At 39.8% G+C, this 284,295-nt stretch overlaps 18 protein-coding genes and 1 non-coding gene across 25 annotated transcripts in view; 5 read left to right on the plus strand and 14 right to left on the minus strand.

Annotated features, from left to right (window-relative positions):
- Positions 1-2,866: 2,866 nt before the first annotated feature.
- Positions 2,867-14,946, minus strand: LOC111946698 (B-cell receptor CD22-like). The gene is made up of 4 exons (XM_023950432.2): positions 14,499-14,946; positions 4,332-4,637; positions 4,006-4,266; positions 2,867-2,880 (listed from the first exon to the last, which is right to left on the minus strand). The coding sequence occupies exons 1-4, from the start codon at positions 14,944-14,946 to the stop codon at positions 2,867-2,869; spliced, it is 1,029 nt and encodes a 342-aa protein (XP_023806200.2).
- A 10,068-nt stretch (positions 14,947-25,014) lies between these two features.
- Positions 25,015-42,057, minus strand: LOC101158895 (B-cell receptor CD22). Its single transcript, XM_078938335.1, has 8 exons — positions 41,947-42,057; positions 32,219-32,325; positions 31,708-32,079; positions 28,438-28,743; positions 28,108-28,368; positions 27,947-28,025; positions 27,761-27,818; positions 25,015-25,390 (listed from the first exon to the last, which is right to left on the minus strand). The coding sequence occupies exons 2-8, from the start codon at positions 32,304-32,306 to the stop codon at positions 25,235-25,237; spliced, it is 1,320 nt and encodes a 439-aa protein (XP_078794461.1). The 5' UTR covers positions 32,307-32,325; positions 41,947-42,057; the 3' UTR covers positions 25,015-25,234.
- A 1,671-nt stretch (positions 42,058-43,728) lies between these two features.
- LOC101159144 (myeloid cell surface antigen CD33-like) lies at positions 43,729-48,225 on the minus strand. 2 transcript variants are annotated; one of them, XM_011489137.4, is made up of 7 exons: positions 48,102-48,225; positions 47,804-47,858; positions 47,281-47,652; positions 46,073-46,378; positions 45,912-46,005; positions 44,808-44,859; positions 43,729-44,576 (listed from the first exon to the last, which is right to left on the minus strand). In XM_011489137.4, the coding sequence occupies exons 1-7, from the start codon at positions 48,216-48,218 to the stop codon at positions 44,382-44,384; spliced, it is 1,191 nt and encodes a 396-aa protein (XP_011487439.2). In that variant the 5' UTR covers positions 48,219-48,225; the 3' UTR covers positions 43,729-44,381. The 2 variants fall into 2 exon arrangements, with proteins under 2 accessions (XP_011487439.2, XP_020568052.1); XM_020712393.3 differs by having other exon boundaries at positions 47,281-47,661.
- Positions 48,226-58,016: 9,791 nt separating this feature from the next.
- On the minus strand, positions 58,017-59,697 carry LOC101159868 (flap endonuclease 1-like). Its single transcript, XM_078938932.1, has 8 exons — positions 59,602-59,697; positions 59,366-59,372; positions 59,260-59,284; positions 59,109-59,175; positions 58,876-59,007; positions 58,644-58,795; positions 58,349-58,463; positions 58,017-58,267 (listed from the first exon to the last, which is right to left on the minus strand). The coding sequence occupies exons 1-8, from the start codon at positions 59,695-59,697 to the stop codon at positions 58,193-58,195; spliced, it is 669 nt and encodes a 222-aa protein (XP_078795058.1). The 3' UTR covers positions 58,017-58,192.
- Positions 59,698-70,864: 11,167 nt separating this feature from the next.
- Positions 70,865-74,895, minus strand: LOC105356667 (uncharacterized). Of its 2 annotated transcripts, XR_013652039.1 has the most exons (4): positions 74,637-74,895; positions 72,581-72,686; positions 71,395-71,446; positions 70,865-71,160 (listed from the first exon to the last, which is right to left on the minus strand). It is a non-coding gene; the product is annotated as an uncharacterized LOC105356667 (transcript). The 2 variants fall into 2 exon arrangements; XR_013652038.1 differs by lacking the exon at positions 74,637-74,895 and having other exon boundaries at positions 72,581-73,060.
- A 67-nt stretch (positions 74,896-74,962) lies between these two features.
- On the minus strand, positions 74,963-85,571 carry LOC110017319 (sialic acid-binding Ig-like lectin 13). Its single transcript, XM_078938933.1, has 5 exons — positions 84,862-85,571; positions 78,810-78,982; positions 78,454-78,508; positions 77,931-78,302; positions 74,963-75,270 (listed from the first exon to the last, which is right to left on the minus strand). Exons 2-5 carry the CDS (start codon positions 78,924-78,926, stop codon positions 74,963-74,965), a joined length of 852 nt encoding a protein of 283 aa, XP_078795059.1. The 5' UTR covers positions 78,927-78,982; positions 84,862-85,571.
- An 8,135-nt stretch (positions 85,572-93,706) lies between these two features.
- LOC105356665 (sialic acid-binding Ig-like lectin 13) lies at positions 93,707-104,600 on the minus strand. Of its 2 annotated transcripts, XR_002292579.3 has the most exons (9): positions 104,420-104,600; positions 103,801-103,855; positions 103,287-103,658; positions 101,941-102,246; positions 101,765-101,870; positions 100,567-100,618; positions 95,782-95,851; positions 94,941-95,010; positions 93,707-94,830 (listed from the first exon to the last, which is right to left on the minus strand). XR_002292579.3 is itself a non-coding variant. In XM_011488805.4 (7 exons), exons 1-7 carry the CDS (start codon positions 104,534-104,536, stop codon positions 100,273-100,275), a joined length of 1,053 nt encoding a protein of 350 aa, XP_011487107.2. In that variant the 5' UTR covers positions 104,537-104,600; the 3' UTR covers positions 99,689-100,272. The 2 variants fall into 2 exon arrangements, 1 of the variants encoding a protein (XP_011487107.2); XM_011488805.4 differs by lacking the exons at positions 93,707-94,830; positions 94,941-95,010; positions 95,782-95,851 and adding an exon at positions 99,689-100,317.
- Positions 104,601-108,978: 4,378 nt separating this feature from the next.
- LOC101158562 (flap endonuclease 1) lies at positions 108,979-112,490 on the minus strand. Its single transcript, XM_004080959.5, has 12 exons — positions 112,302-112,490; positions 111,813-111,907; positions 111,220-111,322; positions 111,001-111,103; positions 110,804-110,867; positions 110,566-110,675; positions 110,258-110,394; positions 110,107-110,173; positions 109,874-110,005; positions 109,642-109,793; positions 109,347-109,461; positions 108,979-109,238 (listed from the first exon to the last, which is right to left on the minus strand). Exons 1-12 carry the CDS (start codon positions 112,442-112,444, stop codon positions 109,161-109,163), a joined length of 1,299 nt encoding a protein of 432 aa, XP_004081007.4. The 5' UTR covers positions 112,445-112,490; the 3' UTR covers positions 108,979-109,160.
- Positions 112,491-112,520: 30 nt separating this feature from the next.
- Positions 112,521-124,080, plus strand: tm9sf1 (transmembrane 9 superfamily member 1). Its single transcript, XM_004080960.5, has 9 exons — positions 112,521-113,013; positions 114,901-115,116; positions 116,919-117,050; positions 117,423-117,545; positions 117,619-117,977; positions 120,388-120,542; positions 120,722-120,907; positions 122,824-123,097; positions 123,181-124,080. Exons 2-9 carry the CDS (start codon positions 114,955-114,957, stop codon positions 123,572-123,574), a joined length of 1,785 nt encoding a protein of 594 aa, XP_004081008.1. The 5' UTR covers positions 112,521-113,013; positions 114,901-114,954; the 3' UTR covers positions 123,575-124,080.
- A 54-nt stretch (positions 124,081-124,134) lies between these two features.
- nanog (nanog homeobox) lies at positions 124,135-126,040 on the minus strand. Of its 2 annotated transcripts, none has more exons than XM_011488778.4 (4): positions 125,656-126,040; positions 125,064-125,434; positions 124,839-124,964; positions 124,135-124,755 (listed from the first exon to the last, which is right to left on the minus strand). In XM_011488778.4, exons 1-4 carry the CDS (start codon positions 126,038-126,040, stop codon positions 124,393-124,395), a joined length of 1,245 nt encoding a protein of 414 aa, XP_011487080.1. In that variant the 3' UTR covers positions 124,135-124,392.
- ipo4 (importin 4) lies at positions 125,502-138,808 on the plus strand. 2 transcript variants are annotated; one of them, XM_004080961.5, is made up of 31 exons: positions 125,675-126,267; positions 128,617-129,056; positions 129,225-129,311; positions 130,619-130,698; positions 130,784-130,825; positions 130,919-131,048; positions 131,300-131,479; positions 131,592-131,657; positions 131,760-131,861; positions 131,975-132,058; positions 132,238-132,396; positions 132,503-132,556; positions 132,654-132,763; positions 132,869-132,977; positions 133,101-133,230; positions 133,327-133,440; positions 133,566-133,679; positions 133,795-133,918; positions 134,688-134,799; positions 134,887-135,008; positions 135,094-135,171; positions 135,337-135,394; positions 135,777-135,882; positions 136,013-136,206; positions 136,312-136,362; positions 136,550-136,675; positions 136,880-137,106; positions 137,210-137,342; positions 137,434-137,538; positions 137,886-137,955; positions 138,076-138,808. In XM_004080961.5, exons 2-31 carry the CDS (start codon positions 128,991-128,993, stop codon positions 138,204-138,206), a joined length of 3,264 nt encoding a protein of 1,087 aa, XP_004081009.1. In that variant the 5' UTR covers positions 125,675-126,267; positions 128,617-128,990; the 3' UTR covers positions 138,207-138,808. The 2 variants fall into 2 exon arrangements, with proteins under 2 accessions (XP_023806006.1, XP_004081009.1); XM_023950238.2 differs by lacking the exons at positions 125,675-126,267; positions 128,617-129,056 and adding an exon at positions 125,502-125,625.
- LOC111946649 (uncharacterized) lies at positions 138,002-140,014 on the minus strand. The gene is made up of 4 exons (XM_023950239.2): positions 139,643-140,014; positions 139,468-139,567; positions 139,264-139,393; positions 138,002-139,019 (listed from the first exon to the last, which is right to left on the minus strand). Exons 1-4 carry the CDS (start codon positions 139,879-139,881, stop codon positions 138,922-138,924), a joined length of 567 nt encoding a protein of 188 aa, XP_023806007.1. The 5' UTR covers positions 139,882-140,014; the 3' UTR covers positions 138,002-138,921.
- A 1,791-nt stretch (positions 140,015-141,805) lies between these two features.
- On the minus strand, positions 141,806-152,637 carry rec8b (REC8 meiotic recombination protein b). The gene is made up of 18 exons (XM_004081216.5): positions 152,448-152,637; positions 152,246-152,314; positions 151,588-151,730; positions 150,671-150,746; positions 150,115-150,232; positions 148,526-148,598; positions 148,070-148,137; positions 146,423-146,504; positions 145,175-145,238; positions 144,858-145,050; positions 144,575-144,703; positions 144,060-144,129; positions 143,660-143,802; positions 143,482-143,521; positions 143,329-143,404; positions 143,144-143,245; positions 142,628-142,734; positions 141,806-142,198 (listed from the first exon to the last, which is right to left on the minus strand). Exons 1-18 carry the CDS (start codon positions 152,501-152,503, stop codon positions 142,107-142,109), a joined length of 1,701 nt encoding a protein of 566 aa, XP_004081264.1. The 5' UTR covers positions 152,504-152,637; the 3' UTR covers positions 141,806-142,106.
- Positions 152,638-154,104: 1,467 nt separating this feature from the next.
- pdcd6 (programmed cell death 6) lies at positions 154,105-172,577 on the plus strand. Its single transcript, XM_004080962.5, has 6 exons — positions 154,105-154,333; positions 158,399-158,460; positions 165,427-165,471; positions 167,371-167,529; positions 169,000-169,109; positions 171,771-172,577. The coding sequence occupies exons 1-6, from the start codon at positions 154,251-154,253 to the stop codon at positions 171,867-171,869; spliced, it is 558 nt and encodes a 185-aa protein (XP_004081010.1). The 5' UTR covers positions 154,105-154,250; the 3' UTR covers positions 171,870-172,577.
- A 1,268-nt stretch (positions 172,578-173,845) lies between these two features.
- zgc:101569 (enoyl-CoA hydratase EchA19) lies at positions 173,846-192,310 on the plus strand. 2 transcript variants are annotated; one of them, XM_004080964.5, is made up of 7 exons: positions 173,848-174,148; positions 176,447-176,617; positions 180,276-180,373; positions 180,948-181,092; positions 188,862-189,011; positions 189,928-190,043; positions 191,341-192,310. In XM_004080964.5, exons 1-7 carry the CDS (start codon positions 174,007-174,009, stop codon positions 191,452-191,454), a joined length of 936 nt encoding a protein of 311 aa, XP_004081012.1. In that variant the 5' UTR covers positions 173,848-174,006; the 3' UTR covers positions 191,455-192,310. The 2 variants fall into 2 exon arrangements, with proteins under 2 accessions (XP_020568241.1, XP_004081012.1); XM_020712582.3 differs by lacking the exon at positions 176,447-176,617 and having other exon boundaries at positions 173,846-174,148.
- A 2,535-nt stretch (positions 192,311-194,845) lies between these two features.
- Positions 194,846-236,016, plus strand: bmp6 (bone morphogenetic protein 6). The gene is made up of 7 exons (XM_004080965.5): positions 194,846-195,746; positions 216,807-216,999; positions 223,095-223,243; positions 223,365-223,562; positions 232,433-232,509; positions 234,356-234,466; positions 234,673-236,016. Exons 1-7 carry the CDS (start codon positions 195,350-195,352, stop codon positions 234,820-234,822), a joined length of 1,275 nt encoding a protein of 424 aa, XP_004081013.1. The 5' UTR covers positions 194,846-195,349; the 3' UTR covers positions 234,823-236,016.
- A 10-nt stretch (positions 236,017-236,026) lies between these two features.
- Positions 236,027-243,071, minus strand: txndc5 (thioredoxin domain containing 5). Its single transcript, XM_004080966.5, has 10 exons — positions 242,749-243,071; positions 241,271-241,423; positions 240,687-240,792; positions 240,517-240,613; positions 239,873-239,988; positions 239,581-239,667; positions 239,323-239,484; positions 238,424-238,506; positions 237,790-237,919; positions 236,027-237,557 (listed from the first exon to the last, which is right to left on the minus strand). The coding sequence occupies exons 1-10, from the start codon at positions 242,931-242,933 to the stop codon at positions 237,435-237,437; spliced, it is 1,242 nt and encodes a 413-aa protein (XP_004081014.1). The 5' UTR covers positions 242,934-243,071; the 3' UTR covers positions 236,027-237,434.
- Positions 243,072-256,145: 13,074 nt separating this feature from the next.
- bloc1s5 (biogenesis of lysosomal organelles complex-1, subunit 5, muted) lies at positions 256,146-259,882 on the minus strand. Its single transcript, XM_023950327.2, has 5 exons — positions 259,656-259,882; positions 259,498-259,580; positions 257,521-257,650; positions 257,252-257,310; positions 256,146-256,822 (listed from the first exon to the last, which is right to left on the minus strand). Exons 1-5 carry the CDS (start codon positions 259,672-259,674, stop codon positions 256,649-256,651), a joined length of 465 nt encoding a protein of 154 aa, XP_023806095.1. The 5' UTR covers positions 259,675-259,882; the 3' UTR covers positions 256,146-256,648.
- Positions 259,883-282,554: 22,672 nt separating this feature from the next.
- eef1e1 (eukaryotic translation elongation factor 1 epsilon 1) overlaps positions 282,555-284,295 on the minus strand; it is a 7,365-nt gene continuing 5,624 nt past the window's right edge. Inside the window, exon 4 of the mRNA XM_004080967.5 lies at positions 282,555-284,038. Within this exon, the coding sequence (XP_004081015.1) occupies positions 283,895-284,038 (144 nt within the window). The 3' untranslated portion in view covers positions 282,555-283,894. The remainder of the gene's footprint in view (positions 284,039-284,295) is intronic.

Below are 284,295 nucleotides of genomic sequence, written 5' to 3' on the forward strand. Positions count from 1 at the left end.
CCACAGCTTCATTGTGTGGCTCATCAACTTTATTCCTCTATAGTTGCTGCAGTTCTGCATGTCACCCTTGTTTTTAAAGATCGGGACCAGAACGCTTCTCCTCCATTCCTCAGGCATCTTCTCACTCTCTAAAATCCTATTGAACAACCTTGTTAGAAATTCCACTGCTGTCTCTCCTAGGCACTTCCATACCTCCACAGGTACGTCATCAGGACCAACGGCCTTTCCGCTCTTCATCCTTTTCAGAGCCTTCCTAACCTCATCCTTTCCAATCTCTGCTACTTCCTGCTCCACAACAACCACATCTTCCTCCCTTCTTTCCCTGTCATTTTCCTCGTTCATCAGCTCCTCAAAATACTCCTTCCATCTTTTCTGTACACTCTCCTGGGTTGTTAGCACCTTTCCATCTCTGTCCTTAATCACCCTTATCTGTTGCACGTCCTTCCCATCTCTGTCTCTCTGTCTGGCTAGCCTGTACAAGTCCTTCTCTCCTTCCTTTGTGTCTAACCTGTCATAAAGCTCATCGTAAGCTTTCTGTTTGGCCTTTGCCACCTCTCTCTTCACTCTACGCTGCGCTTCCTTGTACTCCTGTCTACCTTCCTCAGTCCTTTCTACATCCCACTTCCTTTTAGCCAACCTCTTCCTCTGGACGCATTCCTGTACTTCCTCATTCCACCACCAAGTCTCTTTACCGTCTTTCCTCTTTCCAGATGACACACCTAGCACCTTCCTACCTGTTTCCCTGATAATCTCTGCTGTAGTTTCCCAGTCCTCTGGAAGCTCATCCTGACCACCCAGGACCTGCCTCAACTTCTGCCTAAATTCCTCACAAGTTTCTTCATTCTGTAGATTCTGTAGATTCTGTATGTAAATACATCCTGCCTTTTTCTAGGTGGGGACCTTAACTGTTGGCTAGATCCCATTGGGTTTCGCTCTTCTAACAACCCCAGCGTGGCTAGTAGGTCGGCCAGTCTGGTTTGTGACTTTCTTGCTGAGTTTGGTATTAATGATATTTGGAGAATTTTGCATCTCACAGGCAGAGACTATTCATTCTTCTCACAAGTTCATCACACATATTCTAGAATTGATTGTTTCTTCATCTTCATCAATTCATTCAAATACAACAGCACGAAGAACAACATAATGACTTGAAACCACGACTCCACCGTGTAAATGTTTCTTTCTTTCTTTTCTATGGGCTAAAAAAGAACCTTTCATGTGTTTTATTTGTCTGCTTAAAAATCTTAGCCCGTACTAGTTTGACTGTTGGTGCATTCGCCAAATTTTACTTATTTTCCAGTAAAAACCATAAATATGTATAAATAAGAAGTAATAACTTAAATGGGAAAGGTGGGTAAAAAAAAAAATCACATTTTATTTATAGTGATCAGTAAAGCATGCTGGGAAACCAAACGTCTAAATGACACAAGAATATGAAATAAAAATGAACTGTGTTTAACATCGTTAATGAATGTAACTCGTAATTGAATGATCCAGCTTGTGTCCAGTCAGCGCTGATCAGAATTATTTTTTTACAAATACAGAAAATGATAAAAATTGAACTTAATTAAAAACCAAAAGTGAGTATTTAATTCATCCATGTTTAGATGTGTAGCAAAACAGTTACAAATTTATGTTCTACAAAGGGTACAATATAAGAATTTGTGAATTAATTTAACAGTTTTCTGAATTCTGAAATGGTCTGAGAAATTATAGATCTTCATAAATTCTTTCTTTCTTTTAATAATCCAAAACAGAAACTACAAAGGCAAGTTTCACTTTACCATCTTATGAATGTTAATATAATAAAAACCTCTTAATGCTGTCCATAAGGCTAATCTTCAGTAAAGAATCTCATTTCTGTGATGTTTGGGGTCTTTACACAAACAAAAGAAACTACATTTATCAAAAATGTGATATAATCTTAAAGGTTGATATAGAGACTATAGTAAATGTTACACAATGAAAACACACACGTGGGAAATATTTGAGCTGATCTTTAGCCTAAACCTTTTAAATACAGAGAAAATTTTCTTTGGACCCATGAAATCCTCTCAATCTTCTATGTAGAATGTTTGTTTTAACAAAGGCTGCAGTTCCTTAATCGACCACTACAGGCTGGTTTCAAAGGGAGTACATTCCCATTAACTTCCATGTTAAAAAGTCCAAATCTAGACCAAAATCCTTTGTGCTTCTATTAATTCAATGCTTTGAGGTAGGGGCTGTTAAAAGCAGCTGTTCTTCTTTCATTAGAGCTTTAATTTGAGCAATATTATAGATGTTTTTCAAAACTATGCTGTTCCAATCAGTTCAGTTTGATTTTCAATTTGTTAAATTATTGATCTACTGGTTATATATCTACGGTGAACCCTAATCCAAGCACAGACCAATTCCAGTCCAAAGGCCACATGCTGCCCTAGAAACATCTAAATTTTACCCCTTGAAGTTAAAATGATTTAGTTTTATTTATTATTTAGTATTTCATTTTATTGCAGTAAAGTCAGATCTCTGACTTACATAACTTGTATAATCTTTATACAAGAAGTCAAACATTCAGATGTGAATCAATTTTTTTTTTACCTTCAAGTATCAATGGATAAAAAACAATTTTTTTCAACAAATTTAGGCCTTAAAGCAAAAAGAGTTCAGTTTTGAGAGAGCTGATTAACATTTTAAATGTTTAAAAGTAAAAAGGCTCTTTGTGTGTGTGTTGGCTCACACCTTAACCAGTGCATATATAGTATCCACCTCCCCCCCGTTGTGCCATCATGTCTGTGCCGAGCTAGTTGACGCCTTCTTGGTGAATTTTATTTCCACATAATGGATGTTTTCTTCTGTTGTTGATTCGGGTTCAGTGGTAACACTTTCACTTGTTTGAGCCTGAAAACACAAAAATCTCTTTAAACAAAAATATTCTTTAGGATCACCTCAACAGTGAAACTACATTCACATCACCCTTAGCAACGCACATCCCAGCGACCTCTTCCAATGCAGGGTCTCTGTGTAACACGTGATTCGGGCTTCCACATTGAAAACTCGTGTAGCTACACACATTTAGAGATAATTTTTGGGCTGTAAGTACAAAACGTTGTACATGCATCAAAGGTTAAACTAGGTTGAACTTTAACCAATTAGGAACTGGTATTTATTAATGACATACGGATGGCATCTCCTTTCATTTCTAGAAGTGCCAACTGTTTGAAAATTGATCATGGAGGAGAAATTAATAATTGCACTTTTTGGAATTCTATGACGCAAAGTCTTTCATCATATATCATGTCATAAAAAGCCTGCAGCATTATTTGTGAGATTTGCACCACTCTGACATTTTGCACCAAGCTTCTCCCAACTGTAGGTGGTGGACATACGCCAGTAAACCGTAGCAAAAGAAGAAGAAGCCCCGCCTTGCTTGTCCAGAGTAAACGTCATGGGCTTAGGGTGTGTTCAAGAACCCTTGTTTAGTGTTTTCCTGAACACGTGTCACATGCTCTGAGTGTCCATAGCTTGACAGAAATGAAAAAAGGCTTTTTTAAGGTTATGTAGATTAATTTCATGTGGTCTGACAGACATTTTCCAAGTAGACATTTGCTAAGATTCAAATCTGTAAAAATGAATGGATGCATTTTTAAATTTGCACAGTTTGGCGTTCCGCTGACCTCGTGTTGTTGTGCAGCTGAGTTTGTAGAGTTCTTCCGTGTCCAGCACAACAGAGCTCTGTGGGGATTTGTTATCATAGATGAGCCAGAATTAGCATTTGTGCCAGAGAAGTTTATGCAAAAATACACTTGTAATCAATGTTTAAGTGGCATAAACAACACAGAAGCTCAATTCATTTTATACTTACAAAGAGCATATAATCAGACAAATGAGAACAACTCCTCCTCCAAGAATTGCCTCCCAGGGTAAAGACCCATCAGATGGACCTTAGTGACACAAACATTGTGTAGAACTGAGCTAAAATAGCAAGTGCTATGGCTTGGTGTTTCTGTATTATTAAGGATTTACCTTTTATACGAAGAACTATAACTTCTGATGTCTGATTTCCCATACGGTTTGTTGCAGTGCAGCGATACTCTGCATTTTCTGTCACATTAAAGCTGTAAAAGTCTCCATCAGCTACTTTGATGTCTCCATCTTTGCTGATCCTGAACCAGCTGAAGCTGCTGACAGGAGGTTTGGCTCTGCTGGAGCAGGTCAGGTTCACCCAGCTACCTACTGACACCAAACCTGACGGACTGATGGACACTGAGGTGTTCTTAGGAGAATCTGAGGAATGGAAACTCTGATTATTTGATCAGAAAAGCTGAACCGTGATGAAGATGATCACTTACGTGAAACACTGAGAGTTTGTTGTGTCTCTGCTGTCTTCACATTTTCTCCTTTGTTCACAGGATATCTGACAGAGCAGTTGATGGTGAATCCATCGTCAGAGTCTGACAAAGTGATGTTCTTCTGGATTTTAGTTGTAAAGCTTCCATTTGTGTTTTCCTCAATTTGTCTTTGAGAGTATTTTGAAAGATTCCAGGTGAGTTCAGGAGGATATTGAGGGCAGGGAGTGAGAGCTGAGCAGGTGACAGTGACAGACTCCTCCTCCTTCAGATCAGCTGGAATTTCAACGGTGGGACTCCAAGCAGAATCTGTGGTTTCACATCAAACAGTTCAAACATGTTTAAATATATAAGGAAAGATTGTCAAACTAAATCCTCATTCCTGTGAGTTAAATGCAACACAGAAATTCCCCTGGATTGGATTGTAGCACAAATGACTATTATTTACATGACTAAAAATGACTGCAGATTAACCATTTTTATTTTTTTAAGATGGAAACATATATTTTTAATCATTTATGAATTTGACACAGGCACAATTGTGTTTTTTGTAGTGATGGTGCTCAAAGGTATGACTGCTGAGGAAGAGGAGGAGCTGTTATGAATGACTACATGCAGGAAGAGAACATTTTTATTCAAATTAAAACTCAAACTTTATTTATTTATATAGCGCATTTCATTTCAGTTAAAAACACAAAGCGCTTAACATAACAGCAGATAAAATCAAAGAAAAAAATGAAAATGATTAAAAATAGAAAACACAGGACAATCACACACAGATGGGACCCCTCCCTCACCAGATTCCTCACTCCACCCACCCAGTTCCTCCAGTGGAACCCTGAACAAACAAGATCAGGAAGTCTATGGACTAACACCTTAAACCCTGTTGTCGCCAAAAATGCAACAAACCACTTCGGCTCTAAGATGACCTAAATGTAGGATCTATTCAAAAGCAAAAACATAATTGAATTTTTTTCCTTTTATTAGCTGGAAATAAATTCAATAATTAAGGGGCTCATAATAAAGAAAATAGGTCTTGACAGTATTCATAATAAAATATGCCAAGGTTGTGAACACCATGAAGGATTTTGAGAAGTGTTTGATCACGGACGTCTGAACCAACATGCAGTTTAAATCAAGAGTCAAGTATTATTTCAAGAAATATGGCGCCTGGATTCATCGCTTTCTCTAAGTCTGAAGTGACCCTGATTTTTGAAGTTCTTAACTGCAGACAACTTGACCTCAACTTTCAGCGCCACTGACAACAGCAGCAGAAGGATACGGACCTTTATCTATTTTTTTAACTTAAATTTTATTTTTCATTTTTTAAGCAAGACATAACACAAATGTACATGACATCAAACAAAATAAGTCTCACAAACAAAAGGAAGAAATGTACAAAAACAAGTGAGGAGGTAAAATAAATAAATAAATAAAAGTAGAAAAATAAGGCATGACAGCCGCCGTTCCAGAAATGTTAACAAGTCATGCAATGGCCAGAGAGTTTTTGTATACAGTCCATCAGTCCCATTTTTTCTTAAATTTTCCTTCTGTCAATCTTAAAACAGAAGTCATACTTTCCATGATGTAGATTTCCTCCACTATTTCAGTCCAATCTGTAAGGTTTGGTGGTTCTGGCTTAAGCCATCTTCTGGTTGTTGCTTTCCTTGCTGCAATTAGCAATGTTTTCACCAGGTACTGATCTTGAGCTATGACTGTTTCAGAAATTTTACCCAGATGTAACACTACCCGAGTGAAGGGGATCGTGTAGCGCAGAAAATTTGTTAAAACACGATGAATGGGATGCCAAAATGATCCTATTCGCGAACAGCTCCAGAAGATATGAGAATGATTTGCATTTACTGTATCACACTGTCTCCAACATGTCTGTGGATCTGCTGATTGTTTGCTTTTAATTGAAGGTGTAATAAAGAAGCGCACAAGATTTTTCCAGTTAAATTCCCTCCATTTCAGTGATGTGGTAGAGGCCTGGATTAATGCACATATTGAGTACTATTCTTTCTCTAAAACACGGACCATTATCTAATTTTTACAGTGAAGTGAACTATAAACTCAGATGGACAGCTGTCAATGAGCAGAAGATGGAATTCCAATCTTGGTCACTCGACAGAATATGGACACTTTTTTCTTATTTTTTTTATTTCATTTCACAGCACTAACTTATTATGAAAAAATTATAAAGAAAATAAAGTTAAAAAGATGGTTAAAATTAATGATTTCTAATGATATTATTTCATTTGCTACAAATTTAATTCATGATTTTTCCTAATGAAACTTAATTTGCACAAATTTTTAACTTTTGATACTTGATCAATTTATGCTATGAAGATTTTTGAAACAGTGTTATGTCTATTTTTCTGATATAGTATTATTTTTTTAATCATGTACATGATTTTTCTAATGAATATAATCTGTATATGTTTTAGATAACTGATCTACATTTGCCGTGTTGATTCCAGTTGACTCCAGGGGTGAAACAGCATAAACCACAGGTTAAAACAGTGAAGATCTGGACTGAAGAGGTAACAGAGCGACTTAGGGACTGTTTTAGCACCACAGACTGGGACGTTCTCTGCAGTCCACACAGGAAGGACATTGACAGTCTGCCTGACTTCATCACAGACTATGTCCGGGGCGGCCGTGGTGAATTGGTGGGGCGGTCGACCCATGATCGTAGTATTGCAGGTTCGATTCCCGCCTTGCATGCCCATGAGTCGAAGTGTCCTTGAACCCCACCTTGCCTCTGGTGGTAGGCGGGCGCCTGTGTTTGGCAGCGGAGCCGCCACCAGTGTGTGAATGTGTGTGTGACTGGGTGAATGGGTCTGTGACTGTAAAGCGCTTTGTCCTTGTAGGAAGAGAGGCGCTATGTAAGTATACGCCATTTACCATGTCAATTTTTGTGTGGAAAACACAGCGCAAACAAAATCAGTGCAGTGTTTTTCCAACAATAAGCCCTGGGTCACTCCTCAGCTGAAGACCCTCCTAAATGAAAAGAAGAGGGCTTTTCTCTCTGGGGACAAGGAGGAGCTACGCAGAGTACAGAGGGACCTGAAATACAAGATCAGGAGGTGCAAGGACTGCTACAGGAAGAAGCTGGAGCAGCGCCTGGAACAGAACAACATCCGTGATGTGTGGAGAGGTCTGAAACACATCACGGGCCACGGTGAGGCTGGAAATGGTCGCCAGGTCACAGGTGACCAAGCCTGGGCAAATGAACTGAATCTGTTCTTCAACAGATTTGATTCTGCTCAGCCACCAGTCTCCATCCACACGGCCCCCTCTTCACACCTTTCCAGCTCAGGCGTCTCCTCCCAGACCCCCCCAACGACTCATAGCACCAGACCAGCCACCGCCCACCCATCCTCCAACCCCCCTCTGCCTCACCCTGAATCAGGTTAGGATGGAGTTAAGGAGAACAAAGGCCAGGAAGGCAACAGGCCCTGACAGCATCACCTCCAGGCTCCTCAGGGAGTGTGCAGACCAGCTCTGTGTGGTGATGCTGTTCATATTTAATATGAGACTCAGACTGGAGAAGGTACCAGTCCTCTGGAGGACTTCCTGCCTGGTTCCGGTTCCAAAGGTACCTCGTCCTACGGAACCGAACCACTTCAGACCTGTCGCCTTAACCTCCCACCTGATGAAGACTATGGAGAGGATCATCCTCAGCCATCTCCGCACCCAGGTGAGCTCAGCACTGGACCCGCTGCAGTTTGCATGTCGAACAGGCATCGGGGTGGATGACGCCATCATCTACCTGCAGCATCGGGCCCTGTCTCACCTGGAGGCCCCTGGGAGCACTGTGAGAGTCATGTTTTTTGATTTCTCCAGTGCTTTCAACACAATTCAGCCATCACTGCTGAGGAGGAAGCTGGAGGTTGCAGGTGTGGACAAACATCTGGCTGCACCATCAACTACCTCACAGACAGGCCACAGTTTGTGAGGCTGTGTGACTGTGTGTCTGATATGGTGGTCTGCAGCACGGGGGCACCTCAAGGGACTGTGCTCTCCCCATTCCTGTTTACCCTGTACACATCAGACTTCATCTACGACTCCCACCACTGTAATCTGCAGAAGTTCTCAGATGACAGTGCCATTGTGGGCTGTGAATAAGGGGGGGACGAGCAGGAGTACAGGGGGGTCATCTCCGACTTTGTTGGCTGGTGTGAAATTAACCACCTGCTGCTAAACACCAGCAAGACAAAGGAGCTGATCCTGGACTTCAGGAGGTCCCCTACACCACACTCACTGGTGAACATCCAGGGTTCAGACATTGAGGTTGTGGACACTTTTAAAAACCTGGGTGTTCACCTGAACAACAGACTGGACTGGTCCAACAACACGGATGCTCTGTACAGGAGGGGCCAGAGTCGCCTTCACCTGCTGAGGAGACTGAGGTCCTTTGGCGTGTGCAGACAGCTGCTGAGGACCTTTTACGACACTGTGGTGGCCTCAGTGGTCCTTTATGGAGTTGTGTGCTGGGCGGGGGGCAGTGCAGGCAGAGACTTGAAGAGGCTTAACAAACTGGTTAGGAAGGCCGGCTCTGTCCTGGGCTGCACACTTGAGTCCATCGAGGAGGAGGCGGACAGGAGGATGTTAGCTAAGCTGACATCCATCATGGATAACCCCTCCCACCCCCTACACCAAACTGTAGAGGCGCTGACCAGCTCCTTCAGCACAAGACTGTTGCACCCTCAGTGTAAGAAGGAGCGCTACCGCAGGTCATTCCTGCCCACAGCCATCAGACTGTACAACACCGTGTCAAAGTGACACTCCACGGTCCCAGGGTGTTTTTCTGTTTAGTCATTGATTCATTTACTTTTGTTGTAGTTGTTGTTTTTCAATTTTAAATTGTTTTTTTATTCCTCAACAGTTGTTTGATTTTGTTTTTGGTGTGAACTTCATTAGTTATTTCTGTATTTTGAAAAAATTTGTAATGTTTTTTTACAGTTTACATGTTTTGCAGACCGCATGTTTTTTACACTTTTGCAGCTGTATTTATTTAATATTTAATATTTATTTCTTTATTTAATAAGAATCTCATTTTTGATAATAATTTTTCATAATAATTTTAGTAATATTTTTAATTATCTAATATAAATGTCATTTGTGATGTCCTTTATTGATGTTATATTATATAGATTATTTCTGAATGTCGTGTTGCTGCCACAGAAATGAAATTTCCCCATTGTGGGATTAATAAAGTCATCTATCTATCTATCTCTGGAAGCAGGCAGTGGCGATTTAATTCTGTTCTTCTATCGGACACTAATTTTACTAAGTTTATTGAAAAGGAAATTACTTTTTTTATAGACACTAATGTTGATCCACAGATATCCTATCTTATTCTGTGGGATGCCCTCAAAGCTTACCTACCGGGACAGATTATTTCGTATACTGCTCGCCTGAAGCGCAAAACAAATAGAGAAAGAAATGAGCTCATTCACCAAATTTATGGGGTTAAATGACATTTGGGAATCGGAGCGTGTGTATTTGTAAAACCGGTTGTGTGCATTTCTGATTATTGAGACTGAATTAACTCCATACAAATTGGACTAATCGATAGTCAATATGCCCAAAGCAAGTGCCCAGCACTGTACAAGAAACGAGTTGAACTGAAATCCAGATTTGACTTGCTAACTACTCACCATACTGAGCGTCTGCTTCTAAAAAACAGGACCATGTTTTATAGCTATGGAGATAAGTCTGACAAAGTACTAGCCAACCAACTCAAAGGCTTTAAAGCAAAGCAGGCTATCTCCAAAATACAAGTAGGTGCTGGCCGAACTACAACTGACCTTTCAGAAATCAATGCGACGTTTAAAGAATTCTACACTAAACTGTACACCTCAGAGTCCCATGGGGATGCCAGTGACATCCATAACTTTTTCAGCAATCTTGATATTCCTGCTATTTCAGAGGAGTCACGGAAAAAATTGGAAGAGCCCATATTGGAGGCAGAAATAGTTGCGGCCATCAAGTCAATGCAGTCAAACAAGTGCCCTGGTCCAGATGGCTTCCCTACAGAATTTTTTAAAAGGTTTTCCAGGTTATTCTCACCGATACTCTGTTCAGTCTTTTTAGAATCTTGCAAATTGGATCGATTACCCCAGTCCTTTACTGAGGCCTGCATTACACTTATTGCAAAGAAAGACAAGGATCCTACAGATTGCACATCATATAGACCCATCTCACTTTTGAATACGGACGCTAATATCTTAGCAAAAGTCCTAGCTCATAGATTGGAGAGCGTCCTCGCTACCATTATTTCCAAGGATCAGACTGGCTTCATCAAAGGAAGACAGGCATATTATAATATTAGATAGCTCTTTAACATAATTTATTCTGCCCCTGAAGACGTACCTGAATGTGTGATTACTATTGATGCAGAAAAGGCATTCGATCGGGTCGAGTGGCCTTATCTGCTGGCTGTACTGGAAAAATTTGGTTTTGGGCCTGCCTTTAATCTATGGATCAAGTTACTTTATTCTGAGCCCACTGCAAGGATTCGCACTAACTCCCAAATATCAACCCCTTTCAACCTGTACCGTGGGACCAGACAGGGCTGCCCTTTGAGCCCTATGCTCTTCAACTTAGCAATTGACCTCTTGCCATAGCACTTCGCAGTTGTAAAGACCTATCCGGTATCAAGAGAAGAGGTGTGGAGCACAGAGTCTCCTTATATGCAGATGACCTGTTGCTCTATGTCTCCAATCCAGCTCAGTCCCTTCCCTCTGCCCTGGCATTGCTCAGTCATTTTGGCAGTTTTTCAGGCTATAAGGTGATTATTAATAAGAGTGAGCTCTTTCCAGTTAACGAAGCAGCACGGAACCTAGACTTTAATGGTTTCACTCTGAAAGTCGTGCGCAGTAGATTTACTTACCTTGGAGTCACAGTTACCCAAAAATATAAAGATTTATTCAAAGAAAATTTTGCAATTTATTTAAACCAAATCAAACTGATAGTCCGGCAGTGGTCTTCCCTATCAATGTCCTTAGTTGGACGAGTGAACTCTTTTAAAATGGTTATACTGCCTAAACTTCTGTATCTTTTCCAAACTCTTCCAATATGCATTCCTGGCTCTTTTTTTCCAGCAACTAGACTCTCTTATATCTTCCTATATATGGCAGGGTAAACGACCTCGTCTAAATAAAATCTACCTCCAAAAACTAAAATAGAAGGGGGGCTTGCCCTGCCGAATTTTCGCTTCTATTACTGGGCATCCAATATAAGAAACAATGTGAATTGGTCTTTCTACCATGACCACTCGGATTGTCCTAACTGGATAGCGCTCGAGCTCTGCCAAGACAACAATCTCTCGCCTCTGACCTTTGTTGGCTCTAGTTTGCCTTTACGTTTTATTGCATCTCTTAACAACCCTGTAGTTAAACACACACTGAAGATATGGTCTCAATTTAGAAAACAGTTTGGCCTGCACAGTTTCTCCATTTGGAGTCCTATTGCCATGAATCACCTTTTTAAGCCATCTACTATGGATTCAGGTTTCCTGCGGTGGCATCACAGCGGTATCACTCGCTTTAAAGATCTACTTATAGAGGATACCTTTGCCTCATTTGCTCAACTGAAAGAGAAATTTGATCTTTTAAACTCCGATTTCTTTCGTTACCTTCAAGTACGTAATTTCTTTGTTTCACAACTACCACAATTCTCAACTACCACAGAAACAGAAATAACTGACAACATTTTTTCACTAGATCCATCCAGGAGGGGTCATATTTCTAAACTATATAACATTATGTTGAACCTTAAATATTCCTCTGTGGATAAATTTAAGATGGCTTGGGAAAAAGATATGGGCCTCCCTATCTCAGATGATACTTGGGTTTCTGCTCTTAAACTGGTAAACTCATCTTCATTTTGTGCTCGACACCAACTAATTCAGTTCAACGTGGTACATCGGGTCCATATTTCCAGGGTAAAGCTGGCCTCTATGTACCCCACAGTTAGTTCACTATGCACAAGATGTAATCTTACAGATGCCTCTCTGCATCATATGTTCTTTTCATGCCCACATTTGAATGTATATTGGAGGACAATTTTTGACACAATGTCTCGTGTATTTAACACTGATTTAAAACCAAATCCATTAACAGCCATTTTTGGGGTTGTGATGGACCAAGCTGTTTCAGGTACTGCCAAAAAACACTGTATAGCCTTTGCATCACTCCTGGCACGACGTGCTATACTGCTTAAATGGAAAGATGCCTCTCCCCCGTCTCATTCACAGTGGCTACAGGATATCATGTCCTGTTTAAAACTGGAGAAAATTAGATGTTCACTCCAAAAGTCTCTTGACATATTTGAAGATTTATGGGGTCCCTTTTTGAGAACATTTCCAGTTTTTTAGTCATAGAAGCCTACAGCAGCTTAGCTGCATGTGGTAGTATATAGTCCTGGTCGTGCGTGATGGAGTGATGGCTTGACGGTGGCAGTGACAGGGAATGGTATGGGGTATTTTGTTAATTTTATTTATTATTTTTACGTATTATTATGTTTGGTTTTTTTGTTTTGTTTTTTTGTTCCCTTTCCTTAGCTTTATTATAAACACTTCTTTTAGTAATTTGTCTTTCAGACTTACAGAACTCTGTAATTGTGTTTGTATAATGTAAAACTCAATAAAAATACCTTGGGTTAAAAAAAAAGAAGGCCGGCTCTGTCCTGGGCTGCACACTTGAGTCCATCGAGGAGGTGGTGGACAACCCCTCCCAACCCCTACACCAAACTCTAGAGGCGCTGACCAGCTCCTTCAGCACAAGAATGTTGCACCCTCAGTGTAAGAAGGAGCGCTACCGCAGGTCATTCCTCCCCACAGCCATCAGACTGTACAACACCGTGTCAAAGTGACTCCACAGTCCCAGGGGTGTATTTCTTTCTTTTACTCATTGATTCATTTACTTTTGTTGCAGTTGTTGCTGTTTTTACAATTTGTACAATTTACAATTAAAAAAAAAAAAATTGACGTCGGGTTGCATAAGGAATCGAGCATTTGCAGTTGACCACATATTTTTTGTATATATTTTATTTTTATTATTGTGATTATTATTATTATTAGTAGTAGTAGTATTGAATATTTATTTATTTATTTATTTATTATGAATCTCATTTTCGATAATAATCTCAATAATAGTTGTAATTATAATTTTTGATAATTTAATATTCTTAATACTTTAATATGAATGTCATTTTTTATGTCCTTTTTTTGATGTTATATAGATTATTTCTGAATGTCGTTTTTTTGCTGCCACAGATATATGAAATTTCCCCATTGTGGGATTAATAAAGTCATCATCCATCCATCCATTTCTAAAATACTTATGTCTATTTTTACATAATTATTAAGAAGTTCATCTTTGTCATGTGATTCATTGATACCTAAGGATTCGTAATTCTGTCTGATAAAAGTTATGAACCGGATAATGATAAATCATGTAAAAAAATGGTTATGGTAGAACAGGGGTGGGATTATATAAATTCGCTGCCTTCCACTCCCTTTCAAGCAATATTTAATTTTATGTCTAATTATGCACAGTTTGATACGTCTTTGTATGAATGTATAACTGCTGATTGAATTGTTTATGTGTATTATTCTTACTTGATTGCTTGAAAAAAACCATTTCAAATAAAAAAAATTGTAATAAAAAATAAACAGAACTAAACCCTCAAAAGCTTTAAAGTTTTGAAAGTTATAATCTCTTTACCATATGCAGGATTTTTGCACGTGTTTTAAATCTTGTTTCTAAATGGTCAAATGGATTTCATTCTGTTGTCAGAAAAAATTGTAACATTCAAAACTAATTTACCTTAAATTTTTTTAATAAAAAAGAAGGTCACGTTTCAACAAATATAGCAAAAAAATTAGACAACAAATGAAAATATTTTGTAAGCAGCTGCAGTATATTTCTAACTATAGGTCAGCTAAAACTGATAATTAATATTATTAATTCAAAGGCTGAAAGATAGTACCAACAGGCTGACTTTCTGATAGAAACACATCTGAAGGGGGGGGGGTGCCTTCCCCCACTTCACTGCACTTACGGACGGTAAAAATTAGTTTTAGCCTCAGTTTTTGAACCATTTCAACTTAAAAACCTTATTGCTTATTATGATTAAAATAAAATAAAACTTTCTTACCTTGTACTGTTATTTGAATGGGATTACAAGCAGCAGTTGCCTTAAATGGTCCATTCTCAATTCTGAAAAAGTACTCATTTGTGGGATTTCTGTGTAAATTATTGAACACAGTGGTGCAGTTTTTCTGTGTTAGGTTTCCAATCAATCTAATTTCATAAAGGTTCACAGGTTTACTACTGTTGAAAACAACATTGTTTGGATTCTTGGAAACTTTAGCAGAACTGTTGATCCACACTCCAAAAATTTCTCGTCTTTGATCAAACTTTTCTTGACTTTCATTGGGTGTGAAGCTGCATGGAATTTGCAAACAGGATCCACTCAGCGCTTCCATCATCTTTGGTGCAGTGATGTAGAGATGCGATTCCCTATTACAGACTGCCATGACGCCTGTAATAATGTATAAAAGGAAACATGCTCTTAAATTCAAATATATAGTAAGGTTATACATGATGGTAAATGTTGCAGTTTACGCTGTTTTATAACCTTTTGTATAACCGTAAATCAAGCAATGTATTTTGCATCTACAATCACAGCCCAAAACATTGGCTCCCTTGCAAGTTTGTTGGAAAATTATTTCTATTGCAACTATTTCCAAAATCACGTGTTTATTGTTTTTTTGCACTGCAAATAATTTGAGAAAACAATGTTAATTTGGTACGATGGGGCCTAAAGTGTGCCAAGAAAATTTCCCCCACACCATTACACCACCACCACCAGCTTGAACCATTGATACAAGGCAGGATGAATTCATGCTTTCATGCTATTGATGTAAATTCTGACCCATCCATCTGAACGTTGCAGCAGAAATGGAGACTCATCAGACCAGGCAACAATTTTATAATCCTCTATTGGTTATTTGAGGTCCTGTTGTCTTTCTATCAGCTGGAACCAGTCTGACCATTCTCCTCTGACCTCTAGCATCAACAAGAATAAACGAGAAAATATCCAGTGAGCAGCATTTCCTCCCACAGAACTGCTGCTCACTGGATATTTTCTCTTTTTCTGACCATTCTCTGTAAACCCTGGAGATGGTTGTGGGTGAAAATCCCAGTAGATCAGCAGTTTCTGAAATCCTCAGAAACAAATCCTTCTGGAAATGTTCATTCTTTTTTATCTTCTGTGTTAGAAAATTGCAAGTGGGATGATATTTCTGGCCATGACTACAACTCGAACACAAGCAAGACAGAAATGTTTTCTGTAGAGCAAAAAGATTTTTTTCTAAAACTTTGTATAAATCAAAGAACACTACGACTGTTAGTACTGTTGTCTAGTATCTGTTGTTTGCATTACAGGCTTCTAATGAGAATACATCAATACAAATAACTTCATAGCTGCTGAAGATAATCTTCAACTTAAAGGCTAAAATCCCAAATATGAGCCTCATGTAATAAAGAAATGGAAAGTTCCTGATTTACAAACTGGAATTCATCTGCCACATGAGGAACCTTTGAATTATATCATAACCAAATATTTTACATGTTTTAAGTGCTGAATCAGAAAAAGCTGCTCACCTGAAAGAAAGAAGAAACTGTTGACTGTCAGCAGGTTCAAATACAGAGCTGCCATCAGATTCCTGCAATCACCTGAGAAACAAAGAGTATTTACTTCACTAGATACTACAATTAGATTCAAAATGTTTAGAAAATGTCTGAAAATCTTCAAAATATAGTAAGTTTAAATATTTCTCACAGAAAGCATCAGCTGTGAATAAAACAACAATCTCAAGGAGATCTGTTCCTTTTTGAAAACGTCGATCAGCAGCTGAACACGAGAAGCAGGAAGTCTTTGGACCCCATAGGTGATTTCCACCCTGCAACACATTTTCTATTTTCAGTCAAAGAACAGCAGAGTGTTAAGAGTTGATGGTACAATATTAGGATGACTTACTCACAGCTTAGTGTAAGTATGAGCTAAGGTCTAATGGGTGAGGTACACTGCAAATAAATCCAAAATAATGTCTGTGAAGGTGTTATTAATATCCATTTATCTTCTAAACCCGCTTAACCCCTTTCGGGTCACGGGGTTGCCAGAGCCCACCCTTTCCTCTCTCTTGCCAGCACACCAGTGATGCATGCTTTTGATTTTAGCAGGTTATTGTCATGCCCTGCTCTCTGGTTTACCCAAAAAATCCTTGATAGCCTTCAACTATTACAAAACTCTGCGGCACAAGTTCTGATGAGGGCCAGGAACACATTACACCAGCTTTAAAGTCATTACACAGCTTCATGGCTGTGCGTTCCTGGATTAATTTTAAGATTCTTTTCAAATGGTTTATAAATGTTTTTATGGTCTTGGGCTTTCTTATTTCAGTGATTTGCTTCTAAAGTATGGACCCTTGTGAACACTGAGGTTCTCAGGCTCTGGCCTTTTAATTGTTCCTGAGGCGAGGAACCAAAACTTCTGGAGAGCCTTCGTTCTGCTGTTACGGTCCTCGCCTCTGGAACAGCCTGCTGTAGAGCTTCATGGCTGCAGAGACTGTAAAGGTTTTTAAGAAGAGGCTCAAGACCCACCTATTTACCATGACTTTTAGATCATCTTATATGGTTATTTATTAAAAAAACATTTTACTGAATTTAATTTGTATGTTTTTATTTTCTATTTCATATGTTTTAATATATGTTATGTTTCTAATTTTAACGTATTTTAATGTTATCCTCTGTGGAAATCCTTTGTAACCAGGGTTGGTTTGGTCTGGGGTTGTTGCCGTGATGTCCGACCTTGCTGGGGCAGCTGGGGTTCAGTGTTGCTGTTTTACAGCAAGGGAATAGACCCCATAGCTGTCTCAGTCTGGATGGGCGCTGTTGCGATGCTCCTGTGGCTTAGCTGGCTCCAAGTAGATATAGATTAACAATATACTGTTTCCTCACAGAAGAGCAGAGCCAGTCTCCTTTGTTATTGCAGTCTTTTACGAGTAGCATCATGTTTATTCTAAAAAAAACAATAATTTGAATCCATCATTTTTAAATGTAAATTAACCTTTTTCAAAATAAATTATTTATGGTTTTTCTTCTTTATTTTGCTTTTTTTCAAGCTCCTGCAATCTATAGTCTACTATGGAGCAATGTATATATACTCCAGAAAATATGGTAAATATTAGGGATGGCCCGTTTGACACGACGCTTCGGTGCGCATTTCACCTTCATGAAACAGAGTGTTTCGGCACAATGTTTCGGGATATGTGTCAAGTAGCACAGATCACGTGGTTGATGAGGTACGACGCGCAAAATGCTTCGTTTGGTTGAACCACGGTTCAGATGTCACTTGCGTTTCGAACAGTTGACCGCGCTATTCTCTAGAAATACGAAATGAATCCCAAACGTTTCCCGACAAGTTCTATTGTTTCCCCAAGATTAGAATCAGTGTCAGTTCATTGCACTTTACCATGGTTCCTTCTAAAAAAGGTACTGTGGCTCAGGATCGTTTCAACTCGATTTCTCCTAATAAAACAATACAATATGAATAAAAATACTAATACAATTACTAATAAAAATACTTCAATAAATCTATGATGGCAAGCCGAAGTAGGGTCAGTAGAGATAGCTCAGTGAAACAGTCAGTGGGGTATGCGTCCTGAGATTAAGACCAGTGTATGACAATTTTAGTTTTTATATTTTTTTGCTTTGTGTTTGTTTCTTCATGTGTATTTTTCTGTGTCAAGCACCTCTCACAGAAAACGTCACATGTGGTGTTGTTTTACGTTGTTTTTTTCTAATCATCATTAACAACATTGTTTTGTTTAATGTTTTTTCATCATCATTTCAACATTGAAGTGTTACAAGGAGCTTAGTTGAAACATATGTCGATATACGTCCAGACCGCCACCAGATGCCGCTGTTCTGTGTGGTTTCAAAGCCCTGAATGGGTGGTTAATTTTTCCGGCACAATTACAAGAGCCCCAATGAGGCTTCATGGGGCTTCTCGTCCCATCCCTAGTAAATATGTATATATAAGTGTCAAGGATGCAGTGTGGACACAAATGTAGGATTTCCCAAAGAAAAGTGCAAATTGAATTGACAGACTTGCTAAGAAGACAAGAAGGCCTGTACTTCTATGAAACGCACAAAACAATCTGGCAGCAGGGTAGACGCAGATTATAAACATGAGGACAGATTAAACAATTACAAACAGGTGCACACATCAGGGAGGGCAGGTGAACACACTGTGGGAGAATTGACATTGGAGGGAGACATGTGAGAAACAGGAAGTAACAAAATAAAAGCAGAACAAAAACTGCCCTGGCTCCAATACCTCACAATAAAAGTTAATGCCTCAAATGGGACAGAGGGGTAAAAAAAAATCACATTTTATTTACAGTAATCAGTAAATCATGCTGGGAATCCAAATGTCTAAATGACACAAAAATAAAAAAGAAGTAAAATAGTTTAACATCAATTTCAGTCAGACAACTCTTGCAGTAAGAAATATTTATTTGACATTTTTCCACATTCTTTAAGTTGGCATTCACATATTTCCGTTTGGCATAAGGCTCCGTTCAATTCCATAAAACTTCCATAAAATTCCATAAAACTTTCGGGTAACAAAACCCCCAACACTAAAATCATCCAGAAGAAGAGAAAATGTGAATGTAAAATCAGTGTGTAATAAAATGGGGTGTGTTTTCGGCAGCATTCCATTTTCATTTCATTTCCCAGTATGACTGCTATGTGTGACCCGGCACCATTGACCGTTTGGGCCGCCCCCGTTCGAGTACAGCGCCACGAAGGGAACATGCTATCTAGTGGATCTGCTATGTGTGACCCGGCACCATTGACCGTTTGGGCCGCCCCCGTTCGAGTACAGCGCCACGAAGGGAACATGCTATCTAGTGGATCTGCTATGTGTGACCCGGCACCATTGACCGTTTGGGCCGCCCCCGTTCGAGTACAGCGCCACGAAGGGAACATGCTATCTAGTGGATCTGCTATGTGTGACCCGGCACCATTGACCGTTTGGGCCGCCCCCATTCGAGTACAGCGCCACGAAGGGAACATGCTAACTAGTGGATCTACTATGTGTGACCCGGCACCATTGACCGTTGGGCCGCCCCCATTCGAGTACAGCGCCACGAAGGGAACATGCTATCTAGTGGATTTGCTATGTGTGACCCGGCACCATTGACCGTTGGGCCGCCCCCGTTCGAGTACAGCGCTACGAAAGGGACATGCTATCTAGTGGATCTGCTATGTGTGACCCGGCACCATTGACCGTTGGGCCGCCCCGTTCGAGTACAGCGCCACGAAGGGGACATGCTATCTAGTGGATCTGCTATGTGTGACCCGGCACCATTGACCGTAGGGTCGCTCCTGTTCGTGGAAACCACTAGAGGAACATACTATCTGAAAGAGAGAGGGAAAGAAATAAAAGGGGAGCCAACATAAACTGATCTTAGAACGTAAGCTCACTTCCGCAAAACGCTGTGCTAAACTATAATTTAAACCGCCAAACAACCCGTATGATACACTAACTTAACATCCAATCCAAAGCTTCCGATGGCGTATGACATGCTTAACAGCCATTATTCAAACTTCTATTAAACTAAGAACAAGTTTGATGACCATAAACTCTACCATTTTGGCAACTATATATACACGCGCTTAAGTAACATCCGTTATTTCGAAGCTCCCAACGACAGTACCACGAACGAGCTTAATAGCCATAATTTTCTCCATTTGGCATACCAATTATAAGCGCTCAAGGAACATCCATATAAATGAGGTTCCATCCCAATATTAAGAACGAGTTCAACGCCCATATTTACTATGCTTCATTGGCATACTACAAACAAATGAGCTTAAGAACCAGATCCGAGCACCGCGCAAACTATGATACAACTTAGAGCAACCTAAATTTTTGAGGCTTCCACCTGGCTATAATTTTCTTTTAACATCTATAATCGAAGAATTTACATTCATTCTGCGGTTGACATTGATTAATTAATTCAGTCAGAAGTGTCATTGGAATGCAGAGGAGGTCCAACGCCCCGTCACTTTCAGTGCAGCAATAGGTACGTCAAGCAGTCATCGTTGCAGCACCAGATCAAGGAATGCATGGGTGACATCATTTCCTGGAAACGGAGAAGCTGATCGGGGCGTAGGGGTTCGCAGGCTCAGGATGCGATGCATAGATAAAAACAAAGCAGTATTAGTCTTGACAAGAATATATAAATAACCCAGAAACTGATCAGTTTCAAAAATGATTGAGATAAATTAAATAACAGTGCTTTTAAAAAGAAACAACAAATCTGAGAAAGTGAAATTTAGTAGATAGTAAAGGTAAAGACCCATTGTGGATTTATCGCACCCTAGAAACCCCCATAATCACAAATTCCAACAGTGAAATGATAGTGAAATATATAACCTGCACGAAATCTTAACACCAATTTTTTATATACTCCAATGATGAGAAAAGTAACCTTTGACAGTTTCAGAGGGACGCACCTTCAGGAGACCATCGAGGAGCAGGTGATGGGAAGAGTAGCCAAGGAGATTTGTAGATGAGGAAGGTCAACATCCCACGTAGCAAAGGATTACAGCTCGGCTGGATTTGATGCTTTGATTTGATATTAGTGATTCTCAAATTTTTAATTAGCCAATGGCGTCTGGATACTGCAAAAGAGAACTTGAGAGCCATGAGGGATCATAGGTTTTGATAGTATTTTTTGCTAGACTGAACCTTAAGCATTTAGAGGCGGAATATAACAAGCCTCTAAATGGGGATGCATCTAGCAGAGTGTCATCTGCTTAAACAAGGCAGATGGAAGACTGACTTGTGGACACAAGATTTAACTCTTGAACTAAGCTTGAGAGCGCAAGTGATATATTTCCTACGGTCAGGGTAGAAGTTGCTCAAGGTGTTATTTAAACATTAACCAAGTCAACCGATGACAATACTATCATTCAATATTGAATCAGCTTTAATATAATCTCCAAGGATGAAATAACCGGACAACCCTTAAAAACCAACAGAGCTGTAGATTCCGGCGGCCGGACAAACACAAACCACTCTTCTTAAATCCTTTTCCCTCAAACCAGAAGGCGCAGACTCAGGAGAACAAGTGGAGGGAGCCTGAAGACACAACAGGTATCACAAAACCACTTCAGGCATAGAGAGGGAAAGATCAAACGCAAAACACGAAAATCCAGAACAGGAACACGTGGCCCAGGATCGAACTACCCAGAACAAGAACACAAGATGAACGGATGACCATAGGACCAAAGCTACAGCAAACGTCAGGTGGCCCAATCATTGACGAATCATATCCAACCAAAATTCGAAGAAACGACATGCTGCACAAAAGCTAGAGATGACATAATGGGGAGAGACAAGCATCAATGAACCACCCAAATCTATAGAAGAAAAATAAATCCGGACGGGTGGAGGACCATACATTATAGATAACGTGGAAACCCAATTTTGAAAATAAAGTTTTTTCACAGAGATTCAAAAGACCAGGGATACAGAGTAAAGTTGGCCACCAAGAAATAATCAATAACATGCAAAATGAAGGGCACCCATCGCCTACAAATATCCAGTACAGGGCGAAAAGTCGATTTTATGAGGACTGCCACGACAACGGAAAGGTAAACCGACAAACACCTCGAGCGCCAACTGAAGGCCAAGAGACGCCACTGAGAGGCATAGAGGCAGAACAGTGAGACCATCAGTGACAGTCATCCTCAGCCTTATATCGCGTTCGGAGGAAATTCGTGGAGACAGCATGGGGAGCTGAAGAAAATATATACCAATCCTGAAGGCGCATGGGGAACCAGGCCACTGATGCCCAGAAGATTAACTGCGAGGCGCTAGCAGGTCCAGATCAAGTCACATCAACCCGAACACTTCCTAGGGGCCACCCTTAGTGGCAGCTTGAAAACGATGCCCCGGAAGAATCCATCACATAGCCCCCACAAACCTCCAACCAAACTAGAGAGAGAATAACAAATTAACTGTCCAGCCGAGAAAACGAGGCCGCGACGAGACTGACACACTCACTAATGCGGCCGACGCAAGTCCCTGAAGCCAGGGCATGACCCACTGGGGTACACAGAGCGGGGAAAAACAGGTGGAGCAGAACGTGCGGGGGCAATGAATGAGGATCGCAGAGTGAATAAAATGAGCCATAGACGCTGCATAAGAGAGACCAATCATAAGGGAAAATGTCCATAGAGCAGAGACGGGTCCAAGAGACACTGATTCACATTCCAACTAACCAGCAGCTACAACAACGAAGAAAACAAACAGAAGAACCGCCATAATAATAAAGCCAGCATCAAATTAAAGACAATCAAGATTTACACACAGCTCCCAAAGAACAAAACAGCAATAGAAAACAAATGCTAAAAGCCGCGATAAATTCAGCCAGCATGAGAAACCTGTCCAAACGAGGCCTGCCAGCCTTCAAAACCACAGAAAGGACCCCACAACCCCTGAAAAAAATAAATAAAATAAAACAACCGGACGACGCAGAACTACGCAGCAGAAAAAGAATCAGAAGTGCATCATGAAGGACCCGGAAAAAAAAACTACAATTCCCAGGGTCCTTAGGGGCGTGACGTCACCGAAGTAAACAGGAAGTGAGACGCAGCCATAGAAAACTACACGGGAAAAGTACCGCGTGACGCTCACCGTGGATAATTGGGGTGACCACGGCAGACGAGAAGACCCGACTACTCCTGATCGGGGGGCACGGACATCCCGAACATTGCGGAAAGCACACCCCCTGCAGATGCACGCGACCGCGGCGAAACGAACGCGCTGTGCGCCGGCAGCCGCCCGCGGATCGTCAGCCGCCCGCGGATCGGAGGAGAAATTAAGGAGAGCAGACGCGGCGAAACCAAAACCCCACATCAGAAAGATGGGGATCATCCTTCCCAAGGACGGGGGAACACGGCAAGACGCCGAAAGAGAAGGAGACCCGCGGGCTCGGAGACCGGCGAAGAATGAGCGCTGAAGGTAAGAAAGAATGAACAACTGCGCACCTGGCTTAAATAGGACGCTGAGCAGGTGAGTTAATTAACTGAACCGCCCTAGGGTATTTACCTGAAAAAACACTGCAGCGAGTATCTGACCGAAATACGATAAATCGTCATGACACACAGTCATAAAACCTGGAGTAATTCATAAGATGAATGATCCAGCTTCTGTCCAGTCAGTGTTGATCAGAAATATCATTTCCATTTTTTTTAATACAGAAAATGATAAAAGGTGATCTTAATTAATAAAACATGAGTGTAATAACCTTAAAACCAATCTCACGAAAACACAAACCAAACAATTTTTAACACTTTTGACGGTATTTTTATGTTCTAATAAGGGTACCAAAAAAATAATTTCTGACTTCCTTTGACATATTTCTGAATTCTGAAATGGTCTGAGAAATCATAGATCTTCATAAATTCTTTCTTTCTTTTATTAATGCAAAAAAGAAACTTTAAAGGCAGAATTCCACTTTTCCGTCTCATGAATAATAATAAAAAAAAAACTCTAAATGCTGTCCATAAGGTTAATATTGAGTAAAGAATCTCAGTTCCGTGATGTTTGGGGTCTTTACATAAACAAAAGAAACTACACTTATCACAAATGTGATATTATCTTAAAGGTTGATATAGAGACTGAAGTATGAAAATGTTACACAATGAAAACACACAAATGTGAAACATTTGAGCTGATCTTTAGCCCAAACCTTCTAAAAACAGAGAACATTTTCTTTTTCCTGATGAAATCCTCTCACTCTTCTAGTGTAAAGTGTTTCCAGGCCGACTGAATTTCTAATGGATCACAGCATTTGATTGTGTCAAAAATATAATTATGTGATTTCCATGATCCAAATTTTGACCAAAATCCTTTGTGCTTCCATTAATTCAATGCTTTGAGGCAGGGCCTGTTCTGCTTTCATTAGAGCTCAAACTTGAGCAATATTAGAGATGTTTTTTCAAAACTATATTTAGTTGGGCAGAGTAAACCTCTTTAGAAAAATGTATGCTGTTCCAATCAGTTCAGTTTGATTTCCTATTTGTTAAATTATGGCTCTACTGTCTATAAATCTATGGTGAACCCTAATGCAAGCGTAGTTCAATTCCAGTTCAAAGGCCACATGCTGCCCTAGAAACATCTAAATATTACACCTTAAAGCAAAAATGATTTCATTTTTTATTACTGTAAAGTAAGATCTCTGACTTATTTGATTTGTATAATTTTTATACAAAAAGTCAAACATGAAATTGTTAATCCATTTTTTTACCTTCCTGCATTCAAGAATCAGTGGAAAAAAAATATTTTCTTCAATCACTTTAGGTCTTAAAGCTAAATAAGTTCAGTTTTGAGAGTGTTAACATTTTAAACGTTTAAAAGTGAAGAAGGCTATATATCTTGGTCTTTTTGTGCAGAAAAGTCCATGTGTCCACGTGTAACAAAACCTAAAACACAATGTGGTTATTTAGTAGACACAGAGGCACCGGGCTAGATCAGAAGACCTCTGGTTCGACTCTAGGAGTGGAAAAAGAGACTGAAACTGAAATGCATTTGATGGTACCATATATTTGGAAAACAAAGAAAAGAAACAAATACATTCTCACATACAATTATTTTAGGCCTTAAAGCTGAATAAGTTCAGTTTTTAGAGTGTTAACATTTTAAACTTTTAAAAGTGAAGAAGGCTCTATATCTTGGTATTTTTGTGCAGAAAAGTCCCAGTCGTGTGCTGTCCCACTGTCTTCCACAGGGCAGTGTGTGTTGGCTCACACCTTAACCTGTGCATAAATAGTATCCACCTCCCCCCCGTTGATCTGTGCCGAGCTAGTTGACGCCTTCTTGGTGAATTTTATTTCTCCGTAATGGATGTTTTCTTCTGTTGTTGATTCTGGTTCAGTGCTGAGACTTTCAATTGTTCGAGCCTGAAAACACAAAAATCTTTTTTAAACAAAAATTTTCTTTAGGATCACTTCAACAGTGAAGCTATTGACATCACCCTTGGCAACGCATATCCCAGCGACCTCTTCCAATGAAAGGTCTACGTATAACACGCATTTCAGGCTACCGCATTCGTAACTCACGCGGTCACTTGTAGATACGAATATTTAAAGATAACTTTTGGGCTCTGCGTACAAATTGGTGTACGAGCATCAAAAGTTATACTAGGACTACGGTCACACTGCAGGCTTAATGCTCAATTCAGATTTTTTGAAAAAATTCAATTTTTTTGCAAGGCCGTTCACATTTCCAATTAAATGCGAACTTTTGTGATCTCCTGGGTGAATGTGAAATGAGCCAGAAGTGACCCGCATGCGCAAAAGAGTACTCTACGTTGAACGACGTCACTCGTTGTTTGCGGAAGTAGCTAATGTTAACAATGGATGTCAACAACAGTGTTGTCAACAGCGGAGCTCTTTTCGCAGTATTAATTTCATTTTTACAAAGGAGCCAGCACAATTACAATCTTCTCATTTTAAGAAGGCATTGGAGCCGGGATCGTCTGTACCCACTGTTGTGGAATGGGGATGTGAATGTGCTGGGGCCGCGCGCACGTGTGTGTGTAAGAGAGAGTAGAGAGCGCGTGCAGCGCAGGAGGGAGTGAGAGTGGCAGCAGAAGTGTGTTGGGAGCGCGCATTCATGTTGTGTGTTACGGAGGAAGGAGAACTGTCATGGTGCCTCTGGCAGCTCCCCTCCCCCTCCGCTCTGCTCTGTTCCTGACTCGACCCAGCTGTGGCAATTCAACTCATTAACCTCCTGCCATGCTTAAGGAGATCCAGTTCCAGTATTCATCGCCAGTTCGTTGTCCCTGATGGTGCTTAGCCTGTTCACTAAGTTATGCTTAGACCATGTATCTTTGCTCTCGCTTAACTTCGTTTTATGCCTCGTTCTCAGGACATTATTACCACGAGTGGTCACCTGAGTCTCCAGACTTCCTGAACAGAAGCTCCTTCCGGATTCATCCTTTCACGCCACGAGCCACTCAGCCACTGCTGAACCTCCAGTCTCGCCATGAGCCATTATCCAGCCTCCCGCTTTGCCACAACTCCAGGCCTCGCCGGATAAAAACAAACTTTATTACTCACCTCATAACTCACCTGTGTTTTCCTTCCGGGTTCCAGCGTCTGGGTCTGTCTCGCCTAACAAGTCATGACAAGAACGATAATAAAAGAAGGCTTTCCCCAGAATAACTGCTATTGCTTTATTAACCCGCTCTGGAGAATCAGAGGGTCCGAATGGGGAAGAACCCCGAAGGGAGGAAGGTCTCCCCCGCGCTTCTGACCACGGTTGGAAAGGAAAAAAAGTAATTACAGGAAAAGTTAGACACCACGCTCGGCCATTTCGCTGGAAAAATTTTCAAAAACCGCCCGGTTGCAACAAGAGCCCTTGAGTTTGGTCTGAAAGGAGCTGTCACCCGAAATATTAATCAAATCGGTGACCTCGCTTACCTTCCACTGACTGGTCTCAGCAGCATCGTACGCCATGGTTGATGTTTATGTTCTAGTTCCCGCCTACTTTAACACAGAATTATGACATTTGTAGGATATCAATGACGTACAGGTCAGATACATGTGGCCTGGTCGTCCATACGGAGGTCGCATTTCAAAAGATCAGATGGGTATCGGATTTAGGACCACATACCCAAGAGGCCTGGGTCGCATTTGAAAAGATTGGATGTGTGGCGTTCAGACTGTCATGAAAAGATCAGATACAGGTCACATAGGGGCAAAAAAATCGGAATTGGGTCGTTTCAGCCTGCAGTGTGAACGTAGCCTAGGTTGAACTTTGACCAATTAGGGACTAATATTTAATGATGACATATGGATGGAATATTGTTTAATTCCTGGAAGTCCTAACTGTTTGAAAATTGATCATGGAGAGAAAATTAATAATTGCAGCATGTAGAATTCTATGACACAAAGTCTTTCATATATCAGAATAGAGCTGTGAAAGAAAAAGCCTGCAGCATGTTTTGTGAGATTTGCACCACTTTGACATTTTGCACCAAGCTTCTCCCTACTGTAGGTAGTGGACATACGCTAGTAAACCGTAGCAGAAGAAGAAGTCCCTCCCTGCTTGTCCAGAGTAAACGTAATGGGCTAAAGGTGCGTTCAAGAACCCTTGTTTAGCGTGTTCTTGAACACATGTCACATGCTCGGAGTGTCCATAGCTTGACAGAAATTAAAACAGGATTTTTAAAGGTTCTGTAGATTAATTGCTTGTGGTCTGACAGACATTTTCCAAGTATTTGGTATTACTGTATTAAAATCTGCACAGTTTGGCGTTCCACTCACCTGGTTTTGTTGTGCAGTTGAGTTTGTAGACTTTTTCCGTCTCCAGCACAACAGAGCTCTGTGGGGATGTGTTATCATATGAGCCAGAATTTGCATTTGTGCCAGAGAAGTTTATGCAAAAATACCCTTGTAATCAATGTTTAAGTGGCATAAACAACACAGAGGCAAAATTCATTTTATACTTACAAAGAGCATATAATCAGACAGATGAGAACAAATCCTCCTCCAAGAATTGCCAAATAGGGTAAAGACCCATCAAACGGACCTTAGTGACACAAACATCGTGTAGAACAGAGCTAAAATAGCAAGTGCTATGGCTTGGTGTTTCTGTATTATTAAGGATTTACCTTTTATATGAAGAACTATAACTTCTGATGTCTGATTTCCCATACGATTTGTTGCAGTGCAGCGATACTCTGCATTTTCTGTCACATTAAAGCTGTAAAAGTCTCCATCAGCTACTTTGATGTCTCCATCTTTGCTGATCCTGAACCAGCTGAAGCTGCTGACAGGAGGTTTGGCTCTGCTGGAGCAGGTCAGGTTCACCCAGCTACCTACTGACACCAAACCTGACGGACTGATGGACACTGAGGTGTTCTTAGGAGAATCTGAGGAATGGAAACTCTGATTATTTGATTGATCAGAAAAGCTGAACCGTGATGAAGATGATCACTTACATGAAACACTCAGAGTTTGTTGTGTCTCTGCTGTCTTCACATTTTCTCCTTTGTTCACAGGATATCTGACGGAGCAGTTGATGGTGAATCCATCATCAGAGTCTGACAGAGTGATGTTCTTCTGGATTTTAGTTATAAAGCTTCCATCTGTTTTTTCCTTTATGTGTCTTTGAGAGTCTGTTTGGAGATTCCAGGTGAGTTCAGGAGGATATTGAGGGCAGGGAGTGAGAGCTGAGCAGGTGACAGTGACAGACTCCTCCTCCTTCAGATCAGCTGGAATTTCAACGGTGGGACTCCAAGCAGAATCTGTGGTTTCACATTAGACATATTATTACAAACAAAAAGTAGCTAATAATGAAAGTGATACTGTTATTTTCCATTGTGGTTAAGGGGGTTTCCTGTGTGTGTTTATCAATGGTCCTGATTTGAAAAGCGCCTCTATTTTCTGAAGAGGCTCAGGCACTCCGGGATGGGGAACTCAACCCTGACCTTCTTCTGTGTATGGAGAGTGTCCTGTCCTCCTGCATCACTGTGTTTTGTGGCAGCTGCTCTGCGGCAGAGAGGAAAGCTCTGCAGAGGGTAGTTAGAGCTGCACTGAGGACTGTGGTTTCACCCTGCAGACCAACACTGAGATCTACGAAGCCAGATGCAGGAAACGAGCCCCCTGCATCCTGAAATACCCCACTCATTCCTCACACTCTGTTCTCTCTGCTCCCCTCAGGCAGGAACCTACAGAGCATTAAGAGCAGGACCATGAAACCGAGGAAGAGCTTCTTCCCAGAATCAGTAGTGGAACTTTCCGTGCTAAATTTGTGCAAGAGTCATAAGAACAGTGCTATGCTTAATTTTTTATTTCTGGGACCAGAGTCACAAATTTATTTTTATCCCTGTGGGGAAATGACAATAAAGATATCCTTGAGTCACAAAAAAAGTGACTGTCACCCGTATACAGATATAAGTAAAACAGAAATGTAATATAATGTCAAGTCTGCACTTCTTTCACATTTATTTATTATTTGATTTCGTCATTGTATTGATTTAATATCAAATATGTTTGACTGAGACAAGATTATCAACTGGTTGACTAAAAAATCAGTGAGGTGGTTGGAGGAAAATACTGCCTCTCGAAGAAATCTTAATTTTTTACTTCTTGTTGTTCCTTACTTAACCTTTAATAGTGTGTTTGAGTATCTTTTACTACTTAAATATCTGCTCTAATTATTTACCTTTGAAACAGTTTTTTGTTTAAATCATTTAATAACCATCCACTCCAGCTTCTTTTTTATTTAAACAAAACCTTTCTGTATGCTACACAATAGTTCCAGAATTAACCTGAAACCGTCCCAAAAATGTTTTATTGGACACATCACAAAAATTAAGACCAAACCGTTTTTTGCTTTATAAAAAATATGAAACATGTAGAGAAAAAAATAGAAATATATAATATACATATATACATACCCAAAAGACAAGGTCAAAATTATTTTAAAAATGTCTAAACTTACAGGCAAAACTCTACTAAATACAACAAAAATACTAAATACCATACTGACTACTAAATAAAAAAATAATAAAAAATACTACAATGTTGGATTTATTCTTATATTATATTTTGTGTCATACCTCTTGTTTTGTTGTTTTAAACCAACAAATTTAAATTTATGATCTTCTTGGTTAAATTCTCTTATGTCATCGTCATCAGCTGATTTTTAAACTGACAGTTGATTTTAAAACTCTTGAGGGTTTAAATGGTTTACAGAGGAGCATCTGTCATGTTGAATATCAAATTCAGTTTTAAAGATCTTCCTTTTCTCAATTTTCTGTTGTAATTTAAGCAGTTTTTCTTCAGGTACTTTCTGACATAATCTTGTCTTTGAGAGAAGATACATTTTATATGATGTAGACAAACAGTAAACTATCAGAAGTTGATTTAAGAACAGCCTTTCTTTATTTTTTTGAATGCATATTTGACTCAAACAAGGGACAAAGTCTTAGTCACTTTGAATGACGGCTCTCTGCGGGTAAAAAAATGGGCAAATCTTTACGGGTACTTAGGTGGCCCGCCCAAAATTTTAGGATAGAACACGCGGTGAGCCGTAGAGTGAAAATGTTCATGCACATTTTGTAGTGTTTACAGGTCGTAGTAAACACTTATGCAAGATGCGAGGGTAAGTAAGGGTGAAGTAGGTGAGACGCAGGCACGTCGTACGCATTTTTCCTTTTGTCGACCCCCTCAAACTCTGCGCAGTGCACCTGGGGTGTGTTTTTGCTGTTCACGTCATAAGTTTGTGCTCCTTGCGTGCAGCCTGACTGTTAGAAATAAGGAAATTAGACAATCAGTGTAGTTTGTGTGAGCGCCATACGGGTACTTATGCTCACACCCAGTCCGTGCAGCATATGTCATAAGGAGCCAGTACACGCACTTAACTAATGGCTAATCAATGGATACTACATATCGGTTACACAGGACTCATAATAATAGTTACCCAAATTATGTAAGAATGAATTAGAATGAAAATATATATATATGAAAATGAATTCTACAACAGGGGATTTAATACGTTTGTTTCTTCTCCCCTTCAAGCAACGAATCAGACTTCACTTGATTTAATTCGATAATCCTTTTACACATTTTATGTAACATGTGGGTGTACTGTACTCATTACAGCAAAAATATCCATTTATGATAATACATTTTAGTAAATTTTTCTTTACTGTTTAATCAATGTATTTGTTAATTTCTGAAATGAGTTTGATATATACCTGTGCTTTGACATTTGTTTTTGTATTTTTCCATAATCAGTGCTTGAAATAAACCAATAAATCAAATAAATTAAGTCAGAGTGTGGTGTAAGGGCGCCCCATGACAGCCTCTCCTGTACGTCATTAGTGCGTGTGGCTTACATTAACCTTACAAAGAATTCATGACACATTTACCACATGAACCGCGACGGTCCGTGCCATTTTCATGACGTTCCTTAAGGTGGTCTAGGAGGCTCAAAGGAACTGCAAGAAACACCTGCGTTTCCCTTAAACCTGCTCATGCCTGTGACCTTCTACAGGCCTGGACAACCCAAAAACCCACAGCACCTGTACAGGTCAACCCCCCATGAGGCTTAAGCAACAAGTGTCTGTTCTTTCAGTGAAAATTTCCCTTTTTTTAAGTGCCCAAGTAAAATCTTTCTTTTCAACCCAGAACATTTACTTGCCTTTGGATTGATGAAACATTTTAAGCGTATTTTTAACTTTCAAAAAAATAAGCCTTCTTACCTTTAACTTTTATATCAAGAGGATCACAAACAGCAGTCGCCTTGTAATTCGGAGAATCAATCCTGAAGTAGTATTTATCCGTGTAGTTCGTCAGAAGATTCAAAAACAAAGTGGTGCAGTCTTTCTCCTTTAAGGCTCCAGTGATGTTGATTGGGTGGATGTGGTGTTCATGTCTGCTGTCAAAAACCACGTTTTTTAATTCTGGTGTGGTTTTCAACCACAGTCCAGCTATAGGTTGTGAGGCATCAAAGCCTCTTCCATCCACAATTGAATAGTTACATGGGATCTGCAAACAAGATCCACTCAGCGCCTCCATCGTCTTTGGTGCAGAGATGAAAAGGTGTGCTGTTACATCGCAACCAGCCACAACATCTGTGATGACAAACATGTTATGGATAAAATTGAGTGTGGAGAAAAATTCCTATTAAACAAACTGCAGTTCGGTTTTTAAAAAACAAATATTTCAAGTGAATTAAGCAAAGGGTCTAAAAAAAAGGAACAAAGAGCTCACCAGGATCAATGAGGGTGGTCAGTAACATGTTGACCATCACCACATTCACAAACGCAGCTGTCATCAAACTCCTGCACCCATCCCTCATCTTTGAGGACTGAAATATACTGGGAAAAAAAAAATTAAAGTAATCAAATCACAAATCATAACAAGTCAAAAAAACAGTTGAAAAAGAACTGCTTCAAATGTGCAAAGTTGCTTAAATCCAGGAACGACTTTGTAACTTGGAAATAAGACACAAAATAGCCAGTGTCTGCAGTGTTTGGGTTATTTGAAACAGAATTCTGTAATGTAGACCACAAACATACATATGCTTTATTGCAGAAATGTATGTATATATGAAAAGGGACAGAGATTTGGTGAGAAACGTTTCTTTTCCCACTGAACGAACCTCATAAACACATATGGCCTGTCATCTACAGATGTCTTTGCTGCTCACAACTCAGAAAAAGAGGGAGGTGTCCTTTTTTTGAGCGTCCTGAGCTCATCAAGGTGTGAAAAGTTGCCTTATTTTAACTACACCCATCAGTGTTGTTCTGAACAGACAGCAAATTTCCCAGTGTCAAATCTCCGTAGTCAAACTAATCTGACTCTTCCAAAATTACAACAGCAAGTGTAAATCCCCACCGCCATTTTCCAAGTGCTGGTGTTAATACTCTGAGTTAAAATGCACAAAGTAAAACTGACTCTTATTCAACACTTTTTAGTGTTAAAGTTGAACAGATAGTGTCAATTATTAACACCAAAAAGAGTTATGTTAACCCTGAAAATTCAACACAAGGTTCAGTGCTTCCATATTAACCTGTGTAAATAAGGATCGTATGTTATTTGGCTCACAGTTAAAATTAACTCCTTAAGTGTTGCATTAACACTTCTATTTCTATTGCTAGCCTATATTTAGCTAAATTTATTGGATGAGATCCTTTCTTTTTTTTTCCGATGTATAACTTATTTCTGGTTAAAAGGGAAATGTAGTCTATCATTTCCAGGCAATGAAATCATGTCATTGTTAAAAAACACCAAGAAACATCTTTGACTCTTTAGGGTCGTTAAACCGAACAGCTCCTCTCACCCATTTACTGTAAAGTCCTTACATCTCACAAGTAGGGCTGCTCTGTGGGGTAGTGGTTAGCACTCTCACCTCACGGGAGGCCCTGGTTCAAATCCCAGCTGGGACCTTCCTCTGTTGGAGTTTACATGATCTCCTTGTGGATACTTGGAGATCACTTAATTCTAGATTAGTTCTGGATTCTTCCCACAGTCCAAAGACTTGCCTCATGGGTTGATTTGAGTTTCTAAAATGTCCCTCTGTGTTTGTGTGGGATCTGTCTAAAACAGGAGTCACCAACCTTTTTGAAACTGGGAGCTACTTCATGGACACTGAGTCATATGAAGGGCTACCAGGTTAAATGACAAATTTGCTCAGTTTGCCTTTAGTTATATATTAATAAATATTAATGATACTCATATATGTGAATAGATTCATCACTTTAATGAGTTCTCACAATAATCATCAACAATGGCAACAAGGCGGGAAAGCTTTCTGAAACATTTCTGATGCTTTGTAAAACATTCATTAAAATTGATTTAAAATGTAAAAAACATTGTATTGCTCAACATAAAGAGTTTCATTTATCTATTCATTCAGAGCAATGGACTGAACTATAGTAGGAGTGTCTGTCTGTCACTCTGTTCCTTAAAACCAGGAGCCCGTGTTCACTCTTTTATCATTTGAGTAAGAAAGATCCTGAAATGCGATGTAAGCGTCGGGCACAGTGCGTCACTCCAGCAGCAGCGTGTTTTGAGTGTCACTTCTTTCAGAAAAGGCCAGTTTCGTTCATCATTCGTTCATCCGGATGATAATTATTCTCTGCAATTATCTTTTTCAGCGTATCAGGATATTTTCTAGCTGCTTCTGAGTCAGCTGATGCCATTTCTCCATGCAGGGACACAAAACTTCGGTTATAGCGATTCAGGCACCGCTGGAACCAGCTGTTGGTACCCCGAGAGTTGGTAATCTGAGGAACCCCGCTTCTTCAGAAATTCGCGCAGCGCCTCAATCAGTGCATGTGAAACCAGAAATATTAAAATGCAAATAAACTGGCGAACTCTGTTTAGTGAACATATTTTCAAGATACTGTCATATTTAAATCTATATAAATGCTAGTGTGATTTAAAAAGAATAGCAACATAATAAAAATTTAGACGCAACTCACTGGTGAGTTGTGCTATTTTTTAGAACAGGACTGCGGGCGACTTATGTGGCCATTGGGGGCAATCTGGTGCCCACAGGCACCGTGTTGGTGAGCACTGGTCAAAGGTGTATACCCCGCCCTTGCCCAATAGCAACTGGGATAGGCTCCAACGGCCTTGGGACCTCAACATTCAGCAGGTTCAGATGATGGAAATCACACAAGCATAAAATATAACCACTGTTTTTATGAGGAGAGAAATGCAACATCAGAAAAAGAAGTCAGTAAATTAGTGCACACCAATTTCTACTTTTCTCTAATTTAATCACCAGACCCCATTGCCTGATGAGCAAAAGAATGGCTGAGTCAAACTGCTTTGGCAATACCAAATACAAATTTGACTATACGAGTTCATGCTGCAACCACTTCACAGTAAACAGCCTGTCAAGATGAGTTTGGACTTCTTCCTTTTTTTTTAAGGCTCCAAGTTGCAAATTTTTTTAGTCTGGGCTAAAAATTGTTTAAAAAAAGATTGAAAAAATGTCTACATTTCAAAATAAATAAAATACATAACCATGTGAATTCATGTTTACTGAGTGGTTTCTTTGGAGCTTCTTAAAATAAATGCAGACGAACTTCCTCTGATCTTTGTGGCTGGAGTCAAGCCTGTGGTAGGCTGTCTATTGCATGTGAAATTAAATGTAAGGGAATTGTATCAGACAGTTTAACCACGGTCAAAATATGACAATAAGCACAATAGCCCAAAAAACTTCAACAAAGTATTTAAAAAAAAGTTTTTAATTAATCCTGGACCTGATCTGTTACGGTCAGGTAGAGGAGAAAACCCAGACGCAGGCAGGAACAACTCAAACCAGATGGAATTCCAAAAGAAGGGCTTTAATGCCAGAGGGAACACAAGCTTGAAGGCCCAAGAACAGAATACGCTCCGACACTGAGCACAGAAACAAACACACCTTAAATAGGCAGACAGAAAATCAACAGAGATGCAGGACAGCTGAGCAGGAGTCAGGCCTACACATAACATAACCCCCCCCGCTAAGACCGGCTACCAGACGGACGAGGGCGAGGCTGATCAGGGTAGTCACGATGGAAGCGAGAGATGAGGGACGGATCAACGATGTAACGGCCAGGGATCCACTGACGATCCGCCGGTCCATACCCCTCCCAATCGACCAAGTACTGCAGGCCCCGACCCACCCGTCTGGAAGCGAGGAGGGACTTGACCGTATAAACTGGATCACCATCCACGATACGAGGGCCAGGAGGAGAAGCTGGAGCAGGCTGTAGGGGAGAGTCCCTGGCAGGCTTAATCTTGCTAACGTGGAACACCGGGTGGATCCTCAGGGAGCGAGGCAGTTCCAGCTCCACAGCCACAGGATTGATGACCTTGGAGATGGTGTAGGGACCGATGTAGCGGGGTTGCAGCTTTCTGGACCCTCCCTTCAAAGGAACATTGGCTGAGGAGAGCCATACTCTGTCCCCCACCTTGTACTCCGGGGCTGCGGACCTCCGACGATTGGCTACAGCCGTGAACCGCTCCTGGTTCTGCAGCAGCTTCAGCCTGTACCTGCTCCAGGTGCGACGACAGCGTCTCAAAAAGGCAGCGGGACCAGAAGAGGCAGCCAATTGTTCCTGGTGGGGAAACAAAGGAGGTTGATAACCATAGGCAGCTTGGAATGGGGAGTATCCGGAAGTGTTGATTAGGAAGTTGTGGGAATACTCAGCCCATGGGAGCTGAGACGACCAGGTTCTGGGGTTTTTGCTGCACAAGGCTCGAAGTGTTGTCTCCAAATCCTGGTTGTACCGCTCTACCTGGCCGTTAGTCTGAGGATGGAAACCAGAACTCAGACTGACCTTGATCCCGAGGAGGCAGCAAAACTCCCTCCAGAAGGCAGCAACGAATTGAGGCCCACGATCTGAGGTGATGTTCTGAGGAAGACCGTGCAGGCGGAACAAATGCTGGGAAACTAGTACCGCTAGTTCCTTTGCTGATGGGAGTTTCCTCAGAGGTATGGCATGCACTAGTTTGGAGAAACGGTCAATGAGGGTGAGTATGACTGTTTTACCTCTGGAGTTGGGTAGACCGGTGACAAAGTCCATGGCTACGTGGGACCAAGGTCTAGACGGCACAGGTAGAGGGTGGAGTAAACCAGCAGGCGGGGTCCTTGGGATCTTGACACTGGCACAAACAGGACAAGCCGCCACAAAAGCCCTAATGTCGGAGGACATAGAGGGCCACCAAAAACGTTGGGCCACAAGAAAGCCGGTCCTGGTCACTCCGGGATGACAAGCCAGTCTGGAGGAGTGCCCCCACTTTAGGACCAAGGTGCGCAGAGAAGGAGGAACAAACAGGCATCCGTCTGGACAGCCAGCTGGTACAGTGGCGGGGTCAGAAACAGCCGCCTTAACCCTCCGCTCCAGAGACCAGCGTGTGGTTCCCAACACCAGGTGGGAAGGGATGATGGTGGTGGGAACAGCAGGAGACCCAGACTCCTCCTCCTGCTGGAACTGGCGTGAGAGAGCGTCCGGCTTGAGGTTCCTGCTGCCAGGACGGTAGGACAGACAGAAATTGAACCTGTCAAAGAAGAGGGCCCACCTCGCTTGGCGAGGGTTAAGACGCTTGGCCGTCCTGATATACTCCAAGTTCTTATGATCAGTCCAGACCAAGAACGGCTGCGCAGCCCCCTCCAACCAATGACGCCACTCCTCCAAAGCCAGTTTTACTGCCAGGAGTTCTCTGTTCCCTATGTCGTAGTTTCTCTCCGCAGGAGTGAGCTTGCGGGAGAAATACGCGCAGGGATGAACCTTATTATCGGACGCTCTCTGCGATAACACAGCCCCCACCCCAGACTCAGATGCATCCACCTCTACGATGAATTGCTTAGAGGGATCAGGCTGAGTCAGAATAGGGGCTGTAGAGAAACGTCGCTTCAGCTCGGTGAACGTCTTGTCGGCCCCCTCATCCCAGACAAAACGTACCTTAGCCGATGTGAGCTTATGGAGGGGTGCAGCAACGCCACTGAAGCCTCGGATGAAGCGTCTATAAAAGTTGGCGAACCCGAGAAAGCGCTGGAGCTGTTTCCGTCCAGAAGGAACAGGCCACTCCAGAACGGCTTTGACCTTGGCGCTGTCCATCTGGACGCCTCCGGGAGAAACCACATGACCAAGGAAGCGAGTCTGCTTGGTGTGGAACTCGCACTTCTCTGCTTTACAGTAAAGCTGGTTCTCTAGTAGGCGCTGGAGGACGGTTCTGACGTGCTGCACATGGGTATCGAGATCTGGAGAGAAGATCAGGATGTCATCAAGATAAACAAAGACAAACTTGTTTATCATGTCTTTCAGGACATCATTAATCAAACACTGGAAGACCGCTGGAGCATTAGTGAGGCCGAAGGGCATAACCAGGTACTCAAAATGTCCGCTCGGAGTGTTGAAGGCAGTCTTCCACTCATCCCCCTCTCGTATGCGAACCAGATGATATGCACTCCTGAGATCCAATCTAGAAAAAACTGAAGCCCCGCTCAAAAGGTCAAACGCTGTCTGTAACAGAGGAAGGGGATAAGTATTGCGCACCGTAATATTGTTCAAACCCCTGTAATCGATGCAGGGTCGCAGTCCTCCATCACGCTTTCCCACAAAGAAGAACCCAGCCCCGGCGGGAGAGGAGGAAGGTCGAATGATCCCGGCCTGTAGACTCTCCTGCAGGTAATTGTCCATAGCCTCCCGCTCAGGTGGAGACAGGGGGTCAATATGGCCGTTAGGCGGTTGGGTTCCGGGCAAAAGGTCAATGGCATAATCATAAGTGCGGTGGGGGGGAAGGGATTTAGCTCTAAACTTACAGAAAACAGTGCATAAATCATGGTAAACAGGGGGAACATTGTTGAGATCCGGCGGGTCAGGAGACCGCTGTGCTGTAACAGGACTACGAAATGCAGCAGAAGAAAGACAGTTGAGTAAACAAAAGGGACTCCATGACAAAACCCGTCCGGTAGACCAGTCAATATGAGGGGTATGTCTGCATAACCACGGAAAACCCAAAATCACTTGTGGCTTCAGAGACTCCACAACATAGAAACTCATCCGTTCAGTGTGGTTTCCGGACACAGACACAGAAATGTTAACAGTACGACATGACACCTTATGGATAACAGACCCATTTATGGCATGAATGACTAACACAGGTGATAAAGGCTCAACAGGGATTTTAAGTTTGTTCACCACCTCCTGAGAGATTAAGTCACCATCGGAGCCAGAGTCAATTAGAGTCTCAAACTCCTCCTGAGCTCCTGCATGGGTCACCAAGACCTTGGTAGAGGGCCGTGAGGGAGAAGAAAAAGAAGAATTGCGGCTCACCAGTTCCCTCACTGCTGATGAACCCTGGAGTTTACCGGGCAGTCGCGCACAGAGTGTCCAGACTGTCCACAGTATAAGCAAAGACCTCCTCTCAAGCGGCGCCTTCGTTCTGCAGGAGTGAGACGGCCGGCTCCCAGCTGCATGGGCTCCGCAGGAGGAAGAAAACCCCGTCGTGGAGTGTCGGACTGGAGTGGTGGATCCTCCTCATGCAGCGGTGGGCGAAAACCTGTGTTGCCGTGACGCTCACGGCCCCGCTCCCGCATCCGGCGGTCAATACGCACTGAGAGGTCGATCAGTTCCTCCAGATCCTCTGGAATCTCCCTAGCCGCTAGCTCGTCCTTGAGTCCGTCGGAGAGACCCCGGAGAAAAACGTCCACCAATGCTTCATCCGGCCAGCGAGTGCTGGCAGCCAGGGTCCGGAACTCCACTGCATAGTCCGAGACGCTGCGAGCCCCTTGCTGGAGGCGGAGGAGTTCTGAGGCCGCAGCTCGATGAGGAGTAGAGGGATCGAAGACGGTGAGGAGTTGAGTGGAAAAAACACGGAAAGAGCGGCACATCTCAGCTCCGCGCTCCCACTCCGCTAACCCCCACCGTTTGGCCCGGCCCGTCAGGTAACTTAGAGCAAAAGCCACCTTGCTCTGTTCAGACGGGAACTCGCTCGGGTTGAAATCGAAATGAAGGCGACAGGAGGTGATGAACGCCCGGCAGTCCTCAGGCGTGCCATCAAACGGCTCCGGATGACCCAGTCGGGTTTGGCGAGGTGGAGACGAGGGGACATGCTCCAGCTTGGAGAGACGCTCATGGAGCTGTTGCATGCCGGACATGTAACCACGCATCTCACGAGCCAGGACAGATAGCTCATCGCCGGTAGCAGAACTCCCCTCGGAGGAAGAACCTGGTAAGTCCCTTAAGTCAGACCTTCCTGCTGGGTTGGACATGGTCGGAGCGTAATGTTACGGTCAGGTAGAGGAGAAAACCCAGACGCAGGCAGGAACAACTCAAACCAGATGGAATTCCAAAAGAAGGGCTTTAATGCCAGAGGGAAACACAAGCTTGAAGGCCCAAGAACAGAATACGCTCCGACACTGAGCACAGAAACAAACACACCTTAAATAGGCAGACAGAAAATCAACAGAGATGCAGGACAGCTGAGCAGGAGTCAGGCCTACACATAACATGATCCCCACTGAAATGTCATGGGACAGACGTCTGGTGGTGTTCCAGCACTTGATTTAATAACTGCCCAATCAATTTAACTTTTTCAAATTTTTAAGTTTACGCTTTATTTTTAGAAATCTCAAAATATAATGAGAATCTACAAGCCGCTGAAGTAGAATCCAATGTTGCTGGTTTTGAATGAACTTCTGTCCTTAGAGACATAAACTACAAAGCACCAATGATGATCCAAATGAGTAATGCTAGTTCATTCTGAACCAGGCACATAAAAGCTGAGTGTAAAATAAATAAATACATAAATACACCATGAGAAGGCATAGAATGGTGCATGTGAGTACCAGGAGAAAGCCCTACTGTTATACTGCCTTCACTTATCTCTGATCCTTTGTCCTTTGTGCTTTCTTTAAAGACTGCTACATCGAAGAATTGACACGAAATTCAAATTTGGGGGAATTTCGATGTTTATCAAGCCCTTTGACGAAATCCACAAAAACATTTGCAATGCCATTTTTGAATTAGTATCACATATGATACAAATTGTTATATCGGGTTAACATTATTTTTAGCACAGAGTCAGCGCAGTAGACACGCACAATTTTGTCTAAACTAAGCAGGCTTGGTTAGTGTGGGAACTATATAAGTAGGGGTCACACATCAGCTGACAGGTGCGTTCCACCTGCAGAGTAAACAGTCTCTGCTCAAAGTTGTTGATGTGAAAGTGACGTCTGTCAACAAGGAAAATACCTTTTTTAGAGATGAAGATATAAATAATTGAACATTTAAGAACAGTCAACTGTCCGTTCAAACGGTAGGATAAGCGAATACATGTAGTTTGCTGAAAGAAGATACAACTGATTACAAATTTGAAACAATAACACAAGAGAATTGTACCTGTATGCTCAGCTGTTAGGACAAAAGGGAGTAAAAAAAACAACAAAGACACATCGAGCCTGACCTTGGTTCAGAATGTTGATGCTTCCTCCGTCACTGGCTGCTTAATAATAATATAAGGTTTCCCAAAGGCTTTGCATCCAGTTAAAAAAGAGGAAGTCACGCTACAGAGAGAGTTTGAGCAAAGCTGAGGTTACCTTTTTTGTCTTTTCTTTTAATATGAAGACAGGAAGGATGTTGCAGTGACTTAGGCAGCAGCTTCCTTTCTATCATATGTACTAACATTACTGCTATTACAACACTGGAATTGTTAATTAAAATAACAGAGAATCAATTGAAATATGTACTTGAAAGAAATGACAGGTAAGTCCAGTATTTCTTTACATTCTAAATTAGTTATTATGTATGCATATTTGTCCATATTCTGATGAAAAAATACTGCTTTGTATTCCATTAATATTTGTTCTTCTTTTACTCAGTTTACCAATGAGTGGCAAAAACTGCAAACAGATATTCACTGTTTTAGGATGTAAAACATTATACCCTGTAAAGATGTTGTTCCAAGTTACCAGCTGCAAATTTTATTCAAAGCATGGAATGATTAAAAAAACATAAAAACAAACAAAAAAGGCTTTCATCAGGAAACTATTATGATTAACTATGATTAACTAGTTTGTGGGTTTAAAATAAAATCTAATTTAAAAAAAACACGAAAAATGCAACCAAACTTGGTGGGATGCCTTAGTACTGACAGTTGCACAGAATTGTGTCCTTATAACAAAAATTTGTTTCATCCTCTAAAATAAAATTCTTAATGTTGATGGGTGCTGAAGAGTTTAAAAAAGGGCAAGCTGGACTTTTACTGAAAGAGTTCTACTTAAACCAGCAAAACTTACTGTCTGCAAAAGAAATAAATCAAAGAATAAACAGATACTAACCTTAAATGCAACAAACGGATTGCTTTAGTTGCCAAAATACTGCATTGTATTCATCTGACTCATTCTTTAGTAAGCGTAGATATTAAGTATAAAATAACCCAATTCAATTCTGTGCAAACAAAAATGTTTGTATAATTTTACAAGAAGTCTGTCTTACCCAACCAGCCTCAAGGAAACCTTCACACAGCCATCAAAGAGACAGGAATTCAAATAGTCTGCTTTAAAATTTCAAATGCAGCAAGACAAAACTTCCCTCTTTACTGCAGTGACCTAAAGTCATTGAACTTCCTGTAATTCATCACTAGAATAATCTGCAAACATAAAAGGCAATAAATGCAAACTTCAATGCAAAACAAAATGTGAAAGTTGGAGGAAACATCTAAATGAATGGAAAAATTTTGTGTCAATTGCAGTTCCAATCAAAAAATAAAAAAATAAAAATGAAACATTACATGTTATCCTGTTTGCTTCTACACAAACACACACCAACTTATTCGCTGTGTGAAAGTAGGCGGTGACATCCATGAAGATAAACTGAAATCCAGTCTTTATGGCACAGAAAAAAACAGGAAGAGCATACAACACCAGCATTATGAAATAATAAAAAAAGAAAAATAATTGACCACTCTTTGTGGTGATCATTTTTCAGGGCGGGTTAAATTTCAAACCATGGAAATTAGTTGAGTTAAGCATTACCAAAAAGTTTATTTTACACAGGCAAGCAGTGTTTCCCAGCCCCACTCAAGTGCATCAAGTTCCTACTCTGCAGAGACAATGAAAGCAGAAAAAATAATAAATAAAACCCAGATTGAGAAAAAAAACTCAAAAAAATTATGCATATTTAAAAACGTAAATTTTGACAGACCACAAATCGTTTTGAGCTTGTAACCTGTCGTGCAAGAAACAAGGCTGTTTTTTCCTTGCTAATTTTAATTAGATGCTTAGAACAAACTGGTTTCAACAATCAAAATAAAAGGTTTAGACTTCAGATCACCGTGAGAAAATTGCATTGTATAAAGACATCAAGGAGCTCATGGCATCATTTAAAAAAACAAAACTATTCAATTCTTCTGTTAGTTATATTTCCTCATCTGCAAGACTTATTTTTGATTGCCACAGATTGAATCTGCTAAAGAACTATAGAAACTTTATTCTTTCTCTGTTCTTCATTTAGAAGAAGCGTCTCACCTTTTTCCCTCCTGCGGCTGTAAATAAAGTTTGATTTGAAGTCCACTTTAAGGGGTATACCTCTAATGATATGTTGCCAAGACAACTAGATTATGCGTTCATTCTTTTTTTCCTGGCTATTCTGGTCACTTTAATATTTGCCACAGAGCGAAGGTAAAAAGCCAATATTAAATAGAGAAAATGAAAGCTAAATTCTTTGTTCATTGTAATTAGTTTGAAAGGAACCCATCTATGCTCCCCGAAGGAGCTGTGGACAACCGTCCTTGGCTCTACCAAAACAAGCCGCTTCTACAGAGTGGACTACAGCAGCTGTTCACAGGGCTGATAACTGCAACTCACCCCCTGCTTGACCTCGGCTTCCCTACTACCCACCTCCCTCCTCTGTGTGCTGTCTGGAGGATGTGCCTGGCTCGCGGAACTGCACCTGAAGGACAGATTCATGGGGGCCTCCCCACCTCCCGTCTTCCCCACCCTCCTGAGCCTCATGTATTGTGTTTTTGTCTGAATACGTGCTATTTGTATTAAATGGAGTAGTTTTTTTCTTAATTCTACACATTGTACGCAGTGATTAGATACAACTTTTTTTTTGTCACCAAAGACCCCCCCCCCTCCTGTGGACCATCTGCACGCTAACCAAGGTTTGCGCCTACGTCAGGGTCCACTTATGAGCCGATGTGAAGGCAGCAACACAACCTCAGTCAAAAAATTATATTCTTTGTGCACAAAAACAAAAATACATAGGACTGATGTGTAAACTTAGGGTTTTTATTGTATGGCCATGTTATGCAGGATGTGTCTAAAATGTTAGTAATGTTAGCAGTTTTTTGTTTTCGTTATACATCTCTTATGCAGTTTATTCTAAAACACCTACATTAGAGGCATTACTGTGAAACGGGGTTTTGCTTCAAAACTCAGAAAACGGTGATGAAATGTGGACAGTGGGGGGCGAAAGAGAACCAAAACTGGTATGAATCTGAGCATCTGACTGAATCTTGTGGGAACGGAAGTGTGAACAAAAAACAAAAGTAAAGTGCACAAACGAATCAAACTTAAACCTGCTTCCTCTATTGAAAAGTACATTTTAACTACCAAAAGATTTCAGCTTCAAGAGACCTCAAATGGAAAAAGCTCCACACCTAAAATTAAACTTGTAAAATTTTCAAAGATTCTGATCTGAACATGATTGTGATGGATATGAATTTTAAGTCATAAAACAAAATTTTGCTTGGAGCGGATTCACATTTTCATGTGGGGCTTCTACTTTTGAGTTGTGTGGATGTCAAACAGTGTAATTAAAAACACAAACACCTTTTGATCATTATGATTATTTGCTAAATGAGATTTAATAATAGCATAAAGTCTAAAAACAACAAAAAATCCTAACATTTGTACACATCAGTCCACTCATCTTTTCACCATAGAATATATGTCTTCACCTGTTTGTGTGTTTCCACTCTGACCTACATTTATTTGTGAATACACAACACATGGCTGGTCTGCCGTTTTCTGCGTTGAGTGTGAGGAAAGTCCCCCCTTGGAAAAGACAATTTCTCCATAGTGGATGTCTTGGCTTTGAGCAGCATTTTCTTCACCCAAACTCTGAAACATACATGATAATAAAATGAGGTCTCATGCACTTTGTCATTGTAGGGATCTGCTGTCAGCAGACATTGAGTTCTGCAAAGATGTTACGCAATGCAACCAAAACATACTTGTTCACTTGCAAAAAAAAAATGTAGTTTGCAGAAAAGGATGTTTCAACATGTCTTTTTTACTCTGCTAAGTTTAAAGGAAGTTACCCAGACAAGTTTAAAATAAAAACTGACAAACCTGTGTGGTGCGGTGAGTCTGATTTGAAGATGAATGTCTAGACTTAAACCACCTGCAAAAGAAAAGGCCAAAAAATTAAGGCAAACTAGTGTCAATTGTGTCAAGTTTGTTTCTACCTTGTCCTGTCCAACAGCTGAGCAAACAGATGAGAGTTGAAGGCCTCTTGTGTTGGACATATTTAACCATTAGAACAGGGGGTCAGCATTCTTCTGACTCACAAGGTGTATATTTGGATAAATCCCTTTTGTAATTTAGGCTAAGCGTAATTTATATTGATCATACGGGGGTAAGGGCTCAAAAGAAAGGGGGTAAAAGGGGGGTTAATGAAATAGAAGAATGATTATAAAATGGGGGGGCTAGAATCATAAAGCAACAAGTTGCTGGAAGTTTATAATCATCAGCATTTTTGTTAATCCATTTTAATTGTCAAATTAGATACTTCTAATTGAATTTTGCTGCACATTTAAAGTAGAACTTTTTGAAAATAAAATGTCATAAAATGTTATCATTTTAATTAAGTGACAGAATGTGCGGCGTTAAATAAGAAGAAGAAAAAGCTGTTTGGCTGATTGATTTTTCATTTTATTTTTGAGTCAATGAACGAAGCTTTATTGTGAAAATGAAAAAGCATTTTTGGTATTCACTTTTATTCTGAATTCTAAGACAGCCATGCTTCCAAATAATGGGTTTGTAGTTTTGGTTAATTTGTTTTGGTTACGAGAATAAGCACAAAGCACATATAGATTTTTTTTAATGAATTCTAAATTGGTAAATATGTTTGTAATATTTAGCCATAATATATTGTTTTGTAAAGGGACTACAGATGGAAATTAGCTATTAAACTACAATCTGGTGGAAGGCTTTTTGCTTTTTAAGCTTAATGTATTTGTGTGCTTTCCCGACGAGTTAATGAACTAAGCTAAACTAAATAGTAAAGTGAGACTTTGCAACTCTCACTGGATTTTGAGGTTCAGCAAGAACCTGGAATCAGGCGTTAAAGGTTGCAGGCCTCTGCTATGGATGTTACATTTTATGTTGAAAATGGGAAACATGAGGTAAAAAAAAGAAACTGGACACAAAAAAGTGGAAAAATAAGACAATTACCAGATGAGAAAACCCAAACAGATGAGTAGAATGGCCCCTGCAATCCCTCCAGTGATTGACACCAAACCCGATGATGATGTGTCCGTAGGAGCACCTGAGGAAAGCGTGAAAGATTAATTATTTTAATCAGGAACATTTGAACCGTGAAGATGATCACTTACGTGAAACATTCAGAGTTTGTTGTGTCTCTGCTATCTTTACATCTTTTCTTTCGTTCACAGGATATCTGACGGAGCAGTTGATGGTGGAACCGTTGTGAGTGTCTGACAGAGTGATGGTCTCCTGGATTTTAGTTATAAAGCTTCCATCTACGTTTTCCTCAATTTGCCTTTGAGGGTCTTTTGAAAGATTCCAGGTGAGTTCAGGAGGAGATTTAGGGCAGGGAGTGAAAGCCGAACAGGTGACAGTGACAGAGTCCCTCTCCTTCAGATCAGCTGGAATTTCAATGGTGGGACTCCAAGCAGAATCTGTGGTTACACATCAAACACACAACCAACAAAAATTACAGAAAAATAAACACACATCATGTCAGTATTGAGTTCCTTTACTAAACTAGCCTTTAGAAGCCATCAGCCAAAGTCTTCTATTCTATTCTATTAAACACTTCATTTTAGACTGCAACAAACCAAAAGATTGATAGAGGTTATTTTAGGAATTAACTAATGACTATTTTTTAAGAAAACAATCTGAACAATCAACAACTGTTCACGTTTAACATCTTTGAACCAATTAGAACCAAAAGTTTGGACGCATCTTCCCATTCATTTGAATGAGAAGGTGTGTCCGAACTTTTGGTCTGTACTGTATATCTATATTTTAATATGTAAGCTTACTTGTATTGTATTTATATTGAAAATATTTTGGTCGAAATCCAAATTTGTCATGTTCTGTTTTTCTCCTCTGCAGTTTTTATTTTGCCACATAAAAGGTATTTTTTTTATGTGGAATTTTATATGGAAGGCTTTTTAGCCCTGCCCTTGTGTGATGACCAAAGTCCATTTTGAAATAGACATAAATCTCACACTTAAATCAGCAAGTGTTCTACTTGGCCAGGAGTCTGCTGAAAAAACATGCAGTCTTCGTAACAATCATCCACTTTAAACTACCGAAACCTATAAACGTTGGCTAATCAAAAACATGTTAAATCTACAAACCCAGAGTGATAAGATGCAACACTTTTATAATATTTGTTGTCAGAATAGTGTAATTTTGTTTTAAAATAAAAGTTTTAAATGGCTTTTGATCAAAATCTCAACAGTTGATGTAAATCTGTTCAAGGAAAATGTGAAAATTCTTATATTGACATCAGAGTTTGTAAAACCAACAGTGCTTCAAAGTTATAAACACAAATAAAACAAAACTGTCTTACGGCTGATTTTTATTTGAACAGGATCACAAGAGGCTGTTGCCGTGAATTGCCGATCCTCAACTCTGAAGAAGTAATTGTCTTTGTAGATCTTCTGAACGTTGTTTAGAACAGTTGTGCAGTTTTTCTCATTCAGGTTCCCAATAAAAGTCATTGAATATTTATTGTCCTTCCCGCTGCTGTTGTAAACCACATTTTCTGGGTTTTGGCCAAATTTGGGATCCTTTCTTATCCACACTCCAGCAGCATTGGCTGTGGTTTGAGCTGTGTTTCCTCTAAATTTACATGGGATCTGCAGACATGTTCCTTCCAAGGCTTCCAAGCTCTTCGGTGCATCAATGAAGAATGATGCTGGGTTGGGACAAGTGGCTGCATCTGAAAACACTGTCATACATGACAAAATGCTATTTATTATTTATGGATTCAGTCTAATATATAGTTCAGACTGGGATTAGCTCAGCCAGCCTTCAATTCTATTTTACGATTCAACTGCATGATAAAATAAAGAAAAGAAAAAAAGAACCACCTGCAGCAAAGAGGACCATTATTGCTGTCATCAGATTCACAAACATGCTTGTTTCCTAGATTAAAAAAAATGAAGAAAAAAATCCATTGTTAAAAATTTGTATTGAAGGTATTCTTTTCAAATCCTTTTTTTGATCTTTGCATAATATTTGAGCTCTCAAAGTCCTTTAAATTCTACAAATATAGACAATTTATATCTATAAAAAATTTACACAATTTTATGGGGGACACAATGAACAACAAAACAGAAGTATCAGTTAAGCAAGTTCAGAAAAAGATGTGGTAAAAACCTTCCATACCTCCTGTCCAAAGGTAATCATGAAGTCAGAAACAGAAGTGCAGTGCTGTCCTGTCACTGCAAAGCCACAAGCAAGCAGGCTGTGTAGTGATGCCCAGAGTTGAAAACTGTCAAGCATCACATGATCAAGGGTTTAGTTCCTGTTTTGAAGCCTTAGATAAAAGATTTCAACATCTGTAAGAACACCGAAAAGGAAGATCCGACAACAAGAAGTGAACTCTGTAACAAAGAACCTTGACGAGTTGATTTTAACTCTGAGCCAGATAACAAATGGTCCTTTTCTAACATTGTTAAAGTGATACAGAACACAGTGGTGAATTTTCAGAGTTAACATAACTCTTTTGGGTGTTAATCATTGAGCACTGGCAGGAATTTAACTTCATGTTGGTGCTGAATAGGGTCGCACAATATGAGGAAAACTTGCGATATGCGATGTTAATGATTATTATTGCCATGACGATATAACTTGTGGTACATGAACAAATGACGAAACAACCAAAAACATTGTTTCAATTTTACTGGAACAGTTTAATTTAAATAAGAGTTAACCCTTGTCTACATAGAAAGCCAACATCTAACATAAAAGAGCTCCATCCGATTGGTCAATTGCATAGAAGAATTTATTTGATTCAATAAATACTTCAAGCTGCCATAAGATTGTTTTAGCACATTTATTGCAATTTTCACCGTCTTTTTACGTTATGTGTATATTGCACAGCTTGATATCGTGATAACGATACATTTGCGATTTATTGTGCTGTTGAATTAGTTCCACGGGAAATGTCAGGATTTTACGCTGCATGTTTTTCGCCCCACAGTCATTTTAACTCTGAGCATTAACACCAACACTTGTAGAATGGGGGTAGGGCTTTAAACTTGCTGTTGTTGTAATAACTCTGAAAGAGTCAGATCAGTTTGACTACGAAGACATGATGCTGGGGAATTTCCATAAAACTTCCATTTAAAAATAAAAACCATGTCTTTTTTATTAAACTGTTTGTGTCAGCTCCACATCAGCATATAAAGACAGATCCAGAAATATTATTAATAAAATTGAATATTAAAAAATGAACTGGGACTCATCCAGGCTGTACTCCTCCTCCACCCCACAGCGGCTGGGATAGGCTCCAGCAACTCTGTGACACCAAAAGGGATTCAGTGGGTTAAAAAAACAGATGGGTGGATGGAGTGTTAAAATGTTCATTTTAAAAACAAAAAAGTTCATGAGTTCATATCATGCCGTGAGCAACTTGTTTCTGAAAAATGACACATCTACCAACTGCACTTCCTTTTTCAATTTGCGTCATGTTCTGAAACATTACTTTCTGATCTCTTGGTTTTGTGGATTTTTTAGTTTTGTTTGTTTGTTTTGGCAGGAATGCTCTTATATTTTTAGACTTAAGAGTTTTATTTTATTTTGGGGCAGCAGAGTGTTTATTCAGCCATCATTTTTATGACTTAAAAAAGTCATAAAAACGTTACTATAGGTAGACTCCAACTATGAATGACAGAATGAGGGGAAAAATCCAGGAAATCACATTGCAGGATTTTAAATGAAACTATTGGAAAAATCCTCTGTAAAATAAGTATTTAGAAACCTACAAAAAAGCTAGATTTTTGACTCTCACAGACTCCTTTGTCCTCATTTTATTACACAATGTCACCTGTTTGTACTCATTATCAGTAAATAAAAAAACCAACCATCCACACACTTAAACAATTACACTCCAAACTCCACTGAGCTGTCAAAGGACACCATAAACCAAATAGTTAACCTTCAGCAGCCTGGGAAGACTGAACCTGCTATAGGTCAGCATCTTGGTGTGAAGAAATCAACTGTGGGAGCAATTAATGCAAGACAAAAAAGGTCACTGATAATCTCTCACAGTCTGGGGCTCCACGCAAGATCTCACGCTGAGGGGTCAAAATGATGACAAGGACAGTAAGCAATAGTCTCAGAAGCACATGGGGGGACCTGGTGAATGACCTGTAGAGAGCTGGGACCACAGAAACAGAGGTGACTATCAGTAAACGTCAGAGACTCAAATCCTGTAGTTCCAGACGTGTCCCCCTGCTTATGCCATACATGTCCAAGCCTGTCTGAAGTTTGCTAGAGAGCATTTGAATTTGGATGATAAAAAACCAAAATAGAACTTTTTGTGAAAAACTTAATGTGTCGTGTTTGCATTCCAAGAACATCCTACCTACTGTAGAGCATGGGGGTGGATACATCATACTTTGGGGCTGTTGTTCTGCAAAGGGACCAGGGTGACTGAATGAAAGGGGCCTTTAGTGGTGAGATTTTGAGTAAAAATGCCATCTGCTGGCTACAGCACTGAAGATGAAATGTGATTGGATCTTCCAGTATGACAGCGATCCCCAACACATCACCCAAAGATCTATCACTTAAAGATCAGTTCTGGGACTTCACATTGGAGCTTTCACATGAAACACACAGAATAAATATGAATGTCCCCAACCGAATGAAACCTGTTTTCATCTGAGTAAAAGGCTAAATTTGAAAATATGCAAATGATTCAAACCATATTAAAAAAATCCAAAGAATTGAAAACATTTCATCTGTTACCCAAGAGACTTTTTCAATTCTGAAATAAACTGGTTAGAGAACTATTTCATTTAACCCTCCTGTTATGTTCATTTGTGAGGAACAGAGATGATGTTCCTGGGTCAATTTGACCCAGTGCATGTTTTATTAATTACAAAATGTCTGAAACCCAAAATATCCTAACAAGCAGTGTGAATATATCATCACTAACTTCATTACTAATTATTCCATCAAACTAAGTGAAATGGTGTTCCTTACCACTAACAGGTAGTGGTTCAATTATTAGATAATTCACTCGTTTTTCTTAAAAATAGACATGTTCAAACTTTTTTTTGATTTTTCACTACTGTATTACTTTTGAAAGACCATATAAAATACAATAGTTTTACATAACATTGAAACATAATCTTAAAATTTTGTTTTACATACATGCACTGTGAACCAGAAAAAAACAAAATCACAATACAACAGACAAGCAATTGCAATATGAAGTTGTGTGTGTGTCTGTACATATACACAGCACAAGAGTGACCAGTCATCACATTGTGCTTTGTGCAAATTAATTTTGCACATTTTGCACAGGTCATGCTTGTCTTAACCTGGGTCCTGTCTTCGGATCACGACTCGCACCCCCCAACTCCATCTGGATGAAGTTCCTCTGCTGGACTTTAAATATGTAGTTGTGGAGTTAGATAAGTTAATTCTTCTCTATGAGTTCTGGTAAATCGCCTGTCCGTTCTGGTGGAGGATCCCTCCTTCATGTGGGCACCCCTGAGCTTTCTTCGTTTTTTCCGGAATCAGTTCTTTTAAGGAGTTTTTCCTTACCGCGAAGGGGGATCTAAGGGCAGGGATGTCCAGTTTGGCTTAGTCAGTTTGTTAGTTCAATTTAATATTTTCCTATTGAATTCTATGTATTCATGATCCTTTGATTTTATGTTTAACCTTTTCAATTACCTATACGAAAGCCCATCGAGACGACTGTTGTTTGTCTTTTTAAGTGAACTGAAACAGACTTTATTAGACTTAAATAATATTAAATAATATAAATATTAGACTTATTAAAATTGATAATATACTTCTCAAGATGGATGGAGATGTCCTGAGAAAACAGAACCAAAATTTGAAATGAAGTGCTCACACCACTTCTTCACATGCGCTACATAATCTGTTTCCACAGTAATCTCAACCTTATTTTGACATATTTTAGTTTAATTCAATTTTTCAATTCAATTTTATTTGTATAGCCCAAATTCACAACAACAGTCATCTCGATGGGCTTCGTATCGGTAATTGAAAAAGTAAAACATAAAAGAAAGAAATAACTTATCTTTTTTTTCTTCTTTTTTTTTTAACTTGTCCTGTCCAACAGCTGGGAAGGCAGATGAGAGCTGAGGGCCCCTTACTTTAACAATAGGGGTTATTAATCTTCAGACAAACCAAAGGTATGTCTGAATAAACCCCTTTTGTAATTGAGGCCAAACTTTATTAATTTCAACCATGTTTGAAAATCTTTGGTGTTGGACCGGACGGAAAAGGAAAGAAGGGAAGAAGAGAAAGGGATGTCAGAGAGAGGGGGGGTTAGGAGGGTGATAATAGGAGGGGAGGGGGGATAAGACAACGAAGCAGCATAAAGCAACAAGTTAACTGGTTTTTTATCATTACGGTAAGGTTCAAATGTAGTACAAAAAGGGCGGGGCCTGTCCACACACACACTCAAATGTTATCAACACACCTGCTAGCTGCAAAAATGTCCACATGTCAACATGCACACAAAACAGATAGTGTTCACACACGCATACTTATGCCTTTAAACCAACTAGTGTGAAATCTTTCATTCATTCAATCATGCAAACTATTAGTGCAAAGGTGAGCTAACACCTGTGCTCAGGTGAGTGTTTATGTTCTTCTAAAATGGATGGAGGAATGTGTAAAGAAGGAAGGAGAGTGCCCAGCCATCCCCACACCAAGACCCCCGCCGCAGCAGAAGCGGCAGCCGGAACCCCCCCAACGCCACACGGGAGCAGGCAGGGAACAACCGCCCCCCGGGTGACCAAATCCGCCACCCAGGCCAGGGCCAGCAGGACCGCCGCGAGGCCCCCAGAGCCAGAGAGCAGGGAGGCACGGGGGGAAGGAAAGCGCCGCCCCAGCCCAACCAGGAGAGCAGCCCCCCCGCCGCGCCGGGAGAGCCCAACGCAGGTCCCCACCGGAGAAAGGCGCCCACAGCCCCAGACGAGCACCCCATCACCACCCAGGAGTTCCGGGCACCCCCCCGCCCCAACCCCAGGTACGAGCCAAGACCCCCCAAGGGAGACCCGCTCCGCACTCCATGCAGCCACCCACCCGGCCCACGGTTGGTCCAGGGAGGAGCAAGGCAGGGGCCCCCCGCCCCCGCCCAGGAGGGGGGCAACCCGGGGAAAAAGGGGGCCCACCAGGGGTGTTGTAAACATGGCCCGAAGAATTAACTTATCTAACTCTACAACTACATATTTAAAGTCCAGCAGACGAGCTTTGTCCAGCCAAAGTTAGGGGGACGGCCGGGGGCGCGGAGTAGTGCCGTAGACAGGATCCACAGCCAGGTGTAGGAGCAGCAGCAGAGACGAGCCAGAAAGGAGGTAGACGGTCAGGAACAGGAGCACGGATAAGCCAACTGGAATCTGGAAGCACTCCCACTCCCCAGGAGGGGAGAGGGAAAGAGGGGGAGTACATGAATCGCACTGCACAAAACAGAGGGGAACTAAATGATGTATAATAATCAAGAATAGAGAAGAGAAGGAGGGGAGAAGTAGATGAGAAAAGAGGACAGAACCACAGTGCACCATAGTTACCCCAGCTTCAACTTCTAGCAGCCTTTTAAAACAAATAGTTATTGTTATTAAGTTTAATGTAAACATATTTACATTAAGTTAAATAATACTAACTAGTCTGACAATAAGCCTTTCCAAAGAGGAATGTTTTCAGTCTAACTTTGAATGTAGAAACTGTGTCGGCCTCTCTTACATGAGCTGGGAGCTTATTCCATAAGACAGGGGCTTGGTGGCTAAACGCTCTACCTCCAACCATACTTTTATTAATTCTAGGAACCACAAGCAGTCCTGCATTTTGCGAGCGAAGTGTCCTGTTTGGGTGGTAAGGGACTATAAGGTCCTTAACGTATGACGGGGCCAGTCCATGTAAGGCCTTATAGGTTAACAGGAGGATCTTGAGCTTGATTCTGGAATCAACTGGGAGCCAATGGAGTGAAACTAACACAGGAGTGATGTGATCTCTTCTGCTAGTTCCTGCTAACAATCTAGCTGCTGCGTTCTGAACAAGCTGGAGACTTCTTAAAGAACTCTTAGGACACGCTGCTAACAGAGTCACAATAATCCAGTCTAGCCGTAACAAATGCATTGATGAGTTTTTCGACATCACTCTTAGAAAGTATATTTCTGATCTTAGCAACATTCCGCAGGTGAAAAAAGGCAGTTCTAAATGCCTGAGATATGTGAGCCTTAAATGATAAATCCTGGTTAAATAAAACCCCAAAGTTTCTAACTGTGGAATTGGGGGCTATACTTATGCCATCCACGGAGACTATCCGATCAGACAGAGCATCTCTGAGGTTTTTAGGACCTAGTATAATGACCTCAGTTTTTTCTGGGTTCAAGAGGAGGTAATTAATTGTCATCCAGTTCTTGATGTCTCTGATGCAGGCCTTCAGTTTCTCTATATTGTCATTCTGGTCAGGTTTCATGGATAAATACAACTGCGTATTGTCGGCATAACAATGAAAATTAATGCTGTGTTTCCTGATTATGTTTCCTAGGGGTAGCATATAAAGCATAAACAGGAGGGGTCCTAAAACTGAGCCCTGTGGGACTCTGTAGTTAACTCGAGTGCAATGAGAGGACTGTCCATTTCCATTAATGAACTGGTACCTGTTGGATAAATAGGATTCAAACCACTGGAGGGCAGATCCTCTGATCCCTATTTCATGTTCTAATCTTTGGAGTAAAATACTGTGGTCGATAGTGTCAAAGGCTGCACTAAGGTCTAACAGGACCAGAATAGAAATTAGTCCCTTTTCTGAGGCCAATAACAAGTCATTAGAGACTCTAACTAGAGCAGTTTCCGTACTGTGGTGAGGTCTAAACCCCGACTGAAAGTCTTCAAAGTGGCTGTTGTCCTGTAGGTGGCAGTCAAGCTGCTTAACTAAAACTCTTTCGAGAATTTCAGAAATAAAGGGCAGGTTTGATATTGGTCTATAGTTGGCCAAGTTGCTAGGATCCAAACTGGGCTTTTTCAGAAGAGGTTTAACAACTGCATATTTAAAAGACTGTGGCACATAACCTGTTTCCAGAGAGGTATTTATTATCGTTAATATGGAATCATCAATTAGGGGAAAGATTTCTTTAAAAAGTCTAGTGAGAATTGGGTCTAACATACAAGTTGAAGATTTGGAGGACGTAATAATTGATGCTATTTCCGCTTGATCCACAGCAGTGAAGCCGTCTAATGTTACAGAGGTTTCTATGGATGCCTCCAGTTCTGTCGCTTAAGCCTGCTCTGGGCTGATAGTAGGAATAACTTGATTTAACTTATGTCTAATATTTGAGATTTTACTATCGAGAAATGTAAGAAAATCATCAGAGCTGAGAGAAACAGGAACATGTGGTTCTACTGAGCTCTGACTGCGAGTTAATTTAGCAATAGTGCTAAAAAGAAATCATGGATTATTTCATAATATATTAAGGTTGAACAGTACTGGATTCTAGCTCTATGCAGAGCTTTTTTGTAATTTAATAGGCTATGTTTCCAGGTATTCAGAGACTGCTCTGAACCGGAGCGATGCCATTCTCTTTCCATTCTCTACGGGTTTCTTGTTTAAGAGAACGAGTTTCAGCGTTAAACCACGGTGCTACTCGGTTTTGTCTAACAAACTTAGGTTTCGGGGGGCAACAACATTGAGAGTACTCCTGAGGGCTTGGAAGGCATCATTAACAAACAGGTCATTTATACTAGGACTGATGCTATGGGAGCTGGTCTCAGAGCTGGTCTCAAAATGTTACTAAGTATTGGTTGATCTGTGAGTTTAAACTCAGACACAGAACTGTCAGTTAAGGTTCTTCTAAGCTGTTTCTTATTCACTGGGGCAGTAGCATGTTCTAATGTAAACTGGAAGGTAATCAGAAAGTGATCAGAAATGATGAGATTAAGAGGAAGGACACTCAGCTGGCTGATCTCTATACCATGGGTTAAAACAAGGTCCAGGGTGTGCTTATGACAGTGAGTGGGTTCATTTACATTTTGGGTGAAACCAACATCATCTCATAAAGCTGCAAAAGCATTTCCTAGACAGTCACTGGGGTCATCAACATGAATATTAAAGTCCCCTATTTTTATAGTTTGATCAGAATCTAAGACAATAGGCGATAGGAAGTGGAAAAACTCAGTTAAAAATTCTGAATATGGGCCGGGGGGGCGATAAATAATTATGAATAAAACAGGTTTTCGAGTCTTCCTGTTTGGGTGATTTATATACAACACGATGTTTTCAAAGTAATTATGAACATGTTTTACTTTAGGGCTGAGAAGTAAGCTAGACTGTGATATTACTGCCAAACCACCTCCTTTCCCTGAGATCCTGGATTTCTGATAGTTAGTAAAGTGGAGGGGGGGGGGGGGGGGGGGGGGGGGGGGGGGGGGGGGGGGGCTTCATTCAGTCTAACATAGTCATCCTGATGGAGCCAAGTTTCTGTTAAGGCTAGAAGACTGAGGTTGTTATCATTGATCAACTCATTGACTAAGAGGGACTTAGAGGAAATGGATCGAATGTTTAATAAACCACATTTAATTACATCATAATTCTGCTTGTGGGTACTGCTGTCTGTCACTGTAAGGTTTCTATGACACGCTCCTTTTACTTGTCTTTCAGCACATAAGCTAAAGCTAGGACCTGCTTGACTTTCCCTGCATGGGTTTTGCACCAGCACTAACCCTAAGGGAGGCTCAGAGGAGCGTTTTACACTGCTGCTCTGCGCCCAGGTCTCATTTCTGGGCTGTCAGGTTGACAGACTAAGGCTAGCAGAAATGTTTTCAGAAAGAAGAGCGGCCCAGAGTAGGATGGACACCATCTCTCCGCATGAGACCGGGCTTCCCCCAAAATGCGCTCCAGTTATCCACAAAACAAACGCCGTTTTCTGGGCACCATCTAGAAAGCCAGCGGTTATATGATGAAAAGCGACTGTACGTTTCATCACTGACTAAGTTCATGTAGGTTTCTTTTTTCACACTGCAGCTATCCAGCTAACCGACCCCCCCTGACTACCCAGTCCCTCTCACCACTCAACTGCATTCTTTAAGTACATAGTCTTATTTGTATTTTATTATCTATTCTATTTATTTGCATCTTGCACTGAAACCAAGGAAACCAGTTACCAGATTTATATTAACAAACCATGTAATGCTGCAGTTTCATTTTGCACCTGATTTATAAAAAAAAAAGGCTAAGTCAAACATTATTCACCATCTTCCTTCCTTCCAAAGTTGCCCCAGACCTCCTCAGATAAACAGAAGTGTATTTGAAACTCGAGAAACTTTGTGTGCAGAGTAAACGCCCCCATGTGGGCAAAAGCAGTCAACACAGCATGAATTCAATCAGCTTCAATCATGGAGTTCTTAGTTAACAGTAGGGGTTTGACGATTCATCTAATTTGTGGTTGATGATACGATTCATAGTGGATATTGGTTCATTTGGAACGATCTGATTCACTGACCTAAAATGGATCCAGGACATCTTTAGCCAAACCTTCAACCAGTGTGACTCAGAGATAAATACCTGCTCCTGAACAGGGCAGGTGAAGTGCAGATTCCTTCTATTTCTTACAAGATATCAAGATCAAGTGTAAATTAAATGTGTGCACAAGTAAACAAGAGTGAATGACAAATCCATTCATATTTTAGTATCTTAAAATTGTTGTTTTTCCACATCAAATTAATCCAAACTGAACATTATCAGAACATTCTAGCAGACTGTATTATCACAAGTCTTTGCTAAATTTAAAGTCTGTCCACACATTGGACTGGAATGATACATTGATCATTTTTTGCCACCATCACATGTGTTTTGTCTGCTGTGATGCACTTCCCCGTTTTTATGTTAAAGTAAAACAAAACTACAGTACCTCAATGTAAACTGTATTTTCCAATATCGATATAATCAATTTAGAAACAATTTTACAATGGAATAGGCCGATTTGCCTCGATTGCCAACTAGCCTCAGACAGATTTGATTGTAGGAATATAAATGGATTCATGGACTAATTGCTACACCCCTAGATAGCAGAATAAACAAAAACTCAAGCGTTTCTATACAGAAACTATTTATTTCATCATTCAAAAAACCATAGCTAGCCTGACTGTGTTTTACTCTTGATGACTGAGTTTTCACTCCACAGCTTTCTTATCTCTACTTATGCACCGTAGTCCTTTTTCGTGGTTTGACATACTAACAATCTTAACTAGTTGAACAAAGTTCTGCTTTGAGCTTATTTGGCCTTCTTGAATTTTCCTGGTGTTGCTGTTTTCTGCTTTTTGTTTGCTGGTCCTTTTGTTTCTGGTTCCTACAACAAAAATAAAGCAAAAATGGTTCACTGAAAATAAAAAAGAAGTATTTTCTGGCAGATAGACATTTGTCTTCATACCTTTCGTTTGGAGGACAGGGATCCAGTGACGGTGAAGAAAGAGTCCAGTCTTCCCTGTGTGCTGCCCTGTCTGCTTTTTACAATCTTCTTACAACCGTTACGGATTCTGTCCTCACTGCACGCACAAAAAAACAGACAAAAAACAATGAACGCTTTATTTCATTCCATCTCGGAAAGCTCAGATTAAATCTGATCTCCTAAAAGTTAAGCAAACACTAAAAGACCCACAAACTAGAGGTCAAACATAGTACGGCAGGTTTGACGGGGATGAGAGTGTGCAAAAAAACTCTTTCACCTGAACTGTTTCTCGTTGCACATGAACTGGACCAGGCCCTCCTCATCAGGCTCGTTCCACTTCAGCTCCACCGAGGAACAATCCACCACCTCCGGCTTCAGAAACAGACCCCTGGCCTCTTTATACAGCCAGTCCTCTGAGGCCGAGTGTTTCTGCAAAGAGACAAGCAGGGTAGATGGAATCAGAGGTCGATGTTTCGAGAGCAGCTGCAGCTGCAGCTTTGAAACCTCACCTTTGAATCGATGTTTTCTAGGATCTCCTCGATGCAACCGTGCTGTCGGATCAGGTCCACGGCTCTCTTGGGGCCAATTCCCTTGATGGTGCCACAGTAGTCGCAACCCAGCAGAATACACAGATCGATGAACTGAAATGCAGAGAACGCTGTTAAAGTGAAGGCTTCCGGCGGGTTTTAAGAAGAGCTCTATCTGTAAAATCATAGAAATGATTTAAAACAGAGAAAGGTACCTGCTCTTTGGTCAGGTCCATGTCCTGCAAGATGCGATTAAAGTGGAACTCTTGAATGGGAAGCTTTCTGAAACAAGCAGGTACATCTTTGGTTAATAGTTCTTTCAACTCCTTTTTGAGCATGCATGGAACATGAAGCAGCAGGACATACTTGGCTTCGCTGTGCTGTGAGATGTCTGAGCAGCACGTTTTTCCCAAAAGTCAGGCAAAGACCTTCCCTTCTTTAACTAAAGCAGCACAGCTGGCTTCAGCCTCACATGGAGCCTGAAAAAAATGGTTGTACCATGCTGTGTCACAGAGGAATGTGTCTGAAAATATATTCAAGTGTTTAATATTTCTGTACTGTTAGATCCAGTGTTCATAAGTAAAACTAAAAAAGATGGTCACAAATGTTAAAATACAAAACATGTAAATTCCTTTGTTTCATGCAATGTCATCTATGCTCCTTTAATGGTAAAAAAAATCTGCAGAAGACCTTCAAGACAGCACTGACCTCTGATGATTTGAGCTGTGGAGGCTTCCCAGCAAAAACATACACCGGCTTGATCCCATGCTCCAGCATGCGGATCGTTCGGTAGAACATTCCCATTAGGTGGCTGTGAAAAGTAAACACGGTCATAAAACACTTTAGATCTAATAAAAGAAAAACTGCAGCAGTAATTCATGAACCCCCATTCCCTGTTGTGTGTGTTGCTTCATTTGTACCTTCTTGTTTTTTCTCCATCTTCATTCTGTAGAACATTACCATCCTGTCTCACAGCAATCAGGAACTGTTAGATGCACATGGAGGCATCGATGGCAAAGAAGGAAACCGCAGATACCTAACTTACAATTTCTTCTTTTTAATAATAATTATTAATAAATAATCGTTTGAATCCATCATTTTTAAATTTATATCAACCTTTTTCAAAAACTTTTTCAAAATAACTTATTTATGGTTTTTCTTCTTTATCATGTTTTTTTAAGTTCCTGCAATTTATAGTTTACTCCGGAGTCATTTATATTCCAGAAAAAATGGTAAATATGTATATATAAGTGTCATGGTGCCTCTGTATGCTCTCCTCCCCCTCCCCTCTCTACTTGGCTCTTGATTCGACCCATCTGTGAGCACTCATCTCATCAAGCCTCCAGACCTTCAAAAGGAGATCCAGATCCAGTATTCATTGCCAGTTCGTTGCCCCTGGTGGTGGTTAGCCTGGTCACCAAGTTATTCTCGTCCATGTGTTTGTGCTCTCGCCTAACTTCGTTTCATGCCTTATCTTCAGGACATATTACCCACGAGTGGTCACCTGAGTTTCCCGGCTTCCTGAGCAGAAGGACCTCATAGCTTTATCTTGTCTCGCCTTGAAACATTGCTGAACCTCCAGTCACGCCACGTGACCACAACTCCAAGCCACGCCGGATAATAATAAACTCTATTACTCACTTTATAACTCAACTGTGTTTTCCTTCCGGGTTCCAGCGTCTGGTCTGTCTCGCCTAGCAAGTCATGATAATAAGAGGTCATATCTCAAATGACACAAGAATAAAAAGGAAAAAAGTATAATAGTTTAACATCAATGGCACACATTCATCAAACCTGGGGAGTATTCCAGAAAGTATGTTTAAACTACCCTGCCTTTAACCCTGAACTCTGGGTGAAATCCGCCTGAACTTGATTACTCTGGGAAGGTTGGTTTGAAAAGACTGGATATGAGTTAGCGTGATTACGCTCGATTTGGTAACCCTGGGTTAATGCACGTGCACGTCAAGTACATAAAGACATTCTTAATAGATCGCCGATTTCCGGAGTCACCATGGAATGCCATGCTCTTCCTACCCCTACTCCTACCCCGCTTCCTCAGAAATTCGCGCAGCGCCTCAATCAGTGCATGTGAAACCAGTAATATTGAAATGCAAATAAACTGGGGAACTCTGTATAGTGAACATATTTTCAAGATACTGTCTTATTTAAATCTATATAAATGCAAGTGTGATTTAAAAAGAATTGCAACATAATTGACATAGTTGAATTTAGAATCAAGTTCAAGATCCTCCTGTTAACCTATAAGGCCTTACATGGACTGGCCCCATCCTATATTAAGGACCTCATAGTCCCTCACCATCCGATAAGAGCACTTCGCTCGCAAAATGCAGGACTGCTTGTGGTTCCTAGAATTAGTAAAAGTACGGTTGGAGGTAGAGCGTTTAGCCACCAGGCCCCTGTCTTATGGAATAAGCTCCCAGCTCATGTAAGAGAGGCCGACTCAGTTTCTACATTCAAAGTTAGACTGAAAACATTCCTCTTTGGACAGGCTTATTGTCAGACTAGTTAGTATTCAGAGATTATTTAACTTAATGTTAATGTGTTTAAATTAAACTTAATAACAATAACTATTTGTTTTAAAAGGCTGCTAGAAGTTGAAGCTGGAGTAACTATGGTGCACTGTGGTTCTGTCCTCTTTTCTCATCTACTTCTACCCTTCCTCTCCTCTATTTTTGATAATCATTTATCATTTAGTTTTCCATGCCTCTGTTTGGTGCAGTGCGATTCATGTATTGTCACTCTTTCCCTCTCCCCTGCCCCTGACTGACTGTCCCCCCCAACCACGGCTGGATGCAGCTCGTCTGCTGGACTTTATATATGTAGTTGTAGTGTTAGATAAGTTAATTCTTCTCTATGAGTTCTGGTAAATCGCCTGTCCGTCCGGGGGGAGGTTCCCTTCTTCATGTGGGCACCCCTGAGGTTTCTTTGTTTTTTCCGGAATCCGGTTTTTTAGGAGTTTTTCCGCGAAGGGGGGTCTAAGGGCAGGGATGCCAGTATAGCTTAGTCAGTTTGTTAGTTCAATTTAGTATTTTCCTATTGAACTCTTTGAATTCATGATTCTTTTGTGTTCATGTTTTACTTCGAAGCCCATCGAGACGACTGTTGTTGTGATTTTGGGCTATACAAATAAAATTGAATTGAAAAATTGAATTAAACTAAAATATGTCAAAATAAGGTTGAGATTACTGTGGAAACAGATTATGTAGCGGATGTAAAGAAGTGGTGTGAGCATTTCATTTCAAATTTTGGCTCTGTTTTCTCATGACATCTCCATCCATCTTGAGAATTGAAATTTTGAAAATTGAAAAAAATTGAATTGAATTGAATTGAATTGAAAGTAAAGTTTAGATGGAGCTCACTGGTGAGTTGTGCTATTTTTTAGAACAGGCCTGCGGGCGACTTATGTGGCCATTGGGGGCAATCTGGTGCCCACGGGCACCGTGTTGGTCAGCCCTGGTCAAAGGTGTATACCCTTGCCCAATAGCAACTGGGATAGGCTCCAACGGCCTTGGCACCTCAACATTCAGCAGGTTCAGATGATGGAAATCACACAAGCATAAAATATAAACACTGTTTTTATTAGAAGAGAAATGCAACATCAGAAAAAGAAGTCAGTAAATTAATGCACACCAATTTCTACTTTTCTCTAATTTAATCACCAGACCCCATTGCCTGATGAGGAAAGGAATGGCTGAGTCAAACTGCTTTGGCAATACCAAATAAAAATTTGACTATACGAGTTCATGCTGCAACCACTTTACAGTAAACAGCCTGTCAAGATGAGTATGGACTTCTTCCTTTTTTTTTAAAGCCTCCAAGTTTAACCAAGGTCAAAATATGACAATAAGCACAATAGCCCAACAAACTTCAACAAACTGTAGAAAAAAGATTTTTTTAATAGATTCTGGACCTGATCCCCACTGAAATGTCATGGGACAGACGTCTGGTGGTGTTCCAGCACTTGATTTAATAACTGCCCAATCAATTTAACATTTTCCAGTTTTTTAAGTTTACACTTTATTTTTAGAAATCTCAAAATATAATGAGAATCTACAAGCCGCTGAAGTAGAATCCAATTTTGCTGGTTTTGAATGAACTTCTGTCCTTAGAGACATAAACTACAAAGCACCAATGATGATAAAAATGAATAATGCTAGTTCATTCTGAACCAGGCACATAAAAGCTGAGTGTAAAATAAATAAATATATAAATACACCATGAGAAGGCATGGAATGGTGCACGTGAGGACCAGGAGAAAGCCCTACTGTCATACTGCCTTCACTTATCTCTGATCCTTTGTCCTTTCTGCTTTCTTTAAAGCCGCTACATCAAAGAATTGACATAAAATTCAAATTTGGGGAAATTTCGATGTTTATCAAGCCCTTTGACGAAATCCACAAAAACATTTGCAATGCCATTTTTGAATTAGATCTATGTACTAACAGTTATGACACGCTGAGTGTTTTGGTGAGTTTTTGCCTACAACAATGTTAGTTTAAGATGTAAAGGTATTGTCACGAGTGTTCAGGACCTAAAAGCACCTTTTTTAGTCTCAAATTTGACACACATTTTTAACAGGGTGTACCTGCATTATTAAAAATTAATTATCAACGAATGTTGTAGTCTTTCAAAAAAGTAAGTAGTCATTTCAAAAATGAATTACATTACATGAGTTATGAGATTTCAAGAGAGCAGGCATTTTGAAGTAAGCAGGAAAAGCCGTTCTACTGCCCCTAGTGGAAGGAAAACGCACTACAGGACAGAAAACGGACCTCTAGTTATGTATACAATGGCTTTTAAAGTAAAAGTTTGGATCATACTAATGAGATATGGGTCTAAAAATGCATGTATCAAATATGATACAAATTGTTATATCGGGTTAACATTATTTTTAGCACAGAGTCAGCGCAGTAGACACGCACAATTTTGTCTAAACTAAGCAGGCTTGGTTAGTGTGGGAACTATATAAGTAGGGGTCACACATCAGCTGACAGGTGCGTTCCACCTGCAGAGTAAACAGTCTCTGCTCAAAGTTGTTGATGTGAAAGTGACGTCTGTCAACAAGGAAAATACCTTTTTTAGAGATGAAGATATAAATAATTGAACATTTAAGAACAGTCAACTGTCCGTTCAAACGGTAGGATAAGCGAATACATGTAGTTTGCTGAAAGAAGATACAAATGATTACAAATTTGAAACAATCAAAATATAACACAAGAGAATTGTACCTGTATGCTCAGCCGTTAGGACGAAAGGGAGTAAAAAAAACAACAAAGACACATCGAGCCTGACCTTGGTTAAGAATGTTGATGCTTCCTTCGTCACTGGCTGCTTAATGATAATATAAGGTTTCCCAAAGGCTTTGCATCCAGTTAAAAAAGAGGAAGTCACGCTACAGAGAGAGTTTGAGCAAAGCTGAGGTTACCTTTTTTGTCTTTTCTTTTAATATGAAGACAGGAAGGATGTTGCAGTGACTTAGGCAGCAGCTTCCTTTCTATCATCTTATGTAGTCGTCATCAGAATCAATTGGAATATGTACTTGCAAGAAAGTACATATTACTTGCCATCAAGAAATGGCAAGAAATGGTAAGTCCAGTATTTCCTTACAATCTAAATTAGTTATCATGTATGCATATTTGTCCACATTCTGATGAAAAAATACTGCTTTGTTTTGCAATAATATTTGTTCTTCTTTTACTCAGTTTACCAATGAGTGGCAAAAACTGCAAACAGATATTCACTGTTTTAGGATGTAAACCATTATACCCTGTAAAGATGTTGTTCCAAGTTACTAGCTGCAAATTTTATTCAAAGCATGGGATGATTAAAAAAACATAAAAACAAACAAAAAAGGCTTTCATCAGGGAACTATTATGATTAACTATCTTAGTTTATGGGTTTAAAAAAAAAATCTAAATAAAAAAAAAACATGAAAACACAACCAAACTTGGTGGGATGCCTTAGTACTGAAAGTTACACAAAATTGTGACCTTATAACAAATATTTGTTTCATACTCTAAAATGAAATTCTTAATGTTGATGGGTGCTGAAGAGTTTAAAAAAGGGCAAGCTGGACCTTTACTAAAAGAGTTCTACTTAAACCAGCAAAACTTACTGTCTGCAAAAGAAATAAATCAAAGAATAAACAGATAATAACCTTAAATGCAACAAACGGATTCCTTTAGGTGCCAAAATACTGCATTGTATTCATCTGACTCATTCTTTAGTAAGCTTAGATCTTCTTTCTCTTTCGGCTTTTCCCATCAGGGGTCGCCACAGCGAATCATCGTTTTCCACCTCACTCTATCATGGACATCTTCTACCCTAACATTAGCCAACTTCATGTCCTCTGTTAAGACATCCATGTATCTCCTCTTTGGCCGTCCTCTTGCCCTCCTGCCAGGCAGCTCCATCTCCAACATCCTTCTACCAATATATCCACTATCCCTCCTCTGAACATGTCCAAACCATCTCAGTCTGGCTTCTCTGACTTTGTCGCTAACACAGGCAACATGAGCCGTCCCTCTGATGTACTCGTTCCTTATCCTGTCTAACCTGGTCACTCCCAAGGAGAACCTCAACATCTTCATCTCCGCTACCTCCATCTCAGCCTCTTGTCTCTGTCTCACTGCTACCGTCTCTAACCCATAGAGCAGAGCTGGTCTCACCACTGTCTTGTACACCTTTCCTTTGAGTCTTGCTGGCACTCTTCTGTCACACAACACTCCTGACACTTTCCTCCACCCGCTCCAACCTGCCTGCACTCGCCTCTTCACCTCTTTTCCACACTCCCCATCACACTGAACTGTTGACCCCAAGTACTTAAACTCCTGCACCTTCTTCACCTCAGCCCCCTGTAACCTAACGCTTCTACCTTGATCCCTCTCGTTCAGACACATGTATTCTGTCTTACTACGACTGACCTTCATGCCTCTTCTTTCCAGAGCAAACCTCCACCTCTCTAGCTGTTCCTCCACCTGCTCTCTACTCTCACTGCAAATTACAATGTCATCCGCAAACATCATTGTCCAGGGAGATTCCTGTCTTACCTCGTCTGTCAGCCTGTCCATCAGCATAGCAAACAAAAAAGGACTCAAAGCTGATCCTTGGTGTAGTCCCACCCCCACCTTGAACTCCTCTGTCTGACCTACAGGACATCTCACCACCGTCATACTTCTCTCATACATGTCCTGAACTACTCTGACATACTTCTCGGCCACTCCAGACGACCTCATACAGTACCACAGCTCCTCCCTCGGCACCCTGTCATACGCCTTCTCTAAATCTACGAACACACAATGCAGCTCCTTCTGACCTTCTCTGTACTTTTCCATCAACATTCTCAAAGCAAAAATGGCATCAGTGGTGCTCTTACGGGGCATGAAACCATACTGCTGCTCACAAATCTCCACCTTCTTCCTAAGCCTGGCTTCCACTACTCTTTCCCACAGCTTCATTGTGTGGCTCATCAACTTTATTCCTCTATAGTTGCTGCAGTTCTGCCTGTCACCCTTGTTCTTAAAGATCGGAACCAGAACACTTCTCCTCCATTCCTCAGGCATCTTCTCACTCTCTAGAATCCTATTGAACAAACTCGTTAGAAATTCCACTGCTGTCTCTCCTAAGCACTTCCATACCTCCACAGGTAGGTCATCAGGACCAACGGCCTTTCCGCTCTTCATCCTTTTCAGAGCCTTTCTAACCTCATCCTTTCCAATCTCTGCTACTTCCTGCTCCACAACAACCACATCTTCCTCCCTTCTTTCCCTGTCATTTTCCACGTTCATCAGCTCCTCAAAATACTCCTTCCATCTTTTTTGTACACTCTCCTGAGTTGTTAGCATCTTTCCATCTCTGTCCTTAATCACCCTTATCTGTTGCACGTCCTTCCCATCTCTGTCTCTCTGTCTGGCTAGTCTGTACAAGTCCTTTTCTCCTTCCTTTGTGTCTAACCTGTCATATAGCTCATCGTAAGCTTTCTGTTTGGCCTTTGCCACCTCTCTTTTCACTCTACGCTGCGCTTCCTTGTACTCCTGTCTACCTTCCTCAGTCCTTTCTACATCCCACTTCCTTTTAGCCAACCTCTTCCTCTGGACGCATTCCTGTACTTCCTCATTCCACCACCAAGTGTCTTTACCGTCTTTCCTCTTTCCAGATGAGACACCTAGCACCTTCCTACCTGTTTCCCTGATAATTTCTGCTGTAGTTTCCCAGTCATCTGGAAGCTCATCCTGACCACTCAGGACCTGTCTCAACTTCTGCCTAAATTCCTCACAAGTTTCTTCATTCTGTAGCTTCCACCACCTGGTCTTCTTTTCTGTTTTCCCTCTCTTCTTCTTCCTGACCTCCAGAGTCATCTTACACACCACCATGCGGTGCTGTCTGGCTACACTCTCTCCTACCACCACTTTGCAGTCAATAACCTCTCTCAAATGACCTCGTCTGCATAGGATGTAGTCCACCTGAGTACTCCTACCTCCACTTCTGTATGTCACTCTATGTTCCTCTCTCTTCTGGAAGTAAGTGTTGACTACAGCCATTTCCATCCTCTTCGCAAAGTCCACCACCATCTGTCCCTCCAGATTCCTTTCCTTCACACCAAACCTGCCCATCACCTCCTCATCACCTCTGTTGCCCTCACCAACATGTCCATTAAAGTCTGCTCCAATAACAACTCTCTCTCCTCTGGGGATACTCTCTATGACCTCATCCAACTCACTCCAGAATCTCTCCTTCACTTCTAACTCACAGCCAACCTGTGGCGCATACCCACTGACTACATTCACCATCACCCCTTCAATTTCTAACTTTAGGCTCATCATCCTGTCTGAGACTCTTTTCACCTCTAGAACACTGTTTACAAACTCCCCCTTCAGAATCACTCCTACCCCGTTTCTCTTCCTATCAACACCATGATAGAACAGTTTGTATCCTCCTCCAATACTACGTGCCTTGCTGCCCTTCCACCTTGTCTCCTGCACACACAGTACATCTACCTTCCTTCTCTCCATCATGTCTGCCAGCTCTCTGCCTTTCCCTGTCATTGTGCCAACGTTAAGAGTCCCTATTCTCAAACCTATGTTCCTGCCTTTTCCCTTCTCTCTCTGGCCCCGGACCCTTCTGCCTCCCCTCTTTCTTCGACCAACAGTAGTCAAATTTCCACCGACACCCTGTAGGTTAACAGCATCGGTGGCGGTCGTTGTTAACCCGGGCCTCGACCGATCCGGTATGTCTAAAGTGTTGTGGATGATTCGCATGGTTATTTTGGCAATTTTTACGCCGGATGCCCTTCCTGACGCAACCCTCTCTATTTATCCGGGCTTGGGACCGGCACAGAGGCAACTGGCTTGCAACCCCTGTGGCTAGATTTAGTAAGCTTAGATATTAAGTATAAAATAACCCAATTCAATTCTGTGCTAACAAAATGTTTGTTTAATTTTACAAGAAGTCTGTCTTACCCAACCAGCCTCAAGGAAACCTTCACGCAGCCATCAAAGAGACAGGAATTCAAATAGTCTGCTTTAAAATTTCAAATGCAGCAAGACAAAACTTCCCTCTTTACTGCAGTGACCTAAAGTCATTGAACTTCCTGTAATTCACAACTAGAATAATATGCAAACACAAAAGGCAATATATGCAAACTTCAATGCAAAACAAAATGTGAAAGTTGGAGGAAACTTCGTGTTTGTGTCAATTGCAGTTCCAATCAAAAAATAAAAAAATAGAAAATGAAACATTACATGTTATCCTGTTTGCTTCTACACAAACACACACCAACTTCTTCGCTGTGTGAAAGTATGCGGTGACATCCATGAAGATAAACTGAAATCCAGTCTTTATGGCACAGAAAAAAAACAGGAAGAGCCTACAACACCAGCATTATGAAATAATTAAAAAATGAAAAACAATTGACCCACTCTTTGTGGTGATCAAATTTTCAGGGCGGGTTAAATTTCAAACCATGCAAATTACTTGAGTTAAGCATTACCAAAAATGTTATTTTAAACAGGCAAGCAGTGTTTCCCAGATTGCACAATAAAACCCAGATTGAGGAAAAAGAACTCAAAAAAATTATGCATATTCAAAAATGTAAACTTTGACAGACCCCAAATCGTTTTGAGCTTGTAACCTATTGTGCAAGAAAAAAGGCTGTTTTTTCCTTTAATTTCTGTCTTTTGTTAAACTTTTATAAACAGTTCCTTTTCTAAAGATGCTTAGAACAAACTGGTTTCAACAATCAAAATAAAAGGTTTAGACTTCAGATCACCGTGAGAAAATTGCATTGCATAAAGACATCAAGGAGCTCATGGCATCATTTAAAAAAACAAAACTATTCAATTCTTCTGTTAGTTATATTTCCTCAATTGCAAGATTTATTTTTGATTTTGCCACAGATTGAATCTGCTGAAGAACTATAGAAACTTTATTCTTTCTCTGTTCTTCATTTAGAGAATATGTCTCACCCTTTTCCCTCCTGCGGCTGTAAATAAAGTTTGATTTGAAGTCCACTTTAAGGGGTATACCTCTAATGATATGTTGCCAAGACAACTAGATTATGCGTTCATTCTTTTTTTCCTGGCTATTCTGGTCACTTTTACTATTTGCCACAGAGCGAAGGTAAAAAGCCAATATTAAATAGAGAAAATGAAAGCTAAATTCTTTCATTCTTTCATTGTAATTAGTTTGAAAGCAACCTATCTATGCTTCCTTAAAACTTTATCTGTATATCTAAGTTATGTAACATGTGGACTGAACCACTGATGGTAAAATAGCCTGTTCTCTCTTTTCACCTCATGATAGGAAACAGGTGAGATAAAACCAGCAGTAATTCATAAAACAAAGGTGCAGATCCTTGTTCTCCAAATAAAGCAGAGGAATAAAATGTTTTGCTTTCTTATTTATTTACTTATCTGCTATATTGATTCTCACCACCATTTTCTGTACATTAGAAGTTTTGACGGAGGAAAAAATTAAGTTAATCAATGATATTTTCTTTTCTAAAGACACAATAATAAGGAAATGTACACTTTGGTAGGTAAAATTCCATAAAGGAAAAAATCATATTTTATGTGCACAAAAAACAAAAATACATAGGACAGATGTGTAAACTTAGGGTTTTTATTGTATGGCCATGTTATGCAGGATGTGTCTAAAATGTTAGTAGTGGGTGAAAAACGTTAAAGTAAAATAAAGTAAATAAAAATGTTTTTTTCTTTTACAAAATCTGTTAAGGGATTCAGTAAAAATGTTTAAAAAGAAGAGAAAGCTAAGATCATTATGAGCAGAACACCATAAAGCACCACGCTTAAAATAAAATAGAAAGTTAGAATAGACTAATACGATCTCCATTTAGACATTTTAAGGGTCTTATCATGGCCATGGTCAAAAATGGTGGCAAAAGTCCTGAATTTATTGTGATCATTTCCTAGTTTGACACGCTGGTGTTTTGCCGTACTTTAAGAGACAGAAATAAAATAAGCCAGACTGTTAAAAAAGATTTATTTAATTAAAAAAAAACAAAGAACAAAACCGCAGAAACCTAATTTACATTGGAGGCATTACTGTGAAAATATTTGTTACACACGGGGTTTTGATTCAAAACTCCGAAAACGGTGATGAAATGTGGACAGTGGGGGGCAAAACAGAACCAAAACTGGTATGAATCTGAGCATCTGACTGAATCTTGTGTGAACGGAAGTGTGAAAAAAAAACACAAAAGTACATTTTAACTGCCAAAAGATTTCAGCTTCAAGAGACCTCAAATGGCAAAAGTTCCACACCTAAAACTAAACCTTCAAAATTTTCAAAGATTCTGATCTGAACACGATTGTGATAGATATGAATTTTAAGTCATAAAACAAAATTTTGCTTGGAGCGGATTCACATTTTCAGGGGCTTCTATTTTTGAGTTGTGTGGATGTCAAACAGTGTAAATAAAAACACAAACACCTTTTGATCATTATGATTATTTGCTGAATGAGATTTAATAATAGCATAAAGTCTAAAAACAACAAAAAATCCTAACATTTGTACACATCAGTCCACTCATCTTTTCACCACAGAGTATATGTCTTCACCTGTTTGTGTGTTTCCACTCTGACCTACATTTATTTGTGAATACACAACAAATGGCTGGTCTGGGTCTGCCGTTTTCTGCGTTGAGTGTGAGAAAAGTCCCCCCTTGGAAAAGACAATTTCTCCATAGTGGATGTCTTGACTTTGAGCAGCATTTTCTTCACCCAAACTCTGAAACATAAATGATAATAAAATGAGGTCTCATGCACTTTGTCATTGTAGGGATCTGCTGTCAGCAGGCATTGAGTTCTGCAAAGATGTTACGCAATGCAACCAAAACATACTTGTTCACAAAAAAATGCAAAAAAATGTAGTTTGCAGAAAAGGATGTTTCAACATGTCTTTTTTACTCTGCTAAGTTTAAAGGAAGTTACCCAGACAAGTTTAAAATAAAAACTGACAAACCTGTGTGGTGCGGTGAGTCTGATTTGAAGATGAATGTCTAGACTTAAACCACCTGCAAAAAAAAAGACCAAAAAATTAAGGCAAACTAGTGTCAATTGTGTCAAGTTTGTTTCTACCTTGTCCTGTCCAACAGCTGAGCAAACAGATGAGAGTTGAAGGCCTCTTGTGTTGGACATATTTAACCATTAGAACAGGGGGTCAGCATTCTTCTGACTCACAAGGTGTATATTTGGATAAATCCCTTTTGTAATTTAGGCTAAGCGTAATTTATATTGATCATAGGGGGGTAAGGGCTCAAAAGAAAGGGGGTAAAAGGGGGGTTAATGAAATAGAAGAATGATTATAAAATGGGGGGGCTAGAATCATAAAGCAACAAGTTGCTGGAAGTTTATAATCATCAGCATTTTTGTTAATCCATTTTAATTGTCAAATTAGATACTTCTAATTGAATTTTGCTACACATTTAAAGTAGAACTTTTTGAAAATAAAATGTCATAAAATGTTATCATTTTAATTAAGTGACAGAATGTGCGGCGTTAAATAAGAAGAAGAAAAAGCTGTTTGGCTGATTGATTTTTCATTTTATTTTTGAGTCAACGAACAAAGCTTTATTGTGAAAATGAAAAAATAATTTGGGTATTAACTTTGATTTTGAATTCTAAGACAGCCATGCTTCCATAAATAATGGGTTTGTAGTTTTGGTTAATTTGTCTTAGTTATGAGAATAAGCACAAAGCACATATAGATTTTTTTAAATGAATTCTAAATTGGTAAATATGTTTGTAATATTTAGCCGTAATATATTGTTTTGTAAAGGGACTACAGATGGAAATTAGCTATTAAAATACAATCTGGTGGAAAGCTTTTTGCTTTTTAAGCTTAATGTATTTGTGTATGAATCGGAGCGTGTGCATTTGTAAAACCGGTTGTGTGCATTTCTGATTATTGAGACTGAAATAACTCCATATTAGTGTGCTTTCCCGACAAGTTAATGAACTAAGCTAAACTAAATAGTAAAGTGAGACTTTTCAACTCTCACTGGATTTTGAGGTTCAGCAAGAACCTGGAATCAGGCGTTAAAGGTTGCAGGCCTCTGCTATTGATGTTACATTTTATGTTGAAAATGGGAAACATGAGGTAAAAAAAAGAAACTGGACACAAAAAAGTGGAAAAATAAGACAATTACCAGATGAGAAAACCCAAACAGATGAGTAGAATGGCCCCTGCAATCCCTCCAGTGATTGACACCAAACCTGATGAACTTGAGAATGATGATGTGTCCATAGGAGCACCTGAGGAAAGCGTGAAAGATTAATTCTTTTAATCAGGAACATTTGAACCGTGAAGATGATCACTTATGTGAAACATTAAGAGTTTGTTGTGTCTCTGCTATCCTTACATTTTTTCTCAACAATTACTGAGTCTTCAGGATGTGAAGGAGAAGTGGCTTTACTCTGAGCTCTCTCCAGGTGACCCAGCTTATCACTCTATCTCTTAAGGCAGTGCCCAGCTACTCTACGAAGCTCGCTCATTTTAGCCTCTTGGGACCTCGTTCTTTCATGAGTATTGGAACAAAAAAAATCAACAGGGACATTGAGAGCTTTGCTGTCTGCCTCAGCTCTCTCCTCACCACAGTGGACCGGAACAACGACAAACAACAGTGTTTTTGTATGTGTTTTCCTCTTATGCTATCTTCCGCCGTTTTTCGGCACTTAAGTCCTTCTACAATTTTTAACCTATTTTAACCATTCAACTTTTAAAATGTTCAGCTCTTTCAGCTTATTAATGCTATGAATTTTGGTTTTTCAATTCCTTCAACTTTTTAAGATATTCCAAGTTTCCCAGGATTTTTTGCCCTATTAAAATACATAGGGAAGTTATGGTGCATGAGGTGCCCGGTTCGACACCCCATTCGGACACTTCAAATTTTTCAACCATAAAATTATTAAAATCTTTAACTATTTCACTTTATTTCAGCTATGAATTTTGGCCCTTCAAATCCTTCAACTTTTCAAGATATTCCAGGATTTTCCAGGGTTTTCCAAGATTTCTGCTCCATTAAAATACATAGAGAATTCTTGAAACCTTTGTTTCTTTCAACCAATATAACTTTAACATGCCTTTAGCTAGAGACACCGTTCAAACATTAAACTGCTCACAAGTCTTTGGACTTCAATATAAGTTTTGAAATGATTATGGGATGGCAACACCAACTAAGCTTTGGCTGCCATTTTGTGCTTAAATGTGAGGCAATTTTAAACTTCTGTTTTTACCTATTTTAACGATTCCACTATTAAAATGTTCAACTGTTTAAGCTTAATCCTTTGTGCTATAACTTTTGGTCCTTCAAATTTTTGAACCTTTCAAGATATTCCAGGATATTTCAGGATTTTCCAGGAGTTATGCTCCATTTAAATATAAGGATAATCCTTGAAAACCTTTGTTTCTTTTAACCATTGTAACTTCAACATGCTTTCAGCTAGAGACACCGTTCAAACATTTAAATGTTCACAAGGCTTTGGACTTCAACATAGACTTTGCAATTATTATGGGATGGCACACTACCTACAGTTTGAAAGCCATTTTTTGACAAAATCTGATGCAAATATTGCAAAAAACTTCATCCATGGCTAGAACTGAACATATTGAAATTCACTGGATCTGGACATATAAGGAATGTGGGCGTGGTTAGCAAACAAACTTCGTTGCTAAGGACATCCAAAGGTTTACTTTTTCCAATTTGTCTGAAACTGACGTCGATTAGTTCATCATCCCCAGGCGACCCAAACATAAAATGGTTGCTATGGAGATAAAATTAATAGAAAAGCCACCATTTTGAAAAAAGTGGATTTTCTATCAACTTAGAACATGTAGCTTTTACCAATATGATACTCTCAAACAATGTGTTCTTTTGAGTCAGTTGATGATGCTGATTTCAGTGCTAGCACTTTTAGCCATATTAGCAACATCTTCACATTTTAAACAGTTCAGCCATTTTTTCAAAAATTTCAGCTATAATGCTTAACTCCTTCTACAAACTTTGACCTATTTTAGCCATTCTACGATTACAATGTTCAACTTTTTCAGCTTATTCCTGCTAGGACTTTTGCACCTTTAACTTTTCAAGGTTTTTCCAGTACAGTTCAGCCATTTCTTCAGCTACTTCAGCTTTCATTCAGCAGTACAGCATTCAACCCTGCATTTTCTTCTGGAAATGCAGCTCTTTCTAGTTAAAGATTTACCTTTTATACGAAGAGCTATAACTTCTGCTGTCTGATTTCCCATTCGATTTGTTGCAGTGCAACGATACTCTGCATTTTCTGTCACATTAAAGCTGTAAAAGTCTCCATCAGCTACTTTGATGTCTCCATCTTTGCTGATCCTGAACCAGCTGAAGCTGCTGACAGGAGGTTTGGCTCTGCTGGAGCAGGTCAGGTTCACCCAGCTACCTACTGACACCAAACCTGATGGACTGATGGACATGGAGGTGTTCTTAGGAGAATCTGAGGAATGGAAACTCTGATTATTTGATTGATCAGAAAAGCTGAAACGTGATGAAGATGATCACTTACATGAAACACTGAGTTTGTTGTGTCTCTGCTGTCTTCACATTTTCTCCTTTGTTTATAGGATATCTGACGGAGCAGTTGATGGTGAATCCATCGTCAGAGTCTGACAGAGTGATGTTCTTCTGGATTTTAGTTGTAAAGCTTCCTTTTGTGTTTTCCTTAAAATGTCTTTGAGAGTCTGTTTGGAGATTCCAGGTGAGTTCAGGCGGAGATTGAGGGCAGGGAGTGAGAGCTGAGCAGGTGACAGTGACAGAGTCCTTCTCCTTCAGATCAGCTGGAATTTCAATGCTGGGACTCCAAACAGAATCTGTGGTTTCACATCAAACACACAATTAACACCAAAAAATACACAAAACTAAAGACACATCGTGCCAGTATTGAGATCCTTTAATAGAGTAGCCATTAGTAGCCATTCATTTGAATGAGAAGGTTTGTCCAAATTTTTGGTCTGTACTGTATATCTATAGTTTACATGTGTGTTTACATGTAAGGAAATTTAAACCCGGCTGCAGTGGATGCAGTTTGTATTTTTTCTGACAAAATGTTGGCTGGGATGCATTTTTTCTCTCTGTTTTACCAACAACAGGTTGATGACCAAAGTCCATTTTGAAATAGACATAAATCTCACACTTAAATCAGCAAGTGTTCTACTTGGCCAGGAGTCTGCTGAAAAAACATGCAGTCTTCGTAACAATCATCCACTTTAAACTACCGAAACCTAAAAACGTTGGCTAATCAAAAACATGTTAAATCTACAAACCCAGAGTGATAAGCTGCAACACTTTTATAATATTTGTTTTCATAATAGTGTAACTTTGTTTTAAAATAAAAGTTTTAAATGGCTTTTGATCAAAATCTCAACAGTTGATGTAAATCTGTTCAAGGAAAATGTGAAAATTCTTACACAGTGATCCCTTGCTATAACGCGGTTTACTTTTCACGGTTTCGCTACTTCACGGATTTGCATCGTGCATTGTGTGAGTGTTTATGTTCTTCTAAAATGGATGGTGGAATGTGAAAAGAAGGAGGAGGAGCGCCCAGCCACCCCCACACCCATACCCCCGCCGCAGCAGCAGCGGCAGCCGGAATTCCCCCAACGCCACACGGGAACAGGCAGGGAACAACCGCCCCCCGGGCGACCAAGACCGCCACCCAGGCCAGGGCCAGCAGGACCGCCGCGAGGCCCCCAGAGCCAGAGAGCAGGGAGGCGCAGAGGGAAAGAGAGCGCCGCCCCAGCCCAGCCAGGAAAGCAGCCCCCCGCCGCGCCGGAAGAGCCCAACGCAGGGCCCCACCGGAGAGGGACGCCCACAGCCCCAGACGAGCACCCCACCACCACCCAGGAGTTCCGGGCATCCCCCCGCCCCGACCCCAGGTACGAGCCAGGACCCCCCAAGGGAGACCCGCTCCGCACTCCAGGCAGCCACCCACCCGGCCCACGGTTGGTCCAGGTAGGAGCAAGGCAGGGGCCCGCCGCCCCCGCCCAGGAGGGGGGAACCCCGGGGAAAAAAGGGCGGCCCACAAGGGGTGTTATAAATATGGCCCGACCAGGCTCGGCCATGTTGGAAGTTTGGCGGGGCCCAGCGCCCAGGGGCAAGGACCAGGACCCACCCCCCAGGGACACGAACACCCCCGGCTCAGGTGTAATATGAACCCCCCCACCGCGCGGAGAGAGCACCGCCGGGCCCAGGGAGCCGGCACCCAAGGGACACGGCCGCCATCGCCAAGGGGCCCACACCCCCCACCAGGGAAGGGGTAGGGGACAGATGGACCCAGGTCCCACCTTCCTTGTAAAATGTGTGTGCGTGTATGGGTGCTTGAGAGGGTGTTTGTGTGCATGTGTGTGTGTTTATGTTTGAATGTATATATTGAAGGGGGAGGGGTGTGTGTACTAAGGGGGGTGCAGTTAAAATTGGCGAGTAGGGCACTAAGGGGACATCTCCTGATTACTCACAGTGATGTCCCCTCACCCTCCACACCAAGGGGCCCTAAATGTCTAAGGTGCGGTTAAAATTGGCGGGTAGGGTGCCAGGAGGACATCTGCTGCTTGCTTGCAGTGATGTCCAAGCACCCCCCCTACCAAGGACCCTACATGTCTAAGGTGCAAATAAAACCGAAAGAGGGGGGGCCCACTCCATACGGCAACCATAGGAGGGGGGCCACTCCCAAGTAGCCCCCCCCCAAGGCGCATCGCAGGCTAGACCCCCCACCCCCTCACCCTAATATGAGGTTATATAAGGCTGTGTTCTTCATTTTGATTGGCTACAGAGTCACTCCGCTTCTTCTCTACCTCAACTCTAACTCAATAACGTTGCAGTTTAATATTTACACATATGTAAAACATCTTGCCAAATTTACATAACGTACATGCAAATCATCTTGCAATTTCGAGTTTCTCTAAAACCCATAGAAAAAAGACCGACAACAACAGCCTAACACTATGTTCTTCCCCCGAACAAACACACCTGCACCACGGGCTTCAAAAGAAGAAAACACTGCAGAGCGGAGTCAGGATGCAGCGGCTCAGTCTGAAGAGCAGTGAAATACACCTGAGTCACTATTTGTCCGACTGTACTTTGTATTTTTTCATAATCATTTTAAATTTTCTCCCGTTAAATCCAATTACTCGGGTCGCGGTGGGCGGGGCTAATCTCCGCGATTTGAAGCCTTCTGTTCACATCGTACAGAAGTTATTTGTTGAAAAAACGTTTCTAAAGTACTTATATTTGTGAAACAAATGCTTGAGCCTGTAAAATGGATTGTTCTTTCTTTTCAATCTATAAAAGAGTATTTAATTGTATAATAATTGAAAAAAAATAGAGGTTTCTACTTCACTGATTTTGCCTATCACGAGTTCTTTTTGGAAAGTAACCCCCGCGAAACACAAGGGTTTACTGTATTGACATTAGAGTTTGTAAAAGCAACAGTATTTCAAAGTTATAAACACAAATAAAAACAAAACTGTCTTACCACTGACTTTGATTTTAACAGGATCACAAGAGGCTGTTGCAAGGAATTGCCCATCCTCAACTCTGAAGAAGTAATTGTCTGTGTAGATCTTCTGAACGTTGTTTAGAACTGTTGTGCAGTTTTTCTCATTCAGGTTCCCAATAAAAGTCATTGAATATTTATTGTCCCTCCTGCTGCTATTGTAAACCACATTTTCTGGGTATTGGGCAAATCTGGGATCCTTTCTTATCCACACTCCAGCAGCATTGGCTGTGGTTTGAGCTGTGTTTCCTCTAAATTTACATGGGATCTGCAGACATGTTCCTTCCAAGGCTTCCAAGCTCTTCGGTGCATCAATGAAGAATGATGCTGGGTAAGGACAAGTGGCTGCATCTGAAAACACTGTCATACATGACAAAATGCTATTTATTATTTATTTATTCAGTCTAACATATAGTTCAGACTGTGATCAGCTCAGCGAGCCTTCAATTCTACTTTATGATTCAACTGCATGATAAAATAAAGAAAAGAAAAAAATAATCACCTGCAGCAAAGAGGACCATTATTGCTGTCATCAGATTCACAAACATGCTTGTTTCCTAGATTTAAAAAAAAATGAAGAAAAAAATCCATTGTTAAAAATTTGTATTGAATGTATTCTTTTCAGATCCCTTTTTTGATCTTTGCACAATATTTTAGCTCCCAAAGTCCTTTAAATTCTACAAATACAGACAATTGATATATATAAAAGTTTTCCAACTTTATAACAAATTAAAAAAGCAATCAAACAGCTGTTTTATACCAATAATGTACACAATTTTATGCAGGACACAAGGAACAACAAAACAGAAGTATCAGTTAAGCAAGTTCAGAAAAAGATGTGGTAAAAACCTTCCATACCTCCTGTCCAAAGGTAATCATGAAGTCAGAAACAGAAGTGCAGTGCTGTCCTGTCACTGCAAAGCCACAAGCCAGCAGGCTGTGTAGTGATGCCCAGAGTTGAAAACTGTCAAGCATCACATGACCAATGGTTTCATTCCTGTTTTGAAGCCTTAGATAAAAGATTTCAACATCTGTAAGAACACCAAAAATGAAGATCTGACAACAGGAAGTGAACTCTGTAAAGAAGAACCAGTGTTATTTTTAATTAACCCGTTTTTTATCATGTAATGGCAGCAACAAGTAAAATCGATTAAGTACAAATATATATATAGTTTTTGAGCGTGAGGTGCCATATTGTCAGATATTTGATAAAGCGCTAATCAAACTGCAGATTATTTGTTTCTCACAGTAAAAGCAGAAGTGTTAATGCAACACTTGAAGAGTTGATTTTAACTCTGAGCCAGATAACAAATAGTCCTTATCACTGAACACAGTGTTGAATTTTCAGAGTTAACATAACTCTTTTGGGTGTTAATCATTGAGCACTGGCAGGAATTTAACTTCATGTTGGTGCTGAAAAGGGCTGCACAATATGATGAAAACTCGCGTTATGCAATGTTTATGATCATTATTGCGATGACTGTATAACTTGTGGTACATGAACAAATGGTGAAACAACCAAAAACATTGTTTCAATTTTACTGAAAAATTTTAATTTAAAAAAGAGTTAACCCATGTCTACATAGAAAGCCAACATCTAAGATAAAAGAGCTCCATCCGATTGGTCAAATGCATAAAGGAATTTATTTGATTCAATAATTACTTCAAGCTGCCGTAAGATTGTTTTAGCACAATTAAGGTCCCCATTTATTGCAATTTTCACCATCTTTTGCTTTATGCGTATTGCACAACTTGATATCGTGATTACAATAAATTTGCGATTTATTGTGCTGTTGAATTAGCTCCATGGGAAATGTCAGGATTTTACGCTGCATGATTTTCACCCCACAGTCATTTTAACTCTGAGCATTAACACCAACACATGTAGAATGGGGGTAGGGCTTTACACTTGCTGTTGTTGTAATAACTCTGAAAGAGTCAGATCAGTTTGAACACGAAGACACGTTAAACTGTTTGTGTCAGCTCCACATTAGCATATAAAAACAGATGCAGAAATATTATTAATAAAATTTAATATTAAAAAATGAACTGGGACCCATCCAGGCTGTACTCCTCCTCCACCCCACAGCAGCTTGGATAGGCTCCAGCAACTCTGTGTCACCAAAAGGGATTCAGTGGGTTTAAAAAACAGATGGGTGGATAGAGTGTTAAAATGTTAATTTAAAAAAAAAGACATTTATGAGTTCATATCATGCCGTGAGCAACTTGTTTCTGAAAAATGACACATCTACCAACTGCACTTCCTTTTTCAATTTGCGTCATGTTCTTTGGGTTGAGCTGAAACATTACTTTCTGATCTCTTGGTTTTGTGGCTTTTTTAGTTTTGTTTGTTTTTTTTTGGCAGAAATGCTCTTCTATTTTTAGACATGAGAGTTTTATTTTATTTTGTGGGAGCAGAGTATTTATAATCAATTTTATTACCTAAAAAAGGCCCAGGAAATCACATTGCAGGATTTTAAATGAAACTATTAGTAAATTCCTCTGTAAAAGAAGGATTTGGAAACCTACAAAAAAAACTAGATTTTTGACTCTCACAGACTTGGAACTCTTTAGGAAGCTCCTCTCTTCTCATCTTATTACCTAGTCACCTGTTTGTACTCATTATCAGTTAATAAAACAACCAACCATCCACACACTTAAACAATTACACTCCAAACTCCACTGAGCTGTCAAAGGACACCAGAAACCAAATAGTTAACCTTCAGCAGGCTGGGAAGACTGAATCTGCTATAGGTCAGCATCTTGGTGTGAAGAAATCAACTGTGGGATCAATTACTGGAAGACATAAAAGGTCACTGATATGATTATGAGAAGGTATCTTGAAATTTCAATGTGAGAAAATCTTTAGAGGAAGTTGAAAGTCTTTGATGCCCAGCAACAGCTCCAAAACCTCCCTGCTCAAGAGGAGAGCTATATGGAAGAATGGACCAAAATACCAGCAACAGGAAGAACCTTGTGAAAACTCCCAGAAAATGCTTGACCTCTGTTACTAAAGAACACAAAGGGTAAATAAAGGATTGAGATGATTTCCTTGTTATTGACGATATACTTAGTTTCCACCATAATTTTTAAAAATAATTCTTTAGAACTCTAGCAGTGTGATTTCCTGGAAATGAAGTTGAAGTTTTCAACTATAACGAATATTACATATATCATCTTTGTCAGTGTGAGAACTTGTACAACTGGTAGCTGACTAAATACTTTTTGTCCCACAGTTTGTCCTCTATGAGTTCCTGCGTAGTTTGAGTGACGGTGACAGACTCCTCCTCCTCCTAAAGATCAGTTCTGGGACTTCACATTGAAGTTTTCACATGAAATACAGAATAAATATGAATATCCCCAAAGGAATGAAACTGTCTGTTTTCATCTGAGTAAAAGGCTAAATTTGAAAATAGGATTATGATTCAAATCCTATCAAATAATCAAAAAATGTCAAATGTATCTGTAAATACTTTTATTCACCTTGGAAAAAGGTTTTTGAAGGGTTATTTGGGCTTTTTTTAAGTGGAGGACATTATATCTGTTACCCAAGAAGAGACTCTTTCAATTCTGAAATAAAAGCCCTAAAATGACAATTTAATGTTTAAAAGTAAGGTTTTTATTTAATAGTGATAATAATGGATTGGATTTATCTGCGCTTTTCAAGTCACTCAAAGCACTTACAATGTGTCCATTATTCATTCACTCCTCCTTCATACTTGGAGATGTTAGCTACTGATGTAGCCACAGCTGCCCTGGGGCAGACTGAGAGAGGCGTGGCTGCCAGTTCGCGCCTACGGCCCCTCTGACCATCACCGTGATCATTCGCATTCACACACCAGTGGAGCCACACTGGAGGCAAGGAGGGTGAAGTGTCTTGCCCAAGGACACAGTCACAGTTGGCTGGGTGGAGTGGGGATCAAACCGCCGACCCTTCAATCATTGGACGACCCGCTCAACGCTCAACGCATAGACAGAAAAATAGATACTCAGAAGAACTGAGAAGGTATCTTTAAATTTAAAAAGTACAAACAAAAACCACCAACTGTAATTTGAATGGAAACACTCTTCAGTTGCTCTTTATGGTTTGTTCATGATGTTATCTGTGTAATGTGCATTTAAATCAGCATTAAGTACTACAAATATCCACTTTTCCCATTTCTAAAATGTTTTCTGTGGGTAAAAAAGCAAATACTCGTTTTATTTATTATGTTTGACACAAAATAACATCTTGAGTTTCAATAATCTGGATTACCTGTTCATTTAAAAAAGACGTCAATCCGTCGGGCTATATTTGACTTCAAGCATTTATTTTTTTCTCAAACATTTTTCACATTAATTAATATTAACAATTTAAATAATTATAAATGCTGTTGTTCACAGCCTGGATTTTTAAAGAGTTTCTTAGCTTTTGATTTCAGCTATTTAAACTAAACAAAAATATGTCCAAATAAGGTTGAGATTACTGTGGAAACAGGTTATGCAGCGAATGAAAAGAAGTGGTGTGAACACTTCATTTCAGTTTTTTGGTTCTGTTTTCACAGAACATCTCCATCCATCTTGAGAAGTATATTATCAGTTTTAATATCAAGTCAAACGTTTTACTTCCTCATTTGTCTTTTTAAGTGAACTGAAACAGACTTTTTTATTTGCTGTTTATCTTAAATGTTGGTACATCTTCAGCCTTTTAGGAGGTTTGTCCAGGATTTGAACTTTTCTAATACTCCATATTTTAATATTCTTTTACTAGTTGGCTGCTCATCTCCTGTCCGTCCCTCGGGCTGTTCCTGCAGTAATGAGGGCTCCTGCCCATCTCTTCTTCTGCAGGGTGGAGGCCTCACTGCAGCTTCTTTGGTTTGCTGCTGCAACCGATTTGGGACGGGCCAACCTGTTACCCTACAAGTGTGGTACTTTTTCAGCTTCACCTGTCTCCAGTACTTACTCGACCTCCAACTGAGTGAGTTGCTTAGAACAGTGTTTTTTAACCAGTGTGGGAGATGGTCAAGTGTGCCGCGGGAAATTACCCATTTTCACTGATCTAAAAACATTTACCATCTCCAGGATATCGGCTCTGTGTTCAACCAAACAAGCCCTGATAAAACACTGACTAGTTAGAAATATAAAAGATCGTAAAATACTTTTTTCTTTGTGTTTATATGATTCTATTGAAGACATTTTGATAAGAATGACGGTACCACGATTTAATCGTAGCATCAGCAATTTTTGGAAAAGTCCCGCCCCTTTAACTGTCTCCACCAATCATTCTTTTTTTTTTTCTTTTGCTTTTTTTTTAACTTGTCCTGTCCAACAGCTGGGCAGGCAGATGAGAGCTGAAGGCCTCTTGTGTTGGACATATATTACTTTTACAACAGGGGTTATGAATCTTCTGACAAACCAGAGATATGTCTGAATAAACCCCTTTTGTAATCGAGGCCAACCTTTATTAATTTGAATTATTTTTGAAATTCTTTTGTGTTGGACCGGACGGAAAAGGAAAGAAGGGAAGAAGAGAGAGGGATGTTAGAGAGGGGGGGATAGGAGGGTGATCATAGGAGGGGGAGGGGGGTAAAACCATGAAGCAGCATAAACAACAAGCTACTGGATGTTTATCATTGCGGTAAGGTACAGATAGAACACAAATCTCAAAGGGGCGGGGCCTGTCCACACACACACTCAAATGTTATCAACACACCTGTTAGCTGCAAAAATGTCCACATGTCAACACGTACACAATACAGATAGTGTTCACACACGCATACTTATGCCTACAAGCCAACTAGTGTGAGATATTTCATTGATTCATGCAATTTGTTAGTGCAAAGGTGAGCTAACTCCTGTGCTCAGTTGAGTGTTTATGTTTTTCTAAAATGGATGATGGAATGTGGAAAGAAGGAGGGGGAGCAAACAGCCACCCCCACACCCAGACCCCCACCGCAGCAGCTGCGGCAGCCAAAGGCCCCCAACGCCACGCGGCAGCAGGCAAAGAACAACCGCCCCCCCGGGTGCCCACGCCCGCCACGCAGGCCAGGGCCAGCAGGGCCGCCACGAGGCCCCCAGAGCCAGAGAGCAGGGAGGCATGGGGGGAAAGAGAGCACCGCCCCAGCCCAACCAGGAGAGCAGCCCCCCACAGATCATTACAGACTAAGAGTTTCTCCTTTTTTGGTTGAAAAGGTTGAAAAACACTGGCTTAGAAAAGCACTTTTGTCCCAAAAGTCAGGCCGGCTATGTCCTCTGTTGCCGTAGCAAAGACCTTCCCTTCTTTAACTAAAGCAGCACAGCTGGCTTCAGCTTCACTTGGAGCCTGAAAAAAATGCTTGTACCATGCTGTGTCTTAAAGGAATGTGTCTTAAAATATATTCAATAGGTGTTTAATATTTCTGTACTCTTAGATCCAGTGTACATAAGCAAAACAAAAAAAAAGATGGTCACAAATGCTAAAATACAGCAAATATAGCAAAAGAAAAAGGAAAAGTATGATACCTCAATGTAGGGAACGCCCATCAGGGATAGCAGCTTTTTGCATTCGTCATTATGCTGCTTAATCACTTTAACCAGACGTTTGGTGAATTTTTCTACATTTTCTTTTTCTCCTGATTTTTAAAAGACAAAGAGGACATTATTAATCTGATCAGATAAAATACATAATCATGTTCTTTTTTCCTGCAATCCAATCAAGAAAATCAAGGAATGTGGCAGAATTTAATTTTTTTTACCCATTTCCTGTGCTTGAGCAAGCAACTTCTCAGCTTCTGCCCTCCTTTTTCCTCTCTTCTCAAGCTACATGATATGCATTTTTTTTTAAAAAGGTGTTAAAATTACACAAGATGCAAATTAATTTGTGTCGTGCAATGTCATCTATGCTCCTTTAATGGTAAAAAAATCTGCAGAAGATCTTCAAGACAGCACTGACCTCTGATGATTTGAGCTGTGGAGGCTTCCCATCAAAAACGTACACCGGCTTGATCCCATGCTCCAGCATGCGGATCGTTTGGTAGAACATTCCCATTAGGTGGCTGTGAAAAGTAAACACGGTCATAAAACACTTTAGATCTAATAAAAAAAAAACTGCAGCAGTAATTCATAAACCCCCATCCCTGTTTTCCTAGTGTGTATTGCTTCATTTGTACTAGGCCTGGGCGATGAATCGATGAAATGAATTAATTCGAATCTTTTGTTACGGGCGATTTCAAAAAAACTAAATCGAGTTTTTATGTGGTGCTTTTTTCGCCTCCCCAGAGCTTCCGTAGCGTTAGTTTCACACGGCGGTTTGGCACGCGACTGTCATAGTATTATTAAGTTAAGAGTAAAAATGCAAGGAGACAACATAAAAGTTGTTAGTCAGAGCACTTTTGTTATATTCCACTAGATGGCAGTGTGAGACACCAGATGCTTTATTTTACGCTCTGTATATTCTGTTCAAGACTCTCTTGACTGTTCTGTATTGCCAGTGCGCACCGATCGTTTTGCTGAGAAAATTAAAAGTACAAGTTGGCTGATATCAGGCATCCTCATTTTTCTTCCCACACCTCCGACATGGTGTCAGAAGTGGGATTTTAATCTTCACAAGGACGTGCCTACTTAAACCGCCTTATGAAACGTCTTTGAACCAGCGCAAGATACGACGCTAGCTAATTAGCATACCGGACAAGACTAATTCCTGGATGTATTACACCTTAACACAGTGAATACATTTTTGGGGATTCTGAGATGGCTGAAAGATTCCAACCTCCATGTATGGACTGGACTAGTCCTGGGGACGTACACAAAAGATTCAAGCTCTTCAAACAAAAATGTGAACTCATTTTTGAGGGCCCACTTTCCAACACAGAAGAAGACAAGAAGGTGAGACTACTTTTGTTATGGATCGGAGATAAAGGCTTGGAAATATACAACACAGCTATTTTTGCAAGTGAGGATGACAAACTTAAACTGGACCCAGTGTTTGAGAAACTTGAAGGCTACAGCAGGCCACAGAGCAACTACATACTTGCTAGATTTCAACTGAGATGCTTGAAACAAGGAGAATTACCACTGGAAGAGTTTGTAACTAAAGCCAGACCATTGATTGATGAAGGAGGATACACACAACAAACAAAAGAGGAAACATTGAGGGACACACTCGTGTTTGGCCTCAAATCTGACCAAGTCAGAAGTGATGCAATCAAGCTTGGCAATGCTTTAACTTTTAAACAAGTGCATGACCTAGCCAAAGTGGAAGAGAGCACCAGAGCTCAGATGGACATCATAAGTAGAGGCAGCAGGCATCCAACAGATGTTCATGCAGTGAGAAGCAAGCAAAAGATGTTTGCAAGCCAAAACAAGGACCAAAACCTCAAATGAAGGAAAGTGACTTCAGAAAGGGTTAGAAACCTAACAGACAACTCAACACAAGAAAATTGCATTTTACACCAAATGGTTGCTACAGATGTGGAGGCAGTCATCAGAGGTCAGATCCATGCCCAGCAAAATCAGCGCAATGCAGATACTGCGGGAAAACTGGACATTTTCTGAAAGTATGTATAAAAAGAAACAAACAGTTGCACGAAATAAACAGTCCAGATGATATACACCACTGTGACTGTGACACAGACAACACACGATCTTCAGCTATAATCGGCTCTGTCACCTCAGTTTGTGCAGTTGATACTGCATGCAAGTTTCCAGATAAACTGTTTGTCAAAGTTAAGCTAAATGACAGCTACACCATGAACAGACACTTGTATTCTGACAACAGATGATCTGCAGACTCTACCATTTGAGCCACGCATTACATCGAGTGATACCATACTAAGTGGCTATGGCTTCAGCATAATCAAAAATGTTGGTGTTGCCAAGATCAAAGTGTCCTATAAGCAGAAGTCCATAGTGACAATGTTCAACATTGTTAATGCCCCATCAGGAAGTCCATCAATGCTAGGATGCAGCCAAGCACAAGAACTTGGGCTGATAACAGTCAATATTGACCACTTGAAATCAATGTCAACTCTCACCAGAGAAAAAGTATTGCAAAATTTATATGGAATGTTTTGACAAGATAGGGAAGTTCCCAGGGGAAAAATACCACATCGAGCTTGTGGATGATCCTAAACCAGTCATTCACTCACCAAGAGCTGTGCCTATACACATCATGCCATTGTACAAAGCTGAACTGGAGAAGATAAAGGCAGATGTCATCATTACTGAATTTACAGAACCCACAGAACGGGTCAACTTTATCACATGCAGAATTACCAAAGGTGAAAATGACCAGCAGAAAATCAGGCTGTGCTTCAATCCAAAGGACCTTAATAAAAACATTAAGAAAGCGCACTACCCTACACGGTCAATCGATGAGCTTTTACCACTCCAGCACGGGAAAAAATATTTCAGTGTCTTAGACACCAAAAAAGGCTACTGGCATGAGGAGCTAGACTATGAGTCGAGTCTGTTGTGCACTTTCAACACGCCATTTGGCAGACACAGATTCAAGCGCCTGCCCTTCGGATTGGTGGTTTCACAGGATATTTTTCAGAGGAAGCTTGACTCCATCTTCAACAACAACATTGCCAACGTATCAGGCATAGCAGATGACCTGATCATATCTGGAGCCACTGAAGAGGAGCACGACGAAGCTTTCATACAAGTCATGGAGGCAGCAAAGAAGAACAATATTGGTTTTAACTCAGAGAAACTGCAGTTTAAACAGAACAAAGTCAGCTTCTATGGACATCCACTCACTGAGGATGGGCTCCTGCCCTCAGAAGACAAACTGCAGGCTATGAAAGACATTCAAGCTCCAACCAGCACTAAGGAACTACAAACACTCCTGGGAATGATGACGTACCTTAACAGATTCTCAACCAAACTGGCAGAGCTAGTTACTCCACTAAGAGAACTCAATAAAAAAAATGTCCACTTCAGATGGGAACCCCATCATCAGCAAGCTCTCGATGACATCAAAAAAGAACTGTGCTCAAAGCAACTGATCAGCTATTATGACTCTGACCCTAATACATTAACCATCCTGCAGGGTGATGCCAGCACCCTGGGTCTCGGAGCCTGGATCAGACAAATTGATCAGCATGGGCAAAAAAAAATTGTTGGTATGGCATCCAGATGTTTGATCCCCACAGAATCCAGATACTCCAACATTGAGAGGGAGTGCCTCGCTGTTATGTTTGGACTAGAAAAGTTTAAATACTACCTGCTTGGAAGACAAGTAATGGTGGAAACTGACCACTCACCCCTGGAGCAGATTTTCAAGAAAAACCTTGCAGAACACCCACAAGACTCCAGAGATTCATTCTCAGATGTCTTAAATTTGACATTGAGGTTAAATACAAACCAGGGCGTTCAATTCCGTGAGCAGATGCTTTGTCACGAATCTGCCAAAAGACGACAAAAGAAATAACTACAAGCAACCAGTCTGATGTGCATTTCACATCTACTGCTACACGACTGGTGGATGACAAATCTGTCAGAGAAGCAATGGCGGATGACCCAACAATGAACATGCTCAAAGACACCATCTACAAAGGCTGGCCTCAATACAGGAAGCAGTGTCCACTCGAACTTTGGGAATATTGGACATTCAGATGTGATCTTGTTTTGGAAGATGGCCTCATCCTGAAAGGAAAGAGGATTGTCATTCCAAAAGCACTGAGAAATGACATTCTGGACATTCTTCACACTGGTCACCAAGGCGAGACTAAATGCATACTGCTTGCCAGAGAGTCTGTGTTTTGGCCAGGTATTAGCAGCACCATTAGAGAAATGGTGAAAGGATGTCATGTGTGCAGCATGTTTCAGCCAGCACAGCAGAAACTACCCATAATGCAACCTGACCTTCCAACACGCCCATGGGAAATACTTGGTTCTGACATATTTGAGTTCGACAGCCATAAATACTTGATCATTGTGGACTATTCTTCTCGTTTTCCAGTCGTGAGACTACTACCTGACATATCCGCTAGGACGGTGTGCACCTATTTTAAGAGTGTTCTGGGTGAGCATGGACTACCTTCAACAATAATTGCAGACTGTGATACACAGTATGTAAGTGAAGAGTTCAAAAAGAGGTATGAAGATTCAAACATCACCTTAAAGTTCAGCTCTCCCTGTCACCATCAAGCTAACAGTGTAGCTGAAAGAGCTGTAGGGACCGTGAAAGCACTGTGGAAGAAAGCAAAGAGGACAATACCTGGCCTTACACAGCACTGTGGATGTACAGAAGAACACCACTGGATGACAACATGCCATCACCATATGAGCTGCTATATGACGGAAAACCTAAATCCTTACTGCCAATCAGCAAAGGAGCTCTTCTGTCACACCATCCACATGCTGACGACCACCTGGAGATGAACAGGGCAAGGCAAGCGAAGCAGCAGGAGTTTTATGACATGTGTGCTGGGAAAGAGAGAAATTACCTTCAGGACAAGGAGCAAGTGTATGTGAGGAACACACTAAAAAAGATATGGGAGCCAGGAACTATCTTGAACAGGCCTAATCCCATAAGAGAGCCCAGGACATACCTTGTTGACATTGAAGGAAAAACCTACCAGAGGACAAGGGAACATCTCAAACCCAGACATACAGAGACACCCAGTGGGAAAAGGCAGTTAAGATCACCTCCAACAGATGAATCAATACCAGTTTCTCCACCATATCACTCACCAGAAGAAACCACATCTACCATATCTGGCTCACTGGAGAACACCACTCTTGGTTCCCCACAGAAGTCAGGAGATGTGGAAATCTCCAAAGAGAAACCCCAAGTGATGAACAACAACAAGGGAGGATATCAGATGAGAAGCCAAAGTTCTAGATCAGGAGGATTACTCGCATACCACTTAAATTTAATGAGTAGAAAAACTTATACTGTTATATAAAGTTAAACAAGATTTTTTTTTAAAAGAGGGGGATGTCATAGTATTATTAAGTTAAGAGTAAAAATGCAAGGAGACAACATAGAAGTTGTTAGTCAGAGCACTTTTGTTATATTCCACTAGATGGCAGTGTGAGATACCAGATGCTTTATTTTACGCCCTGTATATTCTGTTCAAGACTCTCTTTGACTGTTCTGTATTGCCAGTGCCCACTGTTCGTTTTGCTGAGAAAATTAAAAGTACAAGTTGGCTGATATCAGGCATCCTCATTTCTTCCCACACCTCCGACAGCGACAATCGACACACGAAGCAGCTAGCGACAGCATGGCTACTGGTGAGAGTGGGAAGTTTGTTCCCAAGAAAGGAATAAAATCATCTGTTGTTTGGAACTGGTATGGGTTTACTGCCACAGACGTGGAGGAAAAGACACCCCCCCACACGCTGCCTAAAGCTCATCGGAGTCAAAGGCTCTCAGGCGCGCTCGCGTGGAACGCGCTCAGTCCTCTTACACACGCACGCGCCCTGACACAAACAGACATACTAATTCTACAACGCCTGTATAGTAAGTTCATTTGTAAGGTAGTTAGTTGTTACTGTTATTTGTTAATAAAGAAAGAAAGAAGAACTGCGTTTTAATTATTACTTGTACCGGTATATTCATTTGCGACGCGGCCGCCGTAGGATTTTGTTTTCGGAGGAGGCGGCTGCGAGGGGGGGGTTGACCGTGACTCCTGCTGCTTCATCATCATCTCCGTGTAGAAGACAGGGTTTCTTAATTGAATTAAAACCTTAGACCCCAAATATGAGCTGTATTGTTAATCCTTTAGAAAATGGTGCTACTGTCAAGGTGAATGTTTGTCTCCTTTTAGTCTAGACTACAAAGTGTGACTTAAAACACAGCTGGAACTTTAAGTAAGGAAGTAACCTTTTTATTTTGGACAAGTGAAAACAAGTATAGAAAAACCAAATTAGACAAAAACAAGACAAAAATTATATAAAACAAGACAAAATTATTTCAACACAATTCCAAAAAGGAAATAATAAGAAAATCCTTATACTTAACTTTGATTCCAAGAGTGTGTTCATTTATTTATTATTCATCTCAGAAATGGGAGTTACATTTGTCTTGCGTTTGATTAAATAAAAGCAAAATTTTCTTTAAGTTTTCTGCCGTTTGTACCTATTGCTTTCCTTAAGTGGGGGGGGGGGGGGGGGGGGATCGAATTAAAAAAAATAAAATCTGAGATTTTAGCCCAGCCCTAATTTGTACCTTCTTGTTTCTCCATCTTCATTTTGTAGAACATTACCATCCTGTCTCACAGCAATCAGGAGCTGGTAGATGCACATGGAGGCATCGATGGCAAAGAAGAAAACCGCAGATACCTAACTGCCTTTAATATACTACCCTTTTTATTGTTATTATATTTATGATATTTAAGGTTACATTTGAATCATTTTACGTTTTTTTATTTATTCATATATTTTTTATTTTATTTATTTTTCATTTATTATTACTAATATTCATATATCTTATATTATTTTTAATATTTTTTTAATATAATTTTTATTTTGATGTTTCATAATCCAGTGTTTCCTCTTGGGGATCATTTGTTCTGGGGCACTACTGGCTTCACCAGTAGGGGGTGCTGCGATGCTCGTTCTCATTGGGCCGGCTGGGGTCCCGCTCTGTGGTCTAATAGCCATGGAGTGGGCCATCTGTCCTGGGTGGGCGCTGTGGTAATAATCCCCTGTCGGGCTGGGCCTTGGAATAAATGGATCCCCATTATATATAGTACCAAGCCAGACCTTTTCTTTATGCTGCAGTTCTTCCGGATATTTAACAGTCACCTGTAGCTCAAAGACCCACTCCAATGAAAATGGTGTTTTGAGTGTGTTTTACATGTTGTGGCATTTTCCTCATGGTGGAGGACAAATATAAAGAAACCCTAACATAAAGAAACCCTAACTTAAAGTTGCATGTCTTACTTCCAGTCATTGTGAATCAAAAAAAAAAATGGGCTACAAGCTCCACTAGCTCTCAAGTTTTTTGTAATGTTAGGTTGGGTTTGTGAGGAGCTGTAAGTGTACATGAAGGGATGATGAGGGTGCAGCTGTAGTGCAGTTGTAGGGCGATCGGAAGATTGCCGGTTCGATACCCAGCCATGTGTCACAGTGTACCAGGGCAAGACTTCTGAACCCCATCTTGCCTCTTGTGGAAGGTGGACCAATGTTCGGTAGCAGAGGCGCTATCAGTGTGTGAATGGGAGAATGTGACTGTAAAGCGCCTTGGGCCTTCAAGGAAGGTAGAAAAGCGCCATATAAGTATACGCCAATAATTGGAAATGAGGCATATTTCGCCCACAACTCAGAAATGATTTTCTTTTCTATTTCTGATAAACTCCTGCCGCCCTGTAGAAACTATGTCCTACAAAATGACACAAATTTTTGATTTAGCCTAAAAATGGCATAATCATGAGACTACAAATCTGACCAGACGACCACTGGAAACACTTTGAAAAATAGATCAAAAGATGAATGGAATGGAAACTAAAATACATTTCATTGTATCTTGCTTATTTATTTATTATTTCTTCAATTGTGTAGTTATAATCCCTCCTATGGTCATTTTGGGACTAAATCTATTTGTTGGAGCTTTTTTGTAAAGAGCCGCTCCTAGCAGGTGCATTTGGATATTTGTCTTTCTTACAAATATTTTTTTTGCAATCTAGGGTTGTGCCGATGGACGATATCATCGTCCATCGTGATGGGTGACTGACATCCCGATGGAGAGACCACCATCGTGATGCCACGCCGCCGCCACGTTGCGCGTTGACACCATAAGCAGCGGTTACATGTACAAAATATCTTGATGGGATCAATGGTCGGATTAGAATCCAACCGTGTACATGGAACGAGAAAAATGTTTTCAGAATATAAAAACGTTCACTAAGGTCACACTTTCCGTCGGAATAAATCATTCGCACATGCGCAGTAGGGTTTGAAAACGGAAGGATATAAATTCCGCCAAGCGGCTTTTTTTTTTCAAACTTTATTGAATGTAACAATTCAATACAAAACAACGTTAAACAGCACCGAGCGGCTATATACATTGACATGTCAGCTCGGTAAAATACGAGACGATCTTCTAAACGTGCTTTTAATAATGTTACGGTTATTATGAAACACCTGTTCGCTCATCATTTTAATTTTAATCCGTGTGGTCAGTGCTTTTTCTGAACGAAGCCAGGATTAGCAGTATGCTAACACGGGCTAACAACATTAGCTTTGGGTGGTGCTGCATGCTGGCTGCACGTAAACATGTAAGAATAACATCAGCCTTTATTTAGTCGGGACACGACTGGAAACACAAATCTGCGTGATTGTTTGAATGTTTTATAAGGACTGAGCGACATTTCTGCGTTGAAGCTCAAACCGCTGTGTGTGCTAGAGCTGCGGGACGGATCGCAGTCTTAAATCTCCCACACATAGCGCTCATGTAACAAAGCACCCCCCCCCCCCTTCCCATCAAACACAAAGCTGTAAGTCCGCGCTCCGCCGGTCCACTTCAGTAGTGAAGTGCGGGAGCGGACTACTTCTTTTCTATTTTGTTTGTTACTTTTTTTGTTAAAGTCACTTCCCTCAGTTTATACTGGATCATCGCGGATTAGTCATTAGTTAGGAAATAAAATGAAAAAAGCAAAAAAACGAATAGCAGTTATATAAGAACGAAAAATGTAAAAATACCCCCCCCCCCCCGACGATGTCATCGTCCATCCCGATGGTTGACAGCAAACATCGTCAACGGCCAATTTAAGGGACATCGCCCAACCCTATTGCAATCTTGAAAGACACAATGGAAATAGCATAAGGAAAAAAACTGTTAGAAGCCACAACTGTTTTAGAAAAAAACATTTTAAAATCAACATGAAAGAAGACACAACGAGGATTTACCTGTTTCCCTTTTAATTCAAAAGTTTGGCATATTATTTTACAGTTTTTGAAGAAGAAGCAGTAATTAAAGTTCATTGTTTTTGAGTAGTTGAGACAACCGTAATCACAGAAATATAAATAAATATATATCGTAAATAAAGAAAAAAGATTACATCTGGGGTCTTAGTTGTTATAAATGATGATCATGAAGAACTCTTGATGTCCAGGATCAATAAATGTCAAGAACTCAATTGGAATTAAACTTAGCAAGACATTTGCAAGCTTTCATCATACAGACTAAGAACACCATTAAAGAGCCATGGTGTCCTTTCCTTGCCTTTAAATCATGTTAGATCAGCGGCAAACAGAAAAAAAATGTGTCGATGTTGCCACAAAAGCCAAAAAGAGGCTGATTTTGTGAGGAAATGCAGAAGAAGTTGATGGTCCAGATATCGTTGCATTAGTGATTGGTCCAGATATCGTTGCATTAGTGATTGGTCCAGATATCGTTGAATTAGTGATTGGTCCAGATATCGTTGCATTAGTGATTGGTCCAGATATCGTTGCATTAGTGATTGGTCCAGATATCGTTGCATTAGTGATTGGTCCAGATATCGTTGCATTAGTGATTGGTCCAGATATCGTTGCATTAGTGATTGGTCCAGATATCGTTGCGTTAGTGATTGGTCCAGATATTGTTGCGTTAGTGATTGGTCCAGATATCGTTGCATTAGTGATTGGTCCAGATATCGTTGCATTAGTGATTGGTCCAGATATCGTTGCATTAGTGATTGGTCCAGATATCGTTGCATTAGTGATTGGTCCAGATATCGTTGCATTAGTGATTGGTCCAGATATCGTTGCATTAGTGATTGGTCCAGATATCGTTGCATTAGTGATTGGTCCAGATATCTTTGCATTAGTGATTGGTCCAGATATCGTTGCATTAGTGATTGGTCCAGATATCGTTGCATTAGTGATTGGTCCAGATATCGTTGCATTAGTGATTGGTCCAGATATCGTTGCATTTTTCGGGAAGGGAGATGTTGATGCATTTGTGCTTGTTTGTCCACGTAAAGAAGCTGTTGAACATAGTTTTTAATTGTTTAAAAAAAAGCTTAGATATTGAGCCCAATTTTATGTTTGAGGAAAAATTATTGATACTTTATAGAAAAAAAATAATTTTACTTACCAACAAAAAGCAGAATGAAGCAAAAGTGTGCAATCATGATGATGATGATGTTTTTTCTTTTGTTTTATCTCTAAAAAATAGAATTATCACAAATTAATGAAAATGTGTTTGAATACTTATTACAAAGAAATATTTATAGTGGAAGGACATGAAAGTATCCTCCTTCTTACCTAATGTTGTAACCAGTTACAGTATCTAGCGTTACAATTATTTTACTCACTTTTACTATTGTTTCTCTGGACTTCATTTGATTGTAATTTTGGCAAATATGAAAAAATAATATTTAGACACACTGAGGAGTGTATCATTTTGGCCAAACTAGCCATACTCACAGTCAAACCTAAAATAAAAGTACTATTTACCATGAAATGAAATAATCTAGGGGAAAAAATGAACGCACCAGATACATAATTTGAAAACTAGCAATAGCATTTTAAAACAGAAATAAATAAATTTTCAGCAGTTTATATATTGGAGATAATTTTTGCTTGTGTGATGATTGACCAATGGTCTCACTTGAGAATTGCTGCTACATACGTACAATTTTATTTTTAAGAGCCTGTTAATTATTTAGACTTTCTTTTAAGATTTTGTTTTTCACTTTTTATTTAGATATAGAAACCCCTTCAAATTTTCAATCAAACTTACAAATTGTTACAACCAAATAAAGGATGTACCTATAATCTCTCAGGTCCCTAAATTTTTTTTTCCGATTTCAGTTAAGCATAATAAAGTTGTTACAAGAACTATTTTCTAGAAAATTATTTATGAGCACCTAAAAACAGCATGAAATTACAAGAAAACATTTAGCATATAGCAGTAGAAATTATAATCTACTTACAGAAGATGTCCTTGCTTGAAGGGCAATCTGGGCAGTGAGTGGATTTGTGATCCTTTTGGTCAACAGCAACCTTTTTATATGTACAGACAAACACAGGATGACATTAGACTCAGGAAAAGGGTGGAGTGATGCTGGTTTCCATAAAAGAGAAGTTTGTCCTGTAATTTCACAAGTTTTCTAGTTTAGTCTGACGCCACAATGGACGTTTGATTAAATAAAACAATTGGACAACCTCTTTTGTGTGTGGCAATATTTTTTTACATGAGTAACTGGCCTTGTTAATGTGACTCAACTTTTTTACCCAATACTTGCATGTCCAGAATTCATCACTGCTGTAGTCAGCTGGGTGGAACATCATGCGGAAAAAATAAAAACAGACCAACTAATCTTAACACAACAATGCTTTGATTGGTTGAAACGTATGACAACCAAATTGTTGAGATGTGTCACAAAAGTGACAGAAAAATATAAGTAAAAATGAGTATTTGAATGAAGTCCCTGATTTCCCCTTCAATTAGCAACTACAGAAAAGACATAAAATCTTTGACTTCCTTGTTCTCTGCTGTCTTTTTTGCATATTCTAGTAGGGAGAAAAGAAATATGAAAACTGATACTAATGTACTTGTCACGTGTTTACGGTTAGCTAAGATCTGTCTTAAATCGGCTCTTTTTGTTTCAACATCAACGTTTATTTGAAAGGCCATAATGGTCAGGTTTGCCGTGGGAAATTGCCCTCTTCGTTTTTGTTTAGGGTTCGACTGGGGGAACTGGGTGGGTGGAGGGAGGAATCTGGTGACGGAGGGGTCCCATCTGTGAGTGATTGTCCTGTGTTTTCTGTTGTAAATAATTTTCAGATTTTATGACTATTTTATCTGCTTTTATGTCAAGCGCTTTGTGTTTTTAACCAAAATGAAAGGCGCTGGAGGGCAAAAGAGAACCCAAATTGGTATGAATTTTGGCATCTGACTGAATCTGTGGTAACGGAAGTGTGAAAAAAAGAAATTGAAGTGCACAAACAAATGAAACTTCATTCTGCATACTACATTTTAACTGCACAGACCATTTTTATTAGCTTCAAGACAACCTTAAGGTGGAAAAACTTCCATAGCTAAAATTAACTTGTGATAGATTTGAAACATGTCATAAAACATGATTTTACAGATTTACATTATAATAGAGGGGCTTCTAATTTTGAGTTGTGTGAGTGTCAAACAGTGTAAATAAAAACACAAAGACGTTCTGATCATTATGATTACTTTCTGAATGAGATTTTATGATAGCTGTTCTGTCCCTTTTTATGTCAGGGACATATAAGAGCATAACATAAAATTAATGTTTTTGCCCTAGCTTGAACAAAAACCACCCATAGATTGTCACCATACAAAATAAATTTATTTACAAATTGATCATTTAAAAAAAAAGGAGGCAGAAAGGCTTCAGGATGAACAAAGGCCCAAAAAAGTTTATAAAAAAAAAAAAACGCCCCTCTCACCCTGGGAGAGGGGCGTTACTGCACAGGACCCTAAGATACTGCACAGGACCCTCAAGCTCCCTGAGGCTGGGAGCTTGAGGGTCCTGTGCAGTATCTTAGCTGTTCCTAGCACTGCGCTTTTTCTGGACTGAGAGGTCTGAGGTCTTTCCAGGTATCTGTTGTAGCCACTCCTCCAGCTTGGGGGTTACTGCCCCGAGTGCTCCAATTACCACAGGCACCACTGTCACCTTCACTTTCCATGCTTTCTCCAGTTCTTCTCTGAGTCCCTGGTATTTCTCCAGTTTCTCATGTTCCTTCTTCCTGATGTTCCCATCGCTTGGTACTGCCACATCCACCACAACGGCTTTCCTCTGTTCTTTATCCACCACTAGAATGTCTGGTTGTTTCGCCATTACCATCCTATCAGTCTGGATCTGGAAGTCCCACAGGATCTTTGCCCTCTCATTCTCTACGACCTTCGGAGGTGTTTCCCATTTTGATCTTGGGGTTTCCAGTTCATATTCTGCACACATGTTCCTGTATATTATTCCAGCCACTTGATTGTGGCGCTCCATGTATGCTTTACCTGCCAGCATCTTACACCCTGCAGTTATGTGCTGGATTGTTTCAGGCGCCTCTTTGCACAGCCTACACCTTGGGTCCTGTCTGGTGTGGTAGATCTGAGCCTCTATTGCTCTGGTGCTCAGGGCTTGTTCCTGGGCTGCCAGGATGAGCGCTTCGGTGCTGTCCTGTAGGCCAGCCCTTTCTAGCCATTGGTAGGACTTCTTGATATCAGCCACTTCAGTTGTGGTACGGTGGTACATCCCATGCAGGGGTTTGTCCTCCCATGAGGATCTGTCCTCCAGCACTGTATCCTCTGTTCTCCATTGCCTTAGACATTCACTGAGCACACTGTCAGTTGGGGCCTTGAGCTTGATGTACTCATGGATCTTGGATGCTTCATCCTGGATAGTGGCTTCTACGCTCACTAGTCCTTGGCCTCCTTCCTTGCGGCTAGCATACAGTCTCAGGGTGCTGGATTTGGGATGTAACCCTCCATGCATGGTGAGGAGCTTTTGTGTTTTAACATCCGTGGTCTGTATCTCTTCCTTTGGCCATCTTATTATTCCTGCAGGGCATCTGATAACTGGCAGTGTGTAGCTGTTTATTGCCCGGGTCTTATTTTTGCCATTGAGCTGGCTTCTCAGGACTTGCCTTACTCGTTGGAGGTATTTAGCTGTTGCAGCTTTCCTTGTTGCCTGCTCCAGGTTGCCATTTGCCTGTGGAATTCCAAGGTACTTGTAACTGTCCTCGATGTCTGCTATTGTTCCTTCTGGGAGTGAGACCCCTCCTGTGTGGACTACCTTGCCTCTCTTAGTCACCATCCGGCTGCATTTCTCGAGCCCGAATAACATCCCAATGTCAGTACTGTAGATCCTGGTGGTGTGGAGCAGGGAGTCAATGTCACGCTCACTCTTAGCATATAGCTTGATGTCATCCATGTATAGGAGGTGACTGATGTTGGCCCCATTTCTGAGTCGGTATCCATAGCCAGTCTTGGTGATTATTTTGCTGAGGGGGTTCAGACCTATGCAGAACAGCAGTGGGGACAAAGCATCACCTTGGTATATCCCACATTTGATGGACACTTGTGCAAGTGGCTTCACATTGGCTTCAAGGGTGGTTTTCCACAGCTTCATTGAGTTTCCTATGAAGGCTCTTATAGTCCTGTTGATGTTGTACAGCTCCAAGCATTCAGTGATCCATGTGTGTGGCATCGAGTCATAGGCCTTCTTGTAATCAATCCAGGCTGTGCACAGGTTGGTGTGTCGTGACTTACAGTCTTGAGCGACTGTTCTGTCGACCAGGAGTTGGTGTTTGGCTCCTCTGGAGTCTCTACCAATGCCCTTCTGTGTGTTATTCATGAATTGATCCATGTGCCTATTTATTTTGGTTGCAATGATGCCTGACATGAGCTTCCATGTTGTGGATAGACAGGTTATTGGCCGGTAGTTGGATGGGACTGCACCCTTTGAAAGATCCTTCTGGATCAGGATCGTTCGCCCTTCAGTTAGCTCATCTGTTAGCAGCTGGTTCATTTGTGCTGCCAGGCGCTCATGGAGTGCGGTAAGCTTCTTTAGCCAGTAGGCATGTATCATGTCAGGGCCCGGTGCTGTCCAGTTCTTCATACCTGAGACTCTTTCTTGGATATCTGCCACTGTGATGGTTACTGGATTCTGTTCAGGGAGGTGGCTATGTTCTTTTTTTGTCAGAGAGACCAGCCACTGGGCATTGCTGTTATGTGCTGTCTCTTTTTCCCATATAATTTTCCAGTACTGTTCAGTTTCTAGCCTTGGTGGGTCTGCTCGGCTGTTTTGACCCTGCCACTGAGCGTACACTTTTGCAGGTTGAGTTGCGAAGAGCCTGTTTATTCGTCTGGCTTCATTGTCTCAAACACAAAGTACCACAAAAACCCACAAAGTGCAACACAAACTACAGCACAAGTGGGAAAAGAGAGCCAAGCTACAGTGGCTACAGGTTACAGCAAAGCTCATTTCTCGCAGACTGAAAGTCCACACAGTGATTTTAAAGGCTGCTTCCATCAGCGCGGGTCTAATGGGAGCCACACATTCTCAGCACCACACATGAAAACAATCAGACTTTTTTTTTTTCATTCTGAAAAACAGCAAAGTAAAAAGAAAAAAAAGCTACTTTGGAAAATATTGATTTTGAAATCAGAGTTTCTAAAAAAAACATAGAATTAAAATAATATTCAACATGATTCAAATTAATATTTTAAAATGCTGTTTTTAAAGCAACATGAAAAATATTTAATAATATTATGGCTAATTTAAAATTTGTGTGCAGGTTTTTAACAATTTCATGATCTTTTGTGTATTTATGAGAGATTTATTAGTCAATTGTGTGATTGCACAAGGTCATATTTATATATTTAATTATGAACAGTTTGGGACTCCATAGGGTGAAGAAAGTCTCATCTTGAAAAAGACTATTTCTCCTTAGTGGATGTCTTGACGATGAGCAGCATTTTCTTCACCCAAACTCTGAAAAATACATGATAATAAAATGAGGTCTCATGCACTTTGTCATTGTAGGGATCTGCTGTAGCAGGCATTGAATTCTGCAAAGATCTTACACAATGCAAGCAAAATATACTTGTTCACTTGCAAAACAAATGTAGTTGACAAAAAGGATGTTTCAACAGTCTGCTAAGTTAAAACGAATTTACCCAGACAAAAACCTTCAACATGTAAAGCAGCTGTACCTGGAAACAGAGATAAAAACTGACAAACCTGTGAGGTGGGGTGATTCTGATTTGAAGATGAATGTCTACACTCAAACCACCTGCAAAAGAAAGAGGCCAAACAATTGAGACAAAAAGGTGTCAGGATATAATGTAAAGCAATACATTTTTCTTTTTACCTTGTCCTGTCCAACAGCTGAGCAAACAGATGAGAGCTGAAGGCCTCTTGTGTTTGACATATTTAACTGTTACAACATGGTACTATGATTCTTCTGACTCACAAGGTGTATCTTTGGATAAACCCCTTTTGTAGTTTAGGCTAAACTATATTGATATTGGTTATATTTATAACCGTTTTTTTTTTTTTGAGAGAGTGATGGGGGGGCACAAAAGAAAGGGGGAAAAGGGGGATTAAGGAATTGCTGGAAGTTTATACCGGTGATCAATACCGTCAGGTGTAAATGTTGGTCTAAAGGGGTGGAGTCTGTCCACACACACACTCAAATTTGTTACCAACATACCTGTTGACTTAAAAAATCTTCACATATAAACATGTCAACGTTTACACAATACAACTACACTTCACACGCACATAATTATGCATACAGACCAACACATCTAAAGCATTTCATTCTGTCACATATACTATTTGTGCAAAGGTGAGCTAACACCTGTGCTTGAGTGAGTGTTTATGTTCTGCTAGGGGGGAAGATGGAATGTAAAGAAAAGAAAAGAGGGAGAGCGTCCAGCCATCCCCACAACAAGACCCCCGCTGAAGCACTAGTCGTAGCCAGGACCTCCCTACACCCACACAGAGTAGCAGAAAGGAAATTTTCCCTCCGGGCAATCGCGTCTGCCACCCAGACCAGGCCTGTAAGAACCGCCACAGGGGCCCCTAATGCCAGAGAGCAGGGAGGCACAGGAGCTCAGAGAGTGGAAGCTCAAGTCCAATCAAAAGAATAGCCACCTAGCTACACCTGGGGGCCCAGTGCAGTGCCCCAACTCCCGGGTAGAACCCCTAGCCTCAGACAAGCAGCCCATCACTACACAGGAGTTCTAAGCGCCCACCCACCCCAACCCAAGGCATGAGCCATGGGCCAGGTTTTGAGGTTCAGCAAGAACCTGGAATCAGGCGTTAAAGGTTGCAGGCCCCTGCTCTAGATGTTACATTTTATAATGAAAATGGGAAACATGAGGTAAAAAAAAAAAAAACTGGACACAAAAAAGTGGAAAAATCAGACAATTACCAGATGAGAAAACCCAAACAGATGAGTAGAATGGCCCCTATAATCCCTTTAGTGATTGACACCAAACCTGATGAACTTGAGAATGATGATGTCTCCGTAGGAGCACCTGAGGAAAGCCTGAAAGATTAACTCTTTTAATCAGAAACGTTTGAACCATGATGAAGATGATCACTTACGTGAAACATTAAGAGTTTGTTGTGTCTCTGCTGTCTTCACATTTTCTCCTTTGTTCACAGGATATTTGATGGAGCAGTTGATGGTGAATCCATCGTGAGTGTCTGACAGAGTGATGTTCTCCTGGATTTTAGTTGTAAAGCTTCCATTTGTGTTTTTCTCAATTTGTCTTTGAGGGTCTTTTGAAAGATTCCAGGTGAGTTCAGGAGGAAATTGAAGGCAGGGAGTGAGAGCTGAGCAGGTGACAGTGACAGACTCCTCCTCCTTCAGATCAGCTGGAATTTCAATGCTGGGACTCCAAGCAGAATCTGTGGTTTAACATCAAACACACAATTAACACAAAAAATACACAAAGCTAAAGACACATCATGTCAGTATTGAGATCCTTTAATAGAGTAGCCATTAAACACTTCATTTTAGACTGCAACAAACCAAAAGATTAAAGAGATGATTTAGGAATGAACTAATAAATACTTCTAACCCTTTAAAGCCCACTGCCTCAACAAATTAACCGAAAATTCTAGATTTTTTTAATGAATGCATTTAAAACAATTTAAACTCCACAAAGCAAATTTTGCAATGTCTTTTTTTAATGAGATATAAAAATTAGTGTTCAGGAGAAAAATCACTTTTTTATTACCCACTGTCACCGATTTGATACATACATTTTAACATGGAGTAACTATTATAAAGAATTCTTCTCAACAAATTTAGGATTCTTTCAATAGAACAAGTAGTCATTTAAAGAAAGAAATAACAATGGATGAGTTATTATCACCATAGTTTTAAAAATTAGCAAAGCTTTTCCCGCAAAAACTGTCTGAGACTTTTACGCAGCAGCCATTTTGAAATGAGCAGGAAAAGTCCTTCAACTGCCCCGTAGTGGAATGATTTTGATCTGCAGAGCGAAAAAACTCAATTCAACATGAAACTCACACTTAGCCAGTGTTTTACTTGGCCAGGAGTCTACTGAAAAAAACAGGTGGTCTGTGTAACAAAAAAATATTTCATCAAACATTTTCTGTAATATTCCACCTAACATGATTAACCACACACAGTCAACAGTGGGCCTAAAAGAGGCAAAAGGCCATACCACAAAATGTTAACTAATCAAAAACGTGAAATTTATAAACCCAGAGTGATAAGATGCAACACTTTTATAACATTTGTTGACAGAATAGTGTAATTTTGTTTTAAAATAAAAGTTTTATATGGCTTTTGGTCAAAATCTCAACAGTTGATGTAAAGCTGTTCAAGGAAAATGTGAAAATTCTTATATTGACATCAGAGTTTGTAAAAGCAACAGTGCTTCAAAGTTATGAACACAAATAAAACAAAACTGTCTTACCACTGACTGTTATTTGAACAGGATCACAAGCAGCTGTTGCCGTGAATTGCCCATCCTCAACTCTGAAGAAGTAATTGTCTGCGTAGTTCTCTTGAACGTTGTGTAGAACTGTTGTGCAGTTTTTCTCACTCAGGTTCCCAATAAAAGTCATTGAATATTTATTGTCCTTCCTGCTGCTGTTGTAAACCACATTTTCTGGGTATTGGGCAAATCTGGGATCCTTTCTTATCCACACTCCAGCAGCATTGGCTGTGGTTTGAGCTGTGTTTCCTCTAAATTTACATGGGATCTGCAGACATGTTCCTTCCAAGGCTTCCAAGCTCTTCGGTGCATCAATGAAGAATGTTGCTGGGTAAAGACAAGCGGCTGCATCTGAAAACAATGTCATACATGACAAAATGCTATTTATTACTTATGGATTCAGTCTAACATATAGTTCAGACTTTGATCAGCTCAGCCAGCCTTCAATTCTACTTTACGATTCAACAACATGAGAAAAGAAAAAAAGAGTCACCTGCAGCAAAGAGGACCATTATTGTTGTCATCAGATTCACAAACATGCTTGTTTCCTAAATTAAAAAAAAAATGAAGAAAAAAATCCATTATTAAAAATTTGAATAGAATGTTTTTTCTTCAGGCTTTTCCCATCAGGGGTTGCCACAGCAAAACAACCTCTCCTGTGAGGATGAGTTGCTTGGTTAACTTGTCAATGTTTTATGCTGGATGCCCTTCCTGACACAACCCTCTCAATTTAGCCGGGCTTGGGACCGGCACGGAAGCAGAGAAGGGAATAGGGAGCAGCCTGGATTTGAACCCTAGTTTCACAGATGGAAGGTGCTGCAAACCAGCACGAGCTAAACCAGCTCCCAAAAACTTTGTATTGAAGGTATTCTTTTCAAATCCTTTTTTGATCTTTGAATAATATTTTAGCTCCCAAAGTCCTTTACATTTAACAAATACAGACAATTGGTGTCTATAAAACTGTGACAACTTTATAACAAATTAAAAAAACAAAATCCAACAGCTGTATTATACCCACAATGTACACAATTTTATGCAGGACACAAGGAACAACAAAACAGAAGTATCAGTTCAGCAAGTTCAGAAAAAGATGTGGTAAAAACCTTCAATACCTCCTGTCCAAAGGTAATTATGAAGTCAGAAACAGAAGTGCAGTGCTGTCCTGTCACTGCAAAGCCACAAGCCAGCAGGCTGTGTAGTGCTCCCCAGAGTTGAAAACTGTCAAGCATCACATGACCAATGGTTTCATTCCTGTTTTGAAGCCTTAGATAAAAGATTTCAACATCTGTAAGAACACCAAAAATGAAGATCTGACAAGAGGAAGTGAACTCTGTAAAGAAGAACCAGTGTTATTTTTAATGAACCTGTTTTTTTATCATGTAATGGCAGCAACAAGTAAAATCGATTCAGCACAAATATATATATAGATTTTGAGTGTGAGTTGCCATATTGTCAGATATTTGATCAATCTCTAATCAAACTGCGGATTGTTAGTTTCTTGATTTCAGCTTTTCCTAGAAAAAAATTCTCACAGTAGAAGCAGAAGCTTTAATGTCACACTTGAAGAGCTGATTTTAACACTGAGCCAGATAACAACTGGTCCTTATCTAAAAAAGTGATGCTGAACACAGTGTTGAATTTTCAGAGTTAACATAACTCTTTTGGGTGTTAATCATTGAGCACTGGCGGGAATTTAATTTCATGTTGGTGCTGAAAAGGGCTGCACAATATGATGAAAACTCGCAATATGCAATGTTCATGATCATTATTGTGATGACTATATAACTTGTGGAACATGAACAAATGGTGAAACAACCAAAAACATAATTTCCATCTCACTGCCACAGTTTAATTTAAATAAGAGTTAACCCTTGTCTACATGGAAAGCCAACATCTAACATAAAAGAGCTCCATCCGATTGGTCAAATGCATAGAGGAATTTATTTGATTAATTAAATACTTCAAGACGCCATAAGATTGTTTTAGCACAATTAAGGTCCCCATTTAATGCAATTGTCACCATCTTTTGCTATATGCGTATTGTACAGCTTGATATCGTGATTACAATATATTTGCGATTTATTGTGCAAGCCGAGTGTTGAATTAGCTCCACGGGAAATGTCAGGATTTTATACTGCATGTTTTTCACCCCACAGTCATTTTAACTCTTAGCATTTTAACTCTGAGCATTAACCACAACACTTGTAGAATGGGGTTAGGGCTTTACACTTGCTGTTGTATTAATAACTCTGAAAGAGTCAGATCAGTTTGATCACAAAGATATGATGCTGGGGAATTTGCTAAACTTCCATTTAAAAATAAAAACCATGTATTTTTTGTTAAACTGTTTGGGTCAGCTCAACGTCATCATATAAAGACATATCCAGAAATATTATTAATAAAATTTAATATTAAAAAATAAACTGGGACCCATCCAGGGTGTACTCCTCCTCCACCCCACAGCAGCTGGGATAGGCTCCAGCAACTCTGTGTCACCAAAAGGGATTCAGTGGGTTTAAAAAACAGATGGGTGGATAGAGTGTTAAAATGTTCATTTTAAAAATAAAGACGTTTATGAGTTCATTTCCTGCCAGGAGCAACTTGTTTCTGAAAAATGACACATCTACCAACTGCACTTCCTTTTTCAATTTGTGTCATGTTCTTTGGGTTCAGCTGAAACATTACTTTCTGGTCTCTTGGTTTTGTGGATTTTTTAGTTTTGTTTGTTTGTTTTGGCAGGAATGCTCTTCTATTTTTAGACATGAGAGTTTTATTTTATTTTGGGGCAGCAGAGTATTTTTTTAACCAATTTTATGACTTAAAGAAGGCCTGTTATTATAGGTACAATCCAACTATAAAAGACAGAATGAGAGGAAAGAATCCAGGAAATCACAATGCAGGATTTTAAATGAAACTGTTGGTAAATTCCTCTGTAAGCTAGAAAAAAGCTAGATGTTAGACTCTCATGTTCTTGGAACTCTTAACCGTGTGCTTTGTGCTTTGTGCTTGTGCCGTTAACGTGTTATCCCTACCATGACAAAGGTGGATAAAGGTGGAGAGGATTTCATGTAATCCATGGACACCAGACTAAGAGAGATTATCAGGGACATTTTATGTCTTCCATTACTTGCTCCCACAGTTGATTTCTTCACACCAAGCTGCTTACCTATAGCAGATTCCGTCTTTACAGCGTGCCACAGGTTAACTATTTAGTTTCTGGTGTCCTTAGACAGCTCAATGGAGTTTGGAGTGTGTGTGGATGCTTGTTATATTTACTGATAATGAATACAAAGAGATGATATTATGTAATAAGATGAGGAGAGAGGAGCTTCCTTAACCGTTGTGCTATCCTAGGCACCCTAACATTGGGAGTGGGGTCATCTAGACCCACAAGACAGTGTGCTAAACATTTTTTCTTCATTGATTTGGGAACCTCACTGGTGTCCATGGATTACATGAAATCTTTCCACCTTTATCCACCTTTGTCATGGTAGGGAGAACATGTCAATGTAAGGGTGGGGTCTTCTATAAGATAACACAAGGGTTAAGTGAACTGAAACAGACTTTATTAGACTGTTCATTTTAAATGTTGGTACATCTTCAGCTTTTTAGGGAGTTTTTTTGGATTCAAACTTTTCTAATCCCCTATTTTAATATTTTTTTACCAGTTGGCTGCTCCTCTCCTGTACCTCAGGCAGTTCCTGTAGTAATGAGGGCTCCAGCCCATCTCTTCCTCTGTAGGGTGGAGGCCTCACTGCAGCTTGTTTGGTTTGCTGCTGCAACCGATTTGGGACAGGCCAACCTGTTACCCTACAGGTGTGGTACTTTTTCAGCTTCACCTGTCTCCATTACTCACTCGACCTACAACTGAGTGAGTTGCTTAGAGAAGCAGCTGCTCTTTCAGTCCCTTTGCTCATATGCTGATGTTTGTGGAGTTCTGCCATATTCAGAGCAAACTGTCTGGTTCTGCATCCGGTCTTGTCCTCTCTGGCATGGAGACGGAGATTTGGATTCCTGCATCAATCTCCAAGTAGGCTCAGCAGCTGCAGCATTGAAACTCTGCAGATGAACTTCAGGAACTGTTCATCTCTGGGACCTGAAGCCCCTCCCCCTCCAGCAGGAGGTTCCTCTTCTCTCCTCATGCAGGTTTCTTTTTTCACACTGCAGCTATCCAGCTAACCGACCCCCCCTGACTACCCAGTCCCTCTCACCACTCAACTGCATTCTTTATGAATATGGTCTTTTGTATTTTATTATTATCTATTCTATTTATTTGCATCTTGCACTGAAAACCAAGGAAACCAGTTATTAGATTTATATTAACAAACCATGTAATGCTGCAGTTTCATTTTGCACCTGATTTATAAAAAAAAAGCTAAGTCAAACATTATTCACTATCTTCCTTCCTTCCAAAGTTGCCCCAGACCTCCTCAGATAAACAGAAGTGTATTTGAGACTCAAGAAACTTTGTGTGCAGAGTAAACGCCCCCTTGTGGGCAAAAGCAGTCAACACAGCATGAATTCAATCAGCTTCAATCATGGAGTTCTTAGTTAACAGTAGGGGTTTGACGATTCATCTAATTTATGGTTGATGATATGATTAGTGGATATTGGTTCATTTGGAACGATACGATTCACTGACCTAAAATGAATCCAGGACATCTTTAGCCAAAACTTCAACCAGTGTGACTCAGAGATAAATACCTGCTACTGAACAGTACAGGTGAAGTTTTCCAGATTCCTTCTATTTCTTACAAGATAATCAAGTGTAAATTAAATATGTGTACAAACAGACAAGTAAACAAGAGTGAATGACAAATCCATTCATATTTTAGTATCTTAAAGTTGTTGTTTTTCCACATCAAATTAATCCTAACTGAACATTATCAGAACATTCTAGCAGACTGTATTATCACAAGTCTTTGCTAAATTTAAAGTCTGTCCACACATTGGACTGGAATGATACATTGATCATTTTTTGCTACCGTCACATGTGTTTTGTCTGCTGTGATGCACATCGCCGTTTTTATGTTAAAGTAAAATAAAACTACAGTACCTCAATGTAAACTGTATTTTCCAATATCGATATAATCAATTTAGAAACAATTTTACAATGGAATAGGCCGATTTGCCTCGATTGCCAGCTAGCCTCAGACCAGGGGTGTCAAACTCATTTTCACTGAGGGCCACATCAGCATAGTGGTTGTCCTCAAAGGGTCAGAGATAACTTATATATGTTACTAAATGTAACTACTCCTTAATGTTAAATAACTCATAATGTATTTACTTTAACGTTTTAAAGTGACAATTACAGTTGCATAGAAAACATGTTTGCTTGTTACTTTAGCATAAATCCTTTAAAATTTCATTCTGTCAGGCTAGGTTATATGGACAGTGTTTAAGGACTAATGCATGGTTGCCCAATCCGATATTTTAAGTCAGATTCCTCCTAGATATGAATAAATACACACCAATTTTTATTTTTTATTCTAAGAAATTAAAAACTTTTATGCTCTCGCGGGCCACATAAAATGACATAGAGGGCCACATTTGGCCCCCGGGCCTTGAGTTTGACACACGTGCCTTAGACAGATTTGATTGTAGGAATATAAATGGATTCATCGACTAATTGCTACACCCCTAGATAGCAGAATAAACAAAAACTCAAGCATTTCTATACAGAAACTATTTATTTCATCATTCAAAAAACCATAGCTAGCCTGGCTGTGTTTTACTCTTGATGACTGAGTTTTCACTCGACAGCTTTCTTATCTCTACTTATGCACCGTAGTCCTTTTTCGTGGTTTGACATACTAACAATCTTAACTAGTTGAACAAAGTTCTGCTTTGAGCTTATTTGGCCTTCTTGAATTTTCCAGGTGTTGCTCCAGTTTTCTGCTTTTTCTTTGCTGGTCCTTTTGTTTCTGGCTCCTACAACAAAAATAAAAGCAATTTGTTTAGAAAATGGTTCACTGAAAATCAAAAAAAGTATTTTCTTCACATTGAGTTTGTCGTTCAGAAGGACTTTTGGCTTCGTACCTTTCGTTTGGAGGACAGGGATCCAGTGACGGTGAAGAAAGAGTCCAGTCTTCCCTGTGTGCTGCCCTGTCTGCTTTTTACAATCTTCTTACAACCGTTACGGATTCTGTCCTCACTGCACGCACAAAAAAACAGACAAAAAACAATGAACGCTTTATTTCATTCCATCTCGGAAAGCTCAGATTAAATCTGATCTCCTAAAAGTTAAGCAAACACTAAAAGACCCACAAACTAGAGGTCAAACATAGTACGGCAGGTTTGACGGGGATGAGAGTGTGCAAAAAAACTCTTTCACCTGAACTGTTTCTCGTTGCACATGAACTGGACCAGGCCCTCCTCATCAGGCTCGTTCCACTTCAGCTCCACCGAGGAACAATCCACCACCTCCGGCTTCAGAAACAGACCCCTGGCCTCTTTATACAGCCAGTCCTCTGGGGCCGAGTGTTTCTGCAAAGAGACAAGCAGGGTAGATGGAATCAGAGGTTGATGCTTCGAGAGCAGCTGCAGCTGCAGCTTTGAAACCTCACCTTTGAATCGATGTTTTCTAGGATCTCCTCGATGCAGCCGTGCTGTCGGATCAGGTCCACGGCTCTCTTGGGGCCAATTCCCTTGATGGTGCCACAGTAGTCGCAACCCAGCAGAATACACAGATCGATGAACTGAAATGCAGAGAACGCTGTCAAAGTGAAGGCTTCCGGATGGTTTTATAAGGAGCTTTATCTGTACAATCATAGAAATGATTTAAAACAGAGAAATGTACCTGCTCTTTGGTCAGGTCCATGTCCTGCAAGATGCGATTAAAGTGGAACTCTTGAATGGGAAGCTTTCTGAAACAAGCAGGAACATCTTTGGTTAATAGTTCTTTCCACTCCTTTTTGAGCATGCATGGAACATGAAGCAGCAGGACATACTTGGCTTCGCTGGCAGTGAGATGTCTGAGCAGCACGTTTGTCCCAAAGGTCAGGCCGTCCATGTCTTCTGTTGCCGTGGCAAAGACCTTCCCTTCTTTAACTAAAGCAGCACAGCTGGCTTCAGCCTCACATGGAGCCTGAAAAAAATGGTTGTACCATGCTGTGTCACAGAGGAATGTGTCTGAAAATATATTCAATAAGTGTTTAATATTTCTGTACTCTTAGATCCAGCGTACATAAGCAAAACTAAAATATATGGTAACAAATGTTAAAATACAGCAAATATAGCAAAAGGAAAAGTATGATACCTCAATGTAAGGAACGCCCATCAGGGATAGCAGCTTTTTGCATTCGTCATTATGCTGCTTAGTCACTTTAACCAGACGTTTGGTGAATTTTTCTACATTTTCTTGTTCTCCTGATTTTTAAAAGACAAAGAGGACATTATTAATCTGATCAGATAAAATACATAATCATGTTCTTTCATTCCTGCAATCCAATCAAGAAAATAAAGAAGAATGTGGCAGAAATGAATTTTTTTTTTACCCATTTCCTGTGCTTGAGCAAGCAACTTCTCAGCTTCTGCCCTCCTTTCTCCTCTCTTCTCAAGCTACATGATATGCATTTTTAAAAAAAAGGTGTTAAAAATACACAAGATGCAAATTAATTTGTGTCATGCAATATCATCTATGCTCCTTAAATGGTAATAAAAATCTGCAGAAGATCTTCAAGACAGCACTGACCTCTGATGATTTGAGCTGTGGAGGCTTCCCATCAAAAACGTACACCGGCTTGATCCCATGCTCCAGCATGCGGATCGTTCGGTAGAACATTCCCATTAGGTGGCTGTGAAAAGTAAACACAGTCATTTAACACTTTAGATCTAATAAAAGAAAAACTGCAGCAGTAATTCATAAACGCCCCATTCCCTGTTTTCCTAGTGTGTGTTGCTTCATCTGTACCTTGTTGTTTCCCCATCTTCATTCTGTAGAACATTACCATCCTGTCTCACAGCAATCAGGAACTGGTACATGCACATGGAGGCATCGATGGCAATTTTCCTGCCTAAGAAGAGAATTCAGCATCAAGCAAATATACAGTGATTGATTTCAAAACTAGAGCCCTAGAAATGACAAAAAAAAATAAAAACTGTTCACTCACATTAATAACTTCTGAATACGCATTTAGTGTGCATACATTTTGTGCATACAAGGTAGCCTTTAGTGCACACAAATTAATAATTTGCAGCCAGAATCAGCATGTTATTGGCACAAAGTAGCACTTGGTGCAAACAAATTCGTATTTTGCTGCCATATTTAGCTTGTTCTTGGCATTTTTGGGTGACGATTTAGTATTTGTAAGCACAAATTAGTAGTAACAACTGATGATATTAAATTACAAGTTTATGGTCACAAACTACTAAATTCTGACCACAAAAATGAAAATGTGACTGCACAAAGCTTTAATTTGTGGCCACAAATTATTAATTTGAGGGAACAAATTAATTATTTTTTGCAAGTTGCTTGCATAAATAAACAAGAACATGTGCAGTTACCAAAGTAGCTCTTAATGTCTTGCTCTTTGATTGCAGAAGGGGCATGGTCAGCAATCAGTTTGGCAAGTCCGTGTATTCCCATTATTGGATGATATCTGAAGGAAAAACAGCACTTTATTCAAGTTTTCAGCACAAAAACATTATCATCATGGCAGTCAACACATTCCAAAGTTGTGGGCACTTCTGCAGGCGGTGATTAACTGTTCACATCATCTTAACCCATTGGAAGCACAGAGGACTCAATGTGAACCCGAAAAATAGTGTTTACGACAGGTTTGTATGGAGCCTTTAAATCTAAGTAACATAGCGGTAACCGCTGGTACTACTGTACTAGTCGGTAGGATGCATTCGCCCTGGGCCTAGCTAAGCTTGCATTGGTACTCTGCGACTGACGGGTATACAGGAAGTCGACATGGTCATTTTAAATTGAAATGACTAATAACGACGTAAACAAGTGAATGATATAAAAGTAAACGTTTTCTTGCCTACCTGTTAGCAATAGCACCGTGGAATAACCAACGACCAAAGAGGGCGGGAGGAACTGTGTGTGTTTCGCGGGAAATCAAATGGCAGGCATTACCGGTCAAATTATCGAGGACAGAATCCCGAAAAGGAACTGTGAGTGTCCTCATCGATGTTGCCGGTTCGATTAGTCTGGCTTGTGCGAAAGCGCAGAAGTCACAAAAACGCACCTGATTGGTTGATTGAGGTTACAGGAAATCCGGTCTATCAGACAAACATAAAAAAAATTATTCAGTCGTTGTAATATTAGCCAAAACGTCCAAATTCATCATTCGGAGTCGTTATAAAAGAACCCCCTAAAAATGTACTGCTTTTAAATATATTTTTATGTCAACTTTTGACGTACCAAATATGTTGCAGGTGTATTTTTCGTTTCTCCGCCCACTCCGGAAAACTAAAGGGACTCGTTATTTTTATTTTTAAGGTGACGTGTTGCCGAGTCCTTCTTTTTTGTTTCCGCCGACCAATGTGGCACTAAATGTACCCGGATATGATCGACCCGAATGTCTAACCCGCCAGTACACTTTATCGAGGGTTTCCGACATGTTTAGCCGTTAGGTTGTGCCTTAATTGCAGTGAGCTCCACCGTCGGCGCATACCGGAGCAGAGAAGACTGTCGGGGCCTGAAGTCCACGGAGTCTGACGGACAGAAAGTCGGCTCTTCACCATCGGCATTGAGGTGACACGGCAGTGAGATGAGCGATTCGGATGTTTACAGCATTCTTGGGTTGTTTTTGAACAGAAATGTTTAGCTCAGAGGGTCGATAAGATCCTTTTCTCTTATAGTCACGTTAAGGGACACTGATTGAAACAACAAGACTACTCAGATTTTGGCCTTACTGCTTTAATCACTGTTTGTTAGATGAATCCAGTTATTCTGCTTCTAATCTAGTTTACATCTCCTCCAAAGAGTGACTGATTTGCCTGCTCTAAATGTCTGTTTTTGCTATTGTCCTGATTCAGATGACAGCTAAGGTCTTTCCAGTGACATGATGATCTATCTGACAAAAGCCTCGCTTTGGGAGATTTAAAAAAAATATTAATTATTTACCAATAAAGAAAAAAAATCCATATTCTTTGCAGTAAATGTCAGGAATGTGGCCTGACAGGAGCAGGTTTGACATGGGATTGTGGTCATGAAACCATGCTGGTCATCTATATCTTAAAAAGCAATTATAAACTGTGTTGAACAAGTTATTTCCAAACTCTAATCCAGTACAGATTACTTGTTATTGCTCTTCAAAAGTAATCCCAAAACCTTCCAATATTACTGTCTCAGAATTACTTTCTTGTTACTTTCTTTATAATATCGGTACAACATGATAGTCTAAAGTAAAATGGTAATTCGAAAACTTTTAAATTCACACGAGGGGCAACATAGTTTCAAAATTGCTAAAAAATGATATATATATATATATATATATATATATATATATATATATAGTTTTATTTTGGTAAAATGAAAGCTACCATTAGCTTTATCAATAAAAAAGGAAAATATAGAATATCTACTCTTAAAAATAACAACAAAGACTAAATAAAGAACTAATACTGTCTAATAAGAGTGTATTTAAATAATAGTTGCCTATAACAACAGGACAGAAGTGTTTGTGTTTGTTTTTGGTGTTTTGGACATTTTCTTTGGGGCATTTTTATTATGATGGAGGACATGTATTAAAAACATTGAGTTTGAAATTGTCTTTCTATATATCCAAATATAATTATTCACAGTGTTGCGAAATTAGGAGTAGACGTAAAAATACTGTTGGAAAAAACTTGTATATCGGCAAGTCACAAGCTTCCGCTCTGCTCCGTTCTGATGCATCCACTTGCAGACGACCAGATCCATGTAGGTCCTGGTTTTTCTCGTCTGAGCTGGCATCTGATTCAAAACTGTACGTCTGGATAGCTCCTATATTTCTCTGCATTTTTGTTAGGGGTGTGAGGGACTGTAAGCTAGCAGGAGAGAGCGTAAACAAAGGGATGATGGGAAATGAAGGCAGGCATGTTTGCAATTGTCAAAATAGAGATTTGAATTCACAAATTAAAAATACATAAAATAGAAATAGCTCACTGTAAATTAGTAACTGTACTTTGAGTAGTACTCTTTTTGCTAAAAGTTACTTGTGTGTAACAGAGTAAAGGTTACTTATTACTGTTTCTGTTATTAGGAAAATAAATTAAATGTATGTTGTACTAAATCATCACAGGAAATTGATTTCAGTGGTTTAAGCTAAATTGAATCACAAAATAAAAGCCTGAAGCGATATTGTCTTACTTAGTTACAACTAAAAAACATATAATGTAAGGGATTATTTGCTCTCTTTTAACTTAATATTGCTTGTAGCATAAGAGGTTTTATGTCTGAACCTTGTAAAGAAATCAACAGAAAAAGTTGTAAATCATATGGGAGTGATGTTTTTTAGCCATGTTGTTGTGGAAAAAGCTTCATGTTTGTACCTCTGCAAATCTCAATGTCACAGAGTTGTTTGGTTGCACGTAAAAGACGAGTTTCGATGACTCTCATCCAACGTAATCTGACGATCTGTCTATTTTTCTGCTGAAGGGGGTTTTTGTGCGCCGTGGAAGAGGACGCCTCCCATCTGGCCCTCAGAAGACCATGGAGCTGCACTGCGTCCTGATACTGTGCCTGTTCTCCAGCTGGGCAGCAGGCTACAAGCAGGGGGACAATGTGACTCTTTACGTCAATAAAGTGGGGCCTTATCATAACCCCCAGGAGACATATCACTACTACACATTGCCAGTTTGCAGGCCCGAGAAGGTATTTTCTGTCTTTATTTTCATCTTGTTTTAAGTTTGGAGATGTTGTTTTATTCATTTTCAGAGGAAGAAATAAGTATTTGAACCCTTGTTGAGATTGTAGGTTTGCCCACTTATAAAATGTACATTCTTTCATCCTAATGGTGGGTTCATTTGAGCACTGAAAGATAAAAAATCAAGAAATCCCCTTTATACAAAATTTCCACAAAACTATTTGCATTTCGTTGAGGGAAAAAGTATTTGATTCCCTAGTGACTACTAAGGTCCTGTGATCAGAGAGACCAAAATGGAGTTCTTTGGCATCAACTCAACCCGTTCAGTTTGGAGGAAGATAAATGCTGCCTATGACCCCCAAAAACGCCATCCCCACTGTCAAGCATGGAGGTGGAAACATCATACTTTGGGAGTGTTTTTCTCCACAGGACACCTTCATTGTGTGGATGGACAGACCCATGCACCATCAAATCCTGAGTGAGAACCACCTTCCCTCCACAGCCACCAAACCTGAATGATTCAAAAGTGGACCAAAATCGCTTCTGATATGTGTATAAACCTGATCTTAGGCTACGTTCACACTGCAGGCTGAAACTACCCAATTCCGATTTTTTTTTTGCCCCTATGCGACCTGTATCTGATCTTTTCATGACAGTCTGAACGACAGAGATCCGATCTTTTCAAATGTGACCCAGGCCACTTGGGTACGTGGTCCTGAATCCTATATGTATCCGATCTTTTGAAATGCGACCTCCATCTGAACGGACATCCCACATGTATCCGACCCGTACGTCATTGATATCCTACAAACGTCATAATTCTGCGTTGAAGTAGGCGGGAACTAGAACATAAACATCAACCATGGCGGACGATGCTGCTGAGACCAGTCAGTGGAAGGTAAACAAGGTCACCGATTTGATTAATATTTGGGGTGACAGCTCCTTTCAGGCCAAACTCCAGGGCTCTTATCGCATCCGGGCGGTTTTTGAAAACATTTTCAGCAAAATGGCCGAGTGTGGTGATGAACCTTTCCGGGGATGCCTTTTTTTTTCCCCTTTCCAACCGTGGTCATAAGAGTGGGGGACCGAAGGCAGATCCTCCTTCGGGGTTCACTTCCCTGTTTGGACCCTGAGGATTCTCCAGAGCGGGTTAATAAAGAGTCAATAGCATTTACTTTGGGGGAAGCCTTCTTTTATTATCATTCTCCTTCCTCCCTAACACACAACATGAATGCGCGCCCCCACTGCCCTTCTCACTGCAGTGTGAACGTAGCCTTAGAGTACAAGAACTGCCTGACCTTTGTGTTTGCTAATAAGTGCTTTGCCTCAAATTGCTACATCTTTCCGTCAAGGGGGTTCAAATACTTATTTCCCTCAGTGAAATTCAAATATATATATAAATTATTTAAAGTACATTTTTTTATATCTCTCACTTTTGAACTTGCCATTATAATGACTGGCTGTCAGTTTCCTTTTAAGTGGGAAAACCAACAAAATCACCAAGGGGTAGAATACTAATTACCTCCACTGTATATGAAAAAAATACACCATAAATTGACTCACTTTTTGGAATAAAAGTTGGTGATGTGATACATATGTGCAGGTTCTGTGTAGTCTTTGACACACCTACACATGTTTATGCTTCTTAACTTTTATTACAACTTGAAAGCTTGAATTTATCAATGAAAATACTCACGAAAGATGAGATTAGACTTTGTCCCTTTTCATTGATGGAGTTACTATACAAACTTTGCTCGCTCACCTTTGCTATTTCCCCCCTGCTGAGACTGTTTCTGATGTTTCTGGATAGGTGCACCACAAATCCCTGAGTCTAGGCGAAGTGCTGGACGGTGACAGGATGGCAGAGTCTTTGTATCACATCCGCTTCAGAGAGAACGTGGAGAAGAAAACCCTTTGTCAGCTGACTCTGTCAGAGAAACAGGTGAAACTCCTTTTTTTTTAAATAAATTGAACTCTGTGTCTGACCAGGAAGTTGGTTCAATTAAGGATTTGTTGTTTTTAACGTAGACACTGATCAGCAGTAGATAATTTCCTTTAAATTGACCTTCTAAGTTTACTGTACTTTAAACACTAACTAATTTTTTGTCTTGGGTAAATATTGAAACTTCTTGTGGTTTGTTAGCTTTTCCTTTTCTCTCTGTGTCTTCTGCGTCTGTGTTTGTAACAGGATTTTATGTTTGCTGTTCACTGTTTGCTGAGCAGCCTTGTTCATTGACTGTAAACTGGGTGCAGAATCAAACCACCCTCTCTAGTCGTTCCTCCCTTGAGTTTGCGTCTGATCTGTGTGCGTCAGGTCGACCAGCTCCGTGAGGCCATCGAGGAGCTGTACTACTTTGAATTTGTCCTGGCGGAAATACCAATCTGGGGTTTTGTGGGATACATAGAGGAGAGCGGCTTCCTGCCTCACAGCCACAAGGTAACCGAGTGATCTGCTGACGCCTGAACCGCTTTTGTCTCGCAATCTCTTATCTCCTCCTTTATATGTTCAGGTGGGCTTGTGGACTCACCTCGACTTCAACATAGAGTACAACGGCGAGTCTGTGATCTTCGCTAATGTGTCTGTAAAGGACGTGAAGCCCGTCCCTTTAGAGGAGGGCACAGGTGCTGCGGTAGGTGGGGTCGGAGTGGGCGGGGGCACCCTGACGGTAACCCACACCTACAGCGTGCACTGGTACGAGTCCAGCCTGCCTTACTCCCGGAGAGCAGAGCGCCTCAGGGATTACTCATTCTTCCCGAAAACTCTGGAGATCCACTGGCTCTCCATCATCAACTCACTGGTTCTGGTGGTGCTGCTGCTGGGCTTCGTCATCATCATCCTCATGCGCGTTCTCAAGAATGACTTTGCCAGGTGAGACAGGAAAACTCTTCAGCAGTCACTTTTGATGTGTTTTTTTCCCGAAATGAATCCTTTGACAGATGAAGCGATGGTGCAAAACTGTATTTAGAACCACCGTGTGGGTATTAAGTGTTTTTGAAGAGCAAACGTTCACAGGAAAGGTCACTTTAAAAGGATGACTGTTTCTGCCTCACAGGCGGACTAAACTTCTGTGGAAAAAAAAGACTAATTTGTGCCTCTAGAAGACGTTACTTCTGAACTGTTGCCCCATTTTTGGCCCGGCTTTTGCTCTGAGGCTCATCTTTCACTGTGAAAACCTCCAGTCACGTCATGAAGGTTAAGCTACCGCAGTCTCTTTCTGACTGCGCAGTGGCTGCATTTCACTTTGACATTTACAGCAGCGAGAGCAGATCTGGGTATACATTTCCTTTTTGGAGTCTCTCCACAACATTTTGACCTATTGTATTTCTAATGCTAACTAAACTGAAGGCGATGCAGAGCTGTCTTTTGAGGATTTAATGGTAGGTTTAGACTGTAGAAAAACAGTGGAGAAGTCAGCCAGCCACCAATTGTCCAAGTTCTCCTACTTAAAAAGACAAGAGGCCTGTAATTTTCATCATAGACAAACCTCAACTATGAGACACAAAATGAGAAAAAACCTTCCAGAAAATCACATTTTCTGACTTTGGAAGAATTAATTTGTAAATTATGGTGAAAAATAAGTATTTGGTCAGCTACCAAACAAGCAAGATTTCTGGCTCTCACAGAACCTGTAACGTCTTCTGTAAGAGGATCCTCTGTCCTCCACTCGTTCCCTCTATTAGAGTGCCAGACGTGTCCCCCTGCTAAAGCCGGGACATGAGCAGGCCAGTATAAGGTTTGCTAGAGAGAATTTGGATGATCCAGAAGAGGATTGGGAGAATGTCCTATGGTCAGATGAAACCAAAATAGAACCTTCTGGTAAGAACTCTACTCGTCGTGTTTGGAAGAGAAAGAATGCTGAGTTGCATCCAGAGAACACAATGCCTACTGTAAAAAAGCAAGGGGGTGGAAACATCATGATTTGGGGCTGTAGTTTAGCAAAGGGACCAGGGACGACTCATCTGTGTAAAGGAAAGAATGAATGGGGCCATGACTGGTCAGATTTTGAGTGAAAACCACATCCCATCATCAAGGGCATTGAAGATGAAACATGGCTGGGTCTTTCAACATGACAACGCTCCCAGCAACAGTTTGTGAAAACCTTGTGAAGACTTGTCATTGCTAATATGGGGTAGATAACAAAGGATTGAATTGAACTTTTGTTATTGACCAAATACTTATTTTCCACCATAATTACCGGCCTTTCTCATCTTTGTAAGTGGGGGAACTTGCACAAGTGGTCACTGACTAAATCCTTTTTTGCCCCAATGTGTAATAGGAAAGAGAGGAAAGGCTTCATCTTTCACTCTATGAGGAAAATGTAACAACTGACACACTCTGGATCTGTACCTTTGCATTTTTATTTACCGTATTTTCCGGACTATAAGTCGCCCTTTTTTTCATAGTTTGGCAAGGGCTGCTGCTTATACTCCGCAGTGACTTATATTAGAAATAAATTGAAATAAATACATTTTTAACCCTCCTTTTATGTTCATTTGTGAGGAACAGAGATGATGTTCCTGGGTCAATTTGATGTATGAGGTATGTTAAGTGTTAAGAGGATGTTAAGTGACTCAGAGAATCAGCAAACTTTTTTTAAAGTAAGATCTTGAAGGCCAAAAACATAATATTCTATTTTCCAATGATTTCATAGATTCAGAAATGCAATAAAAATCACAACTGTTTCTACAAATACAGGATGAAAACAGAGTATTAGTTGGCCAATGATGCTTCATGAAAGGAATAAATAAATAAGTATGAGAAAGAATTACTGGGAAATTAGGAGATAAACAGTCTGCTATGATTGTGTCATATGAGGTTGTGCAAGTTATTAGTTCTTGGTCTCAGATTTTGTCAAATAAATTTCCCGTCAAAATGCGACTTATAGTCCAGTGCGACTTATCTGTGTTTTTTTCTACTTTATAATGCATTTTTGGGCTGGTGCGACTTATACTACGCAGCGACTTATAGTCCAGAAAATATGGGTAACTTTTTTGGATCAAAACCTTTTTCACATCCCATCAATAGTCATAAAATACATACTTTATGCTTTATTTGTTTAAGCTTAGTTTTCTAAAGAACTGAAGCTTGATGTGCATACTTTAAAAAATGTATATATTATGGTCTAAAATTGAATATTCTTTGTCAAACATATAGATTTAGATTTTTCCAAACTGATTTTAGTTGGTTTTTCTAGTTCAGTAAATAAAAAGTGACAACATGAGTATGCTCATATAGAGGTATTTTGGCCCACAGAGAATACTTTTTGTATCGTCTGCAGGTACAACGTGGAAGAAGACGGCAGCTGCGATGATCTGGACCAAGGAGACAACGGCTGGAAAATCATCCACACTGATGTCTTCAGGTTTCCTCCTTTCAAAAGCTTGCTGTGTGCTGTGCTGGGAGTTGGAGCTCAGTTCCTGACCCTTGCTACAGGTGAGCATTCAGGATCAACCTGGGCTAAGCAGCCTGTGAAAACCAGATCAGCTTTATTTTTTTTTATTAATGGTTGACAACTTTTTTTCTAGCAGTAAAGCAAAGACTAAGCACAAGATTTTAGCACCTTCGTATCACTTTTTTTTGTATGAGTCTGTTGACTTTGATGTGGTCTGCAGCTATTATCATCATGGCATTGCTGGGAATGTTCAACGTACACCGCCACGGCGCCATAAACTCTGCAGCCATCGTCCTATACGCTCTGACCAGCTGTGTGTCGGGCTACGTCTCCTGCAGCTTCTACACGCAGATCAACGGCCAGCGCTGGGTGTGGAACATCATCCTCGCGTCTTCTCTTTTCTCTGGTAAGATTCCAGACTTTGTCTCACCACAAAACCTCAGCTTCCAAACAGAGGACTGCGAAGAATTTTGTAATTTTATGATTCAAAAAACCACATAATGAATGATTTCCATTCATTAAAATCATAATATTAATAACGAAAAATAAAAACTTTTACAGGGGGAAAACAATCAGTGCTGTAGTTCTAATTTTTAGAATAAAAGTCACAACATTACTTGACAACACTGAAACATTAATGTTTCCTTCTTTTAGTTACACACACAGACTCACAACAGACACACTCAACACACAGTGGGCTTTGCCATGAGTCATGTTGTCCCAAATCCTCCTTCAGTTCCATTAATCTTACACAGAATCTGCTTTTTATGGAAAAAAAGTGCAAACTTGGTATGTTTTAGCCAACGGGACTTCTGCAGGTGTTGAAGGAAAACACAAGTAAAGCATTTCTGGGAATAACATAAGGACAGAAAATATGTTCATATTCTGAAATCTGTTTTATCCTTGTAGTTGTTTTTGTTTGGGACTATTAAAGATTTAGAAAAAAATGCAGAACAAGACATTCTGAGAGTTGTGATTGATTAAGCTCTTTTAAAATAGTACATCCATACCTAATAAATATTGTTCTATTTAGTTGTGTTTTGTAAATGTGCATTATGATTAGAGGTGGAGGTGGGACTGCACCAAGAATCAGCTTTGAGCCTCTGCTTGTTTGCTGTGGTGATGAACAGACTGATAGATGAGGTTAGACAGGAATCTCTGGATCACGGTGTTTGCAGATGACATTGTGATCTGTAGTGAGAGCAGAGAACAGCTGCAGGAGCGTTTAGAGAGGTGGAGGTTTGCCTTGGAAAGACGGCATGAAGGTCGGCTGCAGTAACTATCTGTGTGTAAATGAGAGGAACTCAAGTGGAACAACGAGGTTACTAGAAGCAGAGGGGAAGAAGGTGGAGAACTGTAGGTACTGAACAGTCCGGAACCATTGAGAAAGAGGGGAAGAAGGGTGTGCAAGCTGGTTGGAATGGGTGGAGGAAGGTTATAAGTGTAATTTGTGGCAAGAGTGTCAGGAAGAATGAAAGGAAAAGTGAAGAAGACTGAGGTGAGAGCAGCCATGTGGTTGGGAAGAGACAGGAGGAAGATCTTGATGTAGTACAGATAAAGAGATATTGAAGTTGTGAATATTCTCAGAAATACAGGCGCTCAACTGTCATTTTCTCTTTTGTTCTCTCGTCCAGTAAAAAACAAAAATCTTTCAAAGTCTTATAAATAAGCAGTTATTTTTCTGCAGCTGTTTTTTTTTTATTGGTTTCAACATTGTTCTGATCAAAGGTACTAGTGGAGCATTTAGCTTCTATGCTTCATCTGGAACAGACTTTCAGGAAGCTGAAACACCGTTTATTTAAATCCAGGATAGAAGCTCACTTGTTCTCAGCTGCAGTTGATTAGTTTGTATTTAAACGTTTACATCCTCACTCTTACTTGAAGGTTGCTTTAAATTCTTTTTAACTTTCTTTCCATTTTTATTTTAATTATCTCTCCTGTGATATGTCTTGTAATGTTTTGTGCAATAAATGTGCTTTACAATGAGCTAGTCCACCTTACTTTGTTTTTTGCATGTTGGGTATGCTGATACAGTTGTCTGGATCCAGTGGTTTTTAAATAAAACCTGTTATGTTAATCCTGAATTATCATTCTTCTTTAAATGACCATAGATTTAATCCCATGCACATGCAAAAGTGTCGTTATCAGGTGGGGGATGCGGCTGTGATGTTCAAATAATGGTTGACTGAATTTCAAAATAAATGTTTGGCTTTATTGTAATTGACTAGCAAAATATTAAAAGTAGTTTTTATGTAATAGTTAGCATCCATTGGGGCTAAAATAATGCTGAAATGATAAAAAGGTGTTTGTTTATTCCCAAAGCTCCCTTGTTCATCACTTGGAGTGTAGTTAACTCCATCCACTGGTGGTGTGGCTCCACCCAGGCTCTGCCAGCCACTACTGTTCTCCTCCTGCTGGGCGCCTGGGTGCTGGTAGGCTTCCCCCTCACAGTCATCGGCGGCATTGTGGGAAAGAACCGAGCGGGTAGCTTCCAGGCACCGTGCCGCACCCGTAACATTCCCCGGCAGATCCCCCCGCAGCCTTGGTACAAGCACGCCGTGGTTCACATGGCCATTGGTGGCTTCCTGCCCTTTAGGTGAGCTGCCAGCTGATAGTCATCTGATTCATCATTGTCTTCACTCCAAACTAATTTGACTTTCCCCTTTATCTTTTCCTCAGTGCCATTTCCGTGGAGCTGTATTACATTTTTGCCACAGTTTGGGGCAGGGAGCACTACACCCTGTACGGCATCCTGCTGTGCGTCTTTGCAATCCTCTTGTCGGTAGGAGCTTGCATCTCCGTGGCCCTGACCTACTTCCTATTGTCAGGCGAGGACTACCGGTGGTGGTGGCGGAGCGTCCTCAGCACCGGTTCTACGGGTCTCTTCATCTTCGTCTACTCGGTTTTCTACTACAGGAACCGGTCTTCCATGAGCGGCCTGGTGCAGAGCACAGAGTTCTTCGGGTACTCCCTGCTCACGGCGCTGGTCTTCTCCCTGATGCTGGGCAGCGTGTCCTTCTGGTCGTCCCTCGCTTTTATCCGCTACATCTACCGCAGCCTCAAAATGGATTAAATCTGAAGTCAACATGAGCGTACGTTTGTCTTTACTGCTCATCGGCTGGTTTAACAAGACCAGAAAAAGAGGCCTTGAACTTGATATGACACGAAGGGTCTTTGGACTTTTAGTCCATACATTTGAAAGGTATTGTTGGATTATATTAGATGTAAAGGGATGACGGGATCAGGTTAGAATGGAAGGGACAATTTCTTTCCATGAGGGGTAAAATAATATGAAGTACAACTGTGTGGGGAATCATCTGCTTTGGCAATCAAGGGTAGGCATGTCCAATACGTGCACTTTATATTCAATTACATTCGGTAATACAAGTGGTTCCTTTTATCAACACTCCCCCCATATTAGATGCAAAAAAAATAATTCTCAATGTGCTCCAAACTTCTGTGTCGCTGCAGTGGATGATGGTCAAACTTTGCCTCTCTGTTGCTCAATCTTGTATTCTATAATCGTAGATTCCAGCTCTGGTGTAAATAGTCTTTTGAATAAAGTACTTTTCATACAAATATTTGGTGTCTGATTTTGTCAAATTCTACAGTTTTCCAAATAAAAATGCATACTTGATATGGTAATTTTTTTAATTGAAAAGTTAAAAAAAATGCAGGCCAGGATAGAATAGTCACATCACGGTGTACTGCAATGGTGTCAGTTGGACATGCCTAGAACGACTAAACAGCAACATTCATTAAATAGTAGCATATAAAAATAAAACTTCAGGCTATTGAAATGCTACACAACAGTACTAAGCGTTTGTACACCCATCCAGTGGAAAAACGGTCAACAAAAAATGCTGAACTGAACAACAGTTGCTGTCTACCTCATTGGACAGCATTGTGCAAAATGGCTGCATTCGCACCCCCAGCAGACTCCCCATCTTTGCTGTCGGGGACTGCGTTGCGCTCAAAGTTGTTTAAAGAGGCGGCGTCGGAGGAGTCGTATGGAATTGGGCAGAATTCAAACTGACTGCGGCCTGGCGGCAGGGGCCATCCTGGTACCTGGGGTCTGCTGGGCACCGCAGCCTGGGGGGGGCTGGAAGACCATGGCGGGTAACCAGCAGTTCCAGGGGGGTTACCCATGGCAGCCAGATAGAAGGCCAGGTTGTGTGGGGTATTCTTGAAAGCTGCCCCCATCATGTGCTGGTTGTAGTGATGCCGCAGATGGGACATCCCATCCCCCTGATACTGGATACATACATAGATAAGGTCACAAATCACAACTCTGCATTATGTTTTATGTTGACATTTATGTCACAATTGGTACTTACAGGGGGGACATGTGGAGCCACGTTTGAGAATACAGTGTCAGCAGCCGTGTTGTCCTTGTTGATTGTATATCGCTCTGAAACCCAGCTGGTGTCCTTCTGATGCCTCCTAAGCTTCATCCTACGGTTCTGAAACCATGTTTTCACCTTAAATAAATCAATAAAAATCGATTAAGTGTTTTTATAAACTTTCTAAATGTTATTTTATACAGCACTTAAGATCCTCACTTGCTTGTAGGTGAGTCTAGTCACATCTGCCAGGTTCTTCATCTCAGCTGGGGTGAGGTACCTCTGCACGCTGAAGCGCTGCAACAGAGTGCTCATCTGGCTCTCAGAGAAAGCTGCCCGGACCTTAGCTTTCGGGGCGTTTGGAGTACTGCTGGCTTGCTTCTTTGTGTTGGTGAAGGGTGCATGTGTGGAACTGCTTGCATCCCCGGTGTCTTGGACTGCAAAAGATTGGGACTCAACCATGAGCGAGCTGGAGACATCCTCGCTGTGGTCTGGGCTCCTTGCTCCAGTCTGCTCTTCATTTTTGACCCAAACTACAGGATCTGTCTGAGGAACACTTCTTTCATAGTTGCTGCATGAACTCCAAGAATCTGTTGAGGGAATGAAAAGTGTGTTTACGGAACTAATTTTATTAAAGTGCTATTCTTATTCCGCGCCGCTAGATGGCGCAACATGAAGAGGTAACACAGACACTGGCGCCATTTTTGAAAAAAACAGATCTGAGGGAAGTCTGGACTCCATGGCAGAACTTGAAGAAGAACTCGCAGCTTTTCTTGTTGGAGTAAGCTAAAACCAATGTTTCGGTACTTACCCGGTGATGTGTGTGCCTCGGAGTCGCTGGCAGAATCGCTTCCGGTCCGTCTCGTGCAGTTTTCGCCGCCGTCTAAACCGACCCGGTGCTGTCCCGCCATAACCAAGCGGCCCGTCTGGGCTTCTCTGATGTATACCACCCCGGAGTCCTGGTAATAGTGGCCGCTCTCAGGCTGCTGCTCCGGGCTGCGAGGTGGGGACTCCTCCCGGCTCCTAGCTGGGAAATGAGACTGCGTGGGTCCTCCGTTGTAGCCGTTCTGCTCACAGTTTTGGCTCCAGTCGTTCCCGGTAACGTGGTTCTGTTCGGGCCCAGTTTGATACACGAAGCCATAGGTGTACGCATGGAATGTGGGGTTGTAGTTGACCTGAGTTTTCCACTCCGCCATTTTTTTTTTTTTTTTTTACTAAAAAGGGGAAAACGTCTTCTCAAAACCGTAAAATCTCAAGTTCCTTAAAAATGCATTGAGAAGAAATAAACGGGAACAATTGTAACATTGTACCTCCCGCGCGGCCTTCTAGCGGCTGTTTATATGGAGGTGTGTGGGTGTGGCCTCTGTTGAAGGTGTGCTTTGAATTGGGCCAATCCCTGAGGTTCTGTGGCAGGAAGAGACAGGTATTTTCGAGTAATCTGGATTATTCTGCCTTTCTTACCCCCCCCCCCCCCCCTTACCCCAAAAGGTTAATGATAACAAAAGGTCAACAATAGGGGAAAAGACAAGACCCACTAGTTTTTGTTTATTTACTCTTTTTATTTAGATCCTACATGTTTGCTCTGATGTTCAACAGATTAAAGAATTTTGTAGATGATGGCAAAAATAATTTACCCATTCAGGTTTTCTTAAAAAAAAAAGTGAAATCTCCAAACATTTGATCCCAATGGTGTATTTCTATCATAATTCTTTTTTCTTTGATAATCCTAAACTTAAGTAATGAATTATTTAATAATACAAAAGCACAATAGTTGAACTTTGAGCTTCCTTCCTTTATTTACAAGGTCTATTATATTTTAATTTATGGATTTATGTTGACAGATGTTAATCATAATATTTACATCAGGATAGGGAGTATTTTACACATTGATCCTCCTTTTTGCAAAACGTGACAGAATAAATTTGTGGCAAGAGATCTCCTTCTTTCCTATTTTTGGTATTATTTGATAGACATCTGAGTGAGTATAGGCTGCATGGTTTGCGCTTCTGCTAGGCAAAAACAATTGTTAGTATTGTAAAACCTACATGAATTAACATGTTCAAACCCACTACGATTAACTTTTCATGTTTTCCTTTTGCCTTTGTCATTTTTTATGTTTGGATTTTTTAGCACTTTGCCCAGACTTTGCTATTTCTGTAGTGCTAGACTAGACAGCATTGTGTTTACCCATGCACACCATTTATGCATTACCATTTGATACACACTTAATGCAACCTTTGTTAGGTTAAGAAATCACCTAAAAGGTGAGCTTTTGGAGCAAATGTCTATATTTGATTATTATCATTGTGCATTTAGGACTAAACTTAAAAAAAAAACAATTTGCAAGATAAAAAACGAGGATATTTTAAACCCAATATCTAACTTTTTTTGTGCAGTCCTGGACATGTTTGCATGTTTTTTTCCCCTCTTTTTACAGCCCTTTTCGTAAAGATGAATGAGATTAGTGCTGCATTAGCACCTCAGTCTTGTCTGTGTTCTTTCACCATGCGCTGCATTGACATGGTAATAATCTGTAAATGTCGAAATGCAATGAGAAGAGTGAACCTAATGTCACAGTTTGCATTTCAATCCAGCCACCAGATGGACAGGGTGTGTTTGTCTGATCATGTGAGGAATAAGTGGAGTTGGTGTCCACTGTGCATTGGGTGAGGGTCAACAGGTGGGCAGTGCATTAGCATCACTATGTGGTTTGATAACTAAATGCGTCCACTTCAGATTTGAGGAGTCAGACTTGAACCAACATTTACAAAAGGCTCTGTAAAGTACATCCAAGGTGGTCAGTTTGACCTGTTTTCATGTTCCAACCCCATTTCTAAAAATACTAAACAACTGACAAAAATGTTTCAACCAAGCTTGTATGGATTCTTTTTATTATTTGATTTATAATGTTAGTGCATTAGTTCATATGAGTTTTATATGCCCAAAAATAGCTAGATTTAAAATCGTACATTTACGACTTTAAAGTGGTAATTTAAGAAAGAAAAAAATATTTGTGAACTGGCCCAAAAATTCATTGTACATGAGTAATTTACAAATAGTTTTTGTCTTTCAAAATAAAAGCTTACCGATCAGAAAATAATCAATGGGGTTAATATTCAATTAAATGTAGAGACTCCAATTTACAACATAATTGAAGATTATTGTAATTAAAACCTATATTTGCTGATTATTTTTAGTATAAGTGGGTTTGCGTATGTAAATGTATATTATTTTTGGCACGTAAAATTAATTTCAAAATTGCTAAATATCTGTATAAGAGCACATTATATTAGATTCCAGAATGTTTTGGGTATTATTAAACACCACAAAATGCTTTTTTCTAACCCAGGAAAATGCATCCTGCAGTAGGACTTACTAAAACCAATCACCATTGGCAACTTCACGTGCGTATATTAAGTTATATTATGTTTATCATCCTAACTCTTTTTTTTTTTATTCAATGCATCAACAAAGTTTTGTTGGATCAAATTGTCATGCACAACATTTTGTTTATTCACATACCACCTAAAATCTTAAAAAATGTTTTATATTATCGTCTGGGGATTTAAAAGAAATTGTTTATTAAACTCCCATTTAGAGACTGTTTAGTGACCAGAGCAGCCTTGTGATGCTGTTGTTTGTCATCGGGTCCGATAATCGCAAATACGTTGGTCCGACTTTGTTTCCATGCAAATTATGTCTGGGTTGACAACTGCCTGTAGTTCTCTTCCTTATTTAACAAATTATTTGAATGCACTTAAATATCTTGCAGGTTGTCTTCCTTTCCACCTGGGGCGCTGTTTTGTTTTTATCGGACTGAAAGCTCTGAAAATTCCCCGGTCCCTTTAACGCAACACGCATGGAACTCTGGAGCCTCTTCCAACTGTCCCGCGTGCCGGCGGCCAAACCGAACTCGAGGCTCGAACCTTACATTCTCAACAGCCCGGAACCGAAACGAGCAACTGTTTGACCGTTTGTACCCGCGTTTTCACGACCAACGAAGAAAACATCTCAAACAACTCGGTTACTTACGTACAGATCGACCGTGCAGCCAATAAAGGGCGGCTCGTTCGTTACTTTTTTGTCTTTTTTAAAGAGATTCACTTAACGGGCGCAAAAAAAGATTCGCTGACATAAGCCGTAAAGATGTCGGAGGAACTCGAGCAAATTCTCCTCCAGCTGACACAGCCGGATAATGCTGCTATACAGCAGGTAAACCATAAAGTTCTGTAATGAACGGTGTGAGTGGGTTAACGTCGTCAGTGGGGTTGCTAGCTGAAGTTCAAATTGAAATGAATCTCTTGTTCCCTGTCAGTTTTTTTTTCCAGCTGGACCATGTATAAATAACATTGTTTACCCCCCTTTTATCTCATTTTGTAGGCCACGGCCCAGCTGAAGCAGGCATGCAAAGATCCAGCCGTTATACCAGCCCTGTGTGCTGTCATAAGCAGCTCCCAAAACCCCCTGGTATTTACAGAATGTGAACACACACACACACACACACACAGTTATCTTTACACACAAACATAACCCACTGAGAAGCAATTCAAAATATAGCAGATTTATGCCAGAATAACATTGGGATCTGAGAAAACCTTTTTTCCCTCCTAAACCTACCATTAAGTAAGTCTACACCACAACACAATCTGGATCAGAGTATATTCCCTTAATTTAAAAGTTTTTAAGTTTCATGCAAGGGCTTAAAGCATTTCTTTAGGAAGCTCTTAAAAAGTCCCACTCCCACAATGAAATCGAAGCATTGATATTTCAGTGCAAGAAGAAAATAACAAAATATAATATAAAACCTCGGCACCATGGGCACCCCATACCGCAAAATACTCAAAGATACAATTTGAAGCTTAACTTCTATGCATATTTTCTACATAATAGAGAACAAAAGAACAACATGTTAAACACACTAAAAACACAATTTTCATTGGAGTTGATCTTTAATAACGGAAACACAAAACATTCTGGTAAATTTACATTTCTTTTTCTGTGAGTTATTCAAGTTGTAAACTAGCCAGTCAGATGTCTCAATAAAAGTATGCGGTCAAACTTCAAACTGTTCATGTCAACCTTTCAAAACAGTTGATTGACAGATCCTCTGGGTCCACTTTGAAGTGGTAGGGGTGTGGCCTTCCAACAATTGGGGAGACTGGTTGCCATAGAAACGTTGACTCACTACTACAGATGATTTCTGGCTCCAACATGGCGCTGTTCATATTGCGAAAAAATGTTGACTGAAACGACTTGATTTTGTTGAAGCCAGAAGCAAACCATTTTCAGTGGTTGACATCCCACTTAGTCCAGTCAATGTTCCAACCTCACAATTGGAGTTAAAAATAGAAACCAGTTATTGTAAATTGTAAGGCCACCTGGGAAAATTGATCACAGAAGACTCAAAAAGGTTCTGACGTTGATTGCCGCCTCATGGGCAGCATGGAGAAATTAAGACATTGTCCGATTTGGAAAATAAAAGTTTGGAAGGCGACACATTTGAGTCTCGCTGTACCCTTTTCCAGGATGTTTCTTCTTAGCTGACTCGAAAGGGTCTTTAAAAATCTCATCATGAAGAAATGTTTCTGAAGTTCGTTCTTTTCCACTATGTAGATAGTCAAGTATCTTTGATCTGCCCTATTAGCTCTTGAGCTAAAGCACCTCAACCCCTGTTATGTTTACCTCCTAGACCACATCATTTGTGGTATGGCTCAACGCTTTGGACGTCTTCATGCTGAAAACTAAACTGCGTTATTTTGACTTTTGATTTGCAGATTCGTCAGACAGCAACTGTGACGTTAAGGCTCAAAGTGAAGAAACACTGGAAGAAGATCAACCCCAATGACAGAGAAAGGTTGCAGAGTTTTTAAATTTGAATCCTTTCTACAGTTGATCTTGGTGACCTAGTTGTGATGGTAATGTTGCCTTTTGTCTTTTAGCCTCAAAGCAGTGGTTTTGCAAGCCTTCATGCAGGAAACCGAGTAAGCACTTGGACTTAATTACCAGTTATGCTGCTGTATTCAACAGGAAATGTGTCGTGGCGTGTTCTTTGACCTTTTCACCTTTGTTTGCAGTCACACCGTGCAGCATGCACTCTCCCAGCTGTGTGCAGTTATGGTCAAACACGAAACACCCGACCGCTGGCCCGCCCTGCTCCAGCTTCTCAATCAGGCCACCAAGAGCACAAACCCTCATGACAGACAGGTGATCTTTCAGAAAAACACTTTTTGTGTTTTATTTTATTTTTTTTTAAAGAAGTAACCTAACTTAGAGTTTAATAGGTTTTGGAAAAATAATTAAATGGCCTAAATCATGCAAAATCAAGTTTTTGAGCTTCTAAGCGTATTATAATCTTCTCTAAAAACCTGCGTTCCAAGCACCAGCCCCTCCCAACCCATGGAAAATCTGAAACACAAAGTAAATTGGATCTAAAAACATTTTTTTTTTTTCCACAGGTTGGTCTCTTGCTGTTGAATAAGGTGATAGAGTCCAACCCGGAATCTTTCCAGCCTCACTACTTCCAGCTGCTGCAGCTGCTCAGTACCGTCCTGCATGACCACAACAACCCCATAGCGCTGTACTACTGCATCCTCACCCTCACAGAAATAACAGCTTTCATTGGTACTGAAGAAATGGTGAGACGGTGCTGCTGCATTCTGTTAGAAGTTTCTTTGGCAAAACGCATAATTATAATAAACGTGTGGCCATAATAATGATGGGAATGACCTAGCTTATGACTGTCTCCAGAAGCAAATGCGGTCCATCATCCCAGATCTGATTGTTGCTCTCAAACACCTCATCAAGGCCAACGAGGTAAATTTTGATATTAAAGCTTTTTTTGTTTGTTTTTTTGTTAATCAGATCTGTAGCCGGTCAAAAACCAGTTCTCATCCAAAAGTTTGTTTGTTTTCTCAGCAACAAGCCACTGAAGCCATGGAGGTGTTTATTGAGCTGATGGAGATCGAAGTGTCTGTCATCGTCCCTCATGTGGCCGGCATCGTCCACTTTTGCCTCGAGGTAACCTTGGAGTCTTCTTAAAATGTATTTTTGGAATCTGACTTTTATTTTGAAGGAAACGTTTTCAAAATGTCCTGATGCTCTTAGATGAAACATTTTGATGTTTTCTTCAGGTGGCCAGTGACACAACACTGAGTGACTCTCTGCGAGTCAAAGCCCTGTCTTGCATCACCTTCCTGATCAAACTGAGGAGTAAGGTAGAGTCCCTGACAGCAAACGTGAATCATTATGATCAGCAGTTAGTAATGACTGTGCAGCAAAATATTTATCATCTACAGTTTGCATTTCATATTCCATATGTGTCCTTTTTTTGTGTGTTGCCCAGCAGAAACGAAGCAGCGGTCATCCATGTTACTTTTCTGCTTCTTTTTTCTAGTCTGTGTTGAAGCTGAAGCTGCTGACCCCCATTCTCAAGGCCCTTTTCCCAATCCTGACTGCAGCCCCCCCACCTGGTGAGCACGACCCTGAAGATGAGGAGGATGGCGACAGCGATGACGCCACAGACAATGCTAATCCCAAACACTGTGCTGCTCAGGTGGAGATAAAAATTTCTCTTTTTCTTTTTCCAGTGTTTGTGAAACAACTTTTCTGTGCTTTGAGAAAGACTCATTACTGATCTTCTTATGTTTTTCTGTTTGCAGGTGATTGACACCATGGCTCTCCACATGCCTCCAGAGAAACTCTTCCATCACCTGGTAAGTGCTTTATTCTGCTGATCAACTGATCTTCCTGTTTTTAACAGTTCAATACAGTACATGCTTGTCATTAAAGTGGTTCTGTCTTTTGTTTTAGACACCTCTCACTCAAGCCTGCCTTTCAAGCGAAGACCCTTATCAAAAGAAGGGGGGTCTCATGTGTCTCGCTGTGCTGGCTGAGGGATGTGCCGACCACATCCGAACCAAGTGCGCTCAGAAATGATTCTTCTTGCATTCCTTTTAAACCTGTCAGTCTTTGTGTGAAAGCGACAATAATGCAAACATGTTTTTGTCCGTGTCCCTCCATGGCAGCATGCTGTCCTCTGTACTGCAGACAGTCTGCCGGAGTCTCTCAGACAGCAGTCAAGTGGTTCGTAGTGCTGCTCTGTTTGCTCTGGGGCAGTTCTCCGAACACTTGCAGGTGAGGACTCACAAGACTGCCATCCACACTTCAAGATGAACCGTATTTACAGCTTTGAATTGATTTATTAACATGGCACATGACTGCTTTTAAAGTGTTTCTCTATCATCATCTATTTTCCAGCCTGAAGTAAGTAAATACTGTTCGGAGTTGATGCCTTTGCTGTTGGGTTACCTCTCTTCATTGAATGAGGCAAAGGTTGGACATGTGACCAGAGCCTTTTATGCTCTGGAGAACTTCATGGAGAATCTGGGTAAGCTTAAAAAGTGACTCTTCCTGTTTTGTCCTCTCAATATCCCTTAAAATCTTTAGAATTCTTAGGCTTTTATTGTTTTATTTGTTCGACCAGGCGCTGATATTGAGCCTTACCTGCCTACTTTGATGGAAACGATGCTGTCTGCTCTCGGCAATACCAACAAGCTCAAGATTAAAGAGCTGGCTGTGTCAGCCATAGGTGCCATAGGTATGGATTCACCTTAAATAAAGCATTTCACTGCACTGTCCCAAGAAAATTCCACTTGTTACTAAGCTTAACTGCTAACTTTAAATTGAGACTTGCATGTTGTTTCCCCATTTGACTTTTATCAGCCAATGCTGCCAAGGAGTCACTGGTTCCCTATTTTCCGCCAATCATTGAAAGCCTGAAGGGTTTCCTGATTGCCACCACAGAGGAGATGAGGTCCCTTCAAACTCAGTCTTTGGGTTTGTCAAACTGATTTTTTATTCTCCCTTTGACAACAGGTTTTAAGTGTTTTGCGAAACACTTCAGGTTTTGTTTTCAGTCTGCACCCACTCAAAGTTTTTCTGACTCTCCCAGATACTCTGTCTGTTTTGGCGCGCACCATCGGCAAAGATGTCTTCAGCCCTCTTGCTGCAGAGTGCATCCAGCTGGGCATGAACCTCACTGACAACATTGATGACCCTGACCTGAGACGATGCACGTATGTAACGTCAGCTGCTGTCACAGATCAGTGCAGCCTGAGAAACTTTGAAATTTTGCATGCATAGATGCAAATGTCTGCAACGCTAAAATCAACTCATCCTGTTGAGATTTTCCATTCAGTTTACTATGATTTTTTTTAAAAATTAAATTGGCTTGTCATTTTGAGCATTTACCTATAGTGTTTCTGTTCATAGTTACTGTGATCTCCACCGTTGATTTCCTCTTTCTAAATTAAAGTTTTTCTGAATATTGCCCTAATGTATTAAAAAATGAGATCTTTCCCTAAATTATGGTTTTGAATAACTGCAGTGTTCATCTTTTAAAAAATACTGTTTATTTACACAAAATCAGTGATGGGAAGAAACCACCATCCACAATAATTCAGGGATCAGTTTATTCTAAGATGGGAACAGGAGTACTCCTTAAGGGTTAGGCAGTTAAAAAATGAATGAAGATCCATCTGAAGGGGAAAAAAAAAGGCATATTCTAAAAATAGTTGATTCTACTATTCATTATTTATGGAGTACTGTTGTTAAATATAAATTTAAACGAGCAACTGGATATGTCTAAAAAATAAAAAAAATAAATGTATTGTTAAAATAACTCCTGTAAATAAACAAACTATTTCAAAAAATCTTATTTTTAAAAGGTCAGTGATAAATAAGAGCACAAAATGACCACACTATACATTACATTTTTATCACGTGTAAATGTCCACCCCCAATGCTGAATTCATTTCTCTGAAACTTCCTGTCCTTCCTCCTCAGGTACAGTCTGTATTCTTCCGTAGCCACCATCTGCCCCGAATCCCTCACTCCCCATCTGACCGCCATTACAACCGTGATGCTGCTCGCCCTGAAGTCCACTGAAGGCATCACGGTAAACACCAAATGGACATCTGGAAACACTTTAGTTGAAGGCATTCACAATATAGATTATTTGAATTTATTTCTTCTTTTTTTCTAGGCCCACCTCGAAGAGGACAAGAACTTTGTTCTGCTGGATGACAACGACGACGATGACACCGATAAAGGTGCTGAGCACCTCTTGGAAGATGAACCAGAAATAGACATCCTGGAATCTGCAGGGTAGTTTGATTCTCATAAACTGATCAGTGATTGTGGTCTTCTTTAGCTAAAGACTGTTGTCACTAAACCTGATTTCCACGCTCAGGTTCAGCGTGGAAAACGCGTACATGGATGAGAAGGAGGACGCCTGTGACGCGCTGGGAGAGATCGCTTTCAGCACTGGGTAACATTCACACACAGTCTTTACTTTCATGGCACTTAAAGTCAGAAGGTATTTTTGTCACGGTAAGATAGTTTTACAGTGTTCCTTCGTTTACATTTTAAAAATAATCTTTTCTCTTGCGATCCTATATTTCATTTCATTTGTTGCTTTTGTTTCCTTTGACAGAGCTGCCTTCCAGCCCTTCTTAGAGTCCAGCTTCCAGCAGGTTTATGAGATGAGAGACGTAAGTCGGTTCAACTATTTACTACATAGTTGAGCCAGTCCAAGATGAGGATTGGAAACACAGAGCTAATAAGCAGAGACGGACATTAGCACACATTCAGCATTGCTAAGAGAGCAGTTTATCGGACACCTGTTGACACATAACAGTGGGAATATTCAGCATATCATATAAGCTTTGGCTTCTGTCACTGCTTATGATTTGACCCTGGTTATGGCAAAAATGTGAAGAAGCTGAAATAATTGTTAGGTTATTATTGTTGGATTACTTGTAGAAACTAAATATAACACAAAAGATTACGTAGATCCTCCTGCAGGGTCACGTGTGAGCTCTTTGCCCTTGTGTGTGACTGATTTCCACTAAATGAATGCTTTGCCTCCCCAAGTTCCCTCACGAGGATGTCCGCAGGGCAGCGCTGGGGGCAATGGGGCAGTTTTGTCGAGCTCAGCACAAAGTGTGGACGGAAAATCCCTCTGAGGCCAACCACCAGGGTAAAGCAGGTTGCAGTCACCCTCCTTTCTGATCTGCCAGAGATCAGGAAGTAGTTATTTAAATCTTCATGAATTCATTCTGGAGATTTTATTGTTTAAAAAACCCCAACTTTTCCTCTCTTTTTTTTAGCCCTTCTGAAATTACTGGATGTGGTGATTCCTTGCTTTCTGGAAATGGTGCGAAAAGACTCTGAGCGCCATGTTGTGATGGGGGTTCTGGAATCCATGAACAGCATCATCAAATCCTGCAAGGAGGAGGTTTTTAAAAACCCGTCATACCTGAGAGAGATCTGCAGCGTCATTCGGGAGGTTCTCACAAAGAAGGTGAGGGAAGAGCGACGGGCAGAGGCTCCCATTTGGACAACATGACACTAAAAAACTCACTTTGGGTCCAAGATGTTGAAACAGTTTTTCTTTTTGTCTGATCAGACTCCCTGTCAGGGTGGTGATCTTGATGACACCGACGATGAAGACCAACAGGTGCAGCAGATCATTCATAAACATCTCACCCACTCGTCACAGCCCAGATAAAATGATTTTGTTTTATTTGCGGTATTTCATCCACTTCCTTTTTTGAATGTTTGTAGCATGTAGAGGAAAGGACTGTCTGTTTCGGTGTGCTGCAGCCATTTCTTCGGTTCATTGTCTGAAGTGTTGTGTGTTTCAGGCAGAGTTTGATGCCATGCTGCAGGAGTTTGCAGGGGAGGGGATTCCATTACTGGCTTCTTCAGTTCCTGCAGACCAATTTGCTCCTTTCCTCAATGATCTGCTGCCTCTCATCATGAGCAAAACTGTAAGTGTGCATCATAACAATAGCCAGTCTTTTCTAGATCTGATGTCTTCTCTTGCATTAGAGCATCCAATCAGTCTTTTTTTCTACTTGCCCTTGTAAAAAGTAGCAATCGCTACATTTTCTGCTGGCACTTTCCAGGCTACTGAGGCAATACTTCAAATCCCATTGAATGTAATTGTTAGTTTCTGCTCTATATCCTTGCAGAAATCCTCATGCACTGTGGCGGACCGGTCTTTTTCAATCGGCACCATTGGGGAGATCCTCCAAGCTCTCGTGAATGCTCCTGGAGGTCGCGGACTGGCGGGCCGACTGTCCAATCGTTTGCTTCCTGTCCTGGTAGCGGGGGTGAAGGACAGCGATGCTGAGGTTCGCAACAACAGCGTGTTTGGCCTGGGATGCCTGGCTGAAGCGGCTGGACCCATCGTGGTGTCGTATCCTCATCTGTATATGCACTGCTGTGTTGAATGAGCATTATAGAAACATATCCTGAAGTCTAAAGGGACTTGGAAGCCAATCTTTAGCGAAGTCCTCCAGAGATTACCCCACCATGCTGTCTGTGTTTTCCAACCTGCTGGCCAAGGAGTCGGATCAGAGGGTTATCGATAACCTGTGTGCTGCTCTCTGCAGGATGATTATGAGCAACATTGATGCTGTTCCTCTGAAGCAGGTTTGTCCTTCCACATTTTGTAATCTTCCCCCTAAACAGATGTCATCAGAGGAGAAGCTCCACACTGTCACATGTCTGCTCTGCCCGACAGGTGGTGCCTGCTCTGGTTAAGCATTTGCCTCTCAAAGAGGATATGGAGGAGAACAAGACGGTCTTTAAGTGCCTGGTTATGCTCTACAAACACAGTCCTGACATGGTACAGTGCAAACTATTGACTCCCAGCTTTAACCCTTTGTGGGATAGGTTCTGTTTGAGCGACACCTAAGGTAAAGCTGTTAAAAAAGAATCCACTTTTTCTCCATGTAGAATCTTTATGACACACCTTAAGAGCGCCTGGAAAAGCAGAGATAAATCCAATCCATTATTATGACTATTATTATTAATGCCTTAACACCAAAGCTGGCATATTTAAATGAAGGATGACTGTTACAGTAGTCTTTTTAATTTCTTTTTTTTTTTTAATCGCAACTTAATTTCTAGATGGTTCAAAAATGTGAAATTTTGTGAATGAGAAGCATTTAGCAAGAATTTGTTTTTTTTAAGGTTGTGGAGTTGATGAAACCCATAGTTGCTGCTTCCAGTTATGCTGCTGGCCACAAAGATGTGGATCAAGGTAAAAGCTTACTTTGCTTGTAAAACAACAAACAGAAATCTTCATGTTTGATCTACGTAAAGACTTTATTTTCACTTTTTACTCATTCATCTGTTAACTCTCGGACTCTCCTTTCTCCAGAAACACAAAGCATGTTGGTGGCACTGATCAGACAGTTTGCCCAGAACCACAGTGCAGACTTCCAGGCAGCAGTGGGCTCCCTTCCCGCGGAGCAGCAGGCCAAACTCTGTGCAGCCGTCAGTGCCTCATAGCCCCAAAACAGCCTTCCAGCCGTGACGGTGGGAAAGGAATCGTTCAAGTACAACATTTTAACAAACAGGATCTGAGCAGAAATTCCATTAAAGTTATTCCACTCAGCAGTTCTGGAGCTCAGTATTATAATTTATTTGCTTATATGTTCAGTTTTTTGTTGATATTTCATCATTTTTAATAGTTAGCATTCTGTATTTAGCATTTGGAGTTTCTGTGATGTTTGTGGCATCAGCCACATTCTGTTGGAATGAACTTCTAGATCTACTACAGTGTCCATCTTTGAATTCTGTCCCTGTTTGCAGTGTTTTGATTGACGTCTAACAACTGTTGCTGTGGGTTTTTACTCTGGCTTACTAAAATAGAAAAACTCTTTATTTCAGACCATATTTTCACTCGGAAAGAATTAGCTTAGCAACACATATACAAACGTCTGTTTAGTTAAACATATAGAAATGCCAAAACATCAAATATATTAAAGGTTTTATAAAAGCAGGGCATAGTTTGAATGTTTCTGTGACACATTTTCAATGGTGTTTCTTTACTTTATTGTAGAAAAGAAAAATTTTGTGGAGCCCCTGAATAAACACAAACTTTAAGCTTGTATCGTGTCTGCTCATTCTGGGGCTTTTGGACTTTTGTTAGTCTCGCTGACATTTGAAATAATACAAATAATAGTTTTCTTAACCCTGTTAGAGGATGGGGGTTCTGATGCTCTCAGATCCTCCGTTGCTCCTGACTTTCAGTGGAGTCGGGCTGCTGCTGGTTCTTGGTTAAGCCCAACGCCATCGCCACAGGCGTCAGTCCGTCCTTCCCTGAGGGAGAGAAGTACTGTTAACAGACTCAGCATTGTCCTTTGTGTCGTGGAGGTGGCGTTTAGAAACCTCCGTTTTCTCTATATGACGAGTGGAATGATCCCATTTTATTTCCCCAAGTATTTCTCACCCTCCTGCGACCTGCATCCATCCTCCTGTCAAATGCGTGACCTCTGAGCTAATGGTGGGTCACAAGGACACATTTGGGAGACTGAATGAGAGACCTACATTTCAGAAGCCAGACCTGCATGGGTTTGTTTCCAGGGCAGAATGTTCATTCCTGTGCGGCAGAAGGAGCGGTCGGTGTGAGCCTCAGTGCTGTACAGAACCTCCTGCAGCTCTTTATCTCCAGGTTTCTGAGCTTTCACGTGCACCTGAAGCACAAAAAAGTGAAGAGAATCCTCTGATCTCACCCCACTGTGTTCACTCCTGAAGTTTACTCACAAACCTCCAAAATGGTGACTTCCTTCTCCTTTAGCTTCCCTGCCTTGTTCTTCACCTGCGTCTTTGTGGTATCAACCCACACGATCCTCTCCTTCACTTCTGATCTGCACACGTTTATCAGAATGTTTTTAAAAAGAAAAACCTTGAAATGAATCCCAGCAAGCACTTCAAAGACTCACTCTTGGATGCCCAGGTCAGCAAGTGTGGTGTCCAGAAAGGGAAAGCGCTGGTGAGTGGGGTCTGCCTGCAGCTCAATGGGCAGAGCCACGGCCATGGGAACGTCTCGGTCCACCTCAACTCTGATCAAGACGCTGTGTGGCCCACAGAGCCCCCCTCCTGCTTGGTTTTTGGCTTCTCCGTTCATTTTTTCCACTCCACCTTGTCCTTCCTTAAGGGTCTTTTTGTCATCTGCTGCCATAACTCGCTCGGGTTAAAAAATAAACACTAATTTTCTTTGGTTTGTTGATTCTCAATGACCGAAGTTCCCAGCTGGATCCTGGGGGGCGCTGATCGTTCCTCTGATGAGAACCCTGTCAAAGTGTGATGCAGGCAGAGCTGCGCTCCAGCCTGATATAAGCAGCCGGTGTGAATGTGTGCAATGTGGCGCTTACACGTTAGCTTTATTAGACTGTCAGGCCTGATGGACGGATGCTGCCTGTGCGGTCGGGCATCCAGTAAATATGTGCTTTGAAGGACTTTAAGCTTATAAAGAAACCGCTATTAACTAAATGATTTCACTTGATTAGTGATTCATGGGAAATGTCAAGTTGACCTCAAGTTGAACAGCAGAGGTGATACTCTGACACTCATCTGCTCATTCCTGTTGGGCTGAACTTTGATTTATGAGGCTTTCACATTTGTGTCACATTATTAAATTAAAAAGATGCATTGCAGCATGATTTTCCATCCCATATCTGTTACTGGGTATCATGTTACTTTAGTAACAATTCAGTTTTATTTCTACAAATGACAGTTCCTTCCATTTTATGTCTTTGCTTTAGTTTGGCTTAGCAGATCTTTCCTGTCCCTCCTGTCTAACCCACCAGTGACCCGGCCTTCTCAGCAACCTGCTCTGTAAACACAGTGAAGTCATTTTCACATTTAGGGAACAGTGTGGGTGGTGGTCACCCTTGTTGGGGTTGTGATGGTATCTGCTGGAGGAAGTGTGGAGACATACAGTTTTCCATGTGCCAACACTGCATCTTACCGGGAAGACGTCATAATAAGGTTTCTTTGATTTCACTCTGGCATCCTTATCTAATTTACAGAATTGACAGACATATTTTAATCCAAAGGCATCTGTATCATATTCTGAGACCCCTGTCTCATTAGATTAGCATGATCCAAAGTTTCCTTAAAAACCCCTTTGTAAATCTGGGTTTTCTACCATGTAATGCATCATCATTCCACTAGAGGCAGTAGAAGGGCTATTTACAATTGGCTGCCTGTATAAAATCTCAAAAACCCTTTTGGTGTAAAAAAGGGGTTTGTTAATTTTCAAAACTTTATGGTGGAAAGAACTCATCTAGTGTTGTTGTTTTTAAAATTACCACTTGCTGTATTGAAAGAACGGAACATTTGTTGATAATTCTTTATCATACATTTGCACCATGTCAAAAATGTCTATCAAATTGGAGAAAGTGGGTAAATCTCTGAATACTCATGTCAATATTTTTGCATCTTAAACCAACATTGTTGTGGACAGAAACTTACTAAATCACCCAACATTTCATAATTGATACAATTTGAATCACTTAAAAAAATGATAGCAAAATGTTGTCAATGAAAAAAATTACAAACAAAAAAGATTCTGTCAATTCTTTGATTTCGTGGACTTTACAGGGTTAAAGCTGCACCATATATGGAAATAATATTGTTATGTCTTATCTTATTGATGCTTCTACCAGTGTAGATGCTCTGCATGTTGACTTTATTTTCAGGTCTCCCTGTCTTGACTTATTTCGTTTCTGGCACATCCCTGCAACATAAACGAGTACCATTCCAGGATGTGATGGATGTTTCTGCAGCTCAGTCCTCTCGGTCACATCCGGGTGTTGTATAGATCTCCGTCTCCCACACAAACAAACACCAGCGGCCGGTGCATTTAACGAGCAAAAACACCTCAAATACGCAGAGTTGCTGAGGCGTAAGGTCAGATGGGAGATTCCTGCCAGCAACATGCAATCTGTTCCTGTCAGACGCAGGAAGATAAACCTGCGCCTGTCACCTTTCATTTATGCACACTTCTCTGCACCATAAGCAACAACAGCCGCTTATGATCCAGGACTTTTTCCTGCCCATATAAGCCACAGTCTAGCATCACATGAGGTCACACTCCCACATTTCCACGGTGTTTCATCAATATTTAATTCATGTCTAAACATTAAACATAAGAAAACTGGGAAACCCCACGCTCTGAATGTAAGTCTGCAATTTTCCAGTTTTAAAATTCATTTTACAACATATAAAACACAAACAGCACATTTGAAGAAAATGTTTGGATTAAAAAAGTATCTAAACTCAATCAGTTTAACAAACTTTAACAAACTTTTCGGAACAGTTAGAAAAATGTGCATGAAAACAGCTCCAATATCGCTTGCAAATTCAGGAACGGATAAATGAGAATTGGCGGGGGCGGGACTTTCAGGCAGACGTCCTGAGCTCAGCCTGGTTGATGACGATGTCGGCATAGGGCTCAGACTGAGACGCAGTCACCTGTTGGTCTGACAGCAGCTCTGGAGGGAGAAAAGGCTCCATGTTAGCACCAACGTCCACAAATGCAACCTGAACACAAATCATGATCAAACAACACCCCACTGCAGTAGAAAGATGCTAATATCCTTCAATTGCAATAAAGACAATATTAATTATTCGTCAAAGGAAATCCAAAAATTAATCTAGAAATATATTCACTGCTGTCCTTAAGGAGACATAGTTTTAGGATAATATTACTTTTCAGTGAGGTAATATGCTAAATGAGAAACCTTTTTTTTAATTTTATTTGTGAGATAAAACAAGTTGATTGCTGTATGGGTTTTATTTATCCTTGGACAGTCATGATGTATTTTTAGTTAAAAAGTGTTTGAGGTTAAACCTTTTTTAGGCTCAAGAAGATACAATTTAAGATAAAAGTGTGACTGATAAAAGAAAAAGGGGTTTCTGACCCAGCAGTTTGTTGAGAGTCTGAGCTGCAATGAACCGGTCGGCCTCTGGGGGCAGCAGTGAGTCAAAAGTAACCTGTCCGAGTCCCTGAATGGTGGAGTAGATCCAGCTGGAATCGAGAAGAAATAGGAACAGCGTGGGAAGTTAATCCAAACTGATTAAAGATCTAATATAAAGGCACGATGACTGCTGATAAAAATGGCAAAATCTATCCAAGAAAAGTGTTTGATAGGACAATTCCTGTATGTTTGTTTTTATGGGGGAAGAGCCTGGAGCTCATCCCATTCCTCAGTTGTGCTTTTTAATTTAAATTGATCAAATCCATCTACTTTTAAAGTAAAGTGCAACGCAGAAATAGTCTCATGAAACCATTACTAGTCAGAAAGGATAAACATTATGGCAATAGGTTTTCAAATCAAGCATTTATAGGTTAAATAAAGCAATGCAAATATCTTGCAGGAACGTCTGTTCGTGTGTGCATGTGTGCGTTGGGCCCGTCCATGTTCTGCGCTGAGTACCTCGACATGTTTCCGTCTTCAATGTCATCAGGAACCTCTGGCATCTTAATGTTTTCCTCCATGATGGGCTCCATAGGTAGCTGGAGCTCCTCCTGCAGAGACCTGCACAGAAACAGCAGCACACAAAGGGAATGCTTTCATGTTTCCTCTGGCTCCTGCTGGACTTCAGTTCCTCCATCACTCACCATCTGCTGGCAGGAGTCAGCACATCGCTTGAAGATCTATTTTCTTTGGACAGGTCGTGGATCACATCTGACACAGCTTTTCCACACAAAAAACAGTGAAATAAATATTTTTTTTAATCTAAAATTGTGAAAAAAAACCTGCAGCAAACTCACATGAGGCGTCTGAAAGTTGGATTCCTGACACACCAGACAGCTGAGAGAAGAAAGGTGTAACAAAAAAACAACAGGTTTTAAAAAAAATGGCATCCTTTTCCTGTAAGATAACATTTTTATCAAAGTGGAGGACATAATCAATCGTGGTTATCGATTCCTGCTGTGACCACCCTCTCACCTCCTTCATGTAAGAGTGCCTTCTCTTCCTTTCCGCCCTGAGTATTTCCATGGCCTCCTCCTCCCCACTCTGCCTTTCTCCCGGCAGGACGGAGAGTGAGGCCTGCTGTTTCCATAGCGACAGGAGGTCAGGGTGGAGAAGAGCTTTGAAGGAGTCAAACATGGAACATATGAAAGGCTGCTATGGTTATAGTTTGTACCAGAGCTGTGGTCAGAGACCACAGTGAGAAAGCATGCCGTTTAGGATGAATCCGACCATTCAAGCTGGAAAATTACTAACAAGAAGAGCATTTGGAGGGTTTCTTCAACAGCAAATGTATAACACAGACCAGAATTTACTTCTTAAATAAACAATCTTTTATGTTTAGTTTTTTTTTTAAATTCCAACACTTGCTACCAACCTCCACAGGGGGCGACAAAGAGCTGAGCAGGAGTGTCACAGTTGATCACAGAGCCCAGAATCACCTCAGCCTGACGGAACAGAGATCACTTTGATAGCATTGATAGAAAACCCTTTGAAACGAAGAAGTAGAAGCTTAACGGAAAGAACAGGAGATTAAGAAGAAGAAGAAGGGAAATAAAATCAATAAACTCCTATCCACTGGGTTTATGGATAGCCAGTGAGCTGCAGTTTAATTAACCGGCGTCCTGGTGAATCGACCCTTTATTGGCAAGAAGCTGATTTTAAAACAAAGAGATTGAAAATTCAGTGAACTACAGATCCCAGGAAATTGGGCATGCAAGTGCTGAACATGCAATGGAGGAAAACATGTTTGTATATGAATTTTTGAAATACTAAACATTTTATACTGATATCTAAAACAAACTTTATTTAAAATCTGAGATACTTTGTTTAATTGAACATATGGTGTCTTCTCAAACATGCATATCCTGAAGTGATGCAGGTTTCATCTACCAGATTCAGTGTCCCGGTCTGTGGGTTTCCAATCTGCTCCTGCATGGCACTGTGGGATAGCTGGACCTGTACGTCTGCAAAAACCAGCTGTCTTCTGCGTTCACGCTGCCGACGAGGAGGAACAGCCATCTGAGAGCAGCGCGCCAAAAAAACAACAAATAATATATTTCATCAGAAATCCAAAAAAAAGGCTTCTTTGTGACTTTAACTGTCTGCTTGCTTTTAAATAAAATGCAACCTGCTGCTTAAAGTTTGTGGCTCGCCAGCTTCAGTCACTGCTCACCTCTGCATCCAAAATTCCTGCTGGTTCATCTCCTAAGCTCTCGGATGCTCTTCTGGACGGAGTTGGCATGGCAACGTGTTGAGGCGTCATCTCGAGAGCAGCAGCTGCTGCAAGAAGCCCCACCGGTCGGTCAGCATCCTCGTCCGGCAGCCACACACTGTCCTGCTCCCCTCCCAGTGTGGTCTCCTTCAGCCTGAAAGCAGCACCATGCATTCGGTTTGTGGAGATGTCTGCTCCTAACTAGAAGAGACGAAGCTGGTCCTACTGAGAAGGAAGACTGGCACCCCCATGGAAGGAGCAGAAAAACAGAAACTCACTGATCAATAGAGGAAACGGTTCCCTGGTCTTTGACCAGGTCCTCCGTCTGCTGCCGCTCGGCTTCTGTTGAACAAATATTCACAACAGAAATAAAAAATAATAAGGAGCCGCAGAGAGGTTTTTCCGAACATTTTGACTTTCTTTCAAGACCATAAAATGAAATTTGGAAAGCTTTTGACTGAACAAGATCAAATAAATTAGAACAAAAATGTATTATTTAAAGCAATTTAATTTGACAAAATTATTCCACAGATTTCATGGGGATTTTGTCCATATTTTTGCCAATAAATTACACTGGAACAAGAGTCTGCAACCGCTAAAACTAGAAGAGCCATTTGATCCAGTTTCTCACTGACCAAAACCCAACGAGAGCCACAAAGTCCCACTTTATGTTTAGATAAATAAGCTTTATTTATCTTTTTGCTGTCATTAAGATTTCTTATTTAGAAAAGTAGCTTTAGAATCTTTACAATAATTAAATAATAACAAGGTTTTCTAAAAATGGCAACTTGAACTTCTTTCACTTCTATCAGCAGCCCATCCAAGTTCCTTCAAAATAAAATACATCCTGTGTCAAACACGATCCTCCTGCTGCAGCAGATTTACTTGAATAATAAAATGGAAAAATCCAAATCAAACATGGCATTTTCTAACATTATGTATGTATGGACAGTAGGATAAAAAATTTACCATAATTCTTTTATCTTACATGTTAAAAATCTAAACATAAATGACAAAACTTAATTCACAAAAAGAAAAGACCCAAAACTAAAACAAACCCTAACCTATTATTTATCCTTATTTTTTGTTGTTGCATGTTTTTTTCAAATCCAAAGAGCTTCACTGAAGAGGTAAAAGAGCTGCATGGGGCTCCGGAGCCACATGATGCAGATCCCTGCACTACAGTGAAACAAAGAACTTCAATTGGAGACATTAGTTTAAAGTTTATTTTTCATTTTGATCCTAAATTCAAAAGGTCTAACTGTTCATAATTTGCCCTTTTTTGTCCTATAAGACAATCAACTCCTAAAGTAGGACAGACTATTCTAAATCCTGCATCCACCCCCCTGAGATGGAACATTTTCCAGAACATAAACCTTCTCTTTTACAACACATTCACTTCAAATTGCTTTTTTTTCCCCCCACACTCCAGCTGTGCCAAAAAACAAATAAAGATTTGCCTTATATCAACAACAAGAAGTTCTAGCATCTATATTCACATTTCAGTAAAACCCAGAAAAACTCACCTTTCCAGAACAGGTCTGGCTGTTCCATCAGCAGCTCGATGTCTTTGGCAGTGGCTTCAGGGAGGTCGTCCCCCTCAAAATACTAGCAGTTCCAAAAGAAGCTGTTAGACACTGATGCTGTGAGGTATCTATCTCAGATTAACACATTTTTGGTCAGTTTTTGTGTTTGGAATAATGACTGAAGGGCTATCGACTGCAAACCAAACGTAATCCCAGCGGACGAGCCGACAGGAGAAACACAAACAATGCAGGTCAGGTTGATGTGATTCAGAGAGACGCCATCAAAACAAAACGCAGTCCCGCTTCCAGGAGAGCCTCATTGTTACTGTGGGGGAAACACAGCGGCAATGCTCCATTTCCTGACCGTAATGTCTGCGTAGAACATGTGGACCCCTCATGCTCTTCAGACTATACATGTTCAGGGGTCCAAACTTGATCAAATACATATTTCAAGCACAGAAATAAACAAAACAGATAAATGTGAAACACAAAAAAAGGTCCAAAAGTGGATTTTAGTTTTCAACATCACCCTACATTTTTACGTTACGACTTAGAAGCAGAGACACAAAGTTAAAAAGTTCATTAGGGGTGTCGTACAATGAACCTTTGGGGTATGTTTTCAGTTCAGACAGAAAACCTTCCTTATCTGCTAAGGACAGTGGGTCGTAGAACCCCCTCATCCTAGATTGGGGTAAGAAGCAGGCAATAAAACACAGAAAAACTGTTGCCGAAAAGGTAAAAACAGCCAGTTTGAGTTAACATTCAAAAACACATTTAAACAATGATAACAAATAAGATCAATTTCTTTCACATTCAATCAAAGGCTTCTCCATTTATGAGTGTTTTAACTTCACCGTTGCTAAAATTAAAAGCTGCTGCTTTTATTACCATTTCTTGCAAATGGAAAGGATTGAAAATTGACTTTATAGTCAAACTGTGCTCGTGCGGAAAGTCTTTAAATTTATTTTAAAGAGTGTAAAGATGCATGGATGTTAGTCTTACATGATGGGAAACTGTAAAACTGTGCAAAAGGCAGCAAACAGATTTTCCTGTTAGTGTGTTCTTACTTGGCTTTCCAGGAGAACAAGGAATGTCATTTATCCATCTATTTTATAAATCTGCTGAATCCCTTTCAGAGTCACACGGTTGCTGGAGCCTATCCCAGCTGTTGAGCGAAGGACAGGTGGTCAGTCCATCGCAGGGCCACACAACCACACACAAACTCGCATTTACACCTAGGGACTATTTGGAATCGCCAGTTGACCTATCCGGCATGTTTTTGGACTGTGGGAGCAAGCTGGAATGCACAGAGGAAACCCACACATGCACATGGAAAACATGCAGACTTCACATAGAACAGACCCAGGTGGAGATTCAAACCAGGGCCATCTACCTGTGAGGCAAGAGTGCTAACCACTACACCATTGTACAGCCCAGAAAGACAAACGATTTAAAATTAAAAATTAAAAAGCCTTGATCTTCACCACAAACACAGTGTGAAACAGAAGCTAACCAAGCTTCAGACAAAGACGTTAAGCCGGTGTGCTGCGGTCCATTTGACGCAGTGATGCACCCGGACATTGGCCCGCCTTAAAATGATGACGACGAATGTTTTCTGCAGAACCTGGACTCTGACAGGGAGTTTACCTCAGCAGTGTTGATGACAAACGGCTCCTTCTCCGTCAGGGTGATGGCAGCTGGAGGTGAGCTGAAGCCTGGGTTAACACAGCAGAACAAATCCAGCTTGAGGGTCTACAAGGATGAGCAGACTTTAACAGCAGCAGAAAGCAGCCACAACTTTCAGAATCGTATTGTCACTGAGCATAGCAGATCCAAAGGAATTCTAAATGCCGAAGCAATAAACGGATTTTATAATTATATATTCAAGATTTAATGTGTCTGATGTTGAGTTCATAAACCTGAAATTCAATAAAAAAATCAATAAACTACGTAAGAATAAGTTAAGTGTGTTTCCACTCTGTGAGACAAACAAATAGCTCTCAAAAGATTTAATAGGAGCTGATTGTTTGTGACTTTTGCTCTTTTAATCTTAAACAGAGGCTTTTTCCGCTGTTAACAGTGACAGTGCAGCGTGAATCTCACCATTATTAGGTGCTGAGTTACGGCTGCGCTTCAAGGAGTCCTGCACATCTCTGTCTGCAATCACAAAATCAGCCTAGAAAAACAAAAAACACTACAATCATTGTGTTGAAAAGAGACACACAGGCTGGTTTTAGTCTTACACTACAACTGAGTGAGTGTCACCCGTAGAAAACGGCCTCCTTCTGGCTCCAACCAATTCAGCTGCCATTTTTTCGCAATGCAAACCTTGTTGGAACCAGAAATCGTCAGTAAGCAGTGATTGGTCCGATGGTTAATGTTTCTATGGCAACCATTCTCGCCAATCAGGACTGAGCTTGTTGGACGTCCACACCCCTACCACTTCAAAGCACGCTCAGGAGAATCTGTCTATGTTTTGAACGTTCAATTGAGGCATCTGATTGGTCGGTTTATAACTTGAATAACGTGTACTACAGAAAAAATATCATGAAAAAAAGAACATGTTAAAAAACTGTATCAGAGCGAATTGTTATTCTGGCTGAGTAACAGCTGCTCATTTCTCAGTAGAAGTCTACGGGTACTTCCTGTTTGGAACGCAAGACGGGAGGGGATCACTCAGTCCAGTTCCCAGATACAGTCAATGGTTCCAGTGCATCCAGATAAAAAAAATCCCCAACAGGATTTATCAAATCTATCAACAGGAGAGCAAACATGGATTTTACAGGGAACAGAGGATCCACTTCTTCTGTTCTCTACGCTGCCTTCTTCACTCATGAATACTACAGTGACGACACCTCCTCCTCTTCGCATGTCTCTTGAAATCCAGAGAAGTAGCGGCTGAGGAAATGTATCTCTAAGAAAGCTGGTGTTGGCCAATACCAGTCCAGAAAAGTTTAAGGGACAGGAAGATTCACCTCATCTCAGCGTTTGATAAATCTCACTCATTGTCTCTCAAACACTTCAGAACCGCTCCACAATATGCAACGTTATTCAAGTCCCACTCCGATCAGCCTTTGATTTATTTTGTTTTTTTAAAGAAAAGTCACTAGAAATTAATCTCGGAGTTGTGGGGAGGCCTACTGACGCGGAGTAAGCCCGCCCTCACTTCCCATCGTCCATTTGTTTACACTCTGTCCTGGTAGCTTACAGCCCCTCACACCCTCAACCTAACATTACCAGCGCAAAAATAAATAAATAAAATAAATAAAAGTGAGCAATATTGTAGTTTTTGAGACAGATACCAGCTCAGACGAGAAAGATGTGCATGGATCTAATGGTCTGCAAGTGGGAGGATCAGAATGGAGCGGAGCAGGGAGCTGGTGGCCTGCCGTTGTTGCTTCTGTGTCACAAATACAATCTTTTTCCAACTACATTTTTTTTGTCTGCTCTGATTCACAACGATTTGAATAAGGAAATACCCAGAAATGCAATTTTAAGCCTCATTTTATTTTTAAATGTCATCCATCATGACAAAAATACCACCAGAACATGGTAAAAACACCAAAGACATGGTTTTCATCCGAGTGGATCTTTAAAGAGACCTCTTCGATCAGGACGCTTCTCTTTTAAACCTCCAATAAAATTCTGTCATATTTATATTAATGCGGCCACATTTATAGTGTATGTTGTACCTGGTATATTTCATTTGGACTGGGGATATGATAAGATTCCAAGACACCGAAGAAGGGGTCCTGAGCTCCATCCGTCTCCACCAGCATCTCCAGACTGTCAGGAACATCCATCAGCATCCTGCAAAATAACCTGTGTTATTCCTCAATGAAATGCAGCTTTAGGATGGCTTTCATCGCAATTTTGCACCACTTGTAATGCGCTAAGAGGCTCACTCATCATAAAATTAAATAATGCACATCTGGAGAAAATAGTGAAATGATACAACACCCCAGAAATGGACACATACTTTGCTCCTGTTCAATAACCGCTCATCAAACATTCATAAAAGCCATTCAGATGAGCTTCATTTGTCTGTCGCACACTCGATAAACCATCCTCTGCTTTTCACTGCCTCATCTTTATTCCATTCAAACATTCAATCTCATAAATATTTTCCCTGAAGCTCACAAATAAATCCAGTGTCTCCACAGTGTAGCTCCTACTTCACAGTCTACATAAAAGTCGCTTGTTGCATTATCACCCAGTGTCTGTCTGTCTGGATTATTGCGTCAACACCTTTCGGGCTCTTCCATGTCGATGCGCACGTGTCTTTTACAGCGCAGCAGGCGGTGGATGGTTTGCTGAATTTCCTCTGAAAGGTTAAAAAAAAAAAAGGAAAGCAGTAGTCTTTGCAGAAATATGACAAAGTCAATGACAGACAAAAACTGGAAAAAGGGCCTAAATCCCTGTCACAAATGCAGAATAAATGAATAAAATGTTATTACCGTAATGGTAGGTGTATCAGAAATGCAGCAGATGTTGACAATAATACATTTTCTATTCCTACTGATCAATGAAAGGAAAGGAATATGGACTGCTAGCTAGTCATCCTCCATTCCTGATCACCCGGCCCTGCATTGTGTTGTTTTCATCAAATCAGATGATTGCAAATCTGTTGGACGCGCTCTCAGGGCTGGCGTGTAATTTGAACCTGGATGGCTCTAGACACAACAGCAGAACTGTATTTGATTACATGGCTTTCATCAGTTCCATGCTGGCTCCTAAATTACAATATTTCAGCTGAAAAACAAGATCTCATCTGAGAGCAGGGCTTCATTTTTAACATTTCTACAAACTGAGAGAAGAAAATCCTTGAGTCATGTGGGTCAACCTTGAAAAAAGTGCAACAGGAAAAGCTGCTGGTTTGATTTGGTTTCATATTTCTTTTATATTATCCAGCAATCAATTTATGAAATATTACACCCATCCGCCCTGCCTGATTTCTGCTACAGCATAAATGTCTTCGTCTATTTCTTTGAAACCAATTTAAAAACATCAGAGGTCTGAGCTGTTCATCATAGGTTCACTTCAAATCATGGCAGAACTGTTTGCATAATCAGTGACTGACAAATGCTTTTCACGTTTGGGAAGGCGAGCTGTCCTAAACTCTGATTTTTCATTTTTATTTTCTAAAGGTTTCTCCTTTGTCTTACCAAGCAGGAAGCCACATTGCTTGTAGTAGACCACAACCACTCCATACTGTAGCTGGGAAGACAGGTAGAGAGAAAAGCGAGGCCTCGGCTGGTTGGGCTGTGGTGGAGGAACCTGTGCAGTGATGTAGTCCAAAATGGCCCCACTGTAAACGGTTAACAAACAAAAATTTACTCCTAAATGTGTTATCACATATTCTCTTTAATATGTTCATACATTTAGCTTCATTAATTGTAAGACTGGTATAACAAATTTAAATAAGCTGAAACTTTCCTATTTTTTAAAAGTATTAAAAAAAAGGCTGGTCATGCCTCCATTTTTTAATTTATTTTTGTTTCATATTTGACAATGCTGTGGTATTAATGAATTTAGATTTTAAACATAATGCCGTAAAAAAAGATAAAAATGCATATTTTTTTTACATGTCATTACATGGATGTAATCCTGGTGCATTTTTTAGTAACACAGTCAGAGCATTAAAAAATACAACAGCCAACATTTTCATTTAAAATACAATTAAACCCAATTTCGTTTAGGCCTACATATTATTTTCAATATTAGGGATAAATAAAAATTATGACATTTTAATTTCACACTATACACCATTTTTATATTATTTTATATTAACAAAAATATCCTATATAACTCAGACATTCTTACCAGGTTCGCTTAACATTGACTTTCACGAGCTCTTTGCGATGGACTTGAATACCTCTGGTAGCGGCTAACCTAGAAAAACATATTCAAAAAATGTAGATACTCCGCTATTTTAATACGTCGATCAACCATTAAGACAAACAAGGATTAGTTTTTTTTTTCGATGTGTCACTATAAATCAAAATAAATGACATTTGTAACTTACCAAACAGTAGAAAAGCATCCTGTGTGTCTCTGGAGGACATTTGGGTAATAAAACATTTTTTTTTTATCTTTGTTGGTTTAGTAAGAATCAAAGTAAGCCTCGAAGTTTACAAACTTGATCAAGAAAAATAAATAACCACATTGAAGTCGGTAGAAGAAATTTCCCGCGTTGACTCAGAACGGACCAATCGTAGAATTGGATTCTGGTTAAACGTAAACATCTGTGATGCGTTCACAATAATCGGAAAACTGAGAATTATTAGTTTTTCGGGGTTCCTGTGTTTAAGATCAGACGCACAAACAATAGACAATGAACAAAGACGTTAACTCTTTCTACAGCAGTGAGAATTGAATTACCTGTGCATTATTTCGATTTAATGAAAGCTTCATCACAGCATGACAGTTCTGAAGACCCATTCCAATGAAAAAAAAAGTAAATTTAAATTGCATTTCTGAGTATTTCTATTCAAATCGTTGTGAATCATGTGCAGACAAAAAATGGAAAAAACTGGTAGCAGTGACTCAGGTGCCACAATTGGTAAACAAGACGCTTCCTGCTCTACTTCATTCCGATGCATCCACTTGCAGATAAAAAGGATCCATTTAATCTACATCTTCATTTTCCACGATCAAGCGGGCATCTGACTCAAAACTGTACGGGTGGATAGATCCAATATTGCACACCATTTTTGTTAATGTTATGTAGGGTTGTAAGGGGCTGTAAACTAGTGGGAGCGAGTGTAAACAAAAGGATGATGGGAAATGAGGGAAGGCTTACTGCACGCCAGTAGTCCGGCCCAAATTTCTGATGAACTCCTAACGCTCTGCAGAATCTGTCCTGGATAACAACACATTTTTTTTTAATTTAGGCTTAAAAACGTCATAATCATAATTAAAGGACCATTGGAAACACTTTAAAAATAAGTCAAAAAATGATCAGAGTCGCATTTTAATTATGTGCTCAATTTCCAAACAATTAAATGTGGAGCTGCTTACACTACTAAAATATATCAGATTGTGGTTAAAATTTAATAAAATGATTGTATTTCTCAGAATTTGAAAAATGTATTGCATTTCTGAGTGAAGAGTGACTGCAAAACACTATTTAGTCCTACAGTTAAATGGTATGAAATTTGGTTGATTTCTTTGTATTTTCTAAAACAAAAAAGCAGTTAAATAAATAAACTTAAAAGGGATAAAGTGCTCAAAAAAGGAGTGGTTAAAAAATAAATCTCACAAATGTCTTACCCCAAATCTTACTATATTGAATGCATGCATTAACACATTAAACCTATACTCATTATTCATATCCCCACAAAAGAATTAAAGAAAAACGGTACCAAAACAACGTCACAGAGTTATGACTGTCTGGACATTGTTCCATTGGGATCCTCATTTTTGTCTTGTAAACTTTTCCAAAATTTTCAGTTTGTATTTTATTTTAAAACCTGTAAACTTTATAGTAATAATGATAAAAATAATAATAATAATGTACTAAATTGGCTAATAAAAAAGCAGCATGACTTTAAGTTCTTTGTCGGGTGTGTCAGAGTTTCTCCTGCGCAATGGAATTATTGATTCACAGCTTTTACATGGGTTCCTTCCAATTTGAGAGTTGTGACGTCACTTTCCCCAGAGTCCTGGTGAATGGTTGGCCACGCCTCTGTGCGCGAGGATCCAGCCAGTCAACGTCGATTGGTGGAGTCAGATTGAAGCCGCAGAAAAGGGAAACTACAGCAGCGGAGGAGCAGCTAGAAACAGCCCCGCACAACCTTTATAACTGAACGTTTCCTTAAGAAGAAAAATGGCGTACCACAGTCCTTACCGAGCCCCCCCGCACATTAACGCTCCTCCGGACCAGAGCTTCCTGTGGAATATCTTCCAGAGGTGAGTCAGTGGGGAGAAGGCGGCTTGTTTCGCCTGAAAACTGCTGCCGTTCGTTCGTAGCGGGAGGAAGAAGATAGAGGGGCTGGGTCGGGTGGTGACACTAAATATTTCATTGGCAGCTGTCCCCCCCCCCCCCCCCCCACACACACACACACACACATTTTCTTTGCGTTAATGTTGTCGTTGAAGGCGAAGCTCCGCAGTGAATGAAGTGTTTGAGGGCTAGCTCTTAGCCAAACCTCTACTCTACAGATAAAACAACGCGTACCAGAGCCACTCCGGCTGTCACACTTTGGGCTCATTCACTTCTAACCGTGTACTTCTGCAGGCGCGAGGCCGTAGCAGTTAGTTTAAAAACCTAACTTCAAAGACCTCCACAAGTCCTTGAAGTACACTGCTGACATCATTACACACTTGTGTTCAGAGTTGGCTCATTCATGCTAATTAAACGTTGTGCACACCTGTGTACGGTTACATCCCAGTGATACAAGGAGAAATGAGGAAACAGGACATTTAAAGCCATGTGCCAGCTGCCATAGTAGGTACAGAGGGAGAAATGTTGAAATACTTGTACTGCTGGTGCTAATAAGCTATAGTGTTATGTAATACTGCAGAGGATTTGTTTCTTTTAGTGTTGGAATGCTGCGGGCATCTTGAGGCTTGAGCCAGACCCCTCACCAAAGACTTCTGTGTGGTGCATGACCTGAGGGAAGGCGGGCTGCATGTACTCATGTTGTCCCCTGTGTCTTCCTTCACTCGCATCCGCTGTCACGGAAGCGAGCAGAAGCATCTTATGATTCTCATGACTTAATAGAGTCAGCATCGGAGCAAAGGTCACTTCCAGCAAGCCCGACTGTCATGAAGAGCGTCACACACGAGCTGCCTCGCCTGGTTCCCCCTTTGGCTGAACGCGTGGCAGAGAATCCCGTTTGTCATGTGACCGCAGTCAGCAGAGCAGCAATGAAACATGAGGCCTCTCAGTGGGGGGGTTTCAGACACACTCCCTACAGATTTTCACTGTAGCCAGATTGGCATATGGCTGCTGTGGGAAATCAGTTCACTCACTTGCTACTATTTTGAATCCAGAAGTCTCCACAGGAGAAAGGTATGGGGAGTTTTTGAAGTGTAGTTAGGGTACCATATTTTTCAGACTATAAGTTGCTCCAGAGTATAAGTCACAGCAGCCAAAAGAAAGTATAATAAATTAGAAAAAAATCATATATAAGCATTGACTGTATAAGAGAACTGGACTGAGTGACCCCTCCTCCCTTGCATTCTAAATAGGATGTACATGTTGGTCCTAAAATCCTATACAGTTCTATAGAGAAAAAAACAACAATTACTCAGTCATTATATTTGTCAGAATAACCATTCTTGTTCTACCTTTTTTTTTAACATGTTATTGCTAATTCAAATTTATTTTCCATGATATTTTTTCTGTAGCGCAAATGATCCAAGTTGCCCAATCAGATGCCTCAATAAAAGTAGATGGCGTCACGTCGAATGTTCGAAGCATTTGATGTCATATTCTCTCGATCTCGCTTACAGTGGAAGGGGTGTGGCCTTCCAACAGTCTTATTCCTGATTGGAGAGTGTGGTTACTATAGAAATGTAGACTCAGAAAGACTTGGACCAATCACTACTTAAGCCCGCTTAAGTAATTTCCTATAGTTCGCGTCACAATCGCTCAGTCCAGTTCTCATATGCAGTCAATGTATGTAAGTCGCACTGAAGTATATGAAGGAGAAATTAAGAAATTGTGGTTTGTGCCCAGTCGGATTTATATGACACTGTCTTGCTGTAAAAAAGAAAAAAAAACCTGGAACAAGATTTGTGAAATTTGCTACGCTTCAACATTTTAGAAACGGTAGAAAAAGAAGAGGACACCCCCCCCCTCCACCATGGACATGCATTTAAGAACGCTTGTCAAATGCTGTAGTGTGCGTATCTTAAGATTAAGCGGCGCTGCTTATTCTGAGTTTTTGTCAGTAGTAATTACAGATACACCTACAAACAGACCCCGTAGTGGTTGCTGCTATTTATTTTTTGAAAAAATCACATAAGTCGCACCTGCGTATATGTCTTAACCCTGACCAAACTATGCAAACAAAAAAACACGACTCATACTATGAATAGTATGGTAAATGAGAGCTGTTGACCATTAACCTTGCTTCTTAATGTTTTTGTTCCATGACATAATGCTGAATGAGTCACTATTTCTTTCTTTTGTCTGTTTTCTTCACTGTCACAGTGACATTATAAATGTTGGCTCCCAGCCCTGTTACTAAATCACACATTAACACTTTTTTATATTTAATCTTAATTTATTCCAGTTGTGTTGTTTTTTTTTTAGCCACAGCGAAGGTCTGGCTTTTGGATTTTCTACGTGGAAAATGGAGCGAGCCGTGTTCCCCAAGCTCCAGTTTCTCTGTAGGAAAAAGTGGAACATGGGAAAATCTGAATCAGGTTTTGATATTGTCCTGCTGCACTACATGGATGTTTGGTCATTTAACAACATGAAGATGGAAACACCAGATGGTTTTTGCCCTGCAGCAAAGAGGAATGTTAATGATAGTTTTCTTTTACTTTTGAGAGGACTTGGCCTGAGGCAAAGAGAGTTACCAGAAAGAAAAGATTACGCATAAGGAAAATGGAGCGCTTTCGCTTTGCCTCCAACATATGGTTCTATAGGTCAATGTAAAGGTGTTTTAGTACAGGGTGGTGGGTTTCTACAGTGCATTCCTCCACCACCTCTTGTGTTACAAAGGTTGCATTTATAGACATACTGAGAGCGGTTTGCTGTTACAACAAGAAAATCTGTTATCCCCCTTTTTTTTTCTAAATATAGCAGTTTGGAAGTGTGCTCTGTGTGAAATGGGGGTTTTCCAGTCTCCACCTCTGCCTTCTCCTTGCTGGTGTTCAGCTGGGGCTTGTTTACTAAGCACTGCGTCAAATGGTTTGGGTTGTCCGGGAATAACTGACTCACCGGATTTTTGAATAATATGCATTGGGGAAAGAAAAAAACTGTGAGGGCCACTTCTTCTTTCCCTGTACATGTATTCATGTGCCAGCCTTTTAGAGGGACTTAGACAAGTTCATTTTCATAACCGTAACCACAATGTAGTTACTGTTTTTCGTGGAAGTCTCTTTCTTGCAAATCATTTGCTGCTTGCCCCATAAGCATAAAATCCTCAATTACCATGTGCCTTGAAGGACAGCAACCTTCAAAGCCTCCAGACTGGCTTTACAACTTATTTGGTTCCCATTCAAGTCATACTAAAGAATACAGAGTTGCTGCATTTTTCCCCTAGGAGTCATATTGGTGTTATTATTAACACGTTGGATGAGAAACCTCTCAACATCCTTGAGAGATTTACTTCGCCATGGCAACACTACAAAACCTTAGGATCAAAATAAAACCCCAAACGCGTTTTTTTAAATCTTTTGATGATGTAAAACGTCTCTTTTATTATTACTTTAGGTCAGCATTTTTTTTTGCTGAAACTGAAGTGGGATGAGCCCTGCGACAGAAAGGCGACCTGTCCAGGGTGTCCCCTGCCTTCGCCCATTAGTGGCCGGGATAGGCTCCAGCAGCCCTGTGAACCTGTTAGGGACAAAACGGAAGAAGATGAATGAATGAATGAATGAAGTGGGATGATTTGTTTCTGAGGTCATAACCACTGATCTGGTAAATATTAGCCGCCTGTTTATTTCTGTCTGAATCAATGTCAGTCTTTAAGCTTCACTTCCTCCTGCAAGACTTTTTAAGAAGACTCCATTGTGAAGGAGGAACTGTCGAGTTGGCAGATTTCACTTTGTTCTCTAAGAATTACACACACAGTCAGAGCTTGTTTGGCTGGTCTCTCGAGCATAAACACACAAGCTGATCAGTGTGTTCTTGATAGAGTGTCATTCATCAACCCGAGGGCCGCTCAAATGCTAACACACGTTGTAGGGAGTAAAGTTTCATCAGGACAGTGTGGATATCTGCAACTATTGTATACTGGAGTTTGTGTGGCTCCCATGTGGTTCAAAGCTGTATTTAATCTGTGTTTTCATCCGCAGGGTTGACAAGGACAGAAGTGGAGTGATATCAGACTCGGAGCTCCAGCAGGCTCTATCAAATGGTACTCCTCTTTCTGTCACAAATATTACTCTCATGTGTTAGTTAGTTATTTTTGTGTGTCTCTGCAGTCTATTTTTCTAATCTTCCACCTTCTAACTTTTTTATTTTTCACTTTCATGCCTCTTTTAAATCCAATTTCTTTTCCATCTCCTCGTAGCAGACCATTGATCTCTTTGATTTAAATGACTGTCAAGCTGTTGCAGAAAACGGGACGAGAATTTATTTATATCCTCGGCTGGCCGGTGAACCAAACACAAAACCACTCTAGCTTTATTTTTATCGCAGGATAAAAGAAAAAAGAATGAAAAGGACTCAAGGGGAGTTTGAAAGAAGAGTTAAGAATGAATTCAGAGTCTATGCAGTGAGAAACAATAGAAAGTTTCAAGATTTAATCTTTGCAAAAACAAAAATCTCTCTCATTACATAGTCAATCTGGTCTTCAATGCCATTAAATCAGGATAATGATTAAGTGAAGCTTTATTCAAGCAAAATAAAATGATTTTTCTGTCTAAAACTGTCCTATATTTATGTTTTTACTGTTTTCCTACACTTCTATTTGTTAATAAATAATATATTAATGTAATAACTAATTAAATGTTGAATAAATATGAAGTCCAATGCTAAGATCAAGTATGTGTTAAATAGCATAATTTCCCCTTAATAAAAACAACCCTTTAATACGTTTTTAGTTAGCAGAAGATGAAAAATATGTAAAGATCATCAGCTGTTTATGAGTAGCTGATTTGGGTAGAAACAACAGTAAAATCATCTCTTAAGACGGGATAACGGCCTCTAATGATGAAAGTGTAGTCACTCTGTCTTGAGAAGCCCAAAGGAGAGGAGGACTCCAACAGGATTAACATGTCACTTCACACATGGCCTTTTTTTCACTAGAAAAGACAGGTCTAAGGAAAGGTGTGGCATGAATAACACATCTGTACTTGAAAACTAGGCAAGGCTTCCTCATGACAGCGGTCTGTGATCACATTCGTCTGCTCCAACACTGCATCTTGACCCGGCTGTTAGAGAGGCTGAAATGCAGTCATGTGTGCAGGATTGTCCAACCAGACAATAAAGTGGAGGTTCAGGTTTGTTGTTTATCTATGCATGTTCCTCATTATGGCTTGTTGGAATTGTTTAGCAGGGTCTTTAAAGACATTTGATCACATCCAACTTCCCAGAAACCATTTTTTGTGAACTTCAAAGTTGTTTAAAAAAAAAAAGGCATCAGCAGCAGCAGAGGGAAGCTGTTGTCAGGCTTCACTGTGGCTCTGCATAATAATTAGTGAGCCCTCTCACGTACGCATGCATGTGAGGGCATCAACTCATTTATTTATCGTGCATCCTTTGATACAAGATGAATCAACTTTATTTGCAAGGGTTAGTGTTGGCTTGATGGAATTGTGTTGCGTGTGTTTTTCAGGTGTGCGCACACTGAGGATGCCGTGCTGTGATCTTGTAGTCAGTGGCAGGTTTCCCAGTACAGTCTCGCTCAGTTTGTTGGGCTTATTGTGAGGTAAATTAGAGCCGGTGAAGCTGAACACGCCGCCCTGCATCCTGTCCTGCGGCGAGCTTGCTGAAGCCGCCCCATCCCAGAGTTTCTTTTACTGCAGAGGCTGCTTTGGGTTTTGCTTGTTTGTACATTCGCCAGCCTTCAAGACATTTGGACAGACAGCAGAGAGAATTTTTTTTATTACAAGATGAAAATTGCTTTCCTAGCTAATTGATTATTTTGGTTATGTATCACAAATCATGAACTCCCTGTTGTTCATCTTACTCTATTTCATTTTTCAATGAACTCTTCTTTTTTCCCTCCTCACAGTACCTGCTTGTCAGCCTGCCCTCCCACACACTTAGATTTATAATTCTCTCTGGTAGTTTTATTGTGAAGAAGCAGCAGCAGCAGCTTGCCAAAACTGCTGACGGGCAGCTTTGACCAAGTGGCAGAGCTTAAGAAAGTCAATGTGCAATTGATTTCTGTTAAACATCTCAAAGTTCTGTTTCATTGAAGTAAAATATTATTTTTCAGTCAACACACTTGTAGCCATTTCTGACCATCAGAACTGTTCTGCTGGGGTTCTTGTGTTTAAAACGTTATGTCACACGCTTCATAACTTGGCATAAACCATAAAAACTGATATTGTTGACTTAATACTTGTTTACATATTTTGTTGTGACTCATTTACACTCAAAGTTATGGAGTCAAACATCCACGTCCATCACAGAGCAGATGGTAGGGTTGTAACGATTCATTTTAACAAGAATTCAACTCATATTTTAATTTGTGGTTGGTGATATGATTCATAAGGCGATTTTGGTTCATTTTGAACGATCCAATTCGGTCCGATTCACATTACTTTGCTAAATTCTAAGTCTTTCCACTAATTGGGCTGGAAGGATTGATCGATCATTTTTTCAGTGTCCTCACATGTGTGTTGTTCGCTGTGATGGTACTTGGTCGTTTTTAGGAAAAACATAAAAAAGTAGTATAGTAAAATAATCCTACCATACCTCAATCCAAATGGTTTTGTCCAATATCGATTATAGACCAATTTATTTCCTTTTCAAACAATTTTTAGAATGATAAAGACAGATAAGACGGATCAATCTGGTTGGATCGTATGAAAATGACTCGATTCCTCGATTAAGTTGACTAAACGTTACACCCAGACCAGAAGGTGAATCTAATATTTAAGCCAGTTTCTAATAAACTTGTTGGATTTTTTTATTATTATTAATTAATGTAATAACTTCACCATTTTGGCTAAAAACTGAAACTCAACATTAGAATTCATTGTTAGGATCTTAGTGAGGATTTATTGGAAAGGTTTTACCTGGAGGTGGTTCTAATGCTTCTTCATAAGAAGTCTGACCTGTACTGCTATGTGATCAGTCAGGATGTGGTCCCTGCGGCTTTTCGGGGCAGCTCTTGTTTAATTCTGTTCAAACTATGTAAGAAAAAAACTAAAAAAAAACATTTCAATGTGTGCTAGCTTTTCAGTATGTGGAAGTGCAATTTGTTTGCTGTTGGTGTTATCGCTGCAGTTAAATGTTTATGTACACGGTCAGAACACTCTGTTTTTCCTTTCGGCCTACTTTCCTTTTTTTCTTCACCTTCTTTGCTCCGTCTCCTCCTTGGTCCTGCCCACCTCAGTGAGAGAGTTCAGTGTGCGGGGGGACAGAGAGCAGATTGTCCCCGCTCGCCGCCAGACTCGCACAAAGACGCACACACACTGAGTGGCTCGGGCGCAGCCTGCCTGGAAATCATGGGTGACCCCACAGCTCCGCCTCGGTGTGCAACGTTTATCTGCTCATGTGAGCTGAAGAATCTGCAAAGGCTGCAGTTCATCTTTAACTGTTAAATACTTTTAAAGATTCTTAAAAACAGGAAATCTTTGTAGAAATGATTCTGTGTGCCGGCCTCAGTAGTTTACAGGTCATATATTGCACAAAATCATCAGAGGTTGAATTGGAAGACATGATTTAGAGCAGTGTTTTTCAACCAGTGTGCCGCGGCACACTAGTGTGCCATGGGTGATGGTCAAGTGTGCCGTGGGAAATTGCCCTCATTAACTGATCTAAAAACATTTCCCATCTCCAGGTTTTCAGCTCTCTGTTCATCCAAACAGACCCTGATAAAACACTGAGGAGTTAGGAATATAAAAGATCGTAAAATACTTTTTCTTTGCATTTATTTTATTTTATTAAAGACATTTTGATAAGAATGACCGTAACGCGATTCAGCTGCACCTTCGGCTGTATTTTGGAAAAGTCCCGTCCCTTTAACTGTCTCCACCAATCATTCTTGGGGGGCTTAATCACATGTCATCAGTCTGACCAATCACAAGTGGTTAAAGTCTTAACTTCCTTGTCCCGATTTAGCTCGTAAAGTCGCTCAGTTCTAACAAAAATACCAGCTAAAGCTCGTCTTTAGCGGTGTAGATTTCCACAGAATCCGGTATCAGACTGGAACAAGTGAACAAAACAATGAAGCTCCGAAAACCGATCTCCGGCCGATTTATGCACTACATCTTCCATGATGCATTGGGTTGTGAGAGTGACAGCGCACAAGGAGATCTGTTGTTAAACGTCTTGAAACCAACGAACACACATCAAACTGTATTAAATCTTCTAACTTAACTTTTATGGCATCTTTTAGTAAAAAACAGCTGCAGTTTCCAGCTTTTTCTGCAACAATTATCTCAAAAATGCACGTGAGATTGTGAAGGGGCTGTGGATCAATACAGACTATGAGTTTCTCCTTTTTTTTTAATTTTTGGATGCTGGTGTGCCGCGGGATTTTTTTTAAGGTTAGTGTGCCGTGGCTCAGAAAAGGTTGAAAAACACTGATTTAGAGGTTCTGTAAAGAGTTGTGTAGTCGTGGAGATCTTTGGTTTGTTTTGAGCCTTTTTGCACCCTGTTCTTTAGCTCAGTAGTGGCTTCCATCTTGACGATGTCTGAAGTCACCAAACACTTTAAAAAACAGGTAAAAATGAAGATAAAGCTGTTCTAGAGATCAGGTTTCCAGATCACAGCCCTTTGTTGGTTCAAATCTGATAGAAAATGGTAAACCAAATAACAAGGTACATTGAAAATGTATTGCATGGACAGATGTCATGCATAAACTAATCAAATCAGACAGTTGTTTAAAGTCAGAATTAGGTAGGCTGTAGTTTAAAAAAAAAAAAACTTTTTAGAGTGAATAAAAATGACCTGCTTGTAACAAGCCTCCTAGAGGCTGCTTGATGAACCGACCTGGCTGCTCCACAGTGAACCTCAAACATATGGTTGCTGTAAACCTGCCGTCAACACTCTTGACACTCTTTCAAAAACGTGCTGAACGCGGGTTCTTTTCATTGGAAATGGCTGCTTGAACAGGTTCGATGTACGATGTGCCAACAGCTGAATGAAGAAGCCTCAGGCCTCATTCCACCACAGCAGCAACCAACAAACGAGGATCATCTGCAGTTTCTGGGTTTTCTAGAGTTTGACGTTTCTGCCTTTATTGCAGCTGTCCAGCACTCTGAAATATTGTCAAGATAAAGTTGCTCTGAATTTAAGTCAATGGGGAAGCAAGATGTAAGTGAATGTTTAAAAGGAGCTAATCTGCTCTCATGCCACGCTTCTTTGCAGATCGTCTTATTGCTGGCAAAGCTGAACTGTGGAGAGAAATCAAACAATTTTCACAGTGTGAAAATTGCACCACAACGTCTTCAAGATGTTAGATTTTCACACATGCAGGGGGATGCCCCACAGGCGGAGCTGCAGAGAACTAGTTTGTCCTAGATCAGCAAAATGCACTCAACTTTGTGCTACAGCACCAAGATAGTAGTTTCTTTTTTTATTTTAGTAGAATATATTAGGTTTATACCGCAACAACTCACAATCAGTGATGTCACAACATTACAGAGGATTCATACACATTTATTAGTCGAATTGAGTACAATGTGTCTCACTCCTATGTCATTTTGGAATCCTCAAACAGCAAAACATGGATATTTCTGGACTGTAACTCCAATATCCAGTTAGCCTACAGATGCCAGTGCACACAGGAGAGCAGTCAGCGGTCACTTCAAACCTGGACCACCTTGCTGTGGAGTGATGCTGTCAGCCAAGACCAACTCCTTAGCTGTAGTTCTAAAATTGCTCTAAATGTGCAGCCCAACTTTTTCCTCTGTCCCGATTAAGTACGCGCGCCGCAGCAGGTGACTGCAACATCTGTCCAGAGGTGAGAGTGGTCAGTGTCGCAAATAGACACTCAAGCAGCGGAATATGTTTCTGGGAGATCAGAAATAGAAAAAACAACATTTATTGCCTAAAATAGTTAGATTTACACTTTATAGGAAGAACGAGCAGTTTGAGGACGGATGGAAAACTGAAGAGACCCAAGCAGGATCTGTCTATTAAAAACTAGAATAGTAAACAAAAGTTTAAAGACTAAAACCCAATGTGTAGATATAGATGTTTCTAGATAAAGATGACTGCCTTCACAGCAGAAGAGCTCAAACGCAATTCAGCTGACTGCCTGTGAGCTACATGCTTGATCATTTTTGGAATTTTAGGCTTTAAAAGGTATCCAGAAGAGGCAAAGCTGGAATGAAGATATGTTATCTTCTTTGCTGTTTCTTATCAGAATTCTGGCTCCGTCATTTTGGAAGAATGACAGTATTTCAGTAAAAAAAGGGACTAAAGCACGGAGTACATTTTCTGCATTGCTCTGAAACATATTTTAGACACAATGACACAGAAAAAGCATGATTGTAGGAATATTTAGTTCAAAGATGATGTCAGAGTTCAGTGTTGCTCATAACTAACCACACTGTGGACAACACGACAGCTGATGTGTTTAGGAGGAACTGAGCCACAAGTTACCCGATAAAGATCTGAACATGAAAGCTTACGACAAAAAGCCCAAACAAGATTTTCTTAAAAACGGAGTCTCACCATGAGAAACAGCAGCAGTGTCTGTATTTCTGTTCAGTTTTGAATAGAACACTGATTGTAGGAATTTGTTTTTACCCTATTAGAACAATGAAATCAGGGCAGGAACAGATGTTTAAGGACTCAGCCTGATCAGGAGACTGTGACTCAGCGACATTCTTTGCCAAATCTCCTTAAACCTTGGTAGTTTTAGAGGTCAGTGATCCTGTAACAGGCACCTCCATCGGTGGTATTCGTACTCTTTTGCATTAGTTAAACCTTTGATGTTGGATGACACTGTTGTTTGGGTTGTTCATCGTGGATTTCGTCTTAAACTTCTTTTGTTTTTCTAAGAAAATAATCAACTTTCTGGCTGGTTGGTCCCAACAAGCGAAGCTCAGACCTTTTTATTGATCAACTAACCTTATATTGTCAAACGTCATCTAAAGGTTAACCACCAATTTCCACCGTTCTCATTTGTCCTTTTCTCTTCTAGCTTTTGTGCAAAGCTTAAGCTAATTTTAAGCTCATGTTCTCTGATTCACAGGAACGTGGACTCCTTTCAACCCAGTGACGGTCCGCTCCATTATATGTGAGTGACATACGCTGCTTTCACACAGCCGCCTTTATGCTGACTCTGTTTATGCAGACTGTTTGACTCGTTTCCATGGCAACCAGATTAAGTCATTAAACTGTTGACACACACAGTACCTCTCTAGCTAGCGCTACAGACAGACAGCTATAGCATCTTTGGGGTGTGCAGCTAAAACATGCTTGACTGCTATTTTAATTTTTAGCACTGTGGTTTTTAGTGCGGAAAACAACGTTACCACGCTCCGTGATTCAATGTGGTGTGCCACCTTAAAAAGAATCCCCATAATTTAGTCCTCTGTGCCATGCACCGCAAATATTTAGTGTTTAATGGTGGCGAAGCAGGAAGCGTGTCCTGCAGTAACACTCCCTTTGTTGGGGGGTAATTGGATCGCGCCTCATGGGGTGTGAGGAGTGCAGATGTGAGGAGCTACTTACACCACGGCCCTCTGAGGCAGAAGTAGGTGGGGCGGGGCGGCCGGGCTTACGGGTGTCCTGTCGGCTGCGGGAAGGGTCGGGCATGCGGCGCTGGGGGTCGGCCGGCTGGGGGGGGGGTTACTGCTTGGCGGCGGGGGTAGGGAGGGTAACCAGATGATTGTGAGTATGTGTGTGTGAGTGCATGGGTAGGACCGACCTGGGGGCTGGCTCGCTGGGACCCTCTGGGGCTTTCCCTCCCCATCACAGAGAGGGGAGGGCACTGAGAGGGTTGGGGAGGGGGGGTCAGATATTATGGCGGGGGGGGGGTTGTAGTGCGTAGGGTTTTAGGGGGGTGGCTGTGGCTGTGGGTGCGTGGCGATCCCTGGGTTGCTAGGGTCGCGTGCCTGGGCTGGCTTGCGGGGACGGGGCGCCGGTCGGGTGGTGGCCGGCTCATGGGTTCCGGGGGCCCTGGCTTCATCCCTGGCCTTTGTCTCGGTGTCCGGCGCCCGGTGGCCCCCATGGCTGCCGCCTGGTACGGCTAAGCGCTCCTGTCTTGTGGCCTGGGGGCCGGACACTGGGTTCGCTTGTGCCTCTGGGCATTGGGGGGGCCCCTGTAGGGGGGCCCTCTCTGTGCCTGGCTGGTGGGGTGGGCGGTCCCCTCCTCCTCCCCTCCCGGGCTGCCTGGGTCCGGATGCTGGGGGGGCTTCTGGCCTGGGGGGCTCTCCTCCCCTCTCCTGGTCTGGCTGGTCTGGCTGGGTAGGATCTGGCTCCCTTTATGAACACACGGTTCACGTCGGCAGCATGAATGTATCTCCACCTCACGTGCACGTGCACACTGCCACACTGCTCCCTGTCTGCTTCATCCCTCCTCCTTACCTACAGTGTATTGATGGACAGTTTTTTTTCCGCTCATCTTAGTGTCAGATTATCACCTTTGATGTAACATTCGTCTTTCCAGCAGATCTGGTATAATTGTTACAGCTTAAATTAATAACTCAGTGCTTGTATCCCCCACCTTTTCACCTTTCTTCCTTTTACTCTCTTCCACCCTCCCCTCACATTCTTCCCATCTCCCTCCCCACACACACTAAATGTAACAAATAAATAAAAAATAATACGACAAAAAGGGGTTTATACAAATCTACACTCTAGTTTCTTGAAGCTATATAACCTCTTTTTGTGATAGTAAAACCTGTCCAACACAAAAAGCCTTCAGCTCTAATCTGTTTGCTCAGCTGTTGGACAGAACAAGTTAAAAAAAAAAAAAAAAAAAAAAAAAAGAAGTAGGTGGAATGCGCCCGCCTCGCGCCGTAAACTCCGCTGTTGTCTGACATGGTACAGCGCTTTTCACGTGACCGGATCCTCCCTCCATCCTCCGGCTTATTTCAAATCTGACGCTCTGAGACAGACTTGTAAACTGCACAAAAATGAAAGTACCTGACCCAAGTGGGACAGCTTATTCACCCTCCTCTTCCTCCTACAGCGATGTTTGACAGGGAAAACAAAGGAGGCGTGAACTTCAATGAGTTTGCCGGTGTGTGGAAGTACATCACAGACTGGCAGAACATCTTCAGGACCTATGACAGGGACAACTCCGGCTTCATCGACAAAAATGAGCTCAAGCAGGCACTTACCGGATTTGGTGAGCAGCAAAGTTTGCTTTTGGGTTTCCTTGTGTCTACTGTGGTGAGGGGGCTGCGTGCACCTCTGTTATTTTCTGGGTCTGCAGGTTAGTTTATTTGAATTGATCTGCATCTGCATTTCTACGAGTAAACACTCACATGCTCCTGCTGACATGCATCTGTTTGTCTTTTTATTCATGATAAGCGGTTCAATAGCTGCAGCTGAATGCATCGTCATGTGAAGAGCAGGTTAAGATTAGGCTAAACCACTGAAGCCATTCAGTTCACACGTTCATTGTTTCAATTCCACTTGTCTCAATTAAAGTTTATTTATTTGTCAAATTTACATTTAATCTGATGCTCTTGAAAAGAGTTTTTGCAGAAATAGTGAGTAAAGTTGAACAAATGCACATTTCATTAATAAAATTATGAAGTTTCTAGAAATATTTTTATTTACCTGAATGATTTGTAAGAATTGCTTAGTTAGAAAACTGATTAAAGTATTTGATAAATCAACGCTGCCTTTTTAAAGCAAAGTTCACATCAATTTATGGTGTTTGTTTTTTTTAACCTAGCTCTAGTAAAGAGAATCTCCTGAGATTCAGATTGAGCAGCGAACGTGATGAACATGTGCACCACAGAATCAGGGACTGTAATACTGTGACTTTGAACAACTCTTGTCTAACTCTTCACATCAGGGGTGGGCAAACTTTTTGACTCGTGGGCCACAAAGGGTTCTAAAATTTGATTGAAGGGCCGGACCAGGAGTGGATGCGTGGCGGGATTTGGCAATCCACCTCCCCAGAGAAAGAAATATTATGGAATCTGAACAAAAACATGTTTCCTCTCTGATTGAAAATGATTATGTATATTTTAAAACCAAACATTTTGGTGTTTTTATCTTAAATCTGTAACATTTGTTCTCACTTTTAATGCCAGTTGCAGCAACGGCATGATGTCCTTCACGGAAAGAAGCAAACTTAGAAAAAATGATGCATTCATGAGCTTTTGGAATGATTAGATAAACTAAACATTAGAAAAACAACAAATCCTCCAACACAACACCAACGCATTATAAGTTTCTTGACCTAAACAAAAGTCATTTTATTTGTGAAGTGTCATCTATGGGGAGACACCAGAATTACAGGGAAAATAAATCAATAAGAGCTATCAATATATTTCATTTCAGTGTGGCGGGCCAGATTAAATAGTTTGACGGGTCGCATGTGGCCCTCGGGCCGTAGTTTGCCCGCCCCTGCTTCACATGGAGGATTTTAAATCCAATCGGCTTCAATTTTTTAAGCCTTTATTTTCATGGTCATTTCTAAAAATCTGTAAAAAAAAATAAAAAAAAGGAGGATTTTTACAAATGGCAGCTTTGATGTTGGTGCTCCAACATGTGAAGCATGTCTTTAAGGGAAAACATGAAAGTTTTCTTGGAAATAGTTTTATTTACATTAGTGATGTTTGGATTTGCTCCCGCTTTTCAGGCTACCGTCTATCAGACCAGTTCTACGGGACTCTGATTGACAAATTTGACCGGCAGAGGAAGGGACAAGTGGCCTTTGACGACTTCATCCAGTGCTGTATTGTTTTACAGGTTAGACACTCACAATCAATCCAGAGATCGAGAAAAGCCCTTTTTATTTTTCCAAAGATAGATTCAGTTTTTATTTGCATCTTTAAAAGTCCCACTTCGATCACAGTTTCATCTTTTGTAAAAGCGTCTATCAATTTTATAATTATGCTCTTTTTTTCGGCAAATCTTGTCTCATTTTCTAGGACATAGGCTACGTTCAGACTGCAGGGCTTAATGCTCAATTCCGATTTTTTTGAAAAATTTCTATTTTTTTGTTTTGTTGCAAGGCCGTTTACATTTCCAATTAAATACAAACTTTTGTAATCTTCTGTGTGAATGTGAAATGACCCAGAAGTGACTCGCATGCGCAGAAGAGTACTCAACGGTGAACGACGTCACTCGTTGTTTGTGGAAGTAGCTAACGTTAACAATGGATGTCAACAGCAGTGTTGTCAACAGCTGAGCTCTTTTTGCATTATTATATTTATTTTCACAAAGGAGCCAGCAAAATTACAATCTTCTCATTTTAAGAAGGCATTGGAGCCGGGATTGTCTGTACCCACTGTTGTGGAATGGAGATGTGTATGTGCTAGGGCCGCGCACGCGCGTGTGTGTGTAAGAGAGAGGAGAGAGCACGTGCAGCGCTGGAGGGAGTGAGAGGGGGCAGCGGAAGTGTGTCGGTGGGCGCGCATTCATGTTGTGTGTTTCAACATGAACGATGATAAAGAAGGCTACCCCCAGAAGAACTGCTATTGACTCTTTATTAACCCGTTTTGGAGAATCTGAGGGTCCGAACGGGGAAGTGAACCCCGAAGGAGGATCTGCCTTCGGTCCCCCGCGCTTCTGACCACAGCCGGAAAGGAAAAAAAGTCAACTCGGCCATTTCGCCGGAACTTTTTTCAAAAACCGCCCGGTTGCGATAAGAGCCCTGGAGTTTGGCCTGAATAGAGCTGTCACCCCAAATATGAATCCAATCGGTGACCTTGTTTCCCTTCCACTGACTGGTCTCTGCAGCATCGTCTGCCGTGGTTGATGTTTACGTTCTCGTTCAGCCTACTTCAACGTAGAAGTATGACGTTTGTAGGATATCAATGACGTACGGGTCGGATACATGTGGCATGGCCGTTCAGACGGGGGTCGCATTTCAAAAGATCGGATACGTATCGGATTCAGGACCACATACCCAAGTGACCTGGGTGACATTTGAAAAGATCGTATCTGTGTCGTTCAGACTGTCATGAAAAGATCAGATACAGGTCACATAGGGGCAAAAAAATCAGAATTGGGTCGTTTCAGCCTGCAGTGTGAACGTTGCCATAGTTTCTGCAGAACAGCAGGAGTCAAGCCCGCCCCTCACTTCCCGTCACCCACAACCAAGAGCTCCAAGTTTACACACTCCTGCTAACTTACAGCCCCTCACATTATAGGAGCTATCCAGCGTACAGTTTCTGTAGATGAGGATCTCGTCGTCTACAAGTGGATACATCAGAATGGAGCAGAGCTTGTAGCTACAGGCTGTTTCATTTATTCTTCTGCTTCTGATTAAAATAAAGAAATACTCAGAATTGCAATTTTCTGCTTAGTTTTCTTTATAGAGTTCCTCCATTTTTAGAAAAATGCCAGAAAAATTTGTTCAAACCAACCAAAACACACTTTTCATCAGTGGTCTTTACGTGAACCTAACGGCACATTTTGCAGAACAATGTTTTTTTATAGGTTCTCTTATTTTGTCCACATTCACGTTTTAAGTTTCTAATAGTTCATGAACACTGTGCTTCTGGGTCATTCATGAAAGTATACAAATGTGACGCAGCACTCTGTCATCTCTTATGTATGAGTGTTGTCTGGCTTGGCTCCCAGCTCCTGGTAATGGGAGTAGCCTTGGTTTTCCTCGGCACACACAGTTTTCCCAGTGCTTTTCTTTCAAACTTGTGCCGGCTGCTGTTTGCTTTTTGCCTTTCAGCTGCATCAGAAGTAGTTGGTGAAAAAGCCACAGCAGCAGCAGGTCCTTGGATTGTGTTTCAGTGTGAAGAAAGGAGGGCTGCATCTCATTTATAGTAGTTCATGACTTGTTTGGTTTCTTGTCTGTCTGATGACCTTCAAACCTGATTACGCAGTGTAGCTGGACAGAAAACTTAAAGACCGCTTTTAATTTTTGACCTATTTTATTTGAAGAAAAGCCATTTGCACTGCTTGAATGCTGGAATAAAAATATTTAATTGAAATCTATTATCAAACCGATCTTTCTTATCCCTTGTGCTATCTTAGATGACCCCACCCTTACATTGACGTGTTCTCCCCACCATGACAAATGTGGATAAGGGTGGAAAGATTTCATGTAATCCATAGACACCAGTGAAGATCACAAATCATTGAAGAAAAAAGGTTCAGAGCACTGTCTAGTGGGTCTAGATGACCCAACTCCCAATGTTAAAGTGCCTAGGATAGCACAAGGGTGTCTGATAGACACTTGTGAGGAAAGCAAAAGGAATAAATTTATTTTGAAACTCAATCAGAAGAGTTAAAAAATGTTAAGTTTTATCTCAGTTGACAAGTTTTTTGATTAAAATAATTGAAACACAAGTTAAAATCTAAAAAAAAACATTATATTTTATCGCAATCCAGTTTTATTTCTGTTTACATCTAAACTTCCTGAAGATTTGCTCTGTGTTTTTTTTGCAGAGGTTGACCGACGTGTTCAGGCGATACGACACAGACCAGGACGGCTGGATCCAGGTTTCATATGAACAGTATCTTTCCATGGTCTTTAATGTAGTATAAAGAACACGGATGACCACAGAAGAGCACAACTGGACACAACTGTGCCAAAAAGCTTCCATCACTCTCCAAGATGTTTGCCATGGTGGACACTACAAGATTTTTTTTAACACCTGATGTAGCTCTATTGTTTAATATAAAAGTACAATTTATATAACAAGATCAAGCAAGAAAACAGTACAGTAAAAAAAAAAAATCTTGTAGTGTTTTTGTTTGTAGACATGTCTAAGCAACGTCTGCTTCAGACTCCTGGTTGGGAAACTTTGTGGGCACAGCTCTCATTCTTTCTTTTTATTTGTTAATGTTAACATTTTTAATGTTCCAACCTTAACGGACAACATTTGAGAAAGATCTCTATAAAAAAATGTAAATATAAATTGAAATGCATTGCATGCTTTTCAGGGAACCTGAACCCCACGTTGAAGCACGTTTTCCCCTGAACCTTTTCCTTATTTTGCTCAAAGCCATGTTTACAATAACTGTGAAAGCAGCCAAACGCTGCTTCAGGACTCACTGACATGCCAGCTTACATGCCATATTTGTATAAATTAATTTTTAATAGATTATCTTCAATTGTTCTAACATATCTTTGGTTGGAGAGTAAACATATTGCCTCAGTCTTATTTTATGTGCATGATGCCTTAAAATGTGTTAAGAAATGAAACTAAAAGCAAATGAAAATACTTTTTATTAAAAAACAGTGCCAGCAGATTTCATCTTTGGTTTCCTTTTTTCACAGGATATTAACGTTTCATTCTTAAAATTTATATATATGACTGACTTAAAAAAAATCTTGCTGCAGTTAAATTCTGCCACAGAAATCCTACCCCAAAGCAATAAAAAAACATAAGGAATCAAATAAATGTAACGAGTTTTTTTGTTTTGTTTTGGCAAAATCAGCCTGTCACTCTATTCACAGACATTTATTTTGAAAAGAAAAAAAAAGAAAAAAAAGAAATGGCATTTATTTTTGTTATATTGTAAAATATTTCATTACCATTAATTTTGTTTTGAACATTTTTGCCAAATTTTACAGGTCAAAGCCTAAAAAGGAATATTAATGCTAGAGAACCCATGGGGTCAAATTATTATTACTATTATTTTTAAATGTAATTTTATATTTCAAATTTTACTTTTAATTTTTTGGCCCCCTTTAATTGCTGCTGCTGCTGTTGCAGCAAAAAAACACAAAAAAAACAACTTTTAAAGCCCAAAAGAAAAGTCCTCCTAGGTTCACCAGGGTTAAATCCATTTTGTTAAAATTTAACAGAAATCTTAGTTTCTAATTAAAAAGACAGTCATGTTGTCGTGGATTTATACTTGCTTAGTTGCAGGCATTAGAAAATATCTACCAACTTGATATCCATTAATAAAATAAAAACATGCATCTATTATTTTATTCCACACAACAGTAAACACTTTGTTGCCGAAGAGATTGCAATCAAATATGCTTATTTTAATGAGAAAATTCAAAAAATGATTTCCATATCTGGAAATACTACAAGTTGTTTACCTTTTATTTCCATAGGCTTAGACTTGAAAACGGGTGCGCTTGAACTGTTTCCAAGCATTTTAACCCTTGTGCTATCCTACGCACTTTAACATTGGGAGTTGGGTCATCTAGACCGACTAGGCAGTGCTCTGAACCATTTTTCTTCAATGATTTGTGATCTTCACTGGTGTCCATGGATTACATGAAATCTTTCCACCTTTATCCACCTTTGTCATGGCAGAGAGAACAAGTCAATGTAAGGGTGGGGTCATCTAAGATAGCACAAGGGTTAAGTTAAGTAATTTTTCAACCTGCTTTATGAAACGGTGTTAAAATGAAATGTTTGAGTAAATGGGCAGAAAAAACAGCAGGAAACATTTGTACTTTTAAAAAGGATGTATGTCGCCCTCTGCTGGACGTTTGCAGCTCTTACACGGTCCGATGTGTCCTAGGAACTAGGAACCATATGAGTGAAGTCTTGTTTCTTTCCGGAAGTACAAAAGCGTTGTCGTATGGCAGTCAAAGATCATTAATAAATATGATCAGTATATTTTAGTGTTTACGTTTTAAATAAAAACTAATAAAAAATACTTTATTCACATTTTGCTCACTCTGAGCTTCTCGGCTTTTTGTAGTGAAGAACTAGCAATGGCGGCTAGACATTTTCGGTCTTTTGGATTATTTGTACGTGCAGCTTTTCACGACAAAACCTCTGGTCGGACCAGGAAGACGAGCTATGCATCAGTAAAATCATACAGCGCTTCTACGGGAGGTGAAGAAGCTCAGATGGGTAAGAACGAGGAGAGCACGAGCATGTAGTAACTTTACTTTAACTCTAGAGGGCGGCAGAGTTCCTTATTTTTTGAGGACAGTTACTCCGATCATGATGATTAATCAAAGATGACAGGGACCGACAAACACCCATGGGAGTTACTGCTTTTTCAGAAACTACAATATTTATGCTTGCGGATTCAGAAAAAGTAAAAAAAAAAAGTAGCATTTCTGGAAAATTGGAATATTATGTGTTTTACTTGAAAAGACACTACAAGTTATTGTATTAAAATTAAGAGGATTTTCTGCAGTTTAATATATATTGTATTTTGGTCTTTGAAATTTTTGTCTGTCCTCTAGTTTATGCCTGATTGAAAATAATTTTTTTAATAAAAATTAAAACGCCCCCCCCCTCCCTTTTTCATGCATGATAATCAGATCCTTTTGCATTTGCAGAAGTTGAATACAGACACAAGCATGACTCGTTTTCCCTAAAAGGTGTCTCAATATTCATCAATGGATGTTGATCCATTTAGAATAACTAAGACTTGCATCAATTCCAGTCTGTCATGCAGTGTATAAACTCTAATATAGCAATAGAACCACATTGAGCCATTAGTTTCCCTAATTTAAGGTAAATAAAATCTTTCCAGTTCCAATTGAGGCTTTCCAGCTTTACAAGAGTTTAGGCTTGTTTAGTTTTTATTTCTAAAATAAAGGAGAAAAGAAAAAAAAAAACTACGTTAATATAAATCTGAGACATAGTTACAAAACCAGACACAAGTGTCATATGTATATCATAAAGAGAGAAAGATTGATCATCTTTGAGAAATTACTCAACGTAAGTTACTAAAAGGTGAACTTCATATTTAAGCTACAACGTGAAGTAAGAAAAAAAAACAAGAAAAAGGGCTTGATCTGGTCTTGATCGGTCAGATATGTTGAGGTGGAGACCATTTGGCCTGCATTCTTTGAACCATTATAATTATATTAAATGCACAAACTATTTAATGAACATTGATTGCAATGGGATGCTTTCATTTCTTCATATTTACCAGAAATGCATCTAAGTATGTTTTAGATAAATTACTTTGAATTTCATATTTGAAGACCAGAAATAAAATTAAGAAAAGTTCTGGAACAAACCTTTGGTCAACATTATTGTTTTATCTGAAATGTTACCAAATATTGATGATTAAATTCTGACTGTAAACTTCTAAATGTAAATCAAATAAACAGAAAAATAACCCAAATAGTCATCTTACTGAGAAGTATAAACCACTGTGGCTTTGATCACAGAAACAAATAAATCTGTTTTTCTTGTTTGGCCCCTTAAGGCTCTGAAGGTCAAGTAGCGTAAGGCTGATGTCACAGGTTTAAAATGGGAGTTTAGCCAATCACAATTAAGACATCATGCACATCGTTCTTAGAAAGTGCTGGGGGCTGCATTTTATTGATTTAATGCAAGCAAGCAACGGATTTAGTTTAAGATTTATTTAAAATGTAAAGATATACTCTATTTCTGGAGAGAAAGTTTTTTTTTAATCATCTTTGTTACTTTCTGGGATGTATCAGGCCACCTCAGTGACTGTAGCAGGCATGCTGCTGCAGCAGTAAAATCTCCTGATAGGGTTTTCTGGATTTGGTGGCACTTTTTGGGGCCTTTTACAGGAAGCTGATGTAGAGAGCCTGGCACTGAGGCCGAATGTTCAAAGGAAGTGTGTCCCTCAACTAAAAGCTGGAAAACAAGTCTCTGAATGAAGTTGCTACATAGACACTGTGATTTTGAGTTTCACCTTCAGCCTGGGACTTAAACGGAAAAAGACTCTATGTTGTACTTGAACTTTAAAACTTTGTTGAAATGGATGAACTTAGCTTTATGGACAGGTTACCTATAATAAAGTGATGAAATGCGTCAGCAGGAGCAAAATGCTCTGCAGAGGACGTTAAGAGGCGGTTTCTTCTCGCAGAGCTTTAATCTGGCTGTGTAATGATTTGTTTGAGGTGTAGCAGAGGACAAAGTACAGCAAAGACAAGCAGACTTTTCAGCAAATGCACCTGGTGGCTTAGTTTTTCCCCTCTCTCGGCTGCAGCTGGGTGTGGTGGATTCTTGGACTCCTTGAGATGAACCTAAACAATGGCAGGTCAGCTGCCTTCAGCCAGGCCACAACCCCAGTCAGGGTGAGACTCCAGGTCCTTGTCACACCCTACACGCCACATGTCGCACTCTCCTTCAGTTTGTCCACATGAGAGGGTTCACGTCCCGTATGTTTCTCCTGACGTGTCGTCACTAAGCGTGTCCCCTCCCTGTCATTAGCTGCAGGTCAGACTGTGGTCTCAGAGCGAAGGGGGCCAGTGGTTATTGTGGAGATAAACCGGCCAGAGGTGCGTAACGCGGTGAACCAGGAGACGGCGGGGCGTCTGCTGGAGGAGCTGCAGGCCTTCGACCGTGACCCAGACCTGAAAGTTGCCATACTGCATGGCAAAGGTAAAAGAACCGTGAGATGGACAGATGACGAGGAGATTTTTAGTATTTTCCAGGGAGGCTGCCCGACAGTCAGTGACCTGCCCATCCGCCTTTCAGTTCAAGCAGACATTTAGACAGACTGCAGAGGCTGAGGCTGGTTTCAGTCTGTCAGTTGAATGTCCAGCCGCTTGTCAGCAGCATCAGTTATTCTACTCTTGAAACTTCTAAAGCTGGGCCAACACACCCAGAACGTCAACACCTGAGCGGTTGTCACTAATATACATTAAAAAATTAACCAATTTGTTCAAGAAATGTAGCCTCTGAAATGGTTTTCATTTCTCTACTTTTAAAGAAAAATCATTTTGTGAACATTAACCCTATATATCAATTTGTATCATATTTGATACATACAGTTCTAACACCACCATCTCATTAGCATGATCAAAACTATCCTTAAAAACCCATAGGATATTATTAGTTTTCCACCCTGTAGTTCATCACCCTTCCACTAGGGGCAGTACAAGCTTATTCAAAATGGCTGCTTCCTTGAAATCTCATTAACACTGTAGTTCATCACCCTTCCACCAGGGGCAGTACAAGCTTATTCAAAATGGTAGCTTCCTTGAAATCTCATTAACACTTTTGGCGGGAAAGGTTTTGCTAATTTTGAAAACTTCATAGTGAGAATAAGTAATCTTTTCTTAATACTTTTACTAAATGCTTTGCATTAAAAGAACACAAAATTCATTCTTTATATGTTTCCAGAACAGTCATGGCAATATTTTTGCATCCTTAACTAACATTGTTGAGACCAAAAACTTGCATATCAGCACATCACAATTGAAAAACTGAAAAATAGTTTTTTTGTGGATTTTATCAAACAAAAGAAACGTCTTACTTCCAAAAACATTGTGTTTTGTGTCAGTTCTTTAGTGAAGTGGGCTTTACAGGGTTAACTCAATTTGAGATTTTTTTGTAATGTACAATTTCAAAACTGATCCCAAACAAAAATGATTCAAAAAGTACAGAATATTTGAAATCTAAAGTAAATGCCATCAAATAAAGTACTTAACTATATTGTTTAAAAAAGTTTTATTGTCATTTTTTTGTAACTTCTGTCTCTTTTTTTTCTTTCAATGTTCCTCATCTGAGTAGATTTTTCCATCGCTTCCTCTCCACAGCGCTCAGGTCCACCCGAAAGGTCGAGGACAGCAGACAAGTGCGCACATAAAAAACATACACCTGGGAGGTTTCCTGCATGTTTTACTGCTCCTAAAATTAGTCACAACACACACAGAATGATCTCTTTCCACTGGTGGAAACTGCGTCTTCAGCTCGGAAGGGTTTGGTTGCTGTATGAGGTGCAATGTGGCCTCAAAGTATACACTTTGGTAGTTCTGGGGCTGCAGCCTTTTCCGCGTTGCGGCCGGGTGATGCCTCTAATCTCTGCGGCGACTTGAAAACAGCGCGCTGGAGGATCACTTGCTTGCCTGAGACGGGTTTGCAATTAGCAGTTCCAGCAAAAGTGGCTCCTCCACTATTCCCACAGTTCCTGTAATGCCATTTTAATCATCCCTCCACGCATTCCTGTCAGCTCCGGCATAACAAGATGGCTGACCCCGGCTGGTGATTAACAGCGCTGCGAGATGACGAGCCGGGACGCCTGGTTACAAATGTAATGTTTCTGCAAACATACGGAATCCATTTTCTTCAAATTAGCGCCGAGACAATCCCTCTTTCTGCTCTCGTTTTTCAGCGTCAGCGTGTTTGCTCGAGCTTATGAAATTAAGAGTAATTGCTTTCAGCAGGTGTTGAATAAGCGGGGGACACTTTTGGACTATGTTTGGTGTGGCGGGGAGGGGGGTTCAACTCTCGGAGTGTTTTTCAGTCAGGTGCAATTTAGACGTCAGCCCAGCTGGGCCACTGTTGACACAAGTGAAGCTGAGCAGAAGGGGCTTCAGGAGACACATTTCTGACACATTTTGGGCCTTTTTCATGGGAACGAATAGACAGACTGGCAGGTCAGAGGTCAATTCAATTAGTGTTAGCCTGAAGGACGAAAGAAACGTTTAGTTTTATTGGTTTGATGTCCTTTGAAATGTTGGTAAATCTTTTTATGTTAAAACACATTGGTTTGAGCATGAAAAGTCAGAAAAATCATCTAAAAATGTTTCTGATCTTGTTCTGAGCCGCTCAACACCAATCTAATGATTGAAAAGGTTTTTTTTCTGCCGCAGTTTTCTATGAGGGGTCAAAATTCCACCTATAGGGCCATTTAAATGTTAAACAAGAGAAGATAAAAGAACAATTTCAAACATATATTTTGTGGTTCCTAATATTTAAAGAAATTTCTATAAATTATAGAATAATTTATAGAAAACAGTGGCGTTGTATGTCATGCAGTCACTACCCTCCATAGCCACCCTCCAATGAACCCCCTCTGACCTTCCCTCACTGGTTAAGGCCCTTCACCGTCCTCCTCTGCCTTTGCCACCCTGCACGTACCAAATTAATGAACCAAAAACTCACTTTTTTTTAAATGACAGCTTTTGTTTTAGATTTATTCCCATAGCAACCATTTTATGGTTTGGTTGCCTGGAGGAGACAAACAGGTCAATGTAATATTTAGAAGAATCGCCAAAAGTAAACTTTTGGATTTCCTCTGCAACTGAGGTTTTTTGTTAACCGTGCTCATATTTCAGATAAGTTCTCATTGTATGTCATATCGTATCAATTTAAGCCACATTTATTTTTTCATTATGGTAAAATGTATGTGAAAAATCAAAATCCCAAACAGGAGTTTAAATTTGTTGAAGGCACTAAAGTGATTGTTTTTTTTTAAAATTCAAGATGGCGTCTTCTTTCCAAGGACAAAGCTCAACAAAGACTTAAGTTAGCGGCACGTGTGTGAAATTTTGTGAAAATTGCTTAAACAAAAGTTTTTTTTCCATATTGTGACAAAATGTGAAAATTGCTAAATTTCATGTTTTGCCACTAAATGGCTGCTAAATGTGGCCATCCCATAATAATTTCCAAACGTTGATGGGATATACCCCAACATGTGCGTTATGACTCATTGGTCAATGTATAATTGACTTTTTTGAGCCCCATAAGAGACTTTGGCCCCCATTCATTTTTTTGACCATTTGTCCCACTGTGATGTCATCAATTCTCAAGTAATTCCAAAAAAACAAAGAACATTTAGATTAAATCTGCAAAGAAAACTCTTTCAATTATTACATTAGCCTTGTCACTTACACTTGAAATTTACACACTCAGGATTTTACCGCGTCAAAGTGTCTCCGAATGAGTTTTTTTTGCTTTGTTTTGATATAAGTGCTCTGTTTTGATCCACAGCTGTAGCTCCCGGTCGATGGGCGTAGCTGTCACACGTGCCCATCACTCAAGAGGGAAGGATTTTATGAGTCCCTGCCCGAAACTGTGACATAATGTTTGTTTTCCTCTTGAGCAATGTAGCAATTACTGGATGGATCCAGCGGAAGAGACTGTGGTTGCATTAATAGGAGCATGGTCACATGCAGGATCTCAACTCAAATTCTTTAGGAAAGAGAATCACTCGTGAACCAGTCTGTCTTTTTTTTTCTTTTCTACACATTATTTTCTCTTTCCTCTCTGAGTTTCCAGCTGCCATACTTTGTAATTTTGTGGTCTCTTCTAGGAGGAAATTTCTGTGCTGGTTATGATCTGAAAATGTTGGCCAATGAAAAAGCTGCACTGAAATTGGAGTCAGATGTCCGAAAGGATCCCGGTCCGATGGTGAGCCGCTCCTGGGTCATGTGCCTGTGTGACTGTGCATTTCTGAATGATGTCAAAGAGTTCAAGGTTCCTACAAAATATAAATAACAGGATTTTAGAGAATGTAAGAATGTAGTTATTAAGATGTAGTCCAACTTAATTTTTTTAAATTCAGAAATTTGTAGGTTGCATCCATTAAAAAAATTAGTAAAACTTTAAAAAAAGATTTTTCTTTTTTTTAAAGTTTTACTAATTTTTTGTTCCCATTTTTTTGTGCTATATTTATTAAAGGTTAATTTTGCTAAAACACATTTGTTGTGGATAGACGGTCCAGATTTATTAGTTGGGTTAATCCTTTGTACTTTTAATTATTGAAAAACATGAGAGAATTACGTCATAGTTTTAAGTCTCATCCATAAGTTGTTCAGCTATACTGCAAAATTGATGGATGTTTAATGAGCTTTTTCTTCTTCTTCACTGTATAAAAAAACCTCAAAAAGTTCTGTATAGTACTAGTTGATACAATAATATGCTACATCGTTTGTTTAGATCATTTTGTCGTTATCGACCCACTGAGGAAGCCTTATCCCTGCAGGGTCCGTCCCGTCTGCAGCTCTCCAAGCCGCTGATAGCAGCCGTCAGTGGCTTTGCGGTGGCCGGAGGCCTGGAACTGGCCCTGCTGGCAGATCTCAGGGTGATGGAGGAGAGCGCCATCATGGGGGTGTTCTGTCGCAGGTTCGGTACGTCTGGCTAACCTTTCCTGCTGCTCAGGTCAGGATTGTGGTTCTGTTGTTCAGTTTTTCCTATGATGGTCAATAACTGTCAGGAAAAGGGGTTTGGAGTGAATTCATTCATTCATTTCCAAGCAAAAGCACATTAACTGCAGACATTAACAACTTATTCTTCTCAAGTGAAACAGTTTTCCAATGATTTTTGTATCACATCTGGACATATAGACCTAATCATCTCTTTAATGAGAATTTTTTAGGATTAAAATGATCAATATTTGTTTTGTTTATAATAAAATCAATAAGCAGTCTGAAGAAGACTGTTAGAGTAACTGCAAACCATTTTCTTTCCTTTGGACTTCTTCTAGTTTTTCTTATACTATTTGTCTCCTGACAACTTAGCAATGAAAAAAAAAGTTTTACAGCATTTTTGCCATTACAGCTATTAGCAATAATGTAACTGTTTTATCTTTTACGTTTATTTAAGACCAGTTTTGTTCCTATATGGAGAGTTTTTCCTGTTGAAAAAGCTATTGTAGTCGGAGCTGCTCTGTTTCATGTTCTCAAAACCAATTTGACCACCCTTGTCAGGGCAGAAATCAGCCAAACTTAGAGGTCCCTCTTCTTGAAATAACATTATTCTTTGGCTAAAAAAAGCCTGACAAGAGCCAGTAGATTTGAAACCGTTTCATATGATAAATAATCCTCTAATGTCATTTCTGCTCCAGGATCAGGGCCAGCAACAACATAAAACAAGTTAAAGGTCCAGCTTATCTTTTATTAGATCAGAAGGAAGAACGAAGAGACAAAACTAAATGTTTTAGAGATCCACTCCAATCAAAATTGTGTTTTGGGTGTTTTTAACATTTTCTTGAGGCATTTTTTTTTCAAGATATAAGAAAATTAAGCTTAAATCGGTCATTTACTTTACACAAATCATGGTGAATTAGGAGCAGATGAAATGATACAGTTTGAAAAAGCTTGTAGCATTGAGGTGCTAAAGTCGGCAGGCCACCAGCTCTCTGCTCCGCTCCATTCTGATGCATCCATTTTTAGACAAATAGATCCGCATGTGTCTTCCTGTTCCTCCCTGAACTCACATCGGGCTCCAAACCTTTTTGATTTTGCCTAAAAATGGTAATCATAATTAAAGGACCACTAGCAACATTTTTAAAATGAATCAAAAGATGATTTAAGTGGATCTTTAGAAAAAAATAAAAATCCTCAACTGGAAAGAACAGAGGAATGTTCCATTTTTTGTTGTTTTTGAAGAGTTTTACCCATAAGGAGAGACAATTTGATTACTTTGTTTTTTGTTTACTCATTTCATGTCATTTCATGAAGTTCTAAAACTTTCAGATCCATTTTAATTTAGAAAACAGTAAAAAAAATATTACAAACACTTTTTAATTTCTTTTGTATTGTTATTTTGTTTGTTCCAGTAAAAAGGTGTTTTATTTTGAGGAACACTCAAATCCTATCCAAATTTAGTATTGAGGAGTGCTGCTGTCATAGGTTGTTCTCTTCCTGCAGTGGGACTGTTTTTAACGGCTGTCACACTAAAAGCATTAGTCATCACCTTCAATCTATCGTTATTACCCAAACAACAGCTCTTTAGTAAAATACATATTTCGGTTTGCTGTAGATTTTATTTTTGGCATCCCAGTGTGTTTTTCCCCTGAGCTAATTATATCTGTCATAGAAATAACTTTCTGGGGTTTTTTTTTCCTCCTCCAAGCATATATCATTCCCCTAGCAAATACCAGGAAGTCGTCTCTGTTTTTTATTTTTCTGCTTTGTTACTATGTTTTCTGTTATCACTCCTGCCTCCTCTTGTTTGTGTGCGAGGATGGAGTCATAGTGCGATAATGCCGGTGACCGTGACCTTTCGGCGGCGCGGCCAGGCTCTGCTGGGCAGCCTTGATAAGTAGGAGAGGAAGCAGCCAACTGCCAGGTTTCCACTGCAAGGCCGTACTGGGCTTGTATATTAGTGGTGTCACAAATCCTTTGCATGAACAGAATCATGCTGTCTTTTGCAGTTTGCTGACACTTTTTTTCTTACTCACTTGGCTTCTAAAGAGTCAACTTTCCAAAGAAATCCAGTAGCCTTTTTCTCCATTTTTTCTCTCATACAGCATTCACATTATACCATATAACTAAAACCATGGCTTAAAATACAACCATGGTATTTAAAAATACAGCTGTTGTACTATAATTTACTGGGAATAGTAAGATCTAAAGTGTAAACATGCAAAGCTTATCATCCCAGGCCTGTAATTTAACGGGAAGACATCCTGGCGGGGCCTTACGTCTCTCTGTTCGACTGAATTTCCAGTTAAATAGCAATTTTACCGTCATCATTGTGGCATTTAACTTTTGAATATCTTATAATTTTTTAACAGCATGAAACGTTATTACCAAATCTGAGTCCCTGATTGGTCAAATTATGAGCTGGTTTAACTTCTAGCGCACTTTCAATGACCACATGTTTTTTACGTAGAACCCCAAAACGGTCAATTTTCATTGGATGTTGTTGCTTGAATGCGTGTTGCTGGGGGCTATGTGAATGTATTTTTTTAATTTGTCTTTAAAACTCTTTTTTGGGGCAATGCTTGATACCTATCTTTTCAGTACAACCTCAGCTTTTTAAAAATTATATAATACAATAATTCCCCACTGAACCCGATGAACTGCCAAAAAATTCAATTCAGAGTTGTACATTTTGTCAGTTTGTTACACAAAACCCCCCCACAAACGTTTAGATCAAACAGTTTTATATTGTATAACAAAAGATCAAATGAGACAAAAAAAAGTATAAATCCAAAAGAAAAGATAAAGTGAAAACTATTCAAATATTTCTAAAGAACCAGGCGAAGCTCTACTGAGCTCCAATGTTCCAAGGTTTCATTTCAAGGATCACAATTTTGGGTCAAAACTCTTGTTATGTTTGTCATAAACCAAAACTTTTAATGCTAAAAATCTTTTTTGAAACCTTCATGTTAAATTTTGAATGAAATGAAAACTCTAATTCGGGGGGGGTGTGGGTTGATGTCAGTCCTACTTTATGATAAACAGCCATCAGTTCAGAGACTATGAGGGTTAAACAGGTTTTTCTTCAGCTCTAATTAAGCTTTTGGTTTTTCGTACAATTGATAACTATGCTAATAGATTTTAGTTGAGCTACACACTATGAGAAAAACTCACAATTTTGCGATAGTGATCAATTTTGCGATGATGATCAGTCTTGCCATATGAACAAACAGCAAAGCTACAACTAATACATTTCAACATAAGTCTAACTATTCTCTAAATGACTCAGGTCTACATAGCAGGCAGGCATCTAGCATATAGGGCCTCCATTTGACTGGTCAATGGTGTGAAGGAGTACATCCGATTAGTCAAATGTGTAAATGGGGTTTATATGATTAGTTAAATACTTCAAGCTCCATCAGATGGTTTTAGTGTGTGTGTAAACATTTATGGTCACCATTTCACATATTTTTGCGATATGTGTATCCCAATGGCTAATGTTGCGTAGACAATACATTTTCAATTCCTTTTGCAGGTCTAGTTTTTAGCTAAAGTGATTTTAGTGCGAAAAAAAAAGCATGTTTCATAAACCTGTTTATATTTACTTTAGGTCCTTAGGTGATCCATAAGTTTAAAAACAGTTTTGGATTTGGATTTATTTATCAAAATTTCAATTAATAGAAGAAAGTTGTCTCTTACATGTAAAGTACATCTGTTCTGTGGGAGCCGCAGTTTATTTAAAGATCCACTGTCTCTTAGTGATTATTTTCTTTTAATGGTTGGACTCTGTTACCATTTCTTGGGTCGGGCACAGATGGCAACAGCCGGAGGGAATCCCTGGTGGTTTTGGAGTTGAAAAACCCTCAGAGGGCTTGCGTTTCTGCTCTGATGTGGGCCATTGCGCACCACAAGGATCTGACAGTTTTCTGGCGCATGATTGGCTGCGCAAACCTGCGGCTTCCTGTCTGGGGGCCCCCTCTGCCCTGCCAGCGAGGAAATGAGAGGGAGGAGACGGTTACGTCACAGGAATCTGGTATTAGCGTCTCCTGCTTTTTTAATTCTCATAAGACATGAATAAAACAAAATAAAAATATTCTGATTTCCCCATCATTGAGTTGTGCCCCTAAACCAGGAGCAAGAAAACAAATTAAATAGGAATATTTGTCCCAAAACACAAACACAGCTACTAATTCTTCCAAGAATAAAGATCCGCTGGCTTGTTGCTGCATGTTAATGTCTGAAGTTGAGACCTTTCTTGGTTTATCTGCAGCATCCTGCCGGCTCATCCCCCTTTTCTCACTCTTGTCAACTCTCAGTCTGGGCAGCTGAACGAGTGTGACGAAAAACAGAAAGATGAAGAAAACGAAAAAAAGTCTTGAACCGAAGACAAACCACAATCCAGAAGCTGACATAAAACGGGCCAACCCAAACACCTGTTCAGTGAGTTTGAACCTAAGCGACATGTTCCAGTGATTTCTTCAGACCGGCCCTCATTTTTGAAACTGCCGACTTTTCCTCCAGAAGGAATGAACAAACTGGAAAACCGCTTAAAAAAAAACCAGAAAAAAATTCACATGCATACATGTATTTGGGCATTTTTATTGCAATGAATATCAGAGAAAACATCATTTTGCCTTTTTAGGAGCAGCTAAACCTCTAAGTTGTTTTCTGTAGCTAAAAATCTCCCTGGTGTTAAAGCAGTGGGCTAAAACATGAAGTTAATCGGGAGGCGCTCATCCCTGACCCAACCCAGCTGAGCTGGTTTCCCTCTGTTCCCAGACAGTTTTCAAAGCTTCCCACTGAATGTTTGCTCCTTTGCTTCTGTCCATTTAGTCTGGAATGATCCGGAAACTGTTAATCCAAATCAAACTTAATCGCATTACCCCCACGGGAGGCCATTGTACTGGGACCGGCTTTGATGTGGCCGGGATGCCAGCAGCACCAGGAGTCAACCAGAACACCCCGAGTGTGTCACGTTTCTCAGCATTCGGGGTCTAAAGGTAGCCACAGACGGGAAGACGCTGACAGAAGGACTTTCCTCTGCATATAAAATAAAAGATTGCTATTCAAGATAAGCTCACCAGATCATGGAGAGGGTTTTGCAGATGTGATAAGTCACTGAAAGTCATAGTTTTTAGTTTCTGATGACTCAAGAGTATTCAGTCATTTGTTGTTCTCCTGCAAACACATATCAAAGTGAAGATAAAACACAAGGACTGTTCTTCCCTGCAGGCTTCTGCTACACTTAAGTCAGATAAGCAGTGATGACCTGGTGCTGCAGGAAGAGAACCACCTTGTGTCTGGAGTTATATAACAATAGACTCTGCTGACTCATTTTGACACCAGCCCCTGTTTGGATGCTCCGTTTATCTGCTTTTCCTTTGTTTTTAAAGACTCACATCAACAAAAATGGTGTTTTTAACATGTTCTTGTGGCATTTTTCTCATGGTGGAGGTCATATGTAAAGAAAATTAAGGTTAAAATTGTGTTTCTGATTATCTCTTTATTAAAATAGTTGTGAATCAGGAGCAGATGATAAAATGCTGTTTAAAGGCCTGTAGCAGTGAAACAGGTGCTACAGTCGGCGGGCCAAAGGCTCCCTGCTCTGCTCCATTCCGATGCATCCACTTACAGACAAAAAGATTCATGTACGTCTTCATTTTCTTTGCATCTGGCTCAAAGCTGTGCAAATCGAGAACTTCCATGTTTCTCGCCATATTTTTGTTGCTCCCGTAATGTTACATCTGGATTGTGAGGGGCTGTAAACTAGTGGGACAGAGTGTAAACTAAGGGATGATGGGAAATGAGGCGGACTTACTCCGTGCCAACAGTCCCACCCACAACTTAGAGGTGAATTTCTAATGAACTATTGCTGCTTTGCAGAAATACGTCCTAGAAAACAATACAGGTTTTTGTATTTTAGCCTAAAACTGCATCATCATAATTAAAAGACCTCTAGGAACACTTTTGTAATAGATCAAAAGATGATTGAAGTGGGATTTTAAGGCTTAGAAGCTTACGGAGGCACGAGATACAGTTCCACCTTTATCTTAAACTAGAATCCCCCACAAACATCTCCTCCTCGAAAAAGCTATAAAGCCCCTTTATGACCTAGTCCGCTTTCTAAGTCGAACAATATTTCAGGAAGCTGCTGGCTTACGGTCATGTGGGACAAAGTACAGGTCTGTCAAACAGGACGTATGAAAGACGGGGTTATCAGAGGCAGAGGAGGGGGAGACGGCTGCAGCGGATAAGATGGGAGATCCTTCCGGTTACTGCTGATAGCTGTGGTGCCAACAGCAGCACTAAAGACCCAGACTGGAGGTCAACCTGTGTCTTTATCTCTTCTTCTTCTTTGAGTTGAGCCTTTTATCTCCATTCTTCACTCCAGCTTCCCTCTCCCTCCACTCAGCTTTCTCTCTATCTACCACTTCCTGTAATCAAGAGCTGGACCTGACAGGAGGATCTCCTTGTTCTAATTAAGTTGGAGGCACTGAGGATTGTGGTGTTGCTTGAATTGGTTCCCAACGGTTACGTGCAAAGACCCCGGAGACACCGAGTTTAAAAAAGAAAAGTCTGAATGTGGGATAAAGTGACAGGAGCTAATACGGTGGCCCTGAAGGACAAGCCACACTATCATGATCTTGAATATGTTGTTGCATCCAGTCGGTGGGATTTCCCCTTTAGGGCCACCGTACGAAAGTCTGTTACGTGAAGTGAAAAACTTGAGTTGGACACATGCTCCTGTTTTTATTTCTTTGAGCTTTTTTTTATAGAGGGTTGTCTTTAATCACAATCTCCCCCGTCAGATGCAGCCACTGAACCAAAGCCTCGGATTCGCCACACATTTATCACCAGTGCTATTCCAGTTGGATTCATTTAAACTACATGAAAAAAGAAGCTGGCTAGCTTCAGAATCACTTTACATCCCCCTCACTGCACAGAATAAGAAGAAGAGAACATCTGAAGGGAAAGCTGCGCGATCACTCGGGGTTATGAAAACATGTTGGACACATGTGCTCTCAATAAGCGGCGGTCAGATAGAATCAGTGACTCGGAGGTATTATGCAGTTTGGATTGTGGTGTGGAGCGGAACAGTAGGACATGTGCCAGTTACAGCTGGTGCTCTTTAGGAATTAGGAAAGGTGCCAGAGGCTCACTGTAACCTGCAGTGTACTCTTTCTCTCCCTCTCTGTCCCTTTGCAATAAAACATGAGGAAGACGAGGTTTGAGTTTCTGAAGAGAAAACTAAGTTGAGATGTGAAATTGTTGCAGAACTAATCCCATCCATCTGTCTACCAACTAGGAGTCCCTTAAAAAAAAAGCCGTTGCAGACTTTATTTAAAAATAAAAGATTTTACCTTAAAACCTTTTTTAAAAAGCTGAAACAGATTTACTTTGTTCATATACCTTCAGCTATCTTAAACCTTCCTTACAGCAGTAAATCGATCCCAAAATTTGGGAAACAAGCCCCCCCCAGCGCTGCTTAATTTAGATCACTCTTTCCTTGTTTGATGAAGTTTGAGTCTGAAGAGCCTGAATAAGTATTTTCCTTTTAACATTTGAAGTTTTCTGTTTGATCAAAAAGTGAACAACCATCCTCTTTTTCTTGATTTTTAACCAGCAAACTAAAAAAAATGACTTTTTGTTGTAGACTTCCTATTCATTTTGTTTTTCCTATCAATGCAACTTTATGTTTAAGTAAAGGCTGTGCTGCATTAGACAGTGATTAAACATGATTTGAATGTTAGGAGTTCCCCTGATTGATGGCGGCACGGTGCGGCTCCCTCGCCTCATTGGCCTATCCCGGGCGCTTGACCTGATTCTGACCGGACGACCTGTCGGAGCACAGGAGGCTCTCGCTTACGGGCTGGCCAACAGAGTTGTCCCAAGCGGCCAAGGTATTCACATTATCTCATTGTTTCATGTTTGTGTCCTTGTGCAGAAGATTAAAGGTTGCTTTAATCCTATCAAAAGAAGCTCCCAACTGTGCTCCGTTTCAAAAACAAGTAAATCTGGAGGATCTGAAAGTTATCTTTATTCGCTTTCAGGTTTGAAGCTTTTTTTTTTCTTGGTTTGTAAAAGCCAACAAGTGATGTCATGTGAGAGCTGAAGACAGGAAACAAAGAAAACCGGGAATATGATCTCAATAAATCATGTTCAAGTACGCAGAGCTGACAAAACAATGTTTTCTTTTAAAGCAGGCCGAGCCGACCACTTTAAAAAAAAGTTTGGAATCTGTTTTACATGGCACGTGATCCAAATGTCCTTCGGCGCATCTGTTGCATTTGGATTCTTCACCGCAGCGAATTTACAAGTCGTCATTAGTCACCTCCGTCTTCATCATGTAGTGGTCCCAGAATCCTAATGGAGCATTTCTGTTGTTGTAGTGATAGATGCCATGCCGTCCACTAATCCATCTGCTCTTCACGTCTCTGATCCCTGCTTAGATGCCGGAAGATGATTAGTCTAAGTGTTTTAGGAAGTTCTTCTTCCTCCTGTTGATCTCCAGCCTAATTACCCAACTGCAGTAATACGTTTAAGATCAGAGAGGAGAGGAGAAATAGCAGCAGCCGCAAATGTGGCATCAAAGTGTGCCATGGAGAATGGAGGGAGAGCTGTTTTTACACAGAAGTGATCTGGATGCTGTCCAGTCCTTTCATGTGAGTGGTGTGAAAGCTCAGCGACATTGAGGAACTGATGACTTCCTAAAGCTATAAATAGGAAATGGATGCAGCATTTCTTTAATGATGGCCAATTACTTGATAATCAACATTAGGGTAAATGTTTTTATACTGACTTTTTGCGTAAACACAGCTTTACAGGCGTCTCTGCAGTTGGCAGAGGAGATCAGCTCCTTTCCTCAGCGGTGTCTGCGGGCGGACCGCTCCTCCGCCATGCACAGCTGCTTCGATGCTTCGTCTTTCACACAGGTGCACTTCAGTTTATCCCCATTTCCTCAGACTGCAGAATATTTTAAACGTTTTACTTGTATTCCAGATTTTCATCTTGCTTTCTTTTTTATTTTTGTTTATTTTGGACAATTGATCTGAAAATTATTTTTGTCATAGTCCCTGAATTGTATTCACTACAAATGAGTTATTAAAAACTTAAAAATAATAATCTTCTGACATATTTCTTACAAATTTCACAAATTACAATAAAAACATGTTATCTAAATAATCTGATAGTTTACAAAGTAACTTAGACTTTTTTTGAATTAGAGTTATTTTTTGAAAATTTTTCAATTTTTTAGGGACAGATTATGGTGACACAAAGCAAAAAAAGTCTGTCAGTCAACAGTTTGACATCGATTTATGTTAGAGTTGTCACAATATCTAGTCAATACACACTTTATGAAAAGATCAGAATCAAGAATCATCAACACCTTTTCACAGAAATGCTTTTTAGTCAAATCCCTTGGTTTAGAGCACATTACACATCAGGAAATTACCGGTAAATCCTAATCTGATAGTCCAATGTCATCCCAATAGGTGACGTTCAGTATTTTATTCTACATTATTATAAAGGCCAAAAAGTAAACAAACAGAATCAGGAAGAATTTTAGACTCAAAAAACTTGTTCATCTCATGAGTGTTTGAGAACCTTGGCAGTTTTGGACCGCACCAGAGATGACAAGGTAGTGCCAATCTCAGTTTTTTGACACAATGGTAAAGTGCCTGCCTTAAATTTAGACAGGCATTCATCAGATGGACGGGCTGAGGATGTTATGCTAAGGCTCTATTATAAATAGCCATTTTCCTGGCAGCATTCCAAATATATTATTCCAAATGTATTCTGTCTGAATAAATGTTCTGTCTGCCGGATGTCTGTATCCAGCATGTATGAACTTTAGCACAAAGGTCAGTCTGATTCTTTGGGGAGATTTTAGGTATTTCATAAGAAATGCTGGTCCGCTTTCAGACTTTTTACATCAGGAATCCAGGTTTTCTTCTTTAGCTTTTATCTAGAAAAATCCAAAATTTTCCCTTGACATTATCATTTTTTTGAAAACTCAAACATTTAATAAAATAAAATCACTACACAACTGATCACTTTGGTCTTGTAGATGTACTATAGTAGTTTGTAAACACAAATCCTCTTTTTTTTTGCAAGAATAAATTCCACATGTTCTTGTTTTTTACTTACATGCTTTTAAATCAGAATTGTTATGTTAGTTGAACATAACTGAGCTCATTATTCGTCACTTTTGCTTCTGGTTGTTTCCAGGCCCTTCAGTATGAGTTTGATCACGGAGTTCCTGCCATCCAAGAGGAAGCCATCCGAGGAGCGATCAAGTTCACGGCAGGGGAAGGAAGAGGAGGAAAGTTCTCCTCAGATTGAGCCTAAAAAAGTTGGACATTTCAAGGGGATTTTTTTACAGATCTTTCAGCTGTCTAAAAGTGCATGATGAACAACTTTTCAAATATGTTATGAATTTAAAAAAGAGAAACTTATCAAAACAAGCTTCCCAAAGGATTCTCTTACAAATGCAGTGAACTCCGACCACAAAACCAGCCAACTTCAAAGCCACGAGGAGCTACACACCTACGGGAGCTTGTTGCTTCAACTCATCTTAAAAACCACTTGATGGTTTTCACGCCGTCTGCTGGCACTCCTGTGCATGCATGCATGTGCAAAACCAGAGCAATGTAACTACAGAAGGAAATTCAACAGGTGTAGCTATTCCTGTGGATCTAAGGCAACATTTGCATTAGAAAAATCCACACTGAAAGTACAAATGTTTGAAAATCTTGACTTATGGTGGTTTTTCTTCAGGAAAAAGAGAATGGAAGCAGTGTGGAGGAGGTGCGTGGGGGTTAACTCAGACAGACAAAAACCTCATTAAGTCTAGGAGGTGTCCCGTCTAGACAGCGTGATGACAGGACACAGAGCTTCTGTTTCATGTTTCCTCCTTTAGCTTCAGTTCACCAACACACACAGATAGACACATTTCACCTGCACTGCCTAAGGGTTGATGAATGAATGCAGAACACAACTGATTAGGGCCCCAAATATCTCATGAGCCTTTTAGATTAGAGTTTGTTTGTGGAAAAAATGCAATTTTCTTTTTTGCAGTTACATCTTCTTATTTGTTTTCAAGATCAGAACTTTTTTAACCTACACATTTTTGTTTTGTTTTAAATACAACTGTAAAGTGTATCCTTTTCTGTCAATAAATAAAAATATTTTAATGTAATTTAATTTGCACTCCCTCCTTTTACACATCCATTGGGTCACTCAGATATATTTGTCTCAAATAATAGATAAGATCGCTTCTGGACTGGGCTGGTATGTTCTGCAGCCTTAAAATATTACTTTGTTGTTGTAAGAAAAGGAAAAAAAGAAGAAGCTGGGAGTCTTGGGTGTTATTTCGTGTGGGAGCTATTCACGGGAAATGTTTGCTTGGTTGTGGTATGTGCAGCTTTGATGCGGCTTCTCACTCTTCACATGCTGATAAGACAGGCTCTGGCTGCAGGGGTAGCAGAGGCGCAGGGAGATACGGACACCTTCAGACCTTATCATCAGCACCATCACAGTCTGAAGGCACCATGAAGACAAAACACAGGGTTGGCTAAGAGAAATGATGGGAGCGAAGCAGGAGAGGGGAGGATGGATTGCAAAGAATCCTTCTGATGGTTTCTCGAGTACATTTTTGCTATTCTCTTAAATATTTGCTGACTTACAAAGCTCAAATAATCCAACTTTTAGAACAAAATATGACTCCATGATCACAATTTATGCAAATAAGGCATAGATGTGTTAAATATTAATGCTCTTGAGAGGATACATTAAGGTTTGTTACTTTATTTACCTACAATTTTTTTATCTACACATCATACATAAATTTGTTTTAGACCCTCTAAGAAAGATTTTCTGATTTTTGAGTTTACCACCCATAAGATGTTGTGTTGTTGACCCCAGCTCAACAGGCAGCAAATATACAGCTATAAAGGCAAAAAATGTTCTTAAAGTCCCACTATAATCATCTTTTGATCTATTTTGAAAGCATTCCCAGTGGTCTTTTAATTACGATTATGTCATTTTTAGCCAAAATCATAAAACTTCTCTTGCTGTCTAGGACATAGTTTCTGCAGACTGGCAGTAGTTTATTTGAAATTTGCCTCTAAGTTTCTGCTAGGACTGTAAGCATGTAGTTAGCCCACCCCTTGTTCCCATCATCCATCTGTTTACATGCTCTCCCTCTAGGTTACGGCCCTTCACACCCCAAACCGGACATTACCGGTGCAACAAACATGGCGAGCGCTATCAGAGCTATGCAGCCGTACAGTTTGGAGCCAGATGCCACCTCAGACGAGGAAACCAAAGACGTACATGTATTTGTCTACAAGTGGATGGAGCGGAGCAGGGAGCTTGTGGCTTTGCCATAGTAGCTTCTACTGCAGCTAAAAGTTTTTTCTAAGAGCATTATTTCATCTGCTCCTGATTCACAACAATTTGAATAAAGAAATGCTTAGAACTACAATTTTTTAGCATTATTTTATTCAAATATGTCCTCCATCATGAGAAAATGTCACAAGAACAAAAAACACAATTATCATTAGAGTGGGCAAAAGGTGCTTTTTCCAAGCAGCTTTTTTCATTTTGTCACAGCAGGTGTAAATACAGTTCAAACATTTAGTTTCCCATCCCGTTTAAATTGACCATGTTTCCAAATGTAAAATTGGTGGCCTTATGATAAAACATTATAATTTCGTCCAAATAGTTACAGAAAGAGCAATCTAACATCAATTTTCTTTTTATTTCTTAAGTATTCCTATAATATATTCTTACAATTTTAAAATTGAACCACAGAAACAGAAAGAATTGTGTTCATAAAAAAATCTATTAGCATTTTTTCCAATAAACTTTTTTGCACTTTTTTTTTAATTTACAAATTCACTTACAGTTTCAAATATATATTATTACAAATGATCAAATCTTTCAAATGCAGAAACAATTTTGTTTGTTATTGAGTCTGTACACAGTCGCTGCATCAACCCAATTTCCCAAGCTGGGATCAATAAAGTAACTTTATCTTATCTTTATTTTTTGTCCGGAGATTTTACCAATGTGACCAAGATGAGCAAGACAATTATTAAGAGCAGACCAGAGTCATTTAACATAATGTTTTGTATGAGACCAAACAAGACATCCTTCCAGAACAAAATAAAACGATCATCAATTTTGTCATCATACAATCCCAAATCTCCTGCCAAAACACTTTAACTTGAGGAAAATACCCAAAAAGATTGATAACTCTTTCAGTTCTATCGGCATGTGAGTAATTGGAGTTTGTAGAATTGATAATTGATATGAGAGCTTTTGGTTCTCCTGGAACTAATGAGCGCTCTGTGCGCCTGCGCCTGTTGTTTCTCATTCCATCGTCAGGGGTCGTGCCTCAACTGGACATTGCAGCTCAAAAAAGCAGCAGAAAAGGGCAGACTGAAAAATGTCACTGCCTTAAACTGACGCACAAGTCTTAGAGTTCGATACCAATAATGGGTGAAACAAGCAGAAGAGAGTAAAGAGCCAAAGTAGAGCAATAAACCAAAATTAAGTCAAAGAAAGGCGGAGAAAAGGATCTTGTGTTTTAGGAAAAGATTTATATGGACTTAAAATATATATATGTTTTTATGTTGGACTTGTCTTTTTAACCTCAAGAGCTCCACCTTTGAGTAAGTTGCGCATAAAATGGGCGGTTTCTGAACACACTTAACACGGTCATTGGCATGTACGTGCGCACGTACGCAAATTATGGACTACAACCTGCTGGTTCCTCCTAGACTCCCGCACAACCTGTAGGATTTGGCTCAGACTGGTTGAGCTGCTGAAAGATTGCTTCAGTCAGCGCGCAGATCGCGGAGAGTAAACCCAGTCAGTAGAATGGCCTGCACTGGAGCAGGAGATGTCCTGTCGCTCAGTGTAAGATTTGGAAAACAGCGTTTAGCCTTCTAACCGACTTTCCGGAGCGCTCAAAATAAAGTTTCTGATGGTGCACTCCATCCCGAAGCAGCGAAGCGCACCACAGGGATCAGAAATGAAAGCAGGAGCGCTACTTTTAAGCGTGTTTTGCTTCAAAGGGTATTTTAAAAGGCTTGACAATCGAGTCTTTTATAGTTTCTGACCAGTGGTTGTGACAACAGTCTAGCTCGGACTTTTGGTTACCATTACGCACGCTTTGCTTTCCGCGACTGAGAACTCTAAGCCAGGTTCACTTGGGACTTTGGACAACACCATGACCAGCTCCCTGCTCGCCCTGCTCGGATTGTGCTTGAGTGCTTGTTACTGCGTGTTCACTGCGGGGAGCAGTTTTTCTGTGGATGGAAACTTCGAAGCGCACGCGGGCTTCATGCACCGGCGGCTGCGGACGCACGAGAAGAGGGAGATGCAGAAGGAGATCCTGTCTGTCCTGGGACTGCCGCACAGACCGCGGCCGCACTTGTCACAAGGAAAGTACAACTCGGCTCCTCTTTTCATGTTGGACTTGTACAACACCATATCAAGCGAGGACAAGAGCCAGATTCTGGACAGGTACCCGTCCATGCGCACGACGCAGAGCCCTCCTCTGGCGACGGATCAAGAAACAGCTTTTCTGAATGACGCGGATATGGTGATGAGTTTCGTTAATCTCGGTGAGTAATCTGTATTAAATGAGTTATAAATTAAGTTGTAATCCAAAAACAGATTCATTGAAGTTTAAGCTGTTATTTAAAAAAAAAAAAAAACTTCTTTTAATATATTGAATCCACCTGTTGAGCCAACTCTGTCTCTGAACTCTCCCATCACTGCGCAAAGTCCCATCAGTGCCCCATGATAAACTCTCACTGTGTTAACAACATAGAACTCCCTTATTTCCTATGTGGTTCATAAAAGTAGCTTTGGGTTGTTTCAGGGGGGGATTTCTTGTTAACCCCACTATCTGAGGAGAGTTGTCCTCTGAATCCTGTGGTGACTCCCTCCTCCATACAATCTGCCCCATCAAGCCAACATCAACCGCCACCACTGGTATTTGTAGAAAAAGGAGTTATTCCTGCCCTTGACCTCCAGTGCAGCAAGTTGTGGGTTTTTGTGTGTAAATTGCGTTGCACTGTTTGTTTTTCCCAAGAAGATTAGTCTTTAATTAGCCTCAACAGTGATAAAGAGGGGCACTTTAATCATAACGAGTTTGGAACATAAAAGCTCAAAGGCCTTCCTTCCATTAGCAGCTCCAGTGTTTACTGTGAGACTCTAAACACAGAGGCTGAGGATAAACAGTCTCTGGCAGAGTCACAAGCTGGTGAACAAGGAGGCTTAAATGCAGATGGATTGTCATTCCATTTGGGAACTTGTGTCAGGATTTGCTCTGGAGAGCAGTGAGCATGTGTCACCGCTCAAGAATCCCGTCCATCTCCATCTTTCTGATTCTCTGTGAACGTCCGTTAATGCGTGACTCTTCATCTTTATGAACCATTGAGAGCCACTCAATGCTGCAAATGATGAGGAGAATTAGGCTGAAGCGGATGAGTTAGAAAGCGCTCCCCTGCTTCTCACTCCTCTGTGTTGCAACGTGTGATGAAAACCAGATCTTTAGTAAGAAGGAAGCCATCGTTTTAGGTCTCAAGTATTGAAAGCCCCTCGGTTTTGCTCCTGCGGGGGAGTGTGATGGTGGCAGCATTGTGTTTGTGTGTCTGCGGTTTTGTGTTCTTCCTCTGCTGCTCCAGTTTTGGTTTATACTCCTGTTCTGTTGCACATCTGGCTCTCTACTTTGATTAATCACGTCCTGTGCATCTTTTGACAATTCCCTCAGATTTCTGTGGTGACCTGGGGGATTAGGTTGCCATATTCTCCAGCCGTACACAGAGTTTTAACCGCCCTGGAGGAGGGAAGGCTTCCTCCCTGAATGTGATTGTAATTAATGCTGGAAAAGGCCAAGGCTTTCCATCTGCTTTGCAAATAAAGCCGTGCACGACTACTGTGTGTCACTACCATCTGATAAGTTTTTAATGTGTCTATTGCTCGACTTTGGTGCAGCAGCGTGGAGAAACGGGGGGCCCGAAACACTTCTGGGTGGTCCTCCTTATTGCCCAAAAAATCTGGATATCATGTGTGGCCGGAGTGAAACTACAAGTTACAATTAAGATAAATGAAAGGAAGTAAAGTAAAGAGTCAAACAACCTGCCTGAAGAGATTTAAATAACACTGAGCAAGTTTAACAGACACACGCGAGGGCAGCTCTGTATTTGATAAATATTGTTCAGTGGAAGACAGTTCATCATTTCAGTCAAAGCCATAAAAGTTGACAGCTTGTGGTTAAAGCAGGATTCACCTGCCCACATTAGCAGGCTGCACAGCAAATAAAATGACAGTGATGGAAACATCTTTCAAACTGACGTCTTTGGCGGCTGAGGGACTGACACGGACAGACAGCTCATTTTCTGAAGGTCCCTCAGGACACAGATAAATTTAGGAGCTCCTGCCTTACATCTTGCCTCAAATGCTCCCTCTGCAAACCATATGCCCCTGCTCTCCTCTCCAAAGAACCTGTTGCTCAGTCATCCTGTTCTCCTTTGCAGTCATCACAGGTTTTCCAGCTCCTGATTGCTTATCCCTCATGGAAGGGCTTGATTTGTACACATCCTGCTTTTCCATGGAAAAGTGCTGCATGACTCAGCATTATTCTCATCCTGAAAAGCTCTTAACAAGGACCTGTTTATAGTATACATCTTTTGATCTGCTGTAAAAGTGTTTCTAGTCGTCTTTTAATGTAGTTTTTAGCCGGGCGGTCATGGTGGAAGATTGCAGGTTCGATTCCTGCCCTGCTCGCCCATGTGTCGAAGTGCCCTTGCGCAAGACACGGAACCCCAACTTGTCTCTGGTGGAAGGTTGGCGCCAGTGTTCGACAGTGGAGCCGCTGTGCGTGCGTGTTATTCACAATGATTTGAATAAAGAAAATAATAAAGTTATTAATAATAAATCTTAATTTATCTTTATACCTGTCCTCCATCATCAAAAACAATGCCACAAGAACTTTTTAAAGACAGCAAAACCACAATTTTTGTTGGAGATGGTCTTTAAACAGTAACCACAAGGGATTTTGGGGGCTAAAAGGAAATTTGTAGCTGAAGAACTCCAGCACATAAAGATACATAAATGCCTTTTAGACGCTAATTTATAATGTGTTAAAGATGAAGCTGCATCAAGTGTTTCCCACTGGTCAATTCTCACCCGATTAATGACACAGCTGAGCAAATATCCTGAGCCACAGAGAGAGTTATAATCGCCAGCATGGGGAAATTCGCTATTCCTACATGGTTTGCTTTTTGTGGTCGAGCTGTTGCTCTGTGAGTCAAAGATGCACAAATGGTTGGTTTTTCAGGCTACAGAGGAGGAACTGTACATGCTGCTTTTGAATTTAACTCTGATGCGTTTGCCTCACTGTAATTCCTCCATGCAAGCATGATAGACAGGTAAGGATGCCTAGGGGACAACCAACCCACTAGTGGCTTTTTTTCTATGCTGTCCACCTGCTTGGATAAGAGGCAAGTACTCGTAATACTCTAGAAAGGCATCTGCTGCCTTCTTCAACTTTATTTTGTCTGCCTTTTTTAATTTTGGTTTATACATTTTACACTTAATCTGTAGTATTTTAAGTGCAGTGGCTGATTGTTTTACCTTTGCGTGTGCTTGGCCAGGTCACAGTCAAATTCCTTTACAGGTGTGGCTCAGCAGTGACGTTTCGGCCTGCATCTTGGGGAGAGTAAAAACTTCTTCAACATCTGGATGAAACATGTATCCAAGCACCTCCCAAAATGGTTGTAAAATGCAATTTTAATTTGCACCAGGACAACTCCAAAAGCACCAGCACTTTTTCACATACTGAGAGGCTAAATACGACTTGCATTTGAACTTAAATGCCTAATTCTGAGTTAAACTGATTAACCTGGACACCTTAAGTTATTCTATGTTCTAGATACCTGTTTGGGTTTAGACTCAGATTCCTTTCTTGTGTCTGAAAAATGAACTTAAATGGATTTTTCCTCAAATATTTAAAACGGATTTAATCCCTTTTGCTCTCCCGTCTGTCACCACCTCTGGCCACATTTTCCCATCCACAGCCAGGGTTTCAACCAACCAACCTCCCACACTTTAAAAGGGCAAACAAACCAGAAAGCTTTAAAAAAAAAGTGGGTTTTTAACTGCGTCCAGACGGCCTGAGGCTTATTTAGAAATAAAGTGCCATTATTAGATGGCTATTTTACTTGTCTTATGATGCCTGGCTGCATTTCTTACTGTTTAAGCTCAGGTAAGCCACTTCCTCTACTGTGAAATGTGCCCCAAAGCCCCTGCATGATCAAATAATCAGTTGGCTCCAATCAAAGAGCCAATTGTTTGAGTGAGAAAAACTCAATAAATTGTACTTCCTGTAAGGAACAGAGGACCACCCGTCATTTCTTAGCTTTAAAACACTCTAAGGAGCATTATGAGCAATGAATCCACGATATATCTGATGGCCTAAAGACTCAGTAATAAAAAGAAAAAAAAATAACATTACTGCAGAGATTTTTGTTTGTAAGATCTTTTTTCACTTCACTTCAGGTACAAATATATTTGAACTTGCTTAAGAATGACCCAAGACACACAAATAATTCCGCTTATTGGGTTTCAGCGTTTCCCTTTCCCTGTGTTTGGATTGTATTAGCTGTCAGAACTTCTGGCAAAATTCGCCGCGGCCTCCAGAGACAGACGGGGTTGATGTAGGAAACATCTTCGGTTAACCCGATTATGCCTTTTCCAGTCTGACTTTGTGTTTTTTTTTTAAAGGATGAAGTGTTACACAACAGCTTTGTTGCTTACTTTCAAACATTAAACAGACTCTAGATGTGACAGTGTGAATATCTAGCAAAAGAAGGCAGCCTAAAATACAAAAAGAACACTAACCTTAGGAGGTAAATGCTTAAAAAGGTCTGTCCATGCTACAAGTCATTTTTACTTAATAAATCTGATAAAAATATATCAAAATCTGGAAACAAAGAGTTCCACACAAGCATTCAAAATAAAAAAAAAAGGCTAAAAAAGCTGTCTGTCGGACAGAATAATGTTCTACAGTCCAAATTAAGTAATATTTTGCTAGTTCTAAGTGAATGGTTTTTAATTTTTAATTTTAATTGCTCTTCTGTTTGATTAAAGGTAAGAAAAAAAAAACTAGTGGAATAATAGTAATTGACTTATTTTATTTGAACACGATGAGAATACAATACAATACGATCTATAACTATAACTTGTCCACATTTATTTTAATTGAAAATAACATCCTTAAATCAAACTAAAAATTACAGTAAAATTTGAGTTTTTTGGTGCTTAAATACTTTTTTTTCCATTGTTGAAATTATGGAGCAAAAGCATTTTCACTCATTTTAATAATAACTTTCTTGTTTCTTAATCCTAGCTCTTAATGAGCCTGTCGTGATTTTGGGAAAAGTTTCCAAAGTTGTAGAGCAAAGATAAATCAAAACAACTTTAAACCTGGTAAAATATCTTGAATGTCTACAAATAAGGTTTTAAAACCTTTCAAACAGTTTATTGTGCTTAGTTAGTTGTTATTCATAAGTGGTGATGCACGCAAAGACACAGAGAGCCGGATGACCTTTCAGGTCAGCATTTATGAACATAGCATTCCGTTTAAAGTTGAAGTCATCTCTGTCACACCCCGCTTGAACGCCCAGCACGTACACACATGGCTCCTCCAGCCCTACGCCCACCCACCCCGATCATATCTCTCCCTCTCACGCCATAACTCTCCTCCTTGACATGATGGCAGCTGAGATTGAGGCTAAGTACAGAGATTACACCTCTGGCTGCGCTCCTCTCCTGCCGGCCTTTCCCTTCCCATCAATTCTTGTGTCTTGGTCGGGCGCAGCTCCAGCTCAGAGCGATAGTGCAGCGGGATGAAGGAGTGTGACCAGATAAGGAGGTGAAGTGCAGCACACTCCCCGCTGGTAACGATTCAGTGAACAGGCCTGATAAACCTTCAGGAACATCTGATTAGGAGCTGCTGCTCTCATCTATCAGCTGTGGCTGCAGACACGGAGGAATTTCCTCTGTTTTGTGTTCTGTGTCTTTAAGAGTTTCACTTTCTTGTGATAGTCGCTTTTTCTGCATCTGCCTTTCTTTAAATGTCACCTTTAGCTGGCTTTGCGTGTCACCCACAGCTACGATTGCACAAACCTTGTGCAGATGAGCCCTCTCTTGCCTTTAGTGAGTGTGCGTTTTACCTCCAGCGCTGCTGTCACCTCCTAAAAGGGTTTCAAGACTCTCAGTCTTTGTGTTGTTTTAAGTGTCTCTGTGGAGCCCACACAGAAGAGGTCATTAGAAATAGTGTTTGTGTCGTGCTTTCTTTGCACATCTCATGTCTGCATACGTGAAGGGTGGAGACAAAAAGAAAACAAAGGATTAAATGTTGCAAACCAAAAAAATGCACTGCGTTTGGAATCATGATTCATGAACTTCTTGATTCTTACGGTTTTTGTCCAAAGGTTTGTTTGGATGTTTAATCATGAAGTTAAGTTAAAAGACTGAAATGTAAAAAAAAAATCAACACAATCTATGAATTTGAAGAAAAAGCTACAAAATCAAATATGGAATATAAAAAAAAATTTTCATTTGAGCTTTCGAACGTGACTTTATTGTTGATTTGTTTGTTTTACTTTTTTAGCCAGACTTTTGTTGGACTCATCTGTTGTTTTGTTCTGTCTGCTTCTGAATTGACAGAATGATGGATGGTTGCACCTCGACTCGACTTGCCCCAAATCTCTTTTTTCTCTTTTTTAAGATAAAGACAGCCTTTTGTTAAAAAATCTATTTATCAACCTGTGTTAGTAACTGTTGGATTTCTGAAACCTGCACATAACAACATTTATTTAAGAGCAGCCTAGAATATGAAGATGATTTATCATGAAAATTTCCCATATTTATGCATCATTTTCCACTGAGCTTCCTTTAATCCCGGAGGTGTTTTTGCAGATATACAGTGACCTTGCATGCAGATGTTAGCTGAGTCACTGGGAGGGCTTGCAGAAAGGTCAGGTGACCCACAGATGAAAGTGTTTTTTTATTGTTACACGTGAAACATGGGATGCAGATGCTGCAGTGATCTGACGTTCAAAAACAACTCTATTCACGCTGACCCATGGGTCCCCCAAGTGCCCCACGGCTCCACTTCCTTCATACTGTGTTATGTTGTTTTGGTAGATTTGAAGGACTCTTTTGAATTTACGTTAAACAGTCATTTGTTTCCATGCTGCTTTTTCAGAAACATCACGTTTTCCTCTCTCAGATGACTCATTTGCTGAGATTATTGAGATGACACTTCTGGGGTTACACTGCACGACAGTATTTTCTGGTTTCCGGAGCTGGTTTGCCTTTGGAATTTCAACGGGGGGGTATGAAGGTTCTGAACCTCTGAACCCCTGCAGAAGAGTCATCTCCCGTGCCCAGTAAACTCCATCCATTATCATAACGACCAGCAGGCGGGAACGGCGTAAATGTCACGTTGGGTATTCCTGCTGTCACATTCTTCTGTGAATTTGTGGGAAATTCATCTCAAATCAATAAAGGGATGAAGAAAAGAGAACCATGTGGAGGATGTTTAAAGGGTGGGGGCAGATCTCAGCTGATTTAAAGCCTTCGGTGACCTTGAACAAGTGCAATGAGATGTTTGTTGAGTAAAGAAATGCTCAGAAATGCAATTTTAAGCGTACATTTTTGTAATGCTTGTCCTCCATTATGAAAAAATTGTTATAAACACTAAAAATACAATTTTCATCGGAGTGGGTATTTAATGCTTTGTGCCTAAATAGATTTTAAAAGTTTTGATAGAGATTTATTGCATTCTTCCCTAAAACCATTGAACTATGAAAACATTTCTTTAGTTTTCCATAAAGTCTTTTTTTCTTCTTCAAATATGTGATTACATTTGCAGCAAAAACAGAACATTTCATGCCATCACCACTATATTAATCTGCACTTTTTATGGTTCAATTGCTCCTTGGCGTGCAAAAGGTAAAACAAAAATTCTATGTTAAGTGTTTATTGGACGTACAAAAAGAAAAAAAGCTCTAATAAAATAAATGCTGGATTGTGATGACAAAACACGGTAGGAAAATTCAATTCCTTTGAAACACAATGGGCATGGAAATGTGATGTCCATAAACATTGTGTGTTTATTTAACATCCTAAGTGTGTTAGGGTAGCGTTTTTCCTGCATGTCAAGGGCTGCATGTGCACACTCATCCATGCAAGACCCTCATGCATGAACGCTGACGTGTCTGTCTGCACTGACTCTGCTGAAGGGACTCCTCAGACTGTGAGTGCTCACGCAAGAAGCTCCCACTTTTGTCACAGAAGTAAAAAAAAGAAAAATCCCACGCCGCTCGCTTTTTTCCCCCTGTGTTGTCAGACTGGCTGCCTCTGGAAGAGGACGTGGCTGAAACAACAACGCGGAGAAAAGGGCCCCCATGCAAGCGCAAACGGTGCTGACCCTCCAGAACAAGTAGCCCGCCTTACAACTGCTGCCGCAGACAAATTTATGAGCCCAAGTTTGACCCTCAGAGTGACTTTCCAGCCTTGACACAGAGAGGGGAATATTTTTAAGAAGGAGAGACTGAGTTTAGGAAAAGAAAGCTGTGTGGAAGGCTGTAACATTTAGAAATGTAAACTGCTCAGCTTTAGGCCTAAAAGAAATCAGATAGTACCAAACAATTTAGTGGTCTTATGTATCTCTGTGAGTGCAAAAATGAATGAACATGCCTAAATGGGTTTGACTCTCAATTAAAGCAGCTCAATGTGAAAAAAAAAGAAACTGTACATCCTCCCCCAAGTGCCATGCGGCGGTTTGGATATCAGGATCTTATCATAAGGATGTGCAGGGGAAACTCTGCCCAGTCCTTCCTCCTGTAGAGACACCGTCCACACCTCCAAGCAGCCCGTCTCTTGGTTACCTTATCTGACTGCTCGAAAGTCCAGCAAGAAGCTTGTTCCAAAGAGGAAATCTTCTGTTTGTTGTTGTGTTGACTGTGATCAGCACGCTCAGAGTTGCACACACTGCAAAAACGGAATCTTAAGTAATTCAGAAGACGATTGTTTCAAGAAGAATTGTCTTATTTTTTTGTCTTGCAAGAAAATTAATGTTGTTAGGAAAGTTTACCAATAGCAAAATAATCTTAGTTTAAAGACCCACTGCTATAAAAATCATATTTTCAACATGTTCTTGTGGCATTTTTCTCATGATGGAGGACATATATAAAGAAATGTAAGCACAAATTGCATTTTTTAAGTATTACTTCGTTCCTTGTAAATCAGGAGCAGATCTACAAAACCTACAACAGCAGGCCAAAAGCTTCCTGCTCTGTTCCATTCTGATCCATCCACTTGTAGACAAATAGATCCATGTACGTCTTGGTTTTCCTCACCTGAGCTGGAATCTGGATCAAAACTGTGCGGCTGGATAGCTCCAATATTGCTCGCCATTTTTGTTGCACTGGTAATGTTAAATTGGAGTTATGACGGGCTGTGAGCTAACGGGAGAGCGTGTAAACAGAAAGATGTCGGGAAGTAGGGGCGGGCTTACTCTGTGCCTATAATTCCGTCCACAACCCTGCAAATTTTTAACGATCAACTGGCGCTCTGCAGAAACTGTCCTAGAAATCGACACTTTTTTAAAATGTGGCTGAAAATGCCAAAATCATAATCACTGGGAACACTTCTGAAATAGATGATTGGAGTGGGATTGGAAGTAAACATTTCTTAGTGACTAGAACATTTTTCTTAATATAAGAATGTTTGGTAATACCATTTTTGTTATCACATTGGCAATTTTTTGTTTTGCTTATTTAAAGTAAATTCTAAACTTTTGACTTATTTCAAGTGCGATTTTTTTTGCAATGCACATATGAATTGTGCTGTTTTTATATGGTGGACTTCCTTTAAAAAACAATAAATAATATTAGGATTCATGTAAATTTTTGTAACTTTTCTTGTTGATTACAGCTCTGTTAGGGGGTTTCTAGCAGCAGTCAGTGAGTCTCTGCACAATAAAACAAATGAGCTAAGCAGTTATGTACAATATTTGCTTTGCATAAGCTGAATCTGTGTGCAGATCCACAGGCTTCCCCACTTACCAGCACTGTGCTGACATTGAACATTGCAGACAGATGTATTATTAGAAACTTTATTTTTCTCCAGATTTTTTCTTTCAAAACCCTCCTGCTTTTTAAATATCAAGGTATCCGATTACAGTCGCTGTTTTTGGAGCAGAGCCCCCGTGTAAAACAGGCAGAAGGTCTTACATTTAAGTCAGCCCTGGGGGGGGACCCAACATAGGCTGATTTATCAGTGGATTGTTTGCTCTGCTTCAAAGCCGCTGAAATGCATTGTGGTTGCCGCAGTTGTTCCAGAGAGAATTAAGCTGAGGTCTGACTGTCTTCATGACGGAGAAAGTGGAGGGGGAAGAAAAGCGGAGGTGAAGATGGAGAGGGAGGAGAATGAGGCGGCCTTCTACCTTGCGACTGTGGAATGTGAAGCCGCTATTTTGACTTCTCCTTGGAAACAGCTGCGTTTCCCTTTTTCAAAGATATTTTTTCCTTATTTATCGGATCCCTCAGGAGGGATTCATCTCTCAGCTCTGACACTGGCTTCCTCCTCTAAATCTAAGACCAGACCGGCTCCGCTTCGACGCACACTCAGACTCACACACATGCACACCTGCTGCCGTAAAGCATACATTAACAACCAAAGCAGGTTTCTCTGCTGCACATGTGCTGTGGACCCTTCAGACGCACCTGAAGGAGCATATGCAGGGATAGAAATCAAGTGTCATGAGAAAGAAGAGAAGCAAAAGTACAAGGCCACTGCCACACACAGCCACAGGTCTGCGTAAGTCCTCAAACAGCTTCCTGCAAACACGGATGAGTAAATAAAACAGGGACTTTTGTCGAACTGAAAAATCATTCAACTGAGTTCTGGTAAAAGTTCAAAGCCACAAAAATTTAGCAGAACTCAATACAAAACCAGGAGCTAACATCTCCGCTGATGGAGGATTCAATATTCCCGATTGTCAGGAAGCAATTCCTCAAAGGGGTCAGTGGTCTAACCTTCTCTTTGCTTGCAATGCAATAAATATTGACTTAAATAGAAACTTTGAAAATATGGTTTAATTTGATTTTGGGGATATCACTTGGTGTCTAAGCAACAGACTGTTTTGTTTTCAGTCAGAGACTTGCACAAACCATCCTCTGCAGGCTGTTTTGAATGTTTTTCCTCATAACTTATAGCAACAAAGGGACATCATATGCTAACAAACGGCATCTTTTTGAGTTCAGCGCAATCTAGGATTATTCCTTGCAGTGTTGGGTTTCTGCTGTCAGTTATAAATGTTAGACCACAAAGTGTTTTCATTCAACTGCTTTGTTTATTCTGTGTTTGGTTCGGTTTGTTTTCTTGTTCGTGACGAAATGAAAAGGTTGGTAGTTTTTCTGTGGATTCAGCTCCCAATGAGAACAAGATGTGGATGAAGTGGACTCCAATTTAAAACCTCAGGAAGGAAAAAAATGTCAAAGAATAAAGAAAAGCTTGATTTGGATGATTTTTGGGAAGTTCTGCTTCCATCGTTGCACATCTCTATCAGAGTGAAGGAGACCTCCATTATTCTCACTAGAGGCTGTTGAAACAGCTGTTCTGCCGGAGTTTGACATTTTTCTTAACATCCCATAAAGTTTTGAGGAAGAAAAAAGAAATTCTATGTTGTTTATTTTCCAGCTCATTTCAGTTCTGATTTCATGGAATTTTCTTATGAATGTGGAAAAGATGTTGCTCCATCTTTCGCTGACAGCTCTTTGGCGTGAAGTGGTGTCCGGTGAAACCAGCGGCTGTTTTTACGGAGACTTCAGGGGAAATCACAACTCGCCGTTAAATTCAGTGGGTGATTGTCTGTGTGTATTTTGACAAAGGTCTGAATCAATTCTAATACTGTTTGAAATCTGTAGACATGCACGTGTATGTTACATGAGGGGGGTTGACCGCAAAAAGCTTTGTCTGCATTTTCTCCTGCTTGTCTTGAAAGATCCTCACATGCAAAATAACAGGTTTCACAAAATCGTTAAAAAAGCTGCAACTTCAGTATAAACTCTCTGCTTTCGGAAACATTTCAAATCCAAGAATTTGTGTTTTATTTGTGGATTTTGAACAGAATCTTTAATTATTATTTATGGCGACACTAAAAAGCACAGTTATGAAAAACCCTTCAGTTTTGCTTTGGTGTTTTTAGTTGAGATAAACCCGTCAGAATTGTTTCAGTATGTTATTACTGTTTTACAAATGAGTCATTAATTGTAGTACCTTGCCCAAGGACACTTAGACATATGGGCAGATAAGGAGGGAATCATTCTGCAATCAGAGGTCGCCCATCCTACCTACCGCTGCACCACAGCTGCCCGTTATAATGTTATAAGGCTCCCTGAAATAATTTTACAAAAGACAATAGTCAGATGGAACCTTTGTCCATTTGAAATGTTTCATAATGTCTTTCCGAAAATTAGTGAGGTATTTTTGAAGATTCCAAACTACGTGAGTTCAAGGATCACGGCACAATTTTATGCACTGTTTCAGTCAAGAAATCAACAAAAACAATATTCGCAGAAAGAAAATAAGAAAAAAGCTGATGGGAGCCAGGTGCAGTTCACCTGAAAACCACTTGAAGCTTGTTACATGTGCTAGTAAGTAATTTACTTCGATAAGCAATGGGCCAATCATACACACATTTAATACATAAAAGGTGTTTAGGTAGAGTTATTTACATACATTTTAAATATATCCTCCTGAGAACCAGACCATTACCTTATGACCTCTACAGATTCCATTTTAATGCCCTAGGAAACCAAACTTCCCATTATCCCACCACCCAAACAATTGAGATATCATTGGAATGGCCTTACAGAGGGCATACATGAATGAGCTGTTCTCAGGAAGATAATCCCAATAATTGGTCTTATTTTGGGGTAAGAATTTTTATTTGATTGACATTTAATCATCAAATCTTAAAGATGTTGGCTCCAATGCCTGTCAGGTTTGCCCGTGTTCAAAACGGAGAGAGTTCACACTGGGTGATAATCCCTGGAATCTCTCTTTCTTTTTTTCAGTCAATTTTGTAATCTCAATTTATAATCTTGGCAAACTATTATTGTCACACATGCCTATAACAGGTCAGAAAGGTTAATATAAAACTAATTATATACCTGTTCTTGTAAGAAATAATATCACAATTTATTTACTCTTAACATATTTGAGTAGAAATATTACTAATATTTAAGTAAAGTATTTATTTTGAAGGATCACTGGGAATGTACTATTCTTTAATTTAAGAAAGCACCAATTTATAATATGGTATAAAATATGAAATAATATTAAAAAGAGGCATATTCTGTGTAATTCCCTGGTGGTAGCATTAGGGGGTCCACATCTTAATCCTGGATAATAGTGGCTAGAAAGATGGAATAAAATCTCCCATTGACACACAGGTATGACATTTCCAGCTACCTGGAGGCCATCTGGAGACTCAACAGAGAGTTAAGTCTCAGACCGCTACCAGTCAGCTGTCAGTACATTGATGGAAAATAGCGATACTGCACAGTCCAGCAGCCATACCTCAGATATCTATCTGTTAGCAAAACCCCAGCAGAGGAGCAATTACAGCAAATTATCCTTCTAGCCTCGAGGTTAGGCATACACCAAACCTCCACATGCTGCGCTCCGGCTGAAAAAAACCCTCAATACTACAAAAACATGGGATGTGTATTCAGACTTCATTTTATTATCTTGGATGGAATGCAGTGGTGATGGAGGCTGGGAACAAAAACCCCAAAACTTTGCAGATACTGAGTGTTTGTGTTCGAGGGGGGAGAATGCCTGACATAGCGTGTCATGATTTTGGATAGGTCTCTAGAAAAACCCAAATAGTTTTTGAAGGATTATATGGAAGATGATTCCTGTAAAAACTGATTATCTGGTTCAAATGGGCCTTTTGTTCCAATGGATGCTTGTCCTGTGAGCTCATTACACACTGTAACCTGTGGGAGATAGTGGACGAGGAGCTGGACAGACATCCAAGACATCATTGAGAACGAGTGTCAGTTTGTTTCTTTGAAATGAACTTTGGCGCTAGTGTGTGCTTTTGGCAAAGCTGCCGCTAATTCTCTAGATCCATCTAGTTTTTCAAACCAAAAATAAAACAAAAAGTCAATAAAAAGTAACACTGAAGTGAATTGATTTACTTTTTTTTATGTCCGTGCACCAGTATATTTGCTTAGTTGTGAGAAGTTTGCTAATAGTTGAACAAAAATAAACCATGCAGATGTTTGTTTATGGTAATATTTTGTATAGACCTGTGTGAATCTGCAATTAATCTTAATCAATTACATTTAAACAACATACATTTAATATAATATTGATATAAGAATTTTATTTTAAAATGTTTTATTGTATTCTATTAGTGTTATCCTTTTTTAATCTTTATTTTTTATAAGTGAAACTTTAATTTATTCATGATTTATTTCCAGTGTCTCCTGCATATGCAGTAATCCAGTGTTTGCCAAATAAATGGTTTGTCCGAGCTTTTTACAGTGAATCTCGTTTTCCGTTTTGCATATCTACGTTATTTTTGTTATGTACCAAAATATAGGTTGGGATTTAAGGGCTCCTGAATAACACCTTTAAGCTACCTTTGTGTACAAAGGGTCTCTAGAGGTAAAGTTGATCAGTAGATTGATTGAAACATCTCTGTAAGGTACATTTTCTACAAATTCTGTCCTTTTTCTTTTTCTAAATGTCAAAAAATTATAAAGACGTAGATGTACAACATTTTTTCTGGACTCTTTATTGTTTGCAGCTCTTGATCAGGAAACACATGACTGTAATCAGGATACAGCAATGCGCTATAATCCCACTCCTGACTTTTGCTGAACACACGGCATACAGCTGTTGGCTGCTGTTGTCTGTTGGCTAATGGAGCTTGACAGGTTGCAAATGGACTGGTCTAAGTGCCTCATATCCTCTCTACGGACGGATGCTGCTAGCTGGCCTTGACTTTGCATACCGACGACTTCTGCAAGTGTCTGCCAATTTGTCATGAACATCTAAGCAACCTCTGTTTTTCGTTCTGATGCAAACCAGGTACTTTATTCTCTGTCCTTCCTTTTACTTATTAGAGTTCATTCCCTACGTTTGTTGTGTTCTGTCTTTGATTGTGTGTGTGTGTAGCCGAATGAGTCAACTGGTCCTTAGTGCATCCCGTGGTGCTCAGTGTGTCGGTTTTGTTCCAGGGTCAGGGGAAAAGATCAGAGCACAGGATGAGTCCCTAAAGACACATGCACAAACCCCTGCTCACAGATTATGATGGCTCCCAGCAGACCACTCTCCTTCATCTCAAACCTAGAAGCTGCGCTGCCAGCTGACTGACTACAAAGAGCTGCATGGCAGGAGGTACAAACATCTCCTGCAGTGGCAGCCAAGCATATCTGCAGCACAGCGGCAGTGTGCATGTAAGAGCTGCTCTGCAAAGAGCTGCCTCCGTGTTTTATCTTCCCAAACATCATCTGAGCCAAAGGTTAAAAAGTTTAAGACATTAAATCTGGCTTTGGCCTCTTTAGAACGATTTGTGTTTAAACAATGAAGATTTCCACTTAATGAGATGTTTTCTTTGCAACTGATATTGTGGTGATTGTTGGAGAGCTGTGAATACATCAGGATCTGCGAAAGTTTCCAGTGAAAGTCAAAAATGATAATTGCAGGGGACTTTTGGAGACTTTTACTGTGAATAGACATGGACGTATCTGATCTCTCCTCAGAAACCATCAAGCCTAAGAGAAAAAGCAGACAGATTAGGGGCTGTAATTACATAAACACAGATGAATTCTTCTCATGCCTTGGACATCCAGAACATGTTTTATTGGTTTAGCTTTCTGCAAAGCATGCAGCGATGCTGACAAGTTTTTAGAGTGCAAAGGTTTCATTAAAACTACCATTGTTTTTTAATCATGTGAGTTTATAAAAAAATGACTCTGTGGTTGTATAGTCCATAAAAAATGTCAAAGCAGTATTTCTGAAGTTTTTAATTAATAGATTCCTACACAAATTTTCCAGTTTCCCAGTACAAAAAGAATGCAAGTCATTTGGTCACAAATTCATTGTGAAAACACCCTTTAAAAATGCGTTTCCCATATGATTCTGCTGCTTTTTGCACCAATTTCAGCAGCACCAACTGCAATGCATCTATAAAATGCTGCTTTTGGTCTTAAAGTCACAGACCTTAAAGATCAATTAAATCCAAGTCACTATTTAAAACAATAATAACATATTAATAATGTAATATTTAAAATACTTAAAAAACTTTTTTTTTTCAGGATAGTCTAAGTTTTCTACAGAAAACTTTATAAATACGAGATGATGGTTTCTTGAGCAGTCCCAGTCAATCCCTGTGACTGTAAAACAAGCCCAAATCATGCCCCTCCTGCCCCCATGCTACACATATGTTATAAAACATGTTATTGCTGCTTGTCAATATTTAGCTTTCATTTATAATCTTGACTAAAACCTTTAAAAACCTTTGATGGTTGTTCTTACCGTGTCTCTTAAAGACATGGGAAAAAAAAGGTTTTAAAGTTGTTCTTCAGTTAAAAAAGCATCAAACTTTTGGTAAGTTTTCTTTTTTAATGATTTTTGTACCAATTTTAATTGTTTTGTCTTTTACAAAGAGAAAATTTGGCTTCTTTTTGTGTAGCTTTGCGGCTAAATCCACTGAACTGATCGGATAAGTGACCTTTTTTCTCTTTTACAAAGGTCAGTTTTCATTTCACCTTGCCTCTTTGTGCTCAGGGAACATCTGGTACAAAGTTTCCCTTAATTGTCTTTCTGTCAGCACTTTTCCATCTCTTTTAGGAGAACACTAAACTTAGTTCATAAAATTCTGTCTATATGCATAGATAGCAATTTTAACTTATCTTATACTAGATTACAAACAGCTAACTGGCTTGCATAGACTGATTTATCAGCCACACAATTGAACTTTGAAACACAGATATAGTTTCCTATTAAAATAATTAATAAGTATGTGATTTAATAGTTGGGTCGAATATTTATTGCTCTCAAAAGCAGCCTTGTATATCTTCAGATCCATATTGAAGTTTGTCTGAGTGCTTACGGAATGCGTGTGTTTGTATGTGGGTGAGCTGCCATAATACCTACAGCAGCAGCGGCGGCGACAGGAGAGCCAGATGTTGTGCAGGTGGAAACGAGAGAACAGCTTCTGTGAAAGTGTCCAAGTGAATCTGCAAACCCTCCGCCTCACTCTTTTCCTGTCAGCAGCTGTCTGTCCGGCTCTCGCTGCAGCTCAGAGCCTCTTTTTCCTCTTCCTCCTTCATGCTTTCTGCCTTTGGTTCACTGCAGTCCCTTCTGTGACGACAGACGTTGTCTTTTTTGTCTCATCTGGTTTTGTCATTTTGTCCCTCCTCCTCCTGTTCTTATCTTTTTACCAACATTTCTGTCATGATAATCCTTTTAAATAGTCCTGATTGTGTCACTAAGCTTTTTTTTAGTTCTGCAGGTATGAGGCGTAGTCATTCTAACCTTTTTTTTTTTTTGCTTGTTGTCTTCGCCCCCCCCATCACCCAAATAAATCATTGTCCTTCAGGCAATGGGAAGAAAATGTTTTTTTTTTGCAAATGAACTTCCATGATCCTGTTTTCATACAAACCAGGATGACACAGAATCACATTGAATGAATTCCTCACTGGATCATCTCATTTTAAATCCCTCTGTCCCTTTTGTGAGTTCCTGTCTCCAATCTCCTGTCACGGAAGATTAGCACGGAGGTTACGCTCTCTGTGTGCGCAGTGTGAGGACTTTCTTTTGATTTTTAGTTGCAAAATCTCGGTGGATTTCAAATGAATTTCAAGCTGAGAAGATGGAAAAGCAGCTGGAATTCTACTCAGCAGCCTCCAGGCTTTTTTGCAGAGTGAAAACCTGCCATAATGGGACATGTGAGACTGCCACTGCCTCCATGTTTTATCATTTTGTTAACCTTTATCTGGGCCCTTCACAAAAGTAACCCCTCTCTTCTAAAATGAACTAAACTTCTGACTAACAGGAGACCTCAATGTTAACCACATACTCTGTGCTTAAATGTGAGAAAGTCAAATGTTTGTCTTTTTTTCAGGTTGTGTAATCCACCTAACTTTTCTTGTCAAAAAAGAAAATGAAAGTTGATATTCTGCTTCGGTGCTCACTAAAAAGTAAAATCCCCAAATTGGGTTTATGATTTTCCCAAGAAAAACCCAAGATTACAGCGAGGAAATCCGTCCTTTAAAGCTGCAGAGCCTCAAGGTGTTTGCACATCTTGGCATCTGTGTTGTCATCTGCTGCTGGTGGGTTTTAGCTGTCACTACAGCCAACTGCAGCAGCTAATAACGGCGAACTGCCTCCAGACTTCCCATCATGTTATCTGGTATTACCCCAGTTAGAGACGTGGCTGTGAAGAAAGCTGCAGCTTGTGGGAGAAACTTTTAATTACAGCCTTCAAGCAGGGATTCTAAATCAGTGATGCTGGGAACATTTTTCTGCTGCTGACAACTGCGTCATCAGCAAAGCCATGATTAAACGGCTCAGAATGAACATTACTTTTAGCTGCAAATCAGTGTTTGGATAAAATAATACATAGTGCAGCTGATAAGTAAAAACATAAACAAATCAAATCTCATCTTCTCTTCATCTGATAAGCGCTGCCACACCAGGTTATTAACTGCTCCTAATCTTGCTCGTGCTGGTGCCTGGTGTGTTCTTGTGTGTATATATCACTGCAAACGTTGAATCTTTTATGATGCATTTAAACTTCTCCTGACCTTCTCACCTGCCTCTAGTTTATCTGAGTTTTCCAGCCAGACTCCTAAGCAGAGAATATAGTTTTTCATCCTGTTTGTCTCCAGGCCCAACAAGCGTTTTAGAAGTCATTTGCAGGACGGCGACCTCCGCGTCGAGCCTCCACACATGGACACACAAGCCGGGCTGATCTATCTACCTGTCATCACAAGAGCAGACCTGTTATCGCACACCGATGTGTGTGTGTGTTCATGTGTGGGCAGTTTGTGGAATAGGATGATTAAATAATCACAGTTACATCTGACAGAAGTCTCTGTGATGGGAATAACACGCTCAGCTGGAGGTTCCCTTTGCTTCAGTGGAAAGAGTGTGAAGTGCAGACAGGGAGAGCTTGCTTTGAGGTAAAGGGATATGCTTTATGATCTGAATTTCTGACAAAGTGGGAGGACATTTTCTGCTTGTTTGCAGAAATAAAATTAAATACATATATATATGTCCTGATTTTTTAAAGCTCAGCTTCTATGAAAGTTGGACATGTCAGGGGAGCAGGGCGGCTTTGACCTTCCTGGGTGTGGGTACAAGGTGTGGCTGGCACTTCTGGGAGCCTGATTGGTTCCAGTGTTTTCACATTAACTTAATTTTCTCTTAAGCGTTAACCCTGGGAACAAAATGTGTCATTGGTATATTTAGGGTGGGTCCCCACATCATAAAATTACCAGAAAGTTTTAACAAGCTTGGCCCGTGTACAAGACAAAAATCTTTCTTACCTAAGCCTTTGGCCTCAAATTTATCCACAAAAGAGATGTGTTGATATAAAATGTGCCAGAAATATCTCCACAGAGGTCTTTGGCTGCCAGCTGCCTACATGTGAAAGATATTGGAAGAATAACAAACCACATATCAGAAAGAAGCTGGGAAGTTTTCTCACATTTAACTCAAGAGCTTAATCTTTGCTTGTAATTGATTTTAATTTGTATTCTTAGGGCTACAAAAGACAAGGAAAATACTTTCACATGCTCTCACTGATCAACTTTAATATTTTAAGCAAATTTAAAGTAAGATAGTTTTGAAGTCTGAAAATTATGAGAAGGAAAAAAAATTATCTGGAAGAGGCAGAAGGTTGTGAATTATCCGGCAGGCAGCAAACCATTTGGTCTCTTCAACAAGTTTTCATTAGCACAGCTGAGGTATTAATTCTCCCAAAATTATGAAAAAATGACAATATTTTAGATACGTATTTTTGGACGAAAACTATTTCACGTTCTCTATTTATTTTAAACTCAAATTACAAAAATAAATCAAATATTTTATTAAAAAAAGAAAAAAAATTATTCATTATTACTTCACTCTGATGAAAATTGTGTTTTTGGTGTCTTTAACATGTTCTTGTGCCATTTTCTCATGATGGAAGACATGTATAAAGAAAATTGAGCTTAAAATAGCATTTTTTGAGTATTTCTTTACTCAAATGAATCAAGAGCAGCCAAAAAAATGCTCTTTTTGTGATGTTGAAAACATGCTATGCTACAAGCTCCCTGCTCCGCTCCATTGTGATGTAAGATAATTAGAATGGGACTTTGATTTTTAATCTTTTTTACAGAATTTAGCCAGTATCATGTTAATTCCCATGTGTGAACGCCATTCCAAAAGCACATTTCTGTCTTTGACACTTCCATACCCTTAATCTGTTATTGTTTTAAGTCGCCAAGAAGAAGACCAATTTATGGTTGGAAATGTGTAATTGAAAGGAGGAAACATGTACATTTTTGACAGGGGGTTTTCTCAACAAATTTGAAATGTGTTGATATTTTCCTGCTATACTTGGTTGGGGAACAAAAAGTTTGCCTTTATGTTTGCAAATTTAAACAACAACCTTTCTAGCAAAGGAGTTTTGAGAAAAACATTCATAATTAGAAATATTTTAGTCTGAATTAAAAATGTAAAAAATGTTAAAAATATAAGTATAAACCTGTAATACATAAATCAGTAACATAAAACCGTTTTACATAACACAAAACTCATGTCAGTTTTAATATTTTAGTCTCATACATTTTTTTATCAATATATTTTATAATTTGTTGATTTTCTAATCTAGCCTCATCCTAATAGTCATGTTTTATGCTTTAGTATGAAACAAACCTTCAAACTAAAAGTAATCTATGTTTGTTTTTTGTTTGACTGTGTCGATTTTTGGTTCTTGGCCATTTCAAAAGAGAGAGAACCCTCCTGCTGTGACAAAATCCAACTCTCCAGGGACCGTAGGGTCATTATACTGCGTTTTGCTCCTAAAAACATAGGAGGGACGGCATTTGTTGGTTTTTGTCTATTCACACCATCAGAAGTGGTTGCAGAAAGTCTTTTGGGAGGCTGCCACTTAAAAAAAACATGGGATTTTGCTCCAAACTGATGATTTATTTAGGGAAACTCAAAGCCACAAAACCTATTAGACTTTATGTGTAAATCATGTTTTTCATGCTTGAAAGACTTCTGTGGCTGACTTGAGTGGAGTTTCTGTAAGAACCAAATCCGCTCATCATTCACTGCTGTAAACGGAAACTAACTTTAGAAGAAAGACATGGGTTTCAAACCAGCGACTGACACGAAATTGTTGATGTCAAAAACCTTGTAGGCACAAAGATCAAGAGTGTGGATGATGAAGAGAACATAGCAGGGTTCTCTGTAGAACATATAATGTCATTTCTTCACATTATTAAATAAAAATGGGTTCAAGTTTAGAGAACTACATCAATCAGTACTTTAAATACTTCTTGTTTGCTTGTGTTTCTCTGTGACAGTGGAGTACGACAGGGAGTTCTCCCCACAGCGCCGTCACCACAAGGAGTTTAAGTTCAACCTCTCGCAGATCCCAGAGGGCGAAGCCGTCACCGCAGCTGAATTTCGCCTCTACAAGGAGTGTGTGAGTGGAGCTTTCCGCAACGAGACCTTCCTGCTCAAAGTGTACCAGGTGGTCAAGGAGCATCCCAACAGGTACGCTCACACACTTATGCTACTCACACACCTCTCTCATTCATGGCTAGAAAGTTATCTTCCGAGGCTGCTGTTTTGGAGACATTGAAAAACATGTTTTTTAGCAAAACTATAGTTTTAACCCTTTGTTTTATTCTTTTTTTTATATAGTGCACTTTTCCGAAAAAAATATTTTGAAGTAGTTGTCATTTTTTTATAACTTTTCTATTTTATTTTGCTGCAGTTAACAAATGTAAAAATCATTCAGCCGTTGTACTTATAAAACAAGATTTCATAACACAGCACATTTACAAATAACTCCTAAATTTGTTTTTTTCTTCTTTGTTGGCCACTCTCAAAAGCCCCCACACTTTGACACATAAAAAAAGTTTTCATATTATTACTAATATTACTAAAAACAAATTAATTTCCTAAAAAGTCATAATTGTTGAACCTTAAGCTATGTTCACACCGGCCTCAGCAACGCGTGTTCAAGCGGCTGCTTCAAATGAAAAGTCTGTGTAAACATGCTTAAATGGAGGTTCTGGGCTTTCGCGTTCAAAACTCTCAAGCGAGTTTCTACAATCGTTTTTGGGCTCTACGTAAAAAACACGTGGTCATTCAATGGGAACCAGTGGCTCAGGCTGTTGAGCAGGTCGGGCAATGGTCAGCGGTTTGAGTCCCGCTCCCCCAAGTCAACTGTTGTTGTGTCCTAAGGCAAGACACTTAACCCTACCTGGCTGTGACTGCGTACGAAGATCGTGGTGATGGTCAGAGGTGGTCAGGCGCGAACTGGCAGTAGGCCCCAGGGCAGCTGTGGCTAACATCACCGTAGTAGTAATGAACTACCGTAGAACTACCCAAGAATGAATAATGGACACATTGTAAGCGTCTTGAGTGTCTAGAAAAGCGCAGATAAATCCAATCCCTTATTAATGTGAAAAGTTAAACCAGGCCGAACTTTCACCATTTAGGGACTTGGAAGTGAATTTAATTAAATCATTTGGTAGTAAGGATGGGGTTCCCCTATGATTTGCAAGTTCCAGTTTTGAAAAGAGATCATGGAAGACAAATTAATAATTGCGGTTTGTGCCTAGATGGAATCAAATGACACCAGGCCTTTCATATATCGGAATAGAGCTGTGAATGAAAATTCACAATTTGCACCAATTTGACATTTCACAGCATGCCTCTTCCAACTGTAAGAGGTAATATGGGCTAGTGAACAGTAGAAAAAGAAGAAGAAGCCCCTCCCTGCTTTTTCAGTGTGAACACCATATGCGCTTTCATGAACCTGAGTGTTGTGTAATCTTGAATGTGCGTCACATGTCCGATGTGATCGTAGCTTAATAATTATGAGGATTACGATTTCCAATATCCACCTGTAGGGATGCTAAAGTGTCTAAAAGTCAAAGGACAAACTGTTTGGTTTGTAAGCCAGTTAGTTGAATTCAATGAAAAACAATCACCTTTTGGAAACTTGGGCTCAGTTGGGTCAGGTACTGTTACTCTGAAATAGAGGCATTGCATTTTTTAAAAGTTTGGTCAAAAACATTGCTAACTTAAAAAAATCCAACAGAAACTTGGTCTTTCCCTAGGAGTATCGACATTTTCTTTTAAAAACAATAATAAACAAATTGGAGAGAAGAGTTTGTTTTCAGACATGTTGCCAAGAAGAAACGTTTTTCCTTTACACGGGCATCCAATAACATTTGCAAGTAAAAGAAAAAATTATAGTTTTACACCCCAGATTAGCTTTTTCTTGTATTTAATGCTGAAGCTACAAAACATCTCATAGGAGAAACACGAAATGTTTTTAAACTCCCCTCTTAAGTCAAGCTGTTGGACAGGACCAATCACCAGCTATATGTCGGAGCAGTATACTTTCCTGCGTGTGAAAAGGTTCATAAAGTATCAAGAGCTACTTATTTGCTGCATTCCTGTATCCTCACAATGGGCGGTTTGTAAGCTCGTGCCTGCAGGTTTAACCTTTTATTATTGGAGATATTTGGAGATGAAAGAGTCTGTGTATCTCTTTTTTTGGTATTATTGTAGGCCAGGTTTAGTACCTTGAAGATTACAAGTTGGATTGTTCACTATCAGAAAAAACCTAATGACATGGTTCAGTATTCTTCCATCCTTTTCAAAAGCATTGGTCAGTTACCACATAAGAAATAAAAACCCAGTGAAATTACTTTGTGCTTTTGCCTTTTTTTTAACTTTTTTTTTGTAAGAGTGTCTTTGTGATCGTCCAACCAGTTGGAAGCCTGTTAACTTTCCCATGCCACTCTTAGCTAAAAAAAACTGACTTCAGTTTTGGCTCGGAGCCGTAATGATAGAGCGCATAATTAGCTTGACACCCTTTGTACTTTTCATTTGATTGGAGTGGTTTCTCTAACAGCAGGCGAGGAATGCAAACGGATTAGAATGCCAAAAATGTGGCAGGCCTGACATGAGAAAAGGCAGGTTGCTGCAAAGACTGACCACCACCACTCAGCATTGTTGGTCAAATGTTACTGGGTTTAATGAAATCATTTGACTTTGTTTCTACTTAGACTGGCAAATATTTAGACCCAGTTTGAATTTAGTCTATAGACTTTAGAGTTATTTACAGCTTGAAGAACAATCATAACTGAGTCATGGTGAAAAATGTGCTGTAATGTAATATTGTGATAGATTGTGGGTTGATTATATTAATTATATTCAAGCAGTTGCTATTTCTAGTATTTTTCTTTTTTGCTCAAAAAGTATTATCTATCAAAACCTTAAAGTCCCAGTCCTATCATATTTTGATCCATCGCTCCCATTTGTCTTTACATGCTCTTTTCCAATCAGCATCTTTTTCATCTGCTCCTGTATCAGAACAATCAAAACAAATATATACACAGGAATGCAATTTTGAGATTAGTTTTATCAATATATCTCCTCCATTATGAGAAAAACACAAAAAAACATGCTGGAGTGGGTCTTTAAAGATGTTTGGAGCCCGTGATCTGACATGGTAAAAAAAATAAATTATTCACTCCCACAAAATGAGAGTGATGTAATTTTTCCACAGAGTTTCATTGTAAGTTTTTTTTTTTGCCATTTGCTGTACTGGTGCACTCCTTGGATAAATTCTTTTTTCATATCAAACATATTCATAGATGAGTGCAGAAAATTAGTTTGGGATGTAAAAACAACACAAAAACATGTCAAAAATGGAGATCAAAGGGTGGATTTAATCTGTAAAAAACATTTAACCTCCAATTAAATGCTGTAAAGTCACTTCACTAAATTACCTCTCGTTTTTTTTTTATCTTAATCACAGCAGCTCCCATTTACTTACAGTGAAATGGTGAAACAACAAAATGGAGATAAACATACAGCTTCTTGCCTGTCATGTTTTGTTGTTTTGTTTTTCACTTGACCTCAAGATTAGACACAGAAAGGGGCGTAGTCTTTTACTTGAAAAGCGTCCATAAAATTTTCAGCTCTAGACCAACAGCACTAAGTGACATCATTAAAGAACTGATGACTTTTCTAACTTGCTTGCCAATTTATTTAGAAAATAAAGCAGCATTTTTTCATAAAAAATTAAAGAAGGATTTCTAAGAAACCATAAAAACCTTGGACTTTCTGGTTTCTTTGAAGCTAAATTACAGTAAATGAGGGGTGACTAAGACTTTAGTCAGTTTACAACATACTATATAATGTAAACAGCACATGGCAGTACAATAAATATGCATATGTTGGAATTAAATTGAGGTTTGCTCAAAACTCAATCTATTTCTGGGAAAAGAGAAAATTGACATCTCTTCATAAGCTCTGCACATCTATATATACCTTTTGAACTTTAATTTAGCATAATATGGTAACTGAAAAATATAAACCACAAAAATATAAATAATTGCATTGCTGATGGCTTTTTATAGTATCAAGCAGGGCCTTTTTCTGCATTGAAATGCTGCCGTTCTGTGTGTTTTATTGCTCTTCCAAGAATGACTTGTGGAAAAAACTAGTAATGCAGAAAAATAAAGTTACTGAAATATAAAGAACTACTGTCCCTTCTCTCCACCTTTTTTGGGAATGTTTATTAATTTCATAGTCTTCCAGAAAGACATTAAATGACCACTACTCCAACTTTTTATACCAAATTAAAAGATTTATAAAACAGAATTTATTGCATTGAGAGAAAAAATTTAAATGTTGCCCCCTGACCTTTTATTTCTGGTCCATTTACGCAGAAAGTCAATAAAACGTTTTACAGCATGTTCTCAGGTGGTGCTGTAATGGCTGCTGCTCATACATACATTCATGAGCAGGAAAGCAGGGTGGCAGAGCTCACACAGAAGCTGTCAGAAACACTTATTAATGAGCAATAAAAAGGGGCTACAGAGGCACGACCGCAGGGGCCTTTAGCAGACACCTGGATGACTGCGAAGCTTTGATGTTGGTTCTGAAGGAGGACCCTGCTGCTGTGTTATTACTGCTTTTATGGGGCAGAGGCTGTTTTCTTCACATCTTTTTGATAGTCACACTTCTTTCTTCAGTTTGACACATCAATGTTTGTGCAGTCTGACTCACACAGACTTTATTCGGTGGATGATATTAACATGAATGTGGCGGGATACCAAACTTTTCCTTCCTCCCTCTAACTCAGTCCTTAGAGATGTAGGCTTTGAGGTCAATCCACAGTGAAACAAAACACATTCTGTCTCAGTGGTTACTGTTAACTACAGTTATCCATCTTCCTGTCATTTTTGTGATGAAACTGTTGATACACGTCAAAAGCTTCCATTTTCCCATTGAGTTTCCCAAAAAAAGTCAGCCCGTCACCTCTGCTTCTCAGAGAAAACATAACATTTTATTTCACATCTGTATTATTACAGCCGCAGGACAAGAATGTGAAGGAACCTATAAAGCACAAAGGACAAATAAAGAAGTATCTGCACCTGCATTTTTTTAGTATTTACATATGCCGACCCACCTTCATGAACTTGTGAGATCCGTTCTCTTTTGAGAATATAATCAGGTGTAAGGAAAATGGCGTTTTTGGAAAAACGCTTTGTTTGTTTTTACAAACAACAAAAAAAAACGAAAAGAGTAATGTCAGATTGTAAAATATGCGGTTTTCAAACTAATTTTTTGGAGACTTTTTCTAGTTTTTTGGAAAAATCGCAAATAACCAATTTTAAAAACCCAGAGACAATACTAGGAAAAAAGGTTTATTCTTCTTGGTGCATAAGTAGAGGCAGTTGATCTCTGATCAGAAGATTGCAGGTTCAGTTACCGCCCATGTGTCAAAGTGTTGAAGGGTTTCATATCCTAAATGCAGGCGTTTTATACTTTTATACAAATTTGAACTTATTTATTAACACACTCTGCTTAAATTAACCCTCTTATTGAATTCTAAAGAGCTGCAAACCCGTTGAATCCAGTTAGGAGACCTAATCACTGAAAAAAAAGCTATAAATTATTTTGTGGTCAGGAGCAGGGGACACTGACACAGACCACTCAATATGTAGGTATGATGAAGGCGACCAGTAGGGACCAGGGGGGGCTTCTTCTGTCTTTCCAGACATTGGCCTGAAGCCATATGAGGAACACCATCGCAGATAAATAAGTTGTGTGCATCCTACTGGATATTGTCCGTCATGGTGACGATCCAGAGCGTTCTGTATGACTTTGATCCAACTCATCATTGAATAGACTAAATTCCAATTGAGTTTTTTTTTGGTCTCTTTCTCTCTCATCAATGAGCACACAGGGTTTAGCAGGGGGCTTTCCTCACAGGGTCCTTGTGCAAGATACTGAACTCCACATTGCCCCTTGTGGTTATATGTTGGCGCCAGTGTTCAGCAGCGGAGCCGCCATCAGTTTGTCAATGTGTGTGTGTGCGCTTTAGACCTTCTAAGAAGGTCATAAAACACTAAACACCATTTACTCTTCTTATTATTTTGCTACAATTTAACTGCCAAGGATTACAACTTTCTAAACTTTTTGGTAAAGTACCACCAGAGCTCTCTGAGTCAGAATATGATAATTTATCTCTATCCCTGAAACTATCTTTGCCTCGTACTCACTGTTGATATCTCTGAAGTTGACCTTCAATATTTTTTGCTGTGCTCCAACAGAGAAGCAGATCTGTTTCTTCTGGAGTCTCGCATGCTGTGGGCTGCTGAGGAGGGCTGGCTGGAGTTTGACATCACTGCCACCAGCAACTTGTGGGTCATGAGTCCGGTGCACAACTTGGGTCTCCAAGTCAGCATAGAGACCAGCAGCGGTGAGCGATTCTTAACTGTAACCAATTTCAGTTTTTTTGCAACAAAATTAAACTATAAAGGAAAAAACTCAAACATACCTTTAATCATGTCAGACATTGTTAAATGTGTTTTTCATAACAGGCCAGAGCATCAGCTGTAAGGAGGCAGGGCTTGTGGGACGTGACGGTGCACTGGAGAAGCAGCCGTTCATGGTGGCTTTCTTCAAAGTGAGTGAGGTGCAGATTCGCTCTGCACGCTCCACTGGTGGAAAACGGCGGCAACAGAACCGCAACCGATCCACGCAACCGCAAGATGCATCCAGAGGGTCAAGCCTACCAGGTCAGTCTGGAGACCCTCAGACAGATATTTAAACAAAGAACAATCCAGTTTCCTTTCATCTTCCAAATTTTTCTGGTTATTGAAGCCAAGTGGTTTTAGTGAGGTTTATGGTGTCACCAAACTAAGCAGGCTTGAAGGCAAACTCAGAGATGCTGAATTAAGCCAACTAAAGCCTGGACTGGAGAGGTTGTGTTGCAAAAACAGCTGTGATAAAGACTCATCTCACTTAATGAGTGTGTTGACTCCAGACACATAACAATGACTTACCAAATCTTCTTACAAACAGCATCTCCATCTTCCAGCTCTTGTCTTTAGGGCATGCAGCCGCACATTATTGACAGGTAAATTTTTGTATCAAACATCAATAAAGAAGCAAACCGTAAATCAGAAAAGTCAAAGTTTGATTTTTAGATCAGCATGAAAGCTCCTCATACTAACTCAAATAAATCAGTGATCCCATTAAAAAGAAAAATAGCATAAAAGTTGAATTACAATCCTTGTTGTCAAAATGAAACTGATGCCTCTGTTAAAGAAATGTTCTACCAGGTATTCCTGTGCTTTTCCCTTTATTTTTGCTCTGTAATTGGAAGTGCGCTGAATGAGAGCGCAACACTCAATGAGAGAGTCACCTTGTGAGGATCAAAGTACATCAACAGTCGGAAGACTAGAACTTAAAAAGACACTGATAAAAAAAAAGGTGTTTTGATGTTTTCAACGTGTTCTTGTAGGCATCTTTCTCATGATAGAGGAAACAGAAAGTTAATCTAAAAAATTTTTTTTCTGAGTGGTGTAGAAAATATGCAAGGTGGGCTTTAAGCTCCCTGCTCATACAGAGGCAATGCTTGCACCCCTGAATAAATGTGTGATTCCATGAGTCCTGCAAAATGGATGGCATTAAAAAAAGCTTCTAAGACATGTCTGGTTGAACTTGCAGCATAATTGCCACACTTTTGCAACTGTGCCCAATGTGGATGGGCCTTTAAATGTGGACCACACCTTTTTTGTTTACTGGTGCCAGAGCAAAGCTTGCAGAATTGCATATGCAGCTGTAAATAGCAATGGATCTTGGCTACCTGAAAAGCGGTTCACCTCAGCCCCGTTTAAAAGATCGTACCATGTGCGCGGGTGAGCAGATGTGTTTGATAGACAGATTAGGTTTATCCTCAGTGACTTCCTTAATAGGTTTTTTATTAAAGTGCTCCTGAAAAGAACAGGGGGGGGGGGTGATTTTCATAACTAAATGTCATGAGAGCTATAGCGTACACCACACAGAGCAAAAGCCTCGTCTTTGGTTAAGGTACAGTGCAGTTGGTTTACCTCAGTCTTAGCTACACATCCGCATTTCTCTACACAGCCATCACCTCTGCCCCAAGTTGTTCTAACATTTTAACACGAAGTGAAAGCAGCAATCCTAAGCTTATTTAATGAGCGCAGCTCTGCCTTTGTGTCCTAGATTATATCAGGGAGATGAGAAAACTTTCAGTGAAGCAAATCTGTTCAAAGGCCCGATCCAACAACTAAAATCTGTTAAATGTGGACTTTACATAACCCAAAACATCAAGCCCCCTCCGCCTCGCCACTCGGGACCACTGGGAGTGTAAATATTTAGATCCTACACAGGAAGCGGAGAGGCCTCCTCGCGACAACCGTGTGTCCGCGGCCAGCGGAGGACTGCTGGGATTGGATGGGATGGGAGGATCCGGGAGGAATTCAGGAGGGCATATGGTTTCAATATGGCATCACTCATTCCAAAGACAGGGAGGAGGCAGCGATGGATGGATTGAGCATCCATCTTGCAAAGCACTCATGGGGAGACACAAAATGAGGACGCAGAGCTTTAGTCTGTGTTTTGGTACAGTTACAGTACACCTTTTCAGATCCCGAAAAGGATATTTCACCCTTAATCATCCTTTAAGTTGTCTTTATTTTTTCTGCATTATTAGCGCCTATTTTTATCACATGAAGTACGTTTTTGCTTTAACCTTCTCCTACATTTATAGTTTCATGCTGTGTTCCTCCTAGAATCAGCTGCTCCACCTATCTAAACTGCTGACTCCTGACTCATGTGTAAGATCGGCGTGTTTCCTTTCATTATTTGTCCTGACATCCTCACTTCTGTTTATGCAAATTTACATTTAGATTTCAAACATTTGAGTTTGGCCAGACTCAAGCAAATTTTTCAAAACTGTAGAAACTTTACTCTCCAAGCTGAATTCCCTGGGAGGCCTTGGACGCTCATTTTCTCATATTTACAAATGTAACATGCTTGATTTAAAAAGTGATATCAAATACCTTCCAGATGTCAAAAGAGGACAGATGAAGCCAAATAAGTTTCTGCAACATTAGCTGCACTTGAAATAATAGTGTGGTTACAAGTGCAATAAATCATCCTTCTTTTTGATGCTCTTGAAAGCAAATCGGTTTGGTTGTGAGGACAAACTTCCTGAATCCTCTCGATTTGTCAACGTATTTCCACCCACTCTGGGTGTGCCTGCTGTGAGCACGGGGGGAAAAAAAGCATTAAACGAACAATGCAACACCTTAAAAGGTAATTTGGGGTTTGGTGGGTGATGAAGGCTGGGGAGTTAATGGGAGTTGGGTTGGCCTTTGGCTGTGGGGGAGGCTAACAACCATCTTGGGAAGGAGTACTGCATCCTGACACAGCAGCACAGGCGGCCTGTAATTAGGTGTAGCCAGTCATTAGCCGCGCAGCTAGAAGACTAACCCAGCTAACAGTATCGCTTAAAGAATTATAATAACACGGCACACTGCCAGCTGTGTTTTTTCATCTGTCGCTCCTCTCTTCTCCTCTCCTCCCTCTTCGTCCTCCTAACTCCTTCCCCACCCAGCCTCCTTTTGTTTACCGTTGAAGTAATTAGACATGGCGGAGCTCACTCACAGGGTTTAATAACCTCTGTGATGAAAGACAGGAAGAAAGATAAACTTCAGTAGTGGTGGTTGGGGGAAGGAAAAAAAAAACGAGGAGAGACGTCAGAGACAGCGGTGACATTTTCCTTCTTTCTGTGTCCTCACTGCAGTCCTCTTTCTGGCTGTAAGTGAGGTAATAGTTTCTTTTTGAGCCACCAGGGTTCTCAAAATTTGATTCATGCTTCCAATTTCAACTAAAACTAGTTTCAAAAGTTGTCACTGTTCAGATTTTTCTCTCTCTGAAACCAACTTTGTGGTTCTCTCTCCTCAACGACACAGTTCGATTGTTGTATTTTCGGAGCATGTTGTGCTAAATATAATTTCCAGCTTTTTCCTCCTCGCGAAGCGAGGGGTGAAAGTGTTTCCTTCAGCTTAATGAATGGCTGCTACTGTCTTAGGGTTAATATCAGCCCGAAGCTCGGAGTGCATATCGAAAGAGCTGTTGTCCCCACCCCAACCCCTGACTGCTGGGTGGACGGGGTGCGACACCACCTCAGTGAACTCGATGTGAATCAAGTTGTGGTGGAGACGGCCTGTGTCACGTGGTCCAATAGGATGTTTGTCTACTCACACATCAACCTTTCCAGGTCAAGCACTGCTGGGTAAACTTCTGTAACCTGGAATGCCACAGTATGCTTTTGCGTTAAAGGGCCATTAAAAGAAACCCGGCCTAATATTTTAACATTAAGCCCTTATTGCTGTTCAGGGAAAAGGTCAAAGAAGAGCACACTTTGCAGTCTTTTGCTTAATGAACTAAAATTCTATTTGAAGCTCAGTTTTAATGTTGAAAATAAGTTATTTTTAACCTCTTAAAGACCCACTCCAATGGAAATCCTGTTTTTAGTGTTTTAACCCTTGTGCTACCTTAGATGACCCCACCCTTACATTGATTTATTATCCCTACCATGACAAAGGTGGATAAAGGTGAAGAGGATTTCATGTAATCCATGGACACCAGTGAAGATCACAAATCATTGAAGAAAAGGTTCAGAGCACTGTCTAGTGGGTCTAGATGACCCAACTCCCAATGTTAAAGTGCCTAGGATAGCACAAGGGTTACACATGTTCTTCTAGTCATTTTCTCATGGAGAACGCATATAAAGAAATCTAAGATAAAAACTGCATTTCTGAGTATTTCTTTATTCAACTTGTTGTGAATTAGGAGCAGACAAAGAAATGCCATTAAAAAAAGCTTGTAGGTGTGATGTTAAAGCCACAAGCTCCATTCTGATGCATCCACTTGCAGACAAATAGATCCATGTACGTCTGTTGTCTGAGCTGCCATCCGGCTCAAAACTGTACAACTATAGAACTGCAATATTGCTCACCACTTTTGTTGCACGGGTAATGTCAGGTTGAAGGTGTGAGGAGCTGAAAGATAACAGGAGAGAGCGTAAACCGATGGATGATGGGAAGTGGTGGCTTGCTTACTCTGCCATGCCCAATTGTACTGTACAATTTGCTCTAATAAGGTATCTTTAAAACTGTTTTTGTGGCAGTTCTTGATATCTTTTTAGTACAAACCCAGCTTCTTTTTTACGGAAATATTTCACATTTTAATACCCAACATTTCCACAATTGACCTGAAACTGTCCAAAAGAATCATTTCAGAAAGATACATTTTGTCATGTTTTATTGCAACAATCAAACATTTAGAGAAAAAAATAAAAATGTATAAATCCACAAACAAAGCAGAGACAAGTTCAAAACAATGAGAAAAACGGCTAAGAAAAGGAGAAGCTCCACTGAACAATCTGCAAAGTTTCAAGGGGTGACACAATTTTGTCTGTTCTTATTTTTTTAAACCACAAATTTTTAAGTGTCAATCACATCATCTGTTAACAGAAATGAAACTGACCCCCCCATTAGCACTTTTTTCATTCAAAGGGTTTCAACAAGTTTTTGTGATTGGCAAACTCAACAGAAACTACAAAGAGGAGCTCCTTAGCTGACCATCAACCTTTGTTCTGAAAGAACTTTAAAAAGAAAAGCTGCAAAGTTAGGTATTAGTTCACTAATTTGTGTACTTGTTTTTCGGCCAAGCTTAAATGGAAGACTGACAAAGTGCTGTGACCTTTAATTAGACTAACATGCTATCCATTTCAGAGTCTGTTTCTCACCCTTCTTGCCACCTCAGCTCCCTGTCAGGAAAAGGAAAAATAAATGAAAGGAAGCCTCTTGGGAGCCGGAGCTTAGCAGTAGCTGTGTGGCATTAAAATTTTACAGGCAGGAAGGGGAGATGCGGTTTATGGGCACCACAAATCTGAGCCTTTACACTCAATGAAAGCCCACAGTAAATATCAGCTTTATTCCTCTTAAAGAGCCCCACAGACTGTAAATGCTGATTACTTTTAAGGCCAGGAGGTGCACGGAAAATGTGTAGGTGTGTGAGAGGGAGGAGGAAAAGAGGTCTGTAGGATACACTGCAAAAAGTGGTCGCTTTTCTTATTTAATATTTGAGGATTACCGTATGTTAATTTGTAATAATAGAAGAGTCTTGGGGCAGAAATGGGTTATTCATTGTGTTTAAACTTTTATTGTAGGCTGGGAAAGGACATTTTCAAATGTATACATAAAAATAATGACAAAACAAATGCCAATCTGTCATATTTTGATGCTGCAAAAAATAATTTTATTGATATAGAAATGCTACAATTCATATGAGAGGCAAAAATCACATTTTTGTATCTTTAAGTAAATTTGTCCACCACTTCTTTAGCAGTGTCATCCAACCTGATCATGAACACTGCAGCTTCCTTTAACCTCCACGAGCAATTTGAAAGCACACTGAATTAAGAATATTAGACAAAATATTCAGTACAAATTTCAATGTAAAATCATTGGTTATTCTCACATTAATTCTCCATTTATTGTAAATTTAAATAGAGTCAATCTTTCAGGATGGGTGTCTGTAGAGAATCCATGTATTGGAGACAGAGATAGATGAGTGAAACAAAAAACATGACGTAACAAAAAGCAAACTTAGAGCTTAAGTGTAAAAAAACATACAAATCTGAAACAAAATGGTCCAAACAAGCTGGGAAATTGAAAAAGCAAATTTAAATTAAACATAAAAAAGTATTGTGGAACAACCTAAAATCAAGAAAACCCAAACTCAAAAGGCACCAATCTCCAAACAAACACGGTTCCCAGCCTTGTCTACATTTCCTTTGTCCTTGAAAATTTCCTTTGTTTAACCACACTGTGTGCAACAATGTAAAGTCTTATGTGCAAGAATAATATTAGGAAAACACAATGATATCCTACAGTTTCTGTGCCAGAATCTGTGTTTCACCTCACCTGTGAAGGTCTGTCATTGGACAGGGGACTACTGTCGCCTGTGACACACTTTTATGGGAAAACACCTGCGTTCATAGTCGCAAACACACACTGCTGACTGCATGCAACTGTGAATACTTGCAACTATAATATTTCCACATTAGCAGACACACTGAACTACTCTTCCTATTAGAAAGGAAGGAACCCTATAAAACAGGGAAACGCCTGACTGTGTCAAACAGTTATTGAACGCTCCTTGACCTCTTGACCCCACCAACTGCAGCTCTCTGTTTTACCTTTAATTTCCTTTCTTTTATGAGTCGTTTTAGCAAATTGCATCAAAATAAAAATACTACCAGATAATCAGTTGAAGGGAGTTTTTAGATCATAACAAGTTAGTTCGGATGCAGAGGAGCTGCATAGCAGTGAAAGTTCTTGCATTCAAAAGCTTTCTCCGCTATTCCAGGAACAGCAATGTTTGATAGCAACAGCACATTTCCACACACAATAAAATAAATAAATAAAAACAATTCAGACCACACCACTAAATGGTTTAAAACTTAGTTATTTGTGAACAATTAAAGATCCACTCCAACGAAAATGTTGTTTTTAACATGTTCTTTAGACATTTTTCTCATGATGGAGGACATATACAATGACAATTAAGCTTAAAATTTCATTTCTGAGTATTTTTTGTGTCTGGTTGTTGTGAATCAGGGGCAGACAATATATTGCCGTTAGAGAAAGTTAGTAGGTGGGATGTAGAAATTTCCCTCTCCCTTCTGATGGACCCACTTGCAGACAAATACATCCATGTATGTCTTTGTTTTCCTCGTCTGAGCTGGCATCTGACTCCAAACTGTACAGCAGGATAGCTCCAATATCGCTCGCCCTTTTTTTGCACCGCTAATGTTAGATTGGAGGTTTGAGGGGCTGTAAGCTAGCGGGAGAAAGTGCAAACAGATCGATGATTTGAAGTAGGGGTGGGCTTACTCCTCACAAACATTACTCAGAGGTAAATAATAAACTATTGCTGCTCTGCAGAAACTATGACCTAGAAAACAACTTTTTTTTTTTAATTTTGGCTGAAAAAACGGCATACTCATTTTCAAAAGACCACAGTGAACACTACTACAAGAGATCAAAAGATGACCGGAGTGGCACTTTAAAAGCCACATGGGGCCACTTGTCGGCCCACAGAGATAAAGACATAATCTTCCCTATAAAATCTGTTTAGACACCATGCATATTTGGTGGTGCTAGTCTGGATAATGGCAGGGCAGGAAATGCAGGTTTACCACAATCTGGTAAGCAATGCTCCTGCTTTCTCAATCTGAGAATTAATTAAGTTCAACAATCTTGTTGTGGGTTTTTGTTTTGTTTCAGACAGCTCCAGATACAACGTGGTGTGCAGTGCAGTCTGAATATGGGCAGTTTTTAGGTGGTTTTGGTTGTAAAACAGATAAACATCAAGACCTTTGCGAGCATTTATGAGTGCGTGTCAATTTGTATTATGTTCTGCCAGCAACACTTGTAACGAATGATGGCCAAACGGATCAAAGAACCAACATTAACAAGCCTTGTAGAGCTGAAACATGTTGGTGTGTACTCCCTGTGTGTTATCCCCCCCACCTCCAGCTGACTAAACAGTGAGGTGTGTGGCTGGGTGGTGGCAGTGACAGATTTCAGGACTGTGGTCTGACTCATGCTCCTTCTGACAGGCAAAAACTCATAAAAACCTGAACGGAAAATACAATTCATGACTTCTAATTGTAGATATTATTGATGTATAGATTTAAGAGATTATTTAAGTTTAATATGATAACAAAATGCAAATAAATACGTTAAATCGGAACACAAAGTTTCAGAATTAGTCATTGTCTCTTAAAATATAAACAGTAAAAATCGCAAATGAAACTATAACAAACTGTCTGTGTGTAAATTATAAAGCATAACTGCAGATCAAGTCTGGCATGTTCACTCAGAGGAAGGATAATTTGGTTTAATTTGTTGGGGAATTTGTTAAACAATCGCCTCCTGGATTAGGATTTGGTCTTGAATCGTGGCCATTTTCGCCCTCTCATCATTCTACTCTCTCGATGAACAAAAATGGTCAAATCTATGAGGCATGACAGAGAAAGTGAGCTCGACAGAGTCCTAGCTGGAAAGTCTGCATCATCATCTTGACTTCAGTGTGGCCACCAGTGCCAACTATGACCTCTTCAAGTGAAAAAAAACAACAAACTTACACCTGTCTGCAGTTGACTGCTCTGCGGAGTGGAACAGATAATTGAGAACTTCATAAAAAGAGTTCCACTGCAGTCTTCGCTGTTCCACCGCTTGAGATGTTGCCAAGCAATTTGTGAGTTTTAGTGAATTTATTGGGGCTCGTGTTCTGCTGTGTTAGCCAGCACATGATTGTGCAGCAACTGCTGTAATGAGCACTTGTGCTTTTGTTTACGCCCTCTTGTTTCTCCACCCAGGGCATCATGGGAGATACCCTCAGACTTAATAATGTAGATTTACTTCCACACATCTATATTTTTTAGGAAATGGAGGTTTTTGTTGTGCAGCTAGACATCTGGACCATCTTTGACAACAGTTCTTAAGGACTGCTTGCTGTCGTCACAGAGTTTACAAAAAAATGTCTCCTTTTGTTTCAGATTATAACAGCAGCGATCAGAGGACTGCCTGCAGAAAACATGAGCTGTACGTCAGCTTCCGAGAGCTGGGCTGGCAGGTAATTTCATATCATTTGTTTAAAGCCATCTTAGTGTCAGATGGTGTCTGATGACAGTACTGAAACCCAAGAAAACTGTAGAACAGATGAAAGAAGAAAGAAATGATCTTTGGGATAAACTACACACCACAGTGATACCTGCGGAATTATTCCATATTCTAATTTTTGTATGAAGTTCTTCTATTTTGGACTTTAAACTCAAATTTCTTATAAAGTCAAATTCACAAACTTCACGACCAGGTGTGTCAAATAATCAGTTTAAAAGTCTCTTTTCTATTTTTCACATCTTGGAAAAAATGATTACCGGTAATATGCTCCTTAACAAGATATGCACTAAATTGTACTATTGTCAATAAAACTTCCCCACAAATATATTTATTTCGATACTTATGATGAAAATAATTTTTTGGACACTTTAAAAGGAAAGATAGGACATGGTAAAAAATAAACGTAAGTAATATTCAAAATAATTAAATACATGTCAGTTTGTTAAAATCTAATCTCAGATCTGGCATTATTTATTTAGTTTTTCAAAAACACTTATTTAACTTCACAGCCCTGAGGACGTCAAAAGTAATTTTTATTTTATTTTAAAATAAAGCTCTAAGAAGAAAAATAGTTTGTATGTTTTTGTCTATGTGAAGAAGCAACTGGTATTCAGGCAATTTCCCAGGAACAATAAAATAAATCTGAATCTGAATTTAAAAAAAATAAGAAATTTGATTTATATTTATAAAAAACTTTATTTTGATATTTAAGCCAGTCAAACTGATGAATTCTGCACAGAGAAAGTCTTATATCTAAATGATTTAACAAAGTCAACATGACCTCTTTCTTTGCTGATAGTAAGTTTGTAGGAAAAGCAGAGAACTGATTTGTACACCTCAACATAAACACAGCAGGTTACTATCACCAAGTGATAAGAAACTAGTACAGCATAGCAAGGCAGATATGAAGGGCAAAAGAGTCAATTATGAGCGAGTGAGCAGCTAAAATGTCAGACTGCAGGTGTGTCTGTCTGAGTGGAAAAAAACAACAACTTAGAAGTGAAGAGAAGAGTTTCATACATCTTTGCAAACAAGCTTTTGGCTGTTAACACAGCACTGACATCTAGAGGGAGATCACTTACAGAAACCCTCACAACCAAACTCTAGGGTGAAGACTTTTGCCTGTCAGGAGCCAAACGTGTGTTCAGACTCATATGCAGGACAGGAGCTAAAAGAGCTGTTTGGGTTAGTTTCTTACTTGCCAAAACCAAACGAGAGCCACAAAGTTGGAAAAATCCTATTTTCTTGGTTTTTATGGTCATTAACTCTTTCATGAATAAAATGTAGCTTTGAAATATTTACAATAACTGAATTATAAAAGTAACAATATTAATGTATCTTACTTTAGACAGCAGCACCTACAAGTTCCTTTCAAAATAAAATACATCCTGTGTCAAATAATTTACCAACCTAATATCCTAGCATTTATCTTTAAAGCCTATGGAGAGACAACATTAAAAACCCCCTAAGTGAAATAGATTATGTTCAATTGGCAGAGAAAAAAAAATCTAGATAAAAATCCCTGAAACAAGTTGGATTGAGGAAAAACAAGTCGGTAATTCATCAGAAGGAAACAGTCAGAGACGGGAAGGAAGGATGACTCCGCAGTCCTTCCTTGAGTCATATTACAGCAAGCAACAAATGTAAAAGAAGAACAAAACAAGGACACGGATATCTTTAAAAATTGCACTTTCACCAAACTTGCCCCTGTTTAGTTTTAACACAACACTGCATAAACATTTTGACAGAAAAGCTGACTTGTTTTTTACAAAGCAAGCTGACTTGGATGTGTCTCTAAGGACTGGATCATTGCGCCTGACGGCTACGCAGCCAACTACTGTGACGGAGAATGTTCCTTTCCTCTGAACGCCCACATGAATGCAACCAACCACGCCATCGTGCAGACGCTGGTGAGTACTTAGTATGTATGTGTATTCCAGGCACAAGTCTTTTTAGGTCTCCCTTCCTGTCCTGAGGGAAAGTGTCTGTAACATAAATCCTGTGGAATTAGGATTGTGTCGGTGATGCATAAGAGAGGCCTTTCGGAGTGTCATAATTGACTTGTTTTAGTCATCCGTGCTTGATGATTAAAGAGTATCGACTTTTTTTTCTTCAGGTGCACCTGATGAACCCTGAGAATGTGCCAAAGCCATGTTGCGCCCCCACCAAACTCCACGCCATTTCAGTGCTCTACTTCGATGACAACTCCAACGTCATTCTGAAGAAGTACAAAAACATGGTGGTGCGCGCCTGCGGCTGCCACTGACGCCGACGCCAGCGAGGATACGCTGCAGTGATTTCACCAAAGGTGATCTACCCCCAAAAGTCAAAGATGATCAGAAATTCCTCCACTTGCATCTGGAACAAGGCAATCGAAAAGGATAAATGCAATTAAGGATCTATTGTTGCATGTGTTTTTGTCATCTATTCCAGCAGTTGAACCAGCTTCTTTTTAGCTGGGCTGTCCCCTCAAGGACGTCCATGACTGAATAGAAAAAATGGAGTCCTTGTGTGTGGTTTTTTTATGGAATGCCTAATGGGCTGATGCACCTAAAGCTCACAGAGAGGACCAGACGAAAACCTCTGTGGGCCAAGCCAGACTGCTGCTTTCTTTATCATCTCCTCTCCATGAGCTGATGGATCTGTTTTGAGAAGCTTCAAATAGTGATGAGAAACTCGTCTAAACGAGTCACAGGAGAAATGCAGGTTTTCCTTCAGCACAGGACTTTTACATTAAATAAATGACCCATCGGAGTTTATACATGTGCTGTTTTTTCCCTTTCTCCAACTGTATTTTCTTCTCCAGCCATATTTGCTCTCCCAAAATACTGTATGGACTGAACCAACCTGACCACAGACCATTTTAGCTATGGACTGCTCTGAATAATCCCCTCCGTGTCAATATTTGTCAGACTCAGGCTGAGCTGTGATTCACCAGGCTGGTTCAGCGTGATGCATGTTGTGGCTCTGCTTGTGTTTTTCCTCACATGACTAAAGAATACAGCTCTATCCCTCCGACATGCCACAAACAACCATTTCCATTTCCGTGTTGCTGCACTCGGAGAGCTAACAAACCCTTTCACCCCCTTGACGACCTGTCGAGAGGTTGTGGAAAACCTTTTGGGTAAAGTTAGCTTTCTGAAATCCTTCGCTTTATTGACCCTGAGGATGAAATGTATGTTTCTTGTCCTCGTATAAAAGACATGGTGTGATCCTTGAATGGCATGCAATCTTCAGAGAACACTTATGAATGACAAAGTATATATATCCAAGAATAATTAAACTACCGTGTGTGCCTAACCGATCTTAAACTACAAAATATACCTCTGGTAAGCTGCTGTTTACATTTGTGATCCTGTTAAGACTGTTTTTTGTAAATACTTGTACATTCTCCGCTTATTTATTGCACCTTTTATTAAAAGAAATAAAAAAATATCACATCTTTAATACAAGAACGAAATGGAAATACCTTATTTTTGGAAAAAAAAACAACTTTATTATCAAAGTTCATGTCGCAACTTGCCACTATTCACTTTCTGTGCAACATCTGTGGGTTTTGCACAACCCATGAAAAGGAAAATATATAGATATATCAGAAAATACTTCCATCACTGAAGTTCCAAAGGTCATGTGCTATTCATTAAAATGTTTATTGGAAAAGAAAACAAAAAAAGCCAAAAAGTGCCATGTCACTGCCTGTTTATGTACCTTGTCTGGACAATAAAGCACGTCCTTCATCACGTTTCATTTCAGATGGGTCAAAGGACATTTGGAAGATTTAACGAGAGGGTTCTGATAATGGTTCATCCCAATTCACTGCTTTGTTTTTGTCTCAAATCTCCAAAAGTGTAATGCATTTTAGGGGTGAAATGTTTTAATAAGAAAATGATTTTATGCAGAATTTTACTGCAGAGCAAGTCTGTTTTAGTCTTCTCCAGCTATCCGATGGAAAATCCCACGAGGACCTTGAAGGTATGACGTTTTTCCAAAAAAGGCAATCACAGATAGTACAGATAGTCCACCTGACCGTGATCTACTTTGTTCCCCAAATGTATTACTTAATTCCAGCTGCCAGCGAACATTACATTTGATAAGAGATTAGAATTTTTAAATCAAGACATTTGCAGCTCATATAAGAGATAAGGTCAGAGAGCAAATTACATTTATCTGAAAGGAAAACACACAAATAGTAATGCTGAGTGAGTCTGGCACCAAATAAAGGTTCAGAGCTGACAATTTTAAAGATGACTATAAAGACCACAGGAATCAGAAAAAAATGTATTTTTTTTCACTGGTTTGATTCATTTTTAAATCTATTGACTTTTCTGACTCCAGGAAAAAAAAAGACAAATACAAAAAAAAACATAAAAAGCTTCCATCAAATGTCTGCGAGATGTTTCCCTGAGAGTTGTGTACATAGATGACAAGTGGCATGAAAAGAATCACAGACACAGCCTCTGCAGTGACAACATGAAGTGCTTTCAATGTACAAAAAAAAAACAGATCTGGTGTACAAAATTCTGCGTTGAAAAAAGTCAAATGGTAAAGAAGGCTCAAACAGCAAAGATTTTATCAGAAGGCAAAAACCTGCGTAGCAGCCTTTTTCCTAAACATCGTTACACATTTTCAAGGTTTTGGTTTTAATCAATGCAGAAGTGCTCGGACACTTTGTTTACAGACTCAACCATTGACCGTCCTGATTCAGATTTAGGTTGAGCGACAAGAAATACATTCACATTCCAAACACTCCACTCAGTCACTCTGTACTTAAACAAGGACAGAAGTGACCACGGCTGACCCCGTCCAGATATGAGGTGAGGTCAGAGACCCTGTGTGGGCACGCGGAGCGGAAGGGAGTGAGTGCCGACTAGTTCACTTCTACAGCTCATCTCTCGTCTGCTTCATCACAAAGTTGTGCAGGCTCTCCAGATCCCGCCCACCGTGATGTTCATCACCCTGCTCTCCAGCTCTGAAGATGATCAATGTGGGGTAACCTCGCACCTAGAAAAACAAAAACAAAACAAAAATTCAGCAGGGTGCTAAGACGCACTAACATGATGACAAAACATCACTGAAACGTCCTAGATTTTGTTGTTCCAAAAGCTAAAACAAGACTCCCTAACAGATTTATAACGGCTATTGCATCTCATTGAAGCAGCTGTTCTCCCAAGTAGCAGTGAGATTCATTCACAGGAGTCGGATTCAGAGAACTCAGTCAGAAAGAGGGACCTACAGAATATTTGTTGCAAAGTGTGCGTTCCACTGTGCAGTCCACTTTGGCAATTTTGACGTCGGTGAGGCCAGGGAACTCCTTCTTGGAGAGATCATCCCATGTTGGAGCAAGGTTCTTGCAGTGACCACACCTGCACAACAGAGGGGTGGAGGATACACGGAACAAAGGGGACACAATGCTGTTAGCACGAAAACTCAACTTTTCTAAAGATTTATCAAACAAATTTAAGTGTTTAATAGGACCAAGTCAACATTTTCACTGCACAAAATGGAAAATGGTGTGTGGATGTAGAGTTACAGCAAATTTGATTCACCTGAAAAATAAATACTAAAGGAACGCAAAAAAAAAGACATTAAAAAAGCGTACATTTGCATTTTTAAATGTGTATTTTTTTTATTTCAGTATTTTTATTTTTTACTATTTGTGCATTTCTACCAACACATACACACTACTTAACAAATGGGCAAATACAGATACACTTTTGAAAATAAAAAATAAAAAAGTATGAAAGTATCAGTCTGGCAAACTCTATTTGCACCTTTTTTTCTGCACTTACGGAGCTCTTTTCCAAGCATCAGAGGCACCCGTCTTTTTGAACATCCGTCTTTTTTTTATGTGACAATAATGAGCTTACCACGGAGCGTAGAACTTGACAAAGGTGAAGCCCTTTGCTACAGCCTCATCGAAGTCGCTCTCAGTGAGGACCAACACGTTGGACTGAGGACAGAGTAAAGAGCAGGTTAGGATGATCAAACTGCTCTGCTCTATGTCTGCATGATGGTGAATCCCCATTCACATCACAATTATTTATGAAACCACTGACCAATCACTATCAATGCAAAAGGCACTATAGATCTACCAACATAGAAGAAGAAGACGGTGTTTAGGAAGTACTTTTACATGTGATGATAAAATAAACGGAAGCTGCCCCGTGTTTATTCTAAAAGGTGTTTCCAACGGAGCTCTGATGGTTAATAAACACAAAACTCCAACGTGTGACAGCTGCTCCAACGTTGAAGAGATGACTGGTTGCTCAGTTGTGCGATTTCCATCATCCAAATTGTATTTTTTGTTTTTCAATGCAATGTCTACAGAGCAATATTAACGGATTCTAAAAGGGGATTCCGCCTTAAAAACATAATATATTCCTCTGGTTGTGTCATAGCAGATGACATTTCTGCTTTAAGCAGCCAAACAGTGATTTATAAACATGGCCTCCTTAAGGTAATAACACAAGTGAAGATGATTGAACATCAAACTGAAGTGTGAACATATTAACTGACTTCTTGGTTCTTTTGTTATCAGACACACAACCCATGTCTGCTAACAAAAGAACCAAGAAGTCACTTACATGATGCTGCTCAAACCACTTTCCAGTGTGATGAAGATTTTAGACCAAACTAGAGGTAGAGAGAGGAAGAGTAAATTCTGCTTTGAAAGTCATTTCAGAGAAAAATATGACTGAACTACTGCTGCTGCTGCTGCTGAAACACAGAGTAAATAGACACAAGAACATGTTTTATTCAAACAGACCTCTGCTTCCTCCTTGGCCGGCTCCTCGGTTGGGATCTCGTTTGCCGCCTGCTGTTCCTCCTTCAGTTCGTGCTCGTGCTCCTCAGTTTGAAGAGCTTTCAGCTGGTTGTCCACAAAGTCCTTGAAAGAGTCTAGGTCTCTCTTTCCTTTGTACTGTTCTTTCTATAAAAAGAGATTTAAAAACAAAAACAGGTTTAAGAAGATTGAGACTTTCAGCTTCTTTGTGCGGGATGGTCACCAAAACAACTTCACCCTCACCTTTTGGCCGTTATAGAAGAAGAGCAGAGTGGGATATCCCCGCACCCCGTTATCAGAGCACACCTCGTAGTGCTGAGTACAGTCCACCTGAGTCCCGCCGGAAAAGCACGAACCAGAATGCAAACAGATCAGTCTGTAAACACTACTCTTCTGTACTTTCAGATATATTAAGTTTTTATAAGGAACAAGCAAACATCTGATATCTTTGTGTCATAAAATAACTTTTTTATTTGAGAATGTGAGTAATGTTAATCAAAGAATGACGCTGCAGAAAAGTGTTAAAGAGACCCACCTTTCCGATCTTTACATCTTCAGAGTGCTCCAGGGTGGTGGCCAGCTGTTCCCATGTTGGGGCCATGGCTTTGCAGTGGCCACACCAGGGTGCAAAGAACTTCACAAAATGAGCCCCTGGAAAACAAAATGGAAATGGAAAAACCCAGCAGATGATTAAAAGTAGAAAATAAATTGATGAAGGATATAAACAATGTCTAGAATTGCACCAGAGTGTTTAAACTTAAATATGAAAATTTGATTTACGTGAAGAGTTGTAACAGAACACCAGATCTAGCACAGGGTTAGCCAGTATGTTAAATTGGGAACTATAACCACTGTTTTGAACACACACTTTATTTCTCATTCAAATAAAATAAATTGAAAGAACCTCAGAAGCCTACATTTTAAGAAAGATATTTCATGTACTGTTTGCGTTTGTAACTGTCTGATGAATCAAAAACATAAGTTGAGAGACTGGAAGGTCTTCAGTGTTCCCAATAGTGTTGAAATGCCAGTTATGCAAATCAAGGCAACGAAAGAACATTCAAACTAAAACAATACTGAAAGTATGTTATAGCAGGATGCAACTGCCCTAAACTGGGACCAGCCGCTAACTTCACCAGCTTAAAAATGCCCATATGATGAAGCACTAAAGACAGCTACCTTTGGATATGTGCTCCTTAAAGTTGAGAGCAGTGAGCTCATACATGCCCTGTTTGGGCTCCGGGGCTTTCGGTGGCTCCAGTTCACTTTCTGGTTCCTGGAGGGCAAACACATGCAGGCATGAGCGGACCCAAATCATCAATCCTTTAGAGAACGGCATCGACACTCACTGAAGGTTCCGCCTGGAGCGTCTTGAGCATCCATGTTTCCAACGACTGCAGGTCTCTGGGACCCTGGTATTTCACTGCTTCCTGATCTGGCTTAAACAACAAAAGCCTGTAGAGTAAAACAAACACATTTACTATGAAAATACTGTCATCTCTATGCGAACCTTAGCGAAGGAGTTAATTATCCTCCCAGACTTGTGAACTCAAAAGCATAACGTAGTAAAAACAGTCATTCTGTCAATCATTTTCTATGATTATAAGTTAAGTCAGAAACATCCAAGACAAAGCTGGGGTTTACATTTTAACTAAAACTGAGCTCTGCAGGTCAACAATTTGTTAATCAGCAAAAAACATGCAAAATTCTAACATTAAGAAGCTTAATTGAGCCATTTATGAAAAACACTCAGTTATAGCCATGTGAAGAATGTGAACAAGCAAATATAAATATTCTTTTTTCTAGTTAACTATAAACAGTAGTGGCCAAACCCCAAATCCCAGTACCATACTTCGAAAAAAAAAACAAAGAAACAAAGACTTCTGATCAAAAGTTGAACATTTTGAAAGTTATTTGGGGTTCTGTTACTTACGTGGGATAGCCTCTCACGCCGTGGACGTTGGAGCAGAACTTGGTGTCCTGAACACAATCTACTTTTACCACATACACCGGTGGCTCGTCCATACTGTTGTATTTCTCAGCCAGTTCATTCCATGTCGGCTGTAACCTCTGGCAATGGCCGCACCTGCAGAAAGCAGCAGACGTGGGCAAAGTTTCAAGCAGATGACCTCTATAGACATTAATCTTTCCTTTTTACAATCATTGTATAGTCATCACAATAGTAAATTGTAACAAAATTAGAGCAGCTTAAGACTAAGAGGCACAACAAGACATGAGTGTGCAAAACAAAAGGAAGTTAGGGTGCAAATATGCAAATATATAAACAATAATAATTATGAGTAAAAAGGAGTAAATTAAATATATAAAAAGAGAAGTGCAATTTCAGATGAGGTTATGGTTGTTAGAGGTCTTTAAAACAGTTTTCTTTTAGAGATATTAAAAAAATAAAGACATGTAATGCACTGTTGACAGGCGAATCAGTTCATTTCAGCCTGAAGATGTTAGCATCCATTTCTTTGGACCTGGAAAAACATGAGTTTGGATATTTTTTTGTTAATATATCAATATGTTGTCAATATATAATCTTTTAAACTGATTTTCTGAAATTTGAATCAAATAAATCTTGTAGAGGCCATATCGTTCACTGACCAAGTGAGCAAGCTAGGCACATTTGTGGTGAAACAATCTACTTTCTGTGGATAATAAGGTTCCATTTAAATATGCAAAACTACTTCTTGCACTACTAATCTGCAGGCAGACTAAGATCCCCAGAGGATGCTTTCTAAAAGAAAATGTGCATGCGTCGTAGAATTGATAAAAATCAAAAGTAGTAGACTAGCATATTGGCCCAATTGGCGTTTGAGCTTTTGCAGGTTTGCACATTCTAGGTTTGCCAAACAAGTTCTGTACTATTTTTTGGCAACTTTCCAGGTATGTTATGAAGAAAAAGAATTTATGAATTTAGGGTATACTCCTTTTTTGTATTAAACTGTCAAAGGTGGTCCTGGGGGGCTTTTAATTAGTGATGCAAGTTCAGTCAATCGGTTCGTGCCACGTAAGCACAGATTTTTACAATTTAAGGACGAAATAGAATTGTTAACTGTACGATTTAAAGCATTTGGGATGAGCAATTACGTTTGAAAATTAACTTCAGGGCTTGAAAGCTGTGTGCAACTCTTAAAGGTTCACATAATTTGTTTAAAGCAGAGAATCTGCTACCTAGCTAGCTTCTTAGCAGCTAAGCTAAACTAAGGCACCGGTTTCTACTAAGGTTTAGGAATAGCCAACTAGCTTACATGCTAACTAGTTTAGTTGCTAAAAGCCGGCGAGTTTTAATCCCAACGAAATCGCTTCCCCACACAGGATTTGCTGATAAAAACGGTCAACTTTATCGATACTATTTTCATTTATCTTACTTTTCTATCACTTGGTATGCATCAAATTACTTACCAGGGAGCGTAAAACATGACAAAGTGGGGTGCAGTGGGCACCGCCTCGTTAAACATCTCCACCGTGTACGTGTGCTTAGCATGCTCCTCTTCTTCTGCGTCGGTATCGCAAAGCACACCCGCGAACAGTAACGAAAAATAAAGAAACAAATGCATCCTTGGGACGCGTTGCAGTGCTGAAAACATAGTGAGTCTCGTAGGGTGAATGGTCTCCCTCCGAAAAGACCGACTTCACCAGGCCACGCCCCTCTGCTGTCAGAGAGCAGAGGAATATAGACTCTGCAGGTGACGGGATTAGACGGGAATGAGGCAGCGCACGGTCCAGATATTTTGTAGATCGGTGTTAAAGTGCGGAAGCGTCATGACCTGTTTGCAATGTCAAGAGAAATTAAAAAGCAAGTAGATTAAAGAGTTTAAGGAATTTTGGAAAAACTAGAGTAGATAAATTGTTGACCATCTTCGAAAGGACTTTTATTTGAAATTTTTATTTTTATTTTGTAGAAAGTAAAGGGTGGATCTTGCATGGAGCCCCAGGTAGAGGGAGAATGTCAGTGATCTGGTATTTCTTCCATTTTCTAATACAATAATTGCTCCAACAGTTTATCTCTTCTCGTCAAGCTCTCTCACAGTGGAAGCGTACATATAAAAATAAAAAAGGCCTCTCTCATCTTTGACAGATAATCACCCCCCCCCCCCCCCCAACTAAACTTGAAATTAAATGAAGGCTTATGTCATTCCTTTTGCTGCTGTAGAGAAATTCATTTAAAAACACTTAACAATGTTTATCTATGTAAAAGGATTTAAATAATCACACTCATTGGGTCTTTGTTATACAGTATGTTTAAAATGTTTTTCAATTGAATAATTTGGCAAGGATCTTCTAAACAAACAAACAAACAAACAAACAAACAAACAAACAAACAAACAAACAAACAAACAAACACATAAAAAAAAAGTCCAATCAGTACTGCAGCAAAGCAAAAGTTTTGGAATTTTAACCATTTGGGGTAAAGGGCTGAAGTCATCTTTAGTCCGCAAATGCTGATTTGCTGAAGTCAACCTTAGTTTATTGTATTAAAAAAATGACAAATTTTATATCGGAAAAACCTTTATTTAAAAAATATCTGCCTAAAAATGAATAGATCTGTGTATGAAGTTGTAATGGCGTGTTGATTGCTAACTGTTGTATCTAAAAGTGCTGTAATTAACAATGTGAACATTAAGAGTCTGGCTTTTTTTTAGCTTTGCATTTCATATAACGGTGACATTTCTCATTCAAAGTGTGTTAAGTTAATTATAAAAGGGTTTGTAGATCAGGACTGACTGCACCACCTTGGCAACAAAAGTAATTTTCCTGAATACTGAAGGTTGTCTCTCAAAAAAATTACCTGGTAGTTCTGATCATACATAGATTTAAAACATACATATAAGTTAATGTCGTATTTCATTAAAATGAACTCTGGTCTAAAAAGTGTGTGAGCACACAGTTTTACTTATGAAAATGTTCTACACTAATGGTTAGAAATGAGTCAGATGTGCCTCCTCATCATCACCTCAAACGATCCTTTAATATGAGAAGAAATTCATCTCACGTATTATGTTGGATAAAATGGATAGCCTCACAGCTGTAGCCTTGCGTAATGTCAACAGCACTTCAAAATCATCCATCTATTCCTACAGCTAAGTGTGTTTGCGTGTTCCCAGAACAGAAAGTGCTTGCTGGATTGCTGAAATTTAGAGGACTGTCTTTGAAAACGTTATTTAAAAAGACATTTATAGCAGCAAAAAGTAAAAAACAAACAAAAAAAAGGCTAGAATGGGTGAAAATTTCCCTTTTCGGCTGGATGGTTTTAATAGAGCTTGCAATTTTTTAACCATGACAAGCTGCATATAAATGGGTCTGAACGGTGCAAAAAATTCACAAAACATAAAGAAAACATGTATTTGTGTTTTTTGTGAAGTAATGAAAGTATGTAATTGCAATGAAACGTTCACTTGAGTGTCAAGTTATTAGGTATTTTGAAGAATGTTGGTCCTCACACACTTTCACCCCGCCAAATCTCGCCCCCTTTGCCAAAAGTTTGGACATCCCTGCTCTTCTGGCATTCCGGCTTCTTCCCACAGTCTAAAAACACGCGTCATGGGTTAATTGGTAAGTCTAAATTCTCCCTGCGTGCTAGTTTGTCTCAGTGTTTCCCTGGGATGGCCTGGTGAACTGTCCAGAGTTTATCCCGCCTTTTCCCTTCAGTTGCTAGGGCTCCAGCAACCCTGTGACCCCAAACAGGTATATAGCAGGTTTAAAAGATAGATGGATGACCCTCTGAAGATGAAATATAACACTAGAAACCAAAATTAGTAGATAATTTAGAAAATGTGAAAAGGGACAATAGAAGATTTTGATCATTTTTTCATCTGTTAGCAATGTAACTCATAATTTCCCAGACATTTTAAGCAATTAAAGTTGATTATGTTAACTCTTAAAAATGAAAACAATTTCTAAAATTAAAATAATATATATATTGTCTGTTTTTGGGGTGTAGTAAAGATAACATGAGCACCTTTGCTCATTAGTTTACTTCAGATCTGTTGTGGCAGCTCTTGCAAAGGTGTTTGCACCCACTCTAATTATTTTGAAGCATAAAATTGGCGGGCAATTGAAACATGCAAAAGAAAATAAAAAAACTACATTTTAACATATTATATAGACAAGCATGAGTCCCCTCAGGGGGCTTTCTTGTCACCATGTCACCATGGAAAGCCAACGTTCACACAGCACTATTTAATCAACATGTCATAATGTAGTGGTGAGTATCAGCTAATTGTTGCTGACACGTTTCACATTCAGCGTGTTGAACTGGAGGCCGCATAGTTGTGGTTGTCTACTGGTTACCCATTGTTGATAGCCAGGCACCTCGCCAGGCAGACTATATCATGGTATAATTAGAAAAAGAAAGATTAATGGACTCAGGGGGCCCACGGACTTTCAGTTTATTTTCTTAATTGCCTGAATTTAGTAGCTGGGAGTGTGAGATTCAGCAGTCACTTAACGGGTGAAAAATGAGGCAGGAGAGCCGCTAAATGACAGAGAAATAGTGTGTATATATGAATTTAAAAAGAATTCGTGCAACAGTCATATATTCCTCGAACCCTCAAGTTTATGAAGCACACTGGAACTCAAAGTAATAATTCAAACTTTCTTTTTACTGAGGTACTAGCCCATGAAAATTGATTTTCTGTCTTCGACATGGAATAATCTTTAAATGTGTTTTTCCAGCCTATTCAGTTGTGAGCCAAAATACATTTTTGGGACAAAGTTCCTGTATAACCAAGCTAAATAAACGATTTGCAATAATATAGTCATATTTAACGTCCCTCAAGCATAAATTGTACATAATATTTACGTAATTTAAACTATTCAAAGACAGAATAAACTCTTTACATAACTTTTTGGATTATTTTAAAGGCTATATTTTACCAGCCCCCGTGTAAATACATTACTTTTATTTTGTAAATCTTTTCAACTTCCCATTAAATGATTCAAGGACAGGTTTTTTTTCCCATAAGGAATACAAATTCATAGCAGTATCACATCCAGAAGACAGGATGTGACCAACAGAGGGGAACTAATTCGATTTCCAGACAGCTCAGTAAAACCGCAGCAGCATGCACCTGTGCTGGAACACAAAAAAAAGGTTGGAGAGAGCTTCTCCCACATGATTGAGTCACTCTCAGGAAGAAAGAAGAGGAAAAAAAGTGAAAGAAATCGGAAAGAAACTTGTTTCTTCATCTGGGGGACTTAAAAGCAGAGGGTGGGTGTGGGATCAGAACAAAAAGATGGGGACAGAAAGAATCTAAAATCTGAGAAAAAACAGCTGAAATACAAAGGGGAGATTGTTTGACCTGATTACAATGACAGTTGGTTTTCTTTTTAGCTATGTTGGTGATCAGTAAAGCATCATCTAGAGCCTCAGAGATGCAAGGAGATAATTGAGCAGCTGCAACTGGGAATCAGTTGATTTCTGCCTAAGTTAACTTATTTTCTCACTAGGAGGCCTAACTTATTGCAACTGAAGTCCCCCACCCCTCTGTTGATAGCTGAAACATCGAATTTTACAGTTTTGACATAGAACTGCAATGCAAAAAGGAATGATTTCTCAAAAGAAATTAGACACTGAGCATAAGTCTAGATATTTATTTCAAAAACCGGGGAGGGAAGTTTAAGGATCTGTTTCTGTAACCCAACCAAAGTGTGTTTTATTTTTTTTGCCTCCCATATTTGTCTTTGAAGACTTGATAATAACTAGTTTTCTATCTGTACATCTCACATGTTAACTGGCAAATGCTAGTAAAATAACCCATCTTTAAAACATTTATGCATTTGCAAGTGCTTCTCAAAAAAACAAACACTCTATCTGCAGAGAAGGGAATTGTGTTTTTTATTTGCATGAATCTATAATTTTTAATTTAGTCATTATAGACAGCGCTTGGTCAGTATAACAATCTTAATTTTTTTAATATTTTACAATATACATAAATAAAAGTTGCATTTTGGTCTATCTCTTCTCTATGTTTGGGTTTGTATGAGGATATATTTGAAGCATCCAGCTTTCAACATCTAGTTCATCTGGGTTTAGTTTGAATTCAACAAATAGTATTAATATCTAGCCCTGTAGCAGACTCGAGAACTTTTCAAGGTGTACCCCTCCTTTGCCCAACAGTGTCTGGGATAGGCTCCAGCATCCCCGTGACCCTAAAAAGTGATTAGGCAAGTCTGGATGGAAGTTGGATTGATGGATTAATTTATATTGGCATATAAAACCCAAAAGCTGCTACATGAACACACCCACACAACTGTATACTGTGTCCTTGATCAAACAATGAATATCTAACCTGTGAGCGCTGCTCAGCAGCACACATCCGTCTCAGAAACAGAGAAAGTGATTTACTGTCTATGAGGTGACGTTGACATGTTGTTTGGGTCAAAGAGAAGACCTGCGAAGGAGGGTTTATAAGGGCAGGGATGTCCAGTTTAGTTAAGTCTGTTTAGTTAGTTCAATTTAGTATTTTCTTATAGAATTCTATGTACTCATGATCCTTTTGATTTTATGTTTTACTTTTTCAATTACCGTTACAAAGCCCATTGAGACTGTTGTTGTTGTGAATTCGGGCTATACAAATAAAATTGAATTGAATTAAATTGAAAAGAGAAGAAAACACCATGACAACTCACAAATCAAGCAATTGGGATGAAGGCTTAGAGTGCAGTTTAAGCAGGTAGTCTATTACAAGAGGTTAGACCATGCCATACATAACTAGTAAAGCCAAGCAACAGTCATAAATAAGGACTTTATTCTTTTTCGACACACTGCAAGACATTTTAGGAGTGCACCGGTACCAGCAACCGTTTCATCAAGGTTTGTTTGCATTTTACTCCATTTTAAAAAAAAGTCATCGCAGATGCTTTCTCCCACTCGCTGCTGTCCTGCTGGATCTCAGGGAAACTGTGAAAATGTGTCAGTCTTGGAGGATTCAGGCACACACTGCCTGTGTATGGGGGCCAAGTCACAAAACAGATGTTTACTGTTTTACAAGGGATGATCTGCTCCATGCACTATTCCAACTCTGCGATAGTGTGGGCAGAGAGGTCACAACGCTGAAACCGGGTCAGAATGTTTTACTGCAAAAATGGGGCGGCTGTGTGCCGTTACATTCATGGGATGGTTTATGATTCTGACAGGTGTCAGAGTTCAGGAAGGTGAGAGATGAAGCGATCACAACAAATGTGGAAAAGATGTGGCTGTGTGAAAGCTGGGTACTCTGTGTTTTATGGGTATGTTTATCATGAAAGCTGCACCTTGGAGAGTTTGCAGACAGTCATGGACAAAGGGAAGGTCTCTCCACAGAAGCCATTAGGTAGTGTGTGCTTGAAGGATGATCTTCCCTTGGCTGTGTGACAGCAGCAAGTGCTGAAAAGACCAGTGTTGATTCACTCCTACTTGCCTGCTTTGATTGGCAGCTCAGGGGATTGATTATATCCTGAATGGATTTTCTTGTACATATTTTCTTTGTTGTTCAACATCCATCTTTTTTTCCCAGTCAGTCCAACTTATATTTTTCCAATTTAAGTGTGCTGCCATTTGCTTTTATTATAAACTCTTTGTTAAGTCTCTGAACTCGACTCTGCAAGCTAAAACTTTCTGATCTTTCTGGAATTTTTACTTCACTTGTGTTCCCTTTGAACATTCCCACTCCTCTTCCTTGTTTCTCGCTGTACCCCGACCAATAAAAAAAACTTGTGTTGGGGCCATGCAGCTGCAAAACTTCAAATGATACTACTGGATTGAGGGCAGAAAGAGCATGAAATTTATGCTCAGAGAGGATCACTGAGGGAGAGATCGCTGGAAAATACTGAAAGAAACATTACTGTTTTTCCCGCCCTGATTAATTGCTTAAATTGATTGCAGAAAAATAAAGAGTAAAATGTTCCTCAACTGTAAAGTAAATGGTTCATAGAGATAATATTTTCTCAGAATGGGCAAAAAATGAAAGGACTGATTTCATACTGCTGTCAGTGCGTAAAATATGACTCCACAGCAACTAGGCAAGATGACAGTCAGTGAGCTGCAGAGCGGTTTGCACCACATACAGATTGCACACTTATCTACACAAGGAGAAATGCTGACACTAAGTGGAAACACACATACCCTTTTGTTACTTTCTGCACCACCTGGGAATTGAGATGGGATGTAAGATCGGTACAAATTGTGCCAAAACCACAACTTGTCATTTCTGTCTCAGAATGTGTGAAACATAAAGTGGTGCATCACTCCATCTGCAACAAAGAGCTCCACCACAGACCTGGTAACCCTGCTCCCATCGCTATACCACCACTCGTCAGTTATTTGGAATGGTTTAAATTCATAAACAAAAAAAAAACAATTGGTGGCTAATTCTAAAAAAAACAATTTTTCTGCTTTTTTTTAGTGTATAAAGAAGACCCTTCATCCTGCTACCTAATTATGCAACCTACCTAGCTTGGATAAAATACAGGGTTGGCTCACGAAGGGCATCTGGCATAACAAAAAAAAATTCTGCCAAACCACCAGCTAATCAGTGAAAGCTGTTTCTCTGTGGCGACCCCTGACTGGATATGCCAAAAGGTAAACAACATACTATCTTATAAAGCTTTTTGATTTTTCCAACTGTGTTGCTCAGTGTGCAGTGGAGTAGTTGATTCAAAAAGTCTCTAAGGCCAAAGAAACTCTGAGGCCAAAAATAGTCTGTTTATATAAAATGAACCAGTATAAATACAGTCTGTCTTTAACGTTTCTGTTTTTCATTTTGGCCTCTTGTTTTTGCTTGTTAACTCTGCCGAACCTTCACCAGAGTCTGAAATGACAACAATTAAAAGTGTTGTCTGTTTTCCGTGTTTGTAGTTTTTGGCATCAATGCAGCCACACTTTTCAGCTTACTGTGATTTATCATGAGCAGAAAACCTCTCTAACAAACACACACTAAGTTTTTAAGGTAACGATCGAAAAGTCTTCTTACTTTTCTGTAAGCTTGTAAATCCATCTTTACATCAATTTTCTCAATCAACTGCATCTCTTTTAGGGTCACGGGGTCGCCAGAGCCTGTCCTGCCTACTGTTATAAGTGAATATGTTCATTTTTTTAGCAGCTAGGACAGCTACCTTTAGTGCTTTTTTGAGAAATACTTTATGTTAAATGACAAAACATTCAAGACCAACAGTTTCTCACAAAAAAGGGAAAAAGTAGGCCATTAGTGATAGAATTCGGATTTACCTGTCTTTCTTTTCAAGAAAGTAGGAGAACTCGACTGTTTTGGCAAAAAAAAAGTTCTTCTTTCTTTTTTGTGTGTTTCTTTTTTAAGATAAACGGCTGCAAAATCTTTTAAATGTTTGGCCAAACCACAGATCTGCTCCAGCTATGAAAAGCAAACCCAGACTGGGCTCTTACAAGAAGTCATGACATCCAGTGCTTAACATGGGCATTCAATAGATGAGTCATAAGCTCAGTGGTGGAGCCATCCCTCTCTTTGTCTCTTTTACCTCAGCCTCAAGGTAAAGCCATTATGCATGAAACAGAGGAGCAGCAGAAGCAGCCCACTTAAGCTCAAAGACACAGAGGAGGGAAACCATGAAAAGTGAAGCCCGGGGCTGCCCAACACCCTGAAAAAGAGTTGCCTTTATTGCTTGAGCCCACTCCCATACATTCTTCTGCCAAGAGCCAGGGTGTCCCTGGAGAAAGGCAGGATGAGAGGTTGAGCTCACATTCAGATGGGGCTCACGGGTTGGAGCTGCTCCAAATATACATGGACACAAAGTCTATGAAGAGGCATGGAAAAGTCTGCTGTTGGGTGTAGACTGATGCATTCGCCTTGTTCCCTCTCCTCCTGTCCGTCTCATTGTTCTGTCAGTCAGGATGGTTTTTTTGGCTGCCATCCACGGCAGAGGTTTTCTGTTTCGTGAATGGTAGCTCACACACAAGCTTGTAAAAGGATAACTGATTGATTTATTGGGTTTCAGGGGGCTGAGGTAGCTGGGTTATTAGATGCTCCTTGGAGATCTCATTGTGAAATCATTGAGTGAGAGCAAAGGGGTCTGATCTGAGAACAACTGGAGAACAATTTTACTGCCTGTTGACATCAAATATTTTGAAAGTAATATAAGTTTTCTGGAATGTTTTCCAGTTTTTTCACAAATAGGGATCTTGTAAAGATAGAGTTAAAGTTTGGATTTTCTCATGATTTGAATTATTTATTGTCTTCATACTCTTCAGGTTTTACTTTTTTTATAGCAAGATAAACGACTTTAAACTTTTTTCTTTAGATAAAACTTTATTTGTCTTTTAATGGATGTAAGGTTACAATAGTGAGGATAACTTAGCGACGATAATCAATCTGCTGTATTTTAATATGTTAACAAGGTACCATCCAGTTTCTATTCTATTCTATTCTATTCTATTCTATTCTATTCTATTATATTATATTCTATTCTATTCTATTCTATTCTAAAGTCAGTGACTGTATGGTGTGGCTTGCTCTGTCAAGCACTGTACAAGTAGCAGTTCCAGCTGAGCGATATAAAGACAGGGGAAGAAAACTGAATTGAATATAAATCAGAGAGACCATATTTTCGTCTGAATTCAATAACAAAAACAAAAAAAACTTGAGAAAATTTACTTTTTTAAGTCTACAAAAACACAACTACACAAAAAAGGATGCATAATTCAGAGTTTTGGGTGTTAGCCAACAGCTGTTAAAATCAGGCACAGCAAGTTCAAAAGCAAAAAAAAAAAGAAAAAGAGGAAGATCTTTAAAAGAACAGTTTGAAATTTGAAAATAAATAGTTTGTAATGTTCACCAAAGCAAGTTCTAGGAGTGACATCAGGAGGAACAAACAGCTTTTCTTCTAAATTCACTGCTTTCAGCTGCAAAGTCTTTATTAGTAAATAATCCTGTTGGCAAAGATGGGAGCTATTGGACTTATTTCCATGATTTGCGGTACTGACAGACACTGTTTTGGACATTATTTTTCCGTCCAAAACAACTCAGCAAAACATTCTAGGAAAAACAACATGGAAAAATACATGTCTGATATATAAAACAGGGAAAATCAAAGCGACATAAGAAGTATGTGTTTGGCAGTGAAGCCAGACATTCCTCAAAGGTTCAGGAATCTAGACGACAACAAACTTTGCTGCTGCTGGTAGCCGCTGGTCGATGACATCCTGTGCTCAGCATCATCTCTGGCTATTGTTTAGCAATTGATTGACTGAGGAAGGCTTCTGTTGTTGCTGGACTCTTATCTGTGTTTCTTGGACCTGGCAGGCACCCGAGCTCTGGTTTATTAGCATTGCTGGCAGTTGAGGGTTTGCAGATGCAGGGCGTCATGTGCGGCTCACGTAATTAAATGTAACAGATTCTGCTGCAGAAAAGATGGCGCGCGCCCCTCAAGCAGGGAAAACTGCTACACAACTGCAGAAAAAGTAAAGAATTTGAACTTTTTTACGAGTCAGGGTTCACCAGGGAGTTTACGAGCGTGCTAACAAGGGAGGGGCGACATTTAAAACAAGTGATATGCAATTTCTAACTATTTCCTCTCTAAATTTTGCTTTTATGTGTCACTCAGTGCATGTTTTGTAAACTCTGGAACTGCATGCAAACTTCCTTTTGAGAAATATCTATTTCACACAGCAGCTTTGAGAGCCTTCACTCTTTTATTTAGGGGTCCACTGGGTGAGCATTTTCTATTCCAGAAGAATTCGTATCAGCATCTGTATCACCATACACAGAGAAACCATCACCACCTCCCCTAGGAGCTGTTATGTTGCGTTATTAACTTGGAAGTGCAGCTCTTTTTTACCAGCATTTTCATTTTGCACCCCTCAGTAACTGAGTAACGGGGGTGCGGGGCGCTATCATGTAGCACAAAGGAGAGAAAGAGAGCATGCAGAGGCTGAAAATTCTCAATAGCTGTCTGGAAAAAGAGGCTTGACCCCTGTTCTGGCTCTTGTTTTGTTTCAACACAAAATGTAGAAATTGTGTCCAACACGCTTTTTTCACATCCAATTTACTGGAAGGTGACCTGAAAGGAAAAGAAAATTCACAACCTTTAAACGAAGTCATGTGCATGGTGTTTGGTCCTTCAACAAAAGCACATATCCATACCAAAACAGTGCATTTAAAAAACCATGTCTTATAAAAAAAGTGCCCTCTTCTTTAAACATCAGACATTCTGGGTTACAGTCCCACTCGGATTATCTTTTGATCTCATGTAAAAATGTTTGCAATGTTTTTTTTAGGTAAAATAAAAAAAATTGGTCTCTGAGTTGTGGGCAGGACTATTAGTATGGAGAAACACCCCCTGGCGTCTGGTGCGACAAAATGGGTAGCCCACTATCTAGCCGTACAGTTTTGAGCCAGACGCCAGCTCAGACAAGGAAAACAAAGAGGTTTATGGAGTTAGTTGTCTCTAAGTGGATGTATCGGTATGGAGCAGAGCAGGGAGCTTGTGGCTTACCGTAGAAACGTGTCCGTGCCACTTACAAGATCCATCTGCATTTTTTCATCTGCTCCTGATTCACAATGATCTGAATGAAAACAGACCTAGAAATGCAATTTTAAGCCAAATTATCTTTGTATACGTCTTAGCATGAGAAAAAGCCACAAGAATATGTCCAAAACACCAAAAACACGATTTTCATTGGAGTGGGTCTTTAACCTGATGGCTGAGTAACAGAAAAACTGGACAATACTATGGCAAATACAGCAAATTTCCATGTAATTTAGTACGTTTTTTGTTTTCCAGGTAGTTAAAAAATATTTTTCAAAAGACTTTCAGCCTATATAATGCTAATGGGTAACAGAAGTGATGCAACATATAAGCCTGTCAAATCAGGAACACGGCTGTTGTACAAGTGTCCTCAAATTATCTTTTATCTTCATGTTTGACTATAAACAGATGGCAAAATCATAAAATAGTTAAATGTTTATTTTTTTTATTTTTTAAATAATAGTTTAATTCCTGTATTCTTTCTGGAGAAAGGAATGACATTCAAACCTCAGGCAGCTGATATATTTCATTCACAGGACAAATATTATACACACAGTGTCCAAACGCACTCACAGAATAGCTGCTTTACTTGATATCTGATTACATTAAACAGCACACTTTTAATTTTATCTGTTTTGTTTAACAAGTGGAGTTCCAGCTGAGTGCAGCTATTTCCTTCACCATTTACATTGGCTCGAGCAACAGCAGCTCCGCGGTCAGAGAGCACCACACTTGTTGTAAAACAGGAAGAACATGCTGCTTTTAGATACGCTGTGGAGACAGAAAACAAGCATGCGGACACGTCGGGCAGCAGACAGAGGAAGATAACGGCACACTGATGCCACTAACTTTAGACGTCTTACTGATTTGCATTAGAAAATAATTATGCAGCAGCTAACCCAATGCCATTTTTACTTTGGTTTTTTAACGTTTGTTTTCAATCACAGTGTTTGGTGTTGCTGGAATTCATTTTTTCTAAAGGAGGCTTTTCCAAGTTTTGATTTTCTGAATTTGCTTTGGCATCTAATTGACATGAATTTTAAAGGTTGTTCAGGGTGAAATATGACTTTTGTATTCTGAATTTTCATGTAGAGAGCATGCCCTGTGGACCCTTTTCTGTTGCATGTCCACATTGAAAATATTCTCACTGCCAAATCACATTTAAAGCAAAAGAGCCCACCAGGTGCTTACTGTCAGCGGATGATGAGATGTTCCAGTCCTCATGAAATGACCAAGAAAACATGTGGGGGCAGATAGAAAGGAGCCATGCTGGACTGATGCTTCTATTTTGTCAGTCTCAGATGAAGATGGACTGTCTCCCACGTTGGACAGCTCATGGCAGTCACCAAGGCGAAAGGCAGGCATGCAGGCGAACGCAGGACAGTGCAAAGCTGATCTTTTGGTTCCACATCTGCTAGTGTGTGGTTTCCCTCTGAGATCTCTGCAGACATGTCAGCTCCAGTGCCTCACTCTGACGTTTGGAGGGAGTACAAGAGTGGACAGGTCACCGCTAAGCAAATGGAAAAACACTGCAGCTTTCTTAAGGGCCCATAATTTAATTCTACTAAGCTGCCAGAGGTTTTTTTTAAAAAAACCAAACTATTTCTCCTCTAAAATATTGTGTTTTTTAGTCTGGGTCAAACTTTTCTTCAGATAATGATGGAACATCTAAAAGTTGAAAGATGAACAATGCTTTTAAAAATTCAATGTTCTAAAATAACTGAGCCATGCTGGGAATGTGCCCCGTATTCCTGACCAAGCACAACCTTTCCAAAAGAATTCTAAACTTCAAGGAAAAGAAAACACTTCATTGTAGTGCAGCGTGGGCTAAAAATCGATGTCAGGATAAGTTTGACTCGGGCTACTGTCCTTTCTGTTCCTCTTTTTGTGTCTTGAGTTTGGTAAATAACTAACAGCAATGTCTCTCTGTTTTAAAAAAAAAACTAACTTAGAATATGTAATACATGTATTACTCCTAAATCAATCACATTATTGAAGCACACAAAAAAATAAGTTTGATCTTTAGAAAAAAATGTTCGTCTAAAAACATACATTTTGATATATATATTTTTGATATTAGCACATTGACTAAAACAGTTCAATTGTAAAACAAGAATAAAACAGACTTCAATGCATAGTGCTCAGAATATATGAAAAAACAAGCCCAGTTCATGACAATTCCACCACCATGCTTGTCACTTGGGAATGTCTCTGCTTCATTATCACTAGTCATGACGATGCTCCTCAATTCCAGTCAAGAACAGATTTCTTTAGGTGTAACGGATATAGAAGAAGCAGCACTTTCAAATTCACACTTCAGCTCATTTGAGAAATGATCCTGCTTTATTAAACAAAGCAACGTTTTTCCTGTACAAACTCCTGCTCACAGATGAGATGGTCTCAAATTTAAACTTGTCTTCTGAAACATTTCAAACAATAAAAACTCTTAAAATGTTTCATTATGGCGCCAAACTCTTTCCTTTTTTCAAAAATCCATTTATCTTGAAAAACCTTTCAAGCAAAGGCTATTAAAAATTCCGAAATGTTGAAAATTTCCCAGCCAAGGCACAACTGAAAGATTTTGCAAGTGACGTCTTTTATTAGGACTTCTTTAAAACGTCGTTTTCGTCGATAATGATGACCAAAAAAGACGTTGACGGCCTGTAAAATGCAAGTTTTAGCCCATATTTGTGGCTAAGAGTTCTCTGCTGTTTTTTTCCGACAGAAAACCTCAAACAAGCAAAAAACAGATGTCCACACCTGTAGTGACCTCCTCATATAATGAGGGAGCAGTTTTCACACACACACACCCTTTTCAGACTCCTCAGATGAATGAATACTGGGCCAAGTCTTTCTTCTTTTCACTGAAACGAGTGCCAAGTTCTCCCACTGCCTTGGCGTGCTCCTCATCCACCTCTTCCTTTAATACCTGCTGCTCCTTCAAAAACTCTGACCAGTCCTCTTTGAGTTTCTCCATGTTCGCCTGGAGCTGGCTGCCCTGGATGACGAAATTAAAATATTTCAAAATAAAATTTCCTCAATTGTCTTAAAAAACCCAACACTGAATGTGTTGATGTTGCTTTATACAAAAGTTTCCCTTTTCCTTTGAGCAATGCAATATAGTTTATAGTAAAAAACCACAATATAAGTGCACACTTTTATTTTGAAAACATCCACTTGCTTATTCAGTCCATACATTGTAGACTCAAACTGAAATGTACTTTTCCTGGATATTTTTTTTTTTTTTTCAGACTTGAAAAGAATAGAAACACATATTTTGATATGTTTAGCTAGATATTTAAAAATTTAAGAATGTCTATTTATACACACTTTTTAGGTCACGCGAGGCCATGAACTAAATACTAATAAATATCCTTAAAGACATGAATATTTATCTTCCGTCTGTGTCCTTTGCTTGGATTTTTACCTTTTGTGCCTCTAGCTCCCTCTGCTGGACTCTTTCTGCCACATGGTTGGCAGCTTCCACTGTGAATGAGAGGGAACAAAGCAAAATCAAACAGTACAAAAAAAAAAAAAAAAGCAGATATAAATATGAAAGGTGAGCATCTTCCAGAGCTGGAAATGATGACTAAACAATAATGAACTTTAAATATAGAGTGGAACAGGTGTTTACAAGTACTATTTTACTGAATATTGTCAACTGTTAAGATTATCTGAACATCACCAGAGACTTACACCGTTTAATAATGTCAGAAAGCTGCTGGTTTGTTTCCTCTAAGTTCATGGATTCAATTTGATCGTTGGCCTCTCGCACCATCTTGTTCAGGTTCTCCAGCAGTCGGCTCTCCCTGTTTCCGCGTTTCTCCTAAACAGCAAAAAAGAAACTCAGTTAAAAGACGTTTTTTTTTTTTTTACATTTTGTTTGACTTCTATAAATTTTTGGATTTCTAAAACAAAAAACAAAAACATAATTTCAGCATAATGGGAAACTGCCTGTTTGAGAAATTTCAAAACAGGGAATTTACCAGTTTTTAAGATGTGAAAACAATATTCATATAAAATGATAACAGACTTTCGTTTATTTGACTGTCAGAGGCCTATAATGTAGTGAATGCTAATAGGGTTAGATTAATGCTGGCAATAGAAGCGGTGAATAAATAATAGGCATAAAGCCTGGAAAAGTCTACACTTTCAATTAAAAGTTTTGGAACACGCCAATTATCATCGCTTTTTACCCCCACCAGTTTAGGGTGGTAAAGTCCGATGAACAAATTGAAATGGTGAAAAAGTAACTTATGAACTGCCAGAGGTTGTTTACAAAACGGAAGGTTTTGATCATTTCAGTTTTACACTAAAAGGTTTTTTCCCCCCAAAAAACTGACCTACTAGATCAGGTCAGTTCAGCCCTGGTTTTTAAGATCCACCTCCCTGCCTGGGTCCCAGTGCTCCCAGTCCCCCTTTGCTGCCGCTGAGCCGACTGGTGTTTCCATGTTCTGGTTGACTGAGCTATGAGGATTGAGGAATCTCAGAGCGAACCGAAGCTCAGTCCGATTGGAAACGAACCGACACCACCTCCAAAGATGGGTCAGAGAGCGATTCCTTTTCCCGGACCAGAGTCCACCCGGGTGTTTTCAGACTGAAAATGTGTTCCTTATTATCGTGGAAACGATCTCTGATTCACTTTAAGCGAACCAAATGTGTCCAGTCTGAATGCATCCTTAGATTAATAAAAAAAAAAAAAACGTTTATTTTGGTTTTTAAATTGATTTCATTTCTTCTTTTTTTTGGCAACTTTACTAGACTATACAATCCACTAATGTAGGAGTGAAAAAAAACATTACGGTACATAGAATACTGTTAATAAGAAACTGAAAAACTTGGTGTTTTGACCGGTACTGTAAATAAAAAAAGATTTTTTTTTTGCAAAAACTGCTACTAAGAAATGCAGAGAAATTTAATGAATTACAAAAATTTTAAGCAGGCGTGTGTTGGTGATTGGTGGTATAAATGTAAGTGTCAGTGCAGCTTCCTAGTTCAAAACAGTACATTTACATTTTAGGACAGAAAATATAGTTTAAGCTGCACCTTTGAAAAGCTGAAACTTAAAAAAAGTTGTAAATTCTTACAAAATGTGTTTAAAGATGAACAAAACTTTTTGCATCTTTATATTTATTGACACTAGGAATGCCCCAATTCTCCGTTTAAAACTGTATGTTACAATGTTGACAGAGTCGTGGGAAAGTGAATTGTTGCATTCCTACTAACCACCCTTACCCACAACGTTCTCATTAAAAGTTCTTCATTTGAGAATGTAATGTTTTATTACATTACACTTGGCTTAGTATAATCCAAATGAAAGTTTGTTTTGTCATTTTTTTATTGTTTACTGGCAAATTTAAGAAATGATTTTTCTGAATTTTTCTTTTTTTGTAATACACAAATCATGTATCAAACCGAAACAAAACTGAGAAAAATCAATAAATAAAATCAATACATTTAAAGATTGAGGTTTGAAGCAAATAATTGGGAAAGTGAATCTCTAATAGACACCCTTAATGAGATGTTAACACTTACTTTTTGGATTCCCCAACTCAATATGTGTCAATTGCATAACAATTTTGAAGACAAAAAAACACGAATGTCTTGATAAAGATGCATAAATGAGTCTCTGGTGCAGCTGTCCAGGCTGCTGCTTCCTGATGCCTCAGTTACCTCAAACTCTTTGACAAAGAAGCGAGTTTCTGCATTGATGACAGGTCTGTGGTCCAACAGGCGAGACTTGATGTCACCAACATCTGCAGCCACAAAAACACCAGGCAGATTAAAAAATATACATATAAAGTTCTCCTAATGCAGTGGGCTCCACTCACCTTTAGCAATCTTGTCCATCGTTAGATTCTCTTATGTTGCGTTAATTCTTCTCGTTTGTACAAAATGTTATTAGCTAGAGGCTAGGTTAACTATTAGCTATTGGCACCTGTAAGTATAGAGCGTTCATCTACAGGTAGTTTGGGGCATTTTATTTTAGTTTATTGTGCAGATCTACAGGCCTAATGCAAGTCAGCTGACTCCGGCGGAATATAAACAACTGCTTCCTGGTTTGAGCAAAGGACCGAACCAAACGACTGAACAACAGGGGTGTTCCATTCAGGTTGGTTCCTCCCATTGACAGTTCCTTCTCTCTTTTGCTTCGTGGTTGTGGTTGAGATGTGGCACAAAAAACAAACAAACGAACAAAAAAAGACCATCTAATATATAAAAAAACATATTTTGTAAGTTTTTGCTTAAAATACACCGTTAACCCAAAACGTTTGAAAAATCACTAAACTAATTTAAAATTTTAAAAGCGAGTTATTTTAACTAAAGCTTCCTCCTGTGTGGTTAAATATATTTATGCAATAACATTGAAACTGTTTTATTGCCTATTTATACATGCCAGATGTATAAATAGTCTAATAGTCTATCTGGATGTGGGCATGGATGCACAATTTATGTTGTGTGATCATAAATTTAAGAGGTTTCTTTTATCTGTGTTTGGCTATAAAAACGAAGGCCTCATATCAGTTTAAAAACACATTTTTATACTTGCCAATTTTTTTATTATTGATATTATTTTTTTAAATTTCTCATTTTTTATTTACATTTATTTACTTAAAAATATAATAAATTATAACTTCCTTTTAACAATAATAAAAAAAGTAAATTGTTTAGCTAAAGGCTATTCTCAAATACAAGGATGCATTGTTTTCTCTTAATGGCCAACTGAGCAAACATCATTTATTGGTAACGTTATTATTTCTAAAGTGGAAACCAAACCAAAAAAGCTTTTTATATAATTGACATGGTTAAGGTATTTCATGATTGGCAAGTCAGCACAAGATTTCTCTATGATTACTCCTAAAAATAACTGCCCACAATATGCTCTTTTTGCCCCCAGAAGAAAAGTCATGGGTACAGTAAGTTAAGTTAGTCTCTTTAAAGTTAGATTTTATTGCGATTTGGTGGGTTCAAATGAGTAAAAAGGGCCTTTTATCCCGATTTATCTTTGTACTTTGTTAAATTTATCCCTAACCTGCGGGGGAAAATGAGCAAAAGCACAAAAAGAAAAAAAAAATCTAAATAAAACTGAACAAGTGCTGTCAACTTCAGCCTTTTTATGTACAAAAATAGCCAGCGACCTCTTTTGAATTTTTGATTTTATAATGCCAGCTCAACATTTTTAGATTTTTTGTTTTTGGCAGTAGTCTGACTTTCCATAGTCTTTACTGTTTCGATCTTTGATACAAAACTATAAAACTAAACTTTACCAACCTTTTTTTTAAATATAGTTTTAAAACACATTTCTAATCTCATGAGAAAATGTTGCTTCATGTCAAACAGCACAATTACAGATATTAATAACAAAAAATTTATGAAAAACTACAAAAAGGTCAAATAACTAGTGTCTAAAAACAAAAAAAGCAAAACTGTTGAATAACATAAGATAAAAATAAATGTGTTCATCCACAATAGAATTTAAGCAAAATGCAATTGCTCCTTCACACATAACAATGCACTTAAAGAAAGTACAGGGATGCCTTCAGTAATATCCTAAAAAGACAAAGAAATATAAAAATATTGATAAGATGCATAATTCATAGGAAACCATAAAAATATAAATTTACTCATAGTTATTTTAGTCTTCTTTAAAGTTCTAAATAGCTCTAGTTTAACCTGTTTTTTTTTAATTCCCTGACTCTTTATTGTTACGTGTTTTTCTTTCAGGAATATGCTGTAAACAGAAACTACCTGAAATTAGGTACATCAGTGGAGATATTTTCAAACATTTGAAGGCATTTATGGTTATTTTAGAAATATATATATTCACCACACGGTGGCACTAAATCTCTTTCTATGACTGAAATCCACCAGACCGAAATTTACTTTGGCCTTTAAAGTTCTTTTTATCCCACTTTATGAAATGCAAATATATTGACATACATTTATTAATAAACACATTACTTGTGGTAAGCACTAATTAATTCATCCAGAGTGAGAAGTGGCGTTGTTTGGGGCGAGTGCTGTATATTACCAGTCAAAAGTTTGCTCATGAGCCCACAAATTCATACAAACTGTCATGCTAAGTTAAGAGAAAAACATTAAGACACCACCAAAACCCCTCTAATGTCCACATTTGTTTAGCTAAACACTTATTACATGCACCATTAATTTTGATTGGGGCCTATTAAAGAGATTTAATGATTGATCAACAGCCGTGGGATAGAAAAGAGTCCCTCACTGCCGCCTCAGGTTTGCATGAAATGCATGAAGGGATAAGTGACAGGAAAACATGTCAGAACCAGCAAAGGCTCCTCTGACAGAGATGCGCATTCTGTTGTTTCCGTATGCATAACTCTTCAGGGTGAAATTAAAAGCATTAGGATCAAGCCTGAGAAGGAAGGAGTGGCCACCTAGGAGCAACTGTGGCTGTACTGAGATCCAGTAAACAAAATATATTTGTTTTAATTTTTTGTAAGACTTGTTTTTCCAGTCAGTGGAAGACATAATTTTCTAAAATGTATATTATTTTATGTTATCAATAAAATACTTTACAATCAAGAAAACACCACAACGTACTGTCTTTGACAAAGTTCAGCAAGATTGTTTAAATGCATATTTTTAAAAGAAATAGTGGTTTAAGTAGGTAGATTTTCATTCATGGAAAAAAACTTAATTCAGAAGATGACTCCTTAATAAAAAAAAACTACTTTGAATGTCTATAAGTAAGAAAAAGAAAAAGCAAACATAAGGAGTAAATCAAAAGGTCCCTTTAACCTCATCCAAAGCAGAGATAATTGCAGCACTAGGGAATGCAGAGAGCAAAGCCAACATCAACATAACGAGCAAATATCTGTCCCTCTGTATCATTACTTGCAGACACTCAGCTGCTTTGCTGCGTTTGCATGCAGGAGCTCGCTGCACTGCAGTAGAATCATGTTTCACAGGAGAACTTTTAAATAACTTCAGTTTTTATTTGACGCTATACAAAGACATCAAAATTGCCTGTAAAAATGTGCTCAGATGTTACCTTTCGAAATAAAAAATTAAAAATCTGAATTTGTTTTTTTAGGTTTTCAGTGAACTTAAGTGTAGTTTTTTCTTACACGTTATTTGATTTGATTTAAATATTACCCAAATGGGAAAAAGTTTGTTATGTTTTACTTTGTTTAATTTTGATTCAAAAATAATAATAAAAATTGTATTTTTTTAAATTATGATTTGCAGCTATTACAGGGATCATAAAAGCATTTATGTTTAATATTAGAATGTGTGTAAGGTACTGAATAAAATATAAATAACACATATAATAATTTGTTTTCAATATGCAATTTGTATAAAGAAACCTTCACCATAATGTGTTTTGAACTGGCTTGTTTCAAAAACAAGCTAAAAAAAGTACCTTTTTATAATCCTTTGGCCTTTTCTAGGAAATACGTTTCCTTGATGTTTCCTCTCCATTATTTGTCTTTAACTTCCACATGTTGTGTAGTGTGGGTGCCCCCTGTGAATCTGTGCTCGCCAGCATCCTGATGATCTCCTGCAGCCTTCAACCACCGAGGCTTCAGCGGTGCAGCGGGACGTCTGTGAGTGTGGTTTACAGAACATGCCCACTGGCCCTGAAAGCTCGCCCCGGTGACGCTCCTGCCTGTGTGTGTGTCTCTCTGCACCCCGGCCTGACCACGCTGCCCCTGCAACATCAGTGCACGTATTACCCACTGGGTATAATTATTCTGTGTTTAGCTACTCTCCATTCTCTCTCCCCTCCTCATGTTTGGTCCTCTCCCTGAGCTTGGCTGGATCTTGACACTGAGGTCCACTCAGAGGGCCGCAGGGCCGTTGCTTTGTGCTCACAACACGCTGAGCGCCACTGACTGCACTGTGGCTCCAAACAGGTGGGGGGAGGTGATGGGAAGTGGGGGGTGTTACTCACTGGATGCCAAGGCCTCTGGGCTGGAGGAAAGATGAGGGAGGAGGAGGGCTGCTTGGAAAGGACCTGCTGCCCAGCAGCCCACCTACCTGCCGTTGCCCTTCTCTCTCCTTTAGTCTCTGCTTTCATTTAAAGTCCCTCTCTCAGATCCTGAACAGGAAGCATCACCACTGCCTTGTCCGACAGCCTGCAGGAGGTGGGATGCTTCGTGAGGAGCAGAGTTTCGGTGCAGTAAAAGGACCAGTCCATGAGGCCCGATGGAAAGGTTTAATATTGATTTATCACGTGGTCTGAAAATAAACATGTTTTTTAGCTTTCTACACTTTTTAGGAAAGTGGTGAATTTTTCTTCTTTTGGAGCGAGATAACGCCCCAAAAACCCTGCTGCATTGGTAATCATTGCACTTTTCATGCATTCAGAGAAAAGTGGAAAAAAAGTGTTGAAAAGGGAGATCGGAGTGTCAGCTACAATTAGCATTTGCAGCAAGCACCCACTCTGAGTCCCGAAAACTGAAAAAAACTGGGAATGGGAGGGAAGCGCTGGACGTGGAGATTTTTGTCTCAGTCTCTGGGAGTAACGGCTCTTCACCGGCTGAGTTTAAGCCCAGAAACGAACGGAACGGCTGCACAAAGCACAGCATAAGCAGAGAGGAGGGGACTGTGAGGTTCAGGGGGAGGCACTGACTGGGTTCTGTGTGATGGTTTTTGAAGTTTTCCTTCAGTTCGTGTGTGTGTGGGGGGTTTGTGCATGTGTGTGTTCTGGGTGATATTGGACGTGGGACAGAGCAAAGGAGAAAGGCAAAGAGTAGTAAAAAGGGGGTCTGCCCCGGGGTCACACATGCACACAAACTCAAACACACACTTCTCAGGCTGCTGTGGCATGTTTGGAGCAGTGCCTCGTCAGATTAGGGCTATGCCGGCTGTGTTTGATGGCCAACCTGGACAGACAAGGCCTGCCAGGCACAAACTGCTCAGGCACATGATGTCAAGGCGGACATACGTACACACACATGCACACACACAAAAATTATCCCGCGCCAGACCAAAGAGACAGATGACACCCAGCATGAAGCTAAAGCCAAATCTGTAAGCATCCGCTGCGATCCAGCTGGCTAGCCCTAGGGTACCTGTCTCTGCGAAGTGGAATCAGCGTCACCCCCGTGAGCTGTCAAATTAGCTCACAGGGCTGGAAATGCTGAAGAGATTTGGCCCCTCGTTGTGGAAATGCAACAAAAAAAAAAAGAAAGAAAAAAGAGGAGGGGGTATTAAAATGTTTTTAGTTCATTCTCAGGTTTTGAAAAAAAAAAAGAGGTAAAACTTCCCGTTTCCAAGGTAGACCAAGCATGAGCTGGTAGAGGTTGGAATGTCACTAAAGGAGGCACACTCGCACTCTCCCAGCACAAACAAGCATACATGCACGCAAATACATGCTGATACTAGCACATGCGTGAGCTCAAACTGGGCAGTGAGAGCGTCACAGCATGCACACGGGCTTGTGATTGACACACACATATATAAATGCATGTTTATCTCTATGTGTGCACCCTGCATGCTCATTCTCACATGCACTCAAGCGACCTCACATACACAGTGCCAAGGGCTGCTTTTCAATTACTGCCAGTGCTAAGCAGTCACCTGGGAGAGATGTACTGCTGGAGTTGAAAGGCATTTCCACCAAGACTCTACTTTTTTTAACAAAAAATATCACGGCTTGTCCTATTTGTTTGACAGCTGTGACAGTCAGACACATGATCAAAAATGACATTAAAGGAAACAGCCAATGTTTCCTCTGTGAAAGCTGAACATTCTAGACAAACATGTTTAGTGATTTGGTGAAAACTTTGTTGAAAAGACTTGACTGCATTCTACATTTGCTCAAACTGCAAAATGTGATTTAAAACGCAAGTTGGTATTCTTTTTTGAACATCATTTGAACATCATTGAACGTGGATATGCTGATTTGGACATTTTTATCAAATACCCCAATTTATTTGTATTACTTCAATACAGGTTGTATAAACCTCAGAAATATGTTGGTTAAATTAAAAACAGAAATCCAAAAACTAAAAGATTTTTTTCATGTCAAAATCGAACTGCGGCTGACCTACTCTGTTCCAGATTGAAAGATTAACTCGTACAAAAGAGGTTTGTTTTGCCTGAAAACAAGACCATAAAAATGCAGCACAGTCATGCCTCAAAACATAATTCAAGAAAACAACGAAAGATAGCTTGACTGTTGAAGCCAGGATGAGATCTTTCTAGACTCTAGAGGCTCCTGCCGATGCGCTAAAGGTCGCAGCAGGTCGTCTGTGTGACGACATGGACAGCAGCAAAATGGTGAGGCTCATCAGCATGGTGACCCCCGCGGAGAGCCTGTCCTGTCATGAGACGGAAAAGTGTTTGTGTTTGGGTGGAAGATGAAATTTGACAAGACTTTGAAGCTGATCATGGAAATGTGGCGGAACACCACCTTCATTTCTTCTGAGCATAAATACAATAGTCAGAAAATAATTACATGAAAAATAGCAACAGGGGGCCTCACTACCTGCAGAACAAACATATTAGTCAGAACTAACTTTAAAGCTTTAATTGAAGAAAATGGAGAGGGTTGAATATTTGTAATAAATCAAAATGGTCAGGGAAAATCTGGTCTAAAAAAACCGTCACTAGTTCAAAATTATCTCATTTTAAGTTTCCAGAAAAATACAGCAAATTCTATTGTCACATATCAGCTTCATTTCTACGGTGGCCCTAAAGTGCAAATCACACCAAAAAACTCAATGCAAAAACATCTTACTGATCACAAGTAAAATTAAAAAAGCAAAGCAAAAAGGTTAAGTAAAGCAAAACAGGAATGGGATTTTATAAGTTCTTCCTACTCCCTTCAAGCAATGAACTAAACGCTTTTTGACAAATGTAATATTTATTAGTCTCATGTGTCATATTCTGTGTGCAAAAGAGTTAATGTGTCAGTTTATGATTAAGAGTGACAATTGAATTATTTTGTGTGTGAATGTATTTGCCAATCAACTTCACAAGTACTTTCCCAAAGTTTGATATACATGTGCATATATATATATATATATATATATATATATATATATATATATGCGTCAGGAAGGGCATATATATATATATATATATATATATATATATATATATATATATATATATGCGTCAGGAAGGGCATATATATATATATATATATATATATATATATATATATATATATATATATATATATATATATATGCGTCAGGAAGGGCATCCTGCGTAAAACATTGCCAAGTTTACCGTGCGACTCGTTCGCTGTGGCGACCCCTGATGGGAAAAGCCGAAAGGGAAAAAACAACATATATATATATATACACATAACTATGTCTTTTTTAGTTTCATTCATTCATTCATTCATCTTCTTGACCGCTTATTCCCTTTCGGGGTCACGGGGTTGCCGGAGCCTATCCCGGCCACTTGGGCGTAGGCAAGGGATGCCCTGGACTGGTCGCTAGTCTGTCGCAGGGTGGAAAATCCTCAATCACACATCCATTCACTCTCACACTCACACCTATGGACAATTTAGAGTTGCCAATCAACCTATGTAGCATGTTTTTGGACGGTGGGAGGAAGCCGGAGATCCCGGAGAAAACCCACGCATGCACGGGGAGAACATGCAAACTCCACACAGAAAGGTTCCCCATTGATGTTGTGTTTTTCATGTCCCCCAGCCAGGACTTGAACTGGGGGCCTTCTTGCTGTGAGGCAAGAGCGCTAACCACTGCGCCACCGTGCAGCCTTTTTTAGTTTCAATTTTGTTTTAATTGCTTGAAAAAAACAAATTCCAAATCCAAGCATATAATTAAATTTTAGAAATCCAAATAAAATTCCAAAAACCAAAACACAATTCCAAAAAATGAAAGGAAAAAGAAAACATGTTTAGGAAACGAAAACTACTGTTTAGAAATGAAAATACAATGATAAAAAAAAATAAAAATAAATAAGTAACCAGAATGGTAAGAACTCAAGGGACATCGCTAATTGGATGAGGACGTTTGTCCATTATTACAACCCAAAGTTATTTGGGCATGAAGTTGTAGCAGATATGCTCCATCATAAAACTTTTGTTAGTATGCTGACATTAAAGATACATTTGAAAGAAAAAAACCTCAAATCTCATCGTCCAATCGGCAATGTCCCATAAAACCTACTTTTTCCAGTTCCTTCTTTTGTTTTCCTATTTCATTATTTCATTCATTATTATGTTTTCCGAAACGTTTTTTTTTTCATTTTTGTTTGTTTGGAATTTTGTTTTGGATTTCTAAAATTTGCTGCTGTCATGGCCAGCGGACTGAGGCAGACCCAGATGCTGTAACCCGGAAGGATACTCGGCAGGTAAGGAAGGTGAGTAGGAATAAATTAAAGTATTGAACAGAGTTCCAGATGAGGATGCGGCGGGGATGGTTGGAGGGTCTTGACGGCGAACACCGTGATCCAGTAGATACCCAGAGGGGTGACAAGGTGGAACCAGCGAGAAGGTGAGTAGGTTGTCCAGAGCGTATCAGACGAGGTCAGGTTCCTGGCTAATGAGGAGACAAGGCAAAATTAGACGTGGTGGTATAGGCAAGAACAAGAATAGCAGACTAGGCCAGAGGAAGCACCGTGGAGTACAACGAACTAGCGTTGAGTGCAGGTCCTGGTTCTCCTTAAGAGTCCACCGGCCGATGAGAATGAGGAGGCGCAGCTGGGGTCCTCAGGTGTACCTGATGAGGGGGAGGAGCCTGCTGGGGGTACAGATGCTGTTTTTTTTGTGTGTTTTTTTTAAATTGTTTTACTTTTTAAATTGTCGTTGTGATCTTTAACATGTCTTTGCTTTGAGTGATTTGTTGGAGTGATTTGCACTCAGGGCCACCGTACATTTCTTTTTGTACATTTCAAATTTGTTTATTTAGCCTCATTATAATTTCTATAGGCACACATCAAAAGTTTGTCTTTGATCCAACAGGCTGCCACACTTAAAAGGAGATTGGAATTCTGGGTAATTCCTGTGTTGCACTTTCCCACAAACTTATCTCAGTAACTAAGTTTAGAGAATATTTATAACTAAATTATATTTTCTGTTTCTTTCCATGTAAAAAACTGTTGATCATGGTTTTTGAACATGTCGAAAGTTCAACACAACTCTGAGTGGGTTCTGCATGCCATTAATCCCTCTTCTCCTTTCTTTTCTCTTCTCTTTGTGTCAATGTTTGTCCCTTGAGGTGCTCTCTTAATGTCTTTGACTAAACTTTAGCCAGTCTTGACACTGACTGGGCCCCTTAGGAACCAAGTTGAGAGGATCCCAATATGATTGTAATGGAAGGTTTGCGGGCAGGGTCTATCACACTGTGTCACTTATAAAAAGCACAAAAGCTAACTGGCGGGGTGCATGCCACTTCTGGCTACAGCTATAAAAAAAAATAAAAACACACCCGGCTGTTTCATAGAGATGCTGTGAAGGGGGGTGGGGGGGGTGATATTTTCGTTTATGTGCTTCTTATGTGTCACCCTGACCACTGTAGTGTCACATGTAGCAAAAAAAAAGTTTTTTTTTTTAAACAGAGACTTGTCAGAAGCTGAAATTGTCACACATTTGTGTCATTTTAAATAATTTACAGAACAAACATGATGCCAAATGCATCAAATATGTGTATCGGAGCATCCCTTGGCGATGGCAAAAGGGTTCATTTTCCTAAAGAAAACTTGCACACAGACGTTTGACCAGATAACAAGCCGTTAAATTACTATCGCAATTGGAGGATCAGAGAGTGAAATATCATTAGGACAAATAACACCGCATTAGCGCCACATCAACACTTTGCCTCAACTTTTTTACTTGAATCCATTGATTTGTGTACATTAATTGTGTGTGCCTGTTTGTGTGCATCGTCACATGCTGTTGTCCCTTAGGTTAGCTGATGAATGAAGGCTGGAAAGAAGAGCATGACAGCTGTGAAAGTCACAAGGGGAGTCCACCAGTGCTGTAAAGAAGGCAAAGTTTCCCTGCCTCTGGGGATGACCTGAGTTTGTGTGGAAATATACATATCTGGCGACTTCAAATAGTTTTGTTAAAAAAAAAAAATCCATATAGATGCATAAGGAAGTATTTGTGTGTGTTTCCGTGCCTGTTTGCAATCGTGTGGCTCGTCCCGAAGCTAAACGCCACACTGGAGTCTATTGTCGAAACTATCAGCACTCTATCAGCGCCCCACATCCTCAATCTTCTCACCCATCCGTTTGGCTCATCAACAGCATCTTTCATTGCCGGCCCACCTTAACCCCTGAGGCACGGACAGTGTGAACGAGTGCGCAAGACTGTGTGTTCATATCCTCGGGATTTCACTTCAAAGACTGGTGGTTATGGATGGGTCAAAGTTTGCGAAATGCTGAGCCATACTTGAGATGGATAGATAGTCTTCTGTGTGTGTTAACCTCAATGCTGCAGCTTTAGAGGATCAGGAGATACAGAGATGACTTTGTGTGTTTTCTTGCCCAAATGTCGATTTCATGCCACCCTCGTTTGTGGGCTCTTTTCAAAGAAGCCAGTGATCAGCTGTGTGTCATGTGCTGTTAAATTTAGCCTGAACAAGGAGTGTTTTTGGGTCTTCTCTTGAGATCAAATGTTATCAACACTGAGCTGAAACACAGTGGGAAAACACACAAATCAGTAGCTGTCCCTCTAGGTCACTTTATGCAGAAGCGGTTTACAGGGGGATCCATTCTCTATATAACATTGAACCTAATTCCTGTTTATCTGTACCACTGATCAGTTTGTCGAAGCAGCCACTTCCAGTTCATCCTATTTTTAAGATGATGCTTGGATTTGAGGGGTGACTCAAAGCCCCCGCCAGCCCTTTACTTGTTGATGAAGCCCACCAGCTATTGTCCTGTACAGTTGGGCTGTAATTCATTTCATGGGGCATAGCCAGAGAAAACAGAAGTGGCCCTCAACGCCTTCTTCAAAGTGGCGAACAGTTTGCCTTTAACCTTTTATCAATGTTTGTTTTCTGCTTATTCATGCCTGTCACTGTTAAACACTCACTTCTTCAAAATTAAATTTTCCCTGAAGCTGATCTGCTTTAACAACGTTTTGTCAAAGTATTTACGAGTTCTGACTGCATCACTGTATTACAATTACACTTTTTATGTGTCAAAACATGGGCTGCCTGCTGCAAACTCCTGATGGTCACTTATTGCACATTGGGTTTTTCAGTTCTGGTTATGTCCAGCACATGTTTCCGAGGATTCCGATTACATTTTGAAGGAGCCCCAATTTTGTTTCTTTCTAACGGTGAAACAATTCTGCAAAGCAAGTGTTATTAAATTGTCTGAGAGAAATTAGTGCTTTGATGCAAGCAATTAATTATTATTAATTGTAATTGATCATCGATTTTTAAATGAAACTAATAATGATGTGAAAAGCCGCATTCTTCTGTTTTGAAGTATTTTCATTAAAACTGTGACATTGTGGCACAGCAAAAGACCAAAATACAACTAAAATCATCCATCAGAGTGCTCTAACTTAACACTTTAAGAAACACTTATGAGCAATCCAAAAAATATTGACCACAAACTTCTTATTAAAACCTTGACACATATGTTGACGTAAGCAAATTTGATAGTTTTCTTTGACCTGTTGGGTGAATTTGATCATTTTGATGCAGCAAAAGAGAAAGAGAGAAGAGAATGACGAGGAGGAGATGGTGTACAAGGAGGTGACACTGGAGTAATCTGCACAAAACAAGCAGTAAGAGCTGAACTTTCCCTCTGAAATGATGCTTTTTATCACTTAACATTATTTTATATTATTGACATGTGATATCTATTTCTTTCATAAGTAATTATGGTAAAAGCTGGATAATGACCTTCGAGGTCAAATATTCAAAATGAATGGACTTTGTAGGTCACCATCAGACCCTTTCAGGCCTTTGTGTTCTCATTTAGTTTTTGATAAAGACGGTACACCTCATTGGGCAGTATCCTTTACATAACCGATGATAGTTTTAGATAAAAAATGAGATTACACAATTAAAGAAAAATAATACGCTAATTTGTCAGTAATTAATTTATCAAGATTATTGCAATAATTTGACACCCCCTTATGAGAGAAATTGTTTAGACACCCAAAAGAGTGATGCCATCACCAGTATTTAAATTTATCTTGGGTTCACAAAAGACCATCACATGATACAAAATCTACAAACAGAAAAAAAAAAAATTTCTGCTGTCTTTGGTCTTTGGATTTTTGTCGCTTCCTCAATTTCAGTGCATTTGTGTGTGTGCATATGCACACGCGCTTGTATGTGTGTGTGAGTCGGTGGGAGAACGTCCCTGACAGATTGCAGCTTCATGCCCTAAGTCCAGTGCATATGCAGTCAACAGTGAAGCCACCTTTCTAATGTACACTCACTCACACACACACACGGGCAAACACACATACAGTGTCCGTTGTGTGTCTCTGATTCATAATCATGATAAATCCTTTACAATCCTGTTGATGGGCTGTTCCATTCCTTACCTCATGTTACATTGATTAATGTTATGCAGAACAAAATCCTCACTTTTTAAATCCACATTTTGAAATCGCTGCCACTGTTTTGCTGCAGTGTTTCAGAGCCATGAAACTGCGGCAAATTTCACCTGACTTTTAGAAAGTATTGAGATGATTGGATTGTTCCATTCTTGAAATTGTGGCCATTTGTTGACAGTTTTTCAGCTTTTTTTTTCCCTTGCAATTTTGGCCAATTATGAAGTCAGCAAGCCCTGGTCGTTCCATAACCGGACAAACAGGTGGAAGCTTGACTCTGTGCAGCTGTTCCGGAGCTGTGGATTTGTCAAGAAGCTGTCAATCAATACTCAATTCTTGACAATGAACAAAATCTATAAGTAATTTTTAAAAAGAGGAAAATAATCAACAACAAATTTGATCTAATATGAATATTCAGAGAAAAAGGCTTAATATCTCCTAAATGCTGCCTATGTATGTTTTACTTTCTGAGCTCTAAGCAGGTGATCCTCTCTGTAAAACTATCATTGATGGAAACAAAAGGTGCTGCAACTATTGTGCAGTACAGGTTAATATAACAGACATTACCTTATTACAGGAAAGTAAGCTCTTACCAGAACAAACACGTCTTGTTGAGGACAGGGTAACACACTGGAGTCTATCAGCATGCTGCGTAAAAAAGCTTTATTTCTGCAGCCAACTTGCTTGGAGTGAATTGATTTTTTTTTCCACAGCTATCAAATATAAACCTTTGGCGTGCTTTCCCACTGTTTGACCAGCGTCTAACCGATATTCTTTTTTCTAGCCTTTGTGCCCCCGTCTTTCATTTGCTCGTAGTGTTGCTGCTTTGATGACCTTGTTGGTTTGTTTGGAAGAGATTTTTAAGGGAGGCTGGAAGGGCAGTTGTTGATTTTGCTGTAGAGAATTATGGGAAATTCAGAAGTTTTGCCCGCAAAAAACAGCAAAGACCATAAACAAGAGAGGACAGGCTCACAGGTGGATCAATTCTGCAACAGTGGCCCCTCTCAGGTTCAAGTCAGGCAGATGATGTGCACACCTTTGTAAAATAGATTTTTACCAACCTGTCATCACTAATATGAAGTTTAATTTGACCAAATATGTCTTTAAAATCATCCAGCTCAGCCGTTTTTTGTATTCTGGATGAGAATTCACTCTTGGATGCTGTGCAGCACACGTCAGGTAACATCATGACATGTCATCACCCTTTGGGTCTTAAGGAACCCATACAGCTGAAAAAAAGATTCTTAATTTCTTAGATGATGTGTTTCATTTTGTTCCCGCAGGTATTTCCTAAGGTTTTAATAAAATGTTCTTTCATCATTTATGTGGTTATGGATGTCATCACTGCTCTGTGGCAATCTACAAATGAGGAGAAATAAACTTTGGAGTCTGGCTGTGCGGGAGAGGACTTTTGGAGGGTCGTGTGGACAAAGATTTTTCATGAATTACTGACAAGAGCACACAACATTTTCCTATTTTCCTTATTATAACACCATTTTAGAATTAAATCTTGTGAAAGATTAATTTCCTTTAATGTCTTTGCACCGCAAAAATTGTGATGCTTTCCAGGTGTTTACAAGAATATGTATGAGTTTGTATTAAAATCAGTTCTTAAAAATGTTGTTACATTGTTTGACACATAAAACTACTTATAAATGACTTCTAACAAATTCTGAAAATAATGTTGGCGCTAAATTGAAGGAATGATGATAAAAATGAGCTAAGCATAATGCTAAAAGTTGATTTATGTTTTGCAAAATAAAAAACCCCATAAACTTCAAACACATCTGTAATACAGTATATGCTAGTATATGCATTTAAATTCTTTCTCAGATCCATGCAATTAAACCATTCTTTATCTGAAATAATAATTTAATGAATTAATAATAATCTGTGCAAAACCTGAGTTTAAAAAAAGTTTCCTTTTAGCTTTTGGTGCAGATTGGAAGTGAAATGTGAAAGCTGCAAACTAATTTATTATTTCATCAATTCATTTGGCAGTTAATGTTCCAGCTATGATGTCATTTCCTCTGAAACTGAGCTCAAACCAGCAACGTCTTCATAATGAGAAGTATAAAGGTAGCTTGTTTTACAGTTTATTTTGAACTTGAGTTCACCATTTAGCTTCATTTACCAGTTAATGGAAGAAACCTGCCTCCAGCCTTGTATTCACATCAGAGTGTTAATTAGTTAAGTCTAAACATTGTTTAAGATGGATTCCAGCAATTTGCATTAGTGTAGAACACTACATTTTTCCTCCTGACTTTTCATCGGGCTTTCATTTGGCCATCTGGCTGTCTGTCTTTCATGTGTGATTGAATGACAAGTCACAGGGGTCACACATCTGCCAGCAGAGTTATTAAAGAATTGAGCTGAGGTAGAAACATTGTAAACAGGTAGGAATAGAAGGTCGCAGTGAGCCTTAAAACTCTGTTTTAGTGTTGAAATTTCTAAGAAATGGTGAAAATACTGGTTTGTTTTGTTTTTTCATTTCTAAACCTGAAATTCATGAAGCTCCATCTAAATGAGGATCACATGCAGAAAGATAGAGCAGTCGACGTCTGATTGGAAGATTGCAGGTTTGGTTTATGCCCTTCCCATCTATGCTGATGAAGTGTCCTTGGGCAGGACGCTGAACTCCATATTGCTTCTGGTGGTTACAAGTTGTGCAGCGGAGTCGCCATCAGTGTGTGAATATAAGTGCCTGGTGACTGTAAAGCGCTTTGGGCCTTAAAACAAGGTAGTAAGCGCTATAAGTACATGCCATTTACAATTTTTACCATTATGTAAATTTAAATCCCTTGTTACACTCAAAGCCCCACTACATGAGTCAGTTCTGGAGAAGAAAGCATTTGCTAAAAAGGCAATTCTATGCTTAAACCTGATTGTTTAAGGGACGTTTTACCTATAGTATAATAAATTCTTAGCATTCAGGTCAGACAATCTCATTAAGTTGTATCTTATAACCAATTAAAACACAAACTGTAAGCAAATTAAGTACATTTTTCACTTGGAATTACTCTTAACTGGTTTTGCACAAATTTTGCATAAACGTCTCACAAATTCTGGATTCCCTGTTAGTCACAAACTTCTGACTGAGTATTGCCAGGTACTTGCAGTTTGTTCAATATTGCTCACATCTTGTGTGTTCTGGTATTTGGATGGATTTGTGGTTTGAATCCATAGATTTATACAAAGCTTGGATTGAAATGTGCAAGAAAAACAGATTTTTATAATTACATTTATTTAGGTGTCTGACATTACCTGCAGATGGCCTTTACCATCAAAAATATCACATTTTTTTAGTTAAAGTCTTTCTTCAAGGTATTTCTCTATGTCAGCATTGTAGCCGTCTCATGATTATATTCCCACTTCGATCATCATTTGCAGTACTTTAAGAGTGAGAAAAATGATACATTACCATGTTAAAAACAACAAAAACAGAATTTTCGTCAGAGTGCGTCTTTAAGTGTGCACACGGTAACAATAAACCAGAGGGTGTTGGTGAGTTCATTAGGACAACCAGTCATATTTAATGTTAATGACAAGAAACTGTGATGTTTTATGAAAAGCTTTTTTTTGAGGAAACGTGATGAAAGAGGTTAATATGAACTCCAGGTTTAAATAAATTTGTCGTCTCCAGTTAACACCAAACTGTTATAATAAAAAAGGATAGTGACGTATGCAGATGAGTGGAATATGCAAATTGGGGGTCTGTTAATGTTTTCCTATGGAGGTCAAATCACAGGAAAGGGCCGAGGGGAACGGTTTCTTACCCCCCCACCCCCCTGCTATCCTCTGTGGTGTTTTTAAATGCCATCCTCCCTGCGCAGCACTCACTATTTTCCCCCCATTTCTTTTCCGAAGCACACTACCCTGTCACAGGGTTTCAGCTGCAATTACTTTTAGTATCACTTCTCAGTGATAAGTCAACTTCCCTGGAGCCTTCCCATCAGAACCTATTACAGCAGGGGGGCTGGCTGAAGTTAAGTGGCATGACCTGTGGGTTGGATGGAGCAGGAAGTGGGGGAGGAGTAAATATAGGGCTAGTTTGCGAAACATTTGAATAAAGAGATGAGGACTGTGACAGAACTACACAACGAGATGGTAAGCAATAGGGGACAATCTTTGGGAAGAAACGTTTCCATTTGACAGCAAAGATGTTTTAAACTGTCACAACTTTTGGTTTAAAAAAATCAAACTAACGGCCCGTTTTCTACAAGTCATTCAGCTCAGCTGGTCAATCTTGTCGTTCATTTCTTTCAACCTTAATTTACCTTCCATCACCACCACCCCCGGGGGCCAAAAACCATAACCCCATGAACGGGTGCATGACCACACACACATTCTGACAGAAAAAGAAAAAAAAAGAAAAAGGGCTGCAGCTGAGGTAAATCAGCAGAGGGGGTGAGGAGCGATCGAGGCGGCTAATTTAACAACAGTCATCTGTGTGTGCGATAAAGACAGAGGTTTTAAGGTGCAGTCTTGTGCAATCTCCTTGCCCCAGGACACACATATGTAGTTTGGTGACTCCACGTCATTTTTCTGATTAAGGGGGGCTTGAATGAATCCGTCTTATAAAACTTTACTCTGTACACCTGAGATCTTCAAGCAGTGCCAGGTGAGGCACTGCGACAGCACTGAGACAAAAACAAATCACAGTAAATCCAAGTTTTTCTCATTTTTGTTTTGTTAAATATTTTTGGAAAAATATTTGAGTAATAACCTAAAACCATACTCATGCAGCGCTACAGGAGGGGGGCAAGGGGTGAGCAAAAAGTATTGCCCCTCCATTTTTGAGTCAATATTTTGTGACAGAGATAAAGAAATCCTCCACACAAGCTTTGTTTAGCATTAGTAATAGCATCTTGGAAATAATTCTCAAAGAACTGCTGTTCTAATATATTAAAGATAATAAAACTGTTTAAAAATATGTTTTTTTGATCCTTCTCTTTGTAATGGCCTTCCGCTGTGCTGTTCCAATTATCCACCCTTCCACAGTCTTCTGCCCCCTTCCCGCCACCCCATTTAAAATGGTCTAGCTCTGCCACTGACCACATCATTGAAACACAATTGAATTCTACAGCAGCCAGATTCGGCTAGAGTCAGTAAATCTTAATTTATTCCTAAACTGGACAATTCATGCTGCGACTAAATGCATTTAATTAGCATTCGGTGCTGATTCCTAGCCTTCCATGCCCTGCACCACATAAGAAGAGAGGCACCACAGCTGGGACTCTGGCACAATATGAGTACATTACATGTATACCATGATACAGTACAGGGGTGTCAAACTCATTTTCACTGAGGGCCACATCAGCATAGTGGTTGTCCTCAAAGGGCCAGATAGAACTTATACACGTAACTAAATGTAATGAAAAATAAACGTAACTACTCCTTAATGTTATATAACTCTTTTTATTTATTATAACTTTTTAAAGTGACAATTACAGTTGCATAGAAAACACATGTTTGCTTGTTACTTTAGCATAAATCCTTTTAAATTTGATTCTGTCAGGTTAGGTTATATGGACAGTGTTTAAGTCCTAATGTTTAGTTGCCCAATCCGATATTTCAAGTCCAATTCCCCCTAGATATGAATAAATACACACCAATTTTTATTTTAAGAAATTAAAAACTTTTATGTTCTGAGGGCCACATAAAATGACACGGCGGGCCACATTTGGCCCGCGGGCCATGAATTTGACATATTTGATACAGTATCTGAGAGTCAAGGTGTGAACTTTGAGACATATCATGAAAACAACCCAACTTTGGCCATTAATTCAGCAAAACTGCAAGCAACCTTATACTCTGCAAGACAGACCATATGCATAAAAATAACACTAAGTGTACTTTATACCACTATAATGCTTTTCCAGATGGTAATCCAACAGAGTGTATCACTGTAAAGAGTGGAAAAACGATGCTATGGCAAGTTTTCATTTGTTCATCAAAGTTAAGTAAGCTTTATAAGACTTTAATATTTGTTTTTGGAAAAAGGAGTCTTAATTTTAGTCTACTCTTTAATGTCAAAAAAACAGTTCATATTATTTATTTTTGTCTAATATACATTTTCTTCTGAACATGTTCTGAATCTGTATACAAGTTCAATGTTTTCCTAAGAATTCCCCAAAATGTCCCTAAATAGTATTAGAATCCTGAAATTAGATTTTTGTTCACTACTGTTTGCCAATTCAATGTTTGTGGTTGGGTTAGGGTTAAGGGGTACTTTCCTGAACAGTATTTTTAAATTGTATCCTGGGCACATATTATGGCAGCGTATACAAAAATGTGCGGGTGTACACATATAAAAAATGATAATTTATTTATAGGCACCACCTATAACTCTTAAGCCTTGATAGTCTTTCTTCTTCCATTCATCACACTGACTGTATAAGAGAAGTGAACTAAGTGACCTCTCTCCCCTTGCGTTTGAAACAGGAAGTCCCAGCTGGTTCCAAGAAGTCAAAATCTCATTTACTTCTACAGAGAAATAAGCAGCTATTATATAAGCAGTCATTATATTTGTCAGAATAACTATTCTGGCTTTACTGCCTCTATTAAATATGTTCTTGATAATTTTTTGTGATGTTTTTTGTTATTGCAAAATATTCAAGTTATAAACTGACAAATCTGATGCCTCAATAAAAGTTTGTGGTCTCACATCTTACGAGCACGATGTCAAGTGGTAGGGGTGCAGACTTCCAACAAGCTTAGTCCTGATTAGCAAAAGTGTTTGCCATAGAAACCTTGACTTAGACCAATTTGGACCAATCACTGCTTACTGATGTCGTCAGGTTCCAACATGTTGGTGTCAATATCCTGAAAAAGCTGGCAACTAAATTAACTTTATTTTGTCGGAACAGGAAGTAAGCCGTTTTCTATGGGTGACATCATACTCACTCAGTCCAGTTATCCTATACAGTCAATGATCCATGACTAAGATTGTACATATTTGTACATATGTGTGTACATATTGTACACATATTTTATGTCTCCCAGTATAAAGAGTGTTTTAAATTACCTAATGGTATTACCAGTGCAAAAAATATTAAAAATATATATAGAAAACACTGAATGTCATTTCCTGCCTTTTTACACCAAACCACAGCTACACCTGCACTACGTTAGCCTTTACCTCCATCACTACGCATCACCAGGTGTTCTTTGTTCATATCTGAGTCTCTGTTCTGCTACTTTGTGTTGAGATTTCCTTGTGCCAAATCTTGATTAAACATGTGCCGCATCTCTGTCACCTAAACTCTAAATTTCAGCATGTAAGTCAACTTGTACTGTATATATTACCAATCACGGTGCTCATTATATGCTCCAAACATGAGCATTTCTTAGCCATAAGGTCAGAAGAGAGGCTCCTTGGTATCTGTGAATTGGAGAGGCGTTGTTTACGTCCTCATGTCCTGTGTGCGTGGCCTATGGAAAGACTTTGCTGACAACCTTTCAAACTCAGAGTGGTCAGAGTGATTCCTTGTTTATATACTTCCTGTGTGACCCTCTATCCAGTGCAGTCTCTCAATAAATTATGCTTTGTTTACGATACATCTTGTAAGTTTTTCAGGCTGCAGGATGAGCAAAGATAGCAGAAAAAGGATGACAAAATTCTGAGATTAGTTCTGTAAAAGATAGAGAAAAATAGCTTTAGTTTAAGTGCAGACAAACGGAATGCACAGCACACACATCCTCAGTCCTTGAGAGTTACAACGAAGACACATCTTCACGTCCACAGAAATAAGTTTATGAAGGGCACATTGCGTGAAACACATGCCCCCCTTCCTGTCCCTCTGTGCCCTTCATAGCCGTGTTCCTGCTCACACACTCACATAATTGGAATAGACAATCAGATGCCATCTTTATAGGCGCATGGTACAACTGTCACAACGAGTAAGAGCACGATAAAGCTCGGTCGATAAGTCCTGTCAAAAGAACTTATGACATGCTAATGCTCCTTACCACCACGCAGTGTTGATTGCTCCACTGAATCACTCGGCGAGAGCCGGCGAGGCCTGTTCTCAGCAGATGTCGCGGCTGATACCTTTCCCTCAGCCTGATGCTGTTAATAAGAATTAATAAAAGGTTGTGGCGACCGTTGCTGTGTAGGTGGCGTGGGGGCTGTCCATCTAAAACGGTTAATAAACTTGACAAAAGTGTTGAGAGGCGATGAGGAGGTAAAGCCCAAACGTCAGGGGTTCGATTCCTGCAGCAGTTTTTGAAACTGACTCCACTGCTTTGATGAATTTTGTGGAAATTCACTTCTTGTCCCAGATGAATTCCAGGATTAATGATCCGTGTAAAGCGGTGAGTCTGATTCCTTTCAAAAGCTGCTTTTTGCTCTTTGGGACAAACTCCTTCTGCCAGATCTCTTGATTGGTCCACACCTTAAAAAAACGGTCTTAGCTGACTTGAAAGGGAATTCTGGTTTGGTTAAATGTAAATCCAGGAGGAGGAGCTTAAAGCAAAAAGAGTTTTGTGATATAAAGTAAACTTTGTGTATTTTAAGTTCCCATTGTAAAGATGTGCATTAGTAGAGATGAGGTTTTTAAGTGTAAACAAATGAAAATAGGCAGACTAAAGCAGTTGGTTTGTTTTGTTAAACACTTATTCAAGCATTTTATGTTGCAACTTCTCACTGATTTTTAGGGTAGAAGGTTTTTAGGGTAGATTTTGTGGGCGGTTCAAACTAGTTTAAGTTAAAATAATGTGACCAAAAAAATCCAAACATCAACAGTGATGAATGAGTGGTTCGCTGTGGTTTTTAAGACTATCTTTAAAAATTGTGAAGTGCACAAATTGATTTTGGATAGTACAGTTATACACTGTTCCTTAAATGATCACTGTCTTTTACCTTTTTCAGTGGCAGGTTTTTATGTTACAAATTAGTGGTGTAACTATCAATTTCCTCAATTGGTGAATCAATTTATATTCCTATTATTTAACCAAAAACAATCTGAGGCAAGTTGTTATTCCAACCCTTTATATAATCATTTCGAAAATAAATAGATCAATTAAAATTGATATTGGAAAATATCATTTAAATTTAGACACACAAGGTTTATTTAACTACAAGGTAAAAACAACTAAGTGCATCAAAACAGACGACACACACGTGACGGCAGCAAAAATGATCGATCCATCATTCCAGTCCAATGTGTGGAAACACTTTGAATTTAACAAAGACACAACCATACAGTTTGGTAGAATGTTATGATAATGTTTGGCTTACTTTGATGTGGAAAAACAACAGTGAACCTAACGTTATGAAACTCAAAGGTGAATGGATTTGTCATTAATTCTTCATTCTTCACCTGCATTGTTCAGTTCCCAGGTATTTCTCTGTCACACTAGTTGAATTTTTGGCCAAAGATCGATTTTCGGTCCGTGTATCGTATTGTTCACAATGAACAAATATCGACTATTAATCAAATCGTCATCCACAAATCATGATATAAATTGAATTGTAAACACAAAAGGTTCCACCCCTACTACAAGCATTCACGTCAACTTTAAAAAAAAAACCAGAATTATTTTATTTCAACCTAATAGAGAGTAGTAGAAATGTACCGTGCTGATTCTGTAATGTTAGTCCGTTGCTGCACTAAAAGGAACTCTGGTAGTAGTCTTGCAGAGGCCTTCAGTCTGTTTCTCTAGTTTTCTGCAGGAGCTCAGAATTCTTCTCCAGCTCTGGATTCTCACGGCTCTTCTTGCTTCTACATTTTCTTTAACACTATTTTTTTTAGTATAATATACACAATATGTACTTGTTTTCGATGTTTTAGTATAATGCTGGTCTTTGAAGTGTTATCTTTACCCTTGGTTACAAAATGAGACATTTTTGCACAGACAAATTAATCTAACCTTCTTCAAATGACATCTTTGCAAGCAAAAAATAACATTATCTTCAACTCTGAACAAATTAAAACTCTGTTATAGAGCTCCAGATACAAAATTCCAGTTGAATGTTAACGTAACCACAAAGACAAGGCCTTCTTTTAACGCCGAACCACAGCACAAACTACCCCATGTAGTCACAAGGCTTTCTCAAATGACTCCAAGCTGTTTATATCCTTCACATCTACTTTGTAGCACTTGCCGCAAACACATAGCACGCTGTCTGAGAGAACCCAATTGAACAATAGTTCTGTCTTCTGTCTGGCCTGTGCACAAATAAATTCTTGGAGAATACCAAAAGTACACAAAGAATAATCAGAGGACAAGTCAGGGGTCATAAGCTTTGCATCTTTTTGATTTATTGGCAAAGGATGAACATCATGTTTCTATCCTGAAGACAATGAGGAGATAAGACTTGTAATGTAGCAGAGAAAAACAACAGAAATGCAGGTATTTAAACTGAAATATTGAGGCATGGGAGCAGAGATTCAGTGTACAGAAAGAGTGAAGACAAATGCTTTACTGTAATCCTTTAACTGTACATAGTGTTGTCTGGATACCTATTACCTTCATGAACAGAGGTTCTGCTTCTGCTGCCATGATTTGACCTGTTAATTATGCTAATGGAAAGCATCCAGCCAGCCTGCAGAGACCCGGATGATTGTTCGTGTCACTAAAAGATCTCTCGGCCTCTGGGTGCTGTTTTGCTTTGTGGCCTCCATCCCTTCATTCCTCCCTTGCTCGTTCACTCGCTGCCTCTCCTCGTCCTTCTCTCCGCCGCAGCCCTGTGGGAGCATGAGGGTTGAAATGACACACAGTGGCTGACTGTCGCCCAGGGGCCTGAGTTCTGGCCTTGGCTGGCTGGATCTGTGTGGCAGCTGGTGAGCCCACTGCCCTCTTTCTGGCCTGCAGCATCAACAGTGGTGGTACTGGGACTGATTGGAGGCTCACTCTGATCTCCGACTCTGGGGCTGACGTTCAACTGCTCAATGCTGCCCACACAACTGGTGGCGAGGAAGTGGAACGGAGAGTGGGGATGTAATTGCGAATTAACAGAAATACAGGCGCAGACAGACTACACTGTCCAGTCAAAAAGGCTGAGATGCAAATTCAAACTTATAAAAATACCTAATGGGTTAAAATGGTACAGACTCACACTGAATAATGGGCTAGGTACTAGTCTGTCTAATTTTATCAACTTGTAATAGCCATGATAAAAAAAATTCAAGGCTCAGATTAAACAGAACATTCTATTCATAAATAAGAACACCTTTTAACCAAGTTAGCAGCGCTACACCACAGCGTAAACAGCTTTCCCTTTGAAAAGACCCAACACAATTTACCCTCAAATACCAATAAACTATGGGACTTTCCATGTCATCACTCCCAGACCACAGGAAGAATCCAATGTTCAACACCGATGTCGAATTTTTTTTTACCTACATGAAAATAAAGGTTCAAAGTCACTGACATCCTTTTAGGAGGATAAACTAACAATCATTTGTTGGAATCAACCACAAAGCAGCAACAGAAGCTAATTACAGAATTACAGAGGATGGACACAACATAACCAATGTGCTCTTGGAAGTAAGTGGACTGGCGGCCCGGGCCCAAAGACAGAAAGCTTGAAACAAGTCGGTCTGGGGAGGATTGGAGGAAAGTGGCTCAGGTTGAGTCTCAATGGTGTCTGCTGGTGTAGATTCTGTTCCTGAGTACGACTACTGGAGGGAGGTGGTGTCGCAGGCTGGGGATATGCTGAATGTGGTCGAACCAGCGGGCCACGTTCAGATACTGCTCCTTCTCCTGGACGGTCAAGTCCACCTGAGTAAAGGACAACACCGATAAGTTCTTTAAAAACCAAGAACAATTAAAAATTGTAGGCAAGTAAGCTTAACAGTGTGGTAGTTGATTACGTTTTAAAGTAGTTTTAAACTCCCCTCAAAGTGAAATTGACAATGTGGGAAAGCAAATGTAAAGAAAAACATAAATCATTAAGTTACTAAGCATGTGGTTTATATTTATCCAATTAAGTAATGAACAAAAGTTTATTGCATGGAAGAAAAAGCAGCCTGAGAGCA

The sequence above is a fragment of the Oryzias latipes genome, chromosome 20 (assembly GCF_053564925.1).
Source record: "Oryzias latipes strain Hd-rR chromosome 20, Olatipes_Hd-rR_3.1".
NCBI classification, from domain to species: Eukaryota; Metazoa; Chordata; class Actinopteri; order Beloniformes; family Adrianichthyidae; genus Oryzias; species Oryzias latipes.

Bases quoted from the DNA above. Each gene is read 5' to 3' on its own strand.
- LOC111946698 (XM_023950432.2), bottom strand. From the start codon at position 14,946: ATGTATAACCTTACTATATATTTGAATTTAAGAGCATGTTTCCTTTTA. The intron at 4,638-14,498 runs GTAAGAAAGTTT...GTGAAACCACAG, and splicing joins CATTCAAATAACAGTACAAG to ATTCTGCTTGGAGTCCCACC. The intron at 4,267-4,331 runs GTAAGTGATCAT...TCCATTCCTCAG, and splicing joins ACAAACTCTCAGTGTTTCAC to ATTCTCCTAAGAACACCTCA.
- LOC101158895 (XM_078938335.1), bottom strand. From the start codon at position 32,306: ATGAGGGATGGGTGCAGGAGTTTGATGACAGCTGCGTTTGTGAATGTG. The intron at 28,744-31,707 runs GTAAGAAGGCTT...GTGAAACCACAG, and splicing joins TCTTGATATAAAAGTTAAAG to ATTCTGCTTGGAGTCCCACC. The intron at 28,369-28,437 runs GTAAGTGATCAT...TCCATTCCTCAG, and splicing joins ACAAACTCTGAGTGTTTCAT to ATTCTCCTAAGAACACCTCA.
- LOC101159144 (XM_020712393.3), bottom strand. From the start codon at position 48,218: ATGCTTGACAGTTTTCAACTCTGGGCATCACTACACAGCCTGCTTGCT. The intron at 47,859-48,101 runs GTATGGAAGGTT...TTTTTAATCTAG, and splicing joins TGATTACCTTTGGACAGGAG to GAAACAAGCATGTTTGTGAA. The intron at 46,379-47,280 runs GTAAGACAGTTT...GTGTAACCACAG, and splicing joins TGTTCAAATAAAAATCAGCC to ATTCTGCTTGGAGTCCCACC.
- LOC101159868 (XM_078938932.1), bottom strand. From the start codon at position 59,697: ATGGGAATGTTCTACCGAACGATCCGCATGCTGGAGCATGGGATCAAG. The intron at 59,008-59,108 runs GTACCTTTCTCT...TCTGCATTTCAG, and splicing joins TGGACCTGACCAAAGAGCAG to TTCATCGATCTGTGTATTCT. The intron at 58,464-58,643 runs GTGAAAGAGTTT...TTGTGCGTGCAG, and splicing joins TGCAACGAGAAACAGTTCAG to TGAGGACAGAATCCGTAACG.
- LOC110017319 (XM_078938933.1), bottom strand. From the start codon at position 78,926: ATGCTTGACAGTTTTCAACTCTGGGCATCACTACACAGCCTGCTGGCT. The intron at 78,509-78,809 runs GTATGGAAGGTT...TTTTAAATCTAG, and splicing joins TGATTACCTTTGGACAGGAG to GAAACAAGCATGTTTGTGAA. The intron at 75,271-77,930 runs GTAAGACAGTTT...GTGAAACCACAG, and splicing joins TGTTAAAATCAAAGTCAGTG to ATTCTGTTTGGAGTCCCAGC.
- LOC105356665 (XM_011488805.4), bottom strand. From the start codon at position 104,536: ATGCTTGACAGTTTTCAACTCTGGGGAGCACTACACAGCCTGCTGGCT. The intron at 103,856-104,419 runs GTATTGAAGGTT...TTTTTAATTTAG, and splicing joins TAATTACCTTTGGACAGGAG to GAAACAAGCATGTTTGTGAA. The intron at 101,871-101,940 runs GTAAGTGATCAT...GGCTTTCCTCAG, and splicing joins ACAAACTCTTAATGTTTCAC to GTGCTCCTACGGAGACATCA.
- LOC101158562 (XM_004080959.5), bottom strand. From the start codon at position 112,444: ATGAGGACACTCACAGTTCCTTTTCGGGATTCTGTCCTCGATAATTTG. The intron at 111,908-112,301 runs GTAGGCAAGAAA...TTTTTCCTTCAG, and splicing joins CACGGTGCTATTGCTAACAG to ATATCATCCAATAATGGGAA. The intron at 109,462-109,641 runs GTGAAAGAGTTT...TTGTGCGTGCAG, and splicing joins TGCAACGAGAAACAGTTCAG to TGAGGACAGAATCCGTAACG.
- tm9sf1 (XM_004080960.5), top strand. From the start codon at position 114,955: ATGGAGCTGCACTGCGTCCTGATACTGTGCCTGTTCTCCAGCTGGGCA. The intron at 117,051-117,422 runs GTGAAACTCCTT...TGTGTGCGTCAG, and splicing joins TGACTCTGTCAGAGAAACAG to GTCGACCAGCTCCGTGAGGC. The intron at 123,098-123,180 runs GTGAGCTGCCAG...TCTTTTCCTCAG, and splicing joins GGTGGCTTCCTGCCCTTTAG to TGCCATTTCCGTGGAGCTGT.
- nanog (XM_011488778.4), bottom strand. From the start codon at position 126,040: ATGGCGGAGTGGAAAACTCAGGTCAACTACAACCCCACATTCCATGCG. The intron at 125,435-125,655 runs GTAAGTACCGAA...TTCCCTCAACAG, and splicing joins CGAGGCACACACATCACCGG to ATTCTTGGAGTTCATGCAGC. The intron at 124,756-124,838 runs GTAAGTACCAAT...GTATGTATCCAG, and splicing joins TGGCTCCACATGTCCCCCCT to TATCAGGGGGATGGGATGTC.
- ipo4 (XM_004080961.5), top strand. From the start codon at position 128,991: ATGTCGGAGGAACTCGAGCAAATTCTCCTCCAGCTGACACAGCCGGAT. The intron at 131,480-131,591 runs GTGAGACGGTGC...GACTGTCTCCAG, and splicing joins TCATTGGTACTGAAGAAATG to AAGCAAATGCGGTCCATCAT. The intron at 133,441-133,565 runs GTATGGATTCAC...GACTTTTATCAG, and splicing joins GTCAGCCATAGGTGCCATAG to CCAATGCTGCCAAGGAGTCA.
- LOC111946649 (XM_023950239.2), bottom strand. From the start codon at position 139,881: ATGGCAGCAGATGACAAAAAGACCCTTAAGGAAGGACAAGGTGGAGTG. The intron at 139,394-139,467 runs GTTTGTGAGTAA...TTTGTGCTTCAG, and splicing joins AGGAAGTCACCATTTTGGAG to GTGCACGTGAAAGCTCAGAA. The intron at 139,020-139,263 runs GTCTGGCTTCTG...TCTCTCCCTCAG, and splicing joins CTGGAAACAAACCCATGCAG to GGAAGGACGGACTGACGCCT.
- rec8b (XM_004081216.5), bottom strand. From the start codon at position 152,503: ATGTTTTATTACCCAAATGTCCTCCAGAGACACACAGGATGCTTTTCT. The intron at 151,731-152,245 runs GTAAGAATGTCT...AACCGTTTACAG, and splicing joins GTCAATGTTAAGCGAACCTG to TGGGGCCATTTTGGACTACA. The intron at 143,246-143,328 runs GTGAGTGATGGA...GTTTCTGTGCAG, and splicing joins CTGACTCCTGCCAGCAGATG to GTCTCTGCAGGAGGAGCTCC.
- pdcd6 (XM_004080962.5), top strand. From the start codon at position 154,251: ATGGCGTACCACAGTCCTTACCGAGCCCCCCCGCACATTAACGCTCCT. The intron at 165,472-167,370 runs GTGAGTGACATA...TTCCTCCTACAG, and splicing joins GACGGTCCGCTCCATTATAT to CGATGTTTGACAGGGAAAAC. The intron at 167,530-168,999 runs GTGAGCAGCAAA...CCCGCTTTTCAG, and splicing joins GCAGGCACTTACCGGATTTG to GCTACCGTCTATCAGACCAG.
- zgc:101569 (XM_004080964.5), top strand. From the start codon at position 174,007: ATGGCGGCTAGACATTTTCGGTCTTTTGGATTATTTGTACGTGCAGCT. The intron at 180,374-180,947 runs GTGAGCCGCTCC...TTATCCCTGCAG, and splicing joins GAAAGGATCCCGGTCCGATG to GGTCCGTCCCGTCTGCAGCT. The intron at 189,012-189,927 runs GTATTCACATTA...GCGTAAACACAG, and splicing joins AGTTGTCCCAAGCGGCCAAG to CTTTACAGGCGTCTCTGCAG.
- bmp6 (XM_004080965.5), top strand. From the start codon at position 195,350: ATGACCAGCTCCCTGCTCGCCCTGCTCGGATTGTGCTTGAGTGCTTGT. The intron at 195,747-216,806 runs GTGAGTAATCTG...TCTCTGTGACAG, and splicing joins GATGAGTTTCGTTAATCTCG to TGGAGTACGACAGGGAGTTC. The intron at 223,563-232,432 runs GTCAGTCTGGAG...CTTTTGTTTCAG, and splicing joins CAGAGGGTCAAGCCTACCAG to ATTATAACAGCAGCGATCAG.
- txndc5 (XM_004080966.5), bottom strand. From the start codon at position 242,933: ATGTTTTCAGCACTGCAACGCGTCCCAAGGATGCATTTGTTTCTTTAT. The intron at 240,614-240,686 runs GTGAGTGTCGAT...TTTGCCCTCCAG, and splicing joins CGCTCCAGGCGGAACCTTCA to GAACCAGAAAGTGAACTGGA. The intron at 237,558-237,789 runs GTAGGTCCCTCT...TTGTTTTTCTAG, and splicing joins CACTTTGCAACAAATATTCT to GTGCGAGGTTACCCCACATT.
- bloc1s5 (XM_023950327.2), bottom strand. The intron at 257,651-259,497 runs GTAACTGAGGCA...TTTGCTGTTTAG, and splicing joins TCTTTGTCAAAGAGTTTGAG to GAGAAACGCGGAAACAGGGA. The intron at 256,823-257,251 runs GTAAAAATCCAA...TTCGTCATCCAG, and splicing joins GGGAGCTAGAGGCACAAAAG to GGCAGCCAGCTCCAGGCGAA.